This window comes from Lissotriton helveticus, chromosome 7 (genome assembly GCF_964261635.1).
Source record: "Lissotriton helveticus chromosome 7, aLisHel1.1, whole genome shotgun sequence".
NCBI classification, from domain to species: Eukaryota; Metazoa; Chordata; class Amphibia; order Caudata; family Salamandridae; genus Lissotriton; species Lissotriton helveticus.
In genome coordinates, this window is record NC_136068.1 from 48,745,778 (window position 1) to 49,034,135 (window position 288,358).

Consider the following 288,358-nt stretch of genomic DNA (forward strand, 5'->3'; position numbering starts at 1 on the left):
GCTCTTCGGTCTGTGGTCCTCCCTTTACGCCGTCTCCTTCTGGCGGGGGGAGGAGGGCCCCGGCCTCTACCCAGGCTGTCAGGGCTTTTTGGAAATCTTCTCGGGTCTAGGATCGTACACACTGAGCTCACACCACACTTACGAACGGACACCACACCGTAGGTTTTCAGTAACAAGTTCTTTATGAACAGTAAAAAGAAATCAGCACTCGTATTTACAAGCGATCGAGGGATCGTAAAGTCTCAGGAATTCGGGAAGAGGTAAGCGGGACAGTCTCAGTCTTTAGGCCAGTACGAAGCGTACCCTGCGCACAGCTATCAATCCTAGTGCCGGGGGATACGGAAGATGATGGTCTTACTGGCTGCTTCACTCACTTCGGGGCGACTCAGGTCGTGTTGGTAGCGTCGATGGTCCAGAAGGACCAGAGTACTCCTCGAGCCGCGACGAGGTCAGCAGGGCTCGATCCAGAGGTGTTCTTGAGGAGCCGCGTCAGCAGGGCTCAGGAGGTTTCACGAATATCTCTTTAGAGGTCAAGATCGAGCCGCGGCGAGGTCACCAGGGCTCCGATGTTCTAGTTCCGTTCTTCCGAGGACGAGCCGCGACAGCATCAGCAGGGCTCCGATGTTCCAGTTCCGTGTTACGAGAAGGAGCCGCGACAGCGTCAGCAGGGCTCGAAGAGTTCGAGGGTTCAGTTTTCCCCAAGGGTCAGCCCCGATTAGATCAGCAGGGCTTTCTTGTCCAGGATACAACTGCCCGCTAGTTGTTGGATGGGCCTTGATATAGTCCAGTGGCCCTTTGATGTCCGGACCCTCGCAGGCGGAGGTCTCATGCCTTGGGGGCTGGTCGTTGGAGAGGTCCGTCGGTTCGCCCTTTGATCCCTTTGAAGATGCGTCTGGGAATTCCCAGACGCCCAGCAGGGTCTGGAGCCAGCACTCGGGGAGGCCAGAGGTGCGATCGAAACCGGCCCACAGGGGAAGGCCAGAGGTGTGAGAGAAACCGGCCTCTGAGGGGAGGCCGGGCTGCCATCAAAACTCCCTGTCTTATCTCACTCGGGGAGCCCTTTACCCCCCAGCCGGGACTGGCGCGCCTTGGAGCCTAAGTTTCGCTGGGGCCGGGGTCATGCTAGGTCCAGGGAGTCGGGGACCCCGGGAAGGGAAAATGGCTGCCGGGCCCTGTGGGGTGATGCAGGTTCTGGGCGCTCGGAGCCGGGAAGTAGGACGGGGCATGCGGGGTTGGTCGTCGGTTGCGGGGTCGTGCAGGGAGCTGGCGTACAGGGACAGGACGACCAGGGGTTTCCGGGTGCAGAGCTAGGAGAACGGGGTGCTGAGCAACGGGGGGGACCACGCCACGAGGCCAGGTCCAACACAGTGCCTGTGTTAACCTAAGGGATAACCCTGTTTCCAGAGGCCGTGCATGTGTTAACCTAAGGGATAAAACCTGTTTCCAGAGCCTGTGTTAACCTTAGGGATAGAACTACTAGCCAAAGCTTGTAACCAAAGCTTGTAAGTGTTTCAGCCTAAGGGACAGACCTCCTTTCTAAAGCCAGTTCCTGTATTTATGTTAACCTAGGGGACAGATCTTTCTAAAACCAGAGCCTGTAGGTGCTCTCAACCTAAGGGATTGCTCTGGTTTCTGAAGCCTGCTAGGTCTGTGTACCCTAAAGAATGGTTCCAAGTCTCCAAACCTGCTCCAGCCTCTCTGGCGTGTCATGCTTCTACAACATATTCGATAGAAGGGGAGCATGCGTGGGCCTCTGCAGAAATGTTTCGGGGGGGCGGGGCAAAAAATGAACACCTGGTTGCATGTTTGAGGATTGAATTTCAGTTAGCTTTTTTTAACTGTTTAAGCTTGTATTTATTTTGTTACTAAAATATTAATCATTACTTCTGAACCTCGTGCAGTTTTGCACAACTAGAGTATTGCAATGCAATATGTGAGCACATTTACATGTACACTTGAGTCTATTGCTGTCGGCGTGCACTGCCTGTCCACGGGGGTAACAACTCCCCCGAGGTACCAGATGGAAGCAGCGATGGCAGCGCCCACTCCCCAGAAGTACCCGAAGGGAAGCGGCGATGGCAGCGCCCACTCCCCCGAGGTACCAGAAGGGAAGCAGCGATGGCAGCGCCCACCTTGGCACCTCCGCCCTCTAGTGCTTCTCTCGCCAGTCGCAGGTCAGTGTTCAAGTCAAGTCCGGAGTTTCAACCTTGCTGCCGCGCCATCCATGGGCCCTGGATCCTCTCCAGGTGCCCGTAATTAAGATGATAACTCGATCAACCGTCACTCAGAGGGCGTGGCGAGTGCCCAGCCTCTTAACCTTTAAGCCCCTGGCGCCATTCCAGCCCACACACCTGCGCCTAGAGTGCTTAAGTACCTCCCGCCAAAAAGGGAGAGTGCCCGATGGCGCCAAATGGCGACCAATGGGCAGGTAGCGCTTTGTTTTGAACCCCTCAATCAGGGGGCACCACCTGAGCCCCAAGGTGGCAGAGGTTGTGAATATAAGTCGCCGCTCGCCCAGGTAGCTCCTAACTTTGTGGAGCAGGGCGAGCGGCGCACCGACGGATTTCTGCAGAGGACCGAAGAAACTTTAAGGGACGAAGCTCTGTCGGAGGGAACGAGGGTCCGACGACTTGACCAGTGGACGGATCAACAAGGAGCACGGTGGGCCTGCCGGGCGAATGGTACCATTGAACATCGAGGACCTTGAAGACACTGAAGATCGTAACCCGGAGCCTCCCTCCTTGGTCTCTCTTCGGCGGGTGGTTCGGCCGAGGGGGAAAGTGAGGTGCGCAACGCACCTTAACTATCACGCCGCGCCGACCAACTGTTTCGTTCCAGAAGTGGCCGACGGACCCAGAGCGCTGCGCCGAGAAGCCTGAACGGGCAGGAATCCCTACAGAGGTGCCATGGGGTAGATCCGTGCTCGCCCACCAACTACGGCAGCAAGCGGAAGGAACGAATGTGCGGTGCGAACCCACAGAAGCGTCTGCCTCGTGGCGAGGCCAGAAAGTGAAGCACAGAGCGGAACCAGATGGCGAGGCCACATGAGAGGCGGTCATCGCGACCAAGCGGCTGAGAGCCCTCGGAGAGTAGCCCCCCCCCCACCAACAACACGGGCCTTCCGTCACCCGCCTGAGCCGCGCCGCAGGAGCCGCGAGATCTGCGGGGAACACACGGACAGGCCAGAGCATTGGCGGTGGGCAGAAACAAAAGATCCTGAAAGGGAATGGGCCGGACGGCTCGGCTACACAATCATGCGCTGCTGATCGGCAGGCAGAGAGGAGATCAGGAGAGCTAACGAGCAGCACCTGGCACAGGGACTAGAGTCTTTTAAATCAGCGTCCCAGGCACAGATTATCTTGGTGCATCCAAAGGCGGCAGCACCCCGTCAGGAGCTATGGCCGAGGGTCAGCCAGAGGAGCTCGCAGAGCTGCTCAAGCAAATCCGCGAGGTATCGGCGGTGCACGGCAACAGCTGGCTGCAGCCACACCTGGAGCAGGCTGGAGGCGATGACCCACAAAGGGAAGACGAGGCCGGCCCTTCATCGCCTAAAAAGCGCAAGATCACGCCACAGAAGAAAGCCCCAGGAAGAAGTCCCAGAGGAGAGCACGGCTGACTGGGGTCTTGCCAGCAAGGGCGGAGGACCGCAGCAAGGCTTCCAGCAGTATGGCGAACGGTGAGCATATGACCAGCATTGTGAAAGGGTGTCTTAAATCATTGGCTCCTATGTTGCTGAAAGGTACAGGGCAAGGGGCAGAGGAGCAGCGCGCAGAGGAGAAATCACGTCTGCCCTGGCACCTACTGGACCCGGGCTCGGCGCGACAGGCGAGAGCACAGGGAAACATAGGGCACACTGCACAGGGCGAACAGGGATCTCTAGTGGCAGCATGGGGGTACGGTAGTTCGGCAGGTACCACAGCACACGAGGGTCCTATGCCAGATCCCTACACCAGGCCATCCCCTGGCCCGGCGTCGCTAACCACAAGAGCCACCGGCCTAGCTTGTCTAATCCCCCTGGCAGTCAAAGAGAATATGGCGTAAAGAATTTATAGATATTTTCTCCCTGCTTGAGATACAGCTTGAGGGGTTAGACCTCACAACTTGTGACAAGGATGAGGACAGAAGGGAGAGGCGCGGCGCTAGGAAAGAAAGGAACTTTGATAATTGGCTGGACGCATTTATAATTGTCCTGCATCATAGTGGAAAGATTCCCGCGCTGCGCTGCAGATTTATGGCTCTACAAGGCCAATATTCACTGGGCACAGAGGCAGTTTCCTGGGGATGCCTGGCTGGAATATGACATGGGTTTCAGGCTTAAAATGCAGAGGCACCCGGAAATGGAGTGGAATGAGGAAGATGTGTCGGGCTTTATACATAAGATGCTAGTGGCCAAGGAGGTAAAAGCTTGGGCGGGAAGAAGCGACCAGTCCTTTCGGAGCTCCTACCACAAGGGAGGGGTAGGTCATTTCATAGGGCAAAACACTGCGAAGGGAAACCCACGTCCCCTAAGGGAGCCACGGCCATTTGCTGGAAATACGATGCCGGGGACTGCTCGTGGGGCGCCGCCTGCAAATTTCAACACACATGCTCAAGCTGCGGTGGAGGGCACGCGGCGGTGGCATGTCGGAGCAAGCGCGAGCCAAGAAGTGACAAAAAAGATGAGAAAAAGAAGCATTAGAGGCAAGACAACAGGTGGGGGGGGATTTGATGGACCTACAAGATTGCCAGCTGGCCAGATCCCAAGCCTGGCGAATAAATACCCTAGCTGATGCCACTGTCCTAAGGAAGGGTTTTGAGGCAGGATTTGTGATCCCATTCACGGGCCCCCTACCTTTGGAGAGGGCCAACATTCTAAAATCAGCAATTCAACACCCGAGGTGGTGCGCGCCAAACTGGCAAAAGAAATATCATTGGGCAGAGTAGAGGGCCCCCTCCCTCAGCATTTGACCAAGAGTATAGTGGTCTCCCCGCTAGGCGTGGTCCCCAAGAAAGAGCCAGGCCAATTTAGACTCATCCACCACCTCTCATTCCCGGAGGGGTCCTCCGTGAATAACCGGATTGCCACGGATGCCTGTTCAGTTGGTTATGCATCAGTTGATGATGCAATTGACCTAGTAAAGGCAACAGGAAAAGGGGCACTGATGGCCAAGGCAGATATTGAGTCTGCATTCCGACTCTTACCCGTTCACCCCTCCAGCTTCCAATGGGAGGGGGGCCTATTTGTGGACAAAGCAATGCCTATGGGCTGCTCCATATCATGTGCCTACTTCGAGCAGTTTGCCACCTTCTAGAATGGGCCCTCCACGACAGACACCCAGGGGGCGGGAAACTGAATTATTTAGTTGACTTCATGTTTACAGGCCCCTCAGCGTCCGCCACATGCGGGGATACCCTGGCTTCATTTAAAGAACTGACTGGGATACTGGGGGTTCCCTTAGCAGCTGAAAAGGCAACGGGCCCGACCACAAGAATTACTTTCTTGGGCATAGAACTAGACATAGCCGGGACGGCCAGGCTGCCTTAAGAAAAGGTAGATGATTTCAGGGTGGAAGTCAGGAACTTGTGCGGCCGGAACAAGGCGACACTCCGCGACTTACAAAGGCTGATCGGGAAGTTCAATTTTGCGGCCAGGGTCATCCCCGCCGGGAGGGTCTTTGCCAGGTGTTTGACACAATTGACATCAGGCATCACCCACAAACACCACTACATACGGCTAGGGACTGGGGTTAAACAGGACCTACTTATGTGGGATGATTTCTTCCAAAACTTTAATGGTATCCTGATATGAAGAGCGGGTTGGGTGACAGCCAGACAGATAGCCCTGTTCACGGACGCTGCGGGCAGCTTGGGGTTCGGGGCAATCCTTGGAAAAAGATGGTGCGCGAACCAATGGCCGTAGAAGTGGCACAGGCGAGGCATCACGGATAACATCACATTTTTAGAGCTTTATCCAATAATAGTAGCATTGACAATATGGAAGCATGAGCTAAGAAACATGAAGCTGACTCGGTGGTCCGAAAGGGGTAGTACAGGCCATTAACAAAGGCGCAGCGAGGTGCCCTGACACGTTGAGGCTAATGCGACAGTTAATGTGGGAATGGGGGTCGGGGAAGGAGAGCCGCCACAAATATAGAGGTGTCTTTAACCGGGTTTTATTAAGAGTTTCTCTACCACCGGTTGGATTTAAAGCAAAACAAGGTTTTAGTATAATGAACACAGGTCGTGAGTCCCTTTAGCGGCGAACTGTCGAGGTCATCATCTCCAGTCTGTGCCTCGAGGAGAGAGAAGGCCGGCTTGCTCCAGGGATGGATACTCGAAAGAGAAAACAAAACAGAAAAGAGCCACGTTAGGGCCAGGATCCGATATATACAAAGAATGAGAGGGGGGTAGGGTAGTGAGGGAACACCAGGGTTCTACCACCATCTGTAGCTGTTTCTAGGCGCAGGATGACAGGGTACGGCAAGAGTGTCCACCCTCAGGCTACCCGGTCCCACCCCGTGAGGAAAACAACCCTTGGAAACGCCCTCGTACCTTGTGTAGCCACACTTCTCCCTTGGAAGTGTGGCGGGGCGGCTCATAGAAACGGTGGCCTCCTGGCTTGTCGACTCTCGGCTCCAGGGGGCTCAACAGCGGTTCGACGACGGTTCCTCCTTCTTCTTCCTTGGCGGCGTCTTCCTCCTCTACTCGCTCCGTTTCCGAAGGGTCCGCGCTGCAGTAGACAAACGGGGTTTCCTTAAACGGCCCGAGTTCCCCTGATTGGCCATCGGAGGATGACGTCCAGGCGCCGGATTGGTCGGTTGCAGAAGAAGTCGGCGGGAACGCCCCCAGCGTCACGGAGGCTGAATACTGAAGCTGACGAGCTGGAGGCAGGGCCGGGGAAGCCCATGAGACGTCACAGGGATCCTGCGGACGGAGTGGAAAGGAAGAGACGTCAGCAGACACACCCCGCCCGACAGCGTCAGGGAGCTCGTCCAGGTCAGGAAGCCCGGCTCCGTGACAGTTAATTAAATGACAGCTGGAGGGAAATCTGGAGCTGAAGGCTCGCCACTTGCCAGGGGTGGAGAACTCTGCAGCAGACGCCCTCTCACGATCTCAGATGAAACGATTCAGAGAGCTGGTGCCAGGGGCGGACAAGGAGATGACCCCTTTTCCGGCATATCTGTGGGACCTGGGGGAATAGAACTGTCTGCACTAGTAAATCACGCACTAACTCCTGAAGCAACTAGAAGGTACAAGAAGTATGCAGCCCCAGTGAGGATTGGTGGCGTACAGTCACTGAGCGACAGGGCTGGGACACAGACAGCGGTGGAGAAATTTATAAAGTGAGCATTCATTAACAAAAAGACAAGGTCATGGGCGCAAGCCCATTTGTCAGCCAAAGCCCATTTCGCTAACATCCACACGGGAGGATCCCACAGCTTCCCTATACCTCAAGGCAGCAATTAAAGGGTGGAGAAGAGCTGAAGGGATAAGGGCAGACACCAGGCGCCCCGTTGATTGTAATAAACTGGGCCAGCTACTAGAAGCATTAGTATGGATCACAAAGGACAGCTTCGCGCTGCAACTTTTTAGGGCAGCATTTACCACGGCATTTTTCGGCGCCTTTCGCATCAGCGAGCTGGTGGCGCCTAACAAACTGGGCCCGGCCAATGGTGTCTCCAGGCCACCGACATTAGGCCCCTGGGGGGGGCAGTCGAGATACTCTTAAAGTCAAAAACTGACAAGGCTGGAAAGGGCACGGTTATACGATTGCAATGCATTCCGGATCAGGGGCGTAACACAAGCCCCCGCAGGCCCCGCATTGCGGGGGGGCCTCGCGCTCCTGGGGGCCCCGGCCGGGCCCCTCCTCACGTCATACAATTATTACAATACATCTATAATTGTGGCTCTAAAATGTTGCGCAGTGCGGACTTTTGAAATGGTTCGGGCCGCGGGGGCCCCGGCCGGGGCCCCTGCGAGTGTTTGAAAATGGTGCGGGCCCGGCTGGGGCCCCTGTGGGACTGGGAGAGAGGAGTCTACAAAATGGTGCAGGCAGGCCAGGCCCGAGTCTTCGAAATGGTGCAGGCCCCCGAGAGAGCAAGTCCGAAATGGTGGGGGGCCCCAGCCGGGGCGTGATGTGACCACTGTGAGCATTTATAACACTGAGCCGCCACTGCCACTCACTCGAATCTATGAAATGGCGGACAGGGAGGACTGTGGACAGAGTAGACTTTCTTTCACGTTCCGTTCCGCGCCGCGTATGCGCGTGCCGTGTGGGGGGCGTGCTGCTGGTGAGTGGTGACAAATGCCAGGCAGCAGGCCCTGGGCCCAGGATGTAGAGGCCTAGCATGAACACGGTCTAGTGTTCAAGAGTGTTTGTATTACACGTTACACCCACCCACCACAGACGTCATGGTGTCGCATGACGCTGGCAATAAAAGGGGCCGAGCGCACGTGCTCGTGGCCATTCCCACTACCCCTAACTGGTGTCTGTGTGCATGTCATTGCTGCTATCTACCATGCGGGCCTAGGGCCCTCCCCAACACTACACAGGGGTACAACACTGTCGGCGGCCCAATAAGCAGTTTGACACTGGGTCAGGTGTGAGGTGTGGCGTCACGTGTGGCCAGGGCAGGGGGCGCGCTCGCATAGCCATAGTGAAGAAGTCAGAAGACAAAGAACTGAACAACGAACTTCGATTCGAACTCATCTCGAAGTCGAAGACAAAAAGCCAGGCCCGCCCACGCTCAGGACTCGAGTGTGACTGTCCGAACCGAACTCCGAAGCAAAGTAAGTCCGTCACGGTCACCGACGGGGCCTGCAGGGTCCAGCACGAGGCGGCCCTTTACCAAATTGCTGCAGTGAGCCTCGCAAAGTAAGTGTGTGTCCCAGTGCCCCCTGAAGTCTGTATAATCTCTCTGCTATTTGTTTTGCAATAGTATTGGTTTTAAATTCGCAGTTGCAGCGCGATCCTGATCACCTGCCTGCCAGGGCCCTCTAGCAGAAGTTCACACACAGTAGGTGGCAGGTGCCTGCCAGCGGCGTCTTGCAGCAGAGCAGCATTGGATAGCTCTTTGTGTCAGCCCTGCTGTGGTGTGTTCTGTGCGTCCGAGGTAAGGGGGAGGCGGCGGGCCAGGGTTTGATTCTTTTTTGGTGTCTGTGAGTCGAGGAGTAATGTTAAATAATGGTGCTTGCTGTGAGTGGCCTATGTGCCTCAGCTGTCTAGTGTTCAGCTACTTGTCCACGAGTCAGCTGTATTGGCTCTCTTACTTTTAAATGTAGGCAACATATCCGTGCTGCTGTTTGCAGGGCTGGGCAAGTAGCGCAAAACGCTTTTGGGATAATCATAATTTTTATTAGGGTTGAAGAGACTCGTTTTAATATACTACAGTGCCATGGCTGCCAGCTCACATTGACTGCCGTGAGCCTTTTTAAGTGCCTGTCGGCGGCTGTGTCCATGAGTCAGCTGACTGTGTCACTTCATTTTTGGGGCAGCTGACCAGGTGTGTTGTTGAGGTGCATCAGCTATAGCTACAACCGAAGGAAGTAGGGAGATGTGAACATATGACTGTGCCTATTACAGATTTAAAACTAGAGTTAACTGCCATGTTTTAGTTTGCTTATGTGAGATACTCCTTGTGTGCTGTTTTCCTATGTGCAACATTTAAATTCTTGAGTTATGGCACGCTCACAGTTAATAGAATAAAACAGTTATGTACATGCAACATAGTTTATTCAAGTAATGACTCGCTATATGCAATGTGATGCTCTAGAGTGGATGTTGAAACACGTGATGTTTATGCAGCATTTACAATGAACAATGCATACAACAGTGTCATGCCATCCTCACAATCACTCCGTAAAGCCTGTGTCCACCGTTTTAACCTTTTACCTGCTTAATACATACACAAGCGTGTTTAGATTTAAAAGTTTTGGTGATCTAACATTGCATGGCCAGAGACCAGAAAAACTTGCTTTGGGGTGGTATACGCTGCCTATAATCAGGCATGTGCGTGTCCCTGTGCTCATATCTGCTACCTCTGACTGGCTGTGGGAGAAAGAGAACAATTTGAGCACAGGGAGCTAGGGATTGACAGTCTGACTTCTGGTACCATGGTCAAACAAAGCATAACCTGATGCTTAAAGCCTGTCATCATGTTTAATTTTGCTCGCAAGAAAGTGTCACTTAAAGTCGTTGAAATGTCACTCATAATTACACTGAAATTATGAAAATGTCACTCATAAGCAATCTGAAACCTTGGCAGCTATGTTGAGGAGAGCTGCCAGTGGCTCACCGTGTGCTCTGAGACAGTTTTAAACTGCAGGTCTGGAATGGCAGCACTCGGGTGAGTCATGCATTCAGAGTTCATACCTTTCCAAGAGAAAATTCCCGGCCATTTATTGTTATTTTAAGAGTCTGCAAAGGCCTGGATCCTCGACATACCTTATTCGAACAGGAAACAAAATCGTATTTACTAATTTGTAATGTGCAATTTCTGTGTTTATTTACTTTAAGTATGATTTGGTCAGAACACATTTAAGCGTGCTTTCTATTTATATGTGTGAAGTATAAGGATAAATGGTAAAAATATGTACCAGCTGTGATTTTGCCTTTTCTTTTACTGTCTGGAACATCAACATATCAACCCTGTGTTTTTTCGATCTCAGCAGCACGTACTTCACTGTGCTAATAGGACGCAATAAAATTCAATAGCATCTGGGTGTAAGACATTTTATGGTGATGATTGCTTTACTTTTCTGTGTTCTTGGTAGACAAATAGTTTTGTATCAGTATTTTACCCTTCCATTACATGTTTTAAAGCAGTTGAAAGATATTATAGGGCTTTTCATTGATTAAAGGGGTATAATTTCTAATATTTATGTATTTCCTAGCACTTTATTGCTTTGTTTTGCTCGCAGGAAAATGTCACACTAAGTGTCACACATTTGGCAGTTGAGGGTCATTCATAAGTGCACTGAATCCATGGTAATGTCACTCAATCTGAACTCTTGGCAGCTATGTGTATGCAGCCTTCTCACACGCCTCTGCTTCCCTCAAAACCCCAGAATCTGGGCCTAGCTGCAGTGACACACAGTCTCCAGGTAGCAACCCAATGCATGGAGACTTCCCACACCTCCCGCTTTCCTCAAACCCCTGACTCTGGGGCCTGCTGCATGAAAGCACAGTCTCCATGTAGCACTCCTATGTAAGGGAACGTTAGTGCCATTCCATTTCTGGTGCTTTGTTGCAGTTTTAAGATCTTCTTAGAGTTTCTTGTTGCTTCAATGGGTTTCATTTCTGATATTTATGTTTCCCTCGTCTTCATTGCTTGATTTGGCACACTAGAAAGTGTCACTCCTAGTCGTTGAAATGTCACTCATAATTACACTGAATTATGAAAATGTCACACATAAGCAATCGGAAACCTTGGCAGTTATGCCTCCAGCAGCCCCCGTTTTCCAGCCTCCAGGGGCCCCATCAGCCCTGTAGCACACACAGGCAGCACTACACTCTCTCACCGGTTTTGGTAACAGTCCTACCTCATAATTTAAATGGTGCGTGCCGTGTGCGGTGGGTGCAGGTGACCTGAGCTTCCAGGTCCAGAAGCAAGGGGGTTGAAGGGAACTGCCTCGAGGGCAGAGATCATTTGCAAATTTACATACGTTTGTAAACTGGTTTACCAAGGCTTAGTTTTTTTCTGGTTCCAGTACCCCCTGGGCCCGCACATTGCCTATTCCTTACATTTGTATTTTACGTTTACTGCCGTAGTGTGAGAATGCATTTCATGAAAAGGAATATAAAGTAAGGTTGCCAAAAGAAAAATCCCAGCAGTGTGTTGTTTAAAGAGCTTGGAAAGACCTCGTCTTGACACTAAATAGGATTATGAATAAAGTATGTATTGATTTGTAATGTGACTTTCCTGTCTTTGTTCACTTTAATTATCAGTCATGGATCATTCAGGCAGCCCTAGAACACAATTAAAAGTGCTTTCTATTTATATTTGTTGTTCGAAGTATAGAGATAGGTGCTGAAAATATGGCTTTAGGTGACTGCTTATTTTTGTCCCATCTGGGACATCAAAATAATGATCTGGCAACCCTAATCCTAAGACCGGAAGTTTGTTGCAGGATCAGCACATGATTTATTTCCTCCACCCTCGATCCCTGATTAACGCCATAATAGCAATAGCTTAACTTGTATCTGAAAACTCTAGGGTGCCATCAATAACATGCTGAGTTACTTCAAGTGTCTGGGAATGCACCCTGCATTCAGACAACTCACTCCTCATTCACGCCCTTCACTTTCACGCTCACCCTCACTCACAGCGATCACAATGCACTCACTGATCACCATGTACTCCCATAATTCACCCGCTCACCCTGCACTCACAGTGATCACTCAGCACTCACAATGCACTTGCGCTGTTACCCAGTACCTCACCCTGCCGTCACACAAGCACACTACTCGCCATGCACTAATGTCACACTTCACTCAGCTGTCCCACTCACTGCTGAATCTGCAAACTCACTTAAACAAGCCCATCACTAACCATACATTCTTTCATCCCACTCTGCACTTATATCCGCCCCCAAATTTATATGGTCACCTCATCACCCTGCAGTCACTCCTCTTACCCTACTCTCACACTGTCGCATCACTCACCGTGCACTCAATTGGGCACTCCAACCACCCACAAAGTGCATAGGGTTAATATGCCTGCTACAAAGAACGTGTAGCATGCAGATCATAGAACTAAGTGTAAGTAAACTATGAGTAGCGCTATAACAAAATGAAATGTTTGTCAGAAAGGCGCCATAGAGAGATGAGGTGCATTGTTGGTGAGTGTAGTGAGGGAATTCATGGAAAAGGAGGAGGGAAGGTGCTCCAAAAAAGACTGTCAGATGCCATCCAGAGACTTTTTGAAGCATGGGCAAAGTGGGCTCCGGCCCAGGGCCCCAGACTTTCAGGGGGCACCCTGATAAAACCAGCTCTGTTCTGTAGAGTCTTGCCCTGATAGCATTAAATGATGCTTGAACAGATGTTTTAAATACAACTTTCCTTTGCTTTTTTCAATATTGGGTTTGTGTGGTTCGAGAAGGTCAGCGTGGCGTTGTTGGCTCAACATCCTGTGATACTGGGGATTGGGGAAAAATCATGAATCTCCCTGTGCCTAATAAAAACATATGTAGTTCTTTCCAGTGAGTCCCTGTGTATTTCGTTCCATTGTGGACTTTGCAAACTCACTATTAACACTGTTACTGAGTTCGCAAAGTCCATGATGAAATGAACTAAATACTTTTTTGTTAACACACTCTTTGAAGTGCTTCAAAAGTGTAAATGTTTATATAGCGGGAACGCAACCTGAAAGTATTAGCGCAGCTGGCTTTAAACGAGCGCGCCAGTCAGTTCTTGACTTTGTGTGTATGAGGACTGGAGGGAGGACACTGACTGATACTGATTGTGTCCTCCGTGTGTACTGACTGGCGCGCTCATGTAAAGCCAGCCGCGCTAATACTTTCGGGTCGTGTTCACGCTATATAACTTTTTGAAATGCAGAGTGACTACTTCTCTAGATTTTGTCTACAGAAAGTGAACAATACGTTAATCATAATATTTCTTCTTGAATGTTTCTGTTTAGTTGTTTGTTTAGTTGTTTGCAGTTTAAATTTTAAAAATCTGTGAGGTTCTCTGCATTGTATCTTGAAGTCTCTTATGAAGCTCTCTGGTGATACTGAATAAGCAGCCACCATGTTGTTGTTATATGACATCCCTTTATTAATGTAATAACTGCACTTTCACAATTGCTCTATTAACCTTCTTGCTTCTCACATTTGCTTAAAAATGCACCATTTACCCACTCTTTTTCAAAATGTTCTCAGGGGGAGCACCCCCGAGCCCCCTTTTAATGATTCAGACTCGCTTGCTGCGCTCACTCGCCATGGTGCTCTCCTACCCAACGTTTACGCCCCAACATTTTCAAATGTCACCAGCCACCACTGGTTGTCACTCGAGTTTTTATGGAATTCCAGGTTTGGGTTTGTCTTTCAAAGTTTCATGTTATTGTCCATTAATATCAATTCTAATTCAGACCCTTCATAGTTATTCTTCAGCCATAGGCAGTTCCTGAGACAATAGGATCGCTCTTCGGCATTGTTCTGATTGCTGCCGTTCCTGAGACAATGAGATCGCTCCTTGGCATGGTTCTTATTGCTGCAGTTCCTGAAACAATAGGATCGCTCCTTGGCATTGTTCTGAATGCTGCCTCAGTTAAATAATCTGCTTTTGACATTATTGTTACAAATGGTGTACCTTATATGGTAAGAGGGTTTCCCACTTTCTCATTGGAACTTTGAGAAAGACAATATAGAGGTATTTAATTTAAATGTTGGAGGTTTCAAATCGAAATATGCCAGATTTTTGGGCGGTGGGGCAAAGTGGTAGGTGGTGGGCCGGGCCACCGGGGGGGGCCCCCTCCATGTGTTTTGCAGGGGGGCCCCCTCAAGTTTCGTTACGCCACTGTTCCGGATGCTAGGTTCTGTGCGGTATGCTGTCTGGTGAAATACATGGTGGCCCGCCCGGCGGGCGAAGGTCTGCTCTTCAAACACCTGGATGGCAGCAACCTAAGCAAGTTCCAATTCACTGCAATAATGCGTCAGGGCCTCGCGAAGGCCGGGCTCCACCCGGAGTCCTTTGCTTCCCATTCATTTAGAATCGGCGCAGCCACCTCGGCATGGCATGCCGGAGGAAAGAATTCAGGTCGTCGGCAGATGGCGGTCCCGGGCCTACAAGACGTACATCCGGCCTCTGCTTTTGTAGTACAGAACAGGCAGGAGGGGGGGGCAGTCACTTAGGGATGCCGAACGGCAGGGTGAGTAGCAAGCAGGGTGACCTTGGAATGCCGCACGGCAGGGTATCGGTAAACACCTCCCTCCTCGCCCTCGGCTGCAGAAAAAGACACGGTGCACAGCAGGCCACCTGATTTTTTTTCTTTTTTCTTTTTTTTTTTCTTTTCCCAAATTCCTTTTTCAGCAGGAAGATGCCCCCAGCTGGTATGGGTAGCGGGACATTCTTTCGTGTCCAGGATGGAGAAATGGTGGCAGCAGTCTGGTCACAGGACAAGCCCAAAGCCACATGCATCCGCTGGCTGGGGCAGCCAAGGATGAAATGGAATCACCTGCCGGCAACGCTCCACAACCTACTGGCAGGCTCAGCGTGGCATCCAGACGTCCTGATCATCCACCTCGGCGGCAACGACTTGGCTCAAATGGGGCGAAAAGCTTTGGGGCAGGCCATCCAGACTGACCTCACCAGGGCAGCCAAATGGTTCGGTGGCACAATGATCATATGGTCCGAGATGATCAGCAGGAGGCATTGGAGGGGCGCAGAGTCCAATAAAGCGGTGGTTAACGCCAGGAGAAAGCTGAACATTGCATTGCACAAATTCTGCAAGACCAACGGTTTGGAATCCATCAGACATGGCCTAATCCACCAAGGACGCCCGGAACTATACAGGCCAGACTGGGTACAACTCTCTGACAGAGGGATGCGGGTGCTTTGGGACAACCTGTGGGGCGCAATGGCTCTTGCAGGTTGCACATAAAAAAAGGGATCCCCCCAAAAAAACACACTTTGGCTTGCGTGGGGGGTGCCGCAGAAAGACGTGAGCCTCCCTGCGGCGTGGCGGAAATTGGTGCAAGGATTGGCTAAGGAGACACACAGACAGGCGGTGTGCAGGATGAGGGCCACTCACTTTTGGATGCCGCATGGCAGGGTGAGGTGGCCGCGCCAAGGAGGGGACTAGCAAAAGGAGACGGCGCTCGCAGCCCAGACCCCACCGGACGGCAGGGCGCAAAAGGTAGCGAGCTGGGGGCCTAACTCCAGAGCCAGAAGCTATCCTCCACTACACGCAGAGGGCGTGGGCGATCAACCAAATGGTGATCCCAGAAATAAACAACAAAGAGGACTACCAAGGACTAACAAAAGGAACTGGCTTGGGGTGCCATTCACGAACTGATAGGTACCACAAGAGTATCGGCCCAGAAGCGGCCCATGATGGTTTAGGACCTGTATGATTTATGACCAACCAACGGCAGTTCGCAAATGACAAATGTATAACCAGTATGTGTTTAATCCTAATAAAACTGCGGCCAACAACGACCACAACAGATGCACGTATTGTTGGCTAACTTTATTAGGATGGTAGGCGGGCGGGGGGGCTTACATATGTCTTCCATGGAATGGGCACGGTGCAAGGGTTATGACTGGGCCTGCCTGTTGCCACAGCTCCAGCTTGGATGTATGACGTTACAACGCACACTTTTACAACGCATACCTTTACAACGCATTTTTTACACCGCAACATCCATTACAACGCACACCTTTACAACGAATTCTAAAAAAATACTTTTATAACGCATTCCATTACAACGCATTCTACATTTACAACGCATACCATTACAACGCATTACATTACATTGCAAATAAGGTAAGTGTTGGATAGTGTAGGGGTTAAAATTATTATTCTAACTCCAGGGGGTGCAACAGTAGGGTAAGTATTGGATGATAAGTTTTGCGTTGTAATGGTATGCGTTGTAATGGTATGCGTTGTAATGGTATGCGTTGTAATGGTATGCGTTGTAGTGGTGTGCGTTGTAGTGTCATGCGTTGTAATGACTGCGTTGTAAATGTATGCGTTGTAATGGATGTTGCGTTGTAAAAGTTTTGTTGTAATGGTAGTGCGTTGTAAAAGTTGCGTTGTAAACGTTGTATACCCTCCAGCTTGCCAGGCTTACAAAATCAGGAAGTGACTGAGTCTGTGACTGACGGTGTTATCTCCTAGTCGGACTTGCTGTGCTATAAAATGAGCTTTTGAGGCTAGCGAGCGGTCATGAATGATCATATCAATAAGATCCTCTTCTGAGCCGCTGCAGTGCCTGCCTGCCTTCTATCACTGATCACTGCAGTCATGCAGGCTGCCTCTCGTGAGTGCCCTTCCATTTTTGGTGCTTTGCAGCAGTTTTTAGACCTTCTTAGTTTCTCGTTGCTCATTTGTTATGTTATGATGATCGAGATTTGTAAAGCGCAGGGGCACCCAGAGGTTTCATGGCGCTAGAGAAAAGAAAGAGATGGAAAGCAGTGATCTAATCGTGCGCTTGCTTGAACAACCAGGTCTTCAGTCTGCATGTCTGATATTTATGTTTCTCCTGTCTTTATTCCTTCACGTTGCTCGTGAGTTAGTGTCACTCATGGTCGTTCAAATGTCACTCATAATTACACTGAAATTATGGAAATGTCACGCATAGCAATCTGAAACCGTGGCAGCTATGTACAGGAGAGGAAAGTTTAACTGAAGGAGCGTATAGAATACATCTATGTGTAATTGTGCACGTCTATACGTTGTGTCCATAGGTTCTCTAACACACAGATCTTGCCTCGGGGGCTGTTTTCAGCGGTTCTGTTTACTTGGCAGTTTATTAACTCATTGTTTGCCTTGGACAGATTATGGATTTAAAGTGAGGCCTCGAGTCTCGACCCCTGTAATCCCCCACAGCGGACTTTGTCTGCCTGCGTGGGTGCCGGACACCGGGCGCGGTATATAGGGGCCTGGAGCCGATCCGTGGCCAGAGCTGCCCCGGACCCTCCTGTGCCGCCCTCGCCATGTGGACGCCCTCGCTGCCCCGCCTGTGCCTCGTCCTGGGCCTGGTCCATGCCTGTGGGACCTCTCCGCCACAGCCGTAAGTGCGCCCTCCTCCACCTCCACGCTGCGCTCCTGCGCGCCTCCTGCCCTCCGCACTGCCCTGGCCAGGCCTCTCTGCCCCCTCTGCCCCCTCCGCACTGCCCTGGCCAGGCCTCTCTGCCCTCTCTGCCTCCTCTGCACTCGCCCCTCCTGCTGTACACGCTTCTGAACCCCTCCAGCCGCAGCCCCGCCTTGACCCGTCTCCGGCCGCAGGACCGCGGAGCCATGCACAAAAGAGTCCGTTTGTGGGGCCCGAGCTGGCCCTTGCTCCACCAGCGCCCTGGGCAGAGAGAAATGTGCCCCCTCGCTGCTGCTGGTGAATAACGAGGCAGCAGGGCAGGCCCCTCTCACAGGCCAGGCCTTAGCTGGACGTATCATGGCAGGGACTTGCCTCAGAGCACACGTCTCCCCACCCCTCCACCTCCCTCTATCACCCACAATTTAGCTCCCTCAGACTGGTTCTAAGTTGTTTGTGTTGGGAGGGGGGTAGGTGGGGTGGCAGGAAGTGAGGTAGACGGGCAGACAAGGTAGGGTGCTGATGGGGTGCTAAAAAAACAGCGACAGCATCATCAACTATTAAAAATACTTCAGACGTCATCACTGGATCTAAGGTGGGGGCTTTGCTGATTGGGCCACTACGCAGACCGTTATTTCCGCCCCTCTGACTATTGGCGCCCTGGGCCATGTCAAAAGCTGGGGGTTGGGGCAGTGGGGGGTAGGTTAGATGGGGAGGGGGTATAGGGGTGGACACCTTAGGGGAGAAACTTCATACCTCTACAGTCCTCCAAAGTCTTAGATCTCCAAAACCACATTTTAACATTTCACCACCCTTTGCACACAAAGGTGAAAGCTTGCCCCCAGGGCTGGACAGGGGAACCAACAACGGCTCTGGCTAAAAATGCTTCAACCAGCTCTGCTCCCTCACGGTCCCGGCTCAATCCATCTTTCCACCTATTCATCCATCCACCCTGCACCACCTCTCGCTTTCTCTCTGCCTTACGTACCCCCCACCCCACGCCCTCTCCACCTTGAACCTCCTGCTACAATAACCCGCTGTGCTGGGGAAAGAGACAAAGGCACTGGGAGGGGCCCCTTGCCTTCAGAGCTCACCCCCAGGGCAACAGCTCACTGGGGAAATATCTCATGGACTACAAGGCCACCATCTGCTAATGGTGGTTCAGCACTCACAATATAGATTAAATTGGGTTTATTTTAAAAGGAAACTTTTTATTTCTCTTATAACAGTAATTGTTCTCAAATCATAGCACACAATTAGCACATGAAGAAACGTTGTGTGTGTTCATGTATCCTTTATTCATTATTTGCAGAGTTTTATATAGCGCGAACTAGACCCGAACCGAATCGGGTATCGGAGCGCTTTACATATTCACAGTTACGGTACATTTCCAGTTACTTTCACGATAGGCACGGGGAGATTAAGTGATTTGCCCAGAATCACAGGAGGTTTTTTTATTCTTCTTAAAAACACGCCAATTGAACAGTGATCAAGGTAGCCAACACGTTTCGTCCTACTCGGACTTCTTCAGGCCTCAAAAATAAATTTGAGAATTCCTAAGTCAATAATAGGTAGTAGTATTGCATAGATGGTCCTTTCTGACATTTCCCAAGCAGAGACGGATGAGTGCACACTCATATCGCGGGCGAGATTTTTCCACCCCACATTAATTCTGAACGCCTCATTGGACATCTTGCAACATATTCCATATCTGATTTCTCAAAGGAAACAGATGCACGTTTACTGCAGTCTACCAAAGACCTCCAATATTGTTTCAGTCCGTCTACTAATTACGCAATACCGCCCTTTGGATACGATTTACCACCACACCCGTGGAAATTATCGGCAATGACACTTGCATAATGCGAATATGTGTAATCGCATTACGCTAATCTCCGCAAAACAGAGGGGGGTGGGGAGGGGATGGTGGTCAGGCTGCTTGGAGGGGCTGCTGTGTGGTCTGGCAATGATACATCACACTGGGGATCACATTAGTGTAAAAAGGGGATCAGTGACATCACAGGTCCACCATAGGGTTGTGCCTATACCTGTAAATACTGCACCTGTGGTACTTAATAGTTAACATAGCTATGGCTCTCCTCTGCTCCCTCATCCCACATGCTGCCTCAGTTCCTTCCTCTCAGAGTTGGTGATGGCTTTATATTGGGGACCACTGGCCTTGCTATATATGGGGTCGCCGGATGAGTAGGTCGGTGGGCCTCTGGGAGCGGCGGGTCTCCCAAAGAGCCACTGTCCCAGGACTGAAGCAGTGAGGCTTATTGAGTCATGAACATCTCAAAACATATAATTTAAAAGGTTAACTTTTGTAAGAGCAGGACTTTTTGGGGGTGGGGTGCTGTGGAGTTGAATGACGACCTTCATGTATTTGTTTTCTCCGTCAGTGAGCTGTGGCCGTCTGAGGAGGCATATGGTGATTATTCCCATGATCAGCAAGCTGGAGGCTGCTGCTTATCTGCCACTGAACTATCCTTCATTTAATGCTGTGTATCTGTTACTCTGAACTGCTGCCATCTCTACCAAAGAGCTTTTGGAAGCCCAACTACAGAACAGAGCGTGGTGGTAGATTCTTTCCCCACCTGCCATACCAGTGCTCCCTTTGTCCTGAAGAAGACCCCCACCCCAAGGACCACAACCTATCCTGACTAGAGGGGTCGAAACGTTGACTACACTTCTATACAAACTGTAGCGACACCATACAAATTAACTATGGGCGTTATTTAGTTATTTACGATACTGGGAACATTGTGATCATTCACGGAAACTTATACAACAAACTATGTTGATGTATATATGTCACTATCACCTCTCCCTGTCCCCCACCCACACGTGAACACTCTATTCCTTCCTTCCTCACTTCCAGAGCACTGTATAATATTGCATATTAATTGTGATGAGCAATTTTATGGCTCCACGGTCATTGCTTTGAAAATAATTGCAAGAGACAGATTGTATAAATACACAAATGCTTTGACAATAATTGCATAAGATAGACTGTATGAATTTACAAATACAATAGTGGACTATATCAAGCCACCCTTATTTTGCGCAGTGTTTTTGCTACTATACAATAATGTTAATTGTTGCTTGCTACCTTGACCACATGTTTTTCATACCGCATTGAATGACCCAGGTGAGGTAGTATAAATGGGTTAACCCCTTTTATATACACTGACCTTCATGTATTTGGCACCTTTCTTTTTAAAATCCTGTCTATGGTCTGGGTGATTTTAGGCAAGAACTATTCCAGGATCCCTGCAGGAAATCAGTACTGAAATGATTAAATGTAAACCCAAATTCATATCAGGAAAAGCAAAACCACAAGTACCAGAAGGCAAAGTGTTGAGACTAAAATGGCAGGACTGGACAAACACATCACATGACACGGACTCTGCGTGCTGGGTTGTTAATGTCAGCTGACACACATGCTGTGGATTCTACTATGATGTTACATGGGGGATCTTCTTGAAGCAGGGCCTTGGCAAAGTTAAGGCGTTGAAGCTGCAATGATACTGGGGCAGTTGAAGGGTTGAGGTGTTGTACTTCTTGAGGGTGACTTTTTGATACTTCCTGTTTATGTCCCTAGAGCTCCCAGATTCACCAGGTCCCTGTCTGAGTAGCCCAGTCCAGAGTTTTGTTTTGCATTCTGGGTTGCATTCTAGGTCTTGCAGTCCCGGTGTTATAATAGGATCAAGAGCACTACAAGTCCCAGAATGCAAAGCATAAACCTCAGACCGGATGAGCTAGTCCTCTATGGATCCGGGGACCCTTAGAGCTCTGCCAGACAGCCCAGCGAGCACGGTCTGTCTCTGGCCCTCGAGGCAAGGGAGGCCCTGGGGTATGTGTGCAGGGGGGCGGGGGGGCTTGTTTTCGTAGCTGTGCAGGAGGAAGTAAAACCGGTGCACGAGGCGTGAATGCTGTGTGCCAGGCACGAGGCCCTCTGGCCACCCCCAGTTCAGTGGGATTTGAATTCACCAGCTCTGCTGCAATATCTCAGAATGTTAATCCTCTTATTGTGACTGGGGCGGGGCCTCCTGGGCAGGTCTGCATGTGTCAGTCACAACAATTGTTTACTTTCAGTCTTAAAAAGAGGAAAAGACAAAGAGTACAAACTTGACTGGCTCTCTGTGTTGTAGGGTGAGCAGCTGAAAGAACAGCTCCGAGATACAAAGAGACACCCATGTTCTGTTGCTGAGCTGTGTCCCATAGAGCCCACGCAGTGAGCTGTCACATAGAGCCCGCGCAGTGAGCTGTCACATAGAGCCCGCGCAGTGAGCTGTCACATAGAGCCCGCGCAGTGAGCTGTCACATAGAGCCCGCGCAGTGAGCTGTGTCACATAGAGCCCACGCAGTGAGCTGTCACATAGAGCCCGCGCAGTGAGCTGTCACATAGAGCCCGCGCAGTGAGCTGTGTCACATAGAGCCCGCGCAGTGAGCTGTGTCACATAGAGCCCGCGCAGTGAGCTGTCACATAGAGCCCGCGCAGTGAGCTGTGTCACATAGAGCCCGCGCAGTGAGCTGTCACATAGAGCCCGCGCAGTGAGCTGTGTCACATAGAGCCCGCGCAGTGAGCTGTCACATAGAGCCCACGCAGTGAGCTGTCACATAGAGCCCGCGCAGTGAGCTGTCACATAGAGCCCGCGCAGTGAGCTGTGTCACATAGAGCCCACGCAGTGAACTGTCACATAGAGCCCGCGCAGTGAGCTGTCACATAGAGCCCGCGCAGTGAGCTGTCACATAGAGCCCGCGCAGTGAGCTGTCACATAGAGCCCGCGCAGTGAGCTGTCACATAGAGCCCGCGCAGTGAGCTGTCACATAGAGCCCGCGCAGTGAGCTGTCACATAGAGCCCGCGCAGTGAGCTGTCACATAGAGCCCGCGCAGTGAGCTGTCACATAGAGCCCGCGCAGTGAGCTGTCACATAGAGCCCGCGCAGTGAGCTGTCACATAGAGCCCGCGCAGTGAGCTGTCACATAGAGCCCGCGCAGTGAGCTGTCACATAGAGCCCGCGCAGTGAGCTGTCACATAGAGCCCGCGCAGTGAGCTGTCACATAGAGCCCGCGCAGTGAGCTGTCACATAGAGCCCGCGCAGTGAGCTGTCACATAGAGCCCGCGCAGTGAGCTGTGTCACATAGAGCCCGCGCAGTGAGCTGTGTCACATAGAGCCCGCGCAGTGAGCTGTCACATAGAGCCCGCGCAGTGAGCTGTCACATAGAGCCCGCGCAGTGAGCTGTCACATAGAGCCCACGCAGTGAGCTGTCACATAGAGCCCGCGCAGTGAGCTGTGTCACATAGAGCCCGCGCAGTGAGCTGTGTCACATAGAGCCCGCGCAGTGAGCTGTCACATAGAGCCCACGCAGTGAGCTGTGTCACATAGAGCCCGCGCAGTGAGCTGTGTCACATAGAGCCCGCGCAGTGAGCTGTCACATAGAGCCCGCGCAGTGAGCTGTCACATAGAGCCCGTGCACTGAGCTGTGTCACATAGAGCTCGTGCACTGAGCTGTGTCACATAGAGCCCGTGCACTGAGCTGTGTCACATAGAGCCTGTGCACTGAGCTGGCCCGCGCAGTGAGCTGTGTCACATAGAGCCCGCGCAGTGAGCTGTGTCACATAGAGCCCGTGCACCGAGCTGTGTCACATAGAGCCCGTGCACTGAACTGTCACATAGAGCCCGTGCACCGAGCTGTGTCACATAGAGCCCGTGCACCGAGCTGTGTCACATAGAGCCCGTGCACCGAGCTGTGTCACATAGAGCCCGTGCACCGAGCTGTGTCACATAGAGCCCGTGCACCGAGCTGTGTCACATAGAGCCCGTGCACCGAGCTGTGTCACATAGAGCCCGTGCACCGAGCTGTGTCACATAGAGCCCGTGCACCGAGCTGTGTCACATAGAGCCCGTGCACTGAGCTGTGTCACATAGAGCCCGTGCACTGAGCTGTGTCACATAGAGCCTGTGCACTGAGCTGGCCCGCGCAGTGAGCTGTGTCACATAGAGCCCGCGCAGTGAGCTGTGTCACATAGAGCCCGCGCAGTGAGCTGTGTCACATAGAGCCCGCGCAGTGAGCTGTGTCACATAGAGCCCGCGCAGTGAGCTGTGTCACATAGAGCCCGCGCAGTGAGCTGTGTCACATAGAGCCCGCGCAGTGAGCTGTGTCACATAGAGCCCGCGCAGTGAGCTGTGTCACATAGAGCCCGCGCACCGAGCTGTGTCACATAGAGCCCGTGCACCGAACTGTGTCACATAGAGCCCGTGCACCGAACTGTGTCACATAGAGCCCGTGCACCGAACTGTGTCACATAGAGCCCGTGCACTGAACTGTGTCACATAGAGCCCGTGCACTGAACTGTGTCACATAGAGCCCGTGCACTGAACTGTGTCACATAGAGCCCGTGCACTGAACTGTCACATAGAGCCCGTGCACCGAGCTGTGTCACATAGAGCCCGTGCACCGAGCTGTGTCACATAGAGCCCGTGCACCGAACTGTGTCACATAGAGCCCGTGCACCGAACTGTGTCACATAGAGCCCGTGCACTGAACTGTGTCACATAGAGCCCGTGCACCGAACTGTGTCACATAGAGCCCGTGCACCGAGCTGTGTCACATAGAGCCCGTGCACCGAGCTGTGTCACATAGAGCCCGTGCACCGAGCTGTGTCACATAGAGCCCGTGCACCGAGCTGTGTCACATAGAGCCCGTGCACCGAGCTGTGTCACATAGAGCCCGTGCACCGAGCTGTGTCACAGAGCCCGTGCACCGAGCTGTGTCACATAGAGCCCGTGCACTAAGCTGTGTCACATAGAGCCCGTGCACTGAGCTGTGTCACATAGAGCCCGTGCACTGAGCTGTGTCACATAGAGCCCGTGCACTGAGCTGTGTCACATAGAGCCTGTGCACTGAGCTGGCCCGCGCAGTGAGCTGTGTCACATAGAGCCCGCGCAGTGAGCTGTGTCACATAGAGCCCGCGCAGTGAGCTGTGTCACATAGAGCCCGCGCAGTGAGCTGTGTCACATAGAGCCCGCGCAGTGAGCTGTGTCACATAGAGCCCGCGCAGTGAGCTGTGTCACATAGAGCCTGTGCACCGAGCTGTGTCACATAGAGCCTGTGCACTGAGCTGGCCCGTGCACCGAGCTGTGTCACATACAGCCCGCGCACTGAGCTTGCCCGTGCACCGAGCTGTGTCACATAGAGCCCGCGCAGTGAGCTGTGTCGCATAGAGCCTGTGCACCGAGCTGTGTCACATAGAGCCTGTGCACTGAGCTGGCCCGTGCACCGAGCTGTGTCATAGAGCCCGCGCACTGAGCTGGCCCGTGCACCGAGATGTGTCACATAGAGCCCGCGCAGTGGGCTGTGTCGCATAGAGCCTGTGCACCGAGCTGCGTCACATAGAGCACGTGCACCGAGCTGTGTCACATAGAGCCCGTGCACCGAGCTGTGTCACATAGAGCCCGTGCACCGAGCTGTGTCACATAGAGCCCGTGCACCGAGCTGTGTCACATAGAGCTCATTTACTGAGCTGTGTCACATAGAGCACGTGCACCGAGCTGTGTCACATAGAGCCCGTGCACCGAGCTGTGTCACATAGAGCTCATTTACTGAGCTGTGTCACATAGAGCACGTGCACCGAGCTGTGTCACATAGAGCCCGCGCAGTGAGCTGTGTCACATAGAGCCCGCGCAGTGAGCTGTGTCACATAGAGCCCGCGCAGTGAGCTGTGTCACATAGAGCCCGCGCAGTGAGCTGTGTCACATAGAGCCCGCGCAGTGAGCTGTGTCACATAGAGCCCGCGCACCGAGCTGTGTCACATAGAGCCTGTGCACCGAGCTGTGTCACATAGAGCCTGTGCACCGAGCTGTGTCACATAGAGCCTGTGCACTGAGCTGGCCTGTGCACCGAGCTGTCACATAGAGCCTGTGCACCGAGCTGTGTCACATAGAGCCTGTGCACTGAGCTGGCCCGTGCACCGAGCTGTGTCACATAGAGCCCGCGCACTGAGCTGGCCCGTGCACCGAGATGTGTCACATAGAGCCCGCGCAGTGGGCTGTGTCGCATAGAGCCCGTGCACCGAGCTGTATCACATAGAGCCCGTGCACCGAGCTGTGTCACATAGAGCCCGTGCACCGAGCTGTGTCACATAGAGCCCGTGCACCGAGCTGTGTCACATAGAGCCCGTGCACCGAGCTGTGTCACATAGAGCCCGTGCACCGAGCTGTGTCACATAGAGCCCGTGCACCGAGCTGTGTCACATAGAGCCCGTGCACCGAGCTGTGTCACATAGAGCCCGTGCACCGAGCTGTGTCACATAGAGCCCGTGCACCGAGCTGTGTCACATAGAGCCCGTGCACCGAGCTGTGTCACATAGAGCCCGTGCACCGAGCTGTGTCACATAGAGCCCGTGCACCAAGCTGTGTCACATAGAGCCCGTGCACCGAGCTGTGTCACATAGAGCCCGTGCACCGAGCTGTGTCACATAGAGCCCGTGCACCGAGCTGTGTCACATAGAGCCCGTGCACCGAGCTGTGTCACATAGAGCCCGTGCACCGAGCTGTGTCACATAGAGCCCGTGCACCGAGCTGTGTCACATAGAGCCCGTGCACTGAGCTGTGTCACATAGAGCCCGTGCACTGAGCTGTGTCACATAGAGCCCGTGCACTGAGCTGTGTCACATAGAGCCCGTGCACTGAGCTGTGTCACATAGAGCCCGTGCACTGAGCTGTGTCACATAGAGCCCGTGCACTGAGCTGTGTCACATAGATCCCGTGCACCGAGCTGTGTCACATAGAGCCCATGCTGTGAGCTGTGTCACATAGAGCCCATGCTGTGAGCTGTGTCACATAGAGCCCATGCTGTGAGCTGTGTCACATAGAGCCCATGCTGTGAGCTGTGTCACATAGAGCTCATGCTGTGAGCTGTGTCACATATAGCTCGTACAGTGATCTGTGTCACAGAGCCCGTGCACTGCGCTGTGTCACATAGAGCCCGTGCACTGCGCTGTGTCACATAGAGCCCGTGCACTGCGCTGTGTCACATAGAGCCCGTGCACTGCGCTGTGTCACATAGAGCCCGTGCACTGAGCTGTGTCACATAGAGCCCGTGCACTGAGCTGTGTCACATAGAGCCCGTGCACCGAGCTGTGTCACATAGAGCCCGTGCACCTAGCTGTGTCACATAGAGCCTGTGCACTGAGCTGGCCCGTGCACCGAGCTGTGTCACATAGAGCCTGTGCACTGAGCTGGCCCGTGCACCGAGCTGTGTCACATACAGCCCGCGCACTGAGCTGGCCCGTGCACCGAGCTGTGTCACATAGAGCCCGCGCAGTGGGCTGTGTCGCATAGAGCCTGTGCACCGAGCTGTCACATAGAGCCCGTGCACTGCGCTGTGTCACATAGAGCTCATTTACTGAGCTGTGTCACATAGAGCCCGTGCACTGAGCTGTGTCACATAGAGCTCATGCTGTGAGCTGTGTCACATAGAGCCCGTGCACTGAGCTGTGTCACATAGATCCTGTGCACTGACCTGTGTCACATAGATCCTGTGCACTGACCTGTGTCACATAGAGCCCGTGCACTGACCTGTGTCACATAGAGCCCGTGCACTGACCTGTGTCACATAGAGCCCGTGCACTGAGCTGTGTCACATAGAGCCCGTGCACTGAGCTGTGTCACATAGAGCCCGTGCACTGAGCTGTGTCACATAGAGCCCGTGCACTGAGCTGTGTCGCATAGAGCCCGCGCAGTGGGCTGTGTCGCATAGAGCCTGTGCAGTGTGCACCGAGCTGTCACATAGAGCCCGTGCACTGCGCTGTGTCACATAGAGCTCATTTACTGAGCTGTGTCACATAGAGCCCGTGCACTGAGCTGTGTCACATAGAGCTCATGCTGTGAGCTGTGTCACATAGAGCCCGTGCACTGAGCTGTGTCACATAGATCCTGTGCACTGAGCTGTGTCACATAGATCCTGTGCACTGACCTGTGTCACATAGAGCCCGTGCACTGACCTGTGTCACATAGAGCCCGTGCACTGAGCTGTGTCACATAGAGCCCGTGCACTGAGCTGTGTCACATAGAGCCCGTGCACCGAGCTGTGTCACATAGAGCCCGTGCACCGAGCTGTGTCACATAGAGCCCGTGCACCGAGCTGTGTCACATAGAGCCCGTGCACCGAGCTGTGTCACATAGAGCCCGTGCACCGAGCTGTGTCACATAGAGCCCGTGCACTGAGCTGTGTCACATAGAGCTCGTGCTGTGAGCTGTGTCACATAGAGCTCATGCTGTGAGCTGTGTCACATATAGCTCGTACAGTGATCTGTGTCACATATAGCTCGTGCACTGAGCTGTGTCACATAGAGCCCGTGCAATAAGTGGTGGCCCATAGAGCCTCTGCACTGAGCTGTGTCACATAGAGCTCATTTACTGAGCTGTGTCCAATAGAGCCCGTGCACTGAGCTGTGTCACATAGAGCCCGTGCACTGAGCTGTGTCACATAGAGCCCGTGCACTGAGCTGTGTCACATAGAGCCCGTGCACTGAGCTGTGTCACATAGAGCCCGTGCACTGAGCTGTGTCACATAGAGCCCGTGCACTGAGCTGTGTCACATAGAGCCCGTGCACTGAGCTGTGTCACATAGAGCCCGTGCACTGAGCTGTGTCACATAGATCCCGTGCACCGAGCTGTGTCACATAGATCCCGTGCACCGAGCTGTGTCACATAGAGCCCATGCTGTGAGCTGTGTCACATAGAGCCCATGCTGTGAGCTGTGTCACATAGAGCCCATGCTGTGAGCTGTGTCACATAGAGCTCATGCTGTGAGCTGTGTCACATAGAGCTCATGCTGTGAGCTGTGTCACATATAGCTCGTACAGTGATCTGTGTCACATAGAGCCCGTGCACTGCGCTGTGTCACATAGAGCCCGTGCACTGCGCTGTGTCACATAGAGCCCGTGCACTGAGCTGTGTCACATAGAGCCCGTGCACCGAGCTGTGTCACATAGAGCCCGTGCACCGAGCTGTGTCACATAGAGCCCGTGCACCTAGCTGTGTCACATAGAGCCTGTGCACTGAGCTGGCCCGTGCACCGAGCTGTGTCACATACAGCCCGCGCACTGAGCTGGCCCGTGCACCGAGCTGTGTCACATAGAGCCCGCGCAGTGGGCTGTGTCGCATAGAGCCTGTGCACCGAGCTGTCACATAGAGCCCGTGCACTGCGCTGTGTCACATAGAGCTCATTTACTGAGCTGTGTCACATAGAGCCCGTGCACTGAGCTGTGTCACATAGAGCTCATGCTGTGAGCTGTGTCACATAGAGCCCGTGCACTGAGCTGTGTCACATAGATCCTGTGCACTGACCTGTGTCACATAGATCCTGTGCACTGACCTGTGTCACATAGAGCCCGTGCACTGACCTGTGTCACATAGAGCCCGTGCACTGAACTGTGTCACATAGAGCCTGTGCACTGAACTGTGTCACATAGAGCCCATGCTCTGAGCTGTGTCACATAGAGCCCGTGCTTTGAGTTGTGTCACATAGAGCCTGTGCACTGAGCTGTGTCACATAGAGCCTGTGCACTGAGCTGTGTCACATAGAGCCTGTGCACTGAGCTGTGTCACATAGAGCCTGTGCACTGAGCTGTGTCACATAGAGCCTGTGCACTGAGCTGTGTCACATAGAGCCCGTGCACTGAGCTGTGTCACATAGAGCCCGTGCACTGAGCTGTGTCACATAGAGCCCGTGCACTGAGCTGTGTCACATAGAGCCCGTGCACTGAGCTGTGTCACATAGAGCCCGTGCACTGAGCTGTGTCACATAGAGCCCGTGCACTGAGCTGTGTCACATAGAGCCCGTGCAGAGCCCTGGCACTGAGCTGTGTCACATAGAGCCCGTGCACTGAGCTGTGTCACATAGAGCCCGTGCACTGAGCTGTGTCACATAGAGCCCGTGCGCTGAGCTGTGTCACATAGAGCTCATTTACTGAGCTGTGTTACATAGAGCCCGTGCACCGAGCTGGTCCGTACACCGAGCTGTGTCACATAGAGCCTGTGCACCGAGCTGGTCCATGCACTGAGCTGTGTCACATAGAGATCATGCTGTGAGCTGTGTAAAATAGAGCTCATTTACTGAGCTGTGTTAAATAGAGCTCATGCTGTGAGCTGTGTCACATAGAGCCCGTGCACTGAGCTGTGTCACATAGAGCCCGTGCAATAAGTGGTGGCCCATAGAGCCTCTGCACTGAGCTGTGTCGCATAGAGCTCATTTACTGAGCTGTGTTACATAGAGCCAGTGCAGTGAGCTGTGTTACATAGAGCCAGTGCAGTGAGCTGTGTCACATAGAGCCAGTGCAGTGAGCTGTGTCACATAGAGCCAGTGCAGTGAGCTGTGTCACATAGAGCCAGTGCAGTGAGCTGTGTCACATAGAGCCCGTGCAGTGAGCTGTGTCACATAGAGCCCGTGCACTGAGCTGTGTCACATAGAGCCCGTGCACTGAGCTGTGTCACATAGAGCCCGTGCACCGAGCTGTGTCACATAGAGCCCGTGCACCGAGCTGTGTCACATAGAGCTCATTTACTGAGCTGTGTTACATAGAGCCCGTGCACTGAGCTGTGTCACATAGATCCTGTGCACTGACCTGTGTCGCATAGATCCTGTGCACTGACCTGTCACATAGAGCCCGTGCACTGAGCTGTGTCACATAGAGCCCGTGCACTGAGCTGTGTCACATAGAGCCCGTGCACTGAGCTGTGTCACATAGAGCCCGTGCACTGAGCTGTGTCACATAGAGCCCGTGCACCGAGCTGTGTCACATAGAGCCCGTGCACCGAGCTGTGTCACATAGAGCCCGTGCACCGAGCTGTGTCACATAGAGCCCGTGCACCGAGCTGTGTCACATAGAGCCCGTGCACCGAGCTGTGTCACATAGAGCCCGTGCACCGAGCTGTGTCCAATAGAGCCCGTGCACCGAGCTGTGTCCAATAGAGCCCGTGCACCGAGCTGTGTCCAATAGAGCCCGTGCACCGAGCTGTGTCCAATAGAGCCCGTGCACCGAGCTGTGTCCAATAGAGCCCGTGCACCGAGCTGTGTCCAATAGAGCCCGTGCACCGAGCTGTGTCCAATAGAGCCCGTGCACCGAGCTGTGTCCAATAGAGCCCGTGCACCGAGCTGTGTCCAATAGAGCCCGTGCACCGAGCTGTGTCCAATAGAGCCCGTGCACCGAGCTGTGTCACATAGAGCCCGTGCACCGAGCTGTGTCACATAGAGCCCGTGCACTGAGCTGTGTCACATAGAGCTCATTTACTGAGCTGTGTCACATAGAGCCCGTGCACTGAGCTGTGTCACATAGAGCTCATTTACTGAGCTGTGTCACATAGAGCCCGTGCACTGAGCTGTGTCACATAGAGCTCATTTACTGAGCTGTGTCACATAGAGCCCGTGCACTGAGCTGTGTCACATAGAGCTCATGCTGTGAGCTGTGTCACATAGAGCCCGTGCACTGAGCTGTGTCACATAGAGCCCGTGCACTGAGCTGTGTCACATAGATCCTGTGCACTGACCTGTGTCACATAGATCCTGTGTCACATAGAGCCCGTGCACTGACCTGTGTCACATAGAGCCCGTGCACTGACCTGTGTCACATAGAGCCCGTGCACTGAGCTGTGTCACATAGAGCCCGTGCACTGAGCTGTGTCACATAGAGCCCGTGCACTGAGCTGTGTCACATAGAGCCCGTGCACTGAACTGTGTCACATAGAGCCCGTGCACTGAACTGTGTCACATAGAGCCCGTGCTCTGAGCTGTGTCACATAGAGCCCGTGCTCTGAGCTGTGTCACATAGAGCCCGTGCACTGAGCTGTGACACACAGAGCCCGTGCTTTGAGTTGTGTCACATAGAGCCTGTGCACTGAGCTGTGTCACATAGAGCCTGTGCACTGAGCTGTGTCACATAGAGCCTGTGCACTGAGCTGTGTCACATAGAGCCTGTGCACTGAGCTGTGTCACATAGAGCCTGTGCACTGAGCTGTGTCACATAGAGCCCGTGCACTGAGCTGTGTCACATAGAGCCCGTGCACTGAGCTGTGTCACATAGAGCCCGTGCACTGAGCTGTGTCACATAGAGCCCGTGCACTGAGCTGTGTCACATAGAGCCCGTGCACTGAGCTGTGTCACATAGAGCCCGTGCAGAGCCCTGGCACTGAGCTGTGTCACATAGAGCCCGTGCACTGAGCTGTGTCACATAGAGCCCGTGCACTGAGCTGTGTCACATAGAGCCCGTGCGCTGAGCTGTGTCACATAGAGCTCATTTACTGAGCTGTGTTACATAGAGCCCGTGCACCGAGCTGGTCCGTACACCGAGCTGTGTCACATAGAGCCTGTGCACCGAGCTGGTCCATGCACTGAGCTGTGTCACATAGAGATCATGCTGTGAGCTGTGTCAAATAGAGCTCATTTACTGAGCTGTGTTAAATAGAGCTCATGCTGTGAGCTGTGTCACATAGAGCCCGTGCACTGAGCTGTGTCACATAGAGCCCGTGCAATAAGTGGTGGCCCATAGAGCCTCTGCACTGAGCTGTGTCGCATAGAGCTCATTTACTGAGCTGTGTTACATAGAGCCAGTGCAGTGAGCTGTGTCACATAGAGCCAGTGCAGTGAGCTGTGTCACATAGAGCCAGTGCAGTGAGCTGTGTCACATAGAGCCAGTGCAGTGAGCTGTGTCACATAGAGCCCGTGCACTGAGCTGTGTCACATAGAGCCAGTGCACTGAGCTGTGTCACATAGAGCCCGTGCACTGAGCTGTGTCACATAGAGCCCGTGCACTGAGCTGTGTCACATAGAGCCCGTGCATTGAGCTGTGTCACATAGAGCCCGTGCACCTAGCTGTGTCACATAGAGCCCGTGCACCGAGCTGTGTCACATAGAGCTCATTTACTGAGCTGTGTTACATAGAGCCCGTGCACTGAGCTGTGTCACATAGATCCTGTGCACTGACCTGTGTCACATAGATCCTGTGCACTGACCTGTGTCACATAGAGCCCGTGCACTGACCTGTGTCACATAGAGCCCGTGCACTGAGCTGTGTCACATAGAGCCCGTGCACCGAGCTGTGTCACATAGAGCCCGTGCACCGAGCTGTGTCACATAGAGCCCGTGCACCGAGCTGTGTCCAATAGAGCCCGTGCACCGAGCTGTGTCCAATAGAGCCCGTGCACCGAGCTGTGTCCAATAGAGCCCGTGCACCGAGCTGTGTCCAATAGAGCCCGTGCACCGAGCTGTGTCCAATAGAGCCCGTGCACCGAGCTGTGTCCAATAGAGCCCGTGCACCGAGCTGTGTCCAATAGAGCCCGTGCACCGAGCTGTGTCCAATAGAGCCCGTGCACCGAGCTGTGTCCAATAGAGCCCGTGCACCGAGCTGTGTCCAATAGAGCCCGTGCACCGAGCTGTGTCACATAGAGCCCGTGCACCGAGCTGTGTCACATAGAGCCCGTGCACCGAGCTGTGTCACATATAGCTCGTGCACTGAGCTGTGTCACATAGAGCCCGTGCAATAAGTGGTGGCCCATAGAGCCTCTGCACTGAGCTGTGTCACATAGAGCTCATTTACTGAGCTGTGTCCAATAGAGCCCGTGCACTGAGCTGTGTCATAGAGCCCGTGCACTGAGCTGTGTCATAGAGCCCGTGCACTGAGCTGTGTCACATAGAGCCCGTGCACTGCGCTGTGTCACATAGAGCCCGTGCACTGCCCTGTGTCACATAGAGCTCATTTACTGAGCTGTGTCACATAGAGCCCGTGCACTGAGCTGTGTCACATAGAGCTCATGCTGTGAGCTGTGTCACATATACCCCGTGCACTGAGCTGTGTCACATAGAGCCTGTGCACTGAGCTGGCCCGTGCACCGAGCTGTGTCACATACAGCCCGCGCACTGAGCTGGCCCGTGCACCGAGCTGTGTCACATAGAGCCCGCGCAGTGGGCTGTGTCGCATAGAGCCTGTGCACCGAGCTGTCACATAGAGCCCGTGCACTGCGCTGTGTCACATAGAGCTCATTTACTGAGCTGTGTCACATAGAGCCCGTGCACTGAGCTGTGTCACATAGAGCTCATGCTGTGAGCTGTGTCACATAGAGCCCGTGCACTGAGCTGTGTCACATAGATCCTGTGCACTGAGCTGTGTCACATAGAGCCCGTGCACTGAGCTGTGTCACATAGAGCCCGTGCACTGAGCTGTGTCACATAGAGCCCGTGCACTGAGCTGTGTCACATAGAGCCCGTGCACTGAGCTGTGTCACATAGAGCCCGTGCACTGAGCTGTGTCACATAGAGCCCGTGCACTGAGCTGTGTCACATAGAGCCCTGGCACTGAGCTGTGTCACATAGAGCCCGTGCACTGAGCTGTGTCACATAGAGCCCGTGCACTGAGCTGTGTCACATAGAGCCCGTGCGCTGAGCTGTGTCACATAGAGCCCGTGCACTGAGCTGTGTCACATAGAGCCCGTGCACTGAGCTGTGTCACATAGAGCCCGTGCGCTGAGCTGTGTCACATAGAGCTCATTTACTGAGCTGTGTTACATAGAGCCCGTGCACCGAGCTGGTCCGTACACCGAGCTGTGTCACATAGAGCCTGTGCACCGAGCTGGTCCATGCACTGAGCTGTGTCACATAGAGCTCATGCTGTGAGCTGTGTCACATAGAGCCCGTGCACTGAGCTGTGTCACATAGAGCCCGTGCAATAAGTGGTGGCCCATAGAGCCTCTGCACTGAGCTGTGTCACATAGAGCTCATTTACTGAGCTGTGTTACATAGAGCCAGTGCAGTGAGCTGTGTTACATAGAGCCTGTGCAGTGAGCTGTGTCACATAGAGCCAGTGCAGTGAGCTGTGTCACATAGAGCCAGTGCACTGAGCTGTGACACACAGAGCCCGTGCTTTGAGTTGTGTCACATAGAGCCTGTGCACTGAGCTGTGTCACATAGAGCCCGTGCACTGAGCTGTGTCACATAGAGCCCTGGCACTGAGCTGTGTCACATAGAGCCCGTGCACTGAGCTGTGTCACATAGAGCCCGCGCACTGAGCTGTGTCACATAGAGCCCGCGCACCGAGCTGTGTCACATAGAGCCCGCGCACCGAGCTGTGTCACATAGAGCCCGCGCACCGAGCTGTGTCACATAGAGCCCGCGCACCGAGCTGTGTCACATAGAGCCCGCGCACCGAGCTGTGTCACATAGAGCCCGCGCACCGAGCTGTGTCACATAGAGCCCGCGCACCGAGCTGTGTCACATAGAGCCCGTGCACCGAGCTGTGTCACATAGAGCCCGTGCACCGAGCTGTGTCACATAGAGCCCGTGCACCGAACTGTGTCACATAGAGCCCGTGCACCGAACTGTGTCACATAGAGCCTGTGCACTGAGCTGTGCACTGAACTGTGTCACATAGAGCCCGTGCACTGAACTGTGTCACATAGAGCTCATTTAGTGAGCTGTGTTACATAGAGCCCGTGCACTGAGTGGTCCCTGCTCTACCCAAAGGAATGGGTATGTTGTCTCCTCCAACCACCAGGGTTCAGTGATGGATCTAAGAAAGATGTGTAGCTGGTCTGTAAAACATGATCAGCTGCCCAAAATAAAGTCACCATCATGGGTAAAAGGCACCCAGAGTCCAAAAGGGCCACTAACCTCCACCATGTACAGGAGATGGTCTTTGTCACATAACCACAAGTGATAGATAGTGTGGTTCCTTGTAACAGACATTTACTGGAGATGAGGTGTCACACAGCATTACTTATGCACCTGGGATAGTAAGGCAAACCACACTACAGAAATGCAGTTCATAAAAGGAAAGCACAGCATCACATATTCAAGGTTTAGTGAAGAAAACAGCATCCAGTATTTATCCCACAACTGATGAGAACATCCCCTGGCATCCTGCCAGGTCAGTGGAGGCGATGACCTCTGCTGCACTGGAGGACACTGCCCTCCAGGTTTATAGATTAGACTACCCTGTGGGGATATCTGTGCTAGGCCTGGGCGGTAAATTCCGTTCCATTTGCTGAATTTGGGTAATTTCGCCTTCCGTGGAGAACGCGAAATTGCCCAAAATTTTGCGTTCCGCAACTTCGCTAAATGTTTTGCTTGTTTGAGTTCTCAAAATGCGTGTTCGCTAGATATTTCCCCCCGAGCACGCAAATAGCAATTGCGAACAGTAAAAAAGCATCGCGAACAAGCAATTCCGCGTGTTTGCAGAATTTCTGCGTGTTGAGATTTGCGCAACATGATTACGCAAATTCTGCCTATCCCTAATCTGTGCATTCAGTGCCGAAGCCCCTGCGGCTCCATGGAAGTCACCCTCTGCTCAGTTGGTGCCATGCTGGATGGATCTGCTCTTGCTGAACAAAGTAACAATGGTCTTGACTAGGGGATGGGCGTGACTCGAAGTTTTACCCTGCGGAATTTCTCAGTTACGTTAAAACTTAGCGAGATTCAGCGGAGATTCGCCCACCCCTAATTCAGATACAACAGGGGCCATATTACAGAAGTGCCTCCAGGGCGCAACAGGCATTTGCGCTGCTTTGCCCACCCCAGCAGAACTTGGTATTACAGAAGGGTCCGCAGACGCTTGTGCATCCCCTTCTGTATTACCGATAGGGCTGGGGCCAGAGCCGGACTGGGAACCACAACCGGGGGGGGGGGGGGGGTCATTGGAGGTGTCGCCAAGCAGTTTGCCAGGTCGGTTTTTGCCCGATTTTTGGTACTGGCCCCACCAGTGCGGCGCACCGGGGGATTGCCCGGTGCCTGCTATGGCCAGTCCGGCCCTGGCTGGGGCAAAAAAAGCACCTGCGCTATCATCAGAGGGCGTTCCCTCATTTGCTTGTGTGATGTATTGCAGTGGCAAAGAAGCTGTCAGGAGGCACAATGAGCCACCTAAAAGGTGGCACGCTGTCAGTGCGCCTCAAAGCAGCTGCTCCAGTTTTTCACATGAATGCGCTGACCCCAGGCAATGGCAAATTTGCAGCTGCCCTAGGGGCAGCATTTTTATCCTAATACCACTCATATTCCTTTGTGCCAGGTGCATCTTTTAAAAGGTGTGCTCGGTACAAACAAGGGAAATGCGTCCTATACCTTATATGGCTCCTGGAGTCATCCAGTGCATTATGCGCAGTTTAAGGGGCTTGCTTTCTGTGTGGCAAAGGCTTTACATACGAATGGTGAAAAACTAAAGTCATAAATATCCACCATATAGTTTCTCTCCATTCGACTGTTTTGAGACTCACGGTGGTTCGCACTCGCCCTCTGATGCCACTGTGCTCTGGCGCCTCTACGCATTGTTTACCTCTTTAGTCCATCAGGTGCTGTCCAATGTGAATGCTTTGTTTGAGACTCTTGACACACTGGGACTTTTTCACCCTGCTCATGTGTTCCATTTTATGATTTCCCTACCCCAGACTCCCACATCTTGCATATTAATTAAATAAATGACTGTTTATTACCCCACCCTATATATGGCAAGAAACTGCCTTTGTGATGTGGTGGATTGGCTGTTAAGTTAAAGTTTCACCCAGTATGGTGGACTGGGACGGCAGCACTGTGTGTTTGGTAATGCTGGGCAGTAACCGTTCTATTGCGAATGCCAACTCCGCCGACCTCAAAACGATTCCTATGTGTTTTAGGAAGAAACCAAGGGCCATATTATCAAGCATGTGCAATAATTGGAGCCCATGTTAGATGTCCTTCACCTCTAACACGAGCTTCGATTGGAATTTCATAGAGCATATTATCAAGCCCATTATCGCCACTTTAGCAGCAGTTTCCTGCCGATTAAGTGGCGATAATTTTATCGCCCAGGCTTGATGATATGCCCCCAAATCTGGGATTGCCCTTGTCTTTTTAAAAGCACCTTTCCTCATTGCCCCTCCATGAGGGTACACATGGAAGACCTCTCTTCAACCTCCCAGTCTGGCCTTCCTCTCCTATCTCACATCACCTGCCCACACAGGACCGCCAGCCTCCGCCCACCTGACCGCAGGTTTGGCCAAGGCCACTGTGAAGCAACATTTGCTTTGGCTGAGAGTGAAGGACGTGGATTTTGCATGAGCGGAGGACTCTTTGCACTTCCCGTGGGACGAACTCCTGCTGGAATTCTAGTCATAGTCCAAACACAAGCGGGGGGTTATGGACTGTGGGACGGTAGTAAGGAGGGGGAGTGGGAGGTGAGACTAAGTTTTTGAGAATTAGGAACTTGGGGGATTATATTATCTACAAAGTGGCGAAGATAGGCATAGCCGTCTTGGCTAAACGCCTCTCTTCGCCACTTCGGAAATGCTAGGCTGCACCATATTACCAAGGATATTCTGCAGCCTAGCGTTTCCCCCTGCGATGGCGATACGTTTTACAACTGATCGCCAGCACAGGCACCCTTGCACCAGAGTGCAAGGGTGTCTGCGAGCAGGGAAGGTTTGTTTATGTACAGGAAGGAATTCCTTCCTGCACATAAACCAACCTTAAATGCCATTTTGTAACTTACATGCGTGCTGCTTCATGCAGCACACAAGTAAGTTACAAATTGGCATTTTTAAAAAGAGGTTTGTTTATGTACAGGAAGGAACACCCTCCTGTACATAAAGAAACCTTGGCATTTTGCTCTTTCCATGTGTGCAGCACACACGGATAAAGCAAAAACAAGGAGAAATAAAGCATTTCTCCTTGTTTCGCCACTTTAAGACCAGAGGGCATATTCACAAGGAGCTATCGCCAAATTAACTGCACTTTATTACAGCCAAAGTCGTTATAAATTTACCTTCCCATTCACAAGCTGGTGCTAACAGCCCACAGCACCAGTTTTCCCGCGATAGCAGCAGCAAAAAACATCACCACAGAGACCCCCCGCAACTATCGCTAATGAGATGCACAGTAGGCGTTCCAGTGCCAAAAGCAGTGAAAAAACCACACCTCAACATTCACAACGACCAGACAGATCAGCAATACGAACACAAACCAGGCGATAAGGCGTGTTAGCAGCAGGAATTTTACACCTGCTCCGACCTGGTGTAAAGTCGGACCACAGGCTGCACCACAATAGGAAGCCCAACCCAGGGCGTCATCGGAAGGGCAACAAATGCCATGGAGCCACACATCATGCAGCCCGGACGCCCAAGAGGCCCACAACACCCACCCAGCACCCCAAACCACCATAGAGGCACCGCAGACAAAGAAACACACCAAGCTGCTGGCTCTGCTGCACCAACACAGCAGACAACCAACATCCCGCCCCACACCAAGCTGCTGGCTCTGCTGCACCTGTTGGCCCCCGGCATACCCCAACCAACATACACCAGAGTCGGCGGAGTCTCACAGCCAGCCACATCAAAGTCCCCCACACCTGCCCTGGACATCACCATCACCCTGGCACCCCAGGCCCCATACGGCCAACACAATGTGCAGGATCTGCTGGAGACCAAGCAAGGACCATGCACCATAGCCGGATGCACGTACGTGTTGGAGGCAATCCACTGCACACATGTCCCACCTGTGCCCCCTGGTGACAGTCACAATCACCGTAACAGGAAGCAAACGTCGCACATTAATGTGCAAGCAACCTCACAACGCTGTGGGACCTTTACAAATGTAGCCTCCAAATACCAATGTGCATGATCCCTTCACCCTCTGACAGTCCATCAACAACCAGCACTCCCGGGATGTCACCAAGGCAAATGCAAAGCCCCTTGGCAAGTTCCCAGTTAACACCCCACTCATCTCAACTCCACAACCATGCAATCCACAATGTCCCAAATTCACAACCAACATGCACCACAACATGCCCACCCACCAGACACAATAGAACAACTTACAATGGTAACCTGGGCAAGCCGTGAACATGACCATTCAACGGCATGGCACCTCAGCCACACAATAGACTAATGTGGGGAGAGGTGGCGACCCGGCATGTGTGAAGGATGCAGTAGAACTATGATTGGGAAAGTACACCATGCCAAGAGTGGAAGCAAAGTGCTGGACAGACCGCAATATGCAGAACACACCCATAACCACGGCAACATACACCTCTGGTGTATGGAGTGTAGTGGACAGTGGATGCAACCATGTCACCCCAGCCAGTAGGGTTCCTTGCGGAAATGTTGCCTGTTACGCCTCCCGTAAGCATCAGCAGAGTGGGATGGGCTGATGTAAGCCAGGCCAGCGTTAGGGTGTGAATAAAAAGCACGTAGCCCTGGCCGTGGTCCTCTTCCAGAAACCCCAACGTCTCTGCCAGGGCGTCACCTATCACCCCGCCACAAGGCCCACGCCATCCTCGACAGCAACGTTGCCTGAGATACTGTGTGCCTGCCGTACCCCGGTCCGCTGGACCATGAGCCCGTCAGGTCGATCTGCACGGCCGGGCCACACTGATCAGCATCTGACACCAGCGTGTGTCAAGGAGGGCCCACCACTTGCCAGTGTAAGCTCCAATCCTGAGGCCCGCAACCCGTCCAGCCTTCCAGACCACCGCTGTCCCCCCGACGCTGGCCCACATTACTCCTTTCTCATTTACATATTCTACCGGTGTCCTCTGCGGCCCAGTGGGTCCCATATGTGAAACTGTGTCCTGGCTCCTGAATGGCAGTGATTCCAAATCCGGGCCAGCGGTCACAGCTCCAGACCCCTCCAATTAGTGAGGCATAGTTCCATATGGGCATCTTGAGACCCGTGCTGCCACCAACCCTGTCCAATGCCATCCGGTGAGCCATGCTGCCACAAACCCTGTCCAACGGCATCTGGCGAGCAGTGCTGACACAAACCCTGTCCATTGCCAGCCGGCGACACATGGGTGAGGGACCAGGACTACCCTGTGGACCAGTAGATTTCACATCCAACACCTAGTCGGGAATCACGAATGGCTGACTCCACACCAGTGGTCGCACGGAAAGGAGTAAGAGGACAATGCGGCTCAGTCCAGGTGAAAGTCGTGTCAGTCACGGAGGTGACCGAACACGTGGTGCCACTGAACCTGAACTGCGCAGGCCGGTGGGGCCACCAACCTATGCCGGCAATACTCTGTGAATGGCCTGTGCTGACCGCTGGCTCCAGCCTACACTGCTCTCAGCCGAGGCTGTGCACAAGTAGGTCACAGATTTGGAACTGAACATAGAGTATGCAAAGGCAGATTACACATCCTTGCATGCAAGGAGAGGCCTAAGAGGATGTCGCCTTGCATCTTGGCGGAGAGAAAAGGATCATCGTTACAGAGGGGTTTGTACACTACCCACAACTGCCCTGGTGTCACTAGAGCTGTGCTTCGCGAGCCAAAGCCATGCGGCTGTGGGCCACTGCTGACCACTGCCTATGGCCTACACTGCGGTCCAGTAGGTCAGTCATAATTCACCAATAGCGCAGTTCATATCAGTGTAGCGGCATCATCGCAGACTGCATCCCCACTCAGTCCCGCTGTTACTAAGTCTGTTCCCCGACAATCATGGACACTCTCTGGTTGAACAGTGGTGGTGTCTGAGCCTATGGACTAGGGAGCAGTTTTCACCCCCATGTAGCTGATACGGAATTGGTGGTGGCAACAGGCTGTCGCATTCCACTCCTCCATTTGCTGCTTCTGGATAAAATCAAACCTTTCGGAGTCTTGCCCTGGAGGACACCTTCCACTGTCTTGTGAAACACTCTGAAACATACACCTCGGACAATGATGGCTACCCGATCAGGTCGCATGGCCCATCTTACTGCACCGCAATTCACCGTCCCGTGGCTGGGTGCCTGTGCTGGCCGCAGTGCATCCGGGGCCACTAACTCTGTGCTGTACCCCTTCTCCGGAGACATAGGCTGGCCCCTAAGGTGTAGACCTTGGGGTCATCAACGCCTTGATTCTGTGGCTTTGCGCTGTACGAAGCCTCCAGGCCCAAATGCGCCCCTCCAGGGCTTACACACCAAAGCAAGTCCAGACCAGCCTGGACGACGCATCACCGCAGGAGGCAAACTCCACCACTGCAAGGACCACCTCCAAACGCCATCTGCCAGAGTTGAAGCGGTGGTCCTGACAGACTTCAAGTTTGCTCAGGCCTGTCGTGGATGCCATCATCAGCCTGATTCCCTGCTCAGCACTCCAGGTGCCAGTGACTCAGTGCATAGCAAGCCATTGTCTGTTGCTGATTGTGTTATGTGCCGTGGAGCGGTCGCGCAGGTATGCCACCTCAAACAGTGTGGGGGCCCTGACGTTGATGGTGAAGATGATGCAGGTCTCACATACCCCTCTGCATTAGGAATGTATAGAAGGGACACAATCCAAGACTTTTTCTGCACATGAGCGCGCTCATCTCTAGTGTCCACAGCCCAGTGCACTGCAACTCATGGACACTTCTGTTTGCATGTTGGCTGTCCTCTGGACTTTATCCGGCTCACCCCATTTTGCTCAGCAGTTGACTCTGTATTGCATGTGTTTTCTGTTTCTGTTGCACTGGTGTCCAATGTCCAAGTGATTGCCAAGTCCAGACATTCCGTGCGAGTTGGCTTGCACTCGCCCCACACACATCCACGACAGGCGTCACTGTAAATGTGGCCCTGCCAGTAAAGGGACCAGGCGCATGTGCCTGTAGCCAGTTCAACATGATCTCTGTGTGTGTCCCTGTGGACTTGTAGTGTGCATGTGAGCCCTGGGCCCTAGAACTTTACATTGTGCTGTGTGCATCGGATGCAGACGTGTCACCGGAGGCAGCAGGTTGGGGCTTGGACATGTAGCTTTGTGGTCACCCACTCAATTCAGGAGGGGAGTGGCCAGGGCCGTCGTATGCAGAGCCAACATGGATGTGTGACTGCTATTTGCGCTCCCCTGGGTGTGGTTCTGTGCAGTGAATGTGCCTCTGCATGTGTCTCTATGGCAGTGTGGGTCTCCTTAGTGGGGTGTGGGTGGGCCCTGAAGGGTGATAAACCCCTACGTGTGTCCTGTTCGCATTCCATGGGTTCGGCTCCCACCCACACCTGTTGGGCCACCTCCTTTTGGCGTGCTGACACATGCCACTGGGGTGCGATGTGTGGGTGGGTGAAGTGTTGTGAGCCAGCTGTGCTTGCGGGTGCTTCCTGCTATGTGGTCTGTTGCAGGCTCGGTGTTCTCCTCGGAGTAGCTTGGCTGTCCGGGTCCTGGTGGGGGGGGGGGGTTTAAGTGGGATATCCATGTGCTGCTGTAGGGCGGCGGTGTCGATGGTGTGGTGGTCCTCTCCTGCATCCCTGATGTGTTGTATTATGTGCTCTGCTGCAGGTGTTGTGTGCCCCTCTGCGATGTGAAGGGGAGGTGCATGTTGCCTTTGTGTTGACATATATGTTGGCGCATTTTGCTAGTTTGCGTGCAGACTGTATGGCAGTGTACATTGTAATTGTTTGGGGGTGATGGTTTCTTCTGCGGGTAAGTGTACATTTTGACTACATGATGAATGTGAAATCGTACACGTACATTTCAGTTTCATTGTGACCGGCTGTGTCAGCTGTTGTGGGCATATTTTGGTGCATGTGCGGAGCCACTTGTATATTCTGTTCTGCAGTGTCTGATAAGCGCCTAGTTCCATGTTGTCGTCAATGATCAGGTTATGTGTTTTCTTCAGTGTGCCAAGGGTATCTGAGACATGATTCTGGGTGTTTGTGGGTGCGTAGTGTGCTATGCCTTGTTCATGTATGCCACTGTGCCCATCTTCCCCCGTTCCCCTAGGCCCTGTTCGTTGCACTCCCTGTTGGTGTTGTCAGGTCCGCTCGAGCAGTGTCTGTACTCCTTGCACCATCTCCACACTGATGATTGTGGGCTGGGTTTCCTCCAGCTTCTCCTGTGGCGCTGGACTGCCACCTCCTGTTGTCGTTGCTGCCTTCCTGTTGGCAGCGGGTTGGTACCTGGTTTAGGTTGTCACGTCATGCCGTCGCCTATTGGCCTCCTGGATTGGCCTCCTCGGCACTCTGACTGCATTCCAGGGGGTTAACTTGTGGGTCAGTTGCTGGTAGTGTCCTGTCACCTCTGTGATGCTGGTCTTGTTTTCCTGCGGTCTGCACCCCGTCTTCCTCTCCCTCTTCTCCTTGTCCTTCTCCGACCCCATTGTTCCTTGCTGGTATTCTGTGGGGGTTTTGGGGTTCGGGTTGGCCTCTGCGCTGGGTCAGGGTGCATCCATGTTGCTACCTGCTTTGGCTTGTTTATGGTGTATTTGTCCTGGGGTTTTTATGGTGTATTGTCCCACCAGACGCATGGGATTTGCAGGTCTGTGGCTGGTTTTCGCTTCTTTTTGTACAGCGGTTGGCCTCATTGCATGTTTTTTTGTGTTCGCTTATCGCATTTTTGCAGCGTGGCGTTGATTTGCACTTGGACATTTGTCGCGTTATCTGGTGTCTAAAGCATGCTACCGCCTTGTGAATTCCACGTTAACACTGGGTTATTTTCCCGCAATAGGCTGCGATGTTGAAAGTTGCATTACGCTACTCTTGCAGTAGTTATCACACGTTCTTGTGAATATACCCCTAGGATTTTTTTGTTCTTAAGTTCGGTGCTGCCACCTATTATCGCCAAGCTTGATAATAGGTGGCAGCGTCAAAGTGAATGGGTGTTGCGTTGGAATGCTCACTGCAACTCCCACTTCACGCCCCCTTTCACGATAAGTTTATCGTGAAAGGGGCCCTATTTCCAAGGCCGCATTAAGCCAATTACCGTGGCTTTAAGCTCCGTTAATTGCCTTAATGCTACCTTGATAATAGGGCGATGCGAATATCGCCGCGTTATCGGCAGAAACGTGCTGATACCGCAGTGATAAAGGGCTTGATAATATGCCCCACAGTGTGGCATTAGGCTTCACACAAAGTATTTCCAGCTAAATGAATGAACTACCCAGTGAGGACATTTGTTGACAAGCTCTTAGGGCTGACGCGAGGTCACTCACAAGTCTCTTGAAATACTTAATTCACCCCAATCCATATTCGGCTTTCAACGTAAGCCAGCTTGACACAGCTGTTTTTCGTCCACATGTCTTCATTCTTAGACTCCTAGATGGCTTCTTTAGTAGTAAAGGGGTGGGTTGTTGGCCCTCAAGGCAGCCCAAAAGTTGGATCCCTTCCTGGTTTTGTCACAGTGGTAGTGTACAAGCATCAGCATTGCCTGAACTCAAAAGAAATGATAATACACTTCGTCACTGTCTGTAATAAGAAAACGTAATTTATTTAATTATGTATTTGATTATGTGGCACCACAACATACACTTGCAAGTTGAACTCCCCCAGATGGATACCCAAGACCAGGAAGATTAGATTAGAAAGAAGGGGGGTGGAGATGGGACAGGAGAAGGATGGGGCAAGGCTTGGGAAGCTCAACTGGATGTCTTCCTCATACATTAAACTCACACATCTATCATTGTGAGGTAGAAAAGAGGAGTATTATTGAGTTATGCAATACTATCAACTAACATTCACACTGATCCACATGGCATGCACGCAAGATCTTCATGATGGTCCGCTGAAGGGGGACCCACCAGTTTTATCTCTGTATCGCTCGCCCCTTGTGTGACCCCACTCTAAAGATAACTATCAAAGATGCCACTGCTCGCAAAAATCAGAATTATGATTTTGGGAAAAACACAATTGTTTTTAAATGTACATCAGCAAATCATATTAGTTGACTACATTGTGTATTACTGAGAAGAAGGAAATGTGCAGATTTGTGCTTGATGGCCCATCACCTGGTTGATGGGTCGTCTTGGGCTGGATGGGAGGGAGGACCCGACACTTGCACCTGAAAGGATTATGCCTTTCCCACACAAAGAGCTGCATACCCTCTGTAGTGAGTCTGGAGCCAGGGCAGGAAGGGGAGGGACCTGGCACAGTTTAAAGCTTATCTCTAAAGTCTCCCTCACTTCAAGACACAACTGGGTATAAGTAGTGGACCTCCGACACCACCAACTGAGTACACTTCTGGACCTATGACTACTCTGCCGGGAATAATAACTGCTCTGCTCTTGCCTTGCTGAGCTGCCCTGCTGCCTGCTATTCCCCTGACTGGATGACTAGGACTGGATCTGCACCACTAGAACCCAGTGTGACTTCAAAGGATTGCTGGCTTGCCTCCTAATGCCTTAGTCAGGGACACAAAAGACTTCGACCCCTATGATTTCAACCCTTGAGCTCATCTGCTTGTACGTTTGTCCTGCCAAGTGGTGCCGTCCGGTCCTGATCCCTTGGAAGTGGACCTAGGATTTGTTCAAGATAGCAGAATTGACGCATTGTCGCGTATTACAGGAAGCAGATTGGTGCATCGCACCCGGAACTGCCACATCGCATGTTAACCACCTCTCCGGAACCAATGCATCGCCGCCACTGCCTGAACTAGATTGATGCATCGCCTCTACTCATGGAGAAACCCAATGCATAACATTCGGAACTGCCGCACTTTGCAACCGTTGCTTCACTCAGAGACCTGACGCATTGCCGCGGTTGTGTGGAGAAATCTGGTGCAACACCTCAACTGTGTGGAGATCATCGATGCATTTCTTGCTACGACAAAGGATTAAGGTACTTTTGCACCGTGGGCCCTGCATGGGTCCTACACTGCATCGCGGGTAGCCTGAACTTTTGACTTTGTTCCAGTCCAGCGCGACCAACTTACTCTTTGAGCGCTATTTGCTTCTATGCGCTATTCTTGCATTTGATCTTTAAAAATTCATACCTCAACTTCTACTGGATGGAGTTTGATTGTTTTGGTCTTGTTTTATTTATAAAATCATAATCTATTTTGCTAACCTTTTTGTGGTGTTTTCACTGTGTCACTGGTTTAAGTGTTGCACACATACTTTACACATTGCCTCTTAAATTAAGCCTGACTGCTCTGTGCCAAGCTCCGGGAGGCTGAGCACAGGATCATTTAGGGTGTGTTGTGACTTAGCCTGGCTAGGATTGATGTCCCTACTTGGACAGGGTGCGTACCTCTGCCAACTATAGACCCAATTTCTAACATATATATATTGATATTACCTGCACAATGGAAGGTGAAATAAGTAATATAGTGAAAGTGCCATGCTACCTGGCAGAGAATGCCTATGGTCTGGGTCTTGTCCAGGCTTGAGAACTGCAGACGGTAGGAGGTCAACCAATGGGTTGTTGTAGGTGTTCAAAACTTTAATGCAAATCTGGCTTTAATAAAAGAACTAGCTTACCCGTCGCGCGTTGCTGCAATCTCAGAAGAAAGGAAAGTCAAGGAAACTTGTTATGATAACATTCAATTTACATTGTGTCACTTTTATTGAAACTTATTCATTTTAATATTGAAAACATTTCAAAGTGTCGTTCTAATTCTATTTATTTATTTGAATGCTTGTGGATACATAAATGGAAAAATCCAGTATTCAAAAGATTATGAGGGCCCTGGGGGGGCCGATATTTAAAAACATTTTATGCCAGAAACCTTTGCGGGAGTGTACTCAACAACTTCCCAAAGTTTCATGGCGATCGGATGAATGGTGTAGTAATGCATATGCCAGAAACCCTCGCGGGAGTGTACTCAACAACTTCCCAAAGTTTCCTGGCGATCGGATGAATGGTGTAGTAATGCATATGCCAGAAACGTTCGCGGGAGTGTACTTAACAACTTCCCAAAGTTTCATGGCGATTGGATGAATGGTGTAGTAATGCATAAATGACAAAGAGACAGACAGACATACATTCGTTTTTATATATATATAGATTAGTTTGGATTTACACTGATACTTAGGCCCCCATTAGGATGGCGGGCGGATCGCCCCCGCCAGGCCGGCGGTAGCCACCGCCGGCCTGGCGGGGGCGATCCGCCCGGCATCCTAGCCGGAATGAGCCTCGCCCATGTTAGTATGGCGGGGGGGTCCGCGGCGGACGGAAAAAAGGTCTGGCGCTTTTCCGCCCCGGTCGCCTTGCGACTTGGGCGGAAAAGGGTTAATATGGTGGTGGTGGTGTCTATCAGACACCGCCAACCATATTACAATGGACTTTTTCAGATGCCCCGCCACGGAAAGGCATGCAGAGTCTGCCTTGGGGGCCCGATGCGGGCCCCCATGAACTCCGGGTGGTTGGGGGGTGCACATGGGGGGGTACCAGTTCCATGCACAGCATGGCAGGCACCGCGCGGTGCCTGCCATGCTGTGCATGGAAGTGCACAGCATGCCTTCCTGCCATTGTGGCGAGCGGTGCTGAGTGCACCGCCCGCCACAATGGTAGGAATGCAGGATACGTCCGCCACTGTGGTGGGCGCATCCTAATGCTAGCCACGGGACCCCCGCCCTTATGGCGGGCAGTCCCTTTCCCCGGTAGGGTGACGGGCGGATAAAGTCTGCCCGTCATCCTAATGACCCCCTTAGTAGCCCATTAAAGAACACCAATACTTATATTAATTGCAGACGTGCTTAATTTGTGCTGGCGGTTGCAGTTAAGGCGTACCAGTACTCAATTTTGGGGACTATACTTACTTTTCCTCATCAGACTTTGATCCAGAGCAAGAAAGAGAAATCCACAAACAGAGGAATGGAGGAAGAAGAGAGAGACAAACACTGAGAAAGGGTGAAAGCAAGGATGAAAGGAACCAGAATGAGCAAAATAAAGTCTGTATGCTGGGGGGTAAAAAGAGGCATCATGTGAAATCCAAACTACACATCTGTGGTATTCGGTGATCCCTACATTTGTCAGCTCCAACTACAGGCTTCTGATGAAAACTTTGGACACTGTCACTTACTATTTTATAGATTACTAGCAGCCCGTCCCGTCGATGTCCGGGTATGAAATAGAATGTGTTTAATGTGTGTATTTGGCAAGGGCAATTTATTTTAAAATCTCGCGGTAGACAACATTTTTTGTTTCATTAGAATAGAGACGGAGAAGGCCCAGCTGCACCCCTAGTTGATGTTAGCAGGCGCGTGTAATTGGTGTAGTCATCCGCCGCCTGAGCCCGGCTACAGCCCTGGTTAATGTTAGCAGGCGCGTGCAATGTCGTTGAATGAGAGAGTTATCGGCCGCGGGTAAATCCGTTTAATGAGAGAGTTGAGTGACAGCGAGTAGGAGAGGCTGCAGTAATTGTCCCCGCAGTCCCCGATTGAGGCCCAGATGCAGGCCTGTTTGATGTTAGCAGGCGCGTTTTCCCCCGCTTGAGGCCCAGCTACAGCCCTGGTTGATGTTATCAGGCGCGTGTAATTAGTGTACTGATCCGCCGCCTGAGCCCGGCTAGAGCCCTGGTGGATGGTAGCAGGCGCGTGTAATTTCGTTGAATGAGAGAGTTCAGTAACAGCACGCAGGAGAGGCTGCAGTAACGTTACTTACCAGGCCTCCAGGTGAACACTTTTGTCACGCCCCCAGCCACGGCCACAGCAGACGATCTTCAGATTAATGTACGACCAACATGGCATGAAGGGCGGAACGTAGCACACGCCCCCAGCGTTTCTCATGCCCCCACCGTGCCCCTTGATGCGGCGCAATTGCGTTCACATGGCATGAAGGCCGGACACCCGCCCCCAGCGTTTCTCACGCCCCCAGCGTGCCCCTTGATGCTGCACAGCAACGTAATTGGCACTTGTATGTACGACTCACATGGCATGAAGGACGGACACACGCGCCCAGCATTTGTCACGCCCCCAGCGTTTGTCATGCCCCCAGCACACGCCCACAGCCCACGATGTGATGGCCGTACCACACGCCCCCAGCGTTAGTCACGCCCCCAGCCCACGCCCACAGCACAACGCAGACACGCCCACAAGGGACTACTTTGCTGGCACGGTTCTTTTACCTTTTAAATGTATAGAGGAGTTGGCCTAATGGCTAAGGCGCTCGACCTCGGACCTGGGGATCTGGGTTCGAGTCTTGGTAACGACGGCAAACATCCTGTGATTCTGGGCAAATCACTTAATCTCCCGTGCCTAACAAAAATTAATGTGTGTCCTCATGTAACGTAACTGGTGCTATGTAAAGCGCTCTGATACCTGATTCAGTTCGGGTCAAGTTCACGCTATAAAAATCTGCAAAAAAAAAATATATATATGGTGGCCGTCTGCATAGCCTATGTCCTTCTGCTGCAACTGCCCTTTCCAATGCTGTATTGGGTGTTGTGATCGGTGCTGTGGTTACTGAGATTACCCGCCTCAAAGGTTTGGGCTCTCTCTTTATTATATTAGTATGGATGAACTAAGTTGAAGCTTACTTTATTCACTTTTTCTTCTCAAAGGTCAAGTATTCAGATTGCTTGGATCACGGGAAGTCAGTCACTGTGAGAGTGCACACTGGTTTGTGGATTCAGCTACCAGGCAACACCAAAATAGCTTGTAGACTGATATGACTAAAATGACTTTTAGAAGAAATTGTTATTTCCAAATTCAAAGATCAGTGGTTGGACACATTTCGAGGGTAAATGGAAGCACTTGGCCGGCTCCCATAAAGTTAGAAGTTAGGAAGGTGTGAGACACAAAATCACCTACTTGTCCTTTAGCACATAATATATGGTATATCCCACCTCAGGGCACAGAGTATCGCACACGAACAAGGCTGGCCTGGAGGCCCCGGAGTTAATATCCATTAAAACATAAGAGCACCCTAGTAGGATGGAGTCCACTCCAACAACAAGGCTTTGCCAAACTATCAATCTTTGCTTCAGCTAACATTTTCATTCCAATATTTGTTCTAAGTGCTGTAACATGACCGATGTTACTATTATCCAATTTGATGGAAATCAGTTTAGTAGTCTCCTCAGTGTGGGGTGGAGGCTCTATGCTCCAGTGGCCCCCTCCGCACAGAACACTGACTGGGTATAGGACCAAAGTGGTAGGTGTTGGGTTGTGGGGGAGCCTTCATGCACTTTGAAGGGGGGCCCCCTCAAGTTTACTTACACTACTGACTCAGTTTATTGACCATGGAGTTGTGAAAAGCTTAGAAGGCTTTGGCAGGTTTCAGCCTCATTACCTGCAGCTCATGGCAGTGATCGATTAACTAATTCAGTTAACTTGGCAAGTGTAGTTATGGTTCTCATATCTGTTGTTTTGAAGGAAAACACACACACACACTAATTTGCATTTATCTGAAGCACATACGTAATAAAAACTAACAAATAGTAATAGGTGTAGTGCATTATTATGCAAATATTATTTGTAATAGCAAGATACTGCTACTCCTACTATTAATGGTAACATTATTATGGATAACACTTATGGATAACACTTATTATCATATTGTTATTGATGACCATTCTCATGTTGCCTCTGTGGCATCCCCTTCAGGCATTACATGCTGCTGGTCCCCACCGTGCTCCATGGCACGCACACGGAGAGGGCGTGTGTGGTCCTCACGCACTTGAACGAGACGCTCAGGCTGAGCATCACTCTGGAGCAGCCGACGCAGAACGTCAGCCTTGTTCATGACTTTGTGGTGGAGAAGGACTTGGACCACTGCTGGGATCTGAAGGTACGTTTGAGCCAGCGGGGCACGTGGGAGCTCCTTGTCGTAGACTAGAGTGGAGCACAAATGTTGGGTTTGTCCCTTACAATCCATATGCCTTGACCCCTGGTTTGGCCTTGAATCTGGGATTAAAAGCGCTTCATTAAGAGGTGCCCATGCAATGATGTACGTCACATTAAATGACATGTCACAGATGATAAGCACGGCCCCACCGCTCCTATCTAAAGAAACCTGAGAGTTGTACTAGTTCATCGATCCACTCATCAGACCGCACCCTCTTACTTAGACCATCTTTTCCGGGTTGCTGCCCTCAAGCACTTTGAACTAAACCTCTTTCCAGGAATTTCTCACCTGCCTCCACCTGATCCACAGTCCTCAGAGTCTTCTGCCTCTTCAGCCTCCTCATGAGGACTCTTCATGCTGGATGAAGGTCCTTCAGTCTGCAGCCAGTGCCACATGTTACACCATCCTAAATAACCACACCTATCCTTCCATGTTCAGTGGTATTCCAGCCCTCAAAGTGAATCCTCACCATGTGGACCCAGATCCCCCTCCTGGTCAGCTGCTTCTCATCCTTCTCCATTCTGCCAGCCTCTTTTTCATCATCTCTGGTCTGTTAGGCAACAGGGTCCCATAAAGGATATAATTTAGTAACGCCATCACCTCTTTAAATATGTCACCGTGCCTCACATGGGATGCAAAAACCCAAACGCTCTCTATGTGCGTTCCTGTTAGCTTAATCCATGGTGTTTGGCTTGAATTCCCACCTCTAGACATGTCTCAGAAGTAGGGGTATCTGTTCCCTCGGTCTTGTGGAACACCCACCTGCTCCAAAGCCCCCTCTCCTGTTCCATTCAGTGCACACCCAATCCATGCAGTAGATATATGATCTCTCAATGAATAAAGCTCAGGTGCTGGTCTCCCATCCCTTATGTCTAATAACCTTGATAACCAAAGACACTGAGTGGATGCAGCAATGAACGGCCAGAGGTGTCATCATGGTGAACAAAATGCTGTGCCAAGAAAAGGCCTATTAGGAGACATAATGCAGCACAATCTGCCAGTGTATTATTACTTCATTTTGTAATTTCAACATCTATTAATATTATCTGGACAAAGATGCACCTCGTTAGTGCCTGTTTATTACCTACATGGAGCAAACAGAAACCTAAAAGTCCTGAGATAACATTTATAAAGGGTCTGCCATTGCCACATTGTGGTGTTTTCTTTGGTTAACTTTTGAACCACTTGAGCTAGAAAGAAATGCCTCTTTGCTATAGGAGATCAAACACCCAAACAATCAAAACAACAACAGCATAAATCTAAGGGGCCAAACCAAAAACTACATTTTGTAGAGCGAGAAATGTTACGACTGCTCATATACTACAAAATGCAACTCAATAACCCTCGACCAGAGATTACTACCTCTCCTATCTTCAGTGCAGAGACCATGGCTACTGTGAATGAGAGTGCCAGGCTTGTAAGCCTAGGCTTTAGTAGTAAATATGGAAGGGACAAATGGAAAATGCTTACTACAAAATGGGAGAGGTTTGGGGAGACATAAGAAGGTGTTTAGGGAGGGAGAGGCAACTACAAACACACACCCGCAAAAGAGCAATATGATTAATATTTACAAAATTCACAGTTGCAAAATCTATGTATTTATATACACACACATATATGTATACATCCATATATATGTAAATATATAGAGACACAGAAAGAAAGATATTAGAACTAGAACAATTTAAATAAAATGCCACAGCACATTAACTCATTTAAATGTGCATTAAATAATTAATTAAAATATATACACATTTAGTTTAATGAGTTACTGCAACATTTTATTTTAATAGTTCTGTGTTTGCAATATATATTTATATTGTTTGACAGGTATATTTGATATTAAAATATTTTCTATATTTTTTAGGCATAATAAATGTTAATATTTGTCACTATACTTTCACAAAAGGAGCTCCTTGCCATCGTGGCAGATGTCTCTACATACATGTGAAAAGGTATTAGCAGTAACTTTACATTTGTATATCATGTTGTAGGCGGCCCTGTCAGGGAGTCAAGATATGTAAATCTACACTTGGAAATGGAGAAAAGTATAAAAGTCAAGATTTAAATCTAGACAGAGTGTTCAATGTACATTTTAGTTACTTTTCTCATGTACATTTATCTTTGTAATCAGGCCTAACCTCTATATGCACATTCAATCTGAAAAACCATAAGCTCAATTGCAGACCCTAGTCCACTCAAAGCTATCACTGTCAGAATGTTCCTCGAAGGACACAACCGCCTCATTGCTCCACGGGTCCCTCGTCTGCACCAAGAAGGTGAATTGTGAAGCAGAAGTGTTGACACCCACTTTCAGACATCTGGCTGGCCAGTCCTTCATGCAGCACTGAGCATCCCTAAAGTAAACACGCTGAGCTAGCAGCACCAGAGAAGTTCTGTATAATCCACCATAGTGGACTCCCAACAGCACCATTGGGCATTAGTTTTGTGGGCTCCACCTACACCATTGGCACCCTAAGTCCTATTGCTAATGTGCGGCAGTCTGTCACGGGAAACATCCTTTACAACGCAACTTTTACAATGCACTACCAGTACGACGCAACTTTTACAACGTAAGTTATTACAACGAATTGCGCTGGGGGGCGCTCTAGGATAGGGAATAGTTTAATTACTATCCAACACCTTCCCTACTATCCACGGGGACTGGAGTTGGAATAGTAAATTAAACTATTCACTATCCAGCGCCCCCCAACGCAAGTCGTTGTAACGACTTGCGTTGTAAAACCTGCGTCGTAATGGCATGCGTTGTAAAAGCATGCATTGTAGTGACATACATCCGTCTGTCACACAAATTGTCCAAACCTCCGAACATCTAAGTAATGGACTCTTTATGTGACCCGCACCTGAAATGTGCATTGCTAGAATGTGTTGGAGTTCTCAAACACTGTTCACATCACTAAGCAGCCTATAGCCAAACTTTATCTGCAAACATATGCGTATGATGCGACAGTCTCCAGGGTCACCTCCCACAGTGAGTCCGCGACAATCTGTCTCTGAGGAACACCCAAGCATGATAAGGATTCAGGGCTTTGTCATTTGCTGCTGTAGACCAGGGACAGAAATATTGGCCTGATTTACCTTTGAGTTTAAGATAAACAGATAAACAAGTGATATTTCTTATTGTCACAGGTCCCTGAGACGGAAACTTCCCAGGTAGCCTACGTCACTCTCCACGGGAAGGGAGACACCATGGAGTTCCACGGGAGGAGATCCGTCCTGCTCCAGCCCTCGGAGAACCTGGTCTTCGTACAGACAGATAAGCCCATCTACAAGCCAGGGCAGACAGGTGAGAATAGAGACAAACACATCTGTGGCAGAGAGTCCCAGCCTTGAACTCAGGAAGTCCACAAATAGTATCACATAGGAGCAGTATCACTCAGTTAAAGCCCAGTGACGTGTAGAGGGTCAAGGTATGTTGTAACATTCTGCCCACTCTTCAGGTGAACCAAGAGAATCTGACATCTGAGTGTGGATTTTCGGAGAGAGGGGGTTCTCCGTGGGTTTTTGTGCAGAGGAGAGCTATGTGCACGCCTGATGCTATTCCTGGGCAGTTAGCAGCCTTTCTACCCTGCATGATACAAAACGGATGCAAATGGAGTTGCTGGTCTGCTTAGATCAGGTAGGTGCATTGGGCCTCCCATAATCTCTTGAGGATGTCAGAGATGATAAAGCACCAGCCCACACAGAGAAAATTCTCCAAACCCACCAAAGATGGTAGACAGGACTCACTGTCCCTATTGTAATGCTGTATGTAGCTAAGATCCCCATTGGCACCAACACAGAGGGGTGTTTGGTCATTTGCATGGGAATGTGTTGAATCCCTGTCTCCTTACACAATGCAGAAAACTCCAGAATGGCAAATTGTGCAACTTGCATTGTTTGTCAAGGAGAGAGAATGAACTTAAACTCCAGGGAGGGTACAGCTGACCTCCTGCAAAAGTCCTCCTGGGTATCTCAGGTGAAGGACACTGATCTCTATAGCTATCCCTACCCCAACCTTTCTGGTGCTGGGTAGGCCCTCTAGAGTGGTAGGCATTGCTCTCAGGAACAAACAATGAATGCTGGGAAAGTGGGGGTGAAGTTACTAACAGTCTGCACGTGCTCACTTCACCTTAAATCTGTGTACACCTGTGGCTTTTGTAACGCAAGGAGGCACCCATCCGGAATAACACCAGGAACAAAAGTAATGTGTATCCTGAAATTAAGAAATGGTGTGCTCCCGGTTTGCCAAGGACTAGAGGTTTATTCTAAAAATGGATAACTTTGTTGTAACAACGTGCACTAATGCTCTAACTTCTCTATTTCAGTCCAGTTCCGTATTGTTTCGCTGCAGGATGACTTCCGTCCAGAGAAAGAGACGGTAGGTCTACAAACCAATGAAAGATAATAAGCCATTACTGTTCCACTAGTGGTAAATCCTTTCCATTTGCAAACACCGAGCCTGGATCTATGAGTGTCCAATTTCAAAGGTGTCTACAAGCTATTAAAACATGGCATGACTTAGCTATGTCCTTGAACCTCCACAGCAATGAACTAAAGAAGCTGCCCCACAGGCTATGTACTGATGCAGAACGTCTTGACCTTACAGTAGACAGACTCTGTCAAGCACTTCTTGTGAATAACGTGACCCTGTATCCTTGGAAGCCTTAAGAAATGTCATTGTATCAAGCAGGCCTTAAAGTGCATTGCAGAAAGCCTACCTAGGTTCTGCGAAGATCTTAAGGTCTCGATTCATGATAGCGTCTTTGAAGGAAGTTTGATGGCCTTTCAGATTGATGAACTTGGCCCAATCACAGCTGTAGTTCTTCCTTTGTAATAAATCATCATTTGCTAAGTTTGTAGGCTCTCAAAATATCCTGCTATAGACGGCTGCAGTAGAACCTCTACCTTGCCCTGAATGTGGACAACTGATGGTTAGAACCCCAGAGGTCAAATCTATGGCTGCATCCAAACAATAAAAGTCTTCTGTACAAGAACACATTCCAGGCAGTCTCAGAAAAGGAGCAAATGGAAAGTGAAATGCCATTTGCCTATTTCAAATTGAGAAAACAGAACTGAATATCCTCTGCTTACTATCATTTTATTATTGCTGCTAGTGAAATAGCATACCCCTTTCAAGGTTCCAGATTTCAAGGGTTCAAGTATACGTAAGTGCCTTCATCATCAGGCCCCCAGATATCTGACAAGAAATCTCAGCAAGTCTCCTGTTGGTTGAGCAGTAGCTGCTATCAAGTCAAGTTCCAATTTCCTAAATTTAAACTGATCTGTTGATTTTGACTGTGACTATGGGAACTCTAGGAGAACTGTAGGGAAAGTGAAGCTTTGTGTGACAGGGTATCTGTCAGAGACAGGACTCTTCTCACATGTGTCAGATGCTCGGTTCTGTCCTGGATCTGACCTCAGGGGCAAAGGAGAGAAGAAAGGACACCATCATTAGAGGGTCTGTGGCAAGAGATAGGAGAAAAGTGCCAAATGATTGTGTGAGGTCAGTGACATTTCCTAGAGTAAGTGGACCACAGATGGAGGAGTGAGTGACACTTCTGGAAAGTGCAAGGACAATAACCTGAGTAATTAGAGGGGACCATGCTGCAACACTTTTAATGAATGATGAGTGAAACTCCATTCTAGTATAAGTGGTCTAGTTTGTGGAGAATATCCATGAATGCTTGAGTCCGTAGAGGTGGAAATCAGTGTAGCAGCATGGAAGGGTACAATGCCTAACTCCACCGAAGTGTAAAGGGCATGTGTTGTGTAGATGAGTGAAAAACTAATCATATTTACGATCTCCTTCTAAGTGTGGATAATAACACATGTTCTTTCCCTTTCTTTTTTGATTTCCAGTTCCCTGTTGTATATATTGAGGTAAGATTTTAATATTTCATTTATTTCATCCCACTGTGTCACTCTTCAGTGATTTCTCTGAAGACAAGGATGCCTTTGCCCTCAGTGGTTGCATTCCACCAATAAATACTCAGGAGCCTCATATACAAAGTGTGAGCTGCTGCCCATTCCATAGGAGCACATGACCCAGGCCAGGATCACTGTAACAATCTGAGAAACTCGGGGCCTTAGCTACAAGAATGTGATTCAAGGGGGCACTGCAAGCCATTTGGCTGCGCTGTACTGAGTCACTTTCACAGCACAGGGATGCAACATATTTACAATATGTTGCCACCTTTTGCTTTACCCAGTGCTGGCGCACAATAGGCTGCCACTCGCCAACGCGGGCACCCTTGGACAATGGATTCAAGGGAGAGTGTTCCTTCCTGCACAAAAACAATCGCAAGAGGTAATTTCCTCTTTTTATGTGTGCTGCAGAAAATAAAACATATCTCCTGGTTGTGCCTCCCTACGCCTCCCCTGAGGAGGCATAGCATTCTGACGCATTATCAGGTTTACGAAAGGTTGTAAATCTGGGAACGCAGCGGAAGCCATGGGTGTTACATGGGAACAAAGCGATACAAAAGGGGATGATGGACGGAGTATTTGAGCAAATCAAACACTCACCCCCAGTCAACTGATCTGGGTTTAATCCATCACCATTCTTTAGCTTACTCCGCCACCCCAGTTCAGACATGGCTATATGCAAATCAGTCTGACCCTGTGCCTCATGGGAACAGTCCAGCCCGAACTGCCAAAGCCATGCCTTCCCTGGACCGGAAAAAAGCATCCTGGGACCGGTTTCTGGCATTTCAGCCGTCATCAGCCAGGCTACATGGGAACACCCACAGCAACACCCATGGTATGCCCTTTTCATGCAAAGGGCCGTATTTATGAGGACACGAAAAAAAGCCATGCAGGGTGGCTTTACATGTCATTGTAAAAATGGGGCAGCAAAATGCGCCCCTGGTGCGTCACAAAAAGTGACATACCTGCGGCGCAATGGGCTTGTAAATAAACCCAATCATTTGAACTACTGCAGGTCCCAGCGGGAGATGAGTGTCAGGTCCGGACTCATCATGTGTTCCACGTTTATGGCCTGTTGCACACTAATCTAATAATGTCCTCCTTTTAGGATCCGCTGATTAATCGCGTGGGCCAGTGGCGGGACATAGTAACAGAGGGAGGACTCGTTCAACTCTCGTTCCCCTTGGCTTCAGAACCTCTACATGGAACATACAAAGTGGGCGTGCAGAGGAAGCGAGGATCTACTGTGGAGCATCTGTTCACTGTGGAAGAATATGGTAAGAAAACTTTGTTATCAGGGTTTGTGCAAGAACTGTAAGCAAACAGTGAGGTTTATCGATGGCGACAGGAGTATGATAAGAGGTGGTGAGCAAGAACCACAGGAAACCCCTGTTGAATGCTGAGGTGAGAGCAAAATAACAGGAGAACTCTGAGGTACAGAGAGATGAGTAAGAAGCATAAGAGAACACTAAAGTATATTTAGGTAGGAAGATTTTGATTAGGGCTTCCAGTTTGCAGTTTTTACTGATTTTTACAGGTAAATAAAGACAGAAAACAACCTATTTCCTGTCTGTATTTATTTGTATTATCCTTCATGAATTCTAGACCAACTCTTAAGCAGATAGACACCATGGGGAATTGAAAACAGGATCAAATTCCCTGAAATACAGGTACATGTTAACATATATTGGTATGTAATTCTAACATTTACCTGTCAGGGTAGTGTTTTGTTATATTTGGCTGCTTATTTTGCTAAAATGTGGCAGGCATCAAAGTATGAGTGCATGTTTATCAGTTAAATAAATGTGCAAATATTCCATTTGCTGACTCCATTTATTCTCAAAACATAAAATAAGAAAAGGATAAATACCAATAAAATGGCCAAAAAATAAATATGGATAAATACAGATGGAAGTGTTAAAAAATATAAATACCATAAAACCGGGAGCCCTAATTATGATATGAAAGCTCGGAGTTAAAGAGGTGAGCAGGAATCAGAACAGAACACTAAAAAATATATAGGTTCTAGAAATATTATAATGAAACTCAGTTGGAGACAGATGAATAAGACTACATGATATAAATGAGTGCGACCCGCACACGCGTTTTCTCAAAATTATCCGATGTAATCGCTTGGGGTGCTATCCTGGTGAATGCTATGCCCTGAAGCACTCTGGGAGACGTAGTCTTAACATATTGCTGATATCAAACGTGTATCAGACACAAGATGCAACCACCCTTTGGATGATAAAAAATCATCGTAATCCATTTTTTTGGGAAGTTTTATTGAGTTCATGAAGGTAAAAACACGGTAACTTCATTGTACAAATGCGTGTATCATGCCGTAGCCTTTAAATACAGCACGTTGAGTCCCCATGCTTCATATAGATGCGTTTAACCCAATGCATTTCGGCCCTACGGCCTTCGTCAGGGGTACATCTGCAGTAAAGAATAAACATTATATCAAGAAATGATTTTGGTGTCACTAAATACACTAGTTTCAATTAATACCTTTAACAGTGCTTAACATAACATGCCATCCCCAAATGAAATAATTACTCACAAAATAAAACAATTTTCTCGTTGTACTCGACTACATGATAACATAGCTAAATATAGAGGAGGGAGCATCATGAAAAGAGAACACTTAATTACAGCTACATGAGCAAGAACCATAAAAGAACCTAGGAATACAGAGGGGGAGCAGAATAATAGGAGCACTCTTAGTTACAAAAGTTGGTGTAAGATCTGCAAGAGAACACTAAGGAGCACAGAAGTGGGAGCAGTATAATAAAAGAACTCTGAAGTACAGAGATATATCAAGAACCATACGGGAACATTGCAGACTATAGAGGTGGACGCAGTATGATAAGAGAACACAGAGTTACATAGAGGTGAGCACGATGTATAAGAGAACACTAACGTATATGTAGGTGGGAAGAGTATGATAGAAAAGCTCCTTGTTATAAAGAGGTGAGCAAGAACCCCCAACTGAACAATAAAGTAAATATAGGTTGTGGCAATATGATAAGAGAAATGTGTTACAGTGAGATGACAAAGAACTACAAGATTACACTGAGAAATACATAGGTGGGAGCATCATGATAAGAGAACTGTGTGTTACAGAGAAATTAGCAAGAACCATAAAATAACACTAGGAATATAGAGGTGGGAGGAGCATAGTACAGGTCGGTAAGCAAGACCTGAATATGCTAATGAGTATAGAAGAAGGAAGATTATGATTAAAGAATTCTGAGAGATCAAGAAGTAAGAAAACAATGTAAGAAAACGCTTAGGTAGGTAAAAGTGAGATGCCTATAATAAAAGAAATCTTGGATGTTGCGTAGCATAACACTGAGGAACACAAAGGCAGGAGGAATATGGTTGGGGAACTATGAGAAATGGAGATAACGGTGAGAACCATAAGAGAACATTAAGATGTATAAAGGCTGTTGGAGAACAACAAAATAACTCTGGCCACATAGACATTTCCAAGAACAATAAGATGACACTGAAGAGTATAGATACTGAAACGTGAGGCCAGAGAATCTCTGGTCTCATCCCTTAGTTGGCACACAAACTGTTGTCCCTCCTTGAAAACAAGAAAGTGACTTCCATTCAATGTTCATTATAGTTCATATTTATTCCATATTAAAGTTCTCTTTTTGTTTTTTTTCAAAACTCATTGATGGTTTTAAACAATCATTTGCAGCGTTAATCTTTTAAGCACTGTCTTTCAAGGCGTGTCCAATGCATTTCGGGCATTTTTGCTATGCCCTTCATCAGGGAATTGACACTAAAAACAACAATATACATATGTATTAGAATCGTAGTAAATGATATGTCAAGCATCATGTAAAATCAAACTTTTTACAAAACATATTGGTAAGTGATTAAAGGAGAAGATAAAGCAAACGAACGATAAACCATCTTATAACATTACGTGTCCAAAAACATTCTAATGGCTACCTATATACATAGAGGTTTGGAAAACGACGTCTCACTTACGTGCTTCTTGTAAGCAGTTATGTGAAAAATCTAAAGGAAAAGTACATGAAACGGTGTTACACTCCGTGGTATGAAAAACCACATTCTACTGGGTGCAGTGTATTGAGATGGTGAAAACTAACCTGAGCGGATACGTCAATGTGCTTAGGTCCGATGTTTGTTTCCTGCAAAACGCCGGCGGGAAACCTTCGTTTGCCGCGCTTCTTAAATTCAAATGGGGGAGTATCACAGGTGTGCTCGCGGTCTCATGAACAGAGTAAACAGACTAAACTTAACAGTTTAAGCTGTTCGTATCGGGGTTTTCGGTTAGAAGCTTCAAACCATTGTGTTTAACATTACCAAAAAAACATGGTAATGTAGTGTATAAAATGCTAACGAAATGTAATGTGAGTTTCAAAAAAAGTTAAAAAAGTAATAAAAGAAATTTGGGCCATGTAAATCTAAACCCAACATGGGATCGAACCCAGGTCTGTGAGGATGTAAGCGCAAACAACTAACCAGATGGCTACGTTAAACGGTGTTAAGATATGCTGTTTTTAGGCAGTGTCAACATGCTAATGAACGGGAATACACACAATAACATCACAAACAGGTATTTAGAGCAATTAAATCATAAGTAACAGGAAAATTCAATTCTTTCGTTGAGACCCATAGGCTTCTGGGTCGATAATTTGTGGATCCAATAGTTCTCTCTCCGGAGCAGAAATTTGTTATTGTCTCTTCCTTCTTGTTTTGTGACTGTCTCAAGAATGATAAACTTGATTTGAGATACATTATGTTGAGCTTCAACGAAATGCGATGATAGAGCTGACTTGGAATTTTTGAGTCTGATATTGGACTTGTGTTCCGTGAGTCGAACCTTCATGCGGCGCTCGGTTTTCCCAACGTATAACTTCCCACATGGGCATTTGATTCCGTATATTAAGTTATTAAGTTACTGGAGTCACAGGTGGCATTAACATGTAGTTTGATGGAGTTGCCATATCTCGGATGTTGGATTGAATTACCTTTAATAATATTATTGCAATTGCCGCAATTTAAACAGGGTCTAGTTCCATGGAATGAAATGCTCTCTTTAGGTTTAAGTTGTACCATTTCACCTAAATTTCTGGCCCTGGTATAGGCAAATATTGGTGATTGGTTAAAAGAGTTCCCAAAGTCAGGTTCTAAGTTCAATTAGACCGCCATTCTAGAGAGATCAATGAACGTAAAATACGTAAGTTCAAGCGGGACACCTTGGATTACAGACTGGGAGAGGTCTATTCGTGGGCTGACATCTATGCTCAAAAACGCAGAAATCGTCCTCACAACTCGAATACTGACACTTCATCCACCGAGAGTGAATCCAGTCAAAAGTCACGAAAGCAACAACCAACACGCACACCACAGGAGCAAACCTCCACAGTGGAACCCACTACCAGCAAGACTCCCGACAGTAGCCCTTTTTTAGAACAGGGCCAATCTCAAAGAGGAGACCCCGGCGAGGGAAGAGAAAAGGAAAAAGAGAAGGAAAGGGATCCTCCAAATACTCGCAGCACGACTGCCACAACCAAGGAAAAGGAGAAGAAACCCAAAAAGACTTAACCTCAGAACAACTTGTCATCAACATTAGCGACCAAAATCTTAACATTTATGAATTGGAATTATTACAGAAAGGTACGTCATTCGTACCCACAACTTCCACGGACCATCTGGAACTTGAAGTGAGCTTCTTCAAGCTCATGCGAAAACTGAGACTCAGACATTTCTTCGACAACGTTGTACCTGAACGTCCATTACAAGATAAAGATCAACTGTTGGGCTTACGTCCACAAAGCTCATTCCAAGCACCAATGAGCCACAAGACATTGGATTTATTTGAGAATTTAGTTAAACAAGATCTTAATAAACTCAAACACATCAAACCAAAATCCAGAAATATTACACAAAAAGACCTTGATACTTTGAAAAAACTTGCAGAGAATGATCAAATCATCTGCACTAAAGCAGACAAGGGGGGAGCAATCGTTATTATGAACACTAACATGTATGATGCCAAAGTAATGGAACACGTCAGCGATCTGAATACTTACAGCAAACTAATTTGTAACCCCACCATGGAATATTCAACTACCTTGAGGAACATCATTGAACGAGCATCGCGACATGGTACAATCACAGAAAGAACTAAAAACTTTCTCACGACCGTCAACCCCAAAAGTCCATCCTTAAGAATGCTACCCAAGATACACAAGGATTTGAAAAACCCACCCATGAGACCCATAGTCTCCACTATAGGCAGCTTGCATCAACCCATAGGACAACTGATTGATAAATACTTACAACCCTCAGTACAAAAAATGCAAACATATATCAAGGACACAACCGACTTTTTACTCAAATTACGTAAATTACCAGTGGATCCAACTGAGAAGTTGATATTATGTACGGCAGACGTCTGCAGTCTGTATACCAGCATCCCACACGACATGGGGATTGAAGCAATAGAAGCAGCTCTCTTGAAGACCGATCTAGATCAAGACTTTCAACTGTTCCTTATGGAACTGATGTACTTCACCTTGTACCACAGCTATTTTAGAGTGAAAGATGAATGGTACCAACAACTTACAGGGATGGCAATGGGCAATTCAGCAGCCCCTGTGTATGCGAATATTTTTATGCAATGGTATGAAACACAACACATTCTCAATAATAGTGATTGGACTAAACACCTCAAAATGATAACTCGATACATCGATGATTATTTCATCGTCTGGACTGACACTGAAGAGTCGCTAAGAATGCAACTTAACAAATTCAATACCATTGATCAACGACTTCAATTAACCTGGGAGATCTCAGATACCTCGGTTAACTTTCTTGATGTGAAAGTTAGTGCAACTCCACAAGGCTTCGTCACTGATCTGTACGTGAAGCCCACAGACAGGAATAATATGTTATTACATTCCAGCTTCCATGAACCTAACCTGATACGGAACTTACCGTACTCTCAGATGGCGAGAGTTAAAAGAATTTCGTCAGATTCAACTACCTTGACAGTGAGACTTAATGAAATGTCCAAAAAGTTCACCAACAGAGGTTATCCCAAATCTTTAATAGAAGATACGAAAAAGAGGATTGTGGAGACTGATAGAGACAAGTTATTAACACCAACCAACAAACCTGAACAAACACGGACGGTGGTAGTCTCTAAATACTCGACTTCTAGCAGGAAATTCAAACAAAGTATTATGAAACACTGGTCAATCCTGAACTTAGAACCTGACTTTGGGAACTCTTTTAACCAATCACCAATATTTGCCTATACCAGGGCCAGAAATTTAGGTGAAATGGTACAACTTAAACCTAAAGAGAGCATTTCATTCCATGGAACTAGACCCTGTTTAAATTGCGGCAATTGCAATAATATTATTAAAGGTAATTCAATCCAACATCCGAGATATGGCAACTCCATCAAACTACATGTTAATGCCACCTGTGACTCCAGTAACTTAATATACGGAATCAAATGCCCATGTGGGAAGTTATACGTTGGGAAAACCGAGCGCCGCATGAAGGTTCGACTCACGGAACACAAGTCCAATATCAGACTCAAAAATTCCAAGTCAGCTCTATCATCGCATTTCGTTGAAGCTCAACATAATGTATCTCAAATCAAGTTTATCATTCTTGAGACAGTCACAAAACAAGAAGGAAGAGACAATAACAAATTTCTGCTCCGGAGAGAGAACTATTGGATCCACAAATTATCGACCCAGAAGCCTATGGGTCTCAACGAAAGAATTGAATTTTCCTGTTACTTATGATTTAATTGCTCTAAATACCTGTTTGTGATGTTATTGTGTGTATTCCCGTTCATTAGCATGTTGACACTGCCTAAAAACAGCATATCTTAACACCGTTTAACGTAGCCATCTGGTTAGTTGTTTGCGCTTACATCCTCACAGACCTGGGTTCGATCCCATGTTGGGTTTAGATTTACATGGCCCAAATTTCTTTTATTACTTTTTTAACTTTTTTTGAAACTCACATTACATTTCGTTAGCATTTTATACACTACATTACCATGTTTTTTTGGTAATGTTAAACACAATGGTTTGAAGCTTCTAACCGAAAACCCCGATACGAACAGCTTAAACTGTTAAGTTTAGTCTGTTTACTCTGTTCATGAGACCGCGAGCACACCTGTGATACTCCCCCATTTGAATTTAAGAAGCGCGGCAAACGAAGGTTTCCCGCCGGCGTTTTGCAGGAAACAAACATCGGACCTAAGCACATTGACGTATCCGCTCAGGTTAGTTTTCACCATCTCAATACACTGCACCCAGTAGAATGTGGTTTTTCATACCACGGAGTGTAACACCGTTTCATGTACTTTTCCTTTAGATTTTTCACATAACTGCTTACAAGAAGCACGTAAGTGAGACGTCGTTTTCCAAACCTCTATGTATATAGGTAGCCATTAGAATGTTTTTGGACACGTAATGTTATAAGATGGTTTATCGTTCGTTTGCTTTATCTTCTCCTTTAATCACTTACCAATATGTTTTGTAAAAAGTTTGATTTTACATGATGCTTGACATATCATTTACTACGATTCTAATACATATGTATATTGTTGTTTTTAGTGTCAATTCCCTGATGAAGGGCATAGCAAAAATGCCCGAAATGCATTGGACACGCCTTGAAAGACAGTGCTTAAAAGATTAACGCTGCAAATGATTGTTTAAAACCATCAATGAGTTTTGAAAAAATACTTAAAGAGAACTTTAATATGGAATAAATATGAACTATAATGAACATTGAATGGAAGTCACTTTCTTGTTTTCAAGGAGGGACAACAGTTTGTGTGCCAACTAAGGGATGAGACCAGAGATTCTCTGGCCTCACGTTTCAGTATCTAGCCTGACGTCGTTGGGCCCTCGACGCCACCTTGGTGAGCACCTATAAAACTACAAGAGACTTTTGATCCTCATTTCAACTTTTTCAATTAAATAGCTGTGCATCTATCCGCTAAACAGTTAGTATCCTCGACTGAAGAGTATAGAACATGAAAGCACATAGTAACATAACTCTGAGTGATAGAGAGAACCATGAGAATGATAAGGGTATGTTGGGGAAAATAGGTATGGTGCTATATAGTAAGAATCCTCTGGGTTCTAATGAGAGAGATGGGTGAGCACCATAAGCAAACTCAGTGGCATAAAGAAGCCAGAGGAAAGCCGCAATAGTCCCCTGAGCGATCTAGATATAAGGGATGGCCTTAAGAGACCAATGATACATATGGATGTATGAGGGGGTATAAGCAAGGCCTGAGTATCAAAGAGATATGCAAGAGCTGTTTCAGAACCCTGATAGAGGAAGGTGGCAAACAGTGACAGAAATGTGAGCTGCTGAGTATAAGGGCCATAAGAGAAGAGTGAAACATTGACAATAGAAAAGTGTGGTAAGAACTCTGAGTTATACAGAAATGAGTGAAAATGGCAGAAAAATACTGAGGTAAATAGAGGTGGGAAGAGTATAGAACAGATGATGGTTACAGATGTTGGAGGTATATGATAAGAGCATTCTGGCTTGCAGAGATATGGGTGGCCGCTTTTTAAGAGGGCACTGAGGTTGGTATGGCAAGAGTGCTCTAGTGTACTGAGAAATGTCTGAAAACAAGAGAATACTGAGGTATATGCAGATGCAAGATATACAGGGAGGGATGTCTTGTTTTCAGAGATATTGGCAAGAACTGTAATAGAGCACTAAGCTATACAGATGTGAGATTAGTATGGTAAGAGAAACCTGATTATTGAGAAATAGGTGAGAACCGCTCTAGAACACTGAGCTATGTGAGAATTGGATCAGTATAATAAAACACCTCTGGGTAACATAGAGATAACCAAGAATCATAAGAGAAAACTGAGCTGTATACAGATGGGAGCAGTATGGTAAGAGAATTTTTGGTAGTTGCGAGATGGAGAGAACTTAAGAGAATTTTGAAGAATATAGAGGCAGGCAGGAGGAGCTTGTTTTATGAGCATTAGAGTAGGAATAGAATGCAAGAATACAGTAAGACGGCTGAGGTAAAGATAACATTATTGGGTTCTAGAGCTCACTAAGGAATAAAGCTATGCCTCAAGTATGGAAGAGGAACACAGTGGTAGAAAGAACTGAGAAGAAGACATGAACAACTCCAAATAGTGTGGGTGAACAAATGTCAAAACTTCTGATGGCTTTTACAGCTAGATTCATCAAAGACCCGTTTTGCTAGTTTTTAATAGCGATTCATAAGGAATCGCTATTAAGGACTTGCAAAACGGGATTCATGTAGGAATTGCAAAAAATATTGCGATTCCTATATCTTCCTTATTTTCGTTTAGCAAATTGCTAATCGCAAATAAGGAATAACACCCCATTCATTCCTATGGCCCATAGGAATGAATGGGGAGTTATTCCTTATTTGCGATTAGCAATTTGCTAATCACAAATAAGGATGCGATTTCAAGGGTGCCAGGGGTGTCCAAAAGACACCCTGTAGCACCCCTGAAAAGCAAATGTAACCAGATGTTGCGCACACACATGTCCAAAGGACGTGTGTGTGTGTAACATACCACTCAGAAAAATGCACTAGAGTGCATTTTTCTGAGTTTTCGCTATTTACCATGAAGTTACAATTCGTGGTAAATAGCGGCCAGAAATAGCGAATTCGCTAATAGAAAATGGTTAATGAATTGCATTTAAGGAATCTCAAATAGAGATTCCTTAAATGCAATTCCTCGCAAATATGCGATTTCGCAATTAGCGATTTTTGCATTTGGGATGATGAATCCCAAATGCAAAAATTGCACTCGCAAAGGGCCAGATTCTCAGAATCTGGCCCTTTGCGAGCCGATCTTTCTTTCATGAATCTACCTGAAAGTCTACTGGGCCATCGGAGGTGTATGCCGAGACGGAGTAGTCTTTGCCATCGACATACCGAAGGTCCATATGCCTCTAAATGAGGTGAGCAGACCTTAAGTTAGCCTGACTGCTCTGTGCCAAGCTCCCAGAGGGTGAGCACAGGATAATTTAGGTTGAGCATCTGATTTACCCTGACTATAGCTATGGTCCCTACATGCATAGGGTGCAAACCTCTGCCAACAATAGACCAAATTTCGAAATCCGTGGTAACCTGGAATACAAGGAGTGTAGCACGAGAACTCTAGGGTATATGGGACTGTGACGAGTGTGGTAGAGAACACTAAAATACACAGGAATGGGAGGAGTGAAGGAGAATATGGAGGTACATAAGAAGAGGTAGATTGCAGAAGGAGAACTCTAAGGTTGATATGATTCAGGGGAATGCGGTGAAGGCAACACCCAAGGCATATCCGAATCAGAGGAGCCAGAAAAACCATATTAAGTTTTATTACAAAAGGAGGAATGCAGAAAGCACCTACAAAGGCATATATGATTGGGAAGAGAGCAAAGAGAGAGTATTGGAATATCTTGGAATGAGTGATGTCCTGTAAGAGGGTTCTAAGGTATCTTGGAATGGGAAGAATTCAGAAAGATAACAGTAAGTATGAAGGAATTGGAGGGGCGCAGCAAGTCACCATTATGGCATAGGAATGGGAGGAGTGCAAAAGTAGAACATGTGTGTGTGCACAACACGAAACTTTGAAAAATGCACAAAAGTGCATTTTTCAAAGTTTTCGCAAATTACCATGAGGTTCAACCTACTGGTAATTTGCTCCCCCTAATTGCGAAATTGCAATTTTTTTTAAGTTTCATGCATTGCATTTAAGGAATCGCAAAATGCGATTCCTTAAATGCAATCTCAATTTGAGAATTCGCAAATATTTGTGAATTCTCAAATTGCGAGGGCCTTCACCCTTCATGCATTCATGCATTCCAAAAGCAGATTTTGCGATCACAAACGGCCGATTTTTGCAATTCGCACCATTTGCGATCGCAAAATCCTTTGATGCATGTGCCTTTAAAGTTTTATGTCTTACATAGGGTAGACTTTACTCCAAACAGAATAGGTAAGACCTTTCCTAATGTCTCTGTACAATGTCCCAGGTATATGACCCTGGATGCAGAGTTTTCCATATGCTATGGTCCTGCACTTGTTTCGCCCAGTATTGGGGTGCGTGGTAGATTTCCTCACCATTGCCATTGGAATGCCTGGCTTGCATTCCACTGAGACCTGTCTGCTCGGCTCATTCAAAAGTATAATGGGCGTTGACCTGGCTAGTAGATCTGGCTCTTTTATTGGACCGACATATTATAAGTATGGCACGGATGAACACAGCATCTCTTCCTCGGGCCAAATGACAGGGGAGAGAGCCATGACAACGCAGGCTTTACACCGCGCTGCCATTACGACGCTGCCATCACAACGCAAGTCGTTACCACGACTTGCGCTGGATGGCGCTAGATACTAAGGAATAGTAGATTTACTATTCCAACACCTTCCCTACTGTTGCGTAGGCTGGAGTTGGAATAGTAAATCATACTATTCGTAATGGCAGCGTGGTGTAAAAGCCCGCGTTAAGACGTACATCCAAAACAACCTCAATTTATGCATTGTCAAGTGCGGGTTCCCAGAAGAAGCGACGGAGGACTCTTTCTTGCACGCCGCAGTCATGAATTGGACAGGGTGGTTACATGCCGGGGAGGTGGAAGAACAGAGGCAGTTCTCAGAACACATATGCTCAATATCCTTCAACATTCCTCTCTGTTCCTTCTCCCTCCTCCTAAGGCAAAAGTGAGCACCCTCCCACCAGTGACTGACTGCTCTTGGTTTATACACCAGAGGACAGATGTAGCAATTCATAACCATTATCTTATTATCATGTTGGGTATATGCTGTCTTTTAATGTTTCATGCATGTTTCAACAATAACAGCATCCATGATTTCTGAAGAAACTATATGATAGTACCTGAATGTAAACCTATGAAAAGGCATTGTACTACTTGGAACATTGTTACTCTGTAGCTCAATATATGTTGGTTTTCACTGGGAAGTGTTGTTACCTTCACTGACTTTCTGTGCATTCTGATGCTAATAATTAATTATGATTAAAAAGGTATGCAGGGTTTTGATGAATGTGGTAATAGAACATTAAGCTGCAGAGGCATATGAAACGTGCTGTAACATAATATTAAGGTGAATGGGAGGAGGGTGGTAAGATAACACTAGGTTACAAAGTAATACAAGGGTTGCAGAAAAAGAACACAAAGGTATGTCTGAGTATGAGGAGTCCAGAGCGCAAATGCAGATTTACAAGTATATGGAAATGGGAGCAGTGGAAAACAAGAAGACTAAGGCCCAAATTCTTCCCATTCATTCCTATGGGCCTCTAGGAATGAATGGGGATGTATTCCTTAATTGCAACTCGCAATTTGCGAATCTCAATTAGGGAATTTTAAGAAATCGCTATTTTTAAAGTGATTTCTTCTTGCATTCCATTTTGCTATGCCTTATTAGCGATTCCTTATTTTTCGCTAATAAGGAATCGCAAAATGGATGCTTGATGCATCTGGGGGATATATACTTAGGAATTGAAAGAGTGTACATAGAGAACACTAAGGTACATAAAAATGTAAGAATCACAGAAAGAGAACTCTAAGGTCTCAAGGAATAGGTGGAGCACAGAACGAGAACAGAACTGTAAGGTACAAAAGAATAGGAGGAATGCAGAATAAGGACACTAAGGCACAAAGGAATAGGTGGAGCGCAGAAAGAGAACAGTAAGGTACAAAGGAATGGGAGGAGTGCAGAAAGAGGGGACTAACCCCCAGATTCATCAACGTCCCGTTTTGCGAGTCCTTAATAGCAATTATTAAGGAATCGCTATTAAAGACTCGCAAAACGGGATTCATGTAGAAATCTCAATAATTATAGCGATTTCTACTGCTTCCTACACTGCAAGAACACTGGAGTACACAGAGGAGGAAACTCTGTTTAGTGCACTGAGGGGAGCAGGGGCATTGCTCGGTTCATTCATTGATGTACATGATTTCCTTTTAGAAGCCTCACCAGCTGGACTGACACCTACATCTCTTTAACATTTCAGTTTTACCAAAATTTGAAGTCCTTGTCCAGATGCCCAAGTCCATCACCATTATGGATGAGCAATTGGAAGTGAATGTCTGCGCCAAGTGAGTGCTTTACAGTTTTTACAGTGCATTACGGTTTTGTAACATATGAAAAGGGCCTTGACGTGCAGCTCGAGCATTATCAGCCAGTAGTCTTCCTTATCCACGACTGAATATATTGTAGAATGGTGTCAGGGATCTTCATCGTGCCCAATGACTGAACTGCACAGGGGATGACGGTGCTCTTTTCGGATGGAGCACCTATAGGATCTTTGGGAGAGCTTTGTTTTTTATGGCTATGCTATCCAACAACTGTCTCTGAAAAGTTCACCAGCATAGGTTAGAACACAATTTTGTTTCCACCCTGTAAGAAATTGGGTTACTAGTTCACAATTCTTGTCAGGGTGAAACACGTGCAAACCCCAAATTAACCTGTGCTCAACCCTCTGGCAGTCAGGCTTAACTTAGAGGCACTTTATATTGTAAGCATTAAGAACACACCTGGACCAAACATTTGTTACTGTATGCTCTGCTTCATTTTAGGGGCTGATAAAAAAGAAAAAAAAAAACAGATATGGGACTCAAAGATTATTTGTATGAATTGGTTTATTAATATGTAAGGTGAATAATAATGAAATGTATTTTATATGGTTATGAACAAAATACCTTTTTATGATATTTTATGTACTTCTAACAGTTATAAAGATATGTTAATACTTCCTTATTATCTTTAAGGAATGTAAGAAATTGCTCTGGTTCACGAATTGTTGTTTTATTGTAATGATTTTAATTAATCGGACAATAAAGAATATATATACAAATGTTGTTGTGCTCACCTCTAATTAGATCAACAGCATCACCATGTGGCAGACACTGCTGGTGCTGAGCACCGGAAACCACTTGCTCAAATTAAGTATTGGTTACATTCTGCTAGCATTTGCTTGTTGCGGTTCTATTGCCTGTTTCAGCCTTTGGGCTACTCAAAACAGACTAAGGCCAAAGCAGAGAAGCAAACTTCCTTCATACTAAGTAGATACCCTAGCAAAAGAGGCCGCTTACTCACGACAATGCCTACATATTGTTGTCCTGATATATTGTACAATTCATCGTCTTCATTTACCACAACATACCCAGTGCCTGCTAAGATTGGCAATATAAGTGTCATGGTTCTCCATTGTTGCAGAAGCTACCTAGGCATTACCTGCTGTTGTGCTGATTTGCCTTTAATTCACCTTTTGCTCTGTGTATGTTTGCTCTCGTGTGTCCACTAATGCCACACACTGCTCACATGAAAAATATATCTTTAACCCCTTCGCTGCGGGGGTAATTCCCCCACGGCGCAGGGGGGCGTGGGAGTGGCCGCGGCGCCGCGGTGCTCGTGAAGAGCCCAGCTCGTCATGAGGCACAGTGGAGCTGTGCTCATGATGAGCTGGGCTTGTCACGACTCCGCCAACTGATTGATTCTATCGCACAGACGGGGAATAAATTGCTGGTGAGTGGACCGCGACTGTTATGACGAGCCCAGCTCATCATGCGCACAGCTCCACTGTGCTGGGCTCGTCATAAGCATGGAAGGGGTTAAACTTGCACACATACATGTCTGTGAAAAGCGTCTGATATTGCTTTTGTGTTGCAGTTGTCTCCAACAATACAACAAACCTTAAGACCAGAGACTTGTTTTTTAGAAGGTCACAAGAGGACACTCCTACATCCACTACTGGTGCAGCTACTGCACCTTTTGTGATTGATTGGAAAGCCTTCATTGTATGGATAAGAAGTTAAGCAATTACATAGACTATGTAGAAGTTATTCAATTTCATTATTTTTGTTTTGATGCAAGAATGCATGCTTTTGCTTTGTAATTTTGAATTAGAAGAATAAACATGTTTCCCCATATACCTAACTGTATCCCCCACCTGGGTCTGACATTTTTAATTGAAGGTTGTACTACTGAACATCGATTCAAACAATATTGTGGTAAAAGTATTGAGGGGCAAAATATCTAAAGGCATGTGCAAATAGGGAAGTATAGATTTAATATCCCTAACTGCACATACACATACTTTGGAGATATATGTACCACGTAGGTATATACTTTTATATCGAAGAGATCTTGTCAGATGTTAGAATTAGTTTATTAAGATAGATAGCAGGAACAACCCCCAACAGCTACTATCGCCACCTCAGCTGTCTTCTACTGGACTCCACACACCGGATTCCAGGAGTAGAAGCTCCAGGTTGCTTAGCAGCAGACTTAACCTTACATCAGAATGGAACATATCTTCCTTCTTTAAAAACAAAATAAAATAAAGATTAACACAAACTAATAAGAAAATTATCCACAAACATAATCATGGAATTTTTGTGGAACAAACTTGGCACGTGAACTAAGTGGTCTTTGTGGAACCAATTTAGCACACGCATTAGGTAAACTGACAGTAGATACTGTTATAGAAGGAAACTTGGGTGTTACATCATTCTCAGTAGAATTATCAAAATCCTTTGACAACCACTCACGTATTTCAGTGACATTACACTTAGTAACACGATTAGCATTCCACAACTTTCCATCTGAGAGTTCCAAAAGATTACCTTTAACCATTATGATTTTCTTAGGATCAGATAATTTTGAACTTCCTTTGTGATGTAAAACTCCCAATTTTACCCTGACATAATCATCAACTTCAAACTTCTGTGAATCTTTATGTGAATTGTAATTATGTCTATCCACATAGAAACTCTGATACGACTCAACTTTGGATCTTATAGCCTTATAATCAACCACTCTCCTACCACACCTTCCCATTCAATCTGGAACCGTAATTGAACATGGAATCCTACCTTTAAGTAAACAAAAAGGCGTTTCCCCAGTTACAGAGTGTGGCTTGGTCCTATAATTCCACAACATTTTTTTTACTAAACACTTCCAATCCTTATTGTTGTAAATAGCCATTTGAATACGGTGCACAGACATAATATCGACTCCAAAATATCGTTTGGACAGAATATCGAGTCAAAAATATCGTTTGGACAAAATATCGACAGGACAGAATATAGACAGCCAAAATATCGTTTTTAACCGCATGCGTGCGGGCGGAATTCCGCTCGTACGCTGACTTTTGCGAAACCGCATGTTACGTGACGAGCTGGGCTCGTCATCAGCGTAGCAGGAGGCTACCTCATGACGAGCCCAGCTCGTCATCAGCGTGGAAGGGGTTAAGGTAAGTGAAGTAATATCGACTGTAAATAATATAGAAAGTGAAAATATGTAAGTATATACTATAGATAGTAAAAAAATGTGTTTTTATTTTTAGGGTTCAGGGTCAGTTTTGGGTTTTTGGGTAAAGGGGTATTTTTAGGGTTTAGGGTCAGTTTTCAGTTTTTGGGTAAAGGGGTATTTTTAGGGTTCAGGGTCAGTTTTCAGTTTTTGGGTAAAGGGGTATTTTTAGGGTTTAGGGTCAGTTTTCAGTTTTTGGGTAAAGGGGTATTTTTAGGGTTCAGGGTCAGTTTTGGGTTTTTGGGTAAAGGGGTATTTTTAGGGTTCAGGGTCAGTTTTCAGTTTTTGGGTAAAGGGGTATTTTTAGGGTTCAGGGTCAGTTTTGGGTTTTTGGGTAAAGGGGTATTTTTAGGGTTCAGGGTCAGTTTTCAGTTTTTGGGTATTTTATTATATTTTGTTACTATGTATATATGTCTTAATAAATATGAAATAAAAAAATATTTATTTAACTTTCATTAATTATTTAATTATTATAAGTTTAAGTAATTTTAAGTATATTTTAGTAATTAATTATTAATTTTAATTTAACACTGTTTTTAGTAAATACGATATTTTTTACAACTATATTTTTGTAAACGATATTTTTAACTCGATATTTTTGTACTTACCTGTTTGTAGATAGAAACTCGATATTTTGACTGTCGATATTTTGTCAACGATCTTTTTGATGGTCGATATTCTGTCCCTCGATATTATTTCAGTGATCCTTTGAATACATTTGCCTAGAACGCGGTTAAAGCGTTCAATGAGACCATTTCCCCGAGGATGATAAACCTGGGTTCTCAAATGTTTAATGCCCCATGTCTTAAGGAAACAACTGAACTCATCAGAAACAAATTGTGGACCATTGTCCGATAAAATTTCTTCAGGACAACCTTCCCTCATGAAAATTTCCTCACAAAAATCAATTATATTCTCCGTTTTGACTTCTCTCACAAATGTGACCTCTGGCCACTTAGAGAAATATTCCATCAACACCACGGCAAATCTACTGCCAACACCAAGAATGTCAAACGGACCACAAATATCTATTGCTAATCTCTCCCAAGGAAATTTCGGCCAATCCATATGATGTATGGTAGTTTGCTTCACTATGTGAGCCTTATCACTCCGACAACACTCAACACAATCTCTTACAAATCTTTCTCTACTTGTATCCATTCCCGGCCACCAAAAATCCTCCCTGGCCTTCCTTTTCATAGCAGACATCACCCCATGACCTTCGTGTAAGAGATTCAATAATCTGGACCTCATAGAAAAGGGAACCACCAATTTGTCACTTCTTCTTACAATACCCTTCACAAACGATAACTCATTCCAGACTTCGTTATATGTAATTAAATCTACATGTGATTTCCAACCTTCTTTGGACGGAAGACACTCAATTACTCTTTTAATAACTTCATCGTCCAAAATTGCTAATTTCCAATCAGACTCCTCTATAGCTTGGCAAACTTCCTCTAACTTGGCTACAACCCACTCTTCTTCATCTACATCAATGTTCTCCTCATCATTTTTATCCACAGGAAGACGGGACAAACAATCCGCATTTACATTCCTAACCCCTGGTACATATTTAATGCAAAAGTTATATTCCTGTAACCGATAAATCCACTTTGCTATGCGTGGTGTGGCCTTTGCTGCTCCCGATGTGGAAAAAACATCAACCAGAGGTTTGTGATCTGTTTGAAGATCAAAACAAATTCCCCAAACAAAATTCCGAAAATGCTGCACACCCCACCAACACGCTAAAGCCTCCTTTTCAATGGTTAAATAAGTGCTCTCCGCCCCTTTCAAAGTTCTGAAAGCAAATGCAATCACCCTTTCCTTACCATCATGAATTTGCATTAATACCGCCCCCAAACCATAACCACTGGCATCAGTCACAATAATGCATTTGTCATTGATGTTGAAAGGTTTTAAAGCAGCTGCGTTAACAACAGCTTTCTTAATTTGTTCAAACGCACTTTGACATTGATTTGACCATATAAAATTTACATTTTTCTTCATCAATTCACGCAATGGAGAGACACAATTGAAAAAATTACGAATAAACCTCGAATAATATTCGGCTCATCCCAGAAATGATCTCAACTGATCTTTATTTTGAGGGATAGGAGCTTTCTCTAGGTCTTCCACTAATTTAAACTTGGGTTTGATGCCTTCTTTGCACAAAGTGGTGTGACCAAGATAGTCTACTCCAGCTTGGGCAAATTTGCATTTTTTAAGACTAGTCAAACCCGCCTGTTCCAACTTACTCAAAACAATCGCTAATATCTCATCGTGTTCTTTCCTGTCCTTTCCCCAAAACAAAATATCGTCCTGGAACACTAATATATTGGTCATATCTTTAAGAATGCCCTGCATGATGCGTTGAAAAACTGCCGAAGCAGATGCCAACCCAAACGGCATACGAATGAATTGGAATGCCCCCTCAGGCGTGATGAATGATAAGTGCTTTGATTCAGGTTGTAATAATACCTGGTGGTAAGCACTCGATAAATCTAAGGTAGAAAAACATTTAGCATTATCCAGAGTGGCAAACATTTCATTTATGTGGGGAAGGGGATGGCGATCCACTCAAATATTCTCATTAAGATGTCTTAAATCAACACACATGCGAATGCTGCCATTAGGTTTGTGTGCGATAACGATCGGACTGAGCCATTCCGAAGCTTCTATTGGTTCTATTATTCCTTCGGAGCATAATCTATCTAATTCCTGTTTTAACGGACTTCTCAACGCTAGCGGTACATTTCAGACTTTGTGTTCTTTAGGTAAGGTATTATCTTTCAAAATAATTCGATGTCTAAACTTCCTCAAACCAAAGCTAAGAAGTACCTCTAGTCAGACCTATATTTCTTTCACAGTGATAATCTTCACACTATCTTTCAAAAAGGATGCTATATGCAAGAAAGACATTTAATTTATTCAAACATTATTTTTATTATTTTTCTCATTTTGACCATTCGATTTATATTTTATATCATAAATACATAATACTTTGTTTACATACAAAAGATTTAAGTGCCACGCTCTGTAAATCAGGGTAAGCAAACCATGATAATACATGAAACGATGAACCCCAAACAGATCATCTTATCCTAATATCATTCATTCCATCAGACATGCTGCTACACTCACTACCTAGTCTAAAAGAACTGATTGGACATGATTTACAAAACAAACTAAACAGACACAAAGCTGTTCTAGAAAGACCCCTATGAATTACTATGGGAGAGAAGTCCTGAGAACTAATCACTTATTGATTTGAGCATTGTTACAAATGGTTGTTTCTTTCTCTGTACATGTGACAAAAATGATTTTCAAAATAGGGGTCTTAAATGCGTACGGCCTACGTACGTTTCGGTGACTGCTGCTATTTGAATCACCTTCTTCAGGGCCAAAAACAAACTAAACAACATATAACTGCATACACCGACAATTAAAATCAGGGGGTTCTTGAATTTCTTTATTTAATAGTAGCTGTGGAGAAAAATCCCCAGCTGTCTAGTATGATAAGAAACTCAGTTTATCATTGTCCATATGATTTTTGCATCTGTATGATAAATGAGTCCTGTCTGCCAGAGTTCCGAGGCAGGGATGCAGGTGGACCAGTATTCTGGTTGGCCCCGAAAAATTAAGCAAGCCTCGCTGCCACCCTATTCATCGGCTACAGATGGAACGTATATCAATGAAAATGTATGTTTTTTCACCTCTGGGCTCAAACAGGAGCAGGCGAGAAGGATAGCTAAGCACAGCAGCTATCAGATTGCCCTGTGTCGCAGAGGCGAGACCTAGAAAGTGCAGAAAAACATAATATGAATCGTGGTCTGTGAGGATATATCGTCACATGGGCAAGGGTCTAGGGGGTGTGACCAATCATTCATGTTTGGAAATGTAACAATGTTATGAAAATTACCGAAGTGTAAGCGTGTTAATAACATCCTGTAATAACTACCCTTTGTATTTAAAAGGTATGGTTGTATCCCTGGTTGTATCAGTAGCAATTGGTTCTCTCTAACAGTCGGTTTGTCATTATTAAGAGAGAATCTCAAATTCTATAAAGAGTTCATGCAGATGGTCTTTAGTTCTTGCCTTTGGATGGTAGAGATGCTAACAGAGTTGTGGAAGTATTCAGGATGTCCCAAGTTGGCCACGAAATGCTTGACATAGTTAAGCCATGGGATACTTGAAACACGCTGTAGTCTCAGGCAATCTTCAATCACGTCCCTATTAAGACCTGTGGCCACGCGTGACCAAATCTTGCGCCACAAAAGGACCGGCTGCGTTTTAATTAGGTGGGTCAGATATGGTATTCCCAGCTCGGCATGGACAATGTACGTAGCTGTACTGTTTAGGGTAGCTAAAAGATATCTAAAAAATGTATTCTCCATTGTCTGCAATGAATCAACATTTACATATCCCCCTATTCCAGCTCCATACATGGCAGTTGAAATGCATCTGGCTTTATAAATTGTGAGCAATTCGGCAATGGGACAGTGACTCATCTGTAGAGATTTTTCACTTTCCCTGCGTCACCCTGAGAAACCCTTGTGCCACCACAATGCACCATATGTACAATACGGAGCACAGAGCAGCATTGTGCTAGGATTGACTGATGCGTCAGAAATTCTGATGCATCTGTTGGCACAAAAGTCACGCATTGCTGTTGTCGTGTCACAAGCACGACGCAACTCCAGCAATGCCTGGGGAAGCCTATCCTCATTGTGCGTCACTTCTTACATTTGCTCCAAACAGGCATAAGATTTTGACACAGTGGCGTCCTAGAAGCGGTGCAGTGAAATCTTTTAGATTTAACTACGTCACTTTTACGAGACTTACCTGGGTGGGAATGCCCACCCTGCATACATTATACCTGGGGCAGGTATTAACGCGTTCCGTGCTCGTGACGGAACCACTCCGTCACGAGCCACGGGCGCGCTATGCGAATGACGGAGTGGTTCTGTCATGGCGCGGCCAACCCGCCCACGCTGCAGCAATTCCGTGCCTGCCGGCGGAATTAATGAGCGTGCGGGGCCGTGACGGAACCACTCTGTCATGAGCACAGCGCGCCCGTGGCTTGTGACGGAGTGGTTCCGTCACGAGCATGGGGGCGCCGCGCGACCCCCGCGCCGCAGCAGAATTACCGCCGCGTCCAAGGGGTTAAGTGACGTTGAGCTTTAGAAAATGATGCATCTCCCTATATGCATCACGTTGTAAATGGGATGCCTTTTTAAGCCGCCACTGCGTCACAAAAAGTGACACAACAGAGGCGCAAAAGTGACGCAAGGGGCTTGTAAATCTGCCTCAGAGTACTGAACACACATGATCCCACACTACTGCTCCTACAGCCCCTCCCTCTCCTCTTTTACAGTCAAGTTGTTCCCACCCACTAACTCATTCACTTCTTCGCCCAGTCCTGCTTTGGCCATTAAATTGAATATAGCTCTGTTAACTTCTTCCAGGGCCATTGAATAAGTTCCCCAAATGCAGTGGCATATTAGCAAGAACCTCGTTAGAATTGTTGCCGTTTTAGCGGCAGTTTGGCGATAATGGGCTCGCTAATATGCGTTATAGAATTCCAATAGAAGCCCAGGTTAGATGTCCTGCACATCTAACCTGGGCTTCTATTGGAATTCTATAATGCATATTAGCAAGACCATTATCGCCGTTTTAGCGGCAGTTTCGATAATTTTAACGAAGTTCTTGCTAATATGCCCCGCAGTCCTTTAAATTCCTTTATATTTCACACATTCCTTCTGCCATGTCGTCACGGCTGCAACTTGTGCTTGCTGGTTAACGAAGACCTGGCCCCAGCTGCCACATGTTCAAAGGACATGCCCAAATCTATCTCCTCTCCTCCTAAGGTGAAAAGGACAAATTCATTCCACTTTTGTCATCGAGCTGCAAGTAGTCAATTAATTCACTGCCACTAAAACAGTCCAGAGCAATATATTTTAAGGGGTCATTAGGGGGGAAATTTCAGTGTTTGAATTCTTAGCAGTGTGTGTAACTGAGCAAGGGGTGGGTGAGGGAGTAGGCTGAAAGCTGAGAGGATTAGTGAGTGAGTCTGTGTATGAGTGCCTGGGAAAGTGATGAGTGAGGGGCAGTTGGTTTATCATTACAGTGTTCATGAAAAATAAAGAAGCATAAGCAAAGCCACCAAAATGGCTTGCCTGCAAACACAAACATGCACAAACACATGTCTGGGTATGCACGTTTTAGCCGAATGAGTCCGGCAATGCTTGTCTGGAAAAATATTTGTGCAAAAGAGGGCACCCTCAGAAAGAAGCGGCCAATCCATCTGATGTTGGTGTTTGTTGTGATGACATGATGTCTACCAAGACTAAACATTTATGTAGCCAAATCTGGAAAGGAGGGGGTTGTTGCTGGCTTTTTATTTCCAGCTGTGCCTTTGTATCTTTAATCATATTTTGTTTGTGCTGCTATTTGCGGTAGGTATACCTATGGAAAGCCAGTGTCTGGTATCCTGAAAGTCAGTGTCTGCCGGAAGTACCGCCAGAGCTACAGCAACTGCTATGGCAAAGAGTCAGAAGCTGTGTGTGAGGAGTTCTCGCGAGCGGTGAGTAGGACTGCGAAAGGAAGGGGGGCCCCCAGTAACTTATGATAGTGTGCAAATGGAAGCAAGCTATACCTGGCTGAAAAGCCCATCTAGGGTGAACTTGGTCCTAGATTGCTTGTTTCTGGTTCAGGGAGTACCTGGCCTGACTGTTCTGTAGTGTAGTTCCTATTATCCCAATAGGCTCTGCGCATTGGAATAATACCTTCAATAGTATAGGCCTAGACCAGACGTTAACTAGGTCTTGTACTGTCGATATTAGACTTAAAGTTTTGGGTTTGCCAGCTAGCTCAGAGTTCACTAGAAACTTTCTCGAATAGGCAAGGAGTAGTTGAACCTCCCTGGATAGACAAGAAGGGATTTAGTTTCTGACAACCATAGAACATGACAACTTTGCTCTCCCCTAATCAAGAGTGTATCTCTAGAGTCGTGTGAAAACAAAAGACAACTTATTTTACTCAGTCAGTAGGTGCATTCTTAGTCTCACCAGATTGTAGAGAAAAGGAAGAGACGGGCGTGTTCAATAAAAGATGGTATTTATTGATCAGTCTCTTTTCTCATACAGGAGAAATGGATCAATATTATCGCAATACTTATGGTTAAGTAAAGTGCATACAATAAAAGCAGAAGTATAAAATAATACTGTAAAACATTTATATGGTTTCTAAGCCATATGCAGGTTTAAAATGGATAAAATAGATACATACACATATATATTTGACTAATCGTACTCAACTGGTGTTTCTAACTACGCCTACCCCAGTGTACCTGACCTAAGCCTAATACGTGGGCGGGAATAGAAAGTAGCAGTTTAAGTTACGTTTGTTTTGCCAAGTGACTGACTCAAGAATTCTCTGTAAGGGGTTATTCAGTTCTGTACCTTGAATCTAGGATGGTTGAGGGATGGTATCTCTCGTCTCTGGTCTCGATATTCTAGGCTGCCTGCGAGGGCTGCCCGGAAGCGCCGGAGCTGGATTTCTCGGCAGGAGAAAGCAGCGTCTCGTTCTCAGCGCATCAGGAAGGCGGGGCTGCGCCAGCGGGGTCTGCTCTGGGCTTCGGCAAGTCTGGCTGCTCCGATCTCGTCACCACCGCGTGTGTTTGCTTAAGGCAATACCGGTAATATTTATACCTATAAGGTGCCGAGATTGACGTAAGGATGGACATAGATACGTCAATAAGGATGTCATACGACTTGGTCGTTAGCACATTCTTTTGCTGAAGTTCTCGGTGAAATCAAAACAATGGCCGCAGGGTTTTTCCCAGGTTGTCATAGGTTTGATTTGTTTTGAGAACTCCGTATGCCTTATCAGGGGCTGGAGGAATATCGCTTGTCTAATTAGATGGCAAGCGTTATGACCTAATCAGATAACACGTTCCTGTGCCGTGGTGTGGCTTCATCAGATAACGGTTTCTGCATCATGGGATGGCTGCTAGTTAACTTGTTAACCAGAACAGGGTCAGGAATAGGGGGATCGATACAGAACCTATAGGAATACATCACACCCACTCCACGCTAACTATGGCCATGTTTATGAATCTAGGCATAGTAAAACATACTGTAGAGTATCGTGTATACCTTACCACCCCAAAATACATAAAATGCATTTTGAAATTATCTAATATACGGTAAAAACAGTCACATGTATTATATGCACTCAAGCTGCAGAATAATGCTAAAGTAATCACGCATATGTATACATTATTGCTAATTGGTATATGAGAATTTACACATGAAATGGCTCTTAATACAGAAGAAAGGTTCGAGACCATTCCATCACAGAATAAAATAATTATGAACATACCAGAGGGCAGCTAGCTAATGTCTATAAAGTATCTAAAAATAGAAATTTTAGTTCTCTAAGAATAGTCCTTACTTTAAGCAGATGATTAGTGTCCCGAAAAATCGTAAAAATATTTTGGGGCTGCTGAAAAAATTGCTGTCCGTGAACTGGAGGGGAAATTGTTCATGTTACTTTATTATTAAAGTTGAAGGCCAAATTCAGGGTGTTGGGAACGCCGTGTGCTAGCTTGCTCAAAAGTCTCTATTTCTGCTCTGGTGAGAACATCATATCATTTAGACTGTCGAAAAAGCTGTCAACAGCTTCCTGGGAGAGTTCCACTAACTTGGAAAAAGGTGTAACCATGCATTTGTGCGCATGATTGTCTCCATTGACGTTTTGATTAGTATTGCTGACAGAAGGTCGTACCTGATCGATGCTGCTTTCATCTTGAACTTCACTACCCCTTAATCGTAGTGGTGAAGATTCCACGAATGCCGTCATCAGGATTGGTAGCCGTTGAGGGCAGCACAAAGCATGAGCCTTTATCGGACTCAACAATGTTTCTGCATCCATTGGCGCATCTGATTGTAGCGTCAGACAGGTGTCCAACACGCATTCTTCTCCGCACAGCAAGCACCTTAATACAGGTAAAACACATCGATGCCACATTGGTCGAAATGAAAGAAACCAAGTCATGTTCAGGTCTCTAAGCCGGGAAAGTCCCAGGATTTTTGATATCCGGTCCCGGTATCCAATGGCTCTGATTGTTTCTTCCCTTGTCGCAGGTGTTTTGTCTGTGACACGGTTTGCCATAACGAAATATTAGGACTAAGAATAGGATTCCTGCAATTAGTCCCAAAATGAGGGGAAGTCCGCCAAAAATCGAATGGACGAAATCTGGAAAAATACCCAGTATGGCTTTGAATGGTGTTAATGCCATCGAAAATACTGTCTTAAATACTTTTGAGACTCCACTGGTATCAGAAATATTTAAGATTTCATTCAGGATTTCTGCGAAATGTATGGGGGAATTAGTTGATAACAATGAGTGAATCTCTGCAGTCGTCCTTTGCGACTAGGAGATCATACGTTTCTTTTGATGACGTGAGCCTGGTCGGCGTCTGAAGAAGCACTGTTTTCATTCTGCTTAAAGTATCTATTCGAATAGAAGTAATTTTCAAGTTGGGCCATGCCCTTGCCTCCCTGTCTGGAAAGGAGCTGGGGAACAATGAGTGTCCACAGCACATGACCTTCGCAGTCGTAGTTACGAGATAAGGAGTGCCGGGCATAAGACTACAACATCTGCGATTCACAATTAGAATGTAACTCCCATTATAGAGTCTTTGAAAAAATGGTTCTATCTCTGTTGCAGGTGCGCCTAGCTGGTGACATGAAAGGTTATTTGAGTTCCCTTCACAGGCTCCATGCAAACTAATTCCGTTACACAGAAGTGTACCGCTTAGTGACATCGCACAATTATTGCCACTAAGAAACACTTTCTGTCCTTTATTACTGACACATGCATGTGAATAGGGCAAGTTCCATGTTGTCTTAATGTACCCTTTTCCCAATTTTTCGTACATGCCAGCCTGTATATATTTTTGGCAGTATTGAAACCTGAAGGTTGATATTGGAATATTAATTATCCCATGTATTATCCATTCACTGACAGGTCGTTCTGACATTGTCACTGGTAATCTCTCAAGTTTCTCAATGCTCAGGATTGTATAATCAGCACCCTTTTGAGCCATACTGATTTGTCTATCAGTAAGGTTAAAGATATAGAATAGTGACGTTGTGTTGATTAAACGCCAAGGCACATAGCCTGAACGCAGATTTTGTAACGTCCAGCCAAGCTGTACAATAGAACGCAATTGAGACTGACCGTGTTGTAACAACAGTAAGTCTTGCGATATTATGTCGATTGCTGAAGACACAATGCTGTCCAAAGAGAAAATTCTGGAGGACAGAGTCATTAACCCATTGTCCACTACAGAAAGTGATTTTTCCAAATTAATACGGTCAATTTCCCGTATACTTTCTGCTGTCTCAATTTGAGTAACCTTCCAGGCCTCGTTGTAAGCTGCATATACAGAGGCTGCTTTGAAGCGTTTTTGACGCTGTTTGCGCGGTCCCATAATGAAATCACGCAAGTCAGCACCATCAGTAAGTAAAGTTAGGTGTTGCTTAATTTCTGCCAGTGTGGAAGTTTGTAGCCATTGAAGGCATAATTTGCCCACACTGTAGGTGGTTATTATCCCTGGGTGTTGTCTTTGGGAATATCTAGGGTCTGGCCTGGTCAATTTAAACCCCTGTATTTTGTTCAGGAATCTGTCTTGACAGTTATTAGTATCTGTGGGCCAGATCAACCACTGTTTCCAATCAGGATGTGTTCTGTTTTGGTTTAATACATAGTTTACGTCTATCTCTTCATCTGTAGAGCTATTGCTGTTCATAGTTGGCTTTGGAATAGACGGTTTATTTAAGTCTTTGATTTTGGCTAAGCCAAGACAGGAGGTTTGTTGAACAGTGTCATTTAAAAATATAATTTGTTCTGGGATCATGCAGGCTCTAAACAATGATTCTATACCTTGTACTTGCCATTCTTTTGTACCCCAAACACTTTTTACTTCAACATTTTTGTCCCAATAATCGAAACCAAAAGTATTCATTTGTTCAAAAAATGAGTCTGAATATATAAATTTTGTGTTCGTTAGCATGGTCTTTGTCCCTGTCTTATTTGACAATTTGAAATAAAATGTTTCAGCATTACTTGTGTTAAAACCTGAAAAGTATGAATATTTGTCATAAAAGGTTCTTGAGCTTCCTTTTGGAGGAGTTGCACAATGTTCCCATTGATTATAATTTAAAACATTTCTAGGTTATGCAGATTTATGTAGAAAATGGTTACCATAGTGGTTGTAACAGTACATACTATCATAATTTGTCGAACCCTGCAAATAATCATGTTTGGTAAATTTAGCAGACATCACTAGGTCAGACATCATATTATTTATACTTTCAAAGTCCCAATCATCAGCAAATGAGCTTGGTTTTACAAAGTCACTCAATGAGATCTTAATTTGGTGTGGATATTTCAGGATTTCGACCGGACCATAAATTTCGTAGTCAGTGTTGTCCCATGCTACCCCACCCGGTATAGGATTGGCTGTGAAGTGGACTGAAGAAAGTTCTCTTTTCTCGACGTGTGAAGATGTGTGTGGTTTGAGGATCAAGTTGATTTTCTGACTTGCTGTGTCCATTTTTGCATATTTTCCCTCAATGAAGCGTCCCAAAGTTAGTACCATGATCAGCCAAAGTATGAGGATAAATGCACCAAAACCCACCCAAAATTCAATCCATGGAGAAATCAGATATGTTTCTTTCAGTTGTTTCAAAAGTTCTTTAGCTTTATCTTTAAAGGTTTTTGTTGATGGCTGTGTTTTTGATTCACTTAGGTCTTCAGAGGAATCATCGAAGTTTATGAAGTAGCCGGATGCAGTTCTGTCAATTGTTCCAATTGCTTCAGGATTATTGTTTCTTGCATATTCGTTTGTTACTTCATTGTAGGTTGGTGTGTCTCTACTAAATGTTTTTATTTGGGTTTTTAGAGGTCTGAGTTCAAATGCATTGTTGCATAGTCCTTGTTGTTGTTCTGTAGGCGTTTCGAATGTGATTAGCCTCTTAGTTTGGACCTCTGTATTGGTAGCAAATCTTGGTGTTCTACTACTTATCGGGAGTCCACTTGGCCTACTGTTTGTTATCGGCCACATGATTGTGGTTTTACCAGGTCGATTGATACAACTCGGTTCTCCTTTTTACCAGCAAGCGGCGGTAGTACAACTGATCTTGTCCCGTTGATAGACAAGACAGGAACTGCTTTTCTGTAAGAAGGCCCAAATTCCTTCTTTACCGCGATCTTTTCTCTGACTAGATCCCTGACTTTTGGAATCCAGACAGGTCTTGCTGGGACAGGTGGTGGTTCTTCAGTGGTTGTTGGCTGTTGTTTCAACTTTATGTTGCTCAGGTCTTTTCTTGTTTCGTTTAAGTCCTGCAAAATAGCCAAACTATCTTTGATATCAAAGCTTTTTTCCTTCACCACTGAAGTCTGACTGTCGAGGTCTAAGACTAACATCCTAGTTCCAAATAATAATTCGTACGGACTGAATCCCCTCAGAGAATTTCTTGGCAGGTTATTTAGACTACGTTGGACACTTATTAGATGTTTGACCCACCCAGCTCCCGAACCTAATATCCTTTCCGTTATAGATAGCTTTATGCCTTGGTTTTTTCTTTACACCATCCCGTATCCCTCAGGAAGGAAGTGAAGAATCCCGCTATGCTATGCTCATTTGGCCATGTTTCCCCTCAGGCTTAAGGCTAAAGTGAAAACAATGGTCAAACGTAGCATGCTCCTAGCGTATATGCCATTTAGACTCGCCTATCTTTGTATAACAGTCCAGACGTCAGCCGAGTGCTGGTGATCCACATTATAAGTGGAAACTAGCCTGTATATGTTAATCGGACGCTTTGCTTTTTGCTGTTGATCTTTTCTGGATTGAAATGCCACGGTAGTATACCGTTTCTCTCGCCACTGCGATTTCTGTTGCAGTCCGGGCATTTTTTTACAAAAATGTGATGCTGCAGGCTCATGCCTGGCCACCAGTACCTTGATTGTAATTCTTCCAAAGAATCTTTTATTTTGAGGTGTCCGAGACCCTCACCCATATGTGCGTCTGCAATTAACAAGATTCTCCTGTCCATGTTTGGAATTACTCTGTCCCCCACTCCAGGGATTCGAGCAAAAGGGCCGGAGTTTGCATCAATTATGTATGTATAATTGAGTGGATAGTTGATCGGTAGCGCTGAGCAGTCGCCTTTTGATGACGTTTTCACCGCCAGCACTGTTTCACCGTCAATGTACTTCACTGTACGCTTTTTTCGAGCTACGGAAGCCGATTTAGTTGCTACCGCTGTGGCTGTCTCAGCCAATGAATTCCCTGCAACGTGAACGCCATCACGCTGATGACTCAGTGAGTGTGTCACGTGAGTCTTTGGTAGTTCTTTTTGTAAAAGAGCTATTTGTTCCCAAAGCAGTTTTTGCTTTATTGTTGCACCTGTGTCATCTTTGTAACCGTTTTGAATCCTTGTCTGCAAATCGTTGTTATATGATTTGACGCAGTAATATGAATCGGACACTATTAGTGTCGGGAATTCGCGATCTGCATTATCTAGCGCCATTTTCAATGCTATTATTTCAGTCTGTTGTTCTGAATTAGTTTCTACTGAGTGTTTTTGTTATTAGAGGTCTTAGTTTACCTCCGCGCCACACTTCTTTTGTAATCTCACATGTGGGGTTGTATGCTTGTTCTCCCCAAACGGAGGGTTGAGCCTGTCCGTCTGTATAGATTACACATGCATATTGTCTTAAGGGCAGAATGTCGATTGGCAGAGGGAATGTTCTTTCATATTCTAGATTTTTCAGTTCCTCTAGTTCTGGATCAAAGTAGTAGTATACTTTGTCCGTTGTAATTGAATTCACCCATTGTATCCATTCCGGATTCAATGTTGTTGTTGGTAAATTACACGGTGTTGTTAATGCCTCAAAGGCTGATTCTGCTGTTCTGACTGTAATACGTCTACCGTCAGCTTTATCTTTTTCTCTAGCTATTGCGGTTTGAACTGCATGAACAATGTTTTCTTTAATGCTGAACTTCTTTTCAGCTTCTGTGTACAAGTGTGATTTGAATGCAATTGGTACCTTTTCTCCCTCATTAGAGGTTAGGTATGTGAATCCGCATCTTCCTGGGATGACTCGAATCACAAGATTGCGTGTGTTATCACGTGTTTCTAATTTTGTTTTAATTAACATGTCAGTTTGTAAGGATCTCAGAATTTCTGTGTGTATTTGAGTCCAATTGCTTCTTTTAAAATCTGGTTTTATTAGATCATAAAGGGGTTTGACCCTTTCTGCGTAATTTGCAATGTATGTTCTTCCGAAATTTAGGAAGCCTAGAATTGACTGTAGGTTTTTTAGTGTTCTAGGTGCTTGGAGTACGGCACATTTCTCTAGGAAATTGTCAGCCAGGCTTTTGCCTTCACTTGATAATTCATATCCTAAGAACAGGACTGTTAGATGGGCAATTCTGGATTTTTTAAAGTTGAATTTGTAACCCTCTGCTGCGAACCCAAGTATTATGGTGTTCACTCTCTTCAAGTGAGTATCCAAGTCATCATCTGTTAGGTAAATGTCGTCGACATATGATAATGCCTCGTCATCGTATGTTTGTAGTAATTCTGTTACTCTCGCTGAGAATACTCCAGGGCTGTTCTTGTATCCCTGGGCTAACCGACAGAATTGTTTTTGAGTGCCATTTATTGAGAACGCAGACAAATATCTGCTCTCTGGTGCTATATTTTGACAAAAGAATCCATTAGAGATGTCTAATGTTGTTTTGTATTTTTTGCGCACTATGTTATTCATTAGTGCAGCACTATGCGAGTTTTGTACCGCAAAAGTTTTGCAACATGAGTTAAGGTGTCTGTAATCCAAAACTAGACGATATGAATTGTCTGGTTTGGAGACCGGAAACAAAGGGTTGTTCATTTGTGAGGTGCAAGTTTCAATCACCCCCTGGTATTCTAGTTGATCTAGGATTTCTTTTACCTGTTTTTTAGCTTCTTGCTTAATTGGGTACTGTCTTTGTGCAGTAGGTTGTGATTTTAACTGGATTTTGTGAGGAGGAGAGTCCTCATCCCATCCTACGTGATTTTTATATAAAGCAGGAGCTTGAGCTACTGTCCACTTTCTAGCAAGTGTGTATTTTGTATGAATTGGGATATGATTTGAGAAGGCAGGCATAATTATTTCGTCGCCATGAGGGCAGTCCCTGACAAACTCTGGTGGCCAGTCTTTTTCAGCTAGAAGGATGTCTTAGCCCTTGGAGAGATTATCCCAAAAGAGTCCCCTTATTTTTCTAGTCTTATCCCCTTCTATACGTAAAGTTATTTCATATATTTTGTGAGGTTTGCGAACTCTGGTGTCTGCAGTTTCCACTTGAAGATATTCATTCGTGTCCACTGTCTCCAGAAGATTCATAAGGACTTTGCGAGCTATGCTCACTTCTGCTGCGCTGTCTAGCATTGTCTGAGCCCATTCTCCGTTTTTCAGTTGTGTCCTCAGTATTCTCGGCATTGTTAACTACTTTAATACTGGCTACCTTCTTTTTTGGAAATTGTAATTTCTTTTTTAGATAAGCAGGTTCCTTGTCTTTGGACTTGGCGTGCTCTTCTCTTTGTTCTGATCGTCCTCTTCTTTCCGATTTCTGCGAGGAAGTCTCAAAAGATTGAGAGGGGCGTGTATCAAAATCTTGATATCTATCAGGCTTCTTTATATTATCCCTATTTCTAAGGTTATATCTTTTCCCAGAGGGATCACTTTGGGGAGACCTATGTCTTTGCTTCGGAGATTTTTCTCTTCGCCGAGGAGACCTTCCCCTGGACTGGAATTTCTTTTCTTTAGGATTGGATTGTTTGTTTGCATCCCAGCTCTTTTTTTGTGATGTTAAATTATTATGAATAAATACTTTTTCAGGACTTTCAATCAGTTGTGGTTTTACTGGTATTCCATCTAAACTATCTCTGCCTAGTTCTTCATAGGATTTTTCTATAATTCTGGCAATTTCAGCTGGTTGTTCTGTTATATCTATTTCTTTTAACCTCTGGCTGCTTCTCCCTTTATGTTGGCCAATAGTATTGCCGAGACCTGCTTGAAGTCTTTTAGTAATTTCATACCAAGAGTTAAAGTGGGTTCTGGACTGTATTCATCTTGAATTTGTTTTAGCACATCTGGTATTACCGAGATGGATGGAACACCATGCGTTTTTGTGTAAATGGAAGCAAAGACTGCACCCCAATTGTCGCAGTCCTCCACGTGTGGTGCAATTCCCATTGGAAGACAGATAGTCAGAATCCTGTGTTTTTCCAACGGGGTGGTGTCTGGAAACACCGCCTCTATTTGGGTGATTTTTTGTGCTAACCAGAATGGTATTTGTTCCCGTTTAGCTGGTACTTTACCCAGGCAGGATTGTATGTTCTGTGGTGTAATTTTATTTGTGTTCCCCTGATGAGGGGTCAGCTGTGGAATTTTAATTGCTGGTTGGATTGTTGAAGTCCGCATTACATATTGGACTAATTGTCTATGCAATTTTATTAATTGTTTTAGTTGTATTAAAAGATTTGCTGCAGACATCTCGTCGATGTCTGGATGTGGTGTGTATCCGGCTAGGACCGGCCACGTTGCTCCTGGTCTACCTAATGGACTGAGCCTGGTGATGTGATTATTATGTTTTAGGGCGCCATTAAACAAGAGCAAGTGCTCTTGAAATTTAAGTGGTACTTCCACCTCCTCGAAAGGAGTGTACTCTTCAGGAGGTTCCTCTGTTTTGTAATAGTGGAAGACCTTTGTTACAGCATTTGCTGCTGGAAAGTGTATCCATGAATAGAACACCTCTGTCTGCCGATATTCGTGTGCCTCTATTACGAATATGACTGTGCCACCTCTAGGTGTCAGTCCATTTTCTATAAGTTTTAAAGTTATAGATTTTCTTATGTTGACCGCAATGAGTATTATATTCGGGTCTGCTTCTTGCAGTGCATTATCAGCTGCTACGAGTTCAGCAGTTATTCTAGCTGCCTCTCTATCTCCTTGATTGTCTGACATTGTACTGTCCAGAAGGTTATTCCGTTTGTTTGCAGATCAGGTTTCTTATGGAAACAAAGATTAGATGCACAATATTTTGGAACAGTGTATCCTTCAACGTTGACTAAACCAAGAACCATACATAGGAGTTTCCTCCTGCGAGGTTTGGCGGATATGACCTTTCACCCACTCCAGACGTCTTTGGAGTATTGTGGGAAAAAAAGGGGTCTGAGTGAAATAGCACGACTGAGTTACTCTAATGTCTTACGTTAGTTTTATCGCCTTTGCCAAACGCGTTGGGCGCCATGTAGTGTAGTTCCTATTATCCCAATAGGCTCTGCGCATTGGAATAATACCTTCAATAGTATAGGCCTAGACCAGACGTTAACTAGGTCTTCTACTGTCGATATTAGACTTAAAGTTTTGGGTTTGCCAGCTAGCTCAGAGTTCACTAGAAACTTTCTCGAATAGGCAAGGAGGAGTTGAACCTCCCTGGATAGACAAGAAGGGATTTAGTTTCTGACAACCATAGAACATGACAACTTTGCTCTCCCCTAATCAAGAGTGTATCTCTAGAGTCGTGTGAAAACAAAAGACAACTTATTTTACTCAGTCAGTACGTGCATTCTTAGTCTCACCAGATTGTAGAGAAAAGGAAGAGACGGGCGTGTTCAATAAAAGATGGTATTTATTGATCAGTCTCTTTTCTCATACAAGAGAAATGGATCGATATTATCGCAATACTTATGGTTAAGTAAAGTGCATACAATAAAAGCAGAAGTATAAAATAACACTGTAAAAACATTTATATGGTTTCTAAGCCATATGCAGGTTTAAAATGGATAAAATAGATACATACACATATATATTTGACTAATCGTACTCAACTGGTGTTTCTAACTACGCCTACCCCAGTGTACCTGACCTAAGCCTAATACGTGGGTGGGAATAGAAAGTAGCAGTTTAAGTTAAGTTTGTTTTGCCAAGTGACTGACTCAAGAATTCTCTGTAAGGGGTTATTCAGTTCTGTACCTTGAATCTAGGATGGTTGAGGGATGGTATCTCTCGTCTCTGGTCTCGATATTCCAGGCTGCCTGCGAGGGCTGCCCGGAAGCGCCGGAGCTGGATTTCTCGGCAGGAGAAAGCAGCGTCTCGTTCTCAGCGCGTCAGGAAGGCGGGGCTGCGCCAGCGGGGTCTGCTCTGCTCTGGGCTTCGGCAAGTCTGGCTGCTCCGATCTCGTCACCACCGCGTGTGTTTGCTTAAGGCAATACCGGTAATATTTATACCTATAAGGTGCCGAGATTGACGTAAGGATGGACATAGATACGTCAATAAGGATGTCATACGACTTGGTCGTTAGCACATTCTTTTGCTGAAGTTCTCGGTGAAATCAAAACAATGGCCGCAGGGTTTTTCCCAGGTTGTCATAGGTTTGATTTGTTTTGAGAACTCCGTATGCCTTATCAGGGGCTGGAGGAATATCGCTTGTCTAATTAGATGGCAAGCGTTATGACCTAATCAGATAACACGTTCCTGTGCCGTGGTGTGGCTTCATCAGATAACGGTTTCTGCATCATGGGATGGCTGCTAGTTAACTTGTTAACCAGAACAGGGTCAGGAATAGGGGGATCGATACAGAACCTATAGGAATACATCACAGTTCGTGCAGGTCGGTTCCCAGGTGCAGCAGGGTCAAGACTGATTTGTATATGGCTGGGTCCAAACTGCAGTTGCATGGTGGGCGAAAAATTATGGACTGGGATGGGGCCCGAGCGATTGCCAGTGGCTGAGGTTAATTCAAGCATCCATCCATCAACTTTGCATTCCTCAGGTTTTATTGATTGGATTTTTTTCGATTTTGTGTCAAACAATTCATTATGTTTTTTTCTACTTTTCTAAATTGGTTTGCAATATATACTTTACACTTTGCCTCTATGTTCACCCTGACTGCTTGTGTGCCAAACCATAGCGGGTTAAGCACATTTAATGACTTTAGTAAATCACCCTGATGGAGATTGTGGCTGTTGTCTGAAGAGGGCTCAAACCCCCTGCAACCAACAACTCATTGTTCATAGTCAATTATTCTGAACTTGTAGAAAATGTTCTGTAACTCCAGTACTGCTGCTCCAAATACACTTTATCTTTAGAGACAGCTCTTTGGACACCAGGCCAAGAATTTAAGTAGGAAGAAGTATTTCCCCCACTCTAACCAGCAGCCAAAAGTCTTATTCCAGCTAGACTTGCTTTTCTGATTTTTAAAAATTACCTCAAACCCTTTCTCTCCCTAAAAGATCAGCTTCCCTGATCTTGATAGTAGCCTTCAGAATATAACATTCAGATGGATGGAGGATTACCTCAGTCTTTTCTTACAGAACAGTAGAAAGTGTGTCCCAGTAGGACAATTTTATAGAGCACACACTATTAAATTTCAATAGACATTAATACACTAGTACACACTAGTTATACTGTTCAATGTTATTTAATCACATTGAACAGCATGACATCCTTATAAACCAGCAAATAGTTTTGAACAGATTTTGAAAACAAATGTGCCAAACAATTGCCCCACGTAAGGGGGAGAGGAGGAAAGGGGCGAAGGTAATGTGCTTAAAATGAGGGTTGGTAAAGTGGAAAGGAAAGGTAGTGACATTACATCTATCACACCATTATTTAAAATACAACCAGCTTGTCTAAGCCTCCCAGTTGAAGGATGTCAATTTCATTACAAGAACGGAGGCTACATTATGCATAACACTTTTAATTCCGTCTCCAAACAGCCGCATACATCATAATGCAAAGGTTCCAGAACACCAGTAACATATAATAGGCATGAGCCAACATGTGGAAATCTCCCTTTCTGAGGCCTTGGAGGAATGACCCTTGGCAAACTGCAAGCTTCGTGCGCGCCTTGCCTAGGGCCCTTCCTCTAATCTACTCTTCCCTTTCTCCTCTCCGGCTGATCTTACGATGGCAACCTTGCTATGTCACTGTTCTTTGCATTTAAGTATGCTATGTTCATATGTGTTCATGCATGTTTATAAGAAGTGTGCATATGTGTGCATGTATCATACACAATATAGACATAAATGATGTGTAAATACATCTGAACTATTTTTAGATATTTCTTCAATAATAAATTATATTTATAATTGATTATCTTCAATAGTGTAATTTAGTTTAATATTATTTCTTAATTTTTTTTCCGTTTATGATCCTACCTCCATTATTTTGTAAGTGAACATTGTAGCAGTATCAGTGGTCGTCCATCTGTGGTGCTGGGTTACTACTGTCTCTCTTTTTGGCAGTAGTCACTCTGGAGCGGAGACTTGTAAATCTACACTTTCAAGTAACTTCACACTGGGATTTTGGGAATAGCCCAAAGTAGTAAAGTTACTCAACATGTAATGTAAATTGCATGTATAAATTACTCATAAGTGTAAGTTACGTTTGCAAATGAATGAATGAAAGGACATTTGTAGAGCGCATGGCCACCCAGAGGCCTCCCAGCGCTAAGCTGAACCAACTGGTCTGGAGCAGGATGAGGGAGAGCAACTGGGATTTTGGGAATAGCCCAAAGTAGTAAAGTTACTCAACATGTAATGTAAATTGCATGTATAAATTACTCATAAGTGTAAGTTACGTTTGCAAATGAATGAAATGAATGAATGAATGAAAGGACATTTGTAGAGCGCATGGCTACCCGGAGGCCTCCCAGCGCTAAGCTGAACCAACTGGTCCAGAGCAGGACGAGGGAGATCAATTTAGGGAAATAGGAACGTTTTTAACTGTTTCCTAAAGGAGAGGTGGTTGAGTTCCGTCCGGAGGTAGAACGTTCCAGAGTTTGCCCGCATTGAGGGAGAAGAGTTTGCCGCCACTTCGAGCACGTTTTATTCTGGGGGTTGCGATGAGGTGGAGGTTATACGATCGCAGCTGTCTCCTCGCTTTGTAGGGTTGAACCATTGCAGAAATCAGAGGGGGGCCAAGAACTTGAAGGGGTAAACATCACTTACAACGCACTACCATTACAACGCAACCATTACAACGCAAACTATTACAACGCATTGCTCTGCGGGGCGCTATAGGATAGGGAATAGGTTAATTTACTATCCAATAACCTTCCCTAGTGTCCACAGGGACTGGAGTTGGAATAGTAAATTAAACTATTCACTATCCAGCACCTAAAAGCACTATGCGTTGTAATGGTATGCGATGTAAAAACCGCGTTGTAAAGGCAGGCGTAATAGCCTGCGTTGTAACGTCATACATCCCCTTGAAGGGATTTGTGAACAATACAAAGTGACTTGAAGCTGATTCGCTCTCTTACTGGGAGCCAGTGAAGGAGACGGAGGGCGGGTTTTGCGGAGGACAGTTTTGACGTCCCCGTCAGCAGTCTTGCTGCGTAGTTCTGGATGACCTACAATTTGTTTATCACGGCGGTGGGGGAGCCTAGGTAGAGCGCATTACCATAGTCCAGTCCGGAGAGCAGGATGGACTGGACCATGGTTTTCTTGGCTTGGGGGGGCAGCAAAGGGAGCACTGGGGGTGTGGTCAAGGAATAGGAATTTTTCAAAATACCAATGTATTAAAATAATGTTATCCTATCTGCCCTCAGGTGGACAACAAAGGATGCTTCCATGAAGTGGTTTCAACAAAAATCTTCCAGATGAAGCGTTCGGGCTACGAAGATAAAATCGAAGTGACGGCGATCATGGTGGAGGAGGGGACAGGTACTGTAAATATAAGGAGCATATAAATAAACAAAAGATGTACATTGCATATTCACCACATGCTGGATTGATGAGAGGATGGGACAGGTGCAGGAAGCATAGATTAGAGCTGACAATAATGAGAGATTCCGTTGAAGTACTCACCTCTACCAGCAGAGGGGGTGGACGGGCAGGTATTGTAAACAAAATGCAATGCTAGAAGGAATAACAGATGCACGTTGCTTATTTAGCGCGGAGACACGCTTCTTAGCGTACCAGGCGCTTTATAAAATTCCCTTTATTATTATTTTATTATTATTTACCACAGCCACGAAAGGTGAGAGGAGGCAACAGGTGTAGTAAACCTAAAGTAGAACTTACAATAATGGGGGACTTAGACCGAATACTCACCACACCCAGCAGAGAGGATGGGCGACAGCCACTGTTAACATAAATTATTTAATGCTACATTGAATAAAATGTGTGCATTGCTTATTTATCAGAGTCAGAAAGGTGAGAGGAGGGGACAGGTGTGGAAACATGAAATGGAACTAACAATAGTGAGAGATTTAAAGAGACTACTCACCACAGTTAGTTCAGGGAATGAAGAGACAGGCACTGTAAACATGATAGACACATGACATTAAAGTGAAACATACATGGTGCACTTACCAGAACCAGAGCAGCAGAGAAAAGGATGGTAATGTAAACATAATTTAGATATGGCATTAATAAAATATGTATATTCGGGGACAGTTACTATCAGCTACAGGGTCAGTTACTATAGGCATAATATAGAGTTGACATAATTCAAATAAAAGCATAGTGCTTTGGCCCAATAAGGATAGCGGGGACATGTACTGCAAACAAATGTAAAACTGACATGAATGAAATGTGTTCATATTGTATTCTCAACAGCCACAGGGGTGATGGAAGTAACCAGCACTATAAGCATAATGCAGCTCTGACATTATTGAAAGATGTATATTAAACACAGCTGTGTTACAGGAGTAAGGGTCAGCTACTATAGACATAATCTTGAATTGAAATAAATAAAATAACTGCATAGTGCTTTGCCACAACAAGGATAGCTGGGACTAGTATTGTAAACATAATGTAAAACTGACATGAATGAAAGTAGCTCATGGTGTATTAAGATCACCCCCATGAGTAAAGAAAGTGACTGGTACTATCAACACAATGCAGCTCTGACATTATTGAAAGATGCATATTCAACATAGTAAGGTCTGAGGAAAAAGGGAGAGTTACTCTAAATATAAAGTCGATAAAATAGATGCGTTGTGTCTTTCTTACCGACAGGACAGAGCAGGAAATGACAGGTAGTATAAACATAATGTAGAACTGACATCTATCATATACATGTTTGGAGAGGATAGAAGATACTGTTAAGAAAATTAAATACAGACATAGCATTAATAAAAATGTATACACAACAATTCTCTAGGATTACGAATGTATATACACTCAAGTGAATGAAACGATGGCTTTGAGCCACAGTCAGAATGGCGGATGAGAGGGTGGGACCAGGATTTAGAGTTTGGGGGACCAACCAGGTCAAAGTAATGCAAACACCACTGCTGGCTCCCTAAACATACATTAAATTGGTTACTGGTGGACTGTTTTGCTGCTGGAGGCAGACATTGTAGTTAAAATGCTCTTTTGATTTAGACTGATGTCGGCTGTATACATAAGGGGCTTCCTCTGCAGTGTCCTTTCACCAGAGAAGTTGCTCACTGAGAGCGACAGATACTACCAGCTGCGTCCGAACATTCACCATTGCCATTGTCCATTCTCTATTGTCTAATTTCCTTCACTGTTCTTCATTATCCATTGTCCACTCTTTTTTTATTGCCAATTATCCATTGTCCATTCGCCATTATCTATTATCTATTTCCCCTTATTTTTTCTCTGTCTATTGTCCATTTTTTATTCTCATTCTCCATTGTCTATTTGCCATTATCTATTATCTATTTTCCATTATTTTTTTCTCTATTGTCTATTGTCCATTTTATATTCTCACTCTCCATTGTCCATTTGCCATTATCTATTATCTATTTTCCATTATTTTTTCTGTTGTCTATCCTCCATTGTATATTATCATTCTCCATTTTCCATTTCTTATTGTCCAATCTCCAAAGCCCATTCTCTATTCTCCATTGTGTATTTTGGTTCACTGTTGATCATTTTCCACTCTTCATTCTCCAGTGACCATTTTCCATTACCCATTGTATTTTCCCATTGTATATCCTCATTCGTCATTCTCTGTTTCCGATTGGCTGTTTTCTGTCTCCATTTTTCATTTTCATTCACTAATCTCCATTGTCCTGACTTTGTTTTGCATTGTCTATTCTCCATTGTCCATTTTCTGATCTCCAATGTTTATTTAACATTGGATATTCCCATTCTCTGTTTTCCATTGTCCATTCTACAATGTTCTTTGTCCATTCTCTATTCTCTATTGTCTATTTTCATTCACTATTCTCCATTGTGCATTCTTCATTTAGCTTTGTAGGGGTGGGTGAAATATTCGGATGTACGTTGTTACAATGCATGCTTTTACCACGCATGCTGTACAACGCAAGTTTTAAAACACATTCCATTACAACGCATTACACTGGGGGGTGCTGGATAGTGAATAGTTTAATTTACTATTCCAACACCAGTCCCCGTGGACACTAGGGAAGGTGTTGGATAGTAAATTAAAACTATTCCCTATCCTAGAGCGCCCCCAGTGTAATGCGTTGTAATGGTTTTCGTTTTAAAGTCTGCGTTGTAATAGCACTGCGTGCTAACAGTTGCGTTATAAAGGTTGTTCCCCGAAATATTCTGTTATGCCAACGGAGTTGTTGGAATTTCGCCCACTCCGTTTTACTCTTTAAAGCAGAGTACAAGCCAAATTCAGCCAATTGCTGAGTGGTGGAATTTTTCGCCTGCGAAGCTCCAAAATATGTGAGCTGGTGAGCGAGAGTGAGATTTGCCATCCCCATAGGTACATTGTTTAATGCAAGCCGTCACCGGCGTTGACAAGCGGTCACGGTCAGAGGCCTGCCATTCAAGTAGATTTGCTGCTTCTCACATAGGTTTTCTACTCGAGCGGCAGCACAATCAACTCAATAGGCAGCGTGCTCTTGCACAACGTATGGTGCCACCTGTGCTGACTTTCAGCACCGCTCGCACTACCAGCACTAAATTTCTTCAGGAGCAGTGTGAGCTCAATATTTTCCACCCATTGGTAGAATTCAACAGAATCTTGCTGGGTTTTTCTGTACCTGTGTAGAATTCTGTGGAGGGAAACTTTGTGAGTTCTACCCACCTCTACTCCTTTGCCGATTCCCCATTGTTCTTTTTCAATTATCATTGGATTATTTTCTAGTCTTTGTTCTCAATTGTATGTTCTCCATTCTCAATTTTTCATTGTCCAATCTCCAATGTCCATTTTCCATTGTCCAGTTTTGTGAACTATTATCCATTGCCCATTCGTCATGGCTTATTCTCCATTGCCCATTTTCTATTATCCACTGTCTATTTTCCTTTCTTAGTTCTCGTTTGTCTATTCTTCATTGTGTAGTCCCATTCTCCTCTTTGTATTTTCCATTGCCCATTCTCCACTTTCCATTGCCCATTCCCTCTTCTCATTCTCTTCCAGAGGTTGAGATCTCTGGAGAAGGCTCCAGCGAGATCAGCACCACCCTTACAAAAGTGAGATTTCTGCACGCCGACCCATACTTCAAGAAAGGACTTCCTTTACATGGACAGGTTTGTATCTCAGGTGTACCCATCCTGGACTAAATGTTAAATTGCGTTAAACCCTTGATCATGGGTTGAAGAAGGATGGTTTTACAGTTTTTGTAGTTAGATATCTGCTATAAATATATTCTTTATTTATACTTGCTTTTTCCTCATTTAAGATATATGCACCACAATGTGAACACATGTATAACTCATTAGATGCACCAGTGGATCCCTGTTTTGAGTAGAAAGCAAAATACATGGTGTACAATATTCACAAAGATTGGTAAACAAAAAGTTGGACTTTTTGACTTTGGGCCTTTGGTTGAAATGGTACCAGCGTATTAGTTCTTAATATTGGGATACCATGATTATTTTCAAAATATTGATGATCGAAATATGAAGAAAGTAAGTATATACATATAAGGATATATTTACTATACTTTACTCCACAACCATATATCTACACCTCTACATCTGTTTATTCCAGTAATACCTAGATGTGCAATAAACATAGAGGTAAAGTTCAGAATAGTAAATGTAACCTCAACTATATATACTTAACTTGGCGACATTTCGGTCATCAGTATTTTGTCAGTGGTGATGTGGATGGTGTGCCGGCTAGTTAGATATCTTCTGCCACTGCAGGACCATAAGTCTCTTCTGTCTCTGCCATCATGTGTTACAGATGAAAACTGTAAATGTAATTAGTTCATGTATAGATCTTTCCTGTTCCTTTGGTACAGGATGCAGTAGGGACAGGCTTGACTGTCCAGGACTCCCTTCTGTCTATTCTGCACTTTACGCAGCCACTGTTGTAGTTGATCAACTTCTGACTATACAACACTCTTAACACTTTCTGGGGTAGTGCACTTATGCCACTCTTACCCCAGGAGTGTTGACGTACAAGAAAAGGGACAGGGACATGAGGTCCCTTTAGTTTCAATGTCACACTTGTAAGGAATCGTACAATATGATACATGACTAATTTAATTTGGTTTGACATACAATGGAGCGACGCCCTAAACATTGAATCTCTTCCTTCTGCACTATTTCGTTAAAGAAGAAGATACATAATAAACTATCAGTCAATGTTCCAGAACACATTTAATGGGATAGATAAACACTCAATGAAGCGTATAGGATACGTGGTTCTCACATGTGGTTAGAATTTCTTTCTTACATTATGAGCAACTTCTGCCATCATGTGCGTCTCTCCATTAGTCTGTGTCTGTTAGACAGTGTGATGGTGACAGACCTCATGAGTCGTAAGATATGTCTGTCTTTCCATTTGTCTATCCCTTTCAGACGAGACACTGATGGTGACAGAGATCAGCAACCTTATTTTATGTCTGTCTTTTCCTTATTTTGTCTCCTTTCCAGACCGTGTTTGAGATAGACCTAATGGATCCTAGTTGCATCTTTTTCTCCTTCAGTCTTTCTCTTTCTGACAATGTAGCAGAGATAGACCTTGAGTTATGTCCTTCTTTTCATTACTTTTTGTCCGATTTAGAGTTTGGTTGATGGGACCATTTCACAAAAATGCAGGATATCCTGTCTGCCTTTTTACAAGTGCATTAGGATGTAATGCACTTATAATAAGGCGGAAGGGATATCTGCCACATTTGTGTTGGCTTACACGTCTAGCAAACTCTAATCAGGCAATTTGTCTCTTTTGCGCATTGAGTTAGGGGATAGACCTGATGGATCTTGAGTTATTTCAGTATTTTTATTACGCTGTCTCTTTTACAATATCTGATGGGACAAAACTGATGGATCTTGAGTTGCGCCTGTCTCTATTAATATGATTTTTGGAGATAGTATTTTAGTGAAAGATATGGTCAACCTTGATTTATAGGTGTCTCTCATTTAGTTTGTCTCTGTTAGAGTGCCATGGGGGTATTGGTTATGTTATGTTTCACTACATTACTCTGTCTCTATTACATAATATGATTGGAACATTCTCAGTCTACCTTGTGTTGCATCTGGTCTCCATTAGTCTGTGTTTCTTTGACAGTGCGATGGTGACAGTTCTGGTTAACTTTGAGGTACCCTTGTCTCTCCATCAGTCTGCTCTTTAGACACTGTAGTGAGGAGACATCTGATGGACCTCGAGTGATCTGTGTCTTGATTAGTCTGTCTCTTTAGAGAGTGTAAAGGGGTAGAGTTGATGGGCCTTGATTCATGTCTGTCATTCGATTCCTCTGTCCATGTGACCCAATGTAATATGGATGGACCTAATGAACCTCTCTCCATTAACATGTTGAAACGTTAGGTTAGAACATCTTAAAAACAGACACTCCAGAATTTGAGGAACCCTCGTGTCTCTGTAAAACTGTTACTAAACACCAAAAGATGGGTACCCTAACTTTACTCATTATTCAGCCGATGAGTCTCAAGTGTTTCCACATTACTAATGTCAGGAAGGTCTAATTATCATCATGATACCTAATAGGGGTGTCAGAAAATGAGTTTGTGATGCAACTTTATTAATGGCACATCATAAGTACATGTTACCACAGCAGGAGATGATGATTCTAAACCCGCCTCTAATCAGCCAATAATGACTCCTCTTGTAGCTGCTGGAAGTCACCACGATCAACATTTCATTGCTGTTCTCTTTTCACAGATCCTGTTGGAGGACTCTACTGGGGCCCCATTGGCCAACGAGACAGTGACCCTTTCTGTAGGCCAAGGAGACACTAAGATCAACTACACAACCGACCAGGAGGGCAAAGCGTGCTTTTCTGTTGACACCTCATCTCATAACACCATGTCCCTCTCGATACGGGTAAGCGAGCTCTGAGAATTAGAAAAGGAGCAAAATCTAACCAATCAAGTAAAATCATCCTAGTAAAAAAAGCTCAGTGGATGCATACTTAAACTGCTCAAACCTTAAATGATGGGGAAGCTCTCAGGAACCAGGAAACACTGGTGTTCTCCTGACACAGTTTTAATAAATTGCAATTACTGAAGTATGCATCATTCATATACATACATAGGCACCAACTGCATCTCCAAAAACAAAATTTCAGCTGGCCCAATATAAATATTAGTTAGTTGTCCATTGGTGGGTTTTAATTCCTTTTTTGAATTTTCTAAGTCCTAAGTATAGAGAACATTGACCTATTTATGTCTTTGAAAAGGGTTATTGCCACCACACCTAGAATGTAATACATTTGCACTATCCTCCGTGAAACATGCAGAGCACCTCTCTGATGACTTACCAGACAGGAAAGTTTGGTAACATCAATTTGTTTTATGGACAAGGCAGGAAGTATTTTTTTCAAACTTTTATGTAAGATTGGTCAATGACATAAAGATGGACTGACACTTTTTCTTCTTCCAGTCACTTTTCAGACCACCTAATTGTTGGGATAATTGTCCAACAGAATTTCAGAACTGTTTATGAGGCACTTTTTGGTGTGATGTTGGTCCTGTAAGTGCATGAGCCGGGATGTAGGTAGGAGTTGTGTGTGTTCAACTCTCACTCAATTAATTTAATTGTTTGATACTGTTCTGGCATGAGCAGGGCTCATTTTCTCAAGCTGCTGTTTTATAAAGAGGCAGCCACTTCTAAGGGCCAGCACCTTCTTGCCTAGCCAATGTTCATGGTTCAGGTAGATATGGAATCTCAGGAGATTAATAGGAGTTTGGTCTTTGCCAGAAGTTCTTCCACCTCCCATGGGTCCCTGTTCCTAATCCTCTGCAAGTAGTTCTGGTGGACTAAGAGAGCCTCTTTCACGAAGTAGGTTTTTAGACTTTTCTTGAAAGATCTTAAGCTTGAGTGGTTCTTTGAGAGAGTTCAGTAGTTGTACTGCAATTGTTCTTATCAATCTTCCTTAAGGCTTTTTGTGACTACATTTGGATTGTGAAATAGGATTGCCTTACCAAATCTCACATTATGGGTTGGCATTTAGGAAGTAAATACACCCTACAAGTATTTCAGGACTCCACCATCCAGCGTCTTGGAGGTGGTTCAAAGTAACCTGAATGTCTGCGCCACTGGGAAGTAGTGTTGGTCTTTGAGAGATGATGTAATGTGCTGCCTGATTTTTGTTATTCTTGGTGATATTTTTTATCAAAATATAGATTTGTGTCCAACAACAGCACCATTTTTTTATCTTAGAAAATATTGCTCTTTTGGTAAGTGTATAAATAGCTAAAACACAATTTCTAGATATATTCATTGTATGATTCATGGTAGGTTTAGCCTTAGCAATTAAAGGTCCTTAGATTTTCTGAACTGCAATCAGGTGCACTTTGAGGTTTATACCAGGTCTTTAGATTTTCCAAAGTGCAATCAGTGGCACTTTGAGGTTTTATCAGTGGGAAATCATGAAAATATTCTGCATTACATGGCAGGCAATCCTTTGTCATATTACCAATGTAACAAAATGCCCCACTGCGGAATTTCATCTTTAAAGTGTCAAGTGCATGTACAATTACTACAACGTTTGGAAACACTGCCCTTGGATGAAATAAGTGGTGTGTGTGAGTTTTATGCAAAATTAACAGTTTGCCAAAATGCACATTTCCAACCCATTGTCAATACCACCAGCAGGTTCATGTCCAAACCTAGCTAGGAGAACAGCTACAATATCACGCCCATTTTTTGTGGCTCCACCAGAAAACCATCATGTCAAAATATAACTTACAGGTCATGCTAGATACTGCATCTAGGAAGAGGATGTAGAAGAGAGCAGCCTCTAGAGATAGAGTTAGATTTGAAACCATGGTCTACATATGAGGAAAAAAGTAAAGATATGGATTAGAACCAAGGGTAAATTTTGAACAGGGTAAGATGACGATCATCACTATGGAAATATTACCTTACTGGAGATGTCACGTGGAAAGACATCTTCCATTTCTTGCTAATAAAATAAATTCACATCAAGGAAACATTGATACCTTCAATCATTGCTACCTGTATCTACCATCAGTGTAAATCTATCATCTAATAATATATTAGATTCAAGTTGTATTCAAGCCTTCTAGGTCTTCTTTCTGAGACTACAGCCAGATATGTGCTAGTCCTCATCAACATGAGTCCTCAACACTGCTGTTGCTCAATGGAAAGTGACCTTTTATATCCCCCTATAGAATCTGTGATATCCAAAAGAGATGCATCTCCTGCCCCTACCCATTTCTCTTTTGAGTTTGCATTAATGTTTGGGGATTATTAGGCAGTGGTTTAACCATGATAGTGTGCCTTGTTTGTTATACCCCTTTCTACCTGATCCAATACTTTATCCTTTTACTGTTAATTATGTTCTTTTATGTTAAGGCTGTTCTGTAGCTGCCATTACAATTATCCAAGGAGCTCTTCAGAGGATGACTCTTGATATTAATGGAATTCTCTCAGCTTAAGGCATGCAGCTGAATACATATGGTATTGTTTGTACAAAGAGAATAATGAAATAGATATTAGAACATTGGAACGTTGGGAGCTCCATTGAAAACCATGGAGTGCTCTGGGCTTATAATGGCTGGTATAAGCCTGGAGCTCCAACATTCCAATGCTTTTTTGTTCACAGCTCCGGCTGTCAACAAAGGCTTCAAGGAGCCTGAAGGGATTCCAATTGCCTCACGCTCCCATAAGGCTTTGTTCTTTTTTTTTTTTGTTTGAACATTCTACCCTCTAGTGGCAGAATGTTCTAATAGCCTTATAGCCCTTCGTAGCTGGACTATACTTTAACGCTGGAGAGGGCCTTTAATAGCTGGTATAGCCCTCTACAGTGGGCCATAAGGCTATATTGAATACCCATTGCTTCCTACATTTTGTAAAATGATTTTATAAAGCTCAGCTTGTTGTCATTTGTATCAGCCGCAAATTGCCCATTGGTTTCCCAAATTTAATGTAGAGGTTGTGAATACTCCTGTTAATACTACCAATTTCACAAAGAACCCATCAGTGCAGCTCTACGTAGTTGTACACCTTTAACACTGTTAATCCTTTTTTGGTTTCAATGTCAGGTTTCTTACAAGGACACAACATACTGTGGCGATTCAAGATGGATGTACCCTTCTCACAATGGCGACACTCACAGGGCAAAGTACTTTTATTCTAAGAGCAACAGCTACGTGGAGATTCAACCCATCTATGACACTTTGGAGCCCGGCCACACACAAGACATCACCGTGCACTATATCCTGTCCTCTGAGGGCCTGGGAGATAGCAAGGAGGTTGACTTTCATTACTTGGTAAGTACACTTCAATGGGTTTGAGAATCTATTGAACAATGGAGTGACATCTCATTAGTTGGTGTACCTAACAAAAGACAATACTTTTTACAGAGTATCATAAAAGACTGCTGAACAAATGTGCATACTTTGTGTGTAAGGAAGTGTCAGAAATCATTCAAGTGTGTCACAGATTAGTGAATATATGGGAAACTTCAAAGTAAAGCACACAATTATTATTTTTAAAATTTCAGTTTATAAAAAAAAATCAAAACCTCATGAGTAACTAGTCTTTGTAAATTCACATCAAATTACACTGGGAATTAGGACTGCCTCTAAAAAATATTTTTCTTCAAAATATTTTAAATTATTTGCTCCCTCTTAGGAATCACATTGAATCACTCAGCAGTGATATTCATAAAACTTCTTCACCCTTAAACTGTTTTTTGTTGGAGGATAGATCAATCTTTACCTAAGCTATACAATCTCCCAATCCAGAGTTTAATATTTTATTAATAGGATTTCAAATTCATGTGATTAGCCTAATTATGGGCTACAATTCATACAAGCCATTTAAACTGGGCATTCAAAAATTCACATCTCTTCATGACCAAAAGTCAAATTGAAGCTGCAGGTAATGATCCAAGAGGTTAAAGGATCCCACAAGAGTGAGTAAGAGTTGTCTATCCACTGTGGGTATCAAGACAAGTGTCTTTCACTAAAGGTGTGTGACACATGGACCCTCAATTGCTTAGTGCAGTGAAGCATCGCTTCACCTTTTCCACCTGTATGAAGATACAATGTTCAAGACTGCTGTCTTTGCCACCTACATATTTCTACCTATCTCTGGGATGAAGGGGTTCTTGGTTGTTGGGTCCAACTAATGCTAATGGAAAGATTGGCAGGTATATTCTTGAGCTTTTGGATTATCAATATATATGGGTTATCAGGAATATAAATCGGTTAATCAATTAGCATTTGTATTGTCACTCTAACGGTATCTGGGTGCTGTGGATGAGATGTTTTCGACTAAGAGCCAGGTCTTTCGTTTTTGGTATCCTGGTGTGTGCCAAGGCCACTGGGTGGTGGGAGGAGGAAAGCAGAACGGGGAGGGAAATGGTGGGAAGAGGGAAGGAATTAGCAGAAAGAGGCAAAATAAAGGTCTGAAACGAACAGAAAGAGGCAGGTTAGAGGTCAGAAACAAGCAAAACAAGGCAAAAGAAAGGTCTGAAGTGAGCAGCAACAATGGTAGAAAATAGGCGGAAAATGGGCAAAAAAGAAGGTAGAAAACAAGCAAAAAATCATAGGAGACACAAACCGTAGGCAGCAGAGAGCAGCGGACTGCGGTCAAGCTGGACAAGAGAACAGTCGCAGTAGGGTTGAAAAGGCCAATCAGGTTGTGATGGAAATGTTATAGTTGACCAGCAAGTGAGCTACCCCAATGAACACTTTGCTTGAAAGGAATCAGTATTTCTTATTCACAAGAAAAGAGAAAATCTGTAATGTGCCTATTGGGGTATGACATCCACTTAGATGATATGATGATGTACCCAAGTGTGAGACTAAGGCCCTTTCTCTTTTCCTTGAGATTCTGAGGATTAAGCAGACTATAAAGAATGTTGTGATGCCGAAGAATTGTCAAGTATGGAATAAGGGCAAGCATGTTTACTGTATCTTGAGAATGGATACATGGTAGGTTGTATTGTGTTGGCCAGTTTCTCATGACTCTGTATTCTAATTTTGATTCAACCTATCTCCTGTGTTTGTAAACATGTGAAGTGTACTCATGTTGCATATGAAGCTAGTGTGCATTCAATGTGTGTATATGGTGCCTATCTAATAATTTTTGGATTACTTTAGAGTATTGTGTTTTTATCTAGGAGCCGAAATCTATATTTCTATTTTATGCCCTTGTTCGGTTATAATCAATAATATCCCTATAACGGCATAGTAATCATATCCATATTCAGTCGTAGCACATGCTGTCACATTCAGCAAGGCTACTTCCCCGGACCCCTAGAAAGCACAACGAGTTCTCTAAAGAAACCAAACCTCCAGCAACCTGGGAAATCCCCCTTGCTTTTGTTTTGATTTCGTCCTAGAACTCCTGTAAAGCACTGTAAGAACAGCCAGCTCTTAGTGACATCTTTATTGACGTCTTATGTCCAACCTTACGTCAAACCCGGCACCTTTCAGGTATAAATATACCAACGTTGCCTTAAGCAAAGACACGGTGGTGGTTTTGGAGCAGAGCAGCTATCTACTTGCCAGAGAGCCCAGCTGATGCGAGAGCCCACGGACGCTGCCCCTCCCTTTTGACGCACTGAGAGAGACGCTGTCTTTTCTCCTGCCGAGAAATCCAGCTCCGGTGTTTCCAGATACCTTTGCGGGTTACTGGGATATCGAGTCCTGAGAGAGAGATACAAGACCTCCTGCCTTTTATTATCCAGGTACGGAGCTGACTAAATCCTTAAAGAGAATTCTTGAGTCAGATTCTTGGCAAAACAAACTTAACTTAAATTGCTACTTACTTACTCCTTCCCACGTATTAGGCTTAGGTCAGGTACACCGGGGTAGGCGTATTTAGAAGCACCAGTTGAGTACGTTAGTCAATGTATATGTGTATGTATATATTTTATCTATTTTAAAGTATCATATGGCTAAGAAACCATATCCATGCTTTTACAGTATTTTATAATCCTCCTTTTACTGTACGCACTTTACTTTACTATGAGTATTGCAATTGTGGCAATTCATTTCTCTTGCATGAGGAAGAAGACTGCTCAATAAATAACACCTTTTATTGAAAACGCCTGTCTCTTTTCTCTGCAATCTGGTGAAACTAAGTACGAACGTTTGACTGAGTGAAATCGCTGTCTATTGTTTTCACACGACTCTAGAGATACACTCTTATTCTGAGGGAGCAAAGTTGTCATGTTGTATGGTTGTCAGAAGCTAATCCCTTCTTGTCTATCCAGGGAGGTTAAACTCCTCCTCGTTTATTCGAGAAAGTTTCTAGTGACCTCTGAGCTAGCTGGCAAACCTTAAGTCTAATCTAGTCAGTAGAGACCTAGTCGACCTTAGTCCTACGTCTACACTGCTGAATATATTATTCCAATGCGCAGAGCCTATTGGGAATATAGGAACTACACTACATGGCGCCCAACGTTTGGTAAGGCGATAAATCTAACGCAAGACGTTAGAGTAACTGAGTCGTGCTTTTTCACACAGACCCTTTTCCCCGTAAATACTCCAAAAGACGTCTGGAGTGGGTAAAAGGTTAAAATCCACCGGAACTTAGTAGGAAGAGATTCCTATGTATAGTTTCAGGTTTAGTCAACGTTGAAGGATACAGTGTTCCAAAAATATTGTGCACCTAATCTTGGTTTCCTTGAAACTTGATCTGCAACAAAAGCTTTCTGCCAGTAAAATGTCAGAAAGTGACGACGAAAGGGAGGCAGCTAGAATAGCAGCTCAACTCCTAGCGGATGACACAAGTCTCTACAGAATGACCCGAATGTTATACTCATTCCGGTCAACATAAGAAGAACTAGAACTCTTAAACTTATAGAAAATTGACTAACATCGAGAGGTGGTACAGTCTTATTCGTAATTGAGGCCCATGAATATCGGCAGACAGAGGTGTTCTATTCATGGATAAACTTTCCAGCAGCTAAGGCTGTCACACACGACTTCCACTATTACAAAATAGAGGAACCTCCGGATGAATACACTCGTTTCGAGGAGGTTGAAATCCCATTAAAATACCAAGAGCACCTGCTCTGGTTTAAAGGCGCCCTAAAACATAATAATCACATCACCAGGCTCGGTCCACTAGGTAGACCAGGAGCAGCGTGGCCGGTTCTAGCCAGCTACACACCACATCCAGACATTGAAAAAATGTTAGTACCGGAACTTTTAGCACAGCTAAAACAACTCATTAAAATACATAGACAATTAGTCCAATATGTAATGCGGACTTCAACAGTCCAACCAGCTATTAACATTCCACAGCTGACCCCTCATCAGGGGAACACAAACAAAATTACACCACAGAACATACAATCATGTCTTGGTAAAGTACCCGCAAAACGGGAACAAATTCCATTCTGGTTAGCACAAAAAATTACTCAAATAGAAGCAGTATTTCCGGATACTACCCCTACTGAGAAACACAGAGTTCTGACAATCTGTCTTCCAATGGGGATCGCACCACATGTGGAGGACTGTGACACTTGGGGCACAGTCTTTGCTTCAATTTACACAAAAACACATGTTGTTCCGTCTATGGCGATAATACCAGATGTGCTGAGACAGATTCAAAATGAATACGGTCCAGAACCTGCTTTAACTCTGGGTATGAAATTACTGAAAGACTTCAAGCAGGTCTCGGCTATATTATTAGCCAAAAGAAAAGGAGAAGCAGCATCTGTGGCGATCCGCCAGAAATTGAAAGAAACAGATATAGCAGACCAACCAATTGAACTTGCCAGAACCATAGAAAAATCCTATGAAGAACTAGGAAGAGATAGTTTGGGTGGGAAACCAGTGAAACCCCAACTAACTGAAAATCCTGAAAAGATATTTATTAAAAATAATCTAAACACTCCAACAAAGAGCTGGGATGGAAATAAACAATCCACTCCCAAAGAAAAAAGATTCCAGTCCAGAGGAAGGTCTCCTCGGCAGAGAGAAAGATCTCCGGACCAAGGACACAAGTCTCCCCAGAGGGAGCCCTCTGAGAAAAGATACAACCTTAGAAATAGGGATAATCTAAAGAAACCTGATAGATATCAAAATATTGATACACGTCCCTCTCGATCTTTTCAGACTTCCTTGCTGAAATCGGAAAGAGGACGGTCAGAACACAGGGAAGAGCACGTCAAGTCCAAAGACAAGGAACCTGCTCATCAAAATAAAAAATTAAAATGCCAAAAAAGAGGGTAGCCAGTATTAAAATAATCAAACATGCAGAGGATACTGAGGACACAGCTGAAAAACGGAGAGTGGCCTCAGACAATGCTAGACAGCGCAGCAGAAGTGACAATAGCTCACAAGATCCTGATGAATCATCTGGAGACAGTGGACACGAATTAATACATTCAGGTGGAAACTGCAGATACCAGAGTTAGCAAACCTCATAAAATATACAAGATAACATTACATATAGAGGGAGATAAGACTAGGAAAGTAAGGGGTCTATTTTGGGATAACCTTTCCAAAGGCTATGACATCCTTTTAGCTAAAAAAGATTGGCCACCAGAGTTTGTCAGGGAGTGCCCTCATGGCGAAGAAATGATTATGCCTGCCTTCTCTAATCATATTCCAATTCATAAAAAATATACATATGCAAGAAAATGGGCAGTAGCCCAAGCTCCTGCAATATATAAAAACCATGTAGGATGGGTTGAGGACTCTCCTCCTCACAAAATCCAGTTAAAATGTCAACCGACTGCACAAAGACAGTACCCAATTAAGCAAGAATCTAAAAAACAAGTCCGCGAGATCTTAGATCAACTTGAATACCAGGGGGTGATTGAAACATGCACCTCACAAATGAACCATCCTTTGTTTCCTGTCTCCAAGCCAGACGATTCATATTGTCTAGTCTTGGACTACAGACACCTTAACTCATGTTGCAAGACATTTGCAGTACAAACCTCACACAGTGCAGCACTAATGAATAACATCGTGCGCAAAAAATACAAAACAACATTAGACCTCTCTAATGGATTCTTTTGTCAAAATATTACAACGGAAAGCAGGTATTTGACCGCTTTCTCAATAATGGGGTTGCAGGAAATTTCTGTCGACTCCCACAGGGATTCAAGAATAGCCCAGGATTATTCTCAGCAAGGGTAACAGAGTTACTACAAATATATGATGTTGAAGCATTATCATACGTCGATGACCTCTATCTGACAGATCATGACTTGGATACTCACTTAAAAAGAGTAAACACCATAATACTTGGGTTTGCTGCAGAGGGTTACAAATTCAACTTTAAAAAGTCACGAATTGCCCATCTAACAGTCCTGTTTTTAGGATATGAATTATCAAGTGAAGGCAAAAGCCTAGCAGACAATTTCTTAGAGAAATGCGTTGTACTCCAAGCACCAAAAACGCTGAAGAACTTACAATCAATACTAGGTTTCCTGAATTTCGGAAGAACATACATTCTAAATTATGCAGAGAGGGTTAAACCTCTCTATGAATTAATAAAACCTGATTTTAAACCAATCAATTGGACTCAAAAACACACAAATTTTGAGATCATTGCAAACAGACATGTTGGCTAAAACAAAATTGCAAACTCGCGATAATACACGCAACTTGTATTCCGAGTCATCCCAGGAAGATGCGGATTCACGTACCTGACCTCTAGAGGATGAGGTGTGGCGCCGCGGGGATGAGGTGTGGCGCCGCGGCCAGGGCGACTGACGCTGGAATCTGGGAACCACGGTTCGATCCCCGGCTCCGGCAGCAGGTTAGCCCAGCACCATGTGACTCTGGGCAATAGCTCGCTTAATCTTCCCACCGGCCCCCAGCGCCTAGAGACCCTTACGGGTGATTGTGCGCTTTACAAAAAATGTGTACTTTAATGAGGGAGAAAAGGTACCAATCGCATACAAATCACATTTGTACACAGAAGCTGAAAAAACATTCAGTCTTACAGAAAACATTGTAAATGCGGTTCAAACAGCTGTAGCAAAAGAAAGAGCCCAAGGCAGACAGATAACTGTTTTAACAGCAGAATCAGCCTTTGAGGCATTAACAAGCCCACGCAATTTAACTACCATGGCATTAGATCCAAAATGGATACAATTGGAAAATTCTCTTGCTACAGAAATACTATTTTGACCCAGAAATGAGAACTGAAAGATCTAACATATGAAAAAGAATATCCTCTGCCAATCGAAATTCTACCTCTCGAACAGTATACATGTGTAATCTACATGGACAGATTTGCACAACATTACGATGTAGAGAAAAAAATCCTACAACGCTGCGTGCACGATTGTTAAAGGTCGCTGGCGCTGTGGTAAATTCAGACCAAAAATCACAAAAACTGAATCACTGAGAAACTGTTCGGCTCAGCGAGCTGAAATCAGATCTTTAAAGATGGCGCTTGAAAATGCCGATCGTGAATTCCTGACACTAATAGTGTGCGATTCGCATTCCTGCGTCAAATCCTACAATAATGATTTGCAGAACTGGGTTCAAAACGGTTACAAAGATGACACATGCCACAATCAAGCATAAAACGCTTTGGGAACAAGTAGTTCTTTTACAGAAAGAACTACAAAAGACTCACGTGGTACATACACGGAGTCATCCGCGTGATGGCGTTCACGTTGCAGGGAATTCATTGGCTGACACAGCCACAGCGGAAGCAACTAAACAGGCTTCCGTAGCCACAAAAAAGCGTTCAGAAAAATACATAGACGGGGAAACCATGCTGGCGGTAAAAAGGCGACTGTGCAGCACTACCCGTGAACTATCCACTCAATTATACATACATAATCGATGCAAACTCCGTTGGTTGATCTGGCCCACAGACACAAATAACTGTCAAGATAGATTCCTAAACAAAATACAGGGGTTCAAATTGACCAGGCCAGACCCTAGATACTCCCAGAGACAACATCCAGGGATAGTTACAACATACAGTGTAGGGAAACTCTGCCTCGAATGGCTACAGAAATCCACACTGGCAGAAATTAAGCAACACTTGACTTTACTTAAAGACGGTGCTGACTTGCGTGATTTCGTAATGGGACCACGCAAACAGGGTCAAAAACGTTTCATAGCGGCCGGTATATACGCAGCTTACAACGAAGCTTGGAAAGAAACGCAAATTGAAACAGCAGAAAAAATACGGGCAGTTGACCGTATTAATTTTGAAAAATCACTTTCTGTTGTGGACAATTGGTTCATGACTCTGTCCTTCAGAATAGGATGTATGACGTTACGACGCATACTTTTACAACGCCTACCTTTACAACGCAATTTTTACAACGCAGGATCCATTACAACAAACTACCATTACAACGCATGTTTTTACATCGCAGATGCCTTTACAACGCAGGATCCATTACAACGTAAGTATTGGTAAGTATATAATATTTTTTTTATGTAATTAATTAAAATTAATATAATTTAATTTAATTTTACTTTATTCTTTTTAAAAAAAATATAAATATTTTTTATTTAATAATTTAGGTGTTTTATAATAATGGGTGTAATAGTATGGTAAGTGCTGGATAGTGTAGGGGTAAAAATTACTATTCTAACTCCAGTGGGGTGAAATAGTAGGGTAAGTGCTGGATAGTGAAGGGGTAAAAATTACTATTCTAACTCCAGGGGGGTGAAATAGTAGGGTAAGTGCTGGATAGTGTAGGGGTAAAAATTACTATTCTAACTCCAGGAGGGTGAAATAGTAGGGTAAGTGCTGGATAGTGTAGGGGTAAAAATTACTATTCTAACTCCAGGGGGTGAAATAGTAGGGCAAGTGCTGGATAGTGTAGGGGTAAAAATATTAATTAATAATAGAATTATTTAAATTATTTTTTTAGATAAATAATATTTTATTTCTAAAAATATTTAATTAATTAATATTTATTTTTATAAAAGTAATTAAATAACATTTTTATTATTATATACTTACCAATACTTACGTTGTAGTGGCATGCGTTGTAAAGGCATCTGCGATGTAAGAACATGCGTTGTAATGGTAGTTCGTTGTAATGGATCCTGCGTTGTAATAGTTGCGTTGTAAAAGTAGTCCGTTGTAATAGTTGCGTTGTAACGGTTGTTTCCCCTCAGAATATTTTCACTGGACAGTATTGTATCTGCTATTGATATAATAGAGCAGGACTTACTAATGTTACAACACGGTCAGTCCCAATTACGTTCTATTGTACAGCTTGGCTGGACATTGCAAAATCTGCGTTCAGGCTACGTACCCAAATGACACAAATAACTGTCAAGATAGATTCCTAAACAAAATACAGGGGTTCAAATTGACCAGGCCAGACCCTAGATACTCCCAGAGACAACATCCAGGGATAGTTACAACATACAGTGTAGGGAAACTCTGCCTCGAATTGCTACAGAAATCCACACTGGCAGAAATTAAGCAACACTTGACTTTACTTAAAGACGGTGCTGACTTGCGTGATTTCGTAATGGGACCACGCAAACAGCGTCAAAAACGTTTCATAGCGGCCGGTATATACGCAGCTTACAACGAAGCTTGGAAAGAAACGCAAATTGAAACAGCAGAAAAAATACGGGCAGTTGACCGTATTAATTTTGAAAAATCACTTTCTGTTGTGGACAATTGGTTCATGACTCTGTCCTTCAGAATAGGATGTATGACGTTACGACGCATACTTTTACAACGCCTACCTTTACAACGCAATTTTTACAACGCAGGATCCATTACAACAAACTACCATTACAACGCATGTTTTTACATCGCAGATGCCTTTACAACGCAGGATCCATTACAACGTAAGTATTGGTAAGTATATAATATTTTTTTAATGTAATTAATTAAAATTAATATAATTTAATTTAATTTTACTTTATTCTTTTTAAAAAAAATATAAATATTTTTTATTTAATAATTTAGGTGTTTTATAATAATGGGTGTAATAGTATGGTAAGTGCTGGATAGTGTAGGGGTAAAAATTACTATTCTAACTCCAGTGGGGTGAAATAGTAGGGTAAGTGCTGGATAGTGAAGGGGTAAAAATTACTATTCTAACTCCAGGGGGGTGAAATAGTAGGGTAAGTGCTGGATAGTGTAGGGGTAAAAATTACTATTCTAACTCCAGGAGGGTGAAATAGTAGGGTAAGTGCTGGATAGTGTAGGGGTAAAAATTACTATTCTAACTCCAGGGGGTGAAATAGTAGGGCAAGTGCTGGATAGTGTAGGGGTAAAAATATTAATTAATAATAGAATTATTTAAATTATTTTTTTAGATAAATAATATTTTATTTCTAAAAATATTTAATTAATTAATATTTATTTTTATAAAAGTAATTAAATAACATTTTTATTATTATATACTTACCAATACTTACGTTGTAGTGGCATGCGTTGTAAAGGCATCTGCGATGTAAGAACATGCGTTGTAATGGTAGTTCGTTGTAATGGATCCTGCGTTGTAATAGTTGCGTTGTAAAAGTAGTCCGTTGTAATAGTTGCGTTGTAACAGTTGTTTCCCCTCAGAATATTTTCACTGGACAGTATTGTATCTGCTATTGATATAATAGAGCAGGACTTACTAATGTTACAACACGGTCAGTCCCAATTACGTTCTATTGTACAGCTTGGCTGGACATTGCAAAATCTGCGTTCAGGCTACGTACCCTGGTGTTTAATCAACACAACGTCATTATTCTCTATCTTTAACCTTACTGATACACAAATCAGTTTGGCACAAAAAGGAGCAGAGTATACAATTCTGAGCATTGAAAAACTTGAGAGCTTACCACTGACAATGTCAGAGAGACCTGTCATTGAATGGATAATACACGGGATAATAACAATTCCGATAACAACTTTCCAATTTAAATTCTGTCAAGAGTATATACCAGCAGGCCAGTATGAAAGGTTGGGTAAAGGGTACATTAAGTCATCATGGAAATTGCCTTACACACACACGTTAGTGAAAAGGAACAATGTATTTCTTAGTGGAAACAATTGTAAACGATCACTAAGCGGTATACTTATGTGTCCAGGTATTAACTTGCATGGGGCCTGTGAGGGGACTTCAAATAACCTTTCATGTCACCAGCATGGCACACCTGCAACACGAATAGAGCCATTCTTTAGACTGCTTTCTAACGGGAGCTATATTCTAATAGTGGACCACAGCTGTTGTGGCATGGTGCCAGGAAAAGCTTATCTTGTGAGCGTTAGTTCCATGGTCACTTGCTGTATGCAAGTATTGTATCCAAACAGCACTCCAGACACGGAGGCGAAAATTTGGCCTTTTTTGAATACCTCTTCTATTCGAATTGATACTTTAAGCAGAATGAAGTCTGTTCTTTTACAGACAACTGTGCCCTTGACGTCGTCAATAGAAATGTATGATCTGCAAGTTGCAAGGACAACGGCAGAGATACATACCCTTTTATCAACAAATTGCCCAGTGCATTTCGCAGAAATGCTAAGCCAAATCCTAAATATGTCTGATACCAGTGGTATCCCACATGTATTTAAGACAATTTTTTCGGGACTGTTAACACCCTTCGAAACAGTTCTGGGCATTTTTCCTAATTTTGTCCATTCTGTTTTTGGCGGCCTACCACTTCTGTTGGGACTCGTAGCAGGAATTTTATTTTTGATACTTCTGCTCCGTTATGGCAAGCCATGTCACAGACAAGACTCCAGCAACAATGGAAGAAACTATCCTAGCTATACGCTATCTGGACCGCATAACTAAAGTCCTTGCATTAGCCTGGCTAAGAGATCTGAATATGACCTGGTTTCTTTCATTCAGACCCATCTGGCAGAAATGCATCTTACCTGTGCTTCGATGTATGCTATGCGGAGAAGAATGCGTGTTGGACGTCTGTCTTACACAACCATCAGCAGTACCATTGGATACAGATACTTTGCTAAGTCCTGTAACGGCTCATGCATCATGTTGTCCCCAGCGGCTACCCATCCTGATGACGGCATTCGTTGAAACTTCGCCACTACGATTAGGTGGTAGTGAAGTACGAGATGAGAGCAAAATCACCCAGGTACGACCTTCTGTGAGCATTGCTGATCCTGACATCGACGATAGCAATTATGCTCAAGACTGCACAGTTGCGGTATTTTCGAACTTGGTTGAACTTTCACCTGAAGCCGTAGACAACTTTTTTGCGAGTGTCTGAAATGATGTTCTCCCCTGAACAAAAATAATAACTTTTAAGCAAACAAGCACACAGCGGTCCCTGAACTCTGAATTTGGCCTTCAGCTTTGATAAACAAAAGCTACTGAAAATATTTGGAACAATTTTTTTTTCCCTGAAAGCAAATTTTTTTTTTTTCTAAATTCCAAAATATTTACCTTTTTCTGGCACTTGTACTCTGCTTAAAGTAGAACTATTCTTAGAGAACAGAGCTTCTATTATTAGGAAATCTAGAGACCATATATTACCTCAGCCTCTAGCACATTTACAGCGACTGCATTTATATGTGATGGAATGGTCTCGACCTTCTTTTCTGTATTAAGAGCCATTTCATGTGTAAATTTCGCAAATCGTTCAGCTAATCATATATATGCATCTTTTTTAACTGAATGATTACACTGCTTGAAAAGCGTACAGCACCTATAATCGTTTTCATGTATTTCGCATACGCCATTTCAAAAGCAAAAAATGTATTTTGGGGTGGGTTGGAATACACATGCACCTTTAAATGTTTACTATTGCTTAGTTTTAGTAATGATGGACATTAGATCGTGGAGTGGGTATTGTGTTTTTATCTAGGAGCCGAAATCGATATTTCTATTTTATGCCCTTTTTCGGTTATAATCAATAAAATCCCTATAACGGCATAGTAATCATATCCATATTCAGTCGTAGCACATGCTGTCACATTAAGCAAGGCTACTTCCCCGGACCCCTAGAAAGCACACTGAGTTCTCTAAACAAACCAAACCTCCAGAAACCTGGGAAATCCCCCTTGCTTTTGTTTTGATTTCGTCCTAGAACTCCTGTAAAGCACTGTAAGAACGGCCAGTTTAGTGACCTCTTTATTGACTTCTTATGTCCAACCTTACGTCAAACCCGGCACCTTTCAGGTATAAATATGCCAACGTTGCCTTAAGCAAAGACACGGTGGTGGTTTTGGAGCAGAGCAGCTATCTACTTGCCCGAGAGCCTAGCTGATGCGAGAGCCCACGGACGCTGCCCCTCCCTTTTGACGCACTGAGAGAGACGCTGTCTTTTCTCCTGCCGAGAAATCCAGCTCCGGTGTTTCCAGATACCTTCGCGGGTTACTGGGATATCGAGTCCTGAGAGAGATACAAGACCTTCTGCTTTCTATTACCCAGGTACGGAGCTGACTAAATCCTTAAAGAGAATTCTTGAGTCCGATTCTTGGCAAAACAAACTTAACTTAAACTGCTACTTACTTACTCCTTCCCACGTATTAGGCTTAGGTCAGGTACACCGGGGTAGGCGTATTTAGAAGCACCAGTTGAGTACGTTAGTCAATGTATATGTGTATGTATATATTTGATCTATTTTAAAGTATCATATGGCTAAGAAACCATATCCATGCTTTCACAGTATTTTATAATCCTCCTTTTACTGTACGCACTTTACTTTACTTTACTATGAGTATTGCAATTGTGGCAATTCATTTCTCTTGCATGAGGAAGAAGACTGCTCAATAAATAACACCTTTTATTGAAAATGCCCGTCTCTCTTTTCTCTGCAATCTGGTGAAACTAAGTACGCACATTTGACTGAGCGAAATAGCTGTCTGATGTTTTCACACGACTCTAGAGATACACTCTTATTCTGAGGGAGCAAAGTTGTCATGTTTTATGGTTGTCAGAAGCTAATCCCTTCTTGTCTATCCAGGGAGGTTAAACTCCTCCTCGTTTATTCGAGAAAGTTTCTAGTGACCTCTGAGCTAGCTGGCAAACCTTAAGTCTAATATAGTCAGTAGTGACCTAGTCGACCTCAGTCCTACGTCTACACTGCTGAATATATTATTCCAATGCGCAGAGCTAATTGGGAATATAGGAACTGCACTACAAGAGAATATATTATATTTATGGGTTGTCATACTATAGTTCCAATTCCCTCAATGCTAGCAAGGACCACCAGCAATTGTGATGTTTGCGAAGTCTATTGTAAACACTTATATTTTACCCTGTGATGGTTTTCAAGAGTGAATTCCTTCTATCATCTATGCTACTATTGAGTATGCATCCTGTGACTAATACATACAGCGTCGTAGGTGGTTTGTGGCAATAAGGTTTCTAAATCCCCGTTAAATGTCCCTGTGTTATTCTTCCAGCAATGTAATGCTTTCTGGGCCAGCCTTAATAACCGAACAAACTAAATTTTAATTATTCTTCCCACCCTTCCCGGAATTCAGGTCATGTCAAAAGGAGGCATTGCTAAACATGGCAAACACGTTATTGATGAGGCACACGTGAAGCATGGTGAGTTGCGGTTGAGCTTCCTCTACCTTTTCTGACCATTGCTGATTTACTGTCCTTGCCTTATGTCTTTAGGGCGAACGGTGACTTTGGTGAGATTGGACCATTTATTTAATTTTCAAAACAGTTTTTCATTTATATTATATTGTGTTAGTTTGTGTTACCAGTACAATCAACAAGTTCAATTGTACAGCATTCCTAACGCCATGCTCATACCAAATCCTGCTTATATAATTTAATGAGATTGAAAATATAATCTCTATGGGTGCTAGCAGTTTCTAATGTCATTTGCTACTTTTGGGACTCATGGGTATAAAGAAAGGGCAGCCGGTCATCTGATCGAATAGGAGTACCCATGTTGAAGTGTTAAATATTTTCCTCTTGGATGTGAAGGACCATATGCGTAGCTGCATCTGTAGGCTTAGTCTTGAATTGAAAGGATCTTGCTCATGCGTGTCAGTGGCCCTAGGCTCAATCTGCAAGGTATGATGTACAGAAAAGAGTGAGTGGGTGAGGGGCATTAAAACAGGAGGATGAGTCCACATAGGTAGGAAGAAAAAGGGGAGTGTGATGAGGGAAAATGACGGAACAGAGATGAGTCAAAAGTAGGGGTGGGTGGAATTTGCGTAATCGCGTTACGCAAATCTCCGCAAAACTGTAAAAAATCTCCGAACACGTAGAAATTCCGCGAACACGCGGAATTGCGTGTTCGCAATGCTTTTTTACTGTTCACAATTGCTGTTTGCGTGCTCGGGGAGAAATATCTCGTGAACACGCATTTGAGAGCGCTAACAAACAAAAAACTTTGCGAAGTCGCGGAACGCAGAATTTTAGGTAATTTTGCGCTCTCCGCGGAACGCGAAATTACCCAAATTCCGCAAATTCCACAAGCGGAAAGGAATTTACCGCCCAGGCCTAGTCAAAAGGGTATTCATTAATTGGTGCTCTACCAGAAGTAATTTTTAAATTCAGGTTAATATTTCCTGGGTTAATCTCTTTAGGTACAAAGGCACATTTAAAAAAAAAAAAAAAAAAAAATTCCAGTAGAAGGATGATTTATTTTCTGATGAGATCTTCCATTCAGCTTCACAGATGAAATATTGGTCTTGTATTTTCCTCCACAGGTGTGCCTGGGACATTCAGGCTCCCACTGATTATCAGCACAGACATTGCTCCTCTGGCCAAGATGTTAATATTTGCATTCCTTCCCTGTGGTGAAGTCATCGCAGACACGGCTAACTTTGGAGTTGCGAAGAAATTTGACAACAAGGTAAGAGTTTAGGATTAGACTGCAAGTGGGAGAAGGTCGATGAGCTTCAAAGTCAGTCAGTACATATAGGGGATAATAAAAACATCCACAAAGTAAAAATAAAGAGCAAACAAATGATAGGAAAAGACTGGTAATCTGTCAATTGAAGAGAACTGATCGAACCAGGGATCGTCATAGTCGTGCTGTGATTTCACTTACAAAATAGCAAAACTCTAAGATTTAAGACCTGTAGTGATGGGTGTCCTTAAAGAAGTTGCGTAGCATTACAGAATCGCCTATACCTCTATGGTTAGATGTAGTCAGGACAGTTGCATAGGGATGCATACATTTCCATATCTATGATTGGAAGACTGAAAAGGTTGGAACTCAGAATCTTGGCATATCAATTTCTCGGTCTGCGTTGCTTGAGGAATTTGTATAATAATTCAGAGATTTTCATTCCTATGATTGGTTGAATAAGGAGATGAGCAGGCAAGGACAAGAAGAGCATTGGGAGATCTCCCATTTTCCCAAACACCTCTGCAGGAGATCCGCTCTCCCGAGCAAAACAAGCTGGAAAATCTTGAAAGGTTTATGCATCTCACTGCTGTTTGCAATTCCAGGTGAACCTACACTTCTCTCATGCGGAGGGCTTACCCGCCTCACCTACCAGTTTGAATGTTGAAGCCTCTCCAGGCTCCCTTTGTGCCCTTCGTGCTGTTGACAAGAGTGTCCTGCTCATGAAACCTGAGAAAGAGCTGACAGTGGAATCGGTGAGATTTTCTTTTTTTGGCATACCTTTCAAAAAATGTGGTTGATTCTCCAGCATGCTTCTGAGTTTTGGGATTGCCACATCAGGATGTTGGTGTCTGAGGGAAGTGTGTCACAGAAGGGTAAGAAGGTTAGGAATGGCCTCCACATCTGAAAAAAGAAGGTGTGAATTATATATATGGCTGCTGAGTCTGAGTAATGGAGACACAATAACACAGAATGGCTTCTTGATCAATCCTGTGTCCTTAAAATTTGTTGCATCAGCATATGCAAGCTATAGGTTCTTGCAAATAATGACTTCTTCAGTAGGATTTTATTGCTTAAATTCTGAGGATGTCTTATCATTTAGCCAATTGAGATGTTATACTAATGCACAAAGATTGAATACGCAATTAAACCTGTTTTCAGCTTTACCGTAATAAGGGCAGTGGGAATATGCCAATGTGTAGGTCCATTTGTCGTGAAAGTGTGAACATGTAAACTATTTTGGGCCTTAGTTAACCTCTCTCATTGCATTATAAGGTGACTATACAAAGAATACCTCTGTGCACTGTTTGATCTGGCATCCTTGGCATGGTTTCCACATAACATTTTGTTTCCAGAACTCCTGTTTTGGTTGGCCTTAGGACCCTGCACACTTTCCCTTCCTAACCAGTGCTAAAATGCTTGTGCTCATTCCCTAAAACATGGTAACATTGACTTAGACCCAATTGACATATTTAATTTACTTGTGATGGTGACTGATGGTCACTCTCGGTGTGGGTCCTGCATTGTATGTGATTTCTCGGTGGATGGCAAAGAATTTGTGTATAAAAATATGAGAAATGTACTAAAAACATTCACAAATTGCAATAGTCAGAATATTGTATATGCCATTTTTTGCCCATGCAACATGATATACGTGGGCCAAACTAAACAGAAGATTAAGCTGAGGATATCCCAACACCGCAGCCGCATCCGGTGTAAAACACCTAATGCCCCGTTGGTGGAACATTTCTTGGAAAAAGGACTCTCGGAGAATGATATTCGTTGGACGGTAATTTCCCAAATCATCATTCCACCTAGGGGTGGGGATCTCACCCGCCTCCTGAACAGAGAGGAACTCAAATGGATCTTGAAGACTGATAGTCTTAACTCTGGTCTCAACCTTCAAGATGAATGGACTGCCCTTATTTAGAACTTGGTGCTGAATGAAGTCATATGTGTACTCTGTTGTAAGTATGAATTTTAATTGTATTGTCTAAATGCTTGTTCTTAAGCATGTCACTGGCTCTTCACGTCACCACTTCGACTATTTTCCATAGTCCTACCTTTATTTTTAGTCACTCCTTCACTCACTCCTTCACTGACCTAAGATGGCGCCTATGGGAGTCCTTCCTTTATTTTTATGCCCCTCCCTTCCTCTGACCAATCACAAGCAATTATATTGCTTGCCATGCCACTCCTCTGTGAGCACGCCAGGAAGAGAGATTCTTTACCGACTAATCCGGTAAGTTGATTCCATCGATCCCCGACATTCGTGCCCTCCCCCGTTCATCGCTATACCTGAGTTATTCCCTTTTGACCCCCAGGTCCCCTGGCAGCCAACGAACACCACAGATTACCGCGGCTCCCGCCGCCCGACTGTGGTAAGATAGAATCTTCCCTATTCACCCTCGGGCCCCCCACTCGATGGCCGCGTTACTCATCACTCTATTCTGTTTATTTAGGGTGGACGTGTCTGCATCCGCTACCCTCGGATCTAGCCTCTATCCCTTGAGGCACTCCGGTAAGTAGTAAGCTGCCAATTGTGACTCTCCCCATTTCGTCAACCCTTTCCTGAAATCACTGCGGTATTGTTTTAAGCCACGACGGACTCGACCACGTAGTCCGCCTCACTTAGCACTTTCACTACCGTATTGACACAAGGTCCGCCCTTCCCTTCTGCGTTATTGTTACAAATCACGACTGACTCAACCACGTAGTCCGCCCACATTAACATTCTCCCCGTTCATCACCGTCCTTGCACAAGGTCATGATCACCCTGTGGCAATTCCACAATTATTCGTGGGTTACCCTAAACTAGCACTACAACCCTAATAGGGTATTGTGCACACCACCTCAGTTCACTGATAAATCCTGCTCATTGGTCACCCACAAGTCACTTTTTTAACTCTGTAGACATTGTTCATGTAACTTAATGTGAATATTTCCTTTCCCCCCCCTTTAGGCATTTAGAGGCTTAAAAAACTCCAAGGCTTTTCATTGTATTTGTCCTGATGATGGACCCTGTGATTTACTAAGGGTCCGAAACGCCGTCGACCTTATCAGCACTAAAACTAAACTGTGATTACTATAGGATGTGAAGTGCTTAGTTGTGATACTCTGTACAATTGTATTGTTGGTAGAGTAACTTACTTTGCCTTATAAAGCCCTTCTTTGCTGTTTATATCAACTCTATGTACCTGCTCTGTTAGTACTGGACACAGGCTTGTGGTCCACACTGGCTGATTGTTGGAAGGTACTTCGTGTGATTTAAATACATGAATCTTGAGTAAAATCTCTGAAAGACCACTGTCCGGCTGGACATGTCTTTCTAAAATATAGATTGACTCTGTCTATATTTCATTTTGTGCTGAAAGTTTCCAATGTTGGGGACCAATGTTGTTTGATAAAAGCACACTGTAAAGTGGCACTAAATGTGCCTAGGGTCTGTACATGATATGTTATTAATGGACAGGCAGCCCTGATTGTGCCACCCACTTAAGCAGCACTTTAATCATTTCTTAAGGCTGCCATTGCAAAGCCTGTATGTGCAGTTCAAACTGCCATTTTGAGTAAACTTTTTGCGAGGCTCAAACCTTCCTTTTTAATACATACATTTCACCCCTATGATAGTCCGTTGACAGCCCAGAGGGCAGGGTGCATACATATTCTGATAGTGAAAAACTCAGAAATGTGTTTTTCATTACTGCAAGGCCTATTTCTCCAATAGGATAACATTGGAGTTGCCTTAATACTATGGGTGGGCAACAACTTGTGGAGTTGAACTTTGCATAATTCTGCGAAGTTGCACAAAAACTCTGCTGAATTCCGTGGAGCTCCGTGAGCTGGTGGAATTGTGGAGGTTGATGTTGAAAGTGAAACTGGATTTGGCATTTAGCTTTTAAAAGTTAATTGGTGCCAACGCATCTCATCACTCATAGCCAAGCACTTCTTAAACCCAGGTAACCTCTGCCTCTCCCACCTGCCTAGCTCACTGTGGTTCAGCTGGAGGCTGGGCATGAAGTTTTCTCTTACAAAGCCCATCCATGGGTCACAGGCTTCAATGAGATCCCCCTCATCGCTTGCAGATCCCCTGCTCACCGCAGTCCGGTGCTGAAGAAGGCACGTCCTGTGAGAAGTAGAGCAGCCAGTGTGTACTGTGTGCCGACCGAGCGGACTGCCGAGCCCAGAAGGCAACAGAGCTGAATTCGGGTGGGTGGGGTAGGGCAAGGAGGGTCAGGATGCCACGAAGGGAGAAGTAAGCTGACACACGAGCCACATCAGTCATAGAAAGAGTCTTGAAACAAGCCCTGTTCACACAACAAGCAGATGAGGTGGAAGCTACAAATTTAATTTTTATATGTCTCATGATGGGCACTGGTTAACTCCGTTACACCAAGGTTGCAGAGCACAGAGTGAGAACAACTCTGCAAACTCCACTGGCAGAGCGGAGTTCACCACTAATTATTGCATTTCATAAGGATAATTTCCAAATGAGAAGAGAGAAGGAGTTCCTGTTTGGCGCCTACATAATATCAATTTAAAATCCTAACTTATGGTGAATTCAGATTTTAAATTGCAGTTCTGAAAATGGCACTATTAGAAAGTTATGCATTAGGGGGTTGGACCCTTATTGTAAAGCTAGATTGGGCCTTTTTTTAATTTATATATAACCGGAGTCTAGCTGAACTTAATAAACCATCACCAGTTGTTGGTGAAGTTCAAGTAAATTAATTGTGTGTATTTATTCACAACTATTCATTAGCATTTAAACATTTCTTATATACACTTGTACATGTCCTAGGAAAAACATTGAAACAATTTTTGTACACTTAAATCTACTCCACCAAAACATGCACAGTTTTTAAAAACTAAGCTGTGATTGTGCAAGAAATACAATTTCTCAATATTTATTTATAATATGTGCATAAACAATGAAACAAAACTTAATAGTGCTCATATTCCAGTCAGCAGATTTTACATAAAGCAGAGGTCATCATCACTGTGGTTCTATATGCAGTGAACCTGTTGCTGAAAAAGTCTCTTGTGGTTTCCAAAGCTGTTTTAGTTGTATTGGGCTTGCCAGTTCATTGTCAATGCCCTCTAAACTGATATGATTCTGATAAGGCTCTCCCCAAATATTTCTGCTAACACGTTTCAAACCTGTTATTAGTTTGGGGTTCTCTTCAGGACCCTGACTAGTTCTGTTCTCCATTTGGTACTTGCATACTCATGTTGTCTTGTCCAACCAGTTTTCTGCCAAACTTTGACGGCAACGCTAGCTCCATTCAAGGTAATTTTTGTTGGGGGTTGCATAAGTCCTGTAGGCAGCCTTCTCTTCCTTGCGCCCAGCCTGAATTTTGGATTTACCTCGGCCCATCTCAACCTCGCGTAACCCCTAAGCACTATTGACTTCTAAGCAGCACTTTTTGGTTTATTATTTAAAAATTCATAATTTTGGATCTACATATTCTACTTTTGTCATTTTGGGTTTGTTTTATTCAAACCTGTGTGGAGTTTTTTGTGTTTTCTTTCATTGTGGCACTGTGTATGTATGTTTGGCACAAATACTTTACACATTGCCTCTTACGATAAACGGACTGTTCTGGGCCCAGCTACCAGATGTTGAGCACAGGTTATCTTCTAGTATTTATCTACCTTACCCTGGCTAGTATTATAGTCCTTGCTTGAACAGGACAACTGTCAACTGAAGACCCCAATTTCAAACAATGTGTATATAAGAATACCAAATCTTCAGTACACGTCTAGACCTGCAGTTAACTGCCAGGTATAAGGACTGCTGTGCTGCTATATGGACTGCCACTCTGCAGGACCGCTAGTCTAAAGGAATTTCTGCCCTGCTGTACTGTCCTGCTGCCTACTGCCCTCTTTCCTAGGGAAGTAGACCTGCAACTTCATCTTGAACCTAGGACTCTAGAGTGACCCAAAGGCCTTGTCTGCTGGCCTTCTGATCAGAGCTTTAGGGACACAAAAGACTCCTATCCAGCTTCTGGACCCACTACAGCGAGTTCATGATCCTCAAGTTGTGCCTCTCTGAGCCGCTCACACCATTTTAGCACAAGGCGCCACCAGCCACCTCTTCACATAGAAAGCATCAACCGCTTGTGGCAGACCACAGCGAAGCCCCAGCCTGCCCTGCCACGATGCTCGGCCTAATCTTCGTGCCATGTCAGCCACCACCCGTGATGCTATACTTGCTCCCCTGACCCTCTCCAATGCTAACAGGACTCTTAGCACAAAATTTGTGAAGGTAAAATTTCAGCAGGGCGAACCTGGGACTGTATCCGACCCGCACTCCTTCGCGGTCTGCCTGAACTTTGGACTTTGACCTGGTCCAGTGGGATGAGAGAGCTAAGTTGGCGCTTTCTGCTTTTAGGTGCTAATTTACACTTGTGTCTTTAAAAACTCATAACTATGGTTCTACTGATTGGGTGTTTGTCGTTTTGGTCTTGTTTTATTGATTCGATTTCACTCTATTATTCTAAGCAGGCTTGAGACCTTTTTGTGTGGGTTTTCACAATGTTTAAGTTGTTGCACAAATACTTCTGATATTGCCTCTAAATTATGCCTGGCTGCTCTGTGCTAAGCTACCAGGGGGTGAGCACAGGATAATTTGAGGTTTGCGTGTGCCTTACTCTGACTAGAACTGTGGTTGCTGCTTGACTTAGGCTCATATCCCAGTCAACCAGTTACCCAATTTCTAACATGCAGTATAGTCACTCTGATGCTCCTGTGTAGATGAATCTATAGGAAAATGAATGAGTTAGTACATTTACTTAGTACATTTATAGGACCAAAGGACATCATCAGTTATAACAGTGTAACACATATTAAGCACAAAAGAGTCTTCTTCAGACCCTATCTTTTTGTAGCAGGATAACAGTCTGGACGAGCCTCATTCATACTAGGTGGAAGATCCTAGACCTCAAAAGATTTTGTGATCAGTTCTACATTTGTCAAAGGTACAGGCTTTAATGATCCTAAGACCTTGATTTCAAAGCAGGAAGTATTTTTCAATATCTCTTTTAAGGCGACTGTAGTTTTCCCGATCAATACTTTATACGTCAGTCACCTCATTGGCATTATTATCAGTTATTTGAATAAATGGAGTTGCACATTTCTCATTATAAATAAATTCAAATGAACTGCTTTCTTTTACCAGGCAGGTAGGTGGGGAAATCCCATCTAAACCTCAGAGCCTACATTCACTGGCTCTACAATGAGTCCTGTGAATTGCACTTACACCTCGTTTCTGAAGCACTCTACTCAACAATACCCTGGGTGGAACAGATCCGGAAGCGAGGGTGTTACATAGTGAATCCACTAATGTGCTGGAAGAATGGCTGTAAGATCACTGTTTTGTCTATTGATTCTTGGGTCTCATCTATTTCTCAGTTTGTGCTGAAAAAAATACAAGACAAATTCTGGGGCATGAGCAGTAGGAGTCTGATGGGAGTGGGAAGTCAGGGTTGTCACGCAGTCGCACATTGGGTTGGATTAATGCCCTGATGCTCTCTGTAAACATAGGTGTATGACCTGCTCCCATTGAAAGACCTCACTGGCTATTACCATGGAGGGAGGAACCTGGAGGAAGTAGACTCTACGCCCTGTGTGAGTCGCGACCCTCTCTTCCAGAATGGGCTAATCTACTATCCGTCATCCCTGGATGCCGAGAAAGATGTTTCTGATCTTCTAGAGGTGAGTCTGATCTTTCCTCATCTTGCATGCTCCATGATGAACGCATTGCCTTGCTAGTGTTCCAAGGATTGTGAGCCTTCTTGTCCAGGTTCAGGACTTCTTGGACTAAGAGCTCTGCTGCTGAGCACTACTTCCCCCTTATGGTCTGACCAGTCTCCCTATGAATGTGAACGCTTCAATATTTATGTATATATTTATGCATGCATTATTTATTCATGATGTTTCTAGACTATGCGCCTAGACACAGGAGCAGTTTGATGCTTTACATACAGCAAGCAGGGCAGCGTAATTTAACAAAATGACTGTAGTATTACCTGAAAGCAGCAGTACATTTGAACTGCTGGACAGGATGGTAGTAAGCAGAGGGTTGAACAGGAGGGGAGATGGCGATCAAGGGTACAATAAAGGGATGGGGTTGGGGAGGCAAACTCATTTGCTACATGGACTTGTGAGTCATATTTCCTGAAAGAGAGGAACTTAGAATCAGGTTTGTTGGTTTCAGGGACCTGGTTCCATATTCTTGGACCCAAGCAAGAATCTGGTTAGCAGACACTTTTGCTTTTTTTTGTTTAATGAATCGCCAGGAGACTTTCTTTGTTTAATGAATCGCCAGGAGACTTGATTTGCCTCATGTAATCTCCCTCCCTCTCTCTCTCCCTCTCTCTCTCCCTCTCTCTCCCTCTCCCTCCCTCTCTCTCCCTCTCCCTCTCTCTCCCTCTCTCTCCCTCTCTCTCTCCCTCTCTCTCCCTCTCTCTCCCTCTCTCTCCCTCTCTCTCCCTCTCTCTCCCTCTCTCTCCCTCTCTCTCCCTCTCTCTCCCTCTCTCTCCCTCTCTCTCCCTCTCTCTCTCCCTCTCTCTCTCCCTCTCTCTCTCCCTCTCTCTCTCCCTCTCTCTCTCCCTCTCTCTCTCCCTCTCTCCCTCTCTCTCCCTCTCTCTCCCTCTCTCTCCCTCTCTCTCCCTCTCTCTCCCTCTCTCTCCCTCTCTCCCCCTCTCTCTCTCCCCCTCTCTCTCTCCCCCTCTCTCTCTCCCCCTCTCTCTCTCCCCCTCTCTCTCTCCCCCTCTCTCTCTCCCCCTCTCTCTCTCCCCCTCTCTCTCTCCCCCTCTCTCTCTCCCCCTCTCTCTCTCCCCCTCTCTCTCCCTTAGACAAGATTAGTTTATTACTCACATACAAGCACATATATTAGTTTCCCACATGTAGTGATCTGCAATTTTAATCTAGGTTGATTAGTAAATCACACTCCATTCACGTTAATATTATTAAGCATTATGGAAGTTTAACTTTGCGAGTTGAAATAAATATATTTCTAAATCTCGCTCCATCAACTCCCTCATCTGGTGATTTCAAAATCACCAAACCATACCCAAATTTAGCAAAATGTTATCCCATAGATAAACTTGATTGATCTACACTGTGTTAGTATTACTAAAGACTCGTCTCATCAGTTTGTCTGCAATTCTCATATTGAGTTCTACGAAACTCCTCCAGTTCTATCTCTCTCTCTTTCCTTTCTGATCTTGTATATTCTCTTCCCTCAGGTATTTCTGTCTCTTGTGTAACATGCAACTGATCTTCAACAACAGTATCACAAAAACTATAACTAATAAAGGTGTCAGTATGTTGCCAAGAATTGAACCACCAATCTCTTGAAACCAGGTTTTGATTGCCTGAAATCTTTTGGACAGTCGTTCTGAAAAATCATCCTCTTCTAAGGGAACAATTTCTGATATTTTTGATATACATCTCAATACCCTGACTCTTATCTGGGATATAAGTACAGCAGTGTTGGACATGTAAAATGCCACAGACTCCTCCCTCTTTTGCTAGCAGAATGTCCAACGCAAGACTATTCTGCATTACCATAGTCCGAATAGCAATAAGCTCAGTATCCACTAATTGGAAACCACTAGCTGTGTCAGTTGACAATCTGTCAACAATTGTGGACAATTTTCTGATTCTACCTGCATTCAGGGTTATACCCACTAAAGGTATCACTGCTTCAAAGATGTCTCCCAAAATTTCTGAGAAACTTTCTCTTTTGTATCTGTTCAAATGTTTGCTGATTTCAAATGAACCTTCTGCATTTCTGTCAACATGAAATATTTTTGGAAAAACCAATCCTACAAAACACGTCCCATACCAGTGATCTGGGAGGTTGTAGTAAGCCTTATCTCTACAAACAAAATAAATCCCAGGAAAAATAGGATCCTTGCCACCTTTGAATCCCCAACCCCCCATAATCTGATAAGTGTCCTCACAATGACTCGCACCCACAAAATAGTTGTCAAATAAAGTATTGTCTCTCCTAATGCAAAATTTACCACTAATTGGTTTATCTATATGTATAGCAGCATTCTCAAAAGATTTGCCATTTAGTTTTTCGTCCTCTCTCTGCCAGAACTTGGATTTGGTCTGTTTAAGCATCTCGTTTCTTTTATAAATCGCTCTTCTCTCCTCAACTAAATTCAGGAAAGACTTTTCCTCCGATCTCAATTTACATGTCAAATTATTTCTAAAAGCATACTCATAGTTAAGTTCATTTGTCACAATATAGAATTCCCTCATCTGTTTGGCTTGCTTATTTAAGCTTTTCTCAATTTTCAGGTTTGCAAAAATCTCATCGTAATTAGAATAGTAATACTCTAAACGACCTGTTTGATAAAATAAACTAGCTATCACACTGCAGGTTATGCCATAAGTAAGAGGAAGCATATTATAGATAACTCCCACCGAAACAGAAGCAGGCAATTTCACACAAATATAACAATCTTTTACCTCCATGACCTTTACATATTCAGCCAGGAGTCTTGAAAAAGTATTACTAGAAAAATCACCTACAGATCTATCTTGATGAATCTCTGGTCTATGATCAAAAACTGTTAGTTTTATCTGTTGCACTATGTTTGTCTTGCTTAACTGAAGCTTTGCTTGTCATGTTGACCATGTACATCTCCTTGTCAATTCCAAAAGGGAAAATGACAGCTAAAACTAACCAAAGCAAGATTATTAGGACTACACAAATTAAAGACATCTTGCAGCATCTCCTAAAGATGGAGCATCTTGAACTGTTATTTACAAAAACGTAAGGCATTTTCACTAAGTTTGCAAAGAAAACAAAATAAAAATGTAAAAATGTCTAAATTTTCTAAAAAATTCAACATCCCCCTTTTTTATTTTTTTTTAAATTTATACCCTCAACCTTCTAACAGCTTTTCTTCGACCTTGCGTCACAATTTGTTTTCCAGCTAACACAATTACTTCGACCTTGTGTCACCTACCACAATTTCTTCAGCCTTATGCCAAAAACGAAAACACTAAATTTAAACAGAAAATACTTCAATCGTTGTCACTATTGTCATCTATCTCTTCCTGACTACTATTACGATTGATCTCCACTACAGGTGGAATAATTATATAAGTCCATTCAGGTGACTTATATTTCTGGTTTGGTTTCACAATTCTTTTTGCCCTTCTATGAACGACTTCTATTGTCTTTCCTGCCTCTCTTTTCTTTTCAGGATCTTTTTGACTTGGTACACAGATCAAAGGAGCAAATTAATGAGATATCAATTTGAATTTCAGGCCTTCATTTTCTCTTGGCCAGTTGTCACCTTTTCTTGGTAATTTCTTCTTTGGCTCGGTCACATTACACTCTGTTCTCTAAGCTCTTTTTCTGAAATTTCTTATTTGAGAATCTTCAGCACTCATCAGTTTCACTATCAGAAATTTGAATTCTGGACTCTGGTACTTCTTTACTCGGCAGTTTCACTCTGTTAGGAACATCATCTTTGTAGCTGGTACTTGGTGGTTCTTCTTCAATTACCTTCAACTTCCCAGTTTCAGATTTCCTGTTCCTGCTTTCAGAGTTTCTTTTCTGCTTTTCAATACTCTTCTGGTCTTGAATCACAACTTGATCAGACTCTTCTTCTGCTTCTTTTTCTAGCAGATCTTAATCATTTTCAGAGTCTAATGTCGCAATTTCCAAGTCTTTTTCATTCAAGGCTTGATTTCCATTCAAACTCTCCAGATGTCGACTTTCTTGTCGATCTTCAGGATCTGGATTTCTTTCAGGTTCTTCTTCAGAATCTGAATCAGCTGTGGTATCACTCTCTTCATCAGAATTTTCAGGTGTAGGTAGACGAATGGTGTGGCTTGCGTGTATCCACCTCTTTAAACTCTTGCACTTCACTGCATTTGTTGTAACAAGAATAACCTGTCTTGGTTTCTGCCTCCTGGGTACTAGACAGTTTCTTCTTTGAACTTTTGTCCCCACCCAGTCACCTGGTAACAGATCATGTGCTTGCTCTTTTTCTCTTGATTGTACTTCAGTTCCCACCTGATTGGACACAGAAGTCACGACGTCAGACACGTTTCTGCAGTATTCCAAAATGACGCCATCATTAATAGTCATCAACTTTCCTACAGGAAAAAAAGCCTGTCTCATAAACCTGCCCATGAGAATATCATGTGGGCTTAAACCTGTCTTTTTATCAGGTGTACTTCTCCGTGACATCAAAACAAGTGGAAGTGCATCTGTCCACTTCATGCCTGTAGCTAGACACATTTTTCCAATCCTGTTCTTAATAGTTCCATTTACTTGCTCCACAACACCTGATGCTTCTGGTCTGTATGCACAATGGAGTTTCTGCTCTATGTTTAAAGCTTCACAAATCAATTGTAACAATCTGTTTTCAAAATGTCTTCCACGATCACTTTCCAGTCACCGGAAAACCGTACCCAGGTATGATCTCCCTTAAAAGCAATTTTGCAACCGTAATTGCATCATTGTGACGTGTGGGAAACGCTTCAACCCATCTCGAAAACAGACAGATTATCACAAGGACATAATGCAATTTATTATGTGGTGGCATTTCAATGAAATCCATTTGCAACCTGGTAAAAGGACAACCCTCCCGTCCTATGGTTCCCAAACTCACAACTGTTTTTCTGTTGGGGTTCATTTGTTGGCAAACGTTGACAGAGAGACTCTGCAATAATTCTGAACTTTGGATTGAACCTTGTCTCTCTAAAAAGCCTAATCATGAAATCTCTTCCAATGTGTGCCTGACCATGATACAGCCTAGCCATGTCAGCAATCATGCTATTTGGTAAAACTGGTCTGCCATCTTTGTAAGTCCAAATTCCATCCTCATCTTGCTGTCTACATTCTGCTTTCAACCATGTGTTTTTCTCCTCATCACTTGCTTTGTCTTGTAAATCTTTGACTCCCTGCCATGTTTCAACTACTGATGTTAGCATAAGTGAGCTCAAGACATGTTCATCATTCTTTTCCCGATTAATTGAAAAATTGTTTTTTGCGCAGTACTTTGCAATCTCGTCTGCGTAAGCATTTCCTTTAGTAATAAAATCCTCACCTTTTGTGAGCTGAACATTTCACGACAGCAGTCTTTTCTGGTAATTGAATGCCATCGATCAATCTCCTAATCAGTTTTGCATTTCTGATGGGAGTACCTGCAAAGGTTAAATAACCTCTTTGGGACCAAAGCTGTCCATAATCATGCACAACTCCGTATCCATATTGGCTGTCAGTCACTATGGTGATTTTTAAATTTATTGCTCTCACATGCACGAATCAAAGCAATCAATTCTGCTACTTGAGCTGAACGAATTCCTTCAAGATATGCTTCAATCACAGTAGCAACTGTGCATACAGAATATGCTGCTCTCAGAAAACCCTCTTCTGTTCTTAAACAAGAGCCATCAACAAAGTAAACAAAATCTGATTCAGGCAAAGGAACATCTTTAATGTCCTGTCTAGGCTTAGTGCAATATTCCAAGACATCTAAACACTCATGGTCCATGTCATTTTCATTTCTAATTTCAGTTTCAGTACCATCAGGCAATAATGTGGAAGGATTTAAATTTACACATCTAGCTATTGAGACATTATCTGATCCCAGAATAATGTTCTCGTATTTGGTAAGCCTGTTACTTGTTAGGTGTTGCGTTTTACTTCTGGTAAGCAGAATTTCAACTAAATGGGTAACATAGACTTTTACAGGAAATCCCACAATAATTCCTATACTTTGCTCAAGGCTCACACTTGTTGCAGCTACTGCTTTTATTCAGCCTGGTAATGCCTTTGCAACAGGATCAAGCACTGCTGAGAAGTATGCAATTGGCTTTCTCAGTTTTCCGTGTCTCTGAATTAGCACAGACCATGCACATCCTTCTCTTTCACTTTAATATAGCTCAAAATTATTTTCGTAATCTGGCATGCCCAAAGCAGGTGCTTCGCACAAGCTTCTTTTTAGCTTTTCAAAAGCTTCCATTTCAATTTCTGTGAGTACAATTGGATCTTTTATATCTGATTTTGTCAATCTCTGCAGCGGTTTCGCAATTACCGAAAATCCACTAATCCATTGATGACAATAACCCACCATTCCTTGAAACATTCTGACCTGTCTCTGTGTTTTTGGAGGTTGCATTCCCTGAATCATTTTGATTCTCTCAATTGTCACTTGTCTGATTCCCTTTGCAATTCTATGACCCAGATATTTTACCTCTTGTTTGCAAAACTGTAATTTTGCAGGTGACACTTTATGTCCCTCATCTGCTAGATGATTCAAAAGAGTAATAGTATCTGTGGCAGTTATCTCGTGTTTTACCTGCTACAAGCAGGTCGTCAATGTACTGAACCAATGTTGATTTTCCAGGTAAATTTAGATTCTCCAAAGACTTCTTTATTAACTCATTAAAGATAGATGGACTCTCTGTATACCCTTGAGGGATATGACACCATGCTAATGTGCGACCTTGGAATCTGAACGCAAAGATTTCCTGGCTATCTGGATGCAATGGAACAGTAAAGAACGCATTGCAAAGGTCAATGACAGTATACCATTCTGCATCATGCGGAATTTGGTAAAGAATCACTGCTGAGTTTGGAACAACAGGGCAACATTGAACAACTATCTGATTAACCTTTCTCAGATCCTGAACTATTCTGGACGTTCCGTTTGGCTTTTTGATCCCCATAATTGGTGAATTACAAGGACTGCTTTCAATTTCTCTTAGAACACCTTGCTTTATGAATTTTTCAATTACAGGAATGACACCTTCAATTGTTTCTGCTTTCATTTTGTACTGAGGAATGTTTGGAAATTCTATTCCCTGTTTCACTGTGATTTTGACTGGATCGACATGTTTCATCAAACCCATCTCACTTCCAGTTAAATCCCAAATTTCAGCTTTGACTGTCTTTTTCAGTTCTTCAGGCACATTTTCTTTATCAAATACAGGAAACAGTTTGCTTTCCTCAGCCTCAACCCTTAGCATTGTTAATTTGTAAAGCCCATCTTCCTCTAAAGTCTGCAGCTCAATACCCTCCGGTGAGCAATATATTTTGCAATTCATCTTACAGAGAATGTCTCTTCCCAGCAAGTTTACAGGACTGCTATTGCATACTACAAACCTGTGTTTGTCTTTAAATTTGCCAATTTCTACTTACACAGGCTCTGTCAAATCTGTTTTAATTTGCCGATTAGCTACGCCACCTACTTGGATGGTGTCACCAGAGAGGCAGGTTTTCAATTTCCAATGATCTAACAGTAGAACTGGTAGCACCAGTGTCCACAAGAAAAGTGATTTCTACATCATTCACTTTGCCATTTACAAATGGACCAGACTGGTCAACCTCAAGAGTGGCTCCAAGCACACTCTTGCCCCTCTCTCAGGCACCGTCATAAGTAATCCTCTGAATCACTTCCTCCAGTTTCTGTCATCAAAAACTGTCCAGAAACATTTGGCACATTCACTCTTTTTGGTCTGGTTACCTGATCACCTCTGCTGAATCCTGTTTCCGAATTATACCTTTGACCATTCACACAGTTAGGGAGAGGAGGTTGTGTAATCTGACTCTGCTGATTCACTAACTGTCGCTGTAGCTGTTGCTGCAGATTCAACTCATTTAGTTGTCGCTGTAGCTGTTGCTGCAGATTTAAATCATTCTGCATCTGTGGATTTAATGATGCATTTTTTAAATTTCTGGGCGGATTTTTACACTTGCGCTTCCAGTGTCCAATTTCGCCACAATTAAAACAAGGCAATTTTTGTTTCCTCTCTTCAATGTTAACATAAAATTTTGGTTTATTATAATTGCCCTTAAATTTTCCTTGACCCTGATTCTGATTTAAATTTACATTTTTATTTTCCAAATTTGCAATCTGCTGTTCAGCTACCTTCACCTGTGCCCACATTGCCTTTTCCTTTCATTTCTTTTGTCTGGCATCTATCTCATCACTGCAGTATTTTGCCTTTCTCAGTATGTCGTCAACTGAGAGAGATTGCCAACCAACAATACCATTTCTAATCATTTCACCAATTTCAGGTCTGAGACCATAAACAAATCTGTAAATAAAATGGCTCATGTCCTTTTCACTTAATTTTTCATAACCACTGTACTGTTTAAAAACCAACAGTAATCTTTCATAAAATGAATGAACTGATTTATTTGGCTCCTGATTTGTTCTGTCAATTTTAACCCAATCATCTTCTTTTGGGAATCTTATTTTTCAACCAATAAATCACTTTGTCATACAATCCCATGACCTCTGATGATGGAGCACCTGTTACTGCATCTCGAGCTGGTTCTACTTTTGGCAAACTTACAGCAATTTTACATTCTGTCCAAAGATCTGATGGGACAACCATGTCAAAGAATCCATCAAGATCAATCCACAGAACCTTCGACACTTTTATAAACCTGTCCACCTTTCGATACCATTCTACAGGCTTTTCTCTCAGCCGAGGAAAATTATTTGTGAACAACAGAATGTCTTGTCTAGACCAGGGAACATGAAAATAACCACGACCTGCTATTTCTCTCATTGGGTACTGATTAGCCATCCTTTCTCTTTTTTTCTTCCTCTCTTTTCTTGGTCCACTTCACTCTCCATTTACTCAGGTCACCCAACTTTTTAATGTACACAATCATATCTTTTATATGCACAATTCTTCCCATTGCATTGAAATTATCAATGTCTTTTTCAGTAAAATCCAATCTATAATGTTTTCCCAAGTTTTTCTGTTTACTCACATCGATTTCTAATTCTGCAGCCGATTCTTCCAATTGATCATATTTATTCTTTGTTTTCCATTGTATGCTTTTGCAAATGAATAACAGTTCATCATCTTGATAATGCTTTAAACTGTCAGGACCAATTGTGCCAATTATGAATTCCTCTAAATCTGCTTTAGTCTTGCTACATAAAGTTTTGAGGATGAATCTGATTTTTCAACACTTTTCTGGAGATTCAGTATCTGACTCTGCACCTATTGGTGTTCTGCATAATGAACCTGGATTAAAAGTTAAATCAGGCCTCATTGTTTTCTCTCGATTAATTTCAGTTAAATCTGAATACAACTTTTTCAGGCACTTTTTGAATTTCTGCATTTAATGGAATTGTTAAACCTGGATTCCTAATTGCTCCCTGATCAAATACTGGCTGAACAGGACCAATCGTTAGTGGAACTGTCACTGCTTCCATGCCTTTAGTTAATTGTCGAATTCTTTTTTTGATCGTAAATGTTCTGAAGTACTTGGGGCTTCCTCATCTCTACCAGCTCCCATTGAATTTTTAGAAACCTCTTCCCATTGGGGTTTCAGGAAAATTTCTACTCTCACCATATACACTAGAAATAGTTCTCGTCTCTAACCTTTCAGGAGTTTCAAAAGATTCAGAATTATTCGGGTATAATCTGGGTGATCCCTCATTTAATGGAGGTGCACTTGGTGTGGTTCCTGTAGAAACCATCGGAGTAGACCATGAACAAGCTGGTTTTAAAGGTGTCTGTTTTTTATTAGTCAAATAAATTTCTTCTAAAACTGGTTCTTCCAAATCACTTTCTTCAACGTTATTTTTCTTTTGGGTATTCTTTTGACCTGGTATTTCAGCAATCATTACTCTCACTGGATAAAGACCATCACACATGTCTGCCTGTCTCCATCGTCGCATTCTATCCTCATGAGTTTCTCTTTTAAAATTTGATGATTTTGGAGGTCTTTTTATACCACTGCTTTCCCGCTGTAGTTCAAACATCTCATCCTCCCATTCAACCAAAGCCTCAAATTGCGTAGGTCTTGGTCTCGGCACAAGAGCCATCATTTTTTCTCTCGTTTTTCAAAATTGTCATATTAAATGAGCCATCCTCCGGCCAAGCTAAAACACCTTCATTCTTGGTATATCCATCCAAACGTCAAACCAAAGAAAAGTATGATAACCATATTCACCTTCCATATAGACTGCGGGTGTTTTGTACTTAAGAAAATTATGATGCGAGGTGGAAAGTCATATCAGGTGAAAGTACATTTTTTAATTTCTGAAGCCAAGTAAGCTTCTTTTCCTCCTTTCTGTAATAATACCTCATGTTTTAATGAAATCCGTTCAATTTAAAATGATCGTGGATATTTCCTGGTTGTTCCGCTAAACTAGCCAATCCGTGCGCGAAACACACCAACAAGCTAAGTCACCACCTTGCTCAACCAATAGAATTGCTGCTTTCTGGAAAAGCCGATCAGCCTACAGCTTGACTCAGTCACGTGAACCAATCAGCACGCTAGCTGTGACGTATGTTAGCCAATCACAGTGCGGACCCTATGACGTACACAGCCGCTGCAGCTTCTCGTATCTCGCTCCTAGCGCTTACCCCATCTTCACAAAAACTTTTCACAGCGCCATTTTAAGAACACTTTTTCAATGATTTTCAATTAATAACAAAGAACAAACCATTTGTCTGTTTCGCTAAAATAAAGTGATAGCTTTTACAGTCATTCAGGTATTCTTTAGCGTGGAATAAACAACGCTACTCTCACAGAATATACATTCGTTGATAAAGTAAACTTTTACTCTAACCTTCTAACAGGTAATAACGGTTTGACTCGGACGAAATTACAGAATCATTTATGCACCGTCAAACGGAAAATTTCCCTAACCACACATACATGAAATCTTGGCAGGACTTTAACCAACCATAGAAAACCACATTCGCCAGTAAGAATAGGCGACACTACCTTACCCTTCACTCAAGTTTGGATAAAATTCTACTACTCTTTTCACAGTGAGTTTTAAAACAGGCTCCGAGTCCCTATACTCGAAAGCTACGATTTCATAGACAATCCTCACTATACATTCTTTCTCACACACACCTAGAATCCCTAAACTTGTGTTGTACGCCCACAACACTAGTGATAATAATACCACTATTTTGAAACCGAACAAATGCACTGTGCAACTTCACTTCTTGTTACACCACTCAAATGCCGCGGCTAGCTAGGAATTTTCACGCTACTGGAAAAAACCTTTCGACTACATGTAACATGTGAACAAGCTCAACATATGTTAAACATCGATCCTATGTAATTATCCTATGTAATTATCATGTAGCATGTAGGTTACCATAGCAACCGTAACTCTGCTACCAGAGAATTGATCCAGCGCCCCTATAGAAAATATGTCATAGCAACGCTACCCAACTCCACAATACTCACCATTAATCATAAATCACTCACAAGGCCCATAAACTAACATGACATATTTTGAGCAACTGAATCATGTGACCTAATTAATAAAACCTATTCATAAACATTTATATACAACTGCGGTATAATGACTATACCATGGTTTTTGTAATTCTGCATTTAATTAAGCCACTAAGGCAAATGGGTCTGCTGATGGTAACTAAACTCTTGAAATAACAAGGCCAGCTTGTATTTCCAGAAACTCATTTATTAACTATTTATTCAAAGTGCCTTTTAATTAGAATCTTTTATTAAGCAGCATTTAGAAGAAAAGCAATTTGAACTGACCGTTTCAAGCAAAGTCAATTAGCATGATTTAATACAGAATAAACAGTTTTTCCATCACCTAAACCCGAACTTCCCTGTCTAAAACTCACTTCACCTAAAAATGAAAATTGTAAAGTCATTTAGCCCTATTGATCCTTACGTGCTCCAAAGAACTCCGTCAGCACGACACGCCCTTCTGGATTCGGAAAGCGCCCTCCCTCCAAAGAGGTCAGTTTATATAACTTTTCTAACTAACTAAAGTATCTTTTATCGGACGTTTTTTCCGAAAATCCGACCTCTCAAGTGGTTGAGCCATGTCACTCCACATTTAGGTCACGCACTCCTGACCAAGTCTGGGGCATCATCATAGCCCTTATTGTTCTTAGTTTCACCATCATCTCCGCTTCCACAAAATTATACTTTAACCGGGGAGAAACTTTACTTCCTAATCTTGGCAGGACATTGAATATCCTGTCCTTGGAAATGTCACCAAGAACACGTTCAACTCGACCAAAATCATTTCTGCATATAAATGTTGTTAGCTCAGCAAGTTATTCTGCGCATGTTTGAAAGCTTTTCTCTGGTCAAGTCTTGAAAGCTGCAGCACTGTCAGCCATTTTCATCAGGCCCATTTGCAAAACTAATGCATAAACAAACATAAAACAACAATTAATGAACGAAATAAAGTTTGTTCTGTTACCCACCCACCTTTGCTAACTATTAACCCATTAATCTGTTACCTAGCAGAAGCAAATAAAGCAACAAACAGATTTGTGCAACGTTTTAAACCAAAAGACAAAACATGAGCACACAGAAATAAGCACATGCCATTAATAAAACAGTCGTATTTAATACTGACAAAACAATAGACAAGATTAGTTTATTATTTCTCACATACAAGCACCTTGCACATAATTGCACATATATGAGCACATATATTAGTTTCCCACGTGTAGTGATCTGCAATTTTATTCTAGGTTGATTAGTAAATCACACTCCATTCACGTTAATACTATTAATCATTATGGAAGTTTAACTTTGCGAGTTGAAATAAATATATTTCTAAATCTCGCTCCATCAGTGCCATTGTTTTTCCCTGGGAAATGAGGAATTACTGCGGCAGTCAGTGTTTACACCCATCCCAGCTCTGGGTCATTCTCCAAAGGGACCTATTGCCAGAGATGTGCTGTTTAACCCCTTGGCGCTAGGGGGGAAGGGGGGCCGCGCGGCGCCGCCATGCTCGTGACGGAACCACTCCGTCACGAGCCGCAGTGGCACTGTGCTTGTGACGGAATGGTTCCGTCACAGCCCCGCCCACCTAATAGAACACTCAGCACAGACGCGTAATCATCGTCACGGCGGCTGGGCCGTGACGGAACCATTCCGTCACCAGCACACCACCACCGTGGCTCGTGACGGAATGGTTCCGTCACAGCATGCAAGGGATTAAAGGCCTGGGGGAGGGGTATCAAGTGTGCAATTGTACCACAGTAGTTATAACAATCCATTTATCACCAACCATGGGAATTTCCGGCCAAATATGGAATTCAGGAGTACTCAAAATGAGGCGTGTGTAAGACTTTTCTTTTACTACGTTGAGCTATTAGTTGAACCTGCTATGCCTACTTTACACCTTTCTACACCATTCCTCATATTTCTATTGTATAAGGGCAGGGTTACAATAATATTGCAGCAGAAGAGGAACACATTCTGCAGCAGGGTTGACTAAATTATGCAGCAAAAAAGGCAAATTAGGCAGCGTAATGCTCAACATTTTACGATAGTATTACTTCATTCTTTTAACATTTTTACACATAGTCTGGAAAAACATTTTACCCAGTTCCAATTTAATACTCAAATATAGTAATAAGCAACTGAAAGGTGACCAGTCAACCTTGGCAAAAAGCTTTCTAGTGTGAAGGAACACGTGTTACTGTATTTTTAGTAACTTTGATTCATTTGAGCTAGGAACTATGTTTTGGGTCTCTGTAGATTATGCAGCAGAAGATGTACTATGTGTCAAAAAAGCAAATGCACAACTATGTGAAAACCGCCGCAGATGCAGAATCTCATAATTCCAGTGGCCCTGCCTAATGGTTACACCTATCACTTGTAATTAGCATGAAGTGCACATAATTGGTGTGCCATCCCACTTGTCACAGCCTTTTCCTCTGAATGGGATCCATTTTCCAAAACACTCTATTGCCCATTCTTCATCCACGTCACTGACTGTTGGGTTTGGGCAGAGATCAGGAAATCCACATGGGATTCACCTGCTTACTCCAAGGTGGCACCCAAAGACATGGGGATCCACTCAGAAGTCCCACTTGGGATTTTCATTTCAGAATTTATGATGTCACCAGGGAAGACATAAACAATGGACTCGCCTTCTAGAGTGAAAGATGTCACCACAGGTAATGACAGCCCTGGGGAGGGCAGAGCTCGGATTCACTTCACTAAGTGCTAGTTTTTGATCATGAGAACATGTTGTGAATGAAGACAGCCCTCCCAGGTGTAGTGTCTGCTGTGTAGATGGTGTAACTAAATGATATGTCTTCTATTTTCAGGGAATGGGTTTGAAGGTGGTGACCAACGGTGAATTCCGAAAGCCACATTTATGCTCCACCGACACCGTTGATTATGAATCAGATTATCTAGGTGAGGCAACAGAAATATTTCTTAACAATGCTGGGAGATCTCAACAGGGTGGGATGTGCATCAAAGTGTAATTTTTCATATGTGAAATCTAGACTTACTGTGGATTAGGAGTGGTACACGAAGAGTTGGAATTACAACGCGGTTGTTACAACGACCGCGTTGTAGCCACGCATAACATTACTCTGCAAGTCGGAACAACGACTTGCGGAGGGGGCAGAAGGTGTTGGATTTAAAATTCGATTCATAAAAGGGGGTGGTGATGGACAGAGTATCTGAGTTAATCAGAGCACTCATACCCAGTCAAAAGATCAGGGCTTGATCCATCCCCGTTTTTTAGCTCACTGCATCACCCCAGTTCAGAACCTGGCTATATGCAAATTAGTCTGACCCCATGCCTCATGGGAACAGGGCAGACCAAACTACCAAGCCAATTCTTCACTGGAAAGGAGACAAGCTTCCTGGGACCGGTTTCTGGCATTACAGCCGTCTTCGGCCCGGCTTGCTTGAATCCTAGTGGTGCAGTGAGCAAGGGACTCATGTCTGAGCATACCCTGCCACACCTGTAGTGGCCAAAACGATTCATAAAAGGGGGTGGGGATGGTTCTGATTAACTCAGATACTCTGTCCATCACCACCCCCTTTTTGAATCGGATTTAAAATTCAACACCTTCCCTATTCGCACAGACTGGAGATGTTGCGACTTGCGGGGTAATGGTATGCGTGGTTACAACTCGGTTGTTGTATTGACTGCGTTTTAATTCCCTGTGGGGAAAAATAATGCGTGAAAGAGGTATATTCATCAGGAGTATCCAGCATGGGCACCAAAGTTTATCATTTGCAAAACTCTCTAACATATGATTGCAGTCGTCACATAATTAGCTATTCCAATGTACCTTCAGTCTTGACCTCTGAATGGTGGCTGGTAACTCAGCCCTAAGGCTACATACTTAGCTCAAATGCGGAAGCTCAGTACTGACTAGAGGAGACCAAAGTGTTTTTTTTTTTGTTTTGTTTTTTGTGGGAAATGCTTTGCAAAGGTGCAGATTTTAACCCTTATGCAGGGTTACAATTTTTCCCTGTTTACCTTTTTTTCCTGTTTACCTTCACCCAAGTGTAGCTTTGTTCCACATTTGCAAGATAAATGTAAATTCAAATGTATAATTGTAATTGTCTTTATATGGTGTTTACTACTGCTAACCCAGCTGAAAATGTATACAAGATATTTCTCTGGAAGTTTCTGAATTTTCTATGCACAAGGAGCAACGTGTGAGATGTTGGAACCCTGTAAAGTAACAAATGTTGCCATAGAATTTAGTGAAGGTTGCAAAAAAACCTTTCACTCGCGCAAGTTTCATTTCGACCTGCTACAAGCCATTGTGCTTAAGTCCTTGGACGGTCAAGACTGATCTCCTGAGGCACCTGAACTCTAACTTCAATTAGGAACCTGTGATTGTCTAATCCCTGGACAGTAAAAATGAACACATTTAAACACTTGGGGACAGGACAAGATGTCCAGAGGTGAACTCCGATCAGCTTGTCGATCGCGAAGGAGGTCAAGCTCCATAATTACTAGACGTTCTGATCAATCTGAACTCAAGAGAAGTGTGACCCAAAGGTGGACCGCAGGTAGCTACCCTGGCCAACCCACTTCTGAGTCCACACACAATGGCATCAATGCTCCTGAATCATGACTACCAGCACCCTTTGTATCTGCAATCTTAGCTCACACAACGCACCTCAAGATGTCCAGTCGCATGCAGGCGCTCAATCTTCTGACCTGGTCAGGTGGGATTTTCAAAATGTCTGCTAAATGTATTTTTTCCCACCTTATTTTGACTGATAATCCCCACCTGAACAGGAGGGACGATTGGAACAATAAGAACCTGCCTGTGTGTGATGGGCATGGTACTGACTAGTAGGGGGCCTGCGCATCATCAAAAGGTGATGTTATAAACTATTCAGCCCAAACGATATATTTTGTTGATAAGAGTCCAGTCTCCTACAATTATTGCTTGCTATACCCACCTTCCACGATGCCATGTTGCAATTTGTTTAGGAGTGCTGCCAAAATATCAATAAAATGTCATTTTGAGTTTTTTATTATGTTATATAATGTTATGTTAAGTCATGACATGTTATCTTTTATTTGATACACATGTCCATAGCACACGCTCTGTCATTAGTAGAACCCTCACAATAGGGCCTCTCTGAGTTTGTCTCAGGGACTCTGCCACGCCCCAGAGTTTGATTTCTGGTAGTGTCAGCAGGATGGTCAGTAGTGTGGGTGTGATATGCTGTATTATGAGGCTTTCGTGATTGTTCAAATTTGGCCCTCCGAGTACTTAGGGGCCTATTAGGATGGCGGACGGACATGCGTCCGTCCCCCACCCCCGAGGTGGAGGGACCGTCCGCAGGGGCAGCGGCGGTCCCTCCGGTGCAATTAGGATGTGACCGCCACCCTGGCGGTCACATCCTGTATCTTTAACCTTGCGGCGGGAGCTGCTTGAAGCAGCACCCGCCGCAAGGTTAAAAATGCATGTTTTACATTTACATGCACAAAGCGGCAGGCACCGCGCGGTGCCTGCCGCTTTGTGCATGTAAATGCTGGGAGGTACCATAGGTACCCCCATGTGCACCCCCGACACCCTGGGGGCCCGCAACGGGCCCCCAAAGACCACATGCTTTTCCACGGCGGACACCGCCACCAAAAAGCCCTCCACACCCCGCGGGTCAGCGGCAGACGGACCTGCCGTCCGCCGCTGGTCCCACCGCAATCCCACCGCCATCCTAATCTGGCGGTGGGTGTATTCTGTGGCCGCGGCGGTGAATTCGCATCCTCCAGGCCGGCGGTGGCTTCCGCCGGCCCGGAGGATGCGGATTCACCGCCATCCTAATCGGGCCCTTAATTTGCAAAAATCAGTACCAGAGCCCAAATAATTTTTCAGGATTCTGCAGAAGCTGTCACCGCCCGCAACTCCTACCACTATTTCCAAATGCTAGTGCCTGCTTTACCTTCTACCTTCTAGTGATCACACTCATACAGTTATGACTTTTTGGACTATTGCAGGTCCCCTAAAGCTGCATGGATGGCATGGAAGACCCAAATCTATCATATTTTATAATACATCACTTTTATGTAATACTTTTCTGATTTGCACCGCTCAGGCACCGATAAACACCAGCACAAATTAAGAAGTCTTCTTTCATACGGCTGGCTAATGTCGCCTTAAGCGCTGGGATACGAGCCAGTTTACGTGCTGAACTTTCCAAATAATACTACACACAACTCTACCACATTGTTTCAGTGTATATCTAAGAAAACAGAAACCACTGAGGTCTTCCAGATGAAAGGGCTGTTTCAGGGCACTGAACATGCAGGAAGGCAAACTCCAAAACAACAGTCCCATGCCTACTCCGAGGACCACTCCCAAACTAAACCCATTGCAACATGTTCAAGCGGCAGCAACACGAGGAAGTTCTCACGTCTTAAAAAGGTCAGAGGGCAGGTGCACCCGGGTCTGACAGGTCCCACTCACCCCCCCCCCCCCAAAAAAAACAGCTCCCTTAGCAGCAGAGGTTTGTGACATGTTCCATCTCACTTCAACACACAGAGTTTCTGGACTGCAGCATAAAGGGTTGGTGATGTCTGTAGCTGTTTCTCTGTTTGCTCACAGATGCCTTTAGTGAATACATATGATACGTATGTTGTCAGGTGATTTATCCCGTACATTAAAACACATTGGAATCAGCTATAAAAAGATGGCATACAACAGGTCATGACTATATAGAGGTATTGTCTGTAACCCAGAATTGAATTTATCAGTGAATTGTGTGCAACAAGATATCAAAAGCACAGAGTTGCATTTCCAGGAGCAAATATTGTTGCGTTCCAAGGTACAACGCATAATATATTTTTTTCTCAAACATGCTTCTATGCCAAAAGTTCTTTGTTTTCCCAGTAGCCCACCCGATGGCATTTTCACCTGAGAGTGCTTATGATGATGCATTCATGGAATCGGCGATAGAGACAGTTCGGACCTACTTCCCTGAGACCTGGATCTGGGATCTGAAGACCACTGAGTAAGTAACATTACTTCCTCGTTACCAGTCATCTAGGGCCAGATGTATCAACATTGTATTTTGCGAGTCCTTAATACCGAATATTACAAATTCACTATTATGGACTCGCAAAATGCAAAGTATGTAATACAATTTTGATCCCTATGCTTTCCTTATTTGCGACTCACAAATTGCGAGTCGCAAATAAGGAATAACTTCCCATTCTTTTCAATGGGCCTAGTGGCCAATAGGAATGAATGGGAATTGCATGCACAATTTGCGAGTACCCAATAGGTACTCAAAAATTGCGCATACAATTTCAAGGGTGCAAGGGGGTCCAAGGGACACCCTGTTGCACCCCTGAAATATGCATGTGTGCACATGTGGCTCACATACATGCCCTAAGGGCATGTATGTGCGCCATGTGGCATCAAGAAAAATGCAAAAAAGTGCATTTTTCTAGGAATTTGCAAATTACCACCAACTTGAAGTTGGTGGTAATTTGCTATTCCTTAAAGCCAGGTCGTAGTATTTTGTTTCAAGCATTGCATTTAAGGAATCGCAAATTGTGTGGCATGGCAATGATGGGGGTACCATAGGTACCCCCATGTGCCCCCCTACCCCCCTTCACCCTGGGGGGCACCAATGCAAGGACCGTATGCCTTTCCACTTCGGCAACGCTGCAGTGGAAAGGCAATTGACCGCCGGCATCCTAATATGGATGGTGGTGTCTTGCAGACACGGCACCATATGCAGGAACTTTTTCCGCCGGTCGACAAGTCGACCGTCGGAAAAGTGGTGGATGGTCTTCCCGTCCGCCGTGGAACCCCCAGCCATCATAATATGGTGGGGGGTCATTCTAGTGAGGATGACGGGCAGATCACCCCCACCGGCCGGCAGTGCCTACCGCCGGCACGGCGGGGGCAATCCACCTGCCGTCCTAATGGGCCTTGAATACTCCTAATGCAACCAAAGGGCACCAGACAATGACCCTAGTCAACATCTAAAACCAAGAATGTTATGTTATGTTAAAAGTATTTGTAGAGCGCACTTACACCGAACGGTTTCATGGCGCTAACAGCGGGGTGGCAGCAGCGGTAGAGAGATGGAAGCTTACTCATATGCTTGTGAGAACAGAAGGGTTTTAAGACGTGTTCTGAATTGGGAGTAGCAGGTTACAGATCTGAGTTCAAACGGGAGGAAATTCCAGAGGTGAGGAGCCAGGAAGGAGAATCTGAGGCCGCCATGTTTTTTCTGTTTAAAGGAGGGGATCGTGAGCAGGTTGAGATGGGAGGAGCGGAGTTCACGTGCAGGGGCATAGAGGTGGATCCTAGAGGAGATGAAGGCTGGGTCCTGGCCAGCGAGGGCTTTAAAGATGGTACAACCCAGTTTAAATATGCAGCGTTTGGCCACCGGGAGCCAGTGGAGACTTTTCATTAAGGAGCTGATGTGTTGATGCTTAGGTTGATGGAAGATAAGCCTAGCTGCTTGATTTTGTACCGGCTGAAGGCGGCGAAGTTGGTATGCTGGGATGCCAACGTAGAGTGAGTTCGCATAGTCAATGCGGGAGCTGACCAGGGCCAGGATAACAAGAGTGAGGGCCTCGGTGGTCAAAAATCTACAGATCTTTCCGGATTTCTGCGGAGGTGAAAGAAGCAGGAGGATACTACTGCACCAATCTGGGGCTTCAGGGACATTATCCAATACCTGATATAGCCCTTCCTAACCCTTTGCAATTGAAAAGGAAGAACGTAAAATAAAATAACTTACCCCTAGCCCAAGCAATTGGAAGAAAATGGTAGGGTTCAAGAAACAAAATATTGAACAAAATAGTCTAACAAATATATGTGGTTTATAGGTTCAGCTTACAAGCCATAAGAAGGGTAGTTGGCCTACACCTGTAACACCTTCACCAACACCATTTTTGTGTTTTTTTAGAGTTTTATATAGCGCAAACTCGACCCGAAGATATCGGGTCTCAGAGTGCCTTACATGAGCATCAGTTTCTTACAGATGGACACATTTATTTTTGTTAGGCACAGTGCGATTAAGTGATTTGCCCAGAATCACAGGATGTTGAGCGTCTCTGCCGAGACTCGGACCCGGCTCCCTAGCTTCGAGGTAGACTGCTCTAACCGTAAGACTACATCTTCTCCCCATTGCTCACGGACACCCCTTCCAGTAAGACACATGATTCCCCTGATTTAACCTCAGCTCAATATCACTCACACCTGCCTGTCCTACATCAATGTCCACAGACACAGGACCACCTAAAAAACATATGCACCCAGGCCCCCAATACAAGTTCCCTACTTTTCTGTCACACACAATAAAGATCAACACCGAAGAATACCAAATTCATTTTGTGTGATAATTATTGCCTATTACACATTTTATCCTGAAATGGGACCTAACATGAGGGTCCTGCTGCTTGTTGCTCCAAACTCTGCATGTTCCAGTATATTCTGTCAGCTTCTCCCAAAAACTATCATCAGGTTTGACCTACTGAAGTGTCTCAAGGGGTTGCCGGCTGAGGCTAATCTTATACTTCCATTCGTGAAGCTGTATTAGGAAATCTTGTACTCCTGTTTGTGATCCAGATAGAAAGGAAGTCTTAAGGCTGTGTGAGGAACTTGCTGTACCAGCGGGTATGATGTATTAGGGAAGAGTCTATTTCTGTTGGTGAGACAGCGAGGTTAAGCTTGTGGTGCTCTTGAAGAATCAGTTCGGAAAGCTTGTAGTAATGTTGATGAGTGAGAAAGAACCTATAGACTAAACATTGTTTCATTCGCAGACGACACCAAACTCATCCTCTTCCTATCCCACAAAGCCAAAGCAGCCAAAGACAACTTCCAAGAAGGCATGGAAGCTGTCGCTAAATGGATGAAAAGCAGCAGCCTACAACTCAACACTGACAAAACAGAAGTACTCATCATGAGCCCACACCCAGACGTCTGGAACACCTAGTGGCCCCCCGCCCTTGGAAGCCCACCCACCCCCACAGACCACGCACGCAACCTAGGAATCATCCTAGACTCCAAGCTCAAAATGGACCGCCAGATCCACTCCGTCGCATCCTCCTGCTTCCACACCCTCCGCCTCCTATGTAAGACCTTCAAATGGATCCCCCTCGAACACAGAAAGACATTTCACTCACGCCCCCCTCGTCACCGGCAGAATCGACTACAGCAACGCACTCTACACCGGAATAAACAAAACCCTCACCCGCAAGCTACAAAACATCCAGAACGCCGCCGCAAGACTGATCCTCAACCTACCAAGACACTGCCACATCTCCCAGCACCTGCGCACACTCCACTGGCTCCCCATCGAGATTAGAATCCCCTTCAAGATCTTCACCCATGCACACAAAGCCCTCCATGACATTGGACCAGCAAACCTCAACAGCCGACTCAAATTCCACGCACACCAAAGAGCCCTATGATCAGCTCAGCTCTCCTACACCGTGGTCCCCCACGCCAGAAAGACCAGATCGGGAGGCCGCTCCTTCTCCTTCCTCGCGGCCAGAGCCTGGAATGCCCCACCGCTCCACCCCAGACAGACAACATCATTCCCCATCTTCACGAGAAACCTCAAAACCTGACTCCTCGACAGACCCCCTCCTTGATGGACTGGAACCAGCACCTCCCCTCCTCCCCAGCGCCTTGAGACCCTTATGGTGAGCAGTTGCGCTTAACAAACACGTGCTTGATTGACATGTTTGAGAAAGACAGTCTTAGTTGCTCTTGTCAAGGCTGGGCGAGGAAGCCTGTATTCCAGGCTTCATTTCCCGTTAGTGATGCCTTATGAAGGGACCATAGGGTGCCGCTTGGAAGGCAAGAAGTGAGAGAGAACTTTTAAACAGAAAACTTCTGCCGCCTTTATCAATTGGGTATAGATGTTTATGTTGCCGTTCCAGTACCAAATCACTGTAATATATTTGCTCTTACCCTATATATACTCTACAGATTGGAAGTATGTGTTGCACAAGCACTTTTGAGAATACTTTTTAGTAAATCTTTATTTTTTAATTTCTTATCAGTGACACAGGAACTATCGAACTCCAGTACACGATCCCAGACACCATCACTGAGTGGAAAGCCAGCGCGTTCTGCCTGGCGCCGGACACCGGCTTCGGCCTCTCCCCCACCACCTCTCTGACTGCCTTCCAGCCCTTCTTCACCGATATGACCCTTCCGTACTCTGTCATTCGTGGTGAGGCTTTCCAATTGAAGGTCACCGTGTTCAACTACCTCGACAAGAGCATACGAGTAAGTCAATTTTTCTGTTCATTTCTCCAAACTTTATTAAGCAAAGTGCAAGATACCAAAACTCTTTGGCATCAGTGGCAGCTCTTTCGCTAAGGTGGAGGAGGTTCGCCCCACTGCTCAAAAGGAAAAATAAAATAATAACGTGTCATTATTATCATTTTAGTTTTCCTATTGCAGTCAGTGGCTTTCGGGCTGGCCAGAGGTGTGCGAGAAGGTGTTTGTACTCCCTTAGTGCGTTCGACTGCTTGGCTGGCCCTCTTGGTCCGGCCACACAATCATGCGCACTTTGCAACTTCCCCACCAGGATGTAATGCACAGCCTGGTGAGGAATATGCACAGCCTCCCATACCCCATCTGAGCACCGAACCACTGCGTTCATACCAATCACAACACTGCATTAAAGTGCCTCTATGTCAACTGGGAGGGCCATTGCGGTGCAGTTATGTTATGAATCACAACGCTTAAAAGTGTAATAGGTGAAGAAGTGTGAGCGACAGCACTCAGGTTATGGTTTGCTGTAAACGTGTCACTTTGAGCAACTCTGCAAGTCCCTTGGTGGAATTTCTCAACTTCATGGTCCACTTATCCAGATTTAAAAAAACAGCTATTTGTAAAGTGCAAACTAATCACCCGTAAGGGTCTCAAGGCGCTGAGGGCCGTCAGGGTGATAAAGGGCCATATGTATCATCAAGCTGATTTGTGATTCTCAAATAGCGATTTTTTTTTTTTGAAATCGCTATTTGAGATTCGCAAATAGGGATGTATGTACAAAATCGAATTTTTTTTGCGATTTCTTAGTATTCCTTAATTGCGATTAGCAAATTGCGAATCGCAATTAAGGAATACTTTCCCATTCATTTCTATAGGCCAGGAGGCCCATAGGAATGAATGGGAAGTTATTCTCAATTTGTGGTTCGCAATTTGAGAATCGCAAATTGAGAATAATTTCAAGGGTGCAGGGGTGTCCAAAGGACACCTTGTTGCACCCCTGAAATCAGCATGGTTGCACATGTGGTGCACATACATGCCCTAAGGGCATGTATGTGCTTCACATTGCACTTTGAAAAATGCAAAAAAGTGAATGTTTCAAAGAAATCGCAAATTACCACCAACTTGAAGTTGGTAATTTGCGATTCCTTCAGGCCAATTTGCATTTTATTTATGCTTCATACATTGCATTTAAGGAATCACAAAATTTGTGATTCCTTAAATCCAATCGCAAAATAAAGAATCGCAAATTTTGCACGCAGATTTCTATGATACATACAATTTTGCACTAATGCGTTCGCCAACGCCGAAATTCTGGCGAATTTCGGCGTTTGCGAACGCATTAGTGCTTGATACATATGGCCCTAAGAGTGCTATTGCTCAGTCACATGATGCTGAGCTGACCTTCCTCCGGTGCTCGGGATCGAACTGTGAGCCCCGCGCTCTGGAGTCAGCCTCCCTGGCCGCTGGGCCACACCTCTCTCAGTGCCACACCTCTCTCAGGGATATTACACTGGAATATCCATTCTGGGATATTCTGTTTAAAGTGTTTGGTCCTCAGCAGGCATTGTTTAAAGGGAGGAATGGTGGAGAAATCTTCGGGGATGGACTTTGGTAATATCACCTCGTATGTGATTCGCATTTTGAGATGTCAAGAAGTGATCATAGGATGTAGCCTATTGGGACCTGCAGTGGTGGGCTAAATTAATATCCTCCGTTGGTCAGCTGCATTATTCCATGCCTGTTCAGACACTTGTTGGTGATTTATAGTGTCACTGATTTAGTACCGGATGGTGGCTTTGACCATTATCAGCTTTGTCTTATGTAAATATACTCTTCATTCTCAGGGAATACTTACTAATAAAAAAGAACTTGGCACAGAAGCTGAAAATATGAAAAGACCTCTTTATTAAATTTAATAAGTGATGCCACGTCACACAGAAGCCGTAGCAACTGAATGAGGTAGTCTGAAGAATACAGAAAACAGAGGCCTTTTATATGTTTAGGGTTACAAACTTCAGCATACAAGTAAGGGGCAGTCGTAGCTTTTGCAAGCATGCAAAATGCCTAACATTCCTTCTTACACAAGCCGGACAAACCCATAATAAAAGGACCACAACCCATATCATAAACAGACCATAAAAGAAGGAACAGAAACAGATAAGAAACAGGATAAGGGGTGTGTGTGTGTGTGTGCATACCAAACTCTACAATGTCCTGTGCTTTGATCCTCAATCTTGATCAGCTAAAGGGCAGGAACTGGTTTAACAAGGTCAGCTTCAGGCAACAGGGTCAGTTCACTCTGGTCAAACGAGTCAGCATGAACTCGAGCTAAGGTCTACATGTCTTTAAAGACTTGTTCAGCCACCGTCATAGGCCTATGTGAGGGCAACCACAAAATGGCTACCATGCACAAAATGGAACCCAAGGGTTCAGAATTCACAGAACCTCATATGTGAGTATAATAGTGTCAAGGAGTGAAGGTATTTTTCAGCCTGTATGAACAACGATTGTCGGACTGTTGAGTGCTACACTTAATTTTACTATGGGTTATAATTTGTATGGCATTGCAATTGTATTTTATAGTACTTACTACCCCAATGAGAAGTTGGAGTGCTTTACACCAGGTAGCTTGCTGCTCCGGAACTCAGGATTAGTGTTTTTTGGCTTCTGGAATTTTTAAATTCTGGGATCAGGGAATAGATTGAGGGTTCTGGGGAGTGCTCTCGTTAATGGGGAGGCCTTCATGTCTGTGTTGTCTTTTTCTTGACAGGTCAGCATCCACATGGATAAATCAGAAGACTACCATGCAGAACCTACTGCAAATGAGGAGGAGGGATACTGCGTTCCAGCCAACGAGAGGGTCACGGTCTCCTGGGACGTCACCCTAAGAGCCCTTGGTAAGGACTATTTCAAATACGATCTGTGATCGGGCGCTCATAGCATCACTTATTCTCCCTGGTGTGGCTTGCCGGATGTATGACAGTACAACGCGATCATTTTGATCGCAGTACTTTACATCGCGGATTTTACAACGCAAGTCGTTACAACAACTTGCGTTGGAGGGCGCGGATTGAGGATTATTATAATTTTATATTCCAACACCAGTCCTTGTAACAGTAGGGAAGGTGTTGGAATATAAAATTACAATATTTCTTAACCAACAGCGCCATCCAGCGCAAGTCGTAGTAACGACTTGCGTTGTAATGGCAGCGAGGTAATGGTCGTGCGGTGTAAACACCGCATTGTAAACGACGTTTACCGTGGCTTGTCTTTTGTCAGAGAAGTTCTGAGACTGATAAAACAACTCCTATTAATCAAGAGAAGCTTGAATCCTTTTTGTGCATTGGAACTACAGCCTTCTGTTAGTGGAGCTCTTGGTGGGAAAAGAAATGATCTCATTGGAGTAGATGGAAATGTGGATCTTCACTCTACTGCTAGAATATTGCATCAGCTGAGCATCATCCTGACAGTGAGGGCCTCATCCGTCAAAGGACAGGTCAAAGTACGAAGCTCATGTTTTGTATCTTTTGCAACGTGACTCATTTACTTATCAGTCAAGTCACCAAGGGCTAGATGTAGGAGCCCAAATACCGGTCGGTAACGGCCGATTTTGTCCGTTACCGACGGTATTTAGGAATTGGCATGTAGGGGCCTTTATTTTACAGAATCTGTAAATTTACCGATTCGGTAAATTTACCGATTCTGTAAAATACCGAATCGGTAATTTTACCGATTCGGTAACTGCAAGATGTAGGTGGGACTCTTCAGAGCCCCAAAGGCCTTTCAGATTCGGTATTTTACCACCCAATCCAATTGGGTGGTAAAATACCGAATCCAGGTGTGCATGCACATGTGTGCATGCACACCTATGCCATGTGACAGACAGACATGCCCTTAGGGCATGTCTGTGTGCCACATGGCACACATGCCTGTATTTGGGGTGCTAGAGGGTGTCAAAGTAACACCCCCTGCACCCTGGCAGGAATCGGTATTTACCGATTCGGTAATTACCAAATCTGTATTTCCCATTGATTCCTATGGGCTTCACAGCCCATAGGAATCAATAGGAAATACCGATTCGGTATTTACCGAATCGGCAAATACTGATTATTAACGAATCGGTATTTCTATTTCTAGAAATACCTACATCTCCCACCTTCATATTTACCGATTCATAAATACCGAATCGGTAAAATTCGGTATTTATGAATCGGTAAATACGATTTATCTACATCTGGCCTTTAATGTATATTCCTAGAGGGTTTCAAAGCCTTGTGAATATTAGTGAGGCAAGTTGGGTGTTACCTTCCTCTATGAATGTCTACAAAAGCAGATCTAGAGGCCTGTGAGGGACAGTGGACCTTAGCCCCCTGCTTTTGCATTCCCAAAATGTCAACATTTTTTCTAGAAGCTGCTGGTGCCCATTAAAGGCACATGTGTTGCTTTTTAACAAGTTGGCATGCTGGGAAAACATAGAGGGAGCTCAATCATACACTTTGTAAATTGAGGGGTGGCATCTGACCATAAGTATACGGCCACAGCTGCGGTCACAAACCATTGGTATGTCTCATGGCAATTCAAGACAAACCCCTTTTACAAGTTGGAATCACTTTCCAAAAGGTCTTTTTTAACATTGTGAAAAATGTATTTTGTAGAGATAAAACTCTGTTTATTTAGACCATAGTCTTTAAACTCCACAGATCTTATAAATACATAAAACCAAACAAAACACAACCAAGAAAACTCATTAGCATTTAAAATCAGTTACTTTGCGGACAGCTTTGTTTAATACATCTGTAATAAAACCGTATCCCCCATCACCCCTAGCAGCCTCTATGTTTCGAATTTTATAGACTTGATTAAAAAGTTTAAAGCCTCAAAAAAACATAATTAAACAATGATACCATAGATCCGAAGTTTCAAAGGGGTACTTTACCCCAATCATTCCTCCTTAGCAGCAGTAGATTAAAACCATTTGGTCTACAGCTATCTTTGATCTTTAAGAATTTATATAACGAATGGGTGGGTTTAAAGATAAATAAATCACTATCCTTGCTTAAGTTTTTCCCTTGCAAAACGATTTATACCTTTCATATAATTTCCTAGTGCAAATGCGATATCCAAATTTTCCTATTCTATCAGTAGCGCAATGGCTTGAGCTCGTGACCTTATTCCGTATTTTACAAATAGTGGTCGTAAAAACAGTTTTCTCACATCTTTATTTGTAGTCACAATCCCAAACATTTTGTGAACTGAAGGCTTCTTCAATGCCATATTTATTCTTCAGACCCTATATTCCCAAAAAGAGAGGGATGCTCAGATTGTCTCCCTGTTCATATGAGTAGATTCTTTCAATGTAAGGAAATCCTCATGGAGTAGAAGGGTCTTCTAATCTCCACCTTATTCCTTCTGCTGCCTGCCGTAAAGGTAATTTGTAATGGAATGGAGACATTTCTGCTGGAACAGAGATGTTCATCTCTCTTCTAAGAACTATTAAGGAGAAGTTTCCGTGAAGATAACAAATCCATATTTGTAAAGCGCAAACTACTCACCCTTACAGGTCTCAAGGCGCTGGAGGCCGTCGTGGAAATTATGGGCCCTATTAGAATGGCGTCCGTCGGCCACCCCAGAGGTGGAGGGACCGTCCACAGGGGCAACGGCGGTCCCTCCGTGCAAATTAGGATGTGACCGCCACCCTGGCGGTCACATCCTGTATGTTTAACATTGCGGCGGGTGCGGCTTGAAGCAGCACCCGCGGCAATGTTAAAAATGCAAGCAGTGCATTTGCATGCACAAAGCGGCAGGCACCGCTTCGTGCATGCAAATGCAGGGGGGCATTGTCGCCGCGGAAAGGCATATCCCTAAGCAAATCCTAATATGGCTGGCGGTGTCTGATCGACACCGCCACCATATTAGAGCTTTTCCGCTGCGGTCTCGCGGCGGAAAAGCGGCGGACGGTCTTGCCGTCTGCAGATGACCCCCCCGCCATCCTAATCTGGCGGGGGGTCATTTCTCCCAACGCAGAGGTGAATCCGCATCCTCCGGGCCGGCGGTGGCTTCCGCCGGCCCGGAGGATGCGGATTCACCGCAATCGTAATCGGGCCCTAAGTGAGCTATTGCCCAGAGTCATATGGTGCTGAGCTGAGCTGCCACCAGAGCTGGGGATTGAACCGTGAACCCTGTGCTCCGAAGTCAGCTGCCCTGGTCGCTGCACCACACCTCTCCAAACTCCTAATACAATGATCTAAACACCATCGAGCCATGTGTCCTCCTAAATGAATCTCAAACGTTGGCTTGGGTTTAGAGGAAGATATTTTGATTTGTTGTTCCTTCTCTTTGTCGCAATGATTTGCCTTTTTCTGTTGCTGTCTATTTCAGGGGAGGTGAATTTCACAGTTAGCGCCGAGACACTGAAGGGAGAAGGTCTGTGCGGGAACCTAATTATTGCCCACGATGTGCAGAGGAAGGATACAGTCATCAAATCGCTTCTCGTGGAGGTAATGTAGGGGTTGTGTGTGCTCTTGATACTTATTTCAGTAGGATGTTTCTCTTATCTGGCATGAAATTCTTGCTGAGTGACCTCCCAGATATAAACCGACATTTCCTGCTGCTACCTTCCCAATTTTTCTCAATTTTCTATTTCTGTCTGGTACAAATCTTAATTGTCTACCCTGTGTGTTTTTTTCAGCCTGAAGGGATAGAAAAGGAAGAGACTGTCAATGCTCTGATCTGTGCAAAAGGTGGGTTAATCACATCTCATGGGTATCACCTTGTTAAATTTGTCTTCACAAAAAACACACACTTGACACTTTAAGATTAGAGCTCTGCAAATTGATTTAGTCTTGATCTTTGGCACCTAGGCTATTCCAGTACTGAAACCCACACAAAGCTCAAGTAATGTACTTCAATTTTAAGCAGCAGCATCCTCTGTTATGACACATTTCTGATGCTGCGTTTTATCTCTGACCCATGGCAACTATGCTATACCACCACTAAGGGCCACACACAGGTCTTTCAATGTAGCGTAGTCTTGTTTTCCACCACCATCTGCCATTTCTGTTCTGAAGCCTACATACATCTTGTTCAAAGTATCTCAATCCTTACTTTAAGCTCTCTTCGAAATTATGGTATTCCACAACCCATGAATCTCTTTTAATGAGTCTTGTTTCTGTCTTCCATTACCCTCTGTTATTGTAGTAATAGTGATCTGCATCTTATCTATTTCACTAATGGGCCCCAAACAGCCCTCCAAAGAGCCCCACTCCCAAACCTTAACCATGATGCTTTCTTCCCTTCTTTGTTGGGCACCTGCTCAACATACAATTGTAGGTGTGGAAAACAATGTTTCATGCAGTAAACAAAATCTAAATGCATTCAGAAACATATTAGCTTATAATGCAAGGATTTGAATTGCTTCACAAAACTAATATGTGATATTTACAGAGTTTGGACTTTATTGTTTCAAACTCTACATAAACTCAAATCCTCACAAAGAAGGCAAGGAATGAGGATTTGCAAATCAGGGTGAGCACAGCTGCCCTCTCCAACCTTTGGCACACCAAATCAGAAAACACTTCCTATGTCCCAGATCATGTCTTATGTTATCTTTTAGCTGACAGCCCTGTTTCCGAAAAGATTCACCTTAAGGTTCCTGAGAATATGGTGGAAGGATCTTCACGGGCCTATTACTCCGTTGTTGGTAAGTGATCGTTAAGACCCTAACACCCTTCCTGTCTCTGTCGTAGAATGTGAAGGCGCCTACATTGACCCATCAGTTCCATCAACCCTGCATCCTCTGGGTTACCCTTTCATTCCTGCTTTGACCACACAAATGTCAAAAGGCTCTCAATTGGTGAATGGTTTCTGGTTGAGCAAAAGGTCTTCTCCATTCTGGTAGTATTATTTTAAATTTCAGTCAAATATTGTTTGCAGCAGAGTCAAATTAAAACAAGAGCACGAAAAGTTTGCAACAAAATGTAATCTCAGAATGTGAAAATGATAGACATTTAAAAAGAGACACATATTTTAAAGCAACATTGTCCTAATTAGGGAAGGACATCCTTCAATGGTGTTGTGCAAACCTCAGAAAGAAAGCCATGAATTTATAATCAGTGTCTTATAACAGAGCTAAGCCACCTCAACCATGTTTATAAAAGAGCATGCTGAGTGAGCAACTTGGGGAAAGTTCAGAACCACAGTTCCAGTTTCTGTGGTGCCAGGCCTACCGCCATTGTAAAACACTTCACCATATGAGCCTATGGAGAGCAAAGTTGGGGTATTAGAGAGGACAGGGCCCTGGAAAGGGTTGGAAGTTTGAGTCTGGATGAACCTTGGTCTGGGTGAGCCAAAATGAGCAGAGAGTGTTTTTCAACCTGTGACTTTGCCTTCCAAAAACACACAAGTTCTGACAGCGGCTACTACATCCTAGAGATTTTGGGAAACCTGGAATGGCCTAAAACCATGCTGAGCCTCTCCACGCATGTACTGGAACCCGCCTGTTTTCACCACGTGCTGTCAGCTCTTAACAGGATGATCATGTGAAGAGTGCCAATATCATGTGTCTCTCAAGCGCAACACATTGCGATGGATGATTATGCGAATGTGTTCAGAAAATATTATGAGTGGTGTAAGAGGGAAAGTCTATAGGAACATAGATGGGGCAGTGTAATGCTATGCTAGACTGTAAAAGATGATTTATCAGACCTCCGAACCTTCTCCATCCTGCAGGGGACCTCATGGGAACCGTCATCCAGAACTTGCGCAAGCTTCTGCAGATGCCCTCTGGCTGCGGCGAGCAGAACATAGCCCTCTTAACCCCCAACATCTATGTCCTGGATTATTTGAACAAAACCGGGCAACTGACCGATGAAATAAAATCCAAGGCGACTGAGTACATGATAAGCGGTGAGTGATGGAATTATCCATCCAGTCGGTTATTAATTGAACTGAAGGATTGTGCATTTGTGCTCATATCAAAGACATCACAGAGGAGACAGGTGCCATTAGCCCTAAAATAGCACCTTCTTCAGGGTTCAGGGCGCTAGACTATAATCAGATTTTGACAGAGGGAGGGTGTCCTTAGAACTGTCTTGTATTTTACATTGTTTGGACAATATGTAATTAAGTATTGATTATTTTCCTCCCCCTAGGGTACCAAAAGCAGCTGCGTTTCAAGCACCACGATGGCAGCTACAGTGCATTTGGCCCTCCTGGGCAGGGAAACACCTGGTGAGTCGGTAGCAGTGGTTAGCAACCCAGGTACCTTCCCTTATGTGACTGCAAGACTGGGGTCGACCCAGACTTCAGGACTCTCTGTTCCTACAATGGCAAACCTTAGAAAGTTAATACTTTGTCTTTCAATGTCATCGGTGGATCTTTAGGGCCGATTACGATGGCGGGCTGACAAAGTCTGCCCGCCATCGCACCTCCTAAAGGGACTGCACACAATAGCTGCAGCTTTACCACCAATTCAATTATGATGCTCCCACCAGTGTGGCAGGCGCATCCTGTATATTTTACATTGCGGCGGGTGGTGCTGCTAGCAGCACCCTCCGCAATGTAAAATATACATGCACAACGTGCCAGGCACCGCACGGTGCCATAGGTACCCCCCATGTGCACCCCACACCATGGGGGCCTGCATCATGCATCCAAACAGCAGGAAACGCCAGCCTTTCCATGGCTGCAATGCAGCCATGGAAAGGCTGCTCTGAGCCTGCATCATAATATGGATGGCGGTGTCTTTCAGACACCGCCACCATCTTAAACCCCTTTTTCCGCCGGTCCACGAGTCAACCGGCGGAAAAGCGGCAGACGGTCCTTTCTGTCCGCCGTGGTGCCTTTCCTATTCCCACCGCCATCCTAATTTGGCGGTGGGAATAATCAGGACGAATGTGGGAAATTTGGGACCGCCGGGCCCGGCGGTCGCGGATTTTCCGCCATCGTAATCGGCCCCTTTGTTCTTGCTCTGAAGACCTTCCTGTCTTGTAGAGGCCAAAGCAGTACTGTTCACACATACAAAAGACCCCTCTTTAGGTGTCACCATAGGACACCATTGTTGATGTCACTGATAAGTATTTGCCTTATATCCCAAGAGTGTGGAGTTTCCTTTTTCCCTGTTGAGCTCCTTGGAGTGCCTTTGAAGAGTTTAACTCGGAAGATTGAGGCTTCATCAGAAAAGTGTTCCGTCTTTGTTTCTCTCTTTCAGGCTGACAGCCTTTGTGCTCAAGTCCTTCGCTCAGGCCAGGACTCACATTTTCATAGAAGAGAAGCAGCTATCCGAACCCCTGCACTGGCTCGCGTCCCATCAGAAGGATAACGGCTGCTTCCAGAGTGTCGGGTCGCTCTTCAACAACGCCTTGAAGGTGACTGGTTACCCAGGCGGCTCTAGTGTGGGGTGAAACAGGTCTTTGTGTATGAGAGTGTCTAAGGGTATGGACCATAGGTCTGCTCAAAATGGAGCAATCAAGGCCTTTGAGCGAGTAAGGTTTGGTAGACTTTACACTCCTGAGCAGGCCATGTAAATCCTAGAAGATAAATATCTGACTCCCAGAATCATAAAGAAATTTTAATTTAATGCACTGTCAATTTCTGTACATTCTTCACTGCTTTTCAGAGGATTGGTGAACTGGGCCTGGAGGCCCATAGGAATGAATGAGAATTACCGATTCGGTAAATACCGAATTGGTAATAGGGGGTAGACCTACAAGGGTGGCAGAGTGTCACATTGACACCCTGTTGCACCCCTGCATAGTGCATGGGTGCACATGTGGCAGACATACATGCCCTAAGGGATGTATGTCTGCCACATGGCACTGAGGGCCAGATGTAGGAAGCCTAATTAGGGTCGGTAACGGCCGAAATTACCGAATTTCGGCCGTTACCGACCGGAATTAGGCTTTTCAGATGTAGGTGGCCAAATTGTAGGATTCGGTAATTTACCCAATCGGTAACTTAAGGAATCTGTAAATTACCGAATTTTTAACATTCCGATTCGGTAAATAAATGAATCCTTAATGTAGAGAGCACTCAAGTGAGTGCTTTTTACATTCAAGGATTCGTTATTTACCACCAACTATTAGTTGGTGGTAAATTCCGAATACCTTTTAAAAAGCAATTTTGTGCTTTTTATTTAGGGCCAGATGTAGGAAGCGTTATTCCGGTCGGTGACGGCCGAAATTACCGAATTTCGGCCGTTACTGACCGGAATTAGGCTTTTCATATGTAGGTGGCTTCATTTCAGATTCAGTAATTTACCGAATCGGTATTTAAGAATTTGGTAAATTACCGATTCTTAAAAATACCGAATCGGTAAATTACCGAATCTGAAATGTATGGAGCACTCAAATGAGTGCTTTTCCCATCTTAGGATTCGTTATTTACCACCAACTAGAAGTTGGTGGTAAATAATGAAAACCTTAGAAAAAGCATTTTTTTTGCTTTTCCAACAGTGCCATGTTGCAGACATACATGCCCTTAGGGCATGTATGTCTGCAACATGTGCACCCATACACATTTGAGGGGTGCAACAGGGTGTCAAAGTGACACCTTGCCACCCTTCAATGTTTCCCCCATTTAGCAAATCGGTATTTACCGATTCGGTAACGGACATTCATTCCTATGGGCCACCAGGCCCATAGGAATGAATGACAATTACCGAATCGGTAAATACCAATTCGGTAATTACCGAAACTTACCGACTTGGTAATTATTTAAGAAAAATTACCTACATCCCATTTGCCTGTTCTTAAATACCGAATCGGTATGATTCAGTATTTAAGAATCGGTAATCTGGGATTACCTACATCGGGCCCTCAGTAACACTAGGAGTGAAGGCAGCTATCCTGTACGGCCAGACCTAAAAGGAATTTGATATGGTGGCATGTCATTTTTGCCTTGATTTTATATTCATAAAAAAAGAAACCTGGATAAAATAGTAAAAAATGTCGGAAACAAATCCAAATGTTTGTGCTGTCTACCTTTCAATGCTGAAATAATTTAGATTAAAATTATGTATCATTGTGTTAAAAAAATGTATACAAAAAAGTAAGCAGGCTGGGAGTTCACCCCTTATCCCATTCTGCAATTAATGAAGAAACAATATTTTCACCCAGTGATCCGAATAAGTAGGATGTATTCCCAATTTCCATCACAATCAATTGTCAATGTGTTCCTTTTTAGGTCGAGCAGACGTACTCTCAATGCGTGAGCATTGAGAGTGTCTGCTTCAGACCTAATGCTGCCCGTATTTATGAATGTGGACACCAATCTGACACGCGCTTTTCCTTTGCAGTTTTCACCGCGGGAGCGCGCGTCTGACCCGCGCATGCGCAGAGTAACTCACAGCCCTTGCTCACACACAGACACAGGCAGCCCCCACCCCTCTGCATGCACGCACGCACACACAGACACTCGCTCACACACACACCCCCTCCCCCACAGTCACACACACGCACTCCAAGACACATACACACACACGCACGCACACACACATACCGAGCCCGCCCCCCCGCACGCGCGCACACACACATGCTCCCCCCGCTGCTCAGCAACCCACTCACCGGCTTCCTTCGTGCGGCGGCTCTCCTCAGCTGCAGGGCCCGGCAGCAGGACTCTTCTTCCCTCCTTCGGCACCGGGGCGCAGGGTAGGCTCCTGCCTGCTCCGGTGCTCCAAACACGGCTTCAATCGCGGCTCTTCCGTGGGAGGCGGGGTAGGCTCCCGCCCTCCTACTTCCTGTTTCCGGTTGTCGCGCCGGCCTGCCTGACTTCCTGGTCGCAGGCCGGCAGAGTGACGAGGATGTTTGATTTGCGGTATTTATTTATTTATGCATTTTTATATAGCGCGGACTTTACCCGAAGGCGGTATTTATTTATTTATGTATTTATGCATTTTTATATAGCGCGGACTTTACCCGAAGGCGGTATTTATTTATTTATGTATTTATGCATTTTTATATAGCGCGGACTTTACCCGAAGGCGTCGGAGCGCTTCACATTAGGAACAGAAATTAAACATAATGTGAAACATTACAAAAGAACAGGTTGCAAAAACATACGTTACTTACATAAGGTAATAGTGACAATTGTGAGCAAACAAAATACATGAGGTAGTAAAAACTATGAACAACCAAAAATACATGAGGTAGTAAAGGTAATAGTGACAATCGTGAGCAAACAAAATACTTGAGTAAAAATTGTGAGCAACCAAAATACATGAGGTAGTCAAAAGTGCACAAGAGGAAATGAAAGGGACAAGTGTGCAGTTATAAGAGAAAACAGAGTATAATTAGAGGTATAGTCCTGGAATAAGTGCTAGACACTCAGGCTCAGGAACAAGCGTTACATGGGCAAGGTGGCACTTGTGCAAGTATCAAAGGTAAAGACATGTGAGAGGTAGCAGCCGTGTGTTGCAAGGGCAGAGTGTTGTGTGCATGTTACAAAAGGGCACCGAACACCAGTACATGGAAAATACTGCAAAAAGGCAGACCCTCCAATCACAGGCATACACTGGGAAGGCACTTCCATGGTCATGGAAAGTAGAAATTATCAGTAGTGGGAAGTCTTCCTCACAAATAGCAAGAGGACGTGAATTACTTTTGGAGGTGTCTCTGGAGGAGGAGAACTTTGAGGTCCCTTTTGAAGGCCTGGGAGGAGGCGGTGGTCCGGAGCTTTTTTTGTCCTCTCGCGGTTTGTAAATACAAAACATATTGCATTACAAATGCTATAGGTATCACATTTGCGAAAGTTATAACTATTGGCATTGTAAATGACGAAGCTATTAATTTAGCTATTTTAAAAAAAAAGAAACATAAATAAAAACGTTGCCATTTACAATACCAATAGCTCAAACTTTCCTAATGCGAGACCTATTGCATTGCAAATGCTTGTTTAGGAAATGTTTCTGCTTGTCTGTCTGCATCTCTGATAAGATACAGAAGGCTAAATATGATTTCACCATGTTTTGCTTCCTGTTTTTAGCTTATTCTTACTTTGCATTCTCTTACACACAGGGTGGTGTGAATGATGAAACCACGCTTTCAGCATACGTCACAATCGCTCTCCTGGAGTACCCGCTCCCTTCATCGGTATGTACAGAGCTTGTTTGAATCACATTATTCAAATTTGTGTTTTAGAAACATCCACTTCCCAAATATGATTATCTATGCAAAAGGTATTATTGCACGGTTAGAGATTACATTGAGACTTTTTAGCAATGCTAGTGTTGGTGAGGTCTTTAGGACTCGTACAAGCCTTGGGGATTTGGACAGAATACTAAAATCATAATAAACTCTGGTGGGTCTCCAGGATCCATCCTAATGTCCAAGAAACTCCTATGGAGTTAAACTAAAACATTAAAAAGAGACATGTTGTTCCAACCATGTGGAAAGAATGTTTTCTGATCACCAGATATATTATAATCCTCTGTGGTATTGGAATAAACAGTGAGTCTCTGATCTCCATGTTGAAACATGTCTCCTGGTACCCTTCCAAAGCCTCAGTTTTTTTAAACTGTTTGTATGCCCTCAGCATATCTGCTGTTTTCTATTTGTGTAGGCCTGTGAGCATCATTCCAAAAAGTCTCAAAGAGAAGACTGTGAGACCCTTGAAGAAATCAGCTTGCTGTGCTTCTCCTTTTCTTACTCCACCTCTGTTCTAGCAACCTAGGAACATCCTCAGCCTCACCTTTCCTTTGTTAATTTCCCTTCATTTAAGTGCATTAAGACCTTGGTATTCTGAGACAAAGCCCATGTATTCAAACCTTGTGGCTGTGGCTAAACATGACACTTACATTTTAATACCTCTCTGCAGCACCCCGTTGTCCGCAACGCCTTGTTCTGCCTTGAAACGGCCTACAAGGAATCAAATGATGTCTACACCAAGGCACTCATGGCGTACGCTTTTGGCCTGGCTGGCAAGGACGACAAACGCACAGAGCTGCTGGAGTCCCTGGATAAGGAAGCAATTGAGAAGGGTAAGAGTAGAATCTTTCAGGTGTGAGAACTGATATTGTATATGCTGTGTGCAAAAAAATTAATAAAACTGTTTAAAAAAAAAAAAAGAGTAGAATCTTTCAGAATATTATCCTCGCATGAACTAAAACCACTCCCTTATAAACTCATATTTTGGGTTGTTTGGCATTCTTATGGCTCACACCTTCTTTCCATCTATCTTTTCATTGGTTCTCCTGCCTGCCTACTGACTGAAGCCTTCATTCTAATTTGGTTGTTATTCACATTGCAGTCAAAAATTCCACTTTTCTTCTGAAATGGTAATTGAACTAACTCTAGCCACATACTCCATGTAAAAAGCAGTGGGATATGTGTCCTAAAAATGCCCGAAATTGTAGGTAAACATGCAGAAACCAGGCTAGTAGTCCCCTTTCTATATGATTCTACAAGAGGATAACTCCTAATTCCCCAGCAACACCGTGCCATGCTATTACCAAATCCCTTGATCTAGGTGATATCACCTGGAATCAAGCACCAGCTCATGATGGTAACCTAAATAAATTCCACAACAAGTCTCCTCTGATTCCTAGCTATCTTGCTAATCTCCTGTCAGTGTTCTAACTATTGATTTTGTTCCTTTTGCTCTATCTTTTTATTTTTCTCCATAAGCTGGAGTTACCTCTGATTCTTCTCCCATCTTGATTCTTTCTCACTCTTTTGCTCTTATTCCAATTCTTACTGCCTGATCTATGGACTACATCCATTTCTCTATTTTTCCATCTTCCACTTTGTTCACCGTGGTATTTCTTGGGTCATGTTTTTATGTTCCTGTTCTTTGTGTTGACTAACCTGTTTCATTTATGATTGCTTATAGAGCAGGTATTACTCATATGCAAGTTTCTCTTTTCAATTACTTTTCTTTTTTCTTGTCAATATAAGTAAGTCTAATTTTGGAAACTGAGTTCGAATGGTAGAGAATAAAACAAAAGATTTACCTACATGAACAGTTGACACAGCACATAGTGTTAATGTACAAAATGTAGCCATACTGTAGATATGATTGAAGAAAACACATCTAATTTCTTGTTATTTGTTGTCTTCTCTCTGTCTCTGGAGGGGTCCCCTTTGGTTTATAAAGGGGAAGTCCAGACTTGTGCACCTCTAATACTTGGACATTCTGATTGGGGTTCCCTTCAAAGTGTGACAAGGATGTACAACTGTGTAGCCACTACATGCGTGTACTGAATGAAATAGCTCAGAGACCAAACGCTATATTTGTAGGCATCGTGCTGTAGATCTCATCCTTCTCCCCTCTGAAGACACCTCACCAGTGTACAGACACCTTCTGATGGACGGCTCTCTTTTAACTCCTTAAGATGGATCTGTCCACTGGCACCGCACTCAAGAGACCAAAGAAGAGGAGCCGTTTCCCTATTTCCGCTTCCGTCCACGGGCGCCCTCTGCTGAGGTTGAGATGACATCCTACGTGCTGTTGGCTCGCCTCGCCAAGCATCCCGTTTCTCAGGAGGATCTTACGAAGGCTGCAAAGATTGTGCAGTGGATCACAAAGCAGCAGAACCCCACTGGTGGTTTCAGCTCGACGCAGGTAGGGTGAGCATGGGTGTGGGTGATTTTGTAGAGTGTGGGGATTTTGTGTGTTGGTATGTGTATAGATGTGTATTGTGTGTGTGTGTGTGTCCACATGTGAAAAGTTGGTTTACATGTGAGTGTATATCGAGTGTCTGGGCATATAAGGATTTGCTCTACCTTTCAATTTGGAGAGGGTAAACTTTCAGAATTTGAACCGTGATGAATGGGAAATGCCCGATAGGACTATTTTCTATTTCACTGAAATTGCTCTCTTGCCTCTGGGCTCAGTATTTGCTCTGCTCCAGCTGTATCTCTTTAGGTCTCGGCTAGCGTAGGCTTCGCTTGTGCAGTCTCGCTGGCGAGATCTTATGTTTCCTAGCGTAGGGAGGTAAATGAGCTAGCTCTTCTCCATTGGCTGGCTTCCTAAACGGCGGCCAGCCATTGGAGAAGAGCTTTGTCCGTCACTCTAAGCCCCGTCCGTTTCGGATTGAGGGGCGTGGTTTTTTTCGTTTCTTTCTCTCAGCGACGTTTTCAGTAAAAAACACGCCCCCCAATCGCAAAAGGACGGGGCTTAGAGAAAAAAAGTGGCGAGCAATTGTTTTTATTTTGAGTTTTCGGGACGCATATCCCTGCTGGCAGATATCCCACTAGTTAAAGATGCATTACGCCACACTCCACTAAGTACGCTGCAGACCACGCAAATGATTTTCACGTATGCTAGGATCACAACAACTGATCACGGGAACTATCCAGTTTGTTTAAAACATGCTCGGGGTGTCTGACACGTCCAACACATAACACTATAGCTTCCGGTAACCTAAAAACACACCACGGCAAGATGGAGGTGCCATCTGCACCCATAGGGGAGGTCCTCCAACAGTCCGCTTTCTATAACAATCAGCAACAATGCCTAGTTAACAGCTCTTCCGGATACACAGCGTTCGAGCACTGCGCACATGTAGGACGAGGGAGCACAAAACGGACAACAATCGTGCCGATAAGGAGAATTTTGACCATGTCTTTTCAGAACCTGCCTGATGCGTAACCGACTGCCCCAGCACCAGTGTCTCTATGGAGAAAAGTGGGACACGTTCCCTAGTCCCCATGTCCCTGCAAAGACATCAAACAGACGTGTGACGGATTCCCCGGCCTTGCCCCCTCCCCAGTAGAGAGAAGCCGGGCACGTGACAGCACTGTGGCTTGTTGGGTATTCTCCTCGCGTGCCTCCAGCCGGCTGCCTACGCGCCATGACACCGGCTGTTTGGCGGCCCGCAGAGGGGTCGCCACGCCCCAGAGTGGTATTCACCATGCGGGTCAGGAGGGGGCAAAGCAGGGCCCTCACCCACCCCAAGCAAACAACGGCAGCTTTCAGAGGCTGGCGAGGGCACAGGGACAGACAGGAATATGGCTGGATGTGTCAGAGCGCAGCAAGCGCCACTTTCAGAAAACACCCTCTATGCAGAACTTAAAACGGTGCCAGATTGATGTTCTGAAATTAGAAATTATATATATTTTTTAAATATATATATACAGATACGCAAGTCCCCACAAACTTTATCGAAGCACCAAAGCTCAGAAAAAGTAAACCAACATAACGTGTATATTGAAGCCAATCCAGAAACGTTTAGGGTCAAGGCTTGAGGCCTTCTCTAGATGTTTCTTTGCTGCCGCTGACCTTCTCCCTACAATATGCACCTCTACAGCAATCAATCGAAGGTGATGCTCAACATGTACTCTTCGAAGTGCCCGATTAAAGATACTGGCGCATGGAACACCTCAACAGCATCGGATAAAAAGATATGTCCTCGGTGCATACCTCAAAAGCATCTGACCAAAGATAATGGTGTGTTGTGGCTTTTGGCAGCATTTGATGGAAAGTCATAGCACAACACACAACTTGACAGCATTTTATCAAGGTTATTGGGCATGGTGTCAGATTGTGAAGATGGTGTGCCCCACCACCACCACCACATCCACCACAACAACCTCCACCACCACCACCACATCCACCACCAGCACCACCACCACATCCACCATCACCACCACATCCACCACCACATCTACCACCACATCCACCACATCCACCACCACCACATCAGCCACCACATCCACTAGCACCACATCCACCACCACATCCACCACCACGACATCCACCACCACCATATCCACCACCACCACATCCACCACCACCACCACATCCACCACCACCGCCACATCCACCACATCCACCTCCGCCACCACATCCACCTCCACCACCACATCCTCCACCACCACATCCACCACCACCACATCCTCCACCGCCACATCCACCACCACCACATCCACCACATCCACCACCACCACATCCACCATATCCACCACCATATCCACAACCACCACATCCACCACCACCACATCCACCACCACCACATCCACCACCACCACATCCACCACCACCACATCCAGCACCACCACATCCACGACCACCACATCCACCACCACCACATCCACCACAACCACCATATCCACCACCACCACCACATCCAACATCACCACCGCATCCAACACAACCACATACACCACCACCACATCCAACACCACCACATCCAACACCACCACATCCACCACATCTACATTCACCAGATCCACCACATCTATATGTGTGTGTGTGTGTGGGGGGGGGGGGGCATGCAAATGCAATAGGTCTCGCATTTGCGAGAGATTAAGCTATTGGCATTGTAAATGACAATGCCATTTATTTATCTGTTTTCAAAAACCAACACATAAATAAAAAAATTGTCATTTACAATGCCAATAGCTCTAACTTTTGCAAAGGCGAGACCGTTGCATTGTAAATGCTTGTTTTATTAGCAGTGCAGAAACGAGTACTTCCTTGCAAGGTAAAGTATGCTGTATGGTTCTGAGCAAAGTACATTAACAGAGGCAAACCAATCTCATCTCCACAATCTGGATTGAATCGTGCAAAAGCCATACTGGATGTGGTCTTGTCCTTGGCTCCTTCCATAATGCTTTGCTGAAACCTGGTAGAGTTTGCTGAGATTATTTAAATTAACCTTGAAGCATTGCTGGATCTCACAGGAACCCCTAAGGGCTATAGCTAAAATGGGAAAATACTGTTTAAAATTCATGTTTCACCAATCCAGGAATTTTAAGCTTGATGGCTGTCTCACGCGTGCTGCATTGTGCTCTATGTAACACTTTCTGAGTCTTGCTGTATGATTCTATGATTACATTTTAAATCCATAAGTGTAAATACTGCTAAAGTAAGTCCTAATGCACAGTAGCCATTCGTAACATACATGATGCTCATGAAAAAATCATCAAGATACTCTTACCTCATTATCGGAAGAAGGCTAGATGCCTAATATGTTAGAAGCGAGGATGACACCCAGCTGTTTTCTTTTAGCGAACTATTGGTGTCCGCTTTGGATTCATTTAGAGACTGTCTCAAAAACATTGCTACCTGGATGAACAGGAACTTCTTACATCTCAACGCCGATAAAACGGAGGTTCTATTTTTTAACCAAGCTTCCCCCCCCTCCCGCAGACCTCTCATGGCCTATTGAACTCAGCTCTTCACCAGTGCCTAAGGATTCGGTCAAGAACCTTGGTGTCAAATGGGACAAAGACCTGACCCTATTGACCCAAGTCTGTCAAGTCTCGGCTGCCTGTTTTCGAAAGATGAGAACAATCAGAAAACTTCTTGACTTTCTACCAGATGAAAGCCGTAGAAACTTTGTGCATGCCCTGGAGACCCTCACCTTGACTATGACAATGGCCTTTACCTGGGCTTGCCCAGATGTCTGATCAGAAGGCTGCAAATAGTACAGAACGCTGCTGCAAGGCTGGTCCATAACGTTTCAGATTGCCATCGTATCTCTCCACATCTCAAACAACTCCATTGGCTCCCAGTCTCCAAGAGAATTGAATTCAAGGCCCTTACCATTGCATTCCGGGTCTATCAAGGCAGGGGTCCTAGCTACCTAAGGAAGTGACTCCTCCCTTACCAGTAAGAGAGGTTTTTGAGATCCAACCACAGACGTTACCTCACTGTCCCTTGCTTTTCCAAAGCCAGGCTAGGGGGTAGATAATTCGTGGTGGGAAACACCAAACTGTGGAACGACGTGCCTCTCCACCTACGCATGCTGTACTCGGAGCTGGAGTTCAGAAAGTCACTGAAAACCTGGCTTTTCAAGCTTAGGGATTAGCAGCTCGGTCGCATTGCTCTGATGTCTTCTGCCTTAGCGATGGGACACCTCAGCTGAGGTAGCTATGCCCTTTATAAATGTCCTTTATTATTATTATTCTGTGCCCTAGCCACTGATGGACGAATTTTCCACAACCAATCCTAATAACTTTCCTCTAAAATGACTTCTTCTTTTTTCAGTAATTCCCAGAATTCCTCATCCTAGATATTTCTAGACTTCTTCAAGCAGCAGATTTGTCCTTTCTTCTCACCACCCCCGTGTAAGGATGATGTTTCCTCCCTCCTGCCAATGGGGGATCTGGTTTTGCCTCCTGCTAGGAGCACAGGCAGAAAGTCTAGGCAGTTTCCAAGCATCAATTGTTTTGTTACTTCACATCCTTATTTGGCATGTCTATTTCAAAAGTAAGAACTCTGAAAACTGTAATTTGTGTTGCAACAATTCTATTCCCCTTCCAGATCCATAGCTCATGCCCCATGTTTAGAATACTCCAGCCTTCCTGCTGCCAGAGTATAATGTGGGTGGTATCAATACACAATGCAGGCCTCATATGCATTTATCTTCCACACCACTGGTGCATTTCTGCAATATCTACCATTGTCTTCCCTGTAAATAAAATAAACTAGTGATGTGGAACACTACATTGTAGAGGGAGAAAGCACAGGTGCTGTGACCCTATCTAACAGTGTCATAGAGCACAGAGTCAAAAAGCCATCCGAACTAAACCGATAAAGTGGGAAGGACACTGCAAAAAAGGATGTCCTTTCTTGCCCCACCCGTCTGTACAGTTGAACCATTGTTTGGGTATCTTATTTGGGCTAATCCCGTAAGGGTTATCAATGCTGCTTATTTCATAATGCGGGAGTCCCTTAGAAGCTAGAGTACTCCCAAAATAAGCTAAAAACACAATCCCCAGAATAGATCAGGGTGAACAAGAGTACATCCCTGTCACCATGGAGGTGAAAGTTCTGGCCCCGGGTGGAACAGGAATAGCATTCGCCTTATGCCTATCTAGAATAGTAATGTATTGGCCTTCAGATGAGGCTGAGTTAATTTCACATTAGAAAATAATTTATTTAGAAACTCAAAATAGATAACACCTGCTTCTTGTAACCGTCCATTGCCTATGAGGATGCTTTCTTCTTTGGAGGCTGTTCCGTACCTACTGTACCCTTATTGCTTTTGCGTACCCATGGATTTCTGTGATCTACACATTCAGTATAAATATATGTAGATAAAGTATATAGCCGCTCTGTGCTACTGAATATTGGGTGCTCCTAGCATAGAGTAGAGGGTATCTGTATGTGTATATACCCCTTTATTCATCCTTTTCTAGCACTCTCTTTCGCCTCCACTCTTTTCCATTTCCCCTGAGATCTACACTGGTCAGACCTTATTGCATTCTCTCCTTCCTGCTCTCAATTCTTCTCTGCTCAGTTTTTTACCAATACATCCTCTCTTCTCTCACTTCTCATAGTACTTATTGTGGTTCTCCTCAAATTCTCCTCACTAGCTCGCTGCAGTACAGCGGTAATGATGGTCACACATTATCCTTAAATATAACAATTGCATGTTGAGTCCATTATTGAAATGTGTGTCTGTGTTCCTTAGGAGGGATGCACACATCTCAACCATTGTTGTTATGGGCATTGTGCTGTTGTACCTCTCAAGTGAGTAGTGCTCTGACTTTACTATGGACTCCCACGCATTGATAGCCCTCTCTCCTTTGATTGAAGCTATTTCACTTTACTACCTCCAACAAAAAATAATCTATACAAAGGAATGAACCATTACATTGTTGTATTCATCACTGCTTTCTTGTCCACCTTTTCCCACATTCTCTGTTCACTTCAGGACACTGTAGTGGCTCTCCATGCTCTCGCAACTTATGGCGCTGTCACCTACGTGAAGAATGGAGACATTTCTGTGACAGTAACTCATGAAACCAAAGTCGAGAGTCAGTTCCACGTCGATGATGATAACCGGCTCCTACTCCAGCGTGCCAAGCTTCTACATGTTCCCGGAGACTATACTGTGGAGGTGAAGGGAAATGGCTGCGTCTACACTCAGGTGAGTCATTGCCCATGTGTGCAAAGGGAATAGAGCAAAACCAAGCCTGGGCACTCTGGGTAAAAGTCCTGGAACAACAATGCCCATTGCTACAATGTTGACACTTTGGTAGGGTAGGTTAGAATGCAAACGGGGTACTAATGGTCTATAGGGGCTAATGAGATTGAAGAATGCTCAAAAAATGTTGTATGCTTGTATAAAGACTGCTAGGTGAAGACAAGAAAACCCATCAGCCCACCCATTGGCGGAGCTTCATCATTTGGGATTTGTATATATACTGGTATTCACCAAGTACCTTCCTGAAGGAGATTGCAAGGAATATCCTGGATGAGGATACACCAGTGATGAAAAGCCAGGAGAAAGTTGTAGAAAAGGGCTGTGGGAAAACAAAGTGTTGCAGTGCTCAAAAGAAATGTATATGGTGGTGATGTGATGTTAAAATTGACTATCACGGTGCCAAACAAGGAGCTTTATTAAGAGGGCCAACGTGATGGCAAAATTAAAAGCAGAGTGTTGATAGCATTGCAAACAAATATTGCTATCCAATGGTCTATGTACTGGTCAACATGTTTCAGCCAATCATGGCTTTCTTCAGGGCCTGTATTGATCACTACTGCAACTGTGAAAAAGTGAACTCAATTAACACAAATACCATGCTAAACAAAATATAACATACCATGAAGAGATTCTAAATGGTAAGCGTTGAAGTCATGGTTGAAGGGGATCTTCTCCCAAGTTCTGCTTGGGAGTAGCCTCACCTCACCTGGCACTCGCTCAGGAGAAAGAGGCCCCGCTCTGTCCGTCGGTACCCCCAACCCCTCGGCTCAGTAGGGGTTGGAGGTACTGACGGACAGAGCGGGGCCTCTTTTTCCTGAGCGAGTGCCAGGTGAGGTGAGGCTACTCCCAAGAAGAACTTGGGAGAAGATCCCCTCCAACCATGACTTCAACGCTTACCATTTAGAATCACTTTATGGTATGTTATATTTTGTTTAGCATGGTATTTGTGTTAATTGAGTTCACTTTTTCACTTTTTCACAGTTGCAGTAGTGATCAATACAGGTCCTGAAGAAAGCCATGATTGGCTGAAACATGTTGACCAGTACATAGCCCATTGGATAGCAATATTTGTTTTGCAATGCTATCAACACTCTGCTTTTAATTTTGCCATCACGTCGGCCCTCTTAATAAAGCTCCTTGTTTGGCACCGTGATAGTCAATTTTAACATCACATCACCACCATATAAATTTCTTTTGAGCACTGCAACACTTTGTTTTCCCACAGCCCTTTTCTACAACATTCTCTTGGCTTTTCATCACTGGTGTATCCTCATCCAGGATATTCCTTGCAATCTCCTGCAGCAAGGAACTTGGTGGATACCAGTATATATACAAATCCCAAATGATGAAGCTCCGCCAATGGGTGGGCTGATGGGTTTTCTTGTCTTCACCTAGCAGTCTTTATACAAGCACACAACATTTTTGAGCATTCTTCAATCTCATTAGCCCCTATAGACCATTAGTACCCCGTTTGTTTTTTCATTAGCTAGATTGGGGGATAGGGTGCTCATAGGTCTTTAAAAACTTCTCTCCCCTAGGACCCTTTTACAACTGTTTTTTGATTATGATTAGGTTAGAATGCACACATTTGCTCTTACTTTCATCATGACCCCACCTACACAGAACAGTGTTAGACAAGTAGCCACTCTTTCAAAAACAATTGTGTGTCCTATACTCTCAATGATTGACATAAAGATGGAGTGGATTTCACCAAAACCTACTAATTTGCATCTAGCAGTGTCTATTCATGCACTTTTTGAGGTGCATGTCTGAGTGCTGCTGCCTGAAGCGAAAGAGGGAATTAATGAGTCGCAAGGCGGAAAGGAGCAGGGAACAAGACAGATGTTTGTGAAGACTGACGTGAGGGTAGAGACGGGTGATAGGGAGTTTGAAGAGGTAACCAGGGATAAAGGGAAAAGGATTGTGATGAAGAAGGGTATAGTTTGGAAAGATGAGGATGTAAGAATTGTGCGAAGATTATTATTTTAAAAGTTCAGTATAAGGAGAAGTCTCGAAGAAGAAGATTGGTGCTGAATAGCATGGAAATTAATTCTCCTCTTTTTAGTCTGCTCTTTTAATAAGTGAAGCTGACTTGTTTAAGGCTTGCACTTGTTAATGTGTGCTTTACTGTGGGACTCTCAGCTCCGTGGGAAACAAGGAATGAATAAGTGAAAGGAGGGACAAGAGACAATATTTTACTTCTCAAGGAGTTGGGCAGTCAGAAAGATGCATGTGCCCTGATGATGGATTCCAGAGACAATAGAACTCCACCAAGGGAAAGTTTTGCCTTGAGCTGATGGTCTCAAAGGAGTCAAGAACACATGGCTTGTTTCTGTAATTGTCTTTCAGACCACCCTCCGATACAACGTTCCTCATCCGAAGGGAGACGCTCCATTTGATCTGCATGTCTGGACCGTACCTGATATCTGTGACCAGAAGTCTCAGAAGACCTTTGAAGTCCATGTGAACGTCAGGTAAGTTTGAGTTGGTTTGTCTCAGGGTAAGTTAATATTTGACCTAGTCAGGAACACTCAGACTGTGGTCCTCATTCTGAAGGATTTCAATGCCATCACAAGGTCAGGGGCAGTTTCCTAAAGGTTATCTCAATTTACTAACAAAACTCAGTGTGCTATGGAGCTTCAAGCTTTGAGTCCACTTTTCAGTTCGAGTACCTAATGGGTGTCATTGAGTCCACTTTGCAGTTTGAGGATCTGACTGGTGGTATTGAGCCCTCTATGCAGTACAGGAGACAAGTGCTACTGAGTCCAGTTTGAGGTTTGAGGAGCTGAAAGATGGTATTCACTGAGCCCACTTTGCAGACTGTGGCCCGGACATGTGGTATTGAAGCCAGTTTGCAGTTTGAGGATCTGGCAGGCGGTTTTGAGTCCACTGGGCAGATTGTGGCACTGACAAGCGAAATTGGGTCCACTCTGCAGATTGAGGATCTGCCTGGGACTATTGAGTACTCTTTGCAGTTGATGGAGGTGACACTTATTATCAAGTCCAGGTTGCAGTTTGAGAAGCTGACAGATGGCATTGAGTCCTCTTTGCCACTTTCGAGAGGCTTACAGGTGGAACTCAGTCCACCCTACACACTGCAAACCTGATAGGAGGTAGTGAGGCAACTCTGCAGTTTGATAAGGTTCCAAGTGGTGTTTAGTTCATTTTGAAGACTGCAATCTGATAGTTGACATTGAGTCCAGCCAGCAGCCTAACTACCTGGCAGATGGCACTGAGTCCGCTTTGTGGGCTGTAGACCTAACACGTGGCACAGAGTCCATTTTACATTTTAAAGTTCTTACAGAGGGCATTGTGATCACTGTACAGTTTGAGGACCTGACAGATGATATTTAGTCACTTTGCAGCTTAAAAATGATTACAGGTTGTGTTGAGTCCACTTTGCTAATTGAAAAGCTGATTGGTGTTATTGAGTCCTTGGTGCAGATTAAGGGCCTCACAGGTAGTATTGAGTGCACTTCTCAACCTGTGGACCTGACATGGTATTGGATCCGGTTTGCAGTTTAAGGCACTACCTGGTGATACAGATTCCACTTTACAGCATGAAGACCTAAGTTATACTGATGCAGCTTGTGGACCTGACAGGTGGTATGGAGTGCCCCCTGCAGCCTGTGGACCTGACAGGTGGTATTGAGTGCCTCCTGCAGCCTGTGGACCAGTCAGGTGGTATTGTGTGCCCCTTGCAGCCTGTGGATCTGACAGGTGGTATTGAGTGGCCCCTGCAGCCTGTGGACCTGTCAGGTGGTATTGAGTGCCCCCTGCAGCATGTGGACCTGTCAGGTGGTATTGAGTGCCCCCTGCAGCATGTGGACCTGTCAGGTGGTATTGAGTGCCCCCTGCAGCATGTGGACCTGTCAGGTGGTATTGAGTGCCCCCTGCAGCATGTGGACCTGTCGGGTGGTATTGAGTGCTCCCTGAAGCCTGTGGACCTGTCTGGTGGTATTGAGTGCCCCCTGCAGCCTGTGGACCTGTCGGGTGGTATTGAGTGCTCCCTGCAGCTTGTGGACCTGTCAGGTGGTATTGAGTGGAACTTGCAGCCTGTGGACTTGTCAGGTGGTATTGAGTGCCCCCTGCAGCCTGTGGATCTGTCAGGTGGTACTGAGTGCCCCCCTGCAGCCTGTGGATCTGTCAGGTGGTATTGTGTGCCCCTTGCAGCCTGTGGATCTGTCAGGTGGTATTGTGTGCCCCCTGCAGCCTGTGGACCTGTCAGGTGGTATTGAGTGCCCCCTGCAGCATGTGGACCTGTCGGGTGGTATTGAGTGACCCCTGCAGCCTGAGGACCTGTCGGGTGGTATTGAGTGCCCCCCTGCAGCCTGTGGACCTGTCGGGTGGTATTGAGTGCCCCCTGCAGCCTGTGGACCTGTCAGGTGGTATTGAGTGCCCCCTGCAGCCTGTGGACCTGTCGGGTGGTATTGAGTGCCCCCTGCAGCCTGTGGACCTGTCGGCTGGTATTGAGTGCCCCCTGCAGCCTGTGGACCTGTCAGGTGGTATTGAGTGCCCCTTGCTGCTTGTGGACCTGTCAGGTGGTATTGAGTGCCCCTTGCTGCTTGTGGACCTGTCAGGTGGTATTGAGTGCCCCTTGCAGCCTGTGGACCTGTCAGGTGGTATTGAGTGCCCCTTACAGCCTGTGGACCTGTCAGGTGGTATTGAGTGCCCCCTGCAGCCTGTGGACCTGTCAGGTGGTATTGAGTGCCCCTTGCTGCCTGTGGACCTGTCAGGTGGTATTGAGTGCCCCCTGCCGCCTGTGGACCTGTCGGGTGGTATTGAGTGCCCCCTGCAGCCTGTGGATCTGGGGTATTGAGTGCCCCTTGCAGCCTGTGGGCCTGTCAGGGGGTATTGAGTGCCCCTTGCAGCCTGTGGACCTGTCAGGGGGTATTGAGTGCCCCTTGCAGCCTGTGGACCTGTCAGGGGGTATTGAGTGCTCCTTGCAGCCTGTGGACCTGTCGGGTGGTATTGAGTGCCCCTTGCTGCTTGTGGACCTGTCAGGTGGTATTGAGTGCCCCTTGCTGCTTGTGGACCTGTCAGGTGGTATTGAGTGCCCCTTGCAGCCTGTGGACCTGTAGGGTGGTATTGAGTGCCCCCTGCAGCCTGTGGACCTGTCGGGTGGTATTGAGTGCCCCCCTGCAGCCTGTGGATCTGTCAGGGGGTATTGAGTGCCCCCTGCAACCTGTGAACCTGTCAGGGGGTATTGAGTGCCCCTTGCAGCCTGTGGACCTGTCAGGGGGTATTGAGTGCCCCTTGCAGCCTGAGGACCTGTCAGGGGGTATTGAGTGCCCCTTGCAGCCTGTGGACCTGTCAGGGGGTATTGAGTGCCCCTTGCAGCCTGTGGACCTGTCAGGTGGTATTGAGTGCCCCTTGCTGCTTGTGGACCTGTCAGGTGGTATTGAGTGCCCCTTGCTGCTTGTGGACCTGTCAGGTGGTATTGAGTGCCCCTTGCAGCCTGTGGACCTGTCAGGTGGTATTGAGTGCCCCCTGCAGCCTGTGGACCTGTCAGGTGGTATTGAGTGCCCCCTGCAGCCTGTGGACCTGTCAGGTGGTATTGAGTGCCCCTTGCTGCCTGTGGACCTGTCAGGTGGTATTGAGTGCCCCCTGCAGCCTGTGGACCTGTCAGGTGGTATTGAGTGCCCCGTGCTGCCTGTGGACCTGTCAGGTGGTATTGAGTGCCCCGTGCTGCCTGTGGACCTGTCAGGTGGTATTGAGTGCCCCTTGCTGCCTGTGGACCTGTCAGGTGGTATTGAGTGCCCCTTGCTGCCTGTGGACCTGTCAGGTGGTATTGAGTGCCCCTTGCTGCCTGTGGACCTGTCAGGTGGTATTGAGTGCCCCTTGCTGCCTGTGGACCTGTCAGGTGGTATTGAGTGCCCCTTGCTGCCTGTGGATCTGGCAGACGGTCCTGGCTCTAGATTGCAGTTTCAGGCCCTGAGAGATGGTCCTGATTCAACTTTATAGTATGACGATGTGACTAGTGATACTGATGAAGCTTGAGGTCCTCCAGGTGGTTTCTCCACACAAGTCCATGTTGGAGCATGTCACATGCAACATGGGTGGTGCAGATTAAAGAAATCTGGACATTTACTCCTTCCTCCAGAGGTACATTCTAAGATTCTTTATTACAATGGTGTGGAAATGGAAAATCCTCCAATTTCTGAAGAAAATGCTAACTCCACAGAATTCATGAGCTACGTTTTCTCCACACTAGAGATAGTATGGAAGATGACATTTTGCTGCTAGATTTTCATAATAGCGCATCATTAATATAGCCTTATAGCCGGAAATAGCTGGCTATACTGGCCATTACAAGCCAGAGACGACTTTATGGCTCTTGTATGCTGTAAGGCTATTACAACATTCAGCCCCATGAGGACAGAATGTCTTAATTAAAAACAAAGGGCGCCCGAGGAACATAGGGGGTAGAAAAGACCAAAGACCAAACTCTGTTCTTCAAAGCTGTTGCTGTGAATGATAGGTAGGAAGGTAAATGTTTATTGCATAATTTAAATTAAATGCAATACAATAACTAGTAAAAAGAAACATCCAAATAGATACTAATGATAATAAAGTCTTATCATTCATTAGATAAGAATTCATAAGTAAAACTTTAAAATAGGGTAAATAATTTCTGCTTGGTCTTTAGACATATTCCCACCAGTCAAAGAATGTGATTATGCACCCAATTAATTTGTTGCAACTCCAAGAACAACAGGGCATAGCTGCATCTTTGAGTGCACTTTTGCCCAGGGACGGCTCCTCCATAATGGCGGAGGAGCATCGCCCCACTCATCAGAGCCAGTCAAGGAAAAATAAAATGATAATGAAGCAATATCAGTGTATTTGTCTTTGGATTTGACTAATGTGGAGGGTGGGGCCAGACCGGGCCACGACAGGCAGGTGGTGGCACTTAGAAGTGCGCATGTATGTTTGGCCGGCTGTCCTAGGCAGGCCAAACATACATGCACACTTCTATTTCTCCAACCCTGCTGTGAACGCGGCTGTGTTCACAGCCGTATTGTAGAAATGTCTTAGGCTCACAGACAGCGTCTGAGCAGCAGAGCAGGCTGCTCAGACCAATACAGTTGCTGCTCTCCCAGCAGAGCAGCATCTGGCTTGGTTGAGCAGCCTCTGCCTTCCGAGAGACTTCTGGGACAGATCTGAGGTGGGAGCCGGCTGCTGGTAGCATTCAGAAGCTGCAGGGGAAAAGGTACTTTATTTTAAATTATTATTTTTCCAAAACTGTCTGCACATCCTTCTACCGCACCCCCACCTTCGTGTTTTGGCAGCCACAACTGCTTCTGCCTGCTTCTCGAAAGAGTGGTCTAAAATACTTGTTTCTCAAGTCCTGTAAAGAAGAACATAGACAAAGGGTATGGTAGGTAGTTTGAAGGGATGTGGGGGCCATATTATCAAGAAAAGGCGATACATTATCGTCGCTTTTATCGGCACGAAACTGCTGCTAAAGCGGCGATAATGGGCTTGATAATATGTACTTGTGAATTCCCATAGAAACCCAGATTCTGGTGTTAACCTGCCGAAAAAAGTGGCGATAATGTATCGCCATTTCTTGATAATATGGCCCGTGTAAATAATTGACTGCAATATATAGTTTAAAACCGCATAACTGAGTAAGAACAAATTTTCGTCTACATGAGTAAGACCATGGTTGAGTGTCTGATAGATGGGGAGTGGACAACGCTCGTAACTGTTTATGGTTCAACGGAGGATGACCCCGAAATTTTTCAATTTTTAGATGTGGAGTTAGCTACCTGGGCACCGAAAATTATATTGGCAGGCGACTTCAACATAAAGGTTTCTGAATCATTTTGTCCACCATAAGCGTGGAAGGGTATACTCAGATGTGAGTCCCTTGCTCATTGCACCATCAGGATTCAAGCAAGCCGGGCCGACGACGCCTGAAATGGCAGAAACCGGTCCCCGGAAGCTTGTTTCCTTCCCAGTATAAGAATTGGCTTGGTAGTTTGGTTTGCCCTGTTCCCATCATGCACTGGGACAGGAACAGACTAATTTGCATATAGCCAAGTTCTGAGCTGGGATGGTGCAGTGAGCTAAAAAACGGTGATGGATCAAGCCCTGATCTTTGGACTGGGTAAGAGTGGTCTGCTTAATTCAGGCACTCTGTTCATCACCACCCCCTTTTCTGAATCATTTTGTCCACCATAAGCGTGGAAGGGTATACTCAGATGTGAGTCCCTTGCTCATTGCACCATCAGGATTCAAGCAAGCCGGGCCGACGACGCCTGAAATGGCAGAAACCGGTCCCCGGAAGCTTGTTTCCTTCCCAGTAAAAGAATTGGCTTGGTAGTTTGGTTTGCCCTGTTCCCATCATGCACTGGGACAGGAACAGACTAATTTACATATAGCCAATTTCTGAGCTGGGATGGTGCAGTGAGCTAAAAAACGGTGATGGATCAAGCCCTGATCTTTGGACTGGGTAAGAGTGGTCTGCTTAATTCAGGCACTCTGTTCATCACCACCCCCTTTTCTGAATCATTTTGTCCACCATAAGCGTGGAAGGGTATACTCAGATGTGAGTCCCTTGCTCATTGCACCATCAGGATTCAAGCAAGCCGGGCCGACGACGCCTGAAATGGCAGAAACCGGTCCCCGGAAGCTTGTTTCCTTCCCAGTATAAGAATTGGCTTGGTAGTTTGGTTTGCCCTGTTCCCATCATGCACTGGGGCAGGAACAGACTAATTTGCATATAGCCAAGTTCTGAGCTGGGATGGTGCAGTGAGCTAAAAAACGGTGATGAATCAAGCCCTGATCTTTGGACTGGGTAAGAGTGGTCTGCTTAATTCAGGCACTCTGTTCATCACCACCCCCTTTTCTGAATCATTTTGTCCACCACAAGCGTGGAAGGGTATACTCAGATGTGAGTCCCTTGCTCATTGCACCATCAGGATTAAAGCAAGCCGGGCCGACGACGCCTGAAATGGCAGAAACCGGTCCCCGGAAGCTTGTTTCCTTCCCAGTATAAGAATTGGCTTGGTAGTTTGGTTTGCCCTGTTCCCATCATGCACTGGGACAGGAACAGACTAATTTGCATACAGCCAAGTTCTGAGCTGGGATGGTGCAGTGAGCTAAAAAACGGTGATGGATCAAGCCCTGATCTTTGGACTGGGTAAGAGTGGTCTGCTTAATTCAGGCACTCTGTTCATCACCACCCCCTTTTCTGAATCATTTTGTCCACCATAAGCGTGGAAGGGTATACTCAGATGTGAGTCCCTTGCTCATTGCACCATCAGGATTCAAGCAAGCCGGGCCGACGACGCCTGAAATGACAGAAACCGGTCCCCGGAAGCTTGTTTCCTTCCCAGTATAAGAATTGGCTTGGTAGTTTGGTTTGCCCTGTTCCCATCATGCATTGGGACAGGAACAGACTAATTTGCATATAGCCAAGTTCTGAGCTGGGATGGTGCAGTGAGCTAAAAAACGGTGATGGATCAAGCCCTGATCTTTGGACTGGGTAAGAGTGGTCTGCTTAATTCAGGCACTCTGTTCATCACCACCCCCTTTTCTGAATCATTTTGTCCACCACAAGCGTGGAAGGGTATACTCAGATGTGAGTCCCTTGCTCATTGCACCATCAGGATTAAAGCAAGCCGGGCCGACGACGCCTGAAATGGCAGAAACCGGTCCCCGGAAGCTTGTTTCCTTCCCAGTATAAGAATTGGCTTGGTAGTTTGGTTTGCCCTGTTCCCATCATGCACTGGGACAGGAACAGACTAATTTGCATACAGCCAAGTTCTGAGCTGGGATGGTGCAGTGAGCTAAAAAACGGTGATGGATCAAGCCCTGATCTTTGGACTGGGTAAGAGTGGTCTGCTTAATTCAGGCACTCTGTTCATCACCACCCCCTTTTCTGAATCAACATAAATGGGGCAGATGGATTAGGATTGGGCTCTTTTGGAAAATATAAAGGTCGGAAAAGGAGGGTTAACCAGGCATTACACAGTTTAATCTTAAATAATGCTCTCTCAGACGTATGGGGGAAAAAGAGACTGGATAACAAAGGTTTTACATATTACTCAGCCCCCCATCGAACTTGTGTAAGATTAGATTATTTTTTTGTTTCAAGTACTAACATATCGAACGCAAACATTGAAAGGCTGCCACGGATTCTTAGCGACCATAATCCCTTAGTACTTACAATAGCAACAAAAACTAATGCTAGACAATATACAAACTGGACTTTTGAAAGAGAGCTACTAAAAGAGAAGAAATATATAGAACATATGAATAAATGGATTAGTGATTTTTTCCTCATTAAGGGATAGCGCAGAATTGGGGGTGGTCTGGGACGCTTTTAAATCAGGGGTACGGGGGGAAACGAAGAGCTTTAATTCTTATAAACGGAAGCAGGAACAGTTGAGGAATTTAGAGCTATATGAAAAGGTACTCAAAGCAGAGGAGGATCTAGAAAAATGTGTTTTAACCGGGGGTCCAATGGATAATGCCTTGATAAAACTTGTGAAAGCAAAAGGCGAGGCAGAGAGTCATATAGCTAGCAAAGCAGCGAAAATTTACACTACTAAAAAGGAGAAGTGTTATGAACTGAGTGAGTCAGTAGGGAGAAATTTGGCTACACGGACAAGACAGGAAGAAGCGGTGGGAATAGTGAGAGAAATCAGAGATACATCGGGTAGTGGGCATACAGATTCGAATGAAATAAGGGAAGTATTTAGGACTTTTTATGAGAAGTTATATGATGATGAGTTAGCGGGGGGAGACACAGAGAGAATTAAAGAAGACATGCAGAAGTACCTACAAGAGATCCGGGTAGATATATTGGACGAGGATGACGCAGATGGCTTAGAGGGGGTTTTGCTCACAGAAGAAATTAAGGAGGCAGTATGGAAACTTCCCTCAGGGAAATCAGCGGGCCCTGACCAAATACCTATAGAGTTTTTGGAAAAAGAGCTAATAAAGATCATGCAGTTGGCACAGTTGGGTGACTCAGCACCCAAATCATGGGGGAGTGCGGAGGTGGTAGTAATATTAAAAAAAGGGAAAAATCCGGAGGAACCAGGATCTTATAGGCCTATCACCTTAATGAATGCAGACGTGAAAGTATTCTCCAAGGCACTAGCATCAAGACTTGCCAGAATAATTCACAAAATAGTTAGTTCTGCTCAACATGGATTTATACCGGGAAGAGGGACCACTCATCACATACGCAAAGTAATAACTCTATTTGATGTTACAACAGTCACAGGAGACCCGATGGCAGTAATGCTACTTGATGCAGAAAAAGCATTTGATCGGGTCTCCTGGGATTATCTTTGGTTTGTATTAGAGAGAACAGGTGTTAAACAGGGATATCTTAAAGCAATACAGACTCTATATTTAAACCCGGTAGCAACTGTACGCGTGAATGCTGGCAATACGCGACAATTTCGAATACAAAGGGGTACAAGACAGGGGTGCCCCTGCTCACCGCTTTTGTTCGCTATATATATGGACCCACTAATCCGTAGAATAGAGGCGTCTGAGATGATTATACCTTTAATAACACTTATTGGGCACTGTAAAATCTTAGCCTATGCAGACGATCTTGCTGTAATCACTCCTAATCCTACTAAATCTATAGAGTATGTGGAAATTGAGGCGTTAAAATTTGGAAAGATATCGGGCTATAAATTAAATACATCGAAAACACAGATAATTAAAAATTCTTATACTATCTGTACAGATAACTGAGTGACGCAGACAGGCATATACTTAGGGGTAACTATCTTGGCAGATTTGGACTCGTTAGTAGAGAAGAACACTTCCTCTTTAATTAAGAAAGTGGAGAAAGATTTAGACAGATGGGACAATCTACACATGTCAATTGTAGGGCGGACGAATATAATAAAAATGCTGATTCTCCCAAAATTTTGATATTTATTTAGAGCCATACCTTTGTTATTCGATGTCAAATTATTTAAAAAAATTAGAGTACATTATAAATAGATTCATTTGGGCAAAGGGGAAAACTAGAAGAGCCCTTAGATTTATGACACTCCAGAGAGAGAGGGGAGGCTGGGCAGTACCAGAATTAAAGCTTTATTATTGGGCGGCAGCTCTTCAAAATATGACTGGCTTGCTGGGAGGGGCAGAGCTAGAAGGCTGGAGTGAATTTGGAACACTGGCAATTTATGGACTAACCCTGGGAATAGAAGTGGAGAATGTATTTTTGAAGTTTACAGAGGCTAGCTACTACAAAAAGACAACGTTTAAGACGCTTATAGCAGCATGCACAATTTGGAAAAGCTTTATTAAAAGAGTTGGCTTGGGGAAATATAATGTATACACTAGATTTATAGATAACCCAAACCTTCCACAAGAGATTTTCCCGGGTTTCACATTTAATGAGTGGGAAAGTAAGGGAATTAGAAGCATAGGGGATGTAATGGGACATCAGGGGGTTTTTCAATTCTCAGAATTGCAGGCTAGATTCAACCTACACACCAGGCAATTTTTTAAATACTTACAAATTAGGAGTTTCTTGCTGAGCAAAAAGGGAGGTCCATTGGGATTTAGCCAAGATCCGATTATGGAATTGATTCAATTAGGGGAAGATAGGTTTTATGCTGAACTGATAAAATCAAAACAGGATGATTATGACAAATGGAATGGAAAATGGAAAGAAAACCTTAATATTAGCGGGGAAAGTTTTGTCATCTCTTTAGAAAATGGATATTCTCTGTTATGCTCGGCACCATTGCAGGCGCAACATTATAAAACTTTATATCATTTATATTATACCCCTGCAAAAATAGCACAATGGGGCGGCACCGTGGGTATTAAGTGTTATAGGTGTGGAAGCTTGGAAGCTGATTTAAAACATGTATTTGCAACGTGCCCTCATCTATATACACTTAAAAAAGATATAGAAGGCTTTATAAACAACATATTAGGAACTGAAATTGTGCTAACTCCCGGAACTATATTATTAGGTGTGAATGTGGAGGATGAACAACAATTATCAACCGGGAGGGAATTCTTATTTGTAGCATTATCAATTATGAGATTATGCATAGCCTCTGCATGGATCGACCCTATTCCCCCTACTTTTCATAATTGGTTGGCCAAATTAATAACAACATATAATCTGGAGAAAGAGATCTATGCACGAAAAGGGAAAAGGGGAAGGAAGTTGGGTAAACTAATATGGGGCCCTATTACACGATGGAAAGAGGGTGAAATAGAATAAAAATTTCATGTGAGTAAAATTTGGCTCAGTTAGGACAACTTATAGGGTATTGAATAATACTATTGTAATATTGTGAGGGACATAAAAGGTGGATACTACATAGATGAGCATGATTTAATTGTATATAAGTGAATGTATGGAACATTGTAGAATCAAATTTTCTTTTGACTAGATTAATGTTTTAAGAACATGAACACTGATTTGTGATTATTTTCTAACTGGGTGCTGATCTTATTCGTACTCTTGGTTTCTTCTCTCAATGCGATATATTTTTTTTTTTGGTAACAATGCCGTGTCCTGTATGTAACAACAAAAAAATTTAATAAAAAGATTAAAAAAAAAAAAAAACAGATTCTGGTGTTAACCTGCCGAAAAAAGTGGCGATAATGTATCGCCCTTTCTTGATAATATGGCCCGTGTAAATAATTGACTGCAATATATAGTTTAAAACCGCATAACTGAGTAAGAACAAATTTTCGTCTAAATGAGTAAGACCAAATTTTAGTCTAACCAAAACATGCGTGGTTGAAGATCTATAGCCCCAAATACTAAAATTGGACACATGTTCGTTGTTAGAACTGTTACTGTGGGGCCCGTAGCTCCTCCCCCAAACAGATGTGCAAAGCATGCAATAACTCTAGCTGTTGGTGTCAGTCTGTTCTAAATGTGGCAACTATGTTAGTTTTAAATTCAAGGTTAGTTGTAGGTATAATGATGTAAAAGTTTAATGATTACGGTGTCTCACAGGGCTATTTCTATTAACTGTTAAACAAACCGAGCAACAGCTGTGGAAGGAGGCAGCGGTCAGTGCTTCGTGCTTCCTGGGCTCGGTCATGCTGTATTTCCGTGCTCAGATGAGCCTTGGTGACCCAGGCACTTAGCAGAATTCTCACCCCCCCCCTTCTTGCGAGGCTCCATAGGAACCATGAGATACAGGAAGAGGACATTGGAAGGTTCCTATGTGACCCACAGCCTCTTCCTCATCTTTTCCCTGTCCCATCCACACATCCTAAAGGGACAGGGAACAGAGAGGCGGAGGCTGTGGATCAGGACATTGTAATGTTGAAAGCAGCTGGCCTGTACCAGTGTTTATAGACTGCCATTGCTCCATTATCCTTAAAGGAGCTCTCAACATTCCATTATTCCAATATCGAGCATGAGCATGGCACCTGTGGCATTTTCCTATGGTAAGACCCCATGAGTGAAGAAGAATTAAGGTCTGACCTTCTGCTGGAATATCCTAGCAGAGGCTGAGGCCACCCTGCCACTGAGAGAAGCACCCCACTGGCATCTCTTTACAGACAGTGTGACCACTCTGTCCCTCTCTATGGTTGTGTGTAATAGAAACAGAATGAGAGAGGCACCCCACTGGCATCTCTTTGTAGACAGTGTGGCCACTCTGTCCCTCTCTATGGTAGCACATCATAGACAGAGAAGGAGAGAGGCACACCACTGGCATCTCATTGTAGACAGTGAGGCCACTCTGTCCCTCTCTGTGGTAGTGTGCCATAGACACAGAGTGAGAGAGGCCCACTACTGGCATCTCTTTGTAGATAGTGTGGCCACTCTGTCCATCTCTATGGTAGCACATCATTGACAGAGAAGGAGAGAGGCACACCACTGGCATCTCTTTGTAGACAGTGTGATCACTCTGTCCCTCTATATGGTAGTGTATCATAGTGTTACATCCTGGTAAGGAATTCCAGAAGATTTGTATAGGTTACAGATGCTACGTTTATTCTTCTTAGATGGTTAGATGGGTTTTCCAGTATATAAGTAATCAAAGCCCCACCAGGAGCATCCTCTTTGCTGCTCAGCCCAGGATCCAACTGACCGTCCACTCACAGCATACCATACAATCCAATGACATCACACTCACACTAACATTCCACTCACACTGGCTGAACAGCAGAGGCAGAGAAACAGGGAAGATGTAAGGTAAAAACCTAGGATATAACACATAGACACAGAATGAGAGAGGCCCACCACTGGCATCTCTTTGTAAACAGTGAGGCCACTCTGTCCCTCTCTATGGTAGCACATCATAGACAGAGAAGGAGAGAGGCACACCATTGGCATCTCTTTGTAGACAGTGTGACCACTCTGTGCCTCTCTATGGTAGCACATCATAGACAGAGATGGAGAAAGGCACACCACTGGTATCGCTTTGCACACAGTGTGACCACTCTGTCCCTCTCTGTGGTAGTGTGTCATAGACACAGAAAAGAGAGGCATACCACTGCCATCTCTTTGTAGACAGTGTGGCCACTCTGTTCCTCTCTATGGTAGCACGTCATAGACAAAGAATGAAAGAGGCACCCCACTGGCATCTCTTTACAGACAGTGTGGCCACTCTGTCCCTCTCCATGGTAGAGTGTCATAGACACAGTGTTGTAATCTAATTTATCTTAGTACATCCTCTCAGACAGCTGCCCAGCAAGGACGAATGAGTTGTGTGTGTAGAATGTTAGAATGCCTGATGACAGTGTGATTGGAATGTATGAGAGTGCTTGCTAGTGAGGGAGAATGACAGTTGGGGAGAGTGGGCTGAGGAGCAGTCATGCAGCTCCTGGTGGGATTCCCTTTACCAACTAAGTTACCTTCTTAAGAACATCTATGGAACTGCTATGGATTATAAATAAACCTCTACATGATTATACCACTTGGCTACACCTTGTCATCTATCCAGATTTAACCTTCAACATTTTGGCGACGCTTGGAAACAAACCCTGTGAAATTCATTGGAGGTGAGAAGAATCGTGACATTTTAATGGAAATATATTATTTACATGTGACTAAAGATAGACTAGCAATTTAAGTAAATTACAAGATAAGAAAAGAATGCCCTTGAGGATCCCATCAGTGTCCTTTAACACACGGACAGCCTACTAAAGGCAAATCAACCTTCTTGTAATTATAGAATTTAAAATTTTTAAACAAACATTGCAGTCACATTTTTTGAGTTGCTGATTATTGTTTTCTTTTGACGAGCGCTACAATGTTCTGCAGCTTCAAATTGGTCTCAAAAGATGTTAAAAGAAGTTACCAGCAATGTTATTATCGGATTGTTTATTGAAGTTCTTGCCATCTGCTTAAACTTTATGAAAGATAACATCGGAAGTGCTCGCGAATTTGATTTATGGAAGCATGGAAACCCTGTAAGCTTTTCAGAGTCTGTTGCTCGTTATTTTAAACTCTGACATGTGGGAACATTTTAAATTGAAGAGTGAACCTCCGGAGAAAGGCTCAAATGAAAAATGATGACAAACTTTGAAATTTTATTACTTTGGCATGTCTATAGATTTTACACGCAACTTGTTATTTTAACTGTAAAACAGGAATTTTAAAAAAATGAGAAGCGCGTGTTTACCTGTCATCGAGAGCCCAATGACGAAGTCTCCTTATTGATGTCACAGCATTCTTTGAACTGCTGATACACGTTCTGCTGTCTGTTCTATGACCTTGCGTCAGTAGACGTGACGCCATTTTGGAGAGTTAGTTTTCATTGCGGTGTTCACGCTTCTGGAGGTCAATAAAGTTAAAAGAAAAACGGTGGAGATGCCTGCTGTTCACACTTTGGAATTCTTTTGGAAGCATTAAGAGACATTGACATCTTCCTTTTTATCGTTGTGTGTGACATTTCTGGTACTAATTGATCGGAGCAGAAGGTATTTGAACTTTGACATTTTCATCTAAATCGTCTGAGAGCACAATCTTTCTACCGTGGTGTGTGACATTCGGGACTAATTAATCGGAGCAGAAGGCATTTGACATCTCGGGTGAGACAGTTCGCTCACCGGCATACTTTCAACTTGCTGTGTTTTTTTTTTTTGCAGGAATAGTTGTCATTCTTGTGCTATTTGACAGCATTTTAACTTTGATTTATTATCATTCTAGGTTGGTGATTGTGGTATTCCATGTTATTTAGAATTCCTTGATGTCACTTAGAATGTTTATGCTGTTCTCTTAGTTAGTTGTGGAGAAGATCTACTGAGAGAACACCTCTTCCCACTTGTGGTTGTTAAGCTGTCTTTCTTCAGGAATAAACCTATCTTGAACTTAACCTCTGTGTGGTATACAAATTCTACACAAATACTGGCGACGATTGGGAGTATCCAACTCAAGATTCAAGAAAAACAGCGCTCACACGTCCTTAAACGAAGAGAAATCTACAATTCTTGAACATTTCAAGTAAATCGAGAAATTTTTCATAAAGAACTTCAAGAAAGGTTACCAGCGGTACATTCTCAAGAATCCGACTCCAAAAACGTGAGTTAAAGACCTTTCTTTTCTTTGGATAGCGCTAAAACCATAACGTGATTGTTCCGACCGCATATATCGAGCGGTGCTTGCTATACTTCACTTGAACCTGACAAAACTTGGGGATTAATTGACCAAAGTGAACTAATTTAAGCAAACAATCCACATGTTCAAAAAGAACTGTTTATATTCAAAAGTGGAGAATTACCTCGAGCCTTCACGCACAGTGCATAGAATTTTCCCGTTGTCCGAATTCCGCGAAGTGCATGCTGGGATATCTGACGTCATTACGCACGTCTAAAGCCGCCATCTGGGTGAAGTTTGAAGCTTTACTAGCGCGAACTGAGGAATCTTCGTGTTACTTGAAGAATAAGAAAAATGAAACGGAAGAACAAGCATATTCGTCTTACACATTTTGTTTAGACTTTCATAGGATTTAATCTACAGCAAGTCAATACTACGGTGATTTGCACACCAATACTGTTAATTTTTGTCAAAATTTACATTTTATCGTACAGTTAAAATAAATTAATTCCACTTTTGCCAACTTTACTACAAAATGTCAAATATAGCTGCACCTCCACATTTCCTTCAAGTTGCCGGCGAACCTAATATAGAATGGGATCTTTGGTATCCTATGTTTATTGCATACGTAGATGTTTTGGAAAAGGATGGTTGTTCTGCCAAAAGGAAATTAGCTCTTTTGAGACATTGTATTGGAGGTGCTGGGATAAAAGAATTTGACAATTTACCACCTTTAGAGGAAGCTGGCGATTTAAATGTGTTTGACAAAGCCACAAAACAAATGAAAATTTGTTTTGGTAGGAGAATAAATACAGTAATGGAAAGGTTTAAATTCTATTCTCGTGAACAGAAAGCCGACGAAACAATTGAGGATTATGTTGCAGCATTACGTTCTCTTGCTTGTTCTTGCTCTTTTGAGACTATATCTTACGAACAAGTTCTTAGGGATCAAATTATGATGAAGACCAAGAGTAAAAAGATCCAGGAAAGACTCTGGTTAGGAACGGAAACTACTTTAGCTGCAGTTGTGAATATAGCAAAGGGCATAGAACATTCTGAGTTATTTGTGTCTGAAATTAGAGGGAAGAATCAAAAGACACATGTACCTGAAACTGAAGTAGCAATTGTTAAAAATCAACCCACCTCGAGTGTTTCTAGTAGTAAAAGTAATTTCAAGAAAGAATATGTAAGGAATACGAATGAAAACAAAAGTTTTGTGAAAAGAAATACAATATATTGTTATAGTTGTGGAAGTTCTAACCATGTAGGCAATTACAGAGGTTGTCCTGCTTGGGACAAAATTTGTGTAAAATGCAAAAGAAAAGGACATTTTGGTAACGTATGCAAGTCAGGGCAGAGAATTAATTATATATCACCTGAAGAAGAAGAAGTTCTAAATAGTTTGAATTGTATACTTTCTGTGGATGAATGTGCCCAAAAGAAATTTCCTTCTTGTACAATTTTAATGGATGACAAACCCGTTGAAATCTTTGTCGATTCATGTGCGTGGTACACCATTATTGGCAAGAACATCTTTGAACAATTGTGGTGTCAAAGAGAATTATTAAGCCCGGACATATATCCTGGTGGGTACACCGGACAAAATATTGCTCTAGAAGGATTTTTCTGGGCGAAAATATCTTTTAAAAATAGGGTCACTAGAGCTAAAGTTTATGTCGCTACTAAAGGGGTATCTATTCTTAGTTGGCCTCATCAACGTGATTTAGGAATAAAATTAGACCCAAATGCTAATCCCCCAGTCTACGTTGATGAGTCCTCTTGTACTGAATCTAAAATTGACTCTATGGTGAATTTAACCCTGAATTCACCTAACAATACTAATTTCACTGAGAAAGTTCTAGAAAAGTTTCCTGAAATCTTTAACGAGAAATTAGGGAAATATGTTGATTTCAGGCACAAAATTATAGTGAATGACCATGCTGTCCCTGTTAAGCACAGAGTAAGAAACGTTCCTTTGGCTTATAGACCAAAATTAAAGGAAATGTTAGAAGACTTAGTCAAAAAGAAAATAATTGAGCCTATTGAATCTTCCCCTTGGGTTTCGCCTATAGTACTATCACTTAAAAGTTCAGGTGATCTTCGTTTGTGTGCGGATCTTCGCAGCCTTAACAAGGAGATTTGGATAGATAAACATCACTTGCCTAATATCCATGAATTGATTGCCACATTATCTGGGGCCACTGTATTTTCCACTATCGACCTAGCTAGTGCCTACCACCAGGTAGAGTTGCATGAAGACTCCAGGAAATTAACTGCATTCGTTACTCCCCAAGGCATGTTTCAATATCTACGTATGCCTTTTGGTTTAGCGAGTGCAGCTTCCGTGTTCCAACGTTTAATGAAAGAGTTATTGAAGGAATGTAAAGGAGCAATAGCCTTCCAGGACGATATATTGATCTTTGGGAAAGATAGTTGTGAACATGATGAAAATTTTATTTCAGTTTTAGAAAAAGTAAAGTCCAAAGGTCTTACCTTAAAACTTAATAAATGCAAATTTAGGCAGGAAAAAGTGGAATATTTAGGCCATGAAATTTCAAAGGAGGGTATCAAGCCTAAAGTCAACCATGTAAAATGTATTGTTAATGCACCTACACCTAAATCTAAAGAACAATTACTTTCCTTTTTAGGTATGACTGAGTTTTATGGGAAATTTGTACGTAATTATTCTGATATTGTACATCCACTGAGAATTTTGCTAAAAAAAAAATGCAAAATTTGAGTGGGGTAAAGAACAACAAGAATCTTTTGAAATTTTGAAAAACAAAATTGTTGAAGCTCCATTTTTGAGGCCATACTCAGTAGGTAAAGAATGCATTGTTTATGTTGACGCAAGCAACATTGGTTTAGGCGCTGTGTTGATGCAGAAAGATAGTTCTGGTGAGTTTGTGGTGTCATATGCCTCTAGAGCATTACGTGACGCTGAAAAGAATTACTCAACTATAGAAAGAGAGTTGCTAGCCTGTACATGGGCATCTCAACACTTCAGACAATTTTTGTGGGGGACTAAGTTTTCCTTAAGAACGGACCACAAACCCTTAATTACTATGTTGTCTGCAGGTGGCGGAAGGGTACTTACCACTCGTTTAGCAAGGCTAGCCACCAAATTACAAGAATACCGTTGTGAAGTTGTGTATGTACCAGGACGCTTAAATGTCCATGCAGATTGTATGTCACGTTTTCCTACGAGTGTAGCTGTTGGTAGAAGTGTTGAAAGTGATGTTGCATACTCCATTGCAGATGTGAATGTAATTTTGAGCAGAGAAGGTTCTTTAGTTTTGACAGAGAAGGATTGGTCAGAAGCCATGAATAATGATGAAGTTTTGAACTTGGTTAAAAAAAATTTGACTAATGGTTGGCCTGAAGAAAGGAAACTTTCTGGCGAATTAGCGTCATTTTATAAAGTCAGAGATGAATTAATGTTGAATCAGGATATTGTTGTGAGATCTGATAAAATCGTTCCTCCGCTAGAACTCAGGGAAATTATTTGTAAATTGGCGCACGAAGGACACATGGGTATGTCCACTACTAAAAGGAGGATCAGGGAACATTACTGGTGGCCTGGGGTTGATTCCATGGTGGATAGTTGGGTAAGGAATTGTTCTCCTTGTTTGTCTAGTGACAAGTCTGTAAAAAATGTCACTGTTGAGATGACCCCAATTGAATATGCCAAAGGTCCTTGGCGGAGAGTAGCTATTGACATCATTGGACCTTTCAATTATCAATCCAGCAAAGAGTTGTTTGGTTTTGGTTTTAGTTGACTACTTTTCAAAATTGCCGGAATTGAAGATTGTAGAGAGAATTCCCTCTGAGAATGTGATTGAATTTCTTGATGAAATATTTTCGAAGGAAGGTTTGCCAGAGGAACTTATATCGGGCAATGGTCCACAGTTCATTGGTAAGGAATTTGAAGATTTTCTTAGTAAATGTGGAATTGTACATAAGAAGACCTCAAATTATTTTCCACAAGCTAATGGCCAAGTCGAGAGGTTTAACAGAGTTATCAAGGAATCTTGTCAACTAGCTGTGAAGAGTGGTTTGAAGTGGAAAAAAGCTCTCCAATCGACTTTATTAACTTACCGTCTATCTCCCAACTCTGTGACTGGTTTATCTCCTTTCGAGTTACTACGTGGGAGAAAACCAGGTTCTCGACTTTTGCCTTGGTGGTTAAAAAGTAATTCATCTTACGAGGTAGATTTTAAAGAATTGAAAGGTAGAATTGGTAAATACCAAGAAAAGATGGTCCAACACTTTTCCAAGAGGAAGTATAATGTTTGCAGATTGAAGGTTGGTGATTTTGTACGCGTGAAATTGGGTGGATTATTACACAGAAGGGTATCAAAATGGTCTGATCCTGTCAAAGTAATTGAAGTTTTCAGCAAAGCTGTTAGAGTGGAAGGAGGTAAAATATGAAATTTGAGAAGAATCTCCTTATGTAAGACCACGTTCAAGATAGGTTTATTCCTGAAGAAAGACAGCTTAACAACCACAAGTGGGAAGAGGTGTTCTCTCAGTAGATCTTCTCCACAACTGACTAAGAGAACAGCATAAACATTCTAAGTGACATCAAGGAATTCTAAATAACATGGAATACCACAGTGATGTATCTGTTTATAATGTTCACTGCCATTATTTGCCTGTGTATGTGGTAGTTAGGTGAAATGTCGTATTGTGGTGTTGATTGGGCATGATTGCTTTGTGGGTAGTAGTGAGTGGGAGCAGGTCTCTTTACTCTGGTCTATTCTCAGTGTTAAGTGGTGCGCACACTCTTTCACTGGTCCCTCCCTATATATGTGCCTGATCTTATGTATTTCACAGTGTGGGTTTTATTCTTCTCGGCAGTTGTTTTGTTATTGCAGTGACTTTATTTATATTGCACTTTGATTAGTGTAACTTAAAGTGGTTTCCAACCCATGTTTAAAAATACAGCGGTGTGTCTTTTACTCTTTTGGCTGTACTTGTAATACAGCGGTGTGGGCTTTATAATTTGTTTGCTGTGTTTTGGAATTTGCTCGTTTTTAATGTCATTTAGTTTGGGTACCATGGGTGCGGTATTCAAAAGACAGTATACTTTAAATTTGAGGCGTAGCTTACATCTGAGCTCTTTGATTGTGTAAGAGTACTTCATGGAGTTTATGTTTTTTTAGGAATGGTTTGCATACATTCTTCAGGTTTATACCCATTCTTTAGATTTACACCTGTGGTGTCGTGGTGTGTGTTGTATTTTAAGCTAGTAGAACAATGACTGTAGTGTGGAGTTTATACTTCATGAATTTCATGTGTATCCTCTACTTTCTTTGTTCTACACTTTCAGCTATGCTTACACCTAAGCGGTATTTCTCACTCTTTACTTTGGATGTGAAAAGACAATTCGTAGAGCTTTTTAAGTTGTTGAATGATTTACTTACAATTTTCAAGTTTACACCCATGATGTCATCGTGAGAGTTGTTATTTTAGCTAGTTGAACAATGACTGTAGTGTGGAGTTTATACTTCATGAATCTCATGTGTATCCTCTACTTTCTTTGTTCTGCACTATGCTCCAGCGCCTATTATTTTAAGATGCGTTGTGAGGGGTGTTTACCCAGTTAGCAGTGCACTTTTGTGTACTGCCTCATTGATGTTTGTTTAGTACCTCAGTTGCATTTTGGATTTAGATATCATCCATGGATATTGAAAGTATTTTTTACATTGATAGTGCTTTGAGATATTTTTATATCATTTATTTTTATGCACTTTTGTCTTTGTCCCATTCATGGATTCTTTTTTTTAACAATTTATGTTGGTGGAGGTATGTGTGACATTAATTATCCACACTATGCCTCCTTTGTGCGAAGTGCGGAAACATAGTTGGGCTGGTACTTTTAGTGCCTACTTTATTAATCTGTCTCCAACTATGCTTTTAACTCACATCTTGTTTTTTTTATTCATTTCTTTCTTTTCTTGCTTGTTCTGGTTACTGGAAAGTTTATTTATGCACATGTTCAATTATTTTTCCCCCCTAAGAGAGGAGAAGTGATGTGCTATCTTGCATGCAGTGCTTTCTCATGCTGTGCTTTCTGGCATTCTGTACTCTAAGCTGTACTAATTATTTTTTAGCTATTGCAGCTTCTAAATTCTCATCTATCTTGCATTCTGTACTTTAAACTTTGCAAATTCTCCCTTAGCTTTTGCTGCATTTAAATTTTCATCTATATCTTTAAATGTATAATGCACTATGTATCTTGTTCATCAATTATCTTGGTTTTGGTGCATTATCGCAATCATTATTGTTTGTTCTCTCTAAAGGAAGAGGATATGTTGTAATCTAATTTATCTTAGTACATCCTCTCAGACAGCTGCTCAGCAAGGACGAATGAGTTGTGTGTGTAGAATGTTAGAATGCCTGATGACAGTGTGATTGGAATGTATGAGAGTGCTTGCTAGTGAGGGAGAATGACAGTTGGAGAGAGTGGGCTGAGCAGCAGTCATGCAGCTCCTGGTGGGATTCCCTTTACCTACTAAGTTACCTTCTTAAGAACATCTATGGAACTGCTATGGATTATAAATAAACCTCTACATGATTATACCACTTGGCTACACCTTGTCATCTATCCAAATTTAACCTTCAACACACAGCATGAGAGAGGCCCACCACTGGCATCTCTTCGTAGACAGTGTGACCACTCTGTCCCTCTCTATGGTAGCACATCATAGAGAAGGAGAGAGGCACCCCCTGGCATCTCTTTGTACACAGTGTGGCCACTCCGTCCCTCTCTATGGTAGCACATTATAGACAGAGAAGGAGAGAGGCACACCACTAGCATCTCTTTGTACACAGTGTGGCCACTCTGTCCCTCTCTATGGTAGCACATTATAGACAAAGAATGAGAGAGGCACCCCACTGGTGTCACTTTGCAGACAGTGTGAACACTCTATGCCTCTCAAGGGTAGGATGTCCTAAACAAAGAATGAGAGAGATATTTAGTTTTATAATACACTGGAGTATCTAACAACTGTAAATACACTAGAGGGGAGAAGCAATATCATACTGTGAAATCTAATGAACTAAAACTGAGGTTCAATCGTTAGGGGCTTCAGGAGTCTTTTACAAAACATGACCAGAAAATTTACAAGTGTCAGTGATTGGATAGGATTCTGCCCAATACAGTTTTTGGTTATTTGGTGTCAGAGCAATAGAAACGCCGTGTCTTTTACACTATATGAGATGCCAGATCTGTCTGCTATGCTGTTGATTTCACTTCTACAGTAAAACCCCTCTAACTTTCAATGTTCCTTCCAGTTACATCGGTAGACGTCCATCCTCAAATATGGCTGTTGTGGATGTGAAAATGCCCTCTGGCTTCATCCCTGTAAAGTCAACAGTGAAAAAGGTAACCTTTCAATACCAGTTTAATGTTCACTTTTTCAAATAATGGTTAGTAGAGTGATTTCTGGTTGTGAGTGCAGCACCACTGCATTCCAACACATGAATGGATAGGGAGTCTTTTAAGTTGGCATCATTATCTGATCATTCCAGGGGCAGATTCTCCAGGGGCAGATGCAGTGCTTGCATATACACACTCTTCTTGGAATGGGGCTGCGTTAACAGGGACGGCTCTAGGCTCATGGCGGCCCTGGGCAGAGAGCGTAGGTAGGGGGCCACGGACGCGGGGGTCCGGGCGGGGCGGAGCGTGGAGGCCAGTGAAGAGGGTGGGGTGGGGGGGTGTCAGGGTGTTTGGAAGTGGAGCGGAGCCGGAGGCCGCCAAATCCCTGCCAGGGGCCGCCACACAAATATGTATCCATCCTCAGAGGATTATTATATTAAGGATATATATTGACGTGGTGGCTCCTGGGGTTTGGTGGCCCTGTGCACGTGCACAGCTTGCACATACCTAAGGCCGCCCCTGGCGTTATAATACAAGGGTTCCTGTTTCCCTTTATCTTATGTGAACAACTGTCTAGTTCTTCCATTTTCCTGCATTTAAACCTGAAAGTATCACGCACTATTATTAATTTGTGGTTCTTAATTTGATAATTTAGCTTTGTATCCCCCTCTGTTAATAATCTATTGTTCCTCAACCATTTGAGAATCTTGTTTATTGGATATTTTGGCATATTTGTTGAGCCTGAAATATTGTTGACAGCATCAGGGCCCCAGAGGAGATGGCTGGAAAAGGACAGAGGGTACAGTAAGTTTAAGAGTTCAGAGAGGTACATTGGAGGTTGTGTGGAATGTTTTAAGTATTCCCACCAGGACTTTACATTGGTATCTTTTTCTGGCTGTATGCCAATGGAGCGCCTTCAAAACAAGTAAACAGCACTCCAGCCAGTAACTTTTAGCTGCAAAATTCTAAAGTATTTGAAGTTTCTTGACAAGGGAAGAATTGATGATCTTGAGCATGGTTTAGGATCAAGACTGACTGGTCGATGATGCAAATATCATAATCACAAGTGCGGACCTTTATCTTGCAAAACCACTTTGATATGAAGTTTCCCTATAAAAAAGATTGGGCCCGATTCACAGAACTAACTTAAGACAAAATCCTAAACATACGGCTTTTGGTATTCACAGAAGTTAGGATTTTGTCTTAAGTTTGTCTTAAGACAAATTTAAGACAGACTTAAGACAAAATCCTAACTTCTGTGAATACCAAAAGTAGTAAGTTTAGGATTTTGTCTTAAGTTAGTTCTGTGAATCGGGCCCATAGAATTGATGTGTGACTCAGGGAAATGGCACACGCAAGTGCGGATCCAAATCTTTTACCCTTAGTTCAGGGGAAAATGTTGCATTACAAGATCACCTGAATGGGGCAGGATGTGCAGCAATTTATGAGATCCGTAGCAGAACTGAAGCTCAGGAGTTTGGTTTTCATATAATTTAGGCAAAGTATTTTCTCAATCATCACTCTTAAGGATGAACGCCCTGAGAATACTGATATGGATCCATTATAAAGGTAATGCTTAAACCACTGAGTGGGGGTACTCCAACCTCAGATTTACAACAGTGGTAATTGTATTTGGATTTTATATATTGCCCTTGACAAGGCATTGAAGGGCTTTATGGCGAGTAGCCCGCTGATCCAGAACACAAAGTTAGTGGTTAATCTAGTGGTTATTGTTTGTTATTGGAATTAGTCACGGGCTGACGAGAAAATAATTACTGCATTTACTCCAGTTTCTTTGTGATGTATAAATTCCTGGTAGGTTTGATCATTAGTAGGGCAATCTGGTTTCAGGTGGATTATTGGTGATTTTTTAATGTCAGATTAAAGGGAGAAGGCTTTAAAGAGGAGTGGTCATTGATCTATGAAATCAAGTATCAGCCAGTTGCAGAATTGGAATAAGAAGGATTGAGGCAGGCCGGCATGAGACTGACAGGAGTCTACACACAGAAATAGAAGGAATGCAGAGAAGGCAAGAAGAGGCGCCACTCTGAAATAAGAAAGTAAGATGAGTTAAAATGTTCTTTCAAGGTATTAGGAGTATAGTAGAAAAAGGCTTGTTGAGATAGCAAGCATTTGGAAAATGTAAGCTGGAGAAAGAATCAACATTATACATAGTGGTCATTATTAGGGGCACACAGATTAAATATATGACCCCCTGAGTGTACACATCATTTAAATATTAAGAGCTTTAGTGGCAAGGACTAAGGGTGACAACAGAGTTGATTCATTACAGCTTCACTGAGTCAAAGAAGGTGCTCTATGTGATGCCTAGATCTTCATGGAGTACCATCATTAGCTGGGAATCACACAGACTTAGTAGTGTGTATAATGGTTCTTCTTGTGGAGCTTTTAAGAAACCGGTAGCTGTGCAGCCCCTAACACAGAAACATACATCAATACCTCGTCTTCAATGCATTAGTGTGTCACTTTCCCTGTCACCCATTGTGTCTTTCTTTGCATTCCTTTCTGATTGCTTATGTGCCTAAGATAATTTAAGCTGAATGGCTTTGACCCAAGTGGCACATCTTCCTCTAAAATTTGAAAGTGGGCCTTGGAAATGGTGAATCGTTTTGGGTCTCTTTCTATGCTTTCCTATGATACATGTGGGCATTGAAATATTAGAAATATTAATTACAGACCATAGAACTTCAAAATCTGAATTTTAATGCTGAGTTTCCAAATTCATCAAAAGTGGAGATCTTGGCATACCATTCTGACTCCCAGATCCTCCGATTCTAGTTATTCAAAAGTTGGGTGGCATTAGAGAAAACTAACCATCTACATTTAACATATGATCAGTAATCAAATCCAGTGCACATACCCCAAAGTTAGTCATACTAATTATAAGTACCTAAATAATCTCATAGGTCTGTGGTATGCACTGAGCAGTCTTGTTTTTTTCTTGTTATAGATTTGGAGATCATTTTTGTCACCAATTTTCTTTCTCTACTATTTGCTTCTAGCTGAACACCCGGAATGGCTTTGGACGGACAGAGGTCCACCCTAACAATGCCATTATTTACCTGGAACAGGTAAGTATTTTTCAGTTCTGTGACTTAACTGTGGGCAACCAAGAGTATTTATTCCTATTATACTGTCAAGAAGGCACACAAGTAGATAGCCACCAAACCCTGTTGCCTTTATCTTTATGAATACTATTTTACAAAAGCATTGATGTAAACCACACACATGAAACCAGAAGAAACACAAAATAGCCGTGTTGTGAGGCCCTGACAGGCGGCCCGCTGAGCCACCAGCTCAGCCATGATATGGCTAAATTTCCCAGGTGGAGGATCACTCACCATATTTAGTGATCCCTGCCTGCTCGCTAGGGATCTCAAATCTCATAAGTACAGCTGGCACCCGCAGAACGTTGCTGTACAAGGGTCATATTTGTTTTGACCACTCAAAAAAGTGGGGGATTGTTTTTCAAAATAAATATATCATTGGTCCAGATGCACATGGAAATTTGTCTCTAAAGATTGGGGCTATTAATAGATTTCCAACATGGCAGACTCAGGCTGGGCAATCTAATGACTGTATGCCCTCCTAGGGTGGAGCGTATATTACTAATTCCTAGCTGTTTTGAATGCCAAAGCCACATGAGGCATTGGCGCCAAACACTCAACATTTTCTGAACCTCTAAATTGGACGGGGAAGTAGAGGATTTTGTAGATGGAGCATCTCTCATTTTTTTTGGGTGGTTACAGGATCCTCACCAAACTCTAAAAAATTTCCTAACGGTTTGTATTAATCATAAATTTGAACTACAGGTATTTTTATTTACTTTTCATGTACTCATTTGTCACTGGTAAATTACTTTAGAAAACATAACACACTGCTCCTGTGCTTCTGGCACATGCACTCTATTTATCATGGATAGGTTCCATCATTAGTATGGTAATATTTGGTAATTACGCTCAAGGGAAGAATAAGGCCACCAAAGACTGCTTATAGGTACACAGAACTGCTATAAGAGACTTGAGATCCGGAGTGAAGAAGCTGTCTGTTTTATTCAGTTAAATACATATTGTTTGTTTACTTTTTAATCATTCTTTTTTATGCAATGGTTTTTATTAACTAAGCATATAATAAATGTTACCATACCACCATTAGACCACTGCTCAATTAGATGTTACCAAAAACTTTATATTACAAGATAAATATCCCTTGAAATCTTATGCAAAAGTTATTACGGGCAAGAAAGAAGTGACCCTCTGTCAGAGTAGTTTCATATTCGTTTAATTGCGTAAGAACATATGAAAGTAATAACCACAGTGAATTCTGGCTTTATGAGCAGCAAGAACAGCGTCACTGGTAGCCTTTGCTTCACGAAATGAAAATAAAACAAACTGAATCCAAATGCAAAGTGAAATGATGCTGACCTCCATTTTGTCTTCTGCAGGTCTCCAATGCTACCATCTCCTTTTGGTTCTCAGTTGAGCAGGACTTTGAAGTGACACACAGGAAACCGGCTATGGTCACAGTAACTGATTACTATGAAACAGGTAGATTTTTGTATTATTTCACTGGCTCAGGCCTTAGGGTGCCATTAATCTCCTTGTGTGGGAAGCCAGATGCTGAATGCATCAAAAGTTTGATTTATGCTAAAGACTTCAAACAGAAGGTTGAAGGATATTGCCAGATGCAGGGTTGGTTGACTTTTACAAACACAATGCTAGTTCACCAGTATACAAAGCCCTTAGTCTAGGAACCTTCTGAAGGCCAGTTGTGATTTTGTTAGAATGTTTTAATTTCAAAGAAACTTTAGGCAAAGTTGCCAGTTGCATGCATGGGGCATAATTTCCAGGATTCCCACCACTCACTGTGTTGTTGTCCTGTATACAAGTTACAATATCCTCACAAGACTCTAGTTATGATCATCTGACACCCCAAGCCTCAACACACAATAGGGATAGGTGGAGAGTTCTCCTGCTTGGGAGGGCTTCTCTGGCAATGGCTGCCTTCTCAAGTGTGGAGCCCAGGATCTGGGAAGGAGACCCCTTTCATCTTCTATGAACATGATTTTCTTTCTGGAATTATCTCGCCTTTGTTGTGCAATCATTAAAATATATTAAGTACCGGTTAAGCGTTCATTGATGAACTGTGAAGTGAGTGGCAATTTTGTTTACTTGCTAAGGGGATCTTTATGGAAGATCACCTGAGAGGTGAGACATCTGAGAGGACTGAGATTGGTTCATGAACCAGCCACGCAATAAAGCTTCCAAATATCCAGCATTTCTGGACCTATGCAGGAAGGTCAGATGGCAGATCTCAAATGTATCTGCCTTGACATAACACACAATGATGACCCCCCCCCTCACCCCAGCAGATTGTGAAGTGGGACCAGAGTCTATGATATTTCAAAAATAGTAATTAGTCATGGGCTGAATTGGGTTACCCTCAATAGTTGGGAGACCTATCAGGTTAAGGGCCCCCCTACGCTCCAAGGGATGCACTAACCTGCTGCTTTAAATGACTGTTGAACCCCCTTCCGTTTTTTGATACAGCACTCTGACCTAAAAGGTGCCACCTCAAAAAATTCATTTTTTTGTGTTAAGGCTCATGTTCTGCACTCTGGTAGAATAAATCGGTCACTATCCAATAGAATCGAAAGAATGGCATTATTTGCTATCTAGTGGTAAAATGTGTGAACCCACAAAAGCTAAATGTAATATGTGATGTATAACTGTATAAAGTCCATATTATTTACATGCTGAAACAGATAACATACTATCCACCCACTAGTAGTAGAAATTGGTAGATCTGAATTGTGTTAGTTGCAGTTCTTAGGTGTTTAGAAGTAGTGCATGTGATTGTTAAATCTATTGCTGAATTTCTTTTGTACAAATGACCAACTCGCTGAAGCAGGAGACAAAACTATGCTTCTTTGTTAAATTATATGACATTCTTCTCTTTGTTTGGTCAATCTTTCAGATGAGTTTGCCGTGGAGGATTACAGCGCCCCCTGCAGTACAGGTATGCAATTGGTTAAAGCCTAAAATAGATAATGAGAGCATATTGCTCTGGTCAGGTGTATAAAACCTTGATGGTGCCTCAGAGGCTTTTTAATTGAGAGGTCTTTAAACTGTGGGATGGGAAACCCTTAGGGAGGGCCTGGGAAGAAATGCTCAGGGTGTCCAATGCTCTAGCAAAAGTGAGAAATGAAGTTGACTCAAAATGTGCCTATGAAAGGGTTTTAGTATTGTAATAAATGTAAAGACCTCTTGCATGCGAAGGAGGAGGTGAAGGGTTTCTAGATGCTGGAGTCATGAGAGGGCAATACTCTTCTACTAAAATGTATGTATCTGTCATGTCTGATGACTAGCCTATTCTGAAAGGCCACCCTCAGGGCATCTGCCTGATTGATGATTGTAGATCTTGGTTAGCGGGCTTGGATTCCTCCTAGGAAGGGTTTTGAGATCAGGGGCCATATGTATCAACATCCTCATTTGCGAATCTCACATAGCGATTTTTTTAGAAATCGCTATTTGAGAATTGCAAAATTGGATATAATAAAGAAATCGCAATTTTTTTGCAAATTTCGCAATTAAGGAATACTTTCCCATTCATTTCTATGGGCCAGGAGGCCCATGGGAATGAATGGTAAGTCCTTCTCAATTTGCGATTCGCAATTTGAAAATCGCAAATTGAGAAGTGCAAGGGTGTCCTTATGACACCCTGATGCACCGCTGAAATGAACATGTGTGCGCATATGGTGCACATACATGCCGTAAGGGCATGTATGTGCGCCACATGGCACCTTTGCAAATGCCCAAAAAGTACATTTGGGAAAAATCGCAAATTACCACCAATTTGAAGTTGGTGGTAGTTTGCGATTTCTTAATGAGAAATCGCACAACTTGGGTGCTTCATACATAGCATTTAAGTAATCACAATTTGCGATTCCTTAAATGCTTACGCAAAATTAAGGAATCACAAATTTTGCAATTCCTTAATTTTGCAATGCGATTGGACTCTTGCATCCCGTTTTCTGATTTTTTTTGTCGCAAATGCTGCTTTTTTGCTTTTTTGCGAATCGCAGCATTTGCGACAAAAAACGGATGTTACATATGCCCCCAGGTCCCAGATCTAGAACCGAATTTGTGGTTTTGTTTAGTCCTAACCAGTGAAGGGCATGAAGTGCAGTGGTGATATGGTCAGAGTGGCAGATATTCAAGATTAGGCATGCTACAAGTCTCCTGGCAATCTGCTGATGGTTTTCTGTCATAAACAGAAGTAGATGGCACTTACAAACTGCCAAAAACATAAAATATGTCACAAACAGGACCACAATCTCCATTAAAAAAAACTCACCCTTTACATGATTGTCTTTTCTCTAGACCATGTGAAGGAGACCCATCACTGATGCTATGTATTCAATAAGGGGATCACCAAGTGGAACACCTGACAAATGCATGAGATGCTGGCAATACAACCACACCCACAGGAGGTGAAGAATCACTTTCAGAAGCTCCATACATCTCTGACAAAAAAGCAAGATGTTCTCCTGCGGAGTTGTTTACGGACATGTTTTCTTTGTATTTTCATTGCAATTATGCCCCTTTTCCACCCTCACTTCAGTTGTAATTTGGTGGCTGAATAATGTTTGTGCATTTCACAGAATAAATTACTAGATTTTTTACCTAAATAAGTGGTAACAAGTGTCATTGATTTTCCCTTAATATTATTGATGTTTAATGCATTGCAAAGTGTCACCAAAAACCAGAAATGAAGGGATGAAAATGTAATTGGATTATGACCAACTAATATTGGTAATGTGCCATGAATAATTGCATTGATCATGATTGTCAGTACTGGTACTGAACCCATGAAGAGTTAGATAGTCCTCAGCCATCAATGTTAGTAGACACATCACCAGGTACATTGCTAATTTCCTCTTCCTTTATTACTGAACAGATGAAGAGTTAGAGGGTCATGATTCTCAACCACTGATGTTGGTAGAAACATTAATGGGTAGATTGATCTTTGTACTCTGCCATGGTTAATGTAGAGTTTGTTCTGTCACTGTTTGCTGCCAATTATGGTGCTACAGAGTTGGAGAGTGAAATGCATCATGGTTCTCTTTGGTAAAGAGATTAATAGTTAGATGGATCATGATCCTCTGCCATTGATGTTGTAAAGAAAAGAACAGTCAGGTGGGCTATTGTTCTTTGTCCCTGGTAGTGAAGAGAGATGAGGAGTTAAATCCACTGAGTTTGTCTGCTTTTGATGTTGGTTAAGGCATGGGTCAAGATGGATGTAAAGAAATGAAGAGTTACATGGGTCATGATTTTCTGCCATTGATGGTTGTGAAGAGAAGAAGACTTTGATGTGCCATTGATCTCTGCCATTGGCATTAAATAGATGATCAATTGGGCGCTTGTATAGAGTTTGGCAGAAGAGTGTAGGAGTACTCCTCCAAACTCAGGATCCTCCACTGTCTTGTTGTGGACATTGCCATGTTGCCAACGGTAGAGCTCGCATAGGTTCTGCTAGTGTTAGCCTTTGTGACTGACAGTCACTTAGATATTTGGGCATCAGTCAAGGGACCTTAGACCATCCCCCTCATTACCTCTAACGTAGATGTGTACTCTTGTTCTGGACTGCCATGGAAAGCATGCCCTTCCTCTGACAAGCTGAGAAAATAATTCCTTATCATGGTTATGTTCTTTTTGTTGTTTGTGAAAACAAAACACTTTTCTGTTTGGGCATATTGAACATAGATCTCAAACAACAAAGATGCAACACCTTCTGCGGAGCCCCATGGTAGTTGTTTTTCTGTAGGCACAAGATCTCTAAACAATAGGGTGTATTCTAATAGGGCAGCAGAGTATTTCCTGTCTCTAATCTGGGAGAGCAGTGTAAATTCCACCAAACTTTAAATATGCCCCTTAGATGCCTCATTGTTCTCTACCATGAATGGTGGTGAAGGTGTGAAGAATTATATCAGTTGTGAAATTCTGTGTTTGTTGGTGGTAAAGCGATGAAGATTTACTTGAGTCATGGTTCTCTGCCATTGATGGTTTTGATGTTGTGTTGAGTTTTGAGGCAAGAGTACTTTATAGATTCCTATGCTGTACATAATTGCACTATTTAGTGGTTAGGCTGAATTAAGATATCCAGTTTGACAGATCCCCACCCACAACTGTGTATCTAGGAATCTTGAAAAAGGACCATAAGGAAATGTTCCATGTCCGCGTTGGTCGAGGCTATTTGGCTTTCCTTTCACACTGATGCACATGGCCCATAAGTGCAGTACAAGGTACACAACTTCAATATGACTTTGAAATGCCTAGTGTCAACATGTGACCATCAACAGTGGTTCTCACAACTTGTGGTCGTGTTGCAGGCACCAAATATCATATTCTTGAGGGAAGGCTCAATATGCCAACTCTGCGAATGTCGAATCTCACAATGGAATCATATAAACTGTCCATCTAGAACTAACCAAAATAAACAACACCATTTTCCTGGAACTCACAGGAACAGCCACAAGCAGTTGTGACTCTCTAAAGTTGATGGCAATTGTCAACTGGTGTAGGTAAAAAGCCTTATCATCCAAACAAAGTAGCAGAAATATTCACAAAGCTGAAACAAAAGTTGCATAAAAGGGCCCTGTCTGTTACTTCTCCATCAGCGTGCACCAGTCACTTTTGTTTAATTGCAGGAAATCTTGTGCACCACAATACTGTTCTGTACACATCACTTGCACATGTTTTACAAAGCCTTAAAAGGAGATCTTCAGCAATATAACAGCCTGTAACCTTGTGGGTACTTAATGCATGCTGTCTAATCCCCTGTGCAAATGTAGCATAAAACACAATTTCTGGAAGGTCCTCTTAGCCATGGCAGACATTAGTCTACCAATATGGACTCCATATTATGTTTCACTGAAACAAGATGAGGGTAGAGTTACCTTTTCCCTTCTTTCTTAAAATATTATTGTGATTCTGAATAAACAAGGAAATTGGGCTGCACAACATGCATGAGGATAAAAGAATAAATACTTTAGATAGCTACCTGTCAATCTGATATCAAAGCCATTAGAATACAAACACGAAATGCCTTTTTGTAGCCAAGGAATGCTGTCATGGGAAAAAGCCTAATGAATGGAAACCATAACACACAGAGGTGCCTCACGCCTCATCCATAGGGGCAAATAAGCATTGCCCCTCCACTTAGGAGCTGCCACCCAATGCCTGATGGCTGTACTGCACAGCTGTTGTCTCCAATTCTGATCTCCTCAGTAAAAACATTTGTAAAATGTTATGTGGCAGTGGCCAGTGCCGCAATAGTAGAGCTGTGTAGTGCAGGAGGTGTGGGCCTCCTCTCATAATGTCTTTTATAGATCAAAGGGCTGCCTTAAATTAAAGTGCACAAGTCAGGCTGGGCAACTGCTCATGTGAGTCCAATCTGACATGCGCACTTCAAAGGCCTCTGATACTGCATGTGTTAGAGAGCCCGGGTGGCAGATATGGCAGGTCTCTGATCTCTGTTGGAGTGCTCAGTTGCCATTCTCAAGCCAATCCCTACACTGCTTTCATACAGATTAATGAAATTCTAATACTCAAATATTTTAATGAGCAGCTTTGGGATTGGATGGGCTGATGTAAGCAAATTTACCAAACTAAATCAGATGCAGCACGAGGCTGGTGGAAAAACATGTGGCTCTTGGAGCTCTGAGAAGGGGAAGTTCGAGAGCCAGATTGACAGCAACGCAGCATTGGCAATGACATCACAGGTGGACACGGGTGAACAGAGCAGCTGTGCAAGATTGACTGCAGATGCATGTAGCCATTTCGGAATCTTCTAAAGTAGATGAAAGGTAACAATGATTAACTGGCCAACAATTTGTTGACACTGTCTCAAAAGCCATAATTTGGTTGACTTTGACATATTTTATAGTTTGTTTCTTTCTCTCTTAAAGCATCGGCCCTTCCATTTCATATTTACAGATGCTTTTCTGTTACTATGACTCAGTAGGCCTCATTTAGCATTAAATCTATCCAGGTTTTTCTAGGACCCTTTTGTTTACCTTAACCACATCCATGCTCAGAACGCCTCCCAGCCGTCATGAGTCACAGTAGACATGTGCTCATGACGGCCGGGAGCCGTCCGAACGTTGCCGCTCCACCCACGCTCGGTTAATTCCCTGCCTGTGCGGGAGAATTAATCAGTGGGCGGAGTTTGGACGGCTCCTGGCCGTCATAAGCACATGCCCCGCCGTGATTAATGACGGCCGAGAGCCGTCCTGGGTACCTGTGTGCCATGCCCAGCCCCGCCCCCCCCCCTCGCACTACGGCGGAATTTGCCGCGCGGCGAAGGGGTTAAAGCCAAGAAAGCATCTGTCAATGAATTAAAGAAATTTCCCCCCGCAGGAAACTTGGACTCTCCACTTGTCTTCCTGGCCCAATTTTACAATTTATGAAGCACCAGCAGTAGCCTCATGGACAGGGGATCACGCCTCCTGAGGGGTGCCACTTTATGTGAAAAAAGATCTGGCGGCAACTGCCATGGTACTCCGCACAGGGAATGATGACTACATATTTCTCGAAGTTTCGCTGGTGAAGACCAGTAACATAAGGCTCTGGCTTATCCTTCTGTTAGGATGAGTCTATCTTTACCTAGCAAAAGCAAGAAGATAGGCAACTATGGTCTCACTGCTCCCTACTCGGAAAGACCAAGGAACTATCAGCTCTACAACCGGATGATATGTGGGTGATGACGGGAGACTTTAATGTGAACCTTATATCCGCAGAGTAGACTAGCCCATTTGTGGCCCTGGATGATCAAATGTTGACAATACCCCTATCAACAAGCAATTCCAAAGATCTGATAAACAGGGCAACATCTCAGCCTCCTTCCTAAACAATTTACGCCTGCGCTCACGAAACAGCACAGGTTCACCGCCTGCAGCCAACATGCATACCTCCTGCTTCAGGATGGCCACCCTCAATTATATCTGGGTGTCTCAGGCTCCTTTCCAGTGCATATCCAAGTATGATGTGCCCCCCTCCTCCAACCGCGCATTACTAACTTGGGAATTCCAGGCTCCATGGCCCACCTGCCCTAAAACAAGACCATTTGGCAACCAAGAAGACCTTGAGCCCACTAAGAAAATAAAATGGTCCTTGGAAAATCATGAAAGACAAGAGGCGATTGTGGTCAGCTTCCTGAATACGACTCTGAGAGCAAGCAGAGAATCTATGATAGCAAACATCTGGGAGACCCTAGATGACCATCCAAGGAACTCAACTTGGGAGAACTAGAACATGGCAAGTCTTACTTGAACACCAGATCTGCAGCCAACATCAAATAGCAACCCTAGAATAGAGAAAAGCCCTTTCTGCCCAAAGGAGGTAAGAGGAAGCACACAGTTGAATCGACTCCCAGGAGGTAATAAAATCAAAGAATCTGAGGAAATTCTGCCTATGGATCTACAAATGCTCCAACTTAAATTGCCTGATCTGTTACCAAAATCGCCCCCAAGGAATGGGAATTCTACACCAAGGATCTCTACGTTGATGTCTCGGCAGAGCACGGCTCACTCAAGCCACCAGTGAAGGGCCTAAATGACTTATGGTGTGACCTGGCCAACCTCTTAGATATGTGAACAATAAACCCGGCCAAAGTAGCATCAGTCATCAAGTCAATGCAAACAAGTGGTACTCCTGGTCCAAGTGGTATCCCGGCCGTCGAATACAAATGGGCCCCATACTGATGGTCCTCAACAATGGTGCCGTTATTCCAGGAGTGTCAATTGGGGGCACATATCCCTGAAACATGGAGGGACTCACTTTCGGTTCCTGACCATAAAAAAGGCTTGTGATCATTTCCGGAAAACTATCGGCAGATCGCACTCCTCAACACTGAAGAGAAGTGCTATGCCAGCATATTAAATCAGGAGATCCAGGCCTGGGCAGAAAAAAATAAGCTGAATCAAAGCGGCTTTCAAAAGGGCCGCCACATTGCAGAAAAGCTCATCTGTATCTCTCACCTGATTGAAGCCACAATAGCAGCCAAGGGTAAGGCCCTTCATGCGTGTTCAACTATTTTCAAACAGCATTCGACGGTGTATTGTGGCCAAAGGTTTGGGCAAAACTCAACTCCTGGGGCATCCCTCAAACTTTATTAAAAGCCATTGCTACCCTTCGCTCTGACACCTAGATAAAGATAAGAGTTAGGACCATATGGACTACTAGGGGCAAAATCTGGACAAACAAAGACTTGAAGCAAGGATGCATACTGGCACCACTCTTATTCAATCTGCACTTAGCTGACCTCCCAGGCCACCTGGCGCCTTTGAGGGCATTCCCTCCTAAAGTGGCTTATCTCAAAATTCATTCCCTCCAGTATGCAGATAACAGTCTTTTTGGACCAGATGCCAATTGGCCTCCAGAAGCTCTTCAGTGAGCTCACCGTTTACTGCATGGCCAGTCACCTAAAAGTGAACATAATGAAACAAAGGTAATGATAATTCCATGCAAACTGGTAAAAAGGGGGTCATAGTCCATCGAGGGTAAGGCCTTTGAGGTGGAGGATACCTGCAAATATCTGGAGTTTCGCCTGGACCACAAAGACTCTATGGCACGACACATCAATGCCCAAAATGGGCAGCAAACTCCTTAGAATCGGCTGTAAAGTGAGAAAATCAATGAAGAATCCAGATTTATCCTCTCTTCTGGAGGTGATAGAAGGACATCTACTCCCCACCATTGCCTACAGGTCATTGGCATTCAGAGATAAAATGACCGATTGGTTGGACAGAGCACAGTCTTCTTGCTACCGCAGCATATTTTTGCTTCCTAGTCGTACTTAACATGCTCAAATACAACAAGAGTTTTGGTTAGCCAAGGTCATAGTCTATAGCCCGAAAGCCAAGCAGGCGAGCGCCCACACGATAAAACACTTTATTTGGAAACTGATAGGCTCCCCGGCAACAAACTGGTACAAGTACCTAAATCACGCTTGGAGGCCCTGGAAGCATGTGCAATCTAGACAAGTGGCCTGCAGGTGCCTGGGGTTGCTAAACTGCTGGTTAAACAAGCAAGGCTAATATGAATGGATCGTGATGCACAAGCTGTAACGAAATTGGATCACAGAGGTTTGACTTCAACGCTGTATGAGCAAGGGTCCCTCCCATCCAATGTTTCTCTTCCCCTTAACTTAACTATGAAAGGCCAGCTAATGGGCTTGCGCTTCAGATTAGTCCCTCTGAAGTAGGCCTGGGCGGAGAACGCGAAATTGGCCAAAATTCTGCATTCCGCGGAATTTTTTGCTTGTTCGTGTTCTTAAAATGCGTGTTTGCAAGATGTTTCTCCCCGAGCACGCAAAAAGCGATCGCGAACAGGAAAAAAGCATCGCGAACAAGCAATTCCGCATGTTCGTGGAATTTCTGCATGTTCGCAGAGATTTTTTACCGTTTCGCAGAGCTTTGCGTAGCGCGACTATGCAAATTCCGCCCACCCCTACTCTGAAGCCCTATTGGTATGACGGGACTCCGCTGGAGGAATTTGTATGACATCAACAGACATTATTGCCTCTGCTCGAAGGGAGAGGAGTTGCTGACCCATGTACTCTGCATCTGTGAGGAGCAGCTCTGACTAGGGAAGTTCTTGCTCCAACCTTTCCTTTGCATTTCAAACGGCCATACTTGCTCGGCTAGCTGCTGGCTTTGAGAAATTCATGAAAGCTGCAGTTGCTTTACTGGCCTCTCTGCAGCTCTGTGAGACTGCCCCCATGCTCAATGTCACAATCTCACAATGAATAACTTGTCTGCGCCTTAAAGACTAGGGGCCCGATTCACAGAACTAACTTAAGACAAAATCCTAAACTTACTACCATTTCGGTATTCACAGAAGGCACTTACTCATTTTGCTATTCACAGAAGACACTTACTCATTTCAGTATTCACAGAAGTTAGGTCTCCTAACTTTAGGACTCCTAAATGCCTTCTGTGAATACTGAAAGTCTTGAAATTAGAATTTTTTTCAGTTTAGGAGTAGTAAAGTTAGAACTTTACTACTAGTAAATTGAGAGAAATCCTAACTTTAAGACTTTTGGTATTCACAGAAGGCATTTAGTAGTCCTAAAGTTAGGACTCCTAACTTCTGTGAATACCGAAATGAGTAAGTGCCTTCTGTGAATACCAAAATGGTAGTAAGTTTAGGATTTTGTCTTAAGTTAGTTCTGTGAATCGGGCTCTAGCTAACTAACCTCCCCCACCCCCCAATTTGTCCTATAATAGTAACTGAATGGGTGCTAAGGGGAGACATTTGTGGAGGAACAGTTTGCTCATTAATATTTTCCTCCCAATGCATTTGATTTACAATGTATATGCTTTTTATTCTTATTTATTGGTATTGCTTCCCTTCCTGTTCAGGGGTTACAGACTGTCATGATTCTAATTAATTGTGCAATGAAGTATTAACTCTCTTTCCCTCTCCCTCCTTGTAAACAGAAAATGGCAAAACACGCGGAACATTTTTGGGATTTTTTTTATTTTCACAATAACTACATTGAACTCTCTAAATAAAGTGAAAGTAAAGGTTTCCGCTGCTCGATGAGATATCTTTAATTTACATATGGACTTTCACCAATTAGAACTAAGGTTGGAATCTGAGGGTCTCTTTTGCGTTAATCTGGATTTCTGAAATTTTAAGTTTGAGTTTTGTGCTATCCACCACTCTTATTGGTTGAATGATGACAGAAAACCTTGTTATGTGTTTTTTGTCTGCTGGGTACAAAATATGTAGTTCCTTTCAGAAATGTTGTATTTAACCCTTATTGCTTTTTATTATGGTAGTTCAGTCGGTCACTGTTCCTGCTGCAAACATTGTTTGAACTCCAGAATTGAACTCACTCACCACATGGAATTCCAGACAGGCATTTATGCCTCACCACTTTTAAATGGCACCAACAGCCACTGGTAGCACAATGGCTAATGCATTCAGTAATATACAGGAACCCCTATGGTATATGCCACTGAGTGGTTGGGGTGTTGCTGAAATCTTTCACCAGAAAGCAGGCACTAGACATTTGTAGCCCAGGTATCACAGTACATACGGTTAACAGAAGAGGGCCCACATCTTGTGCTGGTGTACAACCTGAAGTTTAGAAAAAGATGCAGGTTCCATTGGTGTTGCGTGGGAACACCCACAGAAACACACATGGAACGCCCCTTTCAAGCAGTTTTCTGCATGAAAGGGGCACACATTTATAAGGTCATTAAAAACTACATAAAGTTGCTTCTACGTGGCCTTATAAATATACGGTGTCACATTGCGCCACAAGAGTGTAAAAAAAGTGACATTCTGGTGGCGCAAAAGTGCCGATAGGGCCTCATAAAGGAAGCCCTAAGTATTCTACACTGTCCTATGATTGAGAATTTGTATTGTGAATGCTGGAGAACATGGATAACATGTTCTTCAAAAATAGGTTGGTGATACATCATGGTGTTGGGTGATTTCACACAGAGTCTTGGCCATTGCTAAATTTCACTAATACTAGTCCCCCGGCCCAAGGAATTTCTCAAGAAGTTATGTGGGGGTGAGACTACTCATTGTCCCTTTCAGGACAGCCATATTCTAACCATATAAAGTATATTGAACACTTTATTGAGGAGCTCTGCTAGCACCTCCTACGTGGTGGGGCTGTCATAAACAAGTATCTGTGTTTAGCAATATCTAGAGCCACTGGAATTATGTGGCAAAAGAACACCAAATTATACACCAGGTTTGACTAAATTATGCAATGGGAAAAGGAAAATTATGTGGCACAATGCAGCATATTGTTAGATAGGATTCATCATTTTGTCTTTTTTTCAGTTTGTAAAAGCTTTATTTGAATTATTTCAACAAAAGTACATAGTAAACATATCTATATGTAGTCAATATACTGAACATTAGCAAACACTATTGTAGAATGTAGTAAAGATCAGTAAGTGAATTAGAATTCAACAGCTATGGGAAACTGATTAAAAAATATGCAACACAATGCCTAATAACTTAGCACTTTATATTTTGTGGGTTGGGGGAAAAGAAAAGAGAAAGACAGAGAATCAACAAGAGAAAAAGAGGGAAAGGAAAGAGTGATAAAATTGTATACAGCCTGACTGAAGAAAATATATATAGCTGACCATCAATACAATTATGAATTAGATAAATCATATGTGCTGTTTCAGAATACTAAATAAAATCCATAGTTCATGAAGGCTGAAAAGTAGTAATGTCCAATAACTGAACAGGCATACAGTTCAAATAGGTAGAAAGAGATAGCCAAAATAAGTCCTTCATAATAAGTTGTTGTGTAGAGGCGGTGTTCGCTCTCAAGTCCGTGATGGTGAAATAATAAATTCCACCAACTTGTTACAGTGACTATGTTAGCACCATTCCAACTAGATGTAATAATTTGTTAAGCGATTGCATCGACTAGGTCCACAAATGTACCCACTTTACAATTGCCAATCCATATTTGAGAAGAACTAACCTAAAAAAATGTAAAGACTATCAAAAGAAAAAGTAATAGAATTTTTATTTAAATTATAGTCCAGACTTTCAACCAAAAAGTTTTAATTGATGGGCAGTGAAAAAACATATGCATGAGAGTACCTGTTTCTGTTCAGCATGCATTATCTATGTTGTGATTGTATTTGTGAAGGGAAGTAGGGGTTAAAAAAGCTTATTATAGAAATAATACAAGGTGTGTTGACTACTAGCCATGCAAGAAGTGTGATGAATCTTAGACCAGATTATATTCCAAGTTTGTAATGGAAAAGAACAGTTTAAATCTGATTCCCACTGTAGTTCTACTTTAGAGTTTGAGTGGGTAGGAAGTATGTATTCAAGATGATTATCTGTATAAGAAGCCTTGAAAGAAGGGGAACATTTAAGTGTAGCATAAAATGTACTGGGAGTAGAAGAAAGCATACTTCAAAGAGTAGACATGTATTGTAAAATAGCCTCCAATCGCTCATATTTATGTGTGGATATGGTGGTTACACCGTACCGACATTGAATTTCAGATGAGGAGATCAAAACAGTGCCCTGCATTAACTGTTTAATTCGGATGATATCTGTCACCATCCAATTGTTCCAAAAGATTATCCAGTTCAATAGTTTAATATTTTTATTGTACCATATAGAGGATTCTAGAAACACCTGCAGGGTGACAACGAGTGGGTGACAATGGGATGTGTAAGGTGTATTGAGTTCTGACTAGTGGGAGAAGTAAAAGACTTAGGAGGGTGGGAAATATTGTCCACAGAATGAAAAGAGAAAGGTAAAATCATTAAATCTTCCAATTAATGCCATGCAGTGAATGAAGTATCCTCATCCCTGTCCAAATGAGGCAAACTTTACTTCAAAATAAAAGCAGAGTGATACTTCTGAAATTTGGGAAAGTTTACCCTGCCCATATATTTAGATTTACACAATGAATGTAATGAGAAATGTGCTTTCTGACCAATTCACTAAAATGTCCTAAACAAACTATTAACATTTTAAAAAAACTTCTGAGGGAGTTTCACTGGTAGCATTGATAAATAGAAATTAATGATAGGTAGCGTCATAATTTTGTTTGTATCTATTATGCCTCACTAGATAAATACAAAGGTGGCCATTTCTCTGATATTTTAAGGATTTTGTAGTGTGCATCAGCTAAATTAATCCGAATTGTTTCTGAAATAGAGGTGGAATATTTAATTCCTAAACATTTAATACATTTCCACGTGAATCCAGTGCCTTTAAATATTTCCTTTAAACAATACTTAGCAGAACCTCCGACTTATCATTATTTAGATTATAACTAGATAGAGTTTAATAATGTGTCAATAAACAATAGCACAAATAGACGTTTTTGGATCCAATACAAAAAGAATAACAAAATCTGCATATGCAGTGAATTTAATTTCTGTTTCTTTATGCTTAAAACCATGAAAAGAAGATGACTGAAGAAAAATCTGTAGAAAAGTTTCCAGGGACAATATGAACAATGACAGTGACAGGGGGCAACCTTGTCATGTGCCCCTCACTAGTGGAAAAGATGAAGATTGGAGTCCGTTAACATAAATAGATGTTTTACCTGAAGAGTAAAGCTGGCTCATATACCTTATATTCCTGGACCGAAGTCGTGACATTTGAATGCGTGTATCATGAAGCTCCAATTGACATGGTCAAAGGTTTTTTCCGCATCCACTGTGATGGAAGCAACAGGTGTGTTACCTTTTGATATGAGATGCATAATGTCCAAAAACACTTTGGAGTTTTCTGCCATATATCTCCCTTGATAAAATCTAATTGTTCTATTACATTCAAGTCAAGAATGAAGCTATTAAGCTTTTAATTTGTTGGGAATTAGGTAAAGCATAGCTACTAAAAAAAGTACCACAGGCTTCATTATTGGAAAGAAAATAATGAAATAAAGATAGTTAGTGTGGTAGCAAAATATGAAAAAAGTATGATTAAAGCCCAACTGAAAAAAAACATCAGTAAGGTGGGCTTTGTCTTTAGGTAATTTGACAAGAGCTGCTCATATTTCAAGGATAGCGATGTACTCATCTAATGGAGAAAGATCAACTAACTGATCCTGGTGTTTTGGACAAGAGTCAAATAAGGTGTTTATAGTGTCATCAGATGGGGAATGTTCTGGAGCAAATAATGTCTAATACAAGTCTTTAAAACATGCTAGGATTTCATTGTCTTTCAAATATTTAGTTTCTTTTTTTTTCTTTGATGGTATTGATTTTAGATATTTGTTTCCTGACTTTCAAATAATTGGGTAGCATTTCACCAGCTTTATTGTGGCCACTATATTTTTTCACATTTATTTTTAGTAGTACACCAGATGGGTCTTCAGCCAATCATTTATTAAAATCTAACTTGGCCTGAATAAGATGTTTTATTGTAGTGTCTGTTGGAGGTGTAATATTCTTGCTTGAGTAATTTAATAGAGGTAAATGAAAGTAAGGATTCTTTAAGGGTGTTTTTTTCTTTCTTGTCGCAACATAATCAATAATACATCATCTAGCTATTCTTTTAAAGGCATCCCAAACAAAATGAAAAGGGGTATCTAGATTGATATTAGAATCAAAGAAATGTTTGCGGAAATTGTACTTCAAAATGTTATCTTTCAATAAACTGTTAATGAAATACCATTTATTGGACCAAGAGATTTCAGGCAACAGATCTTGATTGACTATAACTGGTGCATGATCTGAAAATAGAATATGTCCTAGAAAGATGTAATTGATACTTGGTTTAGATTGGTGAACACAAGGATAAAAAGCATATTCCAAAGCACCTGAGTTGTTGGCCCTCCATGCATCAGCAAGCCCTCTAGAATAAATACACCTTCTGAGTGTTTTTTAATTTTATTGGGAACATATTTGACAGAGAAATTTCTGTCAATTATTGGATCCATGAGTTGATGACAATCAACACCAACAATGAAATTAGTGTATGAGCTTGACAATAATGTATTAGACATCTGCTCCCAAAATTGAACATCTATGCTGATGGAACCATAAATTAAGAATGGATATTCGAGAATTATGTGTAGTAAGATGAAGAAGAAGCCATATACCCTCTTTATCTTTTAATTCTTTCTCAACTACCAGATGAAGTGATTTGTGGAACAAAATAGCAATCCCATTCTTAGTTTCTTTAGCAGGTGTGCAAACTAGATGTCCACCTAATTATTTCTTAGAGTACTAATATCCTTGTCTGAGAAGTGGGTTTCTTGTTTTAGGGCAATTTGAAATGTTAATCTGGATAAATATATGAGTACCCTTTGCTTTTTAATAGATTACACAAATCTATGACATTCCAGGAAACAATGCGAAGGTTATTTGTCATCTATGCAAAAAGAAGAAAATATATTAAACAGCGGCATGCAACTTATAGGAGAACAAATAAAAGCCAGCAATACAACCATTGAAGCAATAGCAGAGTGAGACATTTGTAAAAGATAATATGGGAAGAAGCAGTATTGTAGGAAGGATCAGATAGCATAGGTAAGGAGTAGAAGAGTGAACAAATCACTTTTTCCCGAGGTCCATCTCTTCTCCTTATGAAGATAGATGAATCTCCTTAGCTCATCTGGGGATTCAATGGGCACAGGTTTTCTTTGTATGTAAACTTAAACACACAAGAATGCTCAAGGCCATACCGGGCATTGATGGACCTTAATGCAAGATGTAGCAAAACAAACTTTTTTCATCTCTTAGCTGTCACCCTGGTCACATTCTGTGTAAAAAAAAGTCTTTCTGACCTGATCACAACATTTGCTTTCTCTACATAACCTTCATCAGATCAGAGGAATGTAGAAACATAATTATAATTCCTCTGGGTTGAATCGACGTAGATACGGCCAAAGACTTTGGGCCGACGATGTGAGCTCTTTGTACATTTAGATCGACACAATGCTTAAGCCCAACAATTTTAAAATATGTATTTAAAAAAAAAAAGATAGCATGTCTGAACCTTCTGCGCCTTCAGGAATTTCATAGATTCATATATTATAGCCTCTTTTGCATATTACTAAATAGTCTGTTTATTGTTTGAGAAGAGAAATGTCCTTGGACATCACCTATACCTTATTTGTCATATCCTGGACATCACTTATTTGCTGTTCCACCTCAGTTACCCTAGATTCAAGGTTTAACTATCTCTCTTCAATCCTTTGAAGCTATGTGTTTGTTTCCATTACAAAAGGCTTTAAGTGTCTTATTTGATCCATCAAGTTCTCAAGTGTCAGGGGTAAAGAGGTTTTTGTCAGTGAGATAAGGTCTTTCTTTTGCCTCTTGTTAATATTACTGGGAAGATCTTTGTGTGAATGAGGTATTGCTGCAGGCGAGGGTGAAGGCTTCAAATTGTAAGACACAGCAGAGTCCATATTTGAAAACTTAAAGGTAATCTGGAAATAACCAAAGAAAATGTAACCTATTCACAACAATTTATTGGAAAAAAGCTCTTGTAAAGTTTCAAAAGAGTGTTCCAGATATTTTATATAGCAGACCAAACTTGGGTGACCACTGAAAAGCTCTACAGAAAATGATCCTGAAGATGTTTTATTTGCAGTCTGGTCTGTCAGTGAATTTCTCCAAAATGAACTACTGACAGCAGTATACACAGTTAATATGAGGTGAACATAGGAGAGTTCAAATTCCTCAATTGTACCTCTAATATACACATTCAGCAGTATTCCTTTCCCTCACTTCTCATAAATAAACAAGGACAAATAAATAAAACAATAATCATGAGAAAAAAAAACATTTGAAAAACTTCTGGTGTGCCCTCGAACTGCCTCCTCATTATTTAGCAAGCGCAACCGTTGGGTGTGATATATCGGTTAAGGCATTGTCTAAAATGGCAGTCGCAGTGGCCCATCATGAGGAGCAGAGTAGAAATCTAGGGTTACAAACCATGAAATGGTCTGAAAAGACATCTACCCACTTCTCCCGTGTTCTGGTGTCGCATTGGCTCACCTCAGTGGTGAATGAGGGCTGCTATGCAAGGCTTCATCAAAATTCTCTGTGCCTCCGGAAGATTGTGAAGCCAGCAGCCATCTTGCAGGTGGTCTAGCCAAACTCCCCTAATTTGTCAGTTTTACCCATGGTAATACTGTCTGGACAAAGATTACACCTCATTAGTGTCAGTTGAACAACTAAATATAAAAATAGGCACATGAAAGATGACCAGTTTTCCTTGGCAAGGGGGCTTCCACCGCGTGCAAACATGTTGTCATGTTTTTAGTAACTTTTGATCCATTTGTGTTAGAAACAACATTTTTAATGCAGCAGATGATAGCATATGTAGCAAATGCGGACAATCCATATTTATGCAAAAAATGATGTGGTGACGGCAGAATCACATAATTCCAGTGGCCCTAGCAATAAGTGACAGTGCCAAATACTAGCAAACACTGACATAAATTAAGCACTGTTGTTGGTTGTAGTTGGACCAATTTGGGAACACTTAAAAAAAAAATCATTCAGCTCAAAAATTGCATAATACAAAAACTAATTCAGAATAATGGCACAATTAATTTAATGTACTATCTTCATTAGCCAATTATATCATTATGCAGGCAAATTAATTGTTCATAGACTTTCACAGCTAAAAACTTGGTAAAGAACAAAAGCCTTTACACTGCATTGCCTCCTTTACACCAGTTTAGCAAAACACGCTCCCTGCTTTACTAAATTTGTTCAGCAAACCAGCTAGTTTAGCATAGATTCTCTCCTTTCTATTCACAAAACTCATATTCTCTTTCAAATAATGAACATGTGAGGGTGTGGTTGATCACCAATAGGTTGTAAACATGGACGTGGCTATCCGGCTAGCAATGAATCAAGCCTCCCTATCCCCCTTTGATCCTAGCTCTAGGTGCCTTACCCCCACCCCTATCAGGAGATTTAAATTCAGGATTGGAGCAATGCAAAGCTGGTAAAATCATCTGCCCATTAAATTTAATTCAGTTTACTGCATTTCTAGGGTGTGCAGCTGCCCTGGCGGAGGCATCCAGGTACTTGCAGAAAATTCAGGCAGAGGAAGTCTAAAAATATAAAAGGGCCAATTTGCCTATCAGACAGGAGTCAAATAGCCAGGTCTTGAGACTCTTTCTGAAACAGGGTTCAGAAGGGCAGGAACACAAACCAAGAGGCAGTGCATTCCAAAGTTTGGGAGCCAGATAGGAGAAGGAACTCCTCCCTCTTCCTTTGTAGATGCATGGAACTTGAAGCAATTTCAACTTATTTGATCTTAAGGACCTGGTTTGCCAATAGCACTTTAATCTGAATCTTAGATAGAGAGTACCATTGTGAGTAAAGTCTCTAAAAGCAATAATGAGTGCCTTAAATTAAATCCTCTTGATGACTGGGAGCCAGTGCCAATAGGTTTTTAATACATTGCATGGCCAAATCATATGCATCCAAGAGCCCTCCTTCCCCACATCTAGGGCATGCTGATGATTGCCAATTATTTTTTAATGTATTTAGGAACACTGGCGTATGGTAGACTTGACACAGCAAGAGTAACTGCTTACGTCTGAGGTTGGCACCTCAACGTGTAGAAGCATTAAATGTACTCACCTCCCCAGTCACAGGGACTAACCTGAGATTAAGTCTCCCTTTGCCACTTTCTATCTACTGAATCTTTGATGACAACTTCTATAGCCTTTGGTGTAAGCAAAAAAGAAACCCAGTAACTCACTCTAAGCTGAAAACCATGCTTCCTAAAAATATGTTCAACCATTGTTCTACTCATGTCCAATCTCAACCAATCAATGTTTTTAATTAGCTAAACACTTGGCTAAAAGCAAACGAAAGCTTCTCTCCCTGCCCTTCAATATTCAACTGAACAGCTTCTCGCCCACTAGGTGGCTTTTGCTGAACCAGGAACCTACTGTGGCTACTCCCACTGCATCCCAGCACTGCAGCTGTCGCCTCGTCTTGCCAGCAAATGTGGGGAGAGTTGAATGAGCTGCATGAGGTCTGTAGATGTGGTTAAACTAGGTATGTTGAAGCTTGCTGCATACAGGCATCAGATGTTGAGGAGAGTGTAAGGATAGATGCAGCTATAATGTATTTCTATAAGGTGATTAGTATCTTTGAGTGGACAGTGTCCTAAGTGCCATGTGTAGAGATACCTAAATCACCCCCGCTTAACATAGGATCATGTTGTGTAGACCACATACCTGAAAACAAATTATTTGAGTCACATTTTGGGGTGGAAAAATGTTTCTTTTGTTTTTCTGAATTCTAATTGCTGGTTGAATATACTCATTTTCGTTGGGAATTGCTCCCTAATCTGCGGTTTTATTATGATTTCTATTTATTGTCATTTTTTAGTTTATTGTAAGAATTTATCAAGATTCAGAATATTTAGTCAAATAATAGGTGGAATATGTGTCCCTAAGGAACGTCTGTGATCCGTGACACCGAACAACCATCTGCAAAGCTCTTGGCAATATCGAAGCTATTGGCCTTGTCAATGTGACTGTCTTTTAGCCATGTTACCTAGTAGCACATCTGCTGTTCAGCATAGCTTAAACTCACTGAAAGCCCAGAATCACAGGATGTTGAGCTGACGCCGAGTTTAAGTTTATTGTTCTGCCCCTCCTAACACATAAAAGAGCTAGGACGTGGCCTGCGCTGGCTGCACCATAGGTATTTTTTCAGTGACTTTCAGCCATGCCAAACAGACATATGCTGCTAGACAACATGGCTAAAAGAAAGTTACATTGACAAGGCCAATAGCTCAAGCATTGCTGCAATCTGTTGGATTTGCCAATGCTTCTTCGGTGTTGACGGGGTCTTTGCTAAACAAATGTCGAAGCGATAGTGAGAACAGTTGAGGAGCTTTGAGGTGAAGGAAGGATGTGGTGTCAAGGCCAGAGCTGAAGACAGGGTAACTGGTGAACCAGGTTCGATTCCCGGGTCGTATGAACAGCTTGTGATTCTGGGCAAATCACTTATACATCTCTGCATACTACAATGAATGTGTCAATGTGTAATGTAACTGGTGAACACTTAAAGTGTTCAAATACCATCCGTTGCGGTTAGCACTATGGCAAGATGGAGGACAGAACAGGCGCTCCAATACCATCGGATCGTGCAAATAAAAATGAAAGCAGCAGCAACGAGGGAGGTACTGGGGGATGGGTCAAGCAGGGAAGCAGGAGGAGATGGAGAGATGAGCAAGCAGCAAAAGAGAGGGCAGGAGGAAGCAACAATGAAGTGATGAAATAAATTCTTTCATTGAAGCATTATAAGTTACAAAAATTAATGTGTCATTGTGGAATGTAACTGGTGAGCACTTAAGGTGCTTCAATACCATCAGCTCGTGTTCGTCCTATGGCAAGACGGAGGACAGAGCGAATGCTCCAACACCATTGTATCATGCAAACAAATACACAAGTGCTGTTCATGTTTTAACAACTTTTTAAGAACTGCATTTGTTAAGGTACATGTGCATGCATTTCAGTGGTACGTGTATATGTGTACAAAGTAAAATGCCTGAAAATACAAGTACTCCGATTGAATGCTTGAAAACAGAAAAATAACTGCACAAATCGGGAGCATTGTAAGGAGACCTGTCCTTGATCCATGTGCTATGGAAGGGCCAAACACAAGAAGAGGGCATGACACCCGCGTGCCATGATGAAAGGCGTCAAAGAAAATCAGTGCAACATCGAAGTTTACCGATAGAAAGAGATGGACGGCCTGTAAACCCACAGATACAACACAACATGTCTCTTCAAAACAGTGACTGCGCTGTCTAGCTGAACAGCGCATGCGCTGTCTAGCCGAGACAAAAAAAACTATAGATTTCACGGAGTTGAAACCTACTAGTTTTGCCAATGCTTGTTGTGTTTAGAAATGGGAAGATTAAGTGAATTATCCTTTGAAGAGAATTCAAGTTAAGCAACAATGGCGCAATGAAACACTTCACTGGTGAATGTGGTAAACATAAGAAAGGGTTCCGATGGGAGAAATTTGGAGAAATAGAGTCCCACCCTAAGAAATGTGAAGCAACAAGGTGAGAAATGATTAGTTGAATCATTACGCACAGGAGAAACATGAATGTGAAATCACAGCAGAAGACGCATGTAATTTAGAAGCTCTGACATGCCCCGTGATAACGCATACCTGATTCCCTTCAGGACTGATTTTTCAGCTATAAACAACATCGCAGAATGGCCACATATGGTTTAAACACTCACACACACAAAGGGCCAGATGTATCAAGGTACACTTTTGCGATTCTCAAATAGCAATTTTTAAGGAATCGCTATTTGAGAATTGCAAAATGGTATGTATGTAGAAATTCGCTATTTTTTTGCAATTTCTTAAAATTCCTTAATTGCGATTAGCAAATTGCTAATCGCAATTAAGGAATAATTTCCCATTAATTTCTATGGGCCAGGAGGCCATAGGAATGAATGTGAAATTATTCTCAATTTGCGATTCGCAATTTGCTAATTGCAAATTAAGAATAATTTCAAGGGTGCAGGGGTGTCCAAAGGACACCCTGTTGCATCCCTGAAATAAGCATGGGTGCACATGTGGTGCACATACATGCCCTAAGGGCATGTATGTGCATCACATGGCACTTTGAAAAATGCAAAAATGGGCATTTTTCAAGAAATTCGCAAATTACCACCAACTTGAAGTTGGTGGTAATTTGCGATTCCTTAGGGACAATTAGCAATTTTTTTTGCATCATACATTGCATTTAAGGAATCGCAAATTTTGCGATTCCTTAAATGCAATTGCAAAATAAGGAAGCTCAAATTTGCGATTCCTTATTTTGCACTGAAATTTGCTACATACATACCATTTTGCTCAAATGAGTTCGCAAAGTCCGGCGTTTGCGAACTGTTAGAAGGGGCGAACTCCGAGGGCCAGGTTGTGCTCACCCGACCACCTCAGGACCCACCTCTCCCCCAGATATTGCCGAGTCTTATCAGGAGGTCCCCACCGGGGAGGACTTCGAGTCTAGGATCGTACACACTGAGCTCGCACCACGCTTATGAACGGACACCACACCGTAGGTTTTCAGTAACAAGTTCTTTATAAACAGTAAAAAGGAAGTAGCACTCTTATGTACAACGATCGAGGGATCGTGAAGTCTTTAGGGATTCGGGAAGAGGCAAGCGGGACAGTCTTTTAGTCTTTAGGCCCGTACAAAGCGTACCCTGCGCACAGCTCACAATCCTCGAGCCGGGGGATACAGAAGATGAGGGTCGTACTAGCTGCTTCACTCACGTCGAGTCGGCTCAGGTCGTGATGGTAGCGTCGATGGTCCAGCCGGACCAGAGTACTCCTCGAGCCGCGACGAGGTCAGCAGGGCTCGATCTGGAGAAGTTCTTAAGGAGCCGCGACATCGTCAGCAGGGCTCAGATGGTTTCGAGTTCAAGCTCGAGCCGCGACAGCGTCAGCAGGGCTACGAGGTCTTCGAAAGGACGAGCCGCGACAGCGTCAGCAGGGCTCCGAGGTCTTTGAGAGGACGAGCCGCGACAGCGTCAGCAGGCCTCCGAGGTCTTAGTTCGGTCTTGGCAAGGGTGAGCCGCGACAGCGTCAGCAGGGCTCTGATGGTTCAGTTCCGTGTTACGAGAAAGGAGCCGCGACAGCGTCAGCAGGGCTCAGAGATTCAAAGGTTCAGTTCTCCTTCAGGTCAGCCGCGATCAGATCGGCAAGGCTTTCTTGTCCAGGATACAACTGCCCGCTAGTTGTGGTGCGGGCCATGATATAGTCCAATGGCCCTTTAAATGTCCGGACCCTCGCAGGCGGAGGTCTCAGGCCTTGGGGGCTGGTCGTTGGCGAGGTCCGGCGGTTGGCTCTTTGATCCTTTGAAGATGCACCCGGGAATTCCCAGACGCCCAGCAGGTCTGGAGCCATCACTCGGGGAGGCCAGAGGTGCGATCGAAACTGACCCACAGGGGGGGGCTAAAGGTGTGACAACCACCAGTCTCTTGGGGGAGGCAGCCTTGGAGTCTGAGTTTAGCTGGAGCCGGGGTCACGCTAGGCTCAGGGAGTCAGGGATCTCGGGAAGGGAAGATGGCTACCGGGCCTTGTGGGGCATGCAGGCTCTAGGCGCTCGGAGCCGGGAGTGGGACGGGATAAGCGGGGCTGGTCGTCGGTTACCGGGTGTGGCGTACAGGGAGCAGGACGACCAGGGAACTCTGGGTGCATGGCTACGCTAATGGGGTGCTTAGGAACGGGGGGGAACCACGCCACGAGGCCAGGTCCAACACGAACCCGTTTGAGCTTCATACATCTGGCCCCTAGTACCCACACGTGTGGAAAATAAACAGACTACATGTGTGCCATGTAATAGCAGCGATGCACACATGCTCCAATCAACACGTCGGGTATAAACTAACAGCACATTAAAAGGCAGAACACCACCACTCACTAGAATGAGACAGACTACAGTGGGGGGTTTAAAGCAGTGAAGGGGTTGGGGAGGGGTGGTTTGTGGATGATGCAAGCACCAGGAGGTGTGAGGGAGCAAGCAGAGAGAAGGAGGAGGAGGCAGAGGAAATGGAAAGCAGCAACGAAGAGAAAAGCAGTGATGGGGAGAGGCTGATCTGTGGATGGAAGATGAGAGTGGGTGGGAGGAGATGGAGATAGTAAAAGCCCAAGCTTATGTAGAGTGCTAAAAAAGAAAGAAAAGTAGGTTCTAAAATGGTCATAAAAACTGAAGCAGTGAATGTTCACAAAAACTTGGTTCAAGCTCCGGGGGAGGGCTTACCACAAGAGGAGGCATGACCATTCATGCCAGGGACAAATGGTGACATAGAAAATGAGACAGACGGAGTGAGCAAATGGGAAGCTGTGGGTGGGCTGAAACCCACAGATTAAACACAACATCTCCAGCCCAGGCATAACAAGGACATAGTAGAGGATTTAGGAGACAAGCTTTTACTTGGTGGCATTGCGTTCTGTGAGGTGTCAGTAGACTTACATTTCCCCTTTTCTTTAGCAGATGACCCGAGCTAGGCAAAGAGGTTAGCCCTGGCCCAGCACCCTACAGATTCAGAAAGTTGCAGAGAGTCCTGTCCTGCCCCGGTCGTTGCCCAGGGACAGACCGCATGCACATCCTGAGCTGTGGGTGAGCGCTTGTATTATATAGAACTTCACCCTTTCCTTAGCCCTGCAGCACTCTGGGGCCTGTAGTCCTGGGCAGTGAGGCCACAAATACACCTCTCAGGGCTTTTTTTCCGCTTTCGACATTCTACGTTTTATTCGTGTGTTTCTCGCATGTTTTCTCAGCTTTCCACAGTACTGCTTGAGTTTTCACTCAATGGTTGTTTCATCATATTTTTTGTAAGTGGTTTGACTCATATGTCAACCAATTATACGCTTAATCACTCTTGTAATTCTACGCATCTCTTTTAAATTTTTGAAGTTTGCTTTTTTAGATGCCTGTCTTATATACTGAGAATTCATCTAGCTTCTCAGGTGTTTTCATTAACTCGAACCTGTGTATCTGAGTTGACAATTCGTACTGTCCAACTTCAATTAATCTGCCTCCTTCACTATTTACTGAACTGTTAATTTGCTGAAATTCAAACATGTATTAAAATAATATACCATAAAATAATACAGTTTGTTGGAAAATCCTTCCAATCTCACACGTTTCCGTGGCAGAGCTGGTTTAATAGTTTTAGAGGTGTGTGTAATATCCAAGAAGGGGGTCAGAGAAGTCAAAAGGAAACGGTGTTATGTTGAAGGATCTTTATTAGGTTACAAAGCAAATGACCTCAGCCACAGCACACACCGCCGGTGCCCGTCGTCTCCTCGCAGGAACCTTCAGTGCGGCAACATTCCACGGCATCTCACATAGGGTGAGAACATTGTGACCTGAACGGGAGGGGTGCGGCAAAGGGAAAATAATCCCCCGAACAGAAGATACCACACATCCCCCTCCTCTGCAATACAAATAAAATAGGATTAGTGATACATAGAACAAGAACACTCTAGGTTACTTATCTACATACTGTTCCAAATACAGCAGTGACTGCGGCAATTCGGAAACATTGGAAGGGGGGACAGGCAGAACCAGTGACTACTATGGCTTGCCAGTATGTGGTAATGGCGGCAGGGACCTTTAAGGCGGTCACATGCCTTCAGTCTCGAATGTTGCGCGAGGGACTCCGGCCTCTAGATGGTTTGAAACTGAAATGACACAGTGTGGGGCCACATTATGGGGAGAACATGGAAGGGGAGCAGAAACGCTCGTTTCCAGCAAGTACAATTTTTTATTTTGCACCGTGCTTATCTGACCCCAGGCAAGATCCAGAAATATTTTCAGGTCCGTAGTACAGTGTGCCCTAGGTGCTCGGAACAGGGTGCGGAACTGGAGCACATGCTCTGGAACTGCCCAGCTTTGGGAGATTATTGGATGGAAGTGGGGGAGCTCCTCAATGAGATCACTGATAGACAATTAGACTTTGATATTGATGTATGCCTGCTACATTGGTTCCCGCACACACCCAAAACTAAGGTAACCAGTAAGTTCATTGATTTAGGATTACTTCTGCCAAAGCGGGAAATTACTTGGCACTGGAAATCGAAAGAAGGGCCATCGAGTAAGAGGTGGCGAGCGGAGCTACATAGATGGGCTAGCAGTGAGAGCTCTGTTAGGTTCCAACAGGCCAAGCGAACGAACAATGAAAAAGCTCTGGAAATGGCTAAAGCTTGGGATACAATGGTACAGGCTCTACTGAATTCGCAGACGGAGGGGGAAGATTGAACTGTATAGAGCATGCATGTGACAATTAGTAAGCGCACTGTGTTATGAACATTCCCATTATTACTGGTGCTATGTTGTGATGTATATCCTTTGAAATGTACCCACACCAATTGCTGAATGGAGGGGGAGGGTTCTGAGGGGTTTGGTTGGGGATAAACTCGAAGATATATTTGATGGGTCTAAAGTGAAATGGATGCTACTTTCGGTTTGTATGATGTTTAAAAACCAATACAATATGTTTAAAAAAAAATACATACTGTTCCAAATATTTAGGATGACCGACAACTCTGCTGCTCAACCTACGGTGAGTGTTGGACTTCTCAGCGGCTGTTGACCCACTAGACATATGAGAACCTGGCTTGCCTGACTGCACACCTTTACACGTGTCCCAAAGTGCTGTGGGAACAGTACATCTTACCACTCTGCCCTGAATCCAGATTCACCCATCCTGAGTCTTGACAGCATTCCTGAACAGCTTGACAATTCTTGTGGGTTCTGTGAACTTTGACCAGCTCTGCCTCCCTGTTGGAGCTCTGATCTTTACTAGGTCACCTACTTTGAATTGAATCTCTTTTACTGCGTGAGTCCTGTCAAACCTCCTCTTCCTATCTGCCTTGGCCTCCCTCTCTCTGTCTCTCCATGGCATCTCTTTGGCTAGAGTGTTCCACCTCTTGTACCATTTCATCCACCCTGGTACCAATCTAGAGTTAGGTTTTCTAGCTCTCAAAAGCTCGAACAGCGTCAATCCTGTGTTTTGATGAGGAGTTAACCTGTAAGCCTCTAGGCGTTTGACAAACTCATCTTTCCAGCTCAACCCACTGGTCTTAGCAACTGGATGCTTTCTTTGATGGGCTTGTTAAATCTTTTAACCATCCCGTTACCCTCAGGATGGTAGAGAGCACACAAGTTGTGTTTGATCCCATTGCACTCTAGGAATTCCTTCATATCCTTAGAACAGAGCTGTACCCCATTATCCGTACGAATGCTGCTGGGTAAGCCCTCCCAAAGGAACACCTCCAGCAGAAACTCAATGACTGACTTAGTTGTGATTTCTGACACAAACTTTACCTCAGGCCACTTGGAGTATGAATCTATGAGTTTCAGTATGTATGGAGTGCGGTTTTCTCCTGTTAAGTGTCCTACTATATCTAAAGCCACATCAGCCCACGGACCTTCCGCCAGTGACCTGCAGTGCATGGGAGGTGTGTGTTGTTTAAGCACCTTATCACTGGTGGAGTATGGTACACACTCTCTTATTTTCCTCTCAATCTCCAAATCCATATTTGGCCACTAGTAGTCCAGGCGTAACCTCTGCTTAGTTTTGGTGATGCCCAGGTGGCCCTCATGAACCAAGTTAACCAGAACCTCTCTCAAATTCCCTGGAGGAACTAATTTTTGTACCACGGAAGAGACAATTGTCCATGATGAAACTCTCATCTCTGACCGTCCAGTATGGCCTGAGAGACTCTTCCCTCTTATCTAGATCAGACCAGCCCCCCTTGGTCTTCTCACATACTCTTTGGAGAAGCGCATCTGCGCTCAACTCCTGCTTCCATCGTTCTTCATCCACCACCCCTTGAGTGATGACACACAGTTTCTCATCCCCCATCTCGTAGTCTTCCTCACCTTGCCTGTTTCCCTCTCTTCACCCTTCTGGAGTTTCCTCAAGAAGCGGGAGAGACAGTCAGCGGCTAAATTCCTCACGCCAGGTACATATTCGACCCCAAAGGTGTATTCTTGTAGGTTCACTACCCACCTCCTGATCCTGCTCGAGATGGCATCCAACCCTTTCTTGGTAAAGACTTCGACAAGGGGTTTATGGTCAGTCCTTACATCAAACCTAATACCCCACACAAAATCTCTGAATTTGTTAGTGGCCCAATGTACCGCAAGAGCCTCTTTCTCTGTATCTGAGTAGTTGTACTCTGCCTGGCGTAAGGAACGAGAAGGGAACGCTATGGTCTCTACCCCCCTTTCACTTTCTTGGGTCAGCACCGCACCCAACCCTTTGGAGCTAGCGTCCATAGTTAAGATGGTCCTCCACCCGGGAACAAAAGCTTTGAGCTTAGGTGCCTCAGCCAGTGCTTTCTTAGTGTCATCGAACTCCCTTTGGCATGCCTCACTCCAGTCAAACATTACCCCATTCCTATGGAGATTACGAATCTGATATGTACGGTTTGCTAAATTCTTAACAAACTTACTGTAAAATTCAATCATGCCCATGAAGGATTTGATCTCCTCTTTGCTTCTGGGAGGAGTTAAGTTAAGGATGGTGTTTTGCAACTCTGTCTTGGGAAGTATCCCTTCCTTTGTTACCTTATGTCCCAGAAATTCTATTTCTGAGCACCCAATCTTACATTTCTCCGTCTTCACAGTAAGGCCTTGCTCTAAGAATCTGCCTAGGACTTGTCTGAGCCTACGTTCATGCTGTATGTTGTCATCTCCAAAGACCAGAACATCATCCTGGTAGCATAGAACCCCCTGAATCCCTTTAAGGAGGTTGCTCATGATCCTTTGGAAGACAGCTGCGGCCGAGACAAGTCCAAAAGGCATAGGTTTGAACTTGTAGGCCCCCATAGGTGTGACAAACGCTGTGAGGTCTTGTGACTCTGGATGGAGCCTAACTTGATAATAGGCTGATGTTAGGTCCAGAGTGGAAAAGACCTTGGCACCAGCAAGTCTGCTCATCATTTGAGAGATGTTGGGGAGGGGAAACTTGTCTACAATCACCTCTCTGTTAAGCGCCCTAAGGTCTATGCACAAACGCACTGCTCCATCTCCCTTCTTGGCTGCTACTTTGGATGCCAACCACTCTGTGGCTTCCACCGGTTCGATCACTCCCAAGCAACACAGTTTCTCCAATTCCTCTCTCACTGGTTCCTGCATGGAAATCGGCAGACTCCTGACCTTGGCTGACACTGGTTTAGCGTTCTCTTTGACTCTGATTTTATGCGCATAGTTTTTAAGACAACACAACCGTTCAGAGAACACCTCTTTGAACTCATCTTCAATTCCTACACATGCTTTGCCCACCTCTTGTATCAAAATTTGCGGGTTCTAATATGGATTGAGATAGATGCCCAGATCTTTCTGCGCTTGCCACCCCAGTATGTTGTCTCCTCTATTTGACACATAGACCTTGGTTACTGCCACTCTATCTTTATAGCCAACCATGCCCCAAAAGAAACCTTTCATGCGGATGGGTTGACCGCCATATCCACCTGGCCTGACATCCATTCTTTGGAGTTTCAACTTTCCTCTTGACACCTTCTCAAAATTCCTCTGCAGAGATAATAGTCAATTTGGAGCAAGAGTCAAACATGGCTTCAATCTCTGTTTCTTCAACAGCTATGTAGTTTTTTGGGTTACTCGCAGCCCCACCCTCAACTTTTAACACAATTTCATCACAGACTCGTGTTGTGTCATATCTACTGCTTCTTTTGTAGTTAATATTGCTCCAGCAGCAGGTTCTAAAATGTTCTCTCCTACCACACTTGTTGCAGGTTGCCTTGAGGGCAGGGCACTCCAAGCAATTTGCCCAATGGCCTACTTTACCACACCTGTAACACTTGCCTTTTGTATTCCAACCACCCTTGTTTTCCTTCTGATCACTTTTAGCACCTTTCACCACTAGTACACTTTCACTCTCACTTGTTATTTCATTTATCTTTGTCGTCCTTTCACAATCCTGTTTAATCTCACTGACACACTTCATCATGTGCTCAACTTGCTTAGCAACAATTAACACCTTCCCCAGAGGTGGGTCATCTTTCAGCCAGAGTTCTTTGCGTATTCTTTCAATCTTGCACGATAATATAAACTGATCTCTTATTCTTTCTTCGCATGCCCCCCCAAATTTGCAAGTCGCTGCCAGTTTCCTAAACTCAGACACAAATTATTCTACTGTCTCGCCCTCTTTCTGTCCTCTTTTTCCAAAATGGTACCGTTCAATGATGGTGCTGAATTTAGGCAAGAAATGTATGTCTAGTTTTTTTAAGCTTATTTCATATTCGTTTAGACCTCTGGCATCGTTAGCATTCAGGTCGGGGAGATGTTCTAGAATTTCTTGACCCTCAGCCCCCAGGTAGTGTAATAACAGTGCTACTTTCTTTTCCATACCACTGCACAGTTTTAAAAAACCTTTTTCCATTTGATCCACTTCAGAGTAAGCTCCCCTGGTGTGACCAAAAAGAATGGTGGAGTTGAAACATTCTGCATTTTATGTATATGGGATAGAACACTTATACCAGGAATAATTAATATAAAAACTCCCTTCTCAATACCACCCACCAGTTACAAATTCACACACCACCTAGTAAACGACTGAGTCAAAAGTTTTGATAATGAAATTACAAATGTGCTGTAGCAATGAAACAGCAATAGAACCAAAAACGTTCCACTAGATGGCGTAGTTAGTTCATTTAGTGCCTTTTGAAAGTGATAGCCTGCTCTTTCACATGTTATAAGCTGGAAACTCTTGTTCACAGACCGACACCTTGGCTGACATGAAGGGTTGAAAGTACCTGAGCACTGTCATTCGCATTTACACTCAGCGGAGGCAGCGCGCGCCAAAAGAAAAGACAGATGGAAAATGCGTGCCCCTTAAGGGACATGTTCAACACTCCATGATTAACCCCTTCGACGCTCATGACGAGCTGGGCTCGTCATGCAGTAGCCTCCTGCTACGCTCATGACGAGCCCAGCTCGTCATGTAAAGTGCATCTGCTGCTTTTCCAGCACAGGGGAAAAATCCCCATAGCGTTCAAGGTGTTAAATCTGCTCTCTAATTCCTGATGAATTGGCTGTGCCAGAACGTGACTTGCAAGTCCTTCACTGCTGAAAAAGGGTTAACTTTGCGAACCAGTCCGATGCGCAGCTGTGCCAGTCAGTGTAACCAACACTCCCTGTGCTGGCAATAGTGTGAGGAACGCCTCACCAAATGATGAAAATGAAATGCTGTGCCAGTCAGTGTGACCGGCAAACGCTTTCTCCACACAACTGCTAATAAGCACAAGTGAGCTAAACAGGGACTCATTTATGAGGCTGTGCGTCACTTTTACGCCGCCGGTGCGTCACTTTTTGTGACGCACCAGTGGCGTATAAAATGCGCCTTGTTGCGCCATATTTACAAAGTGACGCATCTAGGTAGATGCGTCACTTTGTAAACCCCTGCGCCACATTATACCTGCGCCAGGTATAATGTATGCAAGGGGGGCGTATTGACGCAAGAAAGGTTCATGGAAGTGACGCAGTGAAATCTATGAGATTTCACTGCACCACTTCTAGGACTCAAATGCGTCAAAATCTTACGCCTGCCTCATGGCAGGCGTAAGACTGACGCAGGCCCTTTCACATGGGGCTTGACCCATGTGAAAGGACACATTGATGGAGTTGCGTCACTTTTGTGGCACACTCCAGCAATGCGTCACTTTTGCGCCGGCAGATACGTCAAAAATACTGACGTATCTGTAACTCCTTGCGACATGATGTGTCATACTGTAAATATGATGCATCATTGGTGTCGCAAGGAGAGCGCAGTGAAAAGTGACGCATCGCTGCTTTCATGCAGCGATGCGTCACTTTTCATAAATGAGGCCCAAATGTTGCCAGGTTCACCAACCACCTTTTAATGTTAAGTGGCGTTATTATTCCCCCCAAAACAGATCAGGCACCCGCGACCAGCGGTAGTGAAACCCCCAGGTTCCAAACACTTTTCTCCTGAGCAGGCTCTCTCCACCTACCACTTCGCAATATCACTGGGCTTCAAAGCAGCACTCTGAGAATGGTGCAGAGAGAATCAGTTGTTTCGAGCATGAATTGCGTAGCAGAGAAAAGGAGAGTGATGTGCACCAGACGGCTTATCAGTTACCATACAGTGTCATATGTCAAACTATGCACTGTCATACACCAAACAGGTTGTTCTCTCTGTGCTAGTTACAAACCCAGTGACAGTTCTACCAAATGCTCATTATGGATACGAAGGACACATCCAGTCTCGCATTGTTAATGGCATCTCAGTACTTATCCACTGCTCTGCAGCCCTCAAACATCCGTGGAAAAGCACCAGACATTTGGGCGAATACTCCGGTTGCCACAGTCTACAGCCAGCTTTCCACAACGCTGAGAGGTGTCACGCTTCCAGTACGACCACCCACAGACAGTATCTGACTCAGCAGGGGCTTACAAGTAATTACTCACGACACCGCAGCCTCACATTCTGACTAGATCGAAGAACTTAGCGTGTTCTTTTGGTGCTGATGAGAGCTGTTGGAGGTTGGATGTAGCTGTTTCTCCTCGTCACTAAAGAGTGTTTAAGTATTGATTCCCCATCCAGATTATTCCAGGATTTCCACTGCTTTTGATGTAGTTTAAAAGTGTCCACTGTCCTTGAAAAGGAGGAGTCCTGGATAAATCCCCAGGAGTGTAGCAAACCAGCCCATTTCATTTTTGTTCACTATGACCACTGCCAAAATAGAGCTAATTTTAACAGAATTTGCACTGTTATTAAGCAAATGCCTCCAGTTTATGTAATGCAAACCTTTCTTTTTTGTAGAATTTCGAAAACTTGTTTGATTATAGATTTGTAATTATTTTGAGAACATGACCAAGGCCATCAGAAGGCAGTGCCAGTCACTACGAGTCATTAGTCATGAATTTTCCGCTTCCTGCTTTCTGTGGAAGGCCTCCCTTTACAATTACAAACAAGTATTGGTGAAGCCAATATGCCTGGGCTCAATGTGATAATGGATGTCAGCAAACAGTCACAAATGCTGTTTGTGTGTGCTGTGTGTGCTAGCAAACTGAAGCCAGGCAGACTGGCTTTGCCAATGGATTTTTGTCTTTCCTTGTTTTGAAGAAATTGAAGTGGGGAATTATGTGTCTGGGGTTCTCTGGCAGGTTTGTGGAATCAGATGTGTATGTGTGAATTATCAAACTGAAGACAGACCTATTGGCTTGGACATGCATGTTTTTGTTATGCCTTATTTTGAATAGGGGTGGGTGGAATTTGCGTAATCGCGTTATGCAAATCTCCGCAAAACAGTAAATAAACACACAGAAATTACGCGATTACGTGGGATTGCTTGTTCGCGATGCTTTTTTTACTGTTCGCAATCACTGTTAGCGTGCTCGGGGGAAATATCTCGCGAACACGCATTTCAGAACGTGAACAAGCGAAAAAGTGTTGCGAAGTCACGGAACGCAGAATTGTGGGCAATTTCGCGTTCTCCGCAGATCTCGAAATTACCCAAATTCCCCGAGCGGAACGGAATTTACCGCCCAGGCCTAATTTTGAAGACATTTAAGTGGGGAATGTTGTGTTTAGGATTCTCTGGTAGGTTTGTGCATTCATCATTATCAAAATTACTTTATTGTGCTCTATTTGAGCCATAAAAGTGCATACAAACTAGTCCATGTACTTCCATTGCCATATCAAATTCACAAATATATACATATTACTTCCAATAAAAAAGAAAATGACCATAATACATATTTAGCATTTGCTTTGTATACTAAGAACAGTTAAAACATTTAAAACAGCATATATGTTTGTGTAATCTAGGTATAATAAATAGGCCAAAGCGGGTAGCAACCTTAACAATGCAACTTTTACAACGCACTACCATTACAACGCAGTTATTACATCGCAACATCCCTTACATCGCATGCCATTACAACGCAACCATTAAATCGCATCACACTACAACGCATTCCAGTACAACGCATGTCATTACAACGCAGTCATTACAATGCATACCATTACTGTTGGAACTGGCCCTTCTTGCAGGGTCATCCTCAAACTTTTTGCTTCTTCCTCCCTTATTTTTTCCTGACCCGTGGCTATTGGCAATAGGACTCTGCGCACTTTACCACTGCTGATCAGTGCTAAAGTGCATATGCTCTCTTTGTAAATTGTTATTCTGATTGAATATACATGTTTGGCATATTTGTATCACCATGAAGTCCCTAGTAAAGTGCACTGGGTGTGCCAGGGCTGGTGATGACAAATGCTACTAGTGGGCCTGCAGCACTGATTGTGCCACCCACAGGAGTAGCTCTAAAATGGTGTCTCAGGCCTGCCACTGCAGTGCCTATGGGCGGTTTAGAACTGCCATGTCCTCCTGGTCAGTGTCCCCACTGACCAGGCCTAACCCTTCCCTTTTCGTGCACATCAGCCACCCCTATGGAAGGCCCAAGGTACCCCCCTGGGCAGGGTGCAGTGTATGTGAAAGGTAGAGCATGTACTGGTGCAGGTAACATGTTCTGGTAGTGAATTACAGCCATTTTCGTATTTCACTACTGTAAGGCTATCTTGCTCCATAGGTTAACATTGGGGATGCTGGCTACAGTGGTTAACAGCATTTCTTCCCCTAGGAACAAGATAGGACATAAGTATCTAGTATCCCTGAACTCAGAATTTAATAACACATCTTTTAGGAAAGGTTGTTTTTAAATCCTGTGTTTGAGAACAGCACTTTTAGAAAGCTGCTGTTCTCTTGTCTGACCCTTCTGTGTGCATGGGCCTGTTTGTGTATTGACTGTCTGGTTTGTGAGTGACAGGGGCTGGGGAATTCCCCAGGAGGATGGATGAGTCAGCACTAGGCTGAATGACTGCATTTGCAACTGGAGTGGTGGGAGGAGTTAGCACCTGGGCTGAATAGGGCTGTGCCTGCCTTCCACAATGCTGGCTCCACCCCCCTGCTGGGCGGCTGAGGACCCTGCCCCTCACTCTGAAAGGAAAGAAGCAGCCAGCAAAACAAAGTACTCAGGAAACCCCAGAACTGGTTCAGACCGGGCTCAGGGCCCACATGCACAGAGAGAACAAAGACTTTAGGGGTATAAGTACAGGACCCCTGAAAACAGAAAATTAGATCATCCTGGAAATCAAGAAGGAACCTCTGCCAAGGAGAAAGCTGAAACTGAAGAAGGAAGATTGTCCTGCTGTTGCTCTGCTGGACTGACCTGCTGCTTTGCTGCCAAGGAGAGGGGAAGGACTTTGCTGTGTGCTGTGTCCCCTGTCTTGAAGGAATCTCCAAGGGCCTGAGAAGAGCTGGCGCCCTGTTTTGAAGTCCCAGGAACAAAAGGACTTCACCCCCAGCTTCCCTGAACTCTGCTGAGAGAGTTCTGTCCCTCCTAGAGTGCTTGATCCAGTCGTGGGGCCTCTGGAGGTTGTACCTGTGCTGGGAAGCTTGAAACTAAGCTTGAGAGACTTTTTGAATCTGAAAAGTGTCGCATCGCTCGCTTGCGGAGCGCATCCCCGACAGTGCGAGAAGTTTCCCGCCGCTACGGAGGTCGAGATCATCGCAGCGCCTGACGCCGCTGCCAGAGACGTCGCATCCTTCGTTTGCGGGACGCACCTGACCGGTGCGGGAGAATCGAACATCACTGCGAGTATTGTCGCAGAGCCTGTCGTCGCTGGGTGAGAACGCCGCACCGCTTGCTTGCGGACCGCATCACGTCGCTGCGAGCATCGTCGCAGAACCATCGCATCGAGGAGCTGCGAGAGAGAGGATCACCGCTGGACCGCGCATTGTCGCCCCGGAGATCGTCGCAGCCCCTACGAGATCGTCGCATCGTGCCTTTGCGAGAACAGACTTCCTACGGAACCTACGCACCGGAATCCATACAAGTGGCCTTCCTCCCCATACAGACCGGATTCGTCGCAACACGCCCGCTGCTGCAGCGGGGCTGTCGCATCGCCTCCCCAGGGTCTCAGGAGCAACACATCGCTTGTTTTCCACCGCACCAGCTTCTGCTTTTGGAACTTTGTTGCAACTAAAAGGTACTGTGAGTAAACGTGACGCAACTGTGAACTTTTCACGCATCAGTAGAGAATTCTATCGCAACGTAGAGAATTCTAACGCAACCTTAAGAACTCTTTTTGAAACCATATTCTTGAACTGTGTATGTTGGATTTTTGTCGTTTTGGTCTTGTGTAGTTTAGATTAAAAATACCTTTATTTTTCTAAACTGTTGTGGAGTCAGTTTGTGGTGTTTTCCCTGTGTTACTGTGAGTGTTGGTACAAATACTTTACGCATTGCCTCTGGTTAGCCTAGACTGCTCGTGCCAAGCTACCTAGAGGGTGAGCAGGGGTTATCTCAGAAGGTTATCTCCTTGCCCTGACTAGAAGCAAGGGTCCCTATTTGGACAGTGGTACCTACCTCTGCCAACTAGAGACCCCCAGATTTAACATTGGTGGCAGCGGTGGGATTTGAACTTGTATTTGTACTTGACCCACATTAATTGGTGTACATCACTAGTGAGTGCAGACCACTACGCCACCGCATACTACATTTTATATTTTTGGTTCTATTTTTGATCATAACCCTGAAAGAATCCAAGCATCATGTCTCAGAATGGTAAAACAGCAAGTGATGTTGCAGAACTGGAGTTTGATATTGAAATGTTAAGTGATTACAAAGTAGGTCAACTCAGGCAGTTCTGCAGGAACTTTGTATGCCCCATGACGCGCTGCTCCAAGAAGGAGGAGCGACAGGAGGCCTTAAGGGCCTGGTGGGAGACCAAAGAGGCTGGGGAGACAGATGATGCAGAAGTGGATGAGGATGCACAAAGGAATGGTTTCAGGCCACAGGATCTGCCTGTGTCCAGAGCAGCCTCAAGGGCTGGCAGCAATCATTCAGCTGAAGGTTTTTCCCCAGAGGAGTTGGAGGAAAACCAAAGGGCTAGAGATCATAAGTTAGAAATGTTGAGGCTTGAAATGGAGCTTAAGCAATTTGAAATGGATAAAGAGAGAGAAAGGGCGGCGGAGGAGAGCAAAAATGCCTGTGCCCTGGAGGAATTGAAATTGACCTTGGCCCATGAATTAAGAATGAGGAAGCTTGAGTTGGAGCTCAAGAGGCGTGAGGCCATGAGGGTCTCAGATGAAGAAGAAACATGGGTAGCTCAAGAGGTGAGCTTTGCTGAGTTGGAGGTGGAGTCCAGCTCAGATGGTGGCAGCATGATTATGATATCTAGTGTGGAAAGAAAGGTACAAACACCCAGAGATGTGGCGCCTGACTTGAGGGAGGGGGTCGACATACACCAGGGGGTTCAGGTTTATGATGTAGTTCCATTGGAGTGCAGTGTCCCTGAATTAGATTGGGGGACTGGCACAGGGGACCATATTCCTAGTGGTGGGTGGGACACTCTACTGTCTCTAGAAGAGAGGTACAGGGAGAGGGGTTCCCCCGTGGTAGAAACCTTGGTGTATGTGTGTGAAGACCAGCCAGAAGAGTGTGGGTTGTGTGACAGAGACAGTCAGATACTGTCTTGCCAGTCTCAGGAGAGTGGTGTGGGGTACTTGTGTGAGGCACTGGAGGGTGAGGCAAAGGGTAGCTTGGTTAACAACTGTGGGGGCTGTGTGATTCATTTGTTGGAGAGCATATTTTAAGTCCCTGTTTTCCAGAGCTATGCCAACACCCGGTGGAGTGTGAGTTCTCTGATCCCAGAGAGCTTGCATTGGAGGCAGACCTCTTGGTGGATTCCAGAGAGTCTGAGGGGGCATTGGGGAGTGATCCCAAAAGGAGTGGCTTAGATATCTTCCAGACCTGTGAGGTGGAAGAGGTTCAGCGTAGTCCAGTTAGGTCCCAGTGTAGTGGGAGGGGTGTAGGGGCTCATGTCCAGTCTCAGTGGAGAAGGAATGAGTGTGGGACGGTGTGTCTCACGGAGCCCGAAACCCAGTCTCAGGGCCTGGAGGGTTCCTTAAGGGAACACCAGGTTGGGGACCTAGACTGTACTTGTAGGCCATTTGAGGAGGATCTCCTAGTGTCTGTTGAACGGGGAGTGCCTGTAACCAGGCCTCCATCAGTTCTGGTGTCTGGCAGTGCCACTCCATTTGGGAGGGTGCAGAAGTCCAAACTGAGGGGTGAGAGGGGGAAGGAGTCCCCAGTGGGAGAACCAGTGGGTCAGGGACCAGTCGGAAGGGCTGAGTCCCCATTGAGTGACCATGGTGACCTCACTTCTGTCCTGGGGGATCTTCCTGCGCTGTCAGGTGGACAGGGGTCGGGAGATCTGCGCCAGGCAGACTGTCACAGGACACATGAGTTGTGTGTCACCCTCAAGGGGGTACTATGTGAGTCCCCAGAAGTCCTGGTATGCCAGGCAAATGCACAACCGCAGGTTTTGGTCCCTGGGTTGGGAGATCAGGTTCAGGATTTGCCTGACCTGGAAGGAAGGACATCTGTAACCAGTGTCCTGACCAATATGGTTCCCAGGGGTACCCCTCCAGTAGGGAGGGTGCAGCGCTCTGGAAGGGGGTGCAGAGGGAGGGAGCCCTCGCCCCTGACCCCGGTACAACCTGAGGGGTTAAACCCTTGGTTGGGAGACCAGTTGCTGGAGGGAGGTCCTGAACTGGTAGGAAAGTTGTGTTCTTGGTTGTCTTGGTGGACAGGGTTGCCCCTGGAAGGAGGGCAGGAGTCTCACCCTGGGGGTGGACTGGGCCACACCGTTGTGTTGGCCAGGTGGGTACTGTCTACCAGTATAGGCACCTCAGTGAGTGAAGTCCTGGTGCGCCAGGCAAGTGTTCCACTGCAGGGGTTAGTCCCTGGGTGGGGAAGCCAGGTTCAGGTGTTGTCTGACCTGGAGGCTTGGGAGCCTAGGTTTGAGGGCCAGGCCAGGGGTATCCCCCAAGACCTGGAAAACCAGTTGCAGGATAGCACCCCTGAACTGGTGGATGAATGGTGCGGGACACCTGCCACAGGTGCCCTGGCAATTCTAGAAGGGGGTACCGCTCCAGGTGGGAGGGTACAGAGCCCCAAGGAAGAGGAGGACCGGGTGTGGGGAAGCCCACCACAGCCTCCTGTCCAGCCGCTGGATACAGGTCCAGGACTGGTGGGTCAGTGCCAGAGTGTCAGACCTGACCTGACAAGAGAGGGAGTGGACAAAGGGTGCCAAGCACCTGGGGCTACTGTCCCCCACCCTCTGACACCACAGAGGTTTGAGCGCCCTGAGAGGCATGAGGCCTGGGTCTCATCCCCGATCACTGTTGGTGGTCACTGTGGCTTGCTGTCGGTCTGTTGGGACACACTTGTGAGGAAATTAAGGCTAGGTGCCGCACAGGTGGTGTCCACAGGTGAGGAGAAGGGTTCCACATGGATTGGCATGGTGGACCCTGAGAGTATGGATAGAGTGATTGAACTGGGTTCAGGACGGCGTAGAACAGGACTGCCCTACTGTGTGGGCCAGTTTCCGTGTTCTATCGCCTTAAGCAGGGAATCCCATCAAGGTATCGTTTGGTCTACCCTGGCTTTAGGCTGGAAGGGGGTTGTGTTGGAACTGGCCCTTCTTGCAGGGTCATCCTCAAACTTTTTGCTTCTTCCTCCCTTATTTTTTCCTGACCCGTGGCTATTGGCAATAGGACTCTGCGCACTTTACCACTGCTGATCAGTGCTAAAGTGCATATGCTCTCTGTGTAAATTGGTATTCTGATTGAATATACATGTTTGGCATATTTGTATCACCATGAAGTCCCTAGTAAAGTGCACTGGGTGTGCCAGGGCTGGTGATGACAAATGCTACTAGTGGGCCTGCAGCACTGATTGTGCCACCCACAGGAGTAGCTCTAAAATGGTGTCTCAGGCCTGCCACTGCAGTGCCCATGGGCGGTTTAGAACTGCCATGTCCTCCTGGTCAGTGTCCCCACTGACCAGGCCTAACCCTTCCCTTTTCGTGCACATCAGCCACCCCTATGGAAGGCCCAAGGTACCCCCCTGGGCAGGATGCAGTGTATGTGAAAGGTAGAGCATGTACTGGTGCAGGTAACATGTTCTGGTAGTGAATTACAGCCATTTTCGTTTTTCACTACTGTAAGGCTATCTTGCTCCATAGGTTAACATTGGGGATGCTGGCTACAGTGGTTAACAGCATTTCTTCCCCTAGGAACAAGATAGGACATAAGTATCTAGTATCCCTGAACTCAGAATTTAATAACACATCTTTTAGGAAAGGTTGTTTTTAAATCCTGTGTTTGAGAACAGCACCTTTAGAAAGCTGCTGTTCTCTTGTCTGACCCTTCTGTGTGCATGGGCCTGTTTGTGTATTGACTGTCTGGTTTGTGAGTGACAGGGGCTGGGGAATTCCCCAGGAGGATGGATGAGTCAGCACTAGGCTGAATGACTGCATTTGCAACTGGAGTGGTGGGAGGAGTTAGCACCTGGGCTGAATAGGGCTGTGCCTGCCTTCCACAATGCTGGCTCCACCCCCTGCTGGGCGGCTGAGGACCCTGCCCCTCACTCTGAAAGGAAAGAAGCAGCCAGCAAAACAAAGTACTCAGGAAACCCCAGAACTGGTTCAGACCGGGCTCAGGGCCCACATGCACAGAGAGAACAAAGACTTTAGGGGTATAAGTACAGGACCCCTGACAACAGAAAATTAGATCATCCTGGAAATTAAGAAGGAACCTCTGCCAAGGAGAAAGCTGAAACTGAAGAAGGAAGATTGTCCTGCTGTTGCTCTGCTGGACTGACCTGCTGCTTTGCTGCCAAGGAGAGGGGAAGGACTTTGCTGTGTGCTGTGTCCCCTGTCTTGAAGGAATCTCCAAGGGCCTGAGAAGAGCTGGCTCCCTGTTTTGAAGTCCCAGGAACAAAAGTACTTCACCCCCAGCTTCCCTGAACTCTGCTGAGAGAGTTCTGTCCCTCCTAGAGTGCTTGATCCAGTTGTGGGGCCTCTGGAGGTTGTACCTGTGCTGGGAAGCTTGAAACTAAGCTTGAGAGACTTTTTGAATCTGAAAAGTGTCGCATCGCTCGCTTGCGGAGCGCATCCCCGACAGTGCGAGAAGTTTCCCGCCGCTACGGAGGTCGAGATCGTCGCAGCGCCTGACGCCGCTGCCAGAGACGTCGCATCCTTCGTTTGCGGGACGCACCTGACCAGTGCGGGAGAATCGAACATCGCTGCGAGTATCGTCGCAGAGCCTGTTGTCGCTGGGTGAGAACGCCGCACCGCTTGCTTGCGGACCGCATCACGTCGCCGCGAGCATCGTCGCAGAACCATCGCATCGAGGAGCTGCGAGAGAGAGGATCACCGCTGGACCGCGCATTGTCGCCCCGGAGATCGTCGCAGCCCCTACGAGATCGTCGCATCGTGCCTTTGCGAGAACAGACTTCCTACGGAACCTACGCACCGGAATCCATACAAGTGGCCTTCCTCCCCATACAGACCGGATTCGTCGCAACACGCCCGCTGCTGCAGCGGGGCTGTCGCATCACCTCCCCAGGGTCTCAGGAGCAACGCATCGCTTGTTTTCCACCGCACCAGCTTCTGCTTTTGGAACTTTGTTGCAACTAAAAGGTACTGTGAGTAAACGTGACGCAACTGTGAACTTTTCACGCATCAGTAGAGAATTCTATCGCAACGTAGAGAATTCTAACGCAACCTTAAGAACTCTTTTTGAAACCATATTCTTGAACTGTGTATGTTGGATTTTTGTCGTTTTGGTCTTGTGTAGTTTAGATTAAAAATACCTTTATTTTTCTAAACTGTTGTGGAGTCAGTTTGTGGTGTTTTCCCTGTGTTACTGTGAGTGTTGGTACAAATACTTTACGCATTGCCTCTGGTTAGCCTAGACTGCTCGTGCCAAGCTACCTAGAGGGTGAGCAGGGGTTATCTCAGAAGGTTATCTCCTTGCCCTGACTAGAAGCAATTGTCCCTATTTGGACAGTGGTACCTACCTCTGCCAACTAGAGACCCCCAGATCTAACAATTACAACGCATAGTACCCTTACACTATCCAAAACTTGACCCTACTGTTGCACCACCTGGAGTTAGAATAATAATTTTTACCCCTACACTATCCAACACTTACCCTATTGTTGAACCCCCTCGAGTTAGAATAGTCATTTTTACCCCTATACTATCCAATACTTACCAAACATGCAATGTAATGGTATGCGTTGTAATGGTATGCGTTGTAAAGGTAGTATGCGTTGTAATGGAATCTGTTGTAAAGGTAGTTTAAGACAATTCGTTGTAATGGCATGCGTTGTAATGGAATGCGTTGTAAAGGATGTTGCGTTGTGAAAAATGCGTTGTAAAGGCATGCATTGTAATAGTATGCGTTGTAACATCATACAACTGGCCAAAGTGGTCTCATGATTCCTAACTTTCTCTGCCACTAGTAATGGCCGAAGGAATTGCCTTCTCTGTGGAGTGTAAATGTGCAAAACAAAATAAGGTGTCTAGGGCTTTGATTTGTTATGCCATCACAGGCAGGGTGGTAATGAAGAAAACCATGTGCCTTGGATGGGAAAGGCTGCTAAAAAGTGTACAGTTTAAAGGCGTAGCCTGGTCAGCAGAAATGCTTGGCTTTCAATTTAAACTTAGCTGTGAATAAAGTGCAGGCTGTGCTTTGGGTTGGCGAAATAACTTTACCCGATCGGAGATAACATCATCTGGAGAGTGCATCTGATGGTGCTAATAAAGATTAATAATACTTTTGAGAGAAGTATTAGTAGAGGTATCTGGATAAAAAAATAATCAGGGGTACCCATCTTTAAGAATGTGGATTTGATATACCTAGCCAGTGGGTTCTCTAGGTAGTTGTCTAAATGTATGCAATCTCTGTACTGAGTCAGGCTTCCGGATTTTTCCAAATTCTTTCCCATAGCAACAAAGGTTGCAGTTTTAAATATTCTTCTAAATATCCTAGGCTGACTTCCTTGTGACAAAACAATACCAATGTACATTGTGGCACTGCCAGCAGTCTCCTGATAAATTTGTTTTCTATTTTTTTGCAATGCTTTACAATTTATATATCCCCAGACGCCAGCGCCGAAAGAAACAACGGACAGACATTTACTTTTAAGCACATGAAGCAATTCCTTAATTGGCTTGTGCCCAAGTCTTTTAGAAAATCTAAAAACAGCTTCTATGGACCGCTGAAATTGCATTGCCCTAACGCTCATTAAAAAGTTTCAGTTAAGATTTGTATCAAAAGGCACTTACAGGTACGAAAGGTGGGGGGTGGGAGGGGTTCTAATTTCTTCCCCTCCTAGCATGAACCTCCTTGTTTTAGCTTTTTTGGGCCCACACTTCATGACAAATGATTAGTTTGGAGTCCCAAATCAGTCATGAATGCTTTAAAAGCATGTAGGAGGGATTGGAGTACGTTTGCTGTTCTCGCTATCAAACAGCGTCGTCTGCGTTAGGGGTGGGCAGAAGTCGCGTAAGGGACTTTCGCGGAGAGGCACGGAAATTGAACCAATTTCCGTGCCTTTCCCGCAAATTTCCGTTACGTGACACCCGCCTGCCTCCCACCCACCTCCCGCCCGCAATATTAAACAGATTAAAGGCTAATAGATTTAAAGCACTTACCTTATCGCGGGGACATCTTCTGGTCTATTGTGCCTTCTTCTTGAAACTGTGCATGCACGGGAGCCTGCGCATGGAATGCGCATGCGCAGGCTCCTGCGCGTGTGCAGTTTCAAGAAGAAGGCGCGACAGACCAGGAAGAGATGACCCCGCGAAACGGTAAGTCTTTAAAATCTTATTTTAGCCTTTAATCTGTTTAATATGCGGGCGGGCGGTGGGCGGCCAACTTCCGTTCCGCCCCCGAGTGTGCGAAAATTTGCCCCGTTTTTCCGCCTTCTTTGCGGTAAGTGGAAGGGGCAAATTTCCACACATTCCGTGGGCGGAACGAAAATGTCCGCCCACCCCTAGTCCGCATATAGGAGAACCGGTATTTGGCGTGCATTTACCCTTGGGGTGTCCTTCCCCTTCCTGCACAAATATTCACCCAGCCCATTAACATAGAACAGGAAGACGAATGGTGCCATCGCACAACCCTGTCTAACCCCAACGGTAGAGGACAATACTTCAGTAAGGTCGCCGGTCCTTCTATAATGGACTCTTACTGATGTTCGGTCCTGAATTCTGGTAATTAATGTGACAATGGCTCCTTCTACCCCCATCTTTGACATCAGTGCCCATAGTTTAGAGCGATCCACTGTATCAAAGGCACATGTTAAATCCATAAATGCTAGCTGGACTCCGCCTTTTTGTCTCTTTGTACACTTTTTAATTATTAAGGACAGGTTTTAGGTCTGTTCTACTTTGCCTAGCCTCGGGCAAAACCCAAATTGAAAATCTGACAGTAATTGGGTCTCTCTAGCCCCCAGTTTCAGTTTTGCCACAATCACCCTGCCCAATATTTTCACTGTACTGGCAAGAAGGGCGATGGTGCAGTGGATCACTGACATAATATCGATTACACTAATATAGAATTACACAAATATCGAGGATAAAATATCGAATACAAAAATATCGAATTCCTATCTACAAACAGGTAAGTACAAAAGTATCGAATCAAAAATATAGTTTAAAAAAATATAGTTTGTCAAAATATCGAATTTTTTTAAATGTCTTAAAAATAATTTAAAATTAATAAAATATTAAAAATAATTAACTAAAATATACTTTAAAAAACTTAAAATTATTAAATAATTAATTTAAATTATAAAAAAGCATAGAATTTTATTTTTCAAAACATATATATATTAACATATTATTAATAAAAAAAATATACAATATATTCTTACCATGGGAAAGCGGGAGGGCAAAATGTACTATTACCACTCTAGTGAGTACAACAGTAGGGAAAGCGTTGGATAGCGTAGGGGTAAACATTACTATTCCCACTCCAGTGAGAGCAACAGTAGGGAAAGAGTTGGATAGCGTAGGGGTAAAAGTTACTATTCCCACTCTAGAGAGTGCAACAGTAGGGAAAGCGTTGGATAGCATAGGGGTAAAAATTACTATTCCCACTCCGGTGAGTGCAACAGTAGGGAAAGCGTTGGATAGCGTAGGTGTAAAAATTACTATTCCCACTCCGGAGAGTGCAACAGTAGGGAAAGCATAGGATAGCGTAGGGGTACAACTTACTATTCCCACTCCAGAGAGTGCAACAGTAGGGAAAGCGTTGGATAGCGTAGGGGTAAAAATTACTATTCCCACTCCAGAGAGTGCAACAGTAGGGAAAGCGTTGGATAGCGTAGGGGTAAAAATTACTATTCCCACTCCAGAGAGTGCAACAGTAGAGAAAACGTTGGATAGCGTAGGGGTAACAATTACTATTCCCAATATAGTGAGTGCAACAGTAGGGAAAGTAAATACTTCATATATTAATAAACATAAATTAAATATTAATACCAATAAAAAATTCTTTAAAAGTAATTACTAATTTCATATAAGATAATAATTAATCAATTAAAAATACAAATAAAAATTAATTATTGAAATTCATTACCTATTAATACAAATTAATGACCAATTAACAATTAATTAATTAGCAATTGAAAATTAATTAACAAATAAATCAAAATAAATACCAATAAATACATTTAAATATTAAATTAATTATAAATACATTACTTCCCACCCTATTCCCATATAACCACAACCCGCTACAGAATTAAATTATGCACAAATATATAACATATAATTAATTACTTAAAATAAATTATAAAATAAATATACACTTTTCACACATATGCTAACATACAAAACACTTTAAAAAATTCAATATTATTAAAAATTCGATATATTTAATACCTATATTATATACTTTGATATTTTGACTTTCTATATTTATGAAAATCGATGTTAAATTACTTACCTTAAATTCGATATTTTTGTTGACTATATTCTGTCCATTCAATATTTTGTCCATTCTATATTTTGACTTCGATATTAGTGCAATTCTATATTTTTGGTTCGATATTTTGTCTGTATACCGGTGCGATAGCAGTGTGGTTGACTCCTGTCCCCCTGTTTGAAGATTGACTCAATAATGACCTCCTGCCAGGTCTTGATTAGGGGTCCTACTATTGCCCTTCTGATGATATTGGCTATTGTTGGGGCCCAGAATTGTGGGAGATGTTTATAAAGGTCCATTGGTACTTTACCAGGTCCCTGAGCTTCCTCACAGGGGCTGCACTCTATGGCTGAGACAGCATATTCTATCTCAATTGAGTGGCTTTGAGTGAAAGCTACTTTCATTTCTAGTGGAACATTCTTGTCAGGACTGGGAGTCTACATATCATGACAAAAAAATTTCTAAAAATATTTACCCAGTCCGCTGCTGGTATGTTTGTTTCTAGCTTGGACAATTCATCCTCCAAGAAAGTTTATGCAAGCATTTTTTAGGTCTTCCCAGGCCTTTTCTCTTAATTCCTGCTTCCTTTTTTGACGTGATTTCATTATGATATTTCCTAGCCTTTACCATTCCTTGTCTCTCGGGCGTATGCTTAAAGCGTGCTTTCATGATCTATGCGCTTCAGAACAAGCACAATTAAACCATCTTGGGGCTTCAGTTGTTTTTCTGGGGGTTTTGTCAAATTTCTATACATGAATTTAAAGAGGTGAAGGCCTGTACAATATCCTCTGGTTCTACATCCTCTTTTAGGACCATCTCAATTTGTGCAAGTTTGTTTGTCATAAGATCTCTCAGAAAAGCCTCCTTATCTATTTGCCCCCACTTGATGTTTATACTCCTATTGTTGTTGTATTGGGCCTTGTATTGTTGTTTAATCCCAGGCCGTTTCCACGGAGTTATGTCAAGTGACATTCAAATTGGGTTATGATTGCTTAGACATCTAATGAGCACCTTGCACCATTTACAGAGGGGTAGGAGATCTTTAGTAATTAGTATATGGTTTATTTTTTAATTTGAACGCGGGCCCACATCAGTAGGAATTTGCAAGTCCCTAGTTTGATCACACTCCTGTGCAAATATCAGGTCTCCACCTGTAACAACTCTATTTAATGAGTCATTATAGGGGCTATTCTTAAACTGTGTAAGCGGCTGATCAGTTTTTTCATTTATTCCACAGGCCATTGCTACATTGGACTCACAAACGTCAATGTTATAATCCCCTACCCACATATTTCGCAGTTCTTTCCTATGCCCATGTTGTGTTTCCTTTATGGCATCCTTCAAACCCTCTATCCCCTCAGTTGCTGTATGATCAAATATGTTGTAATAAAAATGAATCAGCAGTAAATCATGTGACTTTGGAAGGTTTATTAACAACAAATGATGATAAGGTGTTGCAATAAATTCTTGTGTCCATATGTCTTCTAGCGATACAGTGATAAATGTAGTCAGTCCTGCTTTTGCCCTGCATGACTTAGAGGGGATGGCTGGGACTGAGTAGGAGGCATATTCATCAATGTCGGGGGTGTCCATCAGCCAGGTCTCTTGACAACAGATTATAGAGTGTTCTTCCACCAGTGTCTACAGTCTGGGTTTCCTAACTTGGTACCCAGCCGCACCACATTCCATGAGACGATGCTAAAGATCTTAGCCTGACTTGCTCGGCTGTTCGTAACATCTTGGGTACATGTTAGGTTCACAAAGAGATTTGGAATTGGTACAGCTTCTTCTCCTGGCTGTGGCTGTAGATGTCAGTCTTGGCTTCCTGATGAGGACAGTGCCTCAAAATCTATTGAAAGTACTGGGATAGTGTGGTTGGTGTGGAGTTGTTCCTTCATCTGGTTTGCGGGGTAACTGCGAGTGTCCTTCTTGGAGCAATAACGGAATAAAAAACTTGGTTGATAAAAGAAACCTACGGGCTGAGCACTAATGCCCTCCACGTTAGGAGATGTATTATGGAGTCGACTCAGTAAGGGTCGAGCTAAGCCTGTATCTCTATAATGATTATCAGGGGCGGCCTTAGGCATGTGCAAGCTGTGCACCTGCACAGGGCCGCCAAACCCAAGGGGCCACCACGCCAATATATATACTTAATATAATAATCCTCTGAGGATGGATAGATACTTGCGTGGCGGCCCCTGGCAGGGATTTGGCGGCCTCCGGCTCTGTTCCACTTCCAAACACCCTGACTCCCCCCCTCTTCCGGGACCCCACCCGGACCCCCTCTTCCGGGGCCCCCTACCTACGCTCCCTGCCCAGGGTCGCCATGAGCCTACAGCCGACCCCTGTGATTATACAGTCTGCTTGTGATGTCTTTATAAATGGGCCGACCCACAACACACAGCTTGCTGTAATAATGTAATTAAATAAGTTACTTGAGCAGCCAGTGTTTCTACAGCCGGAAGGAAACCTTATTTAATAAGGATGTTTGAGGTTCATTTTGGGCTAGATCCAGCTTAGGTCGACTGTTCATTCCCTCATAGTGAGTAGGGCTGCCTCTGACATCTAAATCCCTGTTGAGGGTGGGTTGTGGGCCTACAGATGCATAATTTGTGGGCTTTAGATTAGGCTTTGAAGTGCCTGCTAGGTCTCTCTCTGGGTAAGTGCATTGTGGCAATCTTTTTTCCTCCTCCTGTAAGTTTAAAAAATATATATATTGCTCCCTTCATTGCTTTTTGTTCATTGTGGGCATTCCCTTGTTTATTCAAGGAGGCCACCTTTTCCATAAGCTTCTCCTGGGCTGTGGAAATATTGATTTCCTTCTCTTCGTGGATTCAAACATGTATTTCTTCTCAAGGGAGTCCATTTTCCTTTGCTTAAGATGGCTGGTGGCCAGTTGATGTGGGCATTCCCAAACCCATGAGTATGCAGTAGGAACCTTGAAGTTAGTCCTGTGTTTGCACTTTGGCTTTGTTCCTTTCCACTGCCATTTCAGGACACAGATATGTCACTACTCCAATTTGGTGTATACTTTGGCATATTTTCTGTGGATTTCACCCTTGTTCAAACAGATACTCCATTCCAGAAAGCCGCCTATGATTGCATTTATTCTTCAATTATTTAATAGCTAGAGAGATGTATCTCACTATATCATTCACCCAGAAAGGAGATTATTAAATTTAACAGAAATTCATTGTGTGCAGGTATTTCCCATTGTTGCTGGAATGTCAGTAAAAAGTTACACTCACAGTGCAAAAGTATGAGCCAATTGTAGGGCTTCATTTCCAAGATTTTGACAAAGGTGCATTGGTACTTTACCAGGTCCCAGAGCTTCCTCAGAGGGGCTGCACTCTATGGCTGAGACAGCATCTTCTATCTCAATTGAGTGGCTAGGGGTCAAAGCTACATTCATATCTAGGGGAACTTCCTTGTCAGGACTGGGAGTCTGCATGTCATGACAACATATTTTCCAAAAAATCGTTTGCCCAGTCCGCTGCTGGTATGTTTGTTTCTAGCTTGGACAATTGCGATTCTCCTACTAACATGACCAGAGAATCTGGATTTCATTAAAGACACGGAGGCTAACATTATGTATTAATCCTTTAATGCAACTCACAAACAGCCGCTTACATCACAAAGGAAAGAATAAGAATGTGATGACAACAAAGCAACTATATAAGGCATGTGCAAGTGCAAAGCTGCCTCTTTTAAATGCAATGAAGCAAGAAGAAAGTCAGCAAAATCAAGGCGCAACTTGGAGCAAAAGGCGATGTAGAAGGTGAAACCAAGGAAGGAAGTGAAGGCAAATTCATGAAGATCCGCTAGGACGAATTATCTAAAAATAAAAGTGAAAAAAAAAAATTAAAAGGTTGAAAGAACCTTGCAAAGAAAAGGCAAATTGTAAACTTGAACATGAACAAAAAACAACATCATATGAAATGCAAATAGTAAACAACATCATATGAGATGCAAGGCAAAGAATAGATTTTCCGTCCAAGGGAGGGACGGGAGGGATAATGTTAGCCTCCGTGTCTTTAATGAAATCCAGATTCTCTGGTCATGTTAATAGGAGAATCTCAATTTCATTACAATACAAGGAGGTTATATTATGCTTGTTGGTAGCCTTGAAGAACAACGTCGGACATATGTCCAATAGGTTTACAATAATGATGAGCAAAAGTAGAAGCATTGGACCAATCAGAAGCTTTAAGGATAACATCCAACTTACCATCAGACCAGAAGGACTTGCTGGCTATAGCACCTCTGAGAGAGTGAGCTTGAAATTTGGAAAGATCAATACCAGCAAAGCTCATAGCTATTTTAACCCACCTGGCAATAGAGCAGGAAGGTTTAAAAGGTTTGAAAAAAGAAATGAGAAGTTGATTGGCATCAGGAGGGCGAAGATCTCTCATTCTGGAATCGTATTCCCTCATACAATCAACAACAAAAGTTTTTTGTAGTAGTCAAAACGAGGGTAAAAAATACAGTCAGACATGGTTTTAGTTCTCCTAAGGATTTCAAACTTAACACCAAACATGTCATAGCATCTATTAGAAATATCTAGAGCTTTCACATCGGAAACTCTACGGCAAGAAATTAAACATAAAAGAGAAGCAAGTTTAATGGAAAGACATTTCCTGTTAAGAAGAGAATTATCAGGCCAAGAGCAAAAAAGGTCAAGCATAAGTTTAACATCCCACACAGATTGGTATTTAGGCCTAAGAGGTCTTTTTAGCCTAATACTCTTTAGAACTCTACAAATAATAACGTTCTTACCTACCGTTTTACCGTTGACAAGAGAATGTCCGGCGGAAATGGCAGATCTATAACAATTAATCGATCTATAGGAGAGGCCATTGTCGAAAAGTTCAACAAGAAAATGAACTATATTGACGATAGGAGACTCCACGGGATCCAAGTTCCTCTCCATGCACCAACGAAACCATTTTCTTCAGATGCTATTATATCTGTAGTGAGTCCCTGGTGCCCAGTATTCTCCGAGGAGAGTGAGCGCAGATGACGAAAGTCCAGACAACTCGTTAGATTGCCTGACACTTTCCAAGCAAGAAGGTTCAAACTCCCTGAAAGGACCAGGTTGTGATCTTCTCCGTTTGCATTTAGTACCAGACCTCTCGTTGCAGGAATCAGGAAGGCAATGTCGCTTGAAATTTCCAGAGCTGTGGGGAACCAGGCCTGAGATGGTCAGAAAGGAGTTATCAGGACTAGGGAGCAGTGATCCTGTCTTACTTTTTGAAGAACCCTCTGAATCATGGCGAACGGAGGAAAGGCGTAAGGTCGAAGAGGGGGCCATGGCTGGAGAAAGGCGTTCACTGCAAGAGCGCCCAACGGAAAAATTGGGGAAGTTGGAAAGTCAACCTGCTGGCAAAAAGGTCCACATCGAAAGGGCCCCAAAAAAGAGAAAGAGAATTGAAAACGTTCACATCTATAAGATATTCTGCCCTCAGAGAAATTTTGTGTTCCAAACAGAACATCCAGAGTTTCCTGGCCAATCAGAGAGGTCTGCTGACCTTGTCCCACCAAGGTGGTTGATATAGGAGACTGCAGAGACGCTGTCCATCTTCAAACCAATGGATCTGCCCTGAAGAGAGTGTTTGAAACTCATTAGGGCATAAAGACCGGCAGTCAACTCTAAAAAGTTTATATGGTGGGAGGACTCTGCCCGAGACCAGACGCAGCCGGTGTCCTTGTCGAGGAGACGTGCACCCCAGCCATGAAGGCTGGCGTTGACTCCAAGACAACGTCCGGAGTCGAACCGAAGATAACTCTTCCGTTCCATGCATCCAAATTATCCAGCCACCAAGAGAGTTCCAACCTCGCTTGTTGATCCAAGCAAACAGGGTCCTCGTACCACAGACCGGATCTGAGGGCATTGGCTTTCACTCTCTGGAGGGCACGATAGTTGAGGGGTCCGGGAAAGATGGCCTGGATTGAAGAAGAAAGTAAGCCCAGGAGTCTGGCCAGTGCCCGAAGAGTGAGGGATTACAGCCTTAGAGCAAACCTGATCTCCTTCCGAATCTTTGCGATCTTCTTTTTGGGAAGTAGGAGGAGACATTTCGAGGTGTCCACAGTGAAACCTAGGAATTCTAGAGATTTTGAAGGGGTAAGAATGGACTTTTTTCCAGTTTATAATGAAGCCAAGATCCTCTATGAGATTAATGGCGATCCTGAGATCTTCCAAGAGCTGAGAGTGAGTTTGAGACATGATGAGAATATCGTCTAGATAAATAATGAGGCGGATACCTTTCGCTCTCAGGAGAGAGACAATTGTCCTCATAATCTTGGTGAAACACCAAGGAGCGGAAGAAAGCCCGAATGGGAGGGCTTGAAATTGAAAGAGGTGACCGTCCCATATAAATTGAAGAAAGGGCTGATGTTCCTCTGCCATAGGGATGGTAAAGTACGATTCTTTTAGATCCAATTTGACCAGCCAATCTCCCTGAACAAGAAGGTCTCTGAGGAGGTGGATGCTCTCCATCTTGAAATGCCTGTACACAAGGTATTTGTTTACATCCCGAAGGTTTATAACTGTTCTCCAACCTTTGTCTTTCTTCTGGACTAAGAAAGGCATGCTCACAAATCTTCTTTGAGACCAAAGAACCTCGATAATGGCACCTTTTTGGAGCATAGAGGAAATTTCCTCTTTGACAATTTCTAGATGTTCTTAGGGAAGAACCAAAGGGTTGGGAGCAATAGTTTGACATGGAAAATCCACAAAATCTATTCTGAACCCCTGAACTGTCTCGAGAACCCACGGGTCTTGTGTCAAGGACCTCCAAACGTGATAGAAGTGTTTGAACCTTCCCCCGACCCTGGGAGGAGGAGAGAAAAGAGAAGGACTTACTTGGAGGGTTGCTGTTGGAAGTTCCACGGGAGGAGAAACCTCTGCCACGTGAACCTCTTCCTCTCTGGGGGTAGAATTGCCGGTTGAAGGGGTAGAAGCCTCTGCCAGTGGTACCGCTTCCTCTAATGGAAGAAAAGGTCCGGTAGTTTCCGCGGCCAGAAGAACGGCCCCTTCTTCCGGCCTGTCCAAAAAGGTTGGTGGAGAAGACCCGTCTCATATAATTTTGGGCCTTTTCTGGGGCGGTGAACGTGGCAACATACTTCGCAATGGTCTTTATCATATCCTCGCCGAGGAGGAGGCCCTTGGGCTTATTGGAAGGTTCTTTTTTGGCAAGGTCACCTAGCTTAGGGTTAATTTTATTGAGGATGATCTTCGTCCTCTCAATATTAAGGCCCGAGTTAGCATTACCAAGAAGTACGATCGTCCTTTGGCTCCAGCCCCTAATCAGGTTAGTGTTGAGGGGTGAATCAGAGATATAGGATCCCTCAGCGAGATCGAGGATTTTAGTAAGGGGTCCGAGAACATCAAGGAGACAATCTTGGCAACTCTTAAGGGCCCTCTCGAGGCCTTTTCTGGGGTCTTTACCTAGTTTGAATAAAAAAATGTTGAGGTCGGGATCGAGGTTAGGGGTCTGGCAGACCTTGTCCTCGATGCAGGGCCTCGGACATTCGGACTGCAGGGTATTGCGAGTTTCTCTCTCTAGAGAATTTCTCAGCCATCTAGTAATAAATTTGGCAACGTGATCATGTGGGAACCATTTAGAACTATTGGGGTGGGAGATATTATTAGGGGAAAACATTTCGCCACCCAGAGGGTCAAATATGGCATCCTTAGAAGAGGGGGAAGAGTCGGCCTCGGAGTGTACATTAAAATCTAAGTCGTCCAGATCCTGGACATCCAGGTCAAGAAAGAACTCGTTGTAAGAGTCATTGAAGACATCGCCTTCATCTGAATCAGATCCTGCGTCAACATGTGCACCATCAACAATTGTGCCGCTGAGGACACCCGCCAAATTCGTGCCGCCAGGGACACCCATCCTAGTTGTGCCGCGAGGGGCACCAGTACCTTTTGAGGCGCAAGGGCCTCCAATAGATCGCGAGGTGCTAGGACCTGCCAGGTCAAGTGAGGTACCACGACCTCCAACTTTGCCATCAAAGTGTTTGACTTTTTTAGAAGATTTTGAGTATACAGGTTCGGGATCACGAGGAGTATCATCATCATGTAGGAAGGATCTCTTATGCGACATGACCTCCTTGAGCATGCCCATCATGCAGGACTTCATCTCCTTTTGTAAGAATATTTTAAAGGAGTCATTAATATGATTAGGGGAACTGGTCAGATACCATGGCAGGTAAGACATGGCAGGTAAGCATGGCTAGGGTATCTAAGAATTATTAAACTAGAGAAATTATAAAATGCTTCCCCTTTTTTATTATTTTTTTTATTTTAATTTAAAAAAAAATATTATTTAGTTATATATATATAAATATTTATATATTTTATACTATTAAGTAATATGTAGGGGTTATTTTAAGAAATGGGAAAGGATTGAGAATCAATTTTTTTATTTTTTTATTGTAAAATAAAGGGTCTGAAATTCGCTCCAAGCGGGCCTAGGGTATTTATTGGTAAATAACGGAGTAAGACAAGCGGAATAAACTGGGATTGCAGAAAATGTCAAAAGCGAAGGAAACAACAGCTGATCGATGCCTCCGGCAGCGGCTGGCAAGATCGATGTAACTGACGTGCTCGAGCCAGCTGCTGCCGCGGGATTAGAGGAATGGCCGTCAGCGGACAGGGTACGCTACGCCGCCGTTGCCGAGGGCCACTCCTCACTCGTGTTCGCTTTTACGATAGGGGGGGGCGCCCGCCTCAATCACCACGGCGCATCTGTGGAGACGCAAAGAAAAACACAGAGGAGGCGAGAGGGACGCAGCGAGAACCGCTATTCATGCGAGCACGCTGGTAATGCCTAGCAAAAAACTCCGGTGACAGGGAGAAATGGGGCGGAGGGCGGGAAGTCGACAACCGTAAATTGGAAGTCAATGAGAGGAAGGTAGGGCTGGGATCGGAAGCCGATCATACGCTAGGGGGAATCCATCGAGGAAAGGCCAAACAAAGCAAGCAGGCAGTCAGCGGGCAATCAAAACAAGCAGACAGTCAGCATAATTTCACCATTATAAAATAAGGTGGCAATGAATATAGGTACTAAATAAATGTAGGCAATCAACATAGATCAATACAATTAGAAAACAAAGAGAGCAAGTAAGAGAAACGTATCTGTTTGCGAGCCGCATTTAAAAGAGGCAGCTTTGCTCTTGCACATGCCTTATATTGTTGCTATGTTGTCATCACATTCTTATTCTTTCCTTTGTGTTTGTGAGTTGCATTAAAGGATTAATGCATAATGTAGCCTCCTTGACTTGTAATGAAATTCATCCTGCAAGTAAGCTTGTGGACCTCTTGCCATGCAAGTATTTTATAGATCTTCCCAGGCCTTTTCTCTTAATTCCTGCTTCCTTTTTTGACGTGATTTCTTTATATAATTCCCTAGCCTTTACCATTCCTCCTTTGTCTCTCGGGCGTATGCTTAAAGCGTGCTTTCATGATCTATGCGCTGCAGAACAAGCACTATTAAACCATCTTGGGGCTTCAGTTGTTTTTCTTGGGGTTTGGTTCAATTTCTATATATTTATTTAAAGAGGCGAAGACCCGTACAATATCCTCTGGTTCTGCATCCTCTTTTAGGACTACGTCAATTTGTGCAAGTTTGTTTGTCATAAGATCTCTCAGAAATGCCTCCTTATCTATTTGCCCCCACTTGATGTTTATACTCCTATTATTGTTGCATTGGGCCTTGTATTGTTGTTTAATCCCAGGCCGTTTCCACAGAGTTATGTCAAGTGACATTCAAATTGGGTTATGATTGCTTAGACATCAGCACCTTGCACCATTTACAGAGGGGTAGGAGATCTTTAGTAATTAGTATATGGTTTATTTTTGAGTTTGAACGCGGGCCCACATCAGTAGGAATTTGCAAATCCCTAGTTTGATCACGCTCCTGTGCAAATATCAGGTCTCCACCTGTAACAACTCTATTTAATGAGTCACCGTATGGGCTATGCTTAAACTGTGTAGGGGGCTGCTCAGTTTTGTCATATATTTCACGGGCCATTGATACTTTGGACTCACAAACCTCTATGTTATAATCACCTACTCAAATATTTCGCAGTTCTTTCCCACGCCCATGTTGCGTTTCGTTTATGGCATCCTCCAAACCCTCTATCACTTCAGTTGCTGTATGATCAAATATGTTGTAATAAAAATGAATCAGCAGTAAATCATGTGACTTTTTAAGGATTATTAACAACAAATGATAATAAGGTGTTGCAATAAATTCTTTTTTTTTTTTATTTATTTGGGATTTGTAGTGCGCATGGCTGCCTCAGCGACGAGGCGTCCCAGCACAGCCAGAAAACAGAGAGAAAACAGAAAGACCGGCAGGTGCCTAAACATCAGATAATGGAAACAGCCAGGTTTTTATGGTCTTGCAAAACATCAAGAGATTGGGGATACCTCTAATGTGCGCTGGGAGAGAGTTCCAGAGTTTAGCCGCTAAGAGGCCAAACGAACGGCCCCCGGCCCTCGCTCTCCAAACTCGAGGGACACAGACAAGCCCACGGTCGGCAGATCTCAAAGCGCGTCTGGGCATGTAGGGCTTCAGTAGACAAGATAACCCTGCAGGGGCTTGGTGCATCAAGATTTTAGGAGAGATGCACAGCACCTTAAATTCTTGTGTCCATATGTCTTCTAGCGATACAGTGATAAAAGTAGTCCGTCTTGCTTTTGCCCTGCCTGACTTAGAGGGGATGGCTAGGACTGAGTAAGAGTCATATCCATCAATGTCGGGGGTGTCCATGAGCAAGGTCTGTTGATAACAGATTATAGAATGTTCTTCCGCTGGTGTCTACAGTCTGGGTTTCCTAACTTGGTACTCAGCCCCACCACACACCCTGAGATGATGCTTAAGATCTTAGCCTGACTGTTTCGGATGTTCGTAACACCTTGGGTACATGTTAGGATCACTCAGAGATTTGGAATTGGTCCAGCTTCTTCTCCTGGCTGTGGCTGTAGCTGTCACTCTTGACTTCCTGATGAGGACAGTGCCTCAAATCTATTGGAAGTACAGGGATAGTGTGGTTGGTGTTGAGATGTTCCTTCATCTGGTTTGCGGGGTAACTGCGAGTGTCCTTCTTGGAGCAATAACGGCATAAGAAACGTGGTTGATAAAAAAAAACCTAAGGGCTGATCTTTAATGCCCTCCACGTTAGGAGATGTATTATGGAGTCGACGCTAAGCCCGTATCTCTAAAGTTAATGATTATACAGTCTGCCTGTGATGTCTTAGTAAATGGGCCGACCCAAGACACAAAGCTTGCTGTAATAATTTAGTTAAATAAGTTACTTGAGAAGCCAGAGTGTTTCTTCAGCCGGAAGGAAACTGTTATGCCCTGCATAGTTACTGTATTTTCTACGCTTCATCTTTTCTTCCCCCAGCTCAGCCAAAGTGCATGTTGACTGTAGAATGTTGGGAATGCAGTGATGCATGGAATGTTGGGTGTCTGTGTGAGTGAGGAATGACAGAGAGAGAGAGAGGGGCTGCTCTTGGTGGGGTTTTCCTACTACAAGGAGTTTCCTACTATTGGAACCAAGGGCTGTCTACTGGCTAATCCCCTTTACATTCAGCTGTTACCTGGACTACATGCCTAATGTACCAAGCTACCAATTTGCTATACAACTGGATTAAAGGTACTTAAAGGAATTTATATGGCTACCAGCATCTACTTTCTATCAAGACTACAACAGAAACCTTATTTAATAAGGATGTATGAGGTTCATTTTGGGCTAGATCTAGCTTAGGTTGACTGTTCATTCCCTCATAGTGAGTAGGGCTGCCTTTAACATCTAAATCCCTGTTGAGGGTTGGCAGTGGGCCCTGGGCCTACAGATGCATAATTTGTGGGCTTTAGATTAGGCTTTGAAGTGCCTGCTAGGTCTTTCTGTGAGTAAGTGCATTGTGGCAATCTTTTTTCCTCCTCCTGTAAGTTTAAAAAAAAAATATTACTCCCTTCATTGCTTTTTGTTCATTGTGAGCATTCCCTTGTTTATTCAAGGAGGCCGCCTTTTCCATAAGCTTCTCATGGGCTGTGGAAATATTGTTGATTTCCTTCTCTTCGTGGATTCATAGATGTTACTTCTTCTCGAGGGAGTCCATTTTCCTTTGCTTAATATGGCTGGTGGCCAGTTGATGTGGGCATTCCCAAGCCAATGAGGGTGTAGTAGGAACCTTGAAGGTAGTCCTGTGTTTGCACTTTGGCTTTGTTCCTTTCCACTGCCATTTCAGGACACAGATCTGTCACTACTCCAATTTGGTGTATACTTTGGCATATTTTCTGTTGATTTCACCCTTGTTGAAACAGATACTCCATTCCAGAAAGCAGCCTGCGATTGAATTTATTCTTCATTTATTTAATAGCTGGAGAGATGTATCTCACTATACCATTCACCCAGAAAGGAGAGTCTAACATTAGAGGGAGAGGTGTGGCGCCGCGGCCAGGGCGACTGACGCTGGAATCTGGGGACCACGGTTCGATCCCCGGCTCCGGCGGCAGGTTAGCCCAGCACCATGTGACTCTGGGCAATAGCTCGCTTAATCTTCCCGACGGCCCCCAGCGCCTAGAGACCCTTACGGGTGATTGTGCGCTTTACAAATGTGGACTTTACATTTAACAGAAATTCATTGTGTGCAGGTATTTCCCATTTTTGCTGGAACTACAGCAAAAAGTTACACTCACAGTGCAAAAGAATGAGCCAAACTTAGGGCTTCATTTACAAGATTTTGACAAAGGGCAGCACAGTAAGTTACATTTCTGCGTTGCCCTGCATCAAAAGAAAACGGCAGGATGAAGCGTATCTATGAGATACAGCACATTCCTGTCCTCTTTTACTGAGGGCTAAGCTCGAATGCCCTCCACGTTAGAAGATGTATTATGGAGTCGACTCAGTAAGGTTCCAACTAAGCCTGCATCTCTAAAGGTAATGATAGTACAGTCTGCCTGTGATGTCTGTAAAGGGGCTGACCCACTACACACAGCTTGTGGTAATATTTTCATTAAGTAAGTTACTTGAGGAGTCAGATTGGCTCTTTAGCCAGAATTAGGTTCATTTGGCGCTATATTTGGCTTAGGTTGCATGCTCACTCCCTCATAGCGAGTAGGGTTGCCTCTAACCTCTGAATCCTTGTATAGGATTGGCCGCAGGCTGTGGGCTTACAGATGCATAATTTGTTGGCTTTAGTTTGTGCTTTAAGGTGCCTGCTAGGTCTCTCTGTGAGTAAGTGCATTGCGGCATTCTTTTTTCCTCCTCCTGTAATATTACTCCCTCCTTTGCTTTTTGTTCATTGTGAGTATTCCTTTGTCGTCAAGCAGGCCACCTTTTCCATAAGCTGTGTTTGAACTTTGGATTTGTTCCTTTCCACTGTCATTTCAGGACACAGATATGTCACTACTCCAATTTGGTGTATACTTTGGCATATTTTCTGTTGATTTCACCCTTGTTCAAACATATCCTCTGTTCGAGAAAGCAGCCTATGATTGCATTTATTCTTCAATTATTTAATAGCTGGAGAGATGTATCTCACTATATCATTCACCCAGAAATTAGAGTCTAAAATTTAACAGAAATTCATTGTGTGCAGGTAGTTCCCATTTTTGTCTGGAACTACAGCAAAAAGTTAAACTCACAGTGCAAAAGAATGAGCCAAACTTAGGGCTTCTTTTACAAGATTTTGACAAAGGGCAGCAAGTTACATTTCTGCACTACCCTACATCAAAAGAAAAGGGCAGGAATGCACCATATCTATGAGATACAGCACATTCCTGTCCTCATTTACTGCGTGGTACACAAATGGCTGCCTTGCGCCAATGCTCGTCACCAGCATTCGGACTTGGAGACCAAATAATAGCGCCGGTGAATGCCCACGAGGTCTGGGACGGGGGTCTAGTCTCAGGATCCCTGACCTTAACATCTGCTGCCTCCGACGCGCTAACTGCAGTGGCGGTGAGACGCTCTTCACAACATTTTTTTACTTTAATTCAACTTGGATTCCTGACCCCAAAAAAAGCGACTCCTCGAGGCCAATTGCACCAGAGCGATGTCTGCTGACCAGTGAGAGCCCGTAAGGCCAGGGATGGAGTTCTGCCTCCAACGCGCTGACCCAGTAGCTAAAATCTTCATTAAATCTTAATCTCATTTTAAAATAAACTAAGGGGGAGGTGATCCTGAGAGGCCCTGCCTGACCCTAAAATGGCGGTTATCTCTTCCTCATGTAGCCACATCATAGGGGTCTTGCCGCTACAGACTGCGGGCCAAACGTGACCGCTGCTTGTGAGTTTCCTTGCCGATCCACTGCTTAGCTTACACCCACTTTCCTTCTGGGTTATAGAGAATAATGGGGACTGACTGAATTCGAACTTCAGAGAATTATCCCTCTTGCCTGATCTCAAAATGGCCGCCACTGTGGGACCCTCCTCAATGCTCTATCTCTCCTGGTCTAAAATCATTGGTCAGCGGCTTGATCTTGATCAACACTCACCCGACTCTGTTCCTGCTCACCAACCAGGACATTTACTCTGAGAACTTTCCTTCGACTGGTGAGAATTAGCCATTTTGACTGATGCCTGGTGGAGCTACCTTGCGAGCTAAAGGGGAGATGGGCTATGGATTCCCTCCTTGGCCATCACCTACCCAGCCGGTCTTTGGGCAAACTCTCCTGCGTCTCTCCTGACCTTATCTCCCTCCTTCCCCTTCACCCTAACCCCTATCCCTACCCCTCTCCACTCAACTCTTCTCCTCTTTCCAGCTTTGGACCTTTGCCCTCACCTGTCATTGCTCCTTGTTCCCACCCTGTTTATCCACAGGACATTCTTCTGTGAACTTTCCCTCGTCAATTGAGACTTAGCTATTTCACTAATTCTCATTGGAGCTACCTTGTTTAACTTTAGGGGAGACAGGCTTTGGATTCCCTCCTCTGATGTCACCTACCCAGTCGGTCTGTGGGCAGACTTCCTTTTGTCTCTTCTGACGTCCTTTCCCTCATCCTCCCTCTTCACACTTCGCCCTTCACCCCTCCGTCTCTATTTGTCTCACCTTTCTTTCCTCTCTCAATGTGTTGCTTATTTTTGATGTCATGTGTAATTGTTATCATTTTCTGTAAAATTGTGTAACCTAATGTAAAGCGCTCTGCTACCTACGGGTATAGCCAGCGCTATATAAAACTCATTAAATAAATAAATGAAGGCACCCATGCACCATGGTGCAAGGGTGCCTGCATTTTTGGAATTATTGTTTTTGAACAGGAAGAGACACCTTCCTGCACAAAAACAATCAATGGGGCATTTTCCTGTTTCTGTGTGTACTGCAAAATGTAGCTCAGATAGAAAACAGAAACAAGCATTTTCAATGCAATAGGTTTTGTGCAATGTGTGTTGTTTGGAGTGGATTGAAGGTATATGGTGTGGAGTGTAATTATGTGTGTTGGATTGGACTTTGTTAGTTGTGTAAATGTATGAGGTGGAATTGTGTGGTGTGGACTGAATTTGTGTAGTGATGACATGGTGAATAGATGGGATGAGAGCTGCACAGAATAGCTAGAAAGGAAGATCGAGATCACCAGAACACCACCACACCATCACAAGAAATGGTTAATTTGTAGCTAAGCAGTATTTCCCCGTTCCTCTCTCTTTTCTCATCCATCAGTTTTTATTTGATTGGTTTTTGCTCTTTCCGTGAATGCTGTGAACAGTGGTAGAAGTGCATATAAAGGTTGTATGACAGAGGAACGCATGGCTAAACCATGGGTGCCTCTACAACGCAGCCCGAACAATGAATGCCCCTGAACAGCCCAATCCTTTACCATGCATGCCTTTACCATGCAATTTCGTGGTAAAGGGATGTGTAGTAAAGATCACACACCAGCCCCTCCACCCTGAGTCCTAACACCCTGGCCCCTGCCCTATAAACAACCTGACCCCTCTAGAGCCATGAAAAGTACCCCATCCCTAAAACCTAAAACTACTCTGAAGCCCACCTCCCCCCACACTGAGCACTAAAACATTGGCCCCTGCACTGCAAGCAACCCAGACCCTCCCCTGAGTCCAAATAACTACCCTGCCCCTAAAACTACCCCCACCCCAAACCTGGCCCCAGCCCCACTTACCTGTCCTCGTGCTCTGCCGATCCTTCCTCTTCCTGTGCACGACAATCCGTACAAGTTGACCGCATACTGCCTTAACCACGCATATGAATGGTTAAGAAATGCTTGGTTGTGCTTGCGGAAAATGGCACATGCGGCCCTGGATCATGGATACAAATACTCCCTGAACAGTGTGGAGTTCTGCCTTTCTTATGACTTGCTCACTATGTCAATATTAGAATTGTAATGTGTCATTAACCCCTTGCATGCGGGGCGGATTCCCTCGCTGTGCTGGGCGGAGAGGGGGCGCGCACAGCGCCCCGGTGCTCATGACGAGCTCAGCTCGTCATGAGCCACGGTGGTCGTGTGCTCATGACGAGCTGAGCTCGTCATGACCACACCCATTCCTTTAGAACGCTCACACAGCAGGGGAATTAGCCCAGCATGCGAGCGTTCCAACGGTCATGACGAGCCTAAATCTAAATCCAACTCTGCTACAGCCGTGACAGAACTCATTGCTATGCTAGTCATGAACGCTAAGAATTTCGTCTTGCTAGGAGACTTTAATTATCACGGTGAAATCGAAGATAACCCAGAGGTGAAGGGGCTCCTCTCAAATCTGGGTGATCTGGGTCTTAATCAGATGGTGTCAGGTCCCACACACACTGCAGGCCACACTTTAGACCTTATTTTTACGAACTCAGAACAGCTGAATGTACTGCAGCCTCTCCCACTAGTCTGGTCGGATCATTATCTCATCCAATTTTTTCTCCATCTCCAATCAGGGCCAAACTATAGGGTAAATCCCACATACAATAAGGGGAAATACAAAAGATCATGGCAAAAACTGACAATGGACAGCTTTGCCAAGCCCTATATCGAACAGGCCATAAAAATTAATATGATGGATCTTGATCCCTCTGCTATGCTGGCGAGTTTCAATGGAGCATTAACGAAAACACTGGATGCAGTGATCCCCTCAAAAAAGGCGACTTTGGTACAAAGAGGCCCATCAACCCCCTGGTACTCGAATGAACTAAAAGCCTTGAAAACCACTTGTAAAGTACTGGAGAGGAAATGGAGGAAGAGAAAGCTCACGGAAGAAAGGGAAACATATAAAACAGCGCTATCCCACTATCATCAACAAATTAAAAATGCTCGGTGCGTCTATATTCAAACCCAAATAGAAAAATCAAACATTTCTACTAAAGCCCTGCTTGATATTGTTAAAGACTTCGCTTCCCCACCAGTATGCAAGCAATTTCCATCAGAATCCCAGGAATTATGTGACTCTATCACCTACTTTTTTCATGAAAAAAATCGCTAAAATCTATGCAAACTTCCCAGCTGTGGACATAAATAATATCCAATTAAACAATGAGTCCGAAACCCCCTCTATAACGATAGTGCTATGCTCTGTCAATTCAATCATATCTCACTGGCAGAGACAAGCAAACTATTATCAGCTGCCAAATCCGGGTCCCCTCAGGATCTATGTCCACCTAGTACGATGGCCCTTGTCGTCCCACTATGTGCCCCACTAATCCAATGTATTTTTAATGCCTCAATCGAGACTGGTCTCATCCCGGGGGCTTGGAAAGAAGCCGTCGTGCGGCCGATCTTGAAGAAGCCATCCGCAGACCCACTGGAATTAAGTAACTATAGACCGATATCCCTGCTACCCTTATTAGGGAAACTACTGGAAGCAAATATAAACACTCAACTCAGCCAATACCTGGAAGCAAATAACATACTTGACCCGTCCCAATCAGGATTTCGACGGGGTTTCAGCACTGAAACAGCTACGCTGGTGGTCACCGACTCACTAAGACGTACCCTCGATGCCGGGGGCTCTTCCATCTTGATTCTTTTAGATCTCTCCGCGGCCTTCGATACGATATCTCATCTGAGGTTAGCGGAGCGACTAAGTGAGTGTGGTATCGGGGGCACGGCCCTACAGTGGCTGAGAAACTTCCTAAAGGATAGATGGCAAACCATCATGCTTGGGCCTTTTGTCTCTAAAAAAAAGTTCCTACAGGATAAGGGGGTACCACAGGGTTCTTGTCTCAGCCCCACCCTATTTAATATTTATTTAGCGCCCCTTGCCAAGGTGATTCAATCCTTTGGCTTTGAGATTGTCTCTTACGCCGACGATACGCAGCTACTATTCCCAATCGGTAAAAACATCACAGAAGAGAAACAACGTTTTATGGGTGGTATGCTGGCGATCGCAAATTGGATGAGGGAGCAATGCCTACAACTCAATCCGGGGAAAACAGAGCTAATAATGTTAGGGAAGTCCGCAGTCATTTGGACTCCAGACTGGTGGCCCCCCCAACTGGGCTCAGCACCAACTCCTTCTACCTCAGTAAAAAGCCTTGGAATCCAACTGGATGCCAAACTAGATATGAAGGAAAATGTGAAAAACATTGCAGGTTCATGTTACTACAATCTACGCCTACTTCGCAAAATTATCCCCTACCTACCTCTGGAGCACCGCAGAACTGTAGTACAGGCAATGATAGGAAGCAGGCTGGATTATGGTAACGCCCTACTGGCAGAGGTAGGAATCACCACCCTATCAAAGCTGCAAGTAATACAGAACACCACGGCCAGAATGGTCCTGAATTGCCCCCCTGGAACCCCTTCCCTCCCCCTGCTCAGACAACTGCACTGGCTGCCAATCCAAAAACGCGCCATGTTCAAGATCTGTTGCCTGTCTTTCAAGGCTTTAAGAGGTGAAGGTCCAGCCTATCTTAGGGACAAACTTTTCAAGCACGCAAGCGAGTGCAACCTAAGATCAAACGCTCTTGCTCTCCTGAACATTCCCCGGATACGGCTAACCCGCACAGGCGGTAAAGCATTCTCATTTATAGCACCAAAATACTGGAACTCCCTTCCAGTGATGCTGCGAAAATCCCCAACTTACCTGTCCCTCAGGAAACAATTAAAAACCTGGTTGTTCTGAACCTTTCTAACCACAGGATATCCCCCTTTTCTGGTGAGCGCTGAGATGCCCCTGGGTGAGTCATGCGCGATAAAAGAGTCATTAACATAACATAACAACATAACAGTTCGTCATGAGCACACGAGCACCGTGGCTCATGACGAGCTCGTCATGAGCGTCCAAGGGGTTAATGGAATTGTATTTATGTCATATGGTTATGTCATATAGGAATTGTAGATATGTCACTAGATTCTATTTAAGATTCAAAGCAAAACTGAAGCAGTTGGTGACATTGCCTACCTGTTGATGGATGGGATCCTCTAAAGAATAAACCTGACAAGAAACTGTTTCCTGTGTCTACTTTTATGTTGTGGGAATACTTCAAACAGCTTTTTGATTTGATTGGTATGACCTTTCATCTCCTTTTCTGAACTTTATTTTAGCATGGTGTTATAGTAAACAATTCATTTAAACAATTATATTTGGATTGTAAATGAATGCCTTCCCCAGTTTGTATTGTTGAATATCCCTGTGTTTGTGTCACCAGAGCAGGATCTTAGGTAAAATTGGGAAGTATTTTTATTTTACACCTTGCCTCTCCCAAGTCACTTCTGTTTGCTGTTGCATTTGCTTGAGGTTCTTCACTCCCGAAGGTAATGTGTGTATTTTTGAGGACTGCATATTCAGAGATGTTGGTCTTTAACTGACAAATCGACGTTTAAAGCGACGCGGCGTTAATTTTGAAATTATCTTCAGTTATTGCCTGACAACATTGTTTTATTATGATGGGCTTCGTTCAAAGAGAGCCTTTATTCAATGTGAAATAGTGTTGAATAGGGCTGTGGTGAGTAGATTTTTTAGAATGGTTTATTTGAATGTTTAGCCTTACTTGAATGTAAACCAAGAACATGTATTTTTAGGCAATTAGATGCAACCTCTATTTTTTTTACTTTAACACTTACTTTTCTTACAGGTAATAATACACATGAACAAAAACATAAAACACCAGAGTGACTGATAATGGTACAGCTTTGACATCACAGTGAGAACACTATACCATGTATCTTGATGACATCATAGCTCTCTTTTATGTAAACCGATGATATAACCTAGTGCTCTTTTACATAAACCGCTGGCTCTGTAATGCTCCATTTAAGTAAAGGTCTGACAAAAGCTCTATGGGGCATATTATCAAGGCACGCAAAATGAAATTATCGCCGCTTTTGCGGCCGTTTTCAGCCACTAGGCGGCGATCATTTCATCGCCCTGTTAGCAAGCTGTCGCTAACATCAGTTAGCGACAGCTTTAAGGTGATGGCGAGCGGTTTGGGGCCCGCTTTGCATGTCAGCGATATTTATCGCTAATGACATGCAAAGTGGGCATACTCAACTAGTTAGCGACTCAAAGCAGTCGCTAACTTCGATATCGCCTATTAGCAAGGCAGGCGAGCAATAAAAAAATTCGCGCTAAGCGCAAATATCACTGAAAACTAACGCCTGCTCGGACCAGTTCTTAACCTGTATATCCAATGGAGTTGGATATTCAGGTTAAGACCCTACTGGCGTTAATGCCTGAATATCGCTGGTTTTCCAGTAATATTCACGCATTTCGCCGCTATCGCCTGATATTTTATCGCATTGGAGATAAACGATGCTAATAGCACGTTATCTCTGCAATAAAATCCAGCGATGCTTGGCAATAAAAACAATGTCTCTAAGCTTCTTTAGCGATAAATAGCACTTAGTTGTTGATAATATGCCCCTATGTGTTTCCAATGTTGTCCTCGCATTTCTCCTAGTAGGTACGTAAGCAGAGTGAGAGCTGAGGCGCACACCTTGTTGATGCTCGAACCAGCAGCTCTGCATTTCAAGGATGAGGAAAGACGGTCTGTAAAATTCAGCCACACGGTTGTTAGCTGATTAATTAAATGTAGTGACCTGTGAAAATATAAGCGTGTTTTCTCAAAAACAAACTAATGTGATTTGTGTGGTTATGCACAAGTTTGTGTTCTTCAGTGTGTGGCGTTATACAAGAGCATGTACATTGAACTGCAAGATGTCTTGATGTATCTGGTATCTTAGGGAAGAAATAGAGGGGGGGGCTCAGTCTGTGGCTATGTTCTCTGTCAAGTTGCTGAAGTCTATGTAGGGGCTACACCCTCAGCTACTTAACAGGACTGGTATTTCATCCTGTCTGTGTTTGTGCATAGAAGGTAACATTTCAAATGTTGATCAGCCTTTGCAACGGCAACACAGTCCTTGTCCTAAATGTGTTTGGGATGAACAAGCCACCCTGCGTCACAAAGAGTGTGAGTCGAGCTGCGGCCGCTGAGAGACCTGCACTGTGCCCGCCTCTCACCTCTGAATAAGAGGCCCCGTGAAGCAGCCCGAAAGCTGGGATTAAACACCAGAACCATGCTTAAAGAGAAAGCACATTGTGCCATTCTGATAACTTTGCAAACACTAAACCAGTCAAAGTTAAAAACAAATAAAATATTAATGATACGTTTTTTAATAAATATTTAAAATGCCGCCAGTTTAAAATAAGGAGCCTTGCCCTAGTCCGCTATGCGTCTGTGCTTCCATGGGCTTGAAATAGCCTCACTGGCTCCTAATAGCAATAGGAGAACTAGACAGCAAATAAACAACAAGCCCAATCCCCCTTAAAAGGAAGCCTAAAATAAAAACACAAATCTCACCAAAAGAAGCCCAACTGACGGTCAACATCCAAAATTGCTAAAAGGCAAAAGAATTATAAGCAAGGAAGTGAGAAACAATTCTAACACAACTGTGGCATTAAGAGGAGGTGCGAGGGAGGAATGCTACAATGTAAGCAGCTATGGCGCCGAAGCTGAACACATGCAAACAGTAACAGAGCAGGAAACCAAGAAAAAAATATTCCCCCTTGGAACAGATGAAAAAACATGTTGTAAGAATACAGGACTGAGTCCCTTCTAGTGGGAGGAACAGAAGAGAAAAAAAGGAGGGACAAAGAGGCAGACCTGACCACTAGCAAGCAAGGATTTTTAAAGGACACAGGCATAGACAAATGAAAATCAATTACAATCAATGGACAGAGTTGAACCCCACAAAGAATATACAACAGGTCGCTAAGCAACAGGGCAAGCGCTTACTAGGCGTGATCTAAAAATGAGGAAAAGTACAGTTATTTCTCCTCATTACACCACCCCTGGGGAAGTGCATGGTTTTAAAGCATTCCCAGATTTTCAATATGTACCTACCACAATACCCATGGCACACCGCCCTGACACTGAGGGGCTGATTCGCAGAACTAACTTAAGACAAAATCCTAAACTTACTACTTTTGGTATTCACAGAAGGCATTTAGTAGTAGTAAAGTTAGGATTTTGTCTTCAGTTTGTCTTAAGTCAAACTTAAGACCAATTTAAGACAGGCTTAAGACAGACTTAAGACAAACTTAAGACAGACTTAAGACAAACTTAGGTCAGACTTAAGACAAAACCCTAACTTAAGTCTGTCTTAAGTCTGTCTTAAGTGTGTCTTAAGTCTGTCTTAAGTGTGTCTTAAGTCTGTCTTAAGTTTGTCTTAAGTCTGTCTTAAGTCTCTCAGTATGCTTAGAATTTGATTATTAATGAGTGAAATTTGAATAAAAGAGCAGAAGCTCACTAAGTTGACCCATTCAGACTCTCGCCTTATCAATAGTCATGCTACCTGCTATTAGTTGCATTCTGCTTGGGGCTGTATTACATGTTGATGTCTCTTACGGTATGAGTTGTAGTATTACTTTATTTATGTCTGTTTGTCCACTATGAGTCTTGTCTTTAATGTAGTATATGTGTAGGTCCTTGCTGTAGGCCAATGACACAGCTTCCTGGAGTAGCAGTTTAGAAGTCTGAAGACTCCTCCTACTTCTGCATAAGAGGTCATCATTTTTAAGAGCTTGAGAAATATTTCTGATGGTATACCACCATTCCTGCTTCCTATGCGGACAATACAATGTGACTCCAGGCTACTATGTTCTGCTGTGGTTTTGTGTGTGCATGGAACACCAACTTGCAAAGCAACTTGTGTTTCATTAGGTTGGCAAGTCCTTCCTCGGCCATAAACTTTGATTTACTTCTGTATGTTAGTTGTAGTCGGAATAAGCCATGCTTGGGCAGCTCCTGGCAGTTGTGCTATCCCTCATTTCTATGGAAACAGACATGTAGGGGTGCCACAGAGTGACCAGGCATCTCATATTTTCTGGGGCAGTCCCATTTTCACCTTCTGTCCCTGCAAAGTACAAACAATTATGAAGCATGTCACCCTTGGGTGAGTGAGGGTTTACGTCCAAATAATGGTTATACCCACCTTTACATTTTCTTCTTCTGCCTCCCCCCTTTTTTGTTGTAGTTAGTTTTGCTGCCCTAAACCTAGTGTGAGTTTCATAGAGAAAATTGTGAATATCAGACTTCACATCACACTTAGTTATATATATGTATATGCTCTGCATACTTTCACCATTTCAAAGGATCATCCCCTGAGTCACCCTTAACTGATGTCAACTCCTCTGCCATTAAACCATTAACTAATGTCCCTTCCAGCCAAGATGAATGAAGTATCCAGCTCAACTGAACTTTTTCTTATCAGTTCCAATTCCAATGATTTCCTTGTCCTATTTTTCTTGCACCACAACCTGGTATTCATTGGCAGATTGCACATATTCTGCCCAGCACCTTAGCCTTCATAACCTAGTTTAAAACCTTCTGCAAAACAGTAGTCTTGTTTTTCAGCAACTTCAGAAGAGTAGCTTGTTAACTAAAGGTTTAGTCTGTTTAACTTAGTTAGCATTTGCATCTTGTTCCAACTGACCGTGATTACCTCTTCCACTTCCACCCTGCAACAGTCCAACCCCCGGACGTACCTGGTATTCCTTCACATTTGGAAAAATTCATGTTTGAATTCCCTTTTCCATAATCCATCATTAAAGGCCCAACAGGCCCTTCTTTCTGTCTTGTATACCCTCCAAAATTAAGGGTGGGCGTAGTGCTCTGTTCCATCCACAGAGTGTGCGTAATGTTACCTACTTTGTGATTCGCAAAGTAGGTGTAGTAGGCAGACTACGCACATGCCATGGAGGAGCAAAGTGCACCTTTGTGAGGAAGGAGTCGGCAATAAACCAGGAAGAGGGAGCCCCGGGACGCCGCATCTCAGGTAAGTCGTATTCATTAGTTTTAGAATGTTTTTTATGATTTTAAGGGCATTTAGAAGAGGGCCGGAGGGAGGTGGGCGGAGCGTAGGGGGGCTACGCGAAGTGTGTGGGTGTGAGTAGATTCACCCCCACTTCATGATGCTTCACGTAGCCCCATTACGCCCACTACGCCCAGGGTTACCAAAAACTGCTCACCCCTCCTTGGTGGGCCACTCCTGAAAGGGTTGATAAATTTAATGAATGCTGCTCGTAGTGTATGTGGTAGGAGCGGGCAGCGTGGGGGCAATTCATTGTAGGCACCGATCGTTGGCCAACTCCCCTTCTTACCATTGGTGCCTTCAAGCAAAGTGGTACGAAATTCCTCATCGTATCTATCCCAGGCCCACCCATCAAAAGTTATCTCAGCTTTTTGTATGACATACATGCACTTAAACAGGGCCAAATTACACTCGTGGAATGTTTCATGGCGTAAATCAGAAAAGCCGCTGTCCACTTTTTGATAGTCACAGGCGCCCTCTGCCTTCTAGACAATTCCCATCCTTTATCCCTTCCGTAGCTCTAACTTGTTTGAGCATAATTGAAAGACATCAATGCACTCCCCTTTTCAAGTCTTTTATTTCCTTTCTAGCTGCCATCAACAGAGCCCCCAACAGCTTTGCTATGTACTTGTAAGGGAGCTTATTATGCTTTATTTCCATGCTCGCTTTCTTACTTACCTTTTTCTCTAAAAACTCAAATATCCCCACTGCTGTGTCCCTCTTATTTTTACCCACTGCCAACACTTCATTTGTCATCACACTTTTATCCATCATATTTTTTGTGCTGCAACACGTCCTTACTCTTCGAGAATGCCATGCCTGTGTACAGTGTGTGTACCGTGCCCCTTCATCTAGGGGCTTCTAAAGGGGAACATCCATTACCACGCGGTTTTTACACCGCACTACCACTACAATGCGGGCTTTACAACGCAAGTCGTTACCACGACTTGCGCTGGAGGGCGCTCTAGGCTAAGGAATAGTAGATTTACTATTCCAACACCTTCCCTACTGTACGTAGGCTGGTGTTGGAATAGTAAATCATACTATTCCTAAGTCCAGCACCCTACAGCGCAAGTCATGGTAACGACTTGCGTTGTAAAGCCCGCGTTGTAATGGCACGCGGGGTAAAAGCCTGCGTTGTATTGACATACAACCCTTCTAAATATCTGCTAAGAAAATTGCAGGCTTTTCAGACTGCTGTAGCAAGGGCACTTCTGAAAATTCCTAAATTCAAACCGGTATCCCATTTACTGCATGATATGCACTGGCTGCCTGTGGAGAAAAGGGTGTCTTTCAAGGCACTGTGCCTTATGCACAAGGCGCTTTATAAGACAGGCCCGTCGTACTTTCAAGAGCGGTTCTCCTGGTATGTGCCCAGCAGGAGCCTTAGATCCAGCTCCGCATTCATGGTTACGGTCCCTAGAATCAAACGAGCCAACTGGATCAGGGAGGAAAACTATGGAACTCTCTCCCCCTGGTTCTCCGTGCACAGTTGGCGCTGCTGGTGTTCAGGAAGCAGCTGAAGACCTGACTGTTTCCACATTAAGTTAAGGAGGCCACCTGGTCTTTTTCTCTCCCCCCCACCCTGTAAATCCCATGACCCCCTCGATCTTTCTTGACTGAATCTGCTCAGCACTAAGACACCCTCGGGTAATGTGTGCTTTATAAAATCATCTCATTCATACGTTCATTCAGTGTCGTGGTCCATGCCTAATCCATCCACACCTATGTCATAAATGTCTGTATTTTTTTGGTGCTGACAGGTTCCGGTGCCCTTTGTTCTGGTGCCTGTAAAACATCAAGGGGCATATTACCAACGATGAGCGATATGTATCGCTAACGATGCTTAGCAACAAATTTTTTAACGCTAAGCATTGCTGGAAATTATCGCAGAGATAACTTGCTATTAGCAAGGTTTATCTCAGAAGTGATAAAAATCCTCGCCCTAACTGCCAAATGAGAGATTATCGCTGGAAAACCAACGATAATCTCTCGGAGTTTGGCGTTAGCTTGATGATAGGGGCTCACAAACTTAGCCATGATATCCACCTTCCATAGGATATCATGGCTAAGTCAGGAAAATACCAGGTGTAAAAAAAGCAGTGCTAACCGCGGTTAGCGCTGCTTTTTTTTATCACTTACAGGGTTAGCGAAATCCTTGATAATAGGAGAAATGTCGCTTAACAATCTCATTAGAGATGCAAGGGGAAGCGTAGAGAAAAAGGGTGCTAACATGCGAATTTGCGTGTTAGCACCCTGTTGCTGATAGGGAGATAATTTTATCTCCGCTTTCTTGGCTTTTAAAGCCAAAAAAGCGGAGATAAATCCCTTGATAATATGCCCCAACTTCCTTGCCATTGTTATGCTGAACTGCCTGACTCGGACCCAGTACTTGTCCAGCAATTCACTATCTTTCACTTTGCGATCCTCAACAACGAGCATAATCCATGTAAAGGTGCATAATCTTCACGAGAAGAGCCACCCTAAACCCACCCTCTCTCTTTTCTTTCCTGTCCACCGCTGCTTTTGGACTGGATGCCGAGAATTAAACCCTTTCATCAACCCAGGGTTTGCGAGCCACACTAGACTTTCGCAGTTGTTGCCGCATCTGATTCCTTCAAGCTAGACCTCACCCCTTCTGTTATTTCTTTAAAGCATATCTGCAGACCCTGCCTCTGAAAGCCTGCCTTCTGTCAACCCCCTCCTCTGTCACTCAAACCCATTACCCCTAATACTGATGCATTCTTCCAAAAACGTCTCTTTATTTTTGTATCAACTACATTAAGTTTAGATGTTTACCATTAATATATATATATATATATATATATATATATATATATATATATATATATATATATATATATTGTTAGATCTGGGGGTCTCTAATTGGTAGAGGTAAGTACCTTAGACCAAGTAGGGACCCTTGCTTCTAGTCAGGGTGAAGGAATACACACAGTAGATAACCTCCGCTCTCCCTCTAGGTAGCTTGGCGTGAGCAGGCAGGCTTATCCCCAAGGCAATGTGTATAATATTTGCACTTAACACCACAATAATCCCCAATCCACCACAAACTGAGACCACACAGGTGTGTATATTTTTATAAAAATATATATCTTTATTTAGTTTCAGCAAGGTAAATAAGCAGTTGCACGATAATCACTTCTTTAAGAACATGTGGTACTTAATCTTGATGGTTGCAGTTAATTTCAGGAAGTTCTTGTTAAATAAACGATAGTCTCAGGTCTCTGGGAAATCAGCGTTCAAAATAAGCAATACTGACTTACTTCAGGAAAATGTGCTCTCAAAAAAGAGCATTAAAAACACTGCCCACGTGTAATCTTATCTGTGGGCTTCAAGCGCTGCAAATGCGCTTTCCCGCGAGGCCCAGGGACTCTTCTTTTTCGCCGGTATCGCCTCACTCTTTCTTATGCCCCAGGCGCACCGCGGCAAGCAGATCTCCCTCGTCTCCGCCCCGGCCGGTCCCCTTTCCTCTCCCACCCGCTCTCGCCAATCCAACGAGCGGCGGGGGAGGTGGTGTTGCTCACCTTGTGGGGGACGGCAGGCCAGGGGTGCGGGACGCTCTAGATTCCCTCGGCGAGGTCGGGTCGGTCTTCCCCGGTCCCGGCGGTGATCCCGGCGATTCCTCGGCTTCCGCAGCAGCTTCTGCGAAACCAGCCAATCTCGTCGCGGCTCCTGTGATGAGCCCCTCTGGACGCGAGGCCGCCAACCAATGGCAGCGCGGCCTCGCCGATGACGCTACGCTCCACGGGTCAATCCCGTCGCGGCTCTGGTGAGGGGGCTCGGCTCTCTCACCCAATCAGAGCGCGGCGGACTCGATCTTCGTGGCGTCAACACTGGCCAAGGACGGGGCACCTTCACGGGAGTTCACGGACCCCAGGCTGCGACGGTGACACAGCCCACAATTGTTTTTCAGCGCTTCTTGCGCTGGGGAGGCCCACAAGTCTCCGGCCTGCACCCCACACGTGTCGATGAACACGTCGATCTCGGCCACACAGCAGGCTGGGTCAGCGCGGCGCCCTCAATCCAATTAGAGAGCAGCCAGTGCGCTAAGCAGTCAAACTACAGGGCTTCACGATCTCTTCGCCACACAGCAGCTTCAGGAGGCACAGCAGAGTCTTGTAGTCCTTAGGCAACCTTTATGTCCCTGGGTTGAAGACAGGAGGCCAGCTCTTCTCAGGCCCTTGGAGATTCAAGTTGCAGACACAGCACACAGCAAAGTCTTGGCAGTTTCAAGCAGGTAGGGTCACAGCACACAGCAAAGTCCCTTTCTCCTCCTCAGCTTTCAGTTGCAACAGCAGAACAGGTCAGCCCTTAGAGCACACAGCAAGGCAATCTTCCTCTTGTTCTCCAGCAGTCCTTCTTCCAGCAGAGGTTCCTTCTTGATGGTAGAATCTGATTTTCTGTAGTCAGGGGTCCTTCTCTTATACCCCAAAAAGTCTTTGAAGTCCTTTGAAGTCTTTGTGCAAGTGGGCCCTGAGCCCGGTCTAAACCAGTTCTGGGGGTGGCTGAGGCACTGGGGGTTTCCTGGCTTCCTTCTTCCTCTCAGTATCAGGGACAGAGGTGACAGTCGCCCAGCAGGGGGGTGGAGCCAGCTTTGTGGTCAGGCAGGCACAGCCCTGTCACTATCAGGTGTGATCTCCTCCCACTTCCCTGGCAGCAGATGCTGCCTTTCATCCACGGGCTGACTCAGACAATCCCCTGGGGGCTCTGCAGCCCCTGTCACACTCAGGCCAGACAGTCAATCCACAAACAGGCCCAGGCACACAGAAAGGTTTAGACAAGAGAACAGCCACTTTCTAAAAGTACTATTCTCAAACACAGAATTTAAAAACAACCTTCACTAAAAGATGTGTTATTAAATTCTGAGTTCAGGGATATCCTTCACTTATGTCCCATCTTGTTCCTATGGGAAGATAGGCTGATATCCATTGGGACCAGCCTCCCCCATGTTACTCTATGGAGCAAGATAGCCTTACAGCAGTGAGCACACAAAATGGCTGCTGCTCACTACCACTGCGCCAAGCAGATCTCCCTCGTCTCCGCCCCGGCCGGTCCCCTTTCCTCTCCCGCCTGCTCTCGACAATCCAACGAGCGGCGGGGGAGGTGGTGTTGCTCACCTTATGGGGGATGGCAGGCCAGGGGTGCGGGACGCTCTAGATTCCCTCGGCGAGGTCGGGTCGGTCTTCCCCGGTCCCGGCGGTGATCCCGGCGATTCCTCGGCTTCCGCAGCAGCTTCTGCGAAACCAGTCAATCTCGTCGCGGCTCCTGTGATGAGCCCCTCTGGACGCGAGGCCGCCAACCAATGGCAGCGCGGCCTCGCCGATGACGCTACGCTCCACGGGTCAATCCCGTCGCGGCTCTGGTGAGGGGGCTCGGCTCTCTCACCCAATCAGAGCGCGGCGGGCTCGATCTTCGTGGCGTCAACACCGGCCAAGGACGGGGCACCTTCACGGGAGTTCACGGACCCCGGGCTGCGACGGTGACACAGCCCACAATTGTTTTTCAGCGCTTCTTGCGCTGGGGAGGCCCACAAGTCTCCGGCCTGCACCCCACACGTGTCGATGAACACGTCGATCTCGGCCACACAGCAGGCTGGGTCAGCGCGGCGCCCTCAATCCAATTAGAGAGCAGCCAGTGCGCTAAGCAGTCAAACTACAGGGCTTCACGATCTCTTCGCCACACAGCAGCTTCAGGAGGCACAGCAGAGTCTTGTAGTCCTTAGGCAACCTTTATGTCCCTGGGTTGAAGACAGGAGGCCAGCTCTTCTCAGGCCCTTGGAGATTCAAGTTGCAGACACAGCACACAGCAAAGTCTTGGCAGTTTCAAGCAGGTAGGGTCACAGCACACAGCAAAGTCCCTTTCTCCTCCTCAGCTTTCAGTTGCAACAGCAGAACAGGTCAGCCCTTAGAGCACACAGCAAGGCAATCTTCCTCTTGTTCTCCAGCAGTCCTTCTTCCAGCAGAGGTTCCTTCTTGATGGTAGAATCTGATTTTCTGTAGTCAGGGGTCCTTCTCTTATACCCCAAAAAGTCTTTGAAGTCCTTTGAAGTCTTTGTGCAAGTGGGCCCTGAGCCCGGTCTAAACCAGTTCTGGGGGTGGCTGAGGCACTGGGGGTTTCCTGGCTTCCTTCTTCCTCTCAGTATCAGGGACAGAGGTGACAGTCGCCCAGCAGGGGGGTGGAGCCAGCTTTGTGGTCAGGCAGGCACAGCCCTGTCACTATCAGGTGTGATCTCCTCCCACTTCCCTGGCAGCAGATGCTGCCTTTCATCCACGGGCTGACTCAGACAATCCCCTGGGGGCTCTGCAGCCCCTGTCACACTCAGGCCAGACAGTCAATCCACAAACAGGCCCAGGCACACAGAAAGGTTTAGACAAGAGAACAGCCACTTTCTAAAAGTACTATTCTCAAACACAGAATTTAAAAACAACCTTCACTAAAAGATGTGTTATTAAATTCTGAGTTCAGGGATATCCTTCACTTATGTCCCATCTTGTTCCTATGGGAAGATAGGCTGATATCCATTGGGACCAGCCTCCCCCATGTTACTCTATGGAGCAAGATAGCCTTACAGCAGTGAGCACACAAAATGGCTGCTGCTCACTACCAGAGCATGTGACCTGCACTAGTACATGCTCTACCTTATCCATACACTGCACCCTGCCCAGGGGGGTACCTTGAGCCTTCCATATGGGTGACTGATGTGCCCAGACACGGAAGGGTTAGGCCCAGCCAGTGGGGACACTGGCCAGGCGGACATGGCAGTCACTGACTGCACACAGGCCTTGCGCTGGCAGGCCTGAGACACCATTTTAGGGCTACTCATGTGGGTGGCGCAATCTGCGCTGCAGGCCTACTAGTAGCATCTGTCATCGCCAGCCCTGGCACGCACAGTGCACTTTACTAGGGACTTCATGGTGAAACAAATATGCCAATCAGGTATACCCAATCAATATGACAATTTACAGAGGGAGCACTAACACTCTGGCACTGATCAGCAGTGGCAGAGTGTCCAAAGCATCTAAACCAGCAAAAACGAAATCCAGCACAGCATCAAAAATACATGAGTCAGAGGCAAAAAGATGGGGGAAAAACCACGCCAAGGGTGTCAGGTCTAACACGTGTCCCTTCCAGCTGAAAGTGGGGAGAACTACCCAACCTCTTGGGAGTCCTCATCACTAAGGCGGAAGAATCTGGACAGACCATAGCATTGGCGTGTTCTGTACCAGGGCGGTGCTCCACCGTAAAGTCCATCCCCTGTAGGGAAATGGACCACCTCAACAGTTTTGGATTCTCACCCCTCATCTGCATTATCCATCTGAGGGGCCTGTGGTCGGTCTGAACACGGAAGTGAGTCCCAAACAGGTAGGGCCTCAACTTCTTCAGAGCCCAGACCACAGCGAAAGCTTCTCTTTCAATGGCACTCCATCTCTGTTCCCTGGGGAGTAGCCTCCTGCTAATGAAAGCCACTGGTTGGTCTCCGCCCTCATCGTTGATTTGTGAGAGTACTGCTCCCACGTCTTGCTCTGAAGCGTCAGTTTGCACAATGAACTCACTGGAAAAGTCAGGTGCCTTAAGCACCGGTGCTGTGCACATGGCAGCTTTGAGGGTGTCAAAAGCAGTTTGACAGGCCTCAGTCCAATTCACTTTACTGGGCTGATTTCTAGATGTAAGCTCTGTCAAAGGGGCCACAATGGTGCCATAACCTTTGACAAACCGTCTGTAATACCCGGTGAGACCTAAAAAGGCTCTCACCTCAGTCTGAGTCTTGGGGGGCTCCCAAGCCAGAATGGTATCAATCTTTGCCTGTAGGGGCGCCACTGGTCGCTCCCCACCTGGTGTCCCAAGTACACCACAGATCCCTGCCCTATCTGGCACTTACTGGCCTTGATAGTGAGGCCTGCCTTCTGCAGAGCCTTCAACACTTCAGAGAGGTGTTGCAGGTGTTCCTCCCAAGTGGAACTGAACACAGCAATGTCATCCAGGTAGGCTGCGCTGAATTGCTCCAGCCCCGCCAGTACCTGGTTGACCAATCTCTGAAATGTGGCAGGGGCATTTTTCAACCCAAAGGGCATGACACGGAACTGGAAGTGCCCCTCTGGCGTTGAAAATGCTGATCTCTCCTTGGCCCCCTCGGTTAAGGCAATCTGCCAGTACCCTGAAGTCAAATCAAAAGTGCTCAGGTACTGGGCAGCTCCCAACCGATCCACCAGCTCATCAGCTCTGGGGATGGGGTGCGCGTCAGTCTTGGTGACCGCATTGAGCCCATGGTAGTCCACGCAGAACCGGAGTTCTGGAGGGCCACCTGGGGTAGCAGCTTTCTTAGGCACTAAGACCACTGGGCTAGCCCAGGGGCTGCTGGAGGGCTCAATAACCCCTAGTGCCAACATCTTGGAAACTTCTTCCTTGATGCTAGCTCTGACCTTGTCAGCCACCCTGTAAAACTTCTGTTTCACCGGTAGACTGTCTCCAGTGTCCACATCGTGGACGCACCATTTGGTGACACCTGGGGTCAGGGAGAACAGGGGGGCGAACTGACCCAAGACTTGGCGACAGTCCTTTTGCTGCTCTGGGGTCAGGGTGGGCGAGAGGACCACACCATCCACTGACCCATCTTGCTCCTTGACTGCCAGGAGGTCAGGGAGAGGATCACTATCCTCCTCCCCTCCAGCATCTGTAGCCATGAGCATAGTCACTTCTGACCTCTCAAAGTGGGGTTTGAGGTGGTTCACATGTAGCACTCTCAGGGGCTGCCTGGGAGTCTTCAGGTTAACCAAGTAGGTAACCTCGCTCTTGCGCTCCACCACCTCATATGGCCCAGACCACTTGTCACGGAGCGCACAAGGCTCCACTGGCGCCATCACCCACACTTTCTGACAAGGCTGGAACTCAACCAGAGAAGTGTTCTGGTCACACCATCTCTTCATTTCCTCCTGGCTAGCCTCCAGGTTCTCTTGAGCGAGCTTCCTGAAGCGCTTGGTCTGGTTGCGAATGGCCAGCACATAGCTGAACACATCCTGAGGGGTTTTCCCACGGGATTTCTCCCACCCCTCCTTCACCAGAGTGAGAGGCCCTCTGACAGGGTGACCATACAGCAACTCAAAGGGACTGAGCCCTAAGGATTTCTGAGGCACCTCCCTGTAGGCAAACAACAGGCATGGTAACAAGACGTCCCATTTCCGCCTCATGGGCTCTTCCAGGCCCATAATCATGCCCTTAAATGTGCAGTTGAATCTTTCAACCAACCCATTTCCTTGAGGGTGGTAAGGAGTGGTGAATTTGTATGTCACCCCACACTCCGCCCACAGGGACTTCATATACCTAGAAATGAAGTTTGTCCCCCTGTCTGAGACCACCTCTCTGGGGAACCCCACACGGGAAAAGATTCCCATCGAGGCACGGCCCACCACTGGGGCTGTGACTGTCCTGAGCGGGATGGGTTCCGGGTACCGAGTGGCATGGTCCACCAAGACCAGGATAAACCTGTTGCCTAGGGCTGTCTGGGGGTCCAGGGGCCCCACGATGTCAATGCCCACCCGCTCAAAAGGGGTGCTCACCACAGGAAAGGGTTGGAGGGGTGCCACGCCCTTCCCTCCACTCTTGCCACTGGCCTGGCAAGTTTGGCAAGACTTACAAAAGGCAGCGACGTGCTTCTTCATCTGGGGCCAGTAGAAATGGGTAACAAGCCTGTGATAGGTCTTGTCTTGCCCCAGATGTCCTGCGAGAGGCACGTCATGAGCCAGACCCAGTAGGAAGTTCCTGAAGCGCTCGGGTACTACCAGCACACGGGCTGCACCGGGCTCAGCGAACTTAGGCTCACTATAAAGTAAGTCATCCTCCCAGTAGAGCCAATGCTCCTTGGACCCCAGGCCTGCTGCCTGGTCTGCAGCCTGCTGCCGCACACCCATGAGAGAAGGGCACTCCTTCTGAGCCTGGCAGAATTCCTCCCTGGAGGGACCACCCTCTTGCTGCCACTGGGACAGCTCAGGCAATTCCCCCAGTTCGGCCACCTGCTCCCCTGTAGGTTCCAGGGCATCCCCCTAAGGGTCTGCTTCCTCCTGGACCGTGGGAACGGTGGGGTCTGGTTTCCCGCGCCCTCTACCCCTTCCTCTCTTGGCAGGTCCCTGGGCCATTGTTCCAGGCTCCAGCTCTGCTAATCCGCCCTCTCTGGCTGTCATTGCACGGGTGGACACACAGATCCACGCAGGCAAACCCAACATTTCCAAGTGAGTCCTGTGCTCCACCTCTTTCCATGGAGAGCTCTCCAGGTTATTATCTAATAGACAATCTACAGGCAAGGCATCACTTACAACAACTTCCAAAATACCGTAGAGTCCTCCCCATTCAAATGAAACATTTGCCAACTTGCAGAGGCGCACTGAACTGTCAGACGCCACCACAGGCCGGAGTACCTTGGGAATGATTTGCTCTTCAGACACCCACTGACACCTGACAGATGTCACGCTGGCCCCTGTGTCTCTCAGAGCCTCTATCTCTTGTCCATTGATGGTCACCTTCTGCCCGTATTTCTTAGTGTTTTGGGGCAGCAAGGTTTCCTGGGCCATCTCTTGGTCTCCTAAAGAGACAAGGGTCATCACTGCTAACCCCTCCTCCCCACTGGAAATCAAATCCCCTCCCAAAACTACACTGGCTAACGCCGGAGCGGGAGCACCAGTGGGTGCTGATTTCTTCTTTGGACATTTGAGGGCAATGTGCCCCACCTCCCCACATGAAAAGCAAGTAGGCGGGGGCCTGTTGTCCTGCTTGCCCTTATGGGGCCCGGACTTCTTAGACTTGGGGGGTTGAGACTCCTTCTCCTGGGAACTATTTTGGGGCCCTTTAGAAGACTCCTTTTGATTACCCGTGTCCCCCCCACTCTTCTGCTGGGGACCCTGTCCACCCTTGGCTGGGGTACTTACCACCTCCTTGTGGACCCTGGTACTAGTCTAGCGGTCCGCCTCTTTAGCAAGCTCACTGGGATCAGTTAACTTGCTATCTAAAAGATGCTGGCGCAGCTCTGGAACACATAAACTACTTAAGTGCTCCCAACTAATCAAGTGACACAACCCCACATAATCAGTAACTTTGCTGCCCTTTATCCAACCTTCCAGTGCACGCGTGTACATACTCACACACTCCACCCAAGTACTTGAATCAAGCTTCTTGAAGTTCCTAAACTTCTGGCGGTACTGTTCTGGACTGAGCCCATACCTGAGGCACAAAGCCTCCTTCATAGCGGGGTAGGATAAAGTACCTGCTGCTTCTAAGGGTGCCAAGACATTCCTCCCAGAGGCCTCAAAATGCTTCCACAATCCTGCCCCCCAACTCTTCTCAGGCACTTCATTCATCTTTAAGGCAAGTTCATACGATCTAAACCACGCATAAATATCCTTACCCCTCTGATAATTCTGTACCAGATCTTTTGGTATGTATACCTTACCCGCCTGTACTGGTTGTGCGCTGCCACCATTAGAACTGGACTCCACCTTTTTTAATTTAATGTCCAGTTCCCTCATGCTCAACTCATGAGCCAATTGGAGTTTCTTCTCCTCCAAAGCGAGAGCATTTCTTCTCTCCTCCGCCTCTTTCTCAGTTTCAAAGCACAGTCTCCTCTCTTCTGCTTGGGATTTGAGTTTAAAAAGCTCAATCTCATGGGCCCTAGCTCTCTGATTATCCTCCAGCTCCTCTGGAGAAATAATCCTACTGGAGTGGTTGCTGCCAGCCTTAGACGCTGGCCTCCTCACTGGCAAATCACCGGATACAAAAGCATTCTCCTGTGTGCCTCCCTCTCCAATATCAACTTCTGGATCACCATGTTTGGCCTCCCACCAGGCCCTCAGAGCTTTCCGTAGCTCTTCCTTGTTTGCGCTGCCCTTCGCTGGGCATCCAAGCTGTTTGCAGAATTGCTTCAGTTGCTCCTTACTGTAGTTGAACAACTCCTGAATTTCAAATTCAAGCTCCAATTCTACTCTCACGCCTGCCGCTTTCTGAGACATGATGCTTCCTAACCTTTTCAACAAAAAGGGTTTCACCAAAAAGAAAAAATCTTGCGCAACCTGTGCTGCTAAACTAGACTAGTGATGTACAAGAAATCACTGTAGGTCAAGTGCAATTATTAGTTCAAAATCCGCACCGCTGTCCAACAATGTTAGATCTGGGGGTCTCTAATTGGCAGAGATAAGTACCTTAGACCAAGTAGGGACCCTTGCTTCTAGTCAGGATGAAGGAATACACACAGTAGATAACCTCCGCTCTCCCTCTAGGTAGCTTGGCGCGAGCAGGCAAGCTTATCCCCAAGACAATGTGTATAATATTTGCACTTAACACCACAATAATCCCCAATCCACCACAAACTGAGACCACACAGGTAAGTATATTTTTATAAAAATATATATCTTTATCTAGTTTCAGCAAGGTAAATAAGCAGTTGCACGATAATCACTTCTTTAAGAACATGTGGTACTTAATCTTGATGGTTGCAGTTAATTTCAGGAAGTTCTTGTTAAATAAACGATAGTCTCAGGTCTCTGGGAAATCAGCGTTCAAAATAAGCAATACTGACTTACTTCAGGAAAATGTGCTCTCAAAAACGAGCATTAAAAACACTGCCCACGTGTAATCTTATCTGTGGGCTTCAAGCGCTGCAAATGCGCTTTCCCGCGAGGCCCAGGGACTCTTCTTTTCCCCCGGTACAGCCTCACTCTTTCTTATGCCCCAGGCGCACCGCGCCAAGCAGATCTCCCTCGTCTCCGCCCCGGCCGGTCCCCTTTCCTCTCCCGCCCGCTCTCGACAATCCAACGAGTGGCGGGGGAGGTGGTGTTGCTCACCTTGTGGGGGACGGCAGGCCAGGGGTGCGGGACGCTCTAGATTCCCTCGGCGAGGTCGGGTCGGTCATCCCCGGTCCCGGCGGTGATCCCGGCGATTCCTCGGCTTCCGCAGCAGCTTCTGCGAAACCAGCCAATCCCGTCGTGGCTCCTGTGACGAGCCCCTCTGGACGCGAGGCCGCCAACCAATGGCAGCGCGGCCTCGCCGATGACGCTACGCTCCACGGGCCAATCCCGTCGCGGCTCTGGTGAGGGGGCTCGGCTCTCTCACCCAATCAGAGCGCGGCGGGCTCGATTTTCGTGGCGTCAACACCGGCCAAGGACGGGGCACCTTCACGGGAGTTCACGAACCCCGGGCTGCAACGGTGACACGGCCCACAATTGTTTTTCAGCGCTTCTTGCGCTGGGGAGGCCCACAAGTCTCCGGCCTGCACCCC

At 44.6% G+C, this 288,358-nt stretch overlaps 1 protein-coding gene across 1 annotated transcript; it reads left to right on the forward strand.

The window, feature by feature from the left end:
- Positions 1 to 17,564: 17,564 nt before the first annotated feature.
- LOC144767997 (alpha-2-macroglobulin-like) lies at positions 17,565 to 207,617 on the forward strand. The gene is made up of 36 exons (XM_078651388.1): positions 17,565 to 17,715; positions 50,958 to 51,141; positions 54,349 to 54,505; positions 55,527 to 55,579; positions 57,061 to 57,081; positions 58,235 to 58,403; positions 71,187 to 71,271; positions 80,948 to 81,071; positions 96,163 to 96,277; positions 99,924 to 100,033; positions 102,636 to 102,797; positions 105,983 to 106,210; positions 120,309 to 120,375; positions 121,497 to 121,642; positions 122,245 to 122,394; positions 129,185 to 129,355; positions 143,726 to 143,816; positions 147,776 to 147,896; positions 151,918 to 152,146; positions 154,908 to 155,034; positions 158,516 to 158,634; positions 158,826 to 158,877; positions 159,750 to 159,836; positions 160,865 to 161,041; positions 161,287 to 161,365; positions 162,345 to 162,501; positions 166,147 to 166,221; positions 166,946 to 167,108; positions 168,462 to 168,691; positions 174,735 to 174,950; positions 177,357 to 177,481; positions 199,819 to 199,909; positions 202,927 to 202,995; positions 204,369 to 204,471; positions 205,901 to 205,942; positions 207,307 to 207,617. The coding sequence occupies exons 1-36, from the start codon at positions 17,639 to 17,641 to the stop codon at positions 207,330 to 207,332; spliced, it is 4,398 nt and encodes a 1,465-aa protein (XP_078507514.1). The 5' UTR covers positions 17,565 to 17,638; the 3' UTR covers positions 207,333 to 207,617.
- The last annotated feature ends 80,741 nt before the right edge of the window (positions 207,618 to 288,358 follow it).

Coding starts and splice junctions, on each gene's coding strand:
- LOC144767997 (XM_078651388.1), top strand. CDS start 17,639: ATGTGGACGCCCTCGCTGCCCCGCCTGTGCCTCGTCCTGGGCCTGGTC. Junction 55,580..57,060: donor TCCGTCCAGAGAAAGAGACG/GTAGGTCTACAA, acceptor TTTGATTTCCAG/TTCCCTGTTGTATATATTGA. Junction 100,034..102,635: donor GACTTCCTTTACATGGACAG/GTTTGTATCTCA, acceptor CTCTTTTCACAG/ATCCTGTTGGAGGACTCTAC.